General features: G+C 43.5%; 4 protein-coding genes across 14 annotated transcripts; 3 read left to right on the top strand and 1 right to left on the bottom strand.

The window, feature by feature from the left end:
- The first annotated feature begins 13444 nt into the window (after positions 1–13444).
- clvs2 (clavesin 2) lies at positions 13445–37690 on the top strand. Its single transcript, XM_028953673.1, has 5 exons — positions 13445–14545; positions 15988–16162; positions 26500–26610; positions 27157–27377; positions 34256–37690. Exons 1-5 carry the CDS (start codon positions 14157–14159, stop codon positions 34347–34349), a joined length of 990 nt encoding a protein of 329 aa, XP_028809506.1. The 5' UTR covers positions 13445–14156; the 3' UTR covers positions 34350–37690.
- A 7767-nt stretch (positions 37691–45457) lies between these two features.
- On the bottom strand, positions 45458–98944 carry trdn (triadin). Of its 8 annotated transcripts, XM_029002421.1 has the most exons (36): positions 98515–98944; positions 94561–94773; positions 92906–92944; positions 89293–89346; positions 87773–87910; positions 79862–79891; positions 78071–78097; positions 75510–76322; positions 74430–75365; positions 74142–74219; positions 72176–72280; positions 68135–68224; positions 66708–66749; positions 65715–65741; positions 65563–65628; positions 65424–65480; positions 65120–65146; positions 63996–64043; positions 63749–63802; positions 63625–63675; positions 60582–60626; positions 60442–60495; positions 60175–60228; positions 59831–59878; positions 59385–59456; positions 59123–59158; positions 58272–58310; positions 58136–58186; positions 56920–56961; positions 56750–56797; positions 56574–56624; positions 54515–54559; positions 53068–53112; positions 52166–52195; positions 48493–48537; positions 45458–48412 (listed from the first exon to the last, which is right to left on the bottom strand). In XM_029002421.1, exons 1-36 carry the CDS (start codon positions 98531–98533, stop codon positions 48243–48245), a joined length of 3789 nt encoding a protein of 1262 aa, XP_028858254.1. In that variant the 5' UTR covers positions 98534–98944; the 3' UTR covers positions 45458–48242. The 8 variants fall into 8 exon arrangements, with proteins under 8 accessions (XP_028858254.1, XP_028858247.1, XP_028858248.1 ...); XM_029002414.1 differs by having other exon boundaries at positions 74430–76322; XM_029002415.1 differs by having other exon boundaries at positions 56920–56958; positions 74430–76322.
- An 11134-nt stretch (positions 98945–110078) lies between these two features.
- On the top strand, positions 110079–253793 carry nkain2 (sodium/potassium transporting ATPase interacting 2). 3 transcript variants are annotated; one of them, XM_028953526.1, is made up of 7 exons: positions 110079–110907; positions 167244–167381; positions 171197–171277; positions 216038–216238; positions 241679–241739; positions 246251–246332; positions 249846–253793. In XM_028953526.1, exons 1-7 carry the CDS (start codon positions 110854–110856, stop codon positions 249853–249855), a joined length of 627 nt encoding a protein of 208 aa, XP_028809359.1. In that variant the 5' UTR covers positions 110079–110853; the 3' UTR covers positions 249856–253793. The 3 variants fall into 3 exon arrangements, with proteins under 3 accessions (XP_028809359.1, XP_028809358.1, XP_028809360.1); XM_028953525.1 differs by lacking the exon at positions 110079–110907 and adding an exon at positions 167075–167146; XM_028953527.1 differs by lacking the exons at positions 110079–110907; positions 246251–246332; positions 249846–253793 and adding exons at positions 167075–167146; positions 246022–246244.
- Positions 253794–262619: 8826 nt separating this feature from the next.
- On the top strand, positions 262620–276626 carry rnf217 (ring finger protein 217). 2 transcript variants are annotated; one of them, XM_029002884.1, is made up of 8 exons: positions 262620–262689; positions 262808–263385; positions 270239–270469; positions 271039–271203; positions 272656–272857; positions 273009–273041; positions 274201–274272; positions 275138–276626. In XM_029002884.1, the coding sequence occupies exons 2-8, from the start codon at positions 262894–262896 to the stop codon at positions 275215–275217; spliced, it is 1275 nt and encodes a 424-aa protein (XP_028858717.1). In that variant the 5' UTR covers positions 262620–262689; positions 262808–262893; the 3' UTR covers positions 275218–276626. The 2 variants fall into 2 exon arrangements, with proteins under 2 accessions (XP_028858717.1, XP_028858718.1); XM_029002885.1 differs by lacking the exon at positions 273009–273041 and having other exon boundaries at positions 275138–276625.
- Positions 276627–277030: the final 404 nt, after the last annotated feature.

Genomic DNA, 277030 nt, shown 5'->3' with positions numbered 1-277030 from the left:
GCCCCTTCCACGCCACCCCTCCTACTGTAGTGTGATTATTAGCATTCCAGGACAACGCTGCAGCCCTGGAGGCCTCACAATGGGTCCAGCGGAGGAGTCCGCAGGGGAAGAAAGGTTGACATGGCAATGCAGCCAGGCACCCCGGCAACGGCGGCAGAATTTTGGCAGCTCTGTGTAACGTCTGCGTAAGGGCCTTTAGCGACTGCTAATCTGCAGGCTGCTGGTCACCTCGGGCCATAAATGAGCCCCGCCACCCTCACACCCTCCCGAAATGGGTCAATATTTGTCCCTCCATCTTGGCTGCATAATAGCGCATTGCTATTATTGTTTTCTTTTAGAACCGATGGCCGTGAAAGGGGTCCTTTGCCAAAACTCCAGCCAAGCTCTCTCAACCTCAATTTATGAAAACAGTGAGAGAGAGAGAGAGAGAGAGAAGGAGAGATCCATGCCTTGCACGCTGTGTGGTCATCTTGGGACGTCGGGACTCGGCTCTGGCTCAGTAATTAGATGGTGCCTGCACATAGATCGGTGAGGAGTGTGGAGCCTGACCTGACCCGAGCTGAGTCATCCTCTGCACCCTGCTTCTCCAGCGGGACGGGTCGCACAATGCATTTAAAACACCATATTCAAATATTCAAGAACCAAAAGTGCTGTTGTCATATTGCACACTGTGAAAGGTATAATAAAAATATTTCTTGAATGCTTATGCACATCCAAGACAATTAGCATCTGACAAAAATTTGCATCTTTTATTTAGAAATGAAAAATGTCACAAGGACCAAAACAAAACCAAAATCTACTCTCTTCACACAGGCACACAAGCTCCTTTCATTGCAGGGGCAGACGGTGGCAGACAAAAGACGGAGCGAAGCTCCGGACCAAAGGGGCAAGTCCAGTCCCCTCCACTCATATAGCTGAAGCTCCCTTCGGGCATCGATGCCACAATATTGTACGGAACTGGAAATACAACAGAGACTGTGAGACTGTGCAGACTGATGATGGGGCATGAAAGAGATCAGAGCTTTAGGTTTCAGTTTAAGCAACCAGACCTCAACCAAACCCAACAACTATGGGAGATTTTATTATTTATTAAAAACACACAGTTAGGTCAGGTGATAAATGGCGTCCGACCTTCCATTTGAGTGACAGAGACTTCCTTTTTTCTCCCTTTTTGTAAGTCACCCATCTGCACACAGGCGTAATCTTTGTGTCTGTGTCATAATCCTGATGAGTGTCTGGTCAGTTTGGTGACTCAGGTCAGCCTCAGGCAACGCTGTCACATATGTTTAAACCGGCGCGGCCCTCTCTGCCTACTTAAAATCTGCGGAGCACTTAGACTTAGAGGGAGGTCACGGAGGAAAGACACTATTTCAGCTCAGAACCGCTTTAATTACTCCCGCTCGTTATGGCCGGACGACCGGCCCCACGTCCCGTCCCCCCACCCGTCCCCCCATCGCTCAGTCTGCATTTGTTTCTGACGGCTGGGTTTATCCTGCAGAATTTAATCTGAGGATTACTGTCAAGACTGTATAATCGGCGTCGCCCCCGAGCGAACGGGAATCTGGGGAATACTGCGTTAATTTAGGAAATGAGCACGGGACCCGAGTGCGTGTGTGCCAAGGGAAAGACCAGAGGGGGAATCGCGGAGTCAGTGCGTCACCCCTCTAATGTTATTCAGCATGTTCTGAGATATTATTCGTAATATCGGACATGCAACAGCCTCCACAAGCTACACATTGCTGCATGGGTTGCCTTAGAAACACTTATTGTTATGATTCTATTTTTGACCAAAGCACCAGATATACACCAGGCGTCCGTTATGTGGGGTTGATGTGGTGGTGGTATGATGGTGTTGTTTTGATCGTTTTCTTTCAGCATGCCAGTGAGAAGACCTTCAGTGAGAAGCTGTTCTATGGCAAATGCCATCCGGTGGGCGGTAGGTGCAGGATGTGTTTCTCTAATAAAGTGGCCCACAGGAGCTGTGCTGGGTGAGACGAAAGTGCTTTTTTGTGTCATAATGAACCCGCAGAGAGCTCATGGCAGCAACGGCTCCCTGACCCTGGTTGATAAAATTTATTATTATTTTTTTTTTTTTACTGTACAGGGTCCCCCTTTCCATGAAAAAGTGTATTCGCCTGTGTATTCTGGACATTTTTAGGTTCAGAGGAGAAGAGGGGTTTGATGCATCATTGGCAGCTCTGGATGACCCATGACCGACTGGTTACTGGAACTGTAACAATGGCAGTGTACCGAAATGCCCAACTTTATTGCCATCACTCTAGTGAAGTTATATGACTTTGATGAAAGTTTAACTCTCAACTGTAAGTTTAATAAGTTATCCGGCTTGTGCTAGCGGCCGTTTCAGTGAGCGGCGGTCGAATGTGGAGGAGCCGTGTGAATGGGTCTCATGTCACTGGTCAACATTTCACACCGTCCCTCTACTGAAGAAACCCAGTATCAGTAGCAGGACGCGGTTGAAGGTCTGCCTTGCATCACGTAGCAATGGGCTCTTAGTCACATCATAAATCTCCACAGGATGTCTGAAACACTGCTATCGTGTTCATGAGCATTTTTACAGAAAGGTAAATTACCCAAGTAATTTAGCACAGAGGTCCATGTGCATGTAGCATCACCCTTCTGCCTTACAAAATATAGAAACTGTACAGTGCCTACAGTGGTGGCTGTACGTTTCCAAACGGGACTGAGACATAAAGAAATTAGATTAACAGAGTCAGTGCTGTGTAATAAAATGCTTATAATCAAAAGCATTAAAATGAGGTTACTCTGGTTCAAACGTTAAACTGCCTATATAATGCTTCACAAGTGCTGCATTTGTCCTAGATAAACAAAGTAATGCTGTTCCACTGGTTTAAATGTGTATAAATGGCACTTTATGGTCACCTAAATCCTTTAACCATATATGTAATGTACTTTTAAAATTATCTTTGTTATAGTGCTTTTATCATGATATTAATGCTTGGTTTTTGTAAATGAAGGTATTATTAGATATGTAATCATGTTATCTTAGAGGTAGCATACAGTTTATACAGGTCTCTTATGTTGTCAGTCATTAGGACATTAGGATACACAACACATTAGAAAGTTCTGCCAAACACCAGTCTTGCTTGGAAAAAAAGAAACTCGTTTAAACCCGCGCAGCACGTGACACAAATGAAAACAGAGGAAACATTTGAATATCAAAAGCATAAAGTTTAACCATTGCAGCCTGTGGCCCGGCACCAACTTTGACATCACTGTTGGCTTTTCCATCAGGCTCGCCTTTATGGAGGCAGGTGGATTATTTGGTGACATGTTTTAGGGCAGGGTGTGTTTGTACAGAATATTTGCTGGTAATATGGGATATTAGTCAGGGTGTGCATGGACATTTGCATTCTGATTGGCTGGCCTATGCAGAATTAAAAAAAGATCCGGCTGGCATTTGGCTCAGCCAATGGGTCTGATTTCCGCTCGCTTGTCAAACCCATAAAGGCGCTCCTGGAGTCTTGGATTTAAGCCTTCAAATGATGGGGAGTCTCATTCAGAACCAAAATGTCATCCACTGTGGTTCAACAGGAAGTGACGCATGTGAGGTGCTACATCAGCAAAACAGTTCCCATAAAACTTGGAACTTCCTATTTCCAGTTATGCAAAAGAGCTGAATTATCCTGAAAATGCACTTTTTTAAAAAGCTATATCAACATAGAATAACACAGAGTGTTCATTAGACAGACATGAGTCTTTCTTCACCTTATCAGACCAGAGCTAAAAGGGCAGCACATTATTTGATCAAGGTTCTTATTGAACCCTGGACTTTATTACGCCTTCTTAGCCAACATTTCCAGATCTGGAACTGTTGGCAGCCCTTCATCATCACTTCTCCCCACCGTCACTATTGCATCAGTATCAATGTGTAAAAGGAAAGGTTTGAATTATTCCAAATGTGCCTCTGCTTCGCCACAACATTTCTAAAAAAAAGTGACTAAAGTGAAAATAATAGTGGAAATAATGAAGGAAAAATAAAGGATAATAAAGTGCTGTATTGTAAACAAGGGCCACATAGTTCCATCGTTTCTTTAACGCTTGCTTTGTCCATTGTTGTGTGTGGTGCCTTTGATCTCGGCCTACTAAATGTATGTCAGGGCTGCAGTTGACCTGAAGTAACCCGTCAGTGGTGCTCATTAGAGAAGTACCCCCCACTGCCGTCCGCCGTTGCATGGACAGCCTCTCAGCCAATCACTCGTCCTTAAATTTCCTGGACATTTTAGAAAAACATTTTCATGTATTAAAGTCGTGTAATTGCAAATTGAAATAATTTAGAGATCTGTGTGGATAACTAGGATCAATGTTTTAGAGACCATAGGGCATAGTTCCTCATTTTTGGGATGGCTGAGATCATGACATTCTGTGCATTTTCTGAACCTAATGAAGGAATGAAGCACTGTCCTGTTCCCGGGCTGCACCCCTTTACGATGACCTCACCCCCCCTACAACCTCACCCCACCCCAGCTCAACCAACTGTATGAAGTGCCAAGGCTTGGCGCAGAGCAGCATGTGAAAAGCCTGTGGGATTGTGCAATCCACCCCCTTTTCCAGCAGCGCTGTGGGCAGTGGGAGGAGGTTGCTGGTGAAGGAAGAGGCCTTCTGGTTGGTAGATGGGGCGAAGTGGGGGCATCTGCGGGCATTAAGTGGTATAGGGTGTGAGAGAGGGGCAAAAAAAAATTGTGGGAGTTCCTTTCTTTTCATGGTTCAGTGGCAATTTGTCAGTCTGCATGAATGGCAGCCTTTATGGGGCCGAGCGAGGCAGCAGCAGTTGGGGTTCGGATCTGATTGAGCCCTAAGCCGATTGAGCCCCCCTCGCATTTGTGGGCCGTGCATAGCCCGTTACCAACTCGACCAATGGGTGCCTTCCTTTGCAATTACATCACCGTCAGATGATGTTCATGCCAAGCATCCGAAAGGCTCTCTCTGCCTTTTCTTCTTGGCCTTTTGAAATGAAGAAAGGCACTCTGGGAAAGAATGAGACTCCACGAAGGCTTCCATGGGAACCAGAAGCGTTTCTTATAACAGGGAACATACAGAAGCATATAGGTTGAACAAAAGCCAATTTACTGTTGTGGAACACGTCAGAATGTAGCTAGTGTGTGATAATTATGAATAATGGCCACTGCGAGCCCTGTTACGCGCCAGGCTGGGGCTGTGGTAAATTCACTGCCATCGTGACCAGTGTCAATTAATATGCTGCTCACTGAGCCATCAGAGTCTGAAGTAGGTTTCCCACGAAAAAAAAAAAAACACTTTGGGGTCATTGTTTGCCAAGACAAAAAACAATTGTGGCAGTGGCCATATGTATGCGAGTGTACATTGTGCACGGCAAAAGTTCACTTTGTCCTTTGCCTTATGTGCAGTGCACAATGGTCGTAGGAGTCTTATCCAGCTATCTAGCTATAGCTGTGACTCTATCTATCTATGACGTTCGTGGAATGCATAATACATTTGTTGCTGATGCACTAGATACTGCGTTTGCATTGTATTTGGCCCAGTTTTAATCAGTGCAACTGGCTTCTTTAATCAAGGACTTTCATGCGACTTTTCAAGTTTTTAAATAGTGAACGAAGCTTTAAAGTGACATCCAAACATGTTTGCCGAGTCTCATTAACATAAAACTCTTTCAGCAGTCAGAGAAAGGAATAACGCGCACACTTAACATGAGGTAATTGTGGCCATTAGTTTGTACAAACTCGTGGTTGTACTCACTACATTGAGATTTTTGTTGTTGTTTGGTGATGTTTTACCTTGTGTTTTTTTGTATTAAAAATCTGTCTCTTGAGTTGTGCGTATGCGTCCAGCTTTCCTCACCATGTCCTGCAACTGTGACAACTACTAACTGCATGCATGTTGGGTGTGGGCACTCTCACGGTAAGGAGAAAAATCTGTGAAAACAGTTTCTGGTCCTACAAAAGATGCAGGCAGACCCATTTCCTGCAGGAGCACTGGGGGTCAGTGGGTTTATCTGGGACACTGTGATGCTGGACGGCTCTGTGCTGATGGAGGAGGTATGGGGACTTTTCTTCACATGACCTCAGCAATACTGGCCCTGTCTCAGCAGAAGACTTCACAGTGGGGGTACAACACTTCCAAGACTATCTTGCTCATTAGTCTGAGAGCCGATCAGATGAGACCCTATGTAAAAACAGACAGTAGTTGTATGACAGCTGCAGTCCCACCATCATTAGCAAATAAATTCAATTCATAAATAAAGATTTAGAAAACCATTAATACATCTATGAAGAGCAGTTTCACCCTCAGGTTAGTACATCAATACAATTTCAAAATTAGAGAGCACGTACAGTACAGGCCATTTTCATTGGTAGATTCTCACTGAAGGCATCAAAACTATGAATAAACACATGTGGTGTTATGTACTTAACAAAAAAATGTGATATAACTGAAAACATGTTTTATATTCTAGTTTATTTGCTCTGATTACTTCTTTGCACACTCTTTGCATTCTCTCGATAAGCTTCAAGAGGTCGTCACCTGAAATGGTTCTCCAACAGTCTTGAAGGAGTTCCCAGAGGTGTTTAGCACTTGTTGGCCCCTTTACCTTCACTCTGTGGTCCATCTGGATTGGGTTCAGGTCCGGTGACTGTGGAGGTCAGGTCTCCACTTTTTGTTAAGTACATAACTCCACATGTGTTCATTCATAGTTTTGATGCCTTCAGTGAGAATCTACTGATGTAAATGGTCTTAAAAATAAAGAAAACATATTGAATGAGACGGTGTATAAACTTTTGGTCTGTACTGTATTTGTTTTTCTATTGGCTGAACATTCTATTGTATTCTATTCTTATAGACATGTTGAATTATTTAAAAGTTAATTAATTACTGTAACAGTAGCCATTTAAACAGCTGCTCATTCAGTGGCCTACCATATACTCATAAATTATAAATACATGGCATACATGGCTTTTTCTCACTATTAATAGTTACTTTAGCATTCATGTAGTGCATTAATTTTTAGTAGTCATAGTAGTCGTCCTTAGTGTTGCCAAAATTAAGTTTTCCTGTAGTTGACCTATTGACATCAATAACTACTGTTTGTGCAGTCAGTGCATGTTCAGTTCCAGTGATCAAGAGCAACATGTCAAAACGCCTCATAGAAAGCGCAGAGCCGAAGATCTTCTCTCTTCCTTTCCAGTGCGCAGCCAGAAGGGCCTGTAGAAACATATTCAGCTTCCTTTATGTTGCCGTTGAGTATTTTTATTTATTACTTTTTTTCAGAACAGGGGAAACTCATTTTGTGTTGTGACAGTGCCACCATCTGGCCAAAGTCATCCACTACATCGTGGCCATAATGACAGAGGGCTGACACCCTCAGGGCAAACAGACTGCGGGGGTGGACCCTCTAAACCCCCAAGATCGGCCCCACAGAGAGCACCTCATTTATGAACTACATCAAACATGGAATATCTTTTCATTGTCATAGAATAAATGCTAATAAATAAATACAATCATAATGTGTAATAGCTTTAAATTCTGTATAGACTATTTATTTATTTTTATTATTTAACTATCTAACTCAACATTCTAAGGCGAATATATAATATTTATTTAGAATATACTGTATATATTTGCAGAACTTTATTTTAAGGTTTCCCAATGTTCTTATTCATTATTTTGATGTTTTGATCTTGTGACCAAATATGTATACAGGGTGGGCCATTTATATGGATACACCTTAATAAAATGGGAATGGTTGGTGACATTGAACACATTTTATAAGTGGTCAGAAACTTGTAAATAACTCATGAAAGAATAAAGTTACGTTAAAACCACACCATTGTTTTCTTGTGAAATTACCGATAAATTTGATGTGTCACATGACTCTATTCCTATTGAAAAAACAAAAGTTGGATCCAATGGCCGACTTCAAAATGGCCACTATGGTCTCCACCCATCTTGAAAAGTTTGCCCCCTCACATATACCAATGTGGCACAAACAGGACGTTAATATCACCAACCATTCCCATTTTATTAAGGTGTATCCATATAAATGGCCCACCCTGTACAATGTAGGCATGCAAAATGTGGATAGGTTGCTTATTTTCCCGAGGCCCGCGCGTGACACCACGCCACGCTTTACCGCCGCGCAATTAATCCAGTCCGCCTCAGTAAATGTCACCGGCCGCGTCTGGCCAGATGTCGGTGGTGGTCGGCAGAGGGGGGGTCTGCTGTCCATATGGCGCGTCATTCCCCGCGGCGGCGCACGCGGGGGAAGGGGGTTCGAGCGCGTCCGCGACGCACGTGGGCGAGACTCTACCGCACGGTGCTGCTGCTGTGGTCCGTCAACGGGCATTCGTGGATGAAAACTAATGAGAATCACGGCCAACCTCCCCCCCCCCCCCCCCCCCCCCCCCCTCCCCCACCTTCCTGGTTCATATCTGGCCCAGAGATCGCGCTTTCTCGCCATCTGGAAGGCGAGATAAGCTCTGGGCCACGGCCTTGATGCCGCTTCCCGGGTGACATTTAACCGCGGCCGACCGCCGTTTTCCACACATGCGGGATCCCCAGACGGGATCACGGGCTCTGGACCCTCCAGGCGTTCAGACCCCTCCTGCACTTCTTTACACAAGACTAAACGGACACATTAAATTCGAGTCTGAGGCACCTATACAAACAAGTGACGACAAAACCACTCTTCATCAAAGCTGCAAGAAATGAGGCTAAAAACTATATACAGTACAGGCCAAAAGTTTGGACACACCTTCTCATTCAATGTGTTTTCTTTAGTTTCATGACCATTTGCATTGGTAGATTCTCACTGAAGGCATCAAAACTATGAATGAACACATGTGGAGTTATGTATTTAGCAAAAAGTGGAGACCTGACCTCCACAGTCACCGGACCTGAATCCAGTCGGGATGGTTTGGGGTGAGCTGGACCGCAGAGTGAAGGCAAAGGGGCCAACAAGTGCTAAACACCTCTGGGAACTCCTTCAAGACTGTTGGAAAACCATTTCAGGTGACGACCTCTTGAATCTCATCGAGAGAATGCCAAGAGTGTGCAAAGCAGTAATCAGAGTAAAAATGGTCATGAAAATAAAGAAAACACATTGAATGAGAAGGTGTGTCCAAACGTTTGGTCTATACTTTACCATTTATTTAATACCATTTATTGCAGAATTTCATTATTATCATGAACCAATGACACGACAAGTTTAGAAAAACAGATGTCCTATCATATTATCCTATAGTTCTTTCAGCAGCATATTGTAGCATGTCTAGACATCAACAGTGTTTCTGAAATCTAAGGAAATTAGTAACGTTTTACTAAAGTAAAGATTAAAAGCCTTTAATTACTTTCACAACTGCCTAAAACCTTTGCACAGTCGGTATACCGTGTAATTCATTATGGATTAGAAAGCAAATATCTCAAATGTTCTTCTAGTGAAAGTAGATATTAACCAAACTTTGTGAGGGCACGTATTTCTGTCGACGGTCATATTGTTGAATTTGTACATTATGAACACACCACACCACAAGGATAATTTAACTTCGGTGGGCTGATGTCTACAGTATCTGTGTATCAATGGTATCATTGGGTGACCACGCCTCCCTGTCCATAGCCAATGTTTTATTTTTGATTCATGCTAATGTTTTTATGATGTCATCATGGCTGTAAATTATTCTCATTCTTGATGATGATGTAGAGAGGAGACTGTAGTAAGACTGTATGGACCTACTGGCGCTGTCCAATAACAACAGTGCTGAAGTCACTACAGGACAAGTTACTGTTAGAGTGAAAGAAAGTGAAGTGATTGTCATTGCAAAACACTGCAGCACAGCTCACGGTGACACAACGAAATGTGTCCTCTGCTTTTAACCATCACCCTCAGTGAGCAGTGGGCAGCCACGACAGGCGCCCGGGGAGCAGTGTGTGGGGATGGTGCTTTGCTCAGTGGCACCTCAGTGGCACCTTGGTGGCCTTCTGATCATGGGTCTGCTTCCTTACCCGCTTGCCCAGACTGCCCCTTATCCAGTCGCCCTTATCCAGTAGTTACAATCAGTAATTACAGGGACAGAGTCCCCCTGGAGACACTCTTGCTAAGGGACACAATGGTAGTAAGTGGGGTTTGAGCCTGTGACTTTGTGGTCTCCTGGTTCATAGGCTAGTACCACCCACATAGACCACTGATGCTGGATAAAAAGTTGAAGACCTGTTCTTTTTCTAAAAAAAAAAAAAAAAAAAAAAAAAATATATATATATATATATATATATATACACACACACACACACACACACACGCACACACACACACACACACATACACACCATTCATTTACACACCTACAGAAAATTCGGAGCAATCAGTTATATAGTGTATATAACTCTGGACGATGGGAAGAAACTGGAGGATCTGGAGGAGACCCATGCCAACACGGGGATAGCATGCAAACTTCACACACACAACTCACAACCTTGGAGGTGTGAGGCCACGTCGCTAACTGTCGCGTCACCGTGCAACCCCTTCTCCTTCCATTAATCATAATTCCTATGTAACTTTCTGTTGGGAACCCCAAAATCTGTCCATTATCAGAGATCTATAAAATGAAGGCCTAGTTTTCAATGTTGCTACACAAGGGTACCTTCTCTACCATCATTTTTTCCAATTATTGGCATATTGTTATGAGTCACTGGGATGGCCGCACGTGTCGACCATGAAGGGGCCCCAAAAAGACTGACAGCTGCTCCTATGCTTCCAACAATAGGTCATTTGTGATGCGGGCCAGGGTCCCACTCATTTGATTTCCTGCACGCATCCCACGTATCCCTTGGCTCAGAATGCAATTATCATCCCTCCATCTCCACTTCCCCTGGGACTCATATTCCCTCTCCTAGTCAACCCCGGCTACATCGCGTCCACTTATATTCCTCTCCACTCAGCCCTTATTTAAGCCTTTCGGAGGGGATCTCTGGATCCCCAGCCTGGCTTGCTGCGAGACCCAGAAGATTCCGAAGACCCAGAACTGAAGCCTCACTACAGACGGCACCTGGAAGTGTTATTAGCCCCCTAACAAGTGTGTGTGTGAGTGTGTGTGTGTGTGTGTGTGTGTGCGAAAGAGAGTGAGTAAGGGAAAAAGGCAACACATGCTCAAATCCCAATACTGACTAATGCTTACAAACAGCCTCACAGCGTGCAGAGGCTCCACCCCCCTGCACACTGCATGTAAAGGCAAATTTTGCAGAAATTATGCACAGTAAGCAATAGCATATCTCGTGAATGTTAATGTTGCGTCAGTTCTGTCAGGTCAATGCAAATCATGATTATTAACTCATCGTCACAAAGGAGACATAAATATTATGCAATTCATGTAAAGGACTAAAAGCATCCACAGTGCTGAAAGGACACTGACAATGTAAATATGAATTATTAATAGACAAGCGGAATTATTAGTTAGTGGGAACGTCCTTTAAAGCTTGGACTGACCCCTGTTAATGTCCTTTATGTACATCTGTGCACAAATATAGTCACACAAAAAAACGATTACCGATTGTGAGTTAATATTTAGCATATTAACAAAAACCTCTGTGTGAAATAGTGTTCCGGTGTTTATTTACCTACGTAACAGCAGCACTGCCGGCCTCTTTCGCCCGTTCCAGATCGTCATCACCAGAGTACTGCATCAAGCCACGTTTCACCCGAGCACTACACCCAGTAGCTGCACGCATCAGGTTCAAAATACTGATGCTGGCCTACAAAGCCAAACATGGAGCAGCCCCATCCAACCTCAGCCCTTATTACACCTCGCACTGCACCTCGTATTCTCCGAGCCTCCAGTACTGCTCGTCTGGTCCCTCCATCTCTGAAAGTAAAAGGAAGACGCTCATCTAGACTCTTCTCCGTCTTGAATGAACTTCCCCTCGAGGTCAGAACAGCTCAGTCACTGAGTATTTTCACACGGCAGATCAAGACCTTCCTCTTTAGAGAATATTCAGATTAACTTGTAACCTTCTTATTGTCTAACTTATGTATAGAAACTACAACAGAGTGAATAAAAAGATTGTATTCATAGTTGGGGGTCCTAGTGAACCAGACTTCATCACTTCATTGATGGTAACATGAAAGCACATTGTAAGTTGCTCTGGATAAATGTAAATGATAAAAGGACTTCCTGTTTCTCACATCATTGTCTGACAATGACTGCGTATTGTCCCTAAAGACCTTAACGACTGTCCTAGTCTGAGCCATTCTCTATAGTCAAAGTCTTGTGTCCTATTGTGTCTGTCTCTTTGGTTAGTGGTATTGCCCTCTCTGTGGTTGGTGAGTGTATGTGCGGTATTGGATTACCTGGTCGTCTCCCCATGCTTGTTCCCTCTGTCGTCCTCGCACCTTTTTCCCCCACCTGTGTCCGAGTCCATCTTTCTCTTTCTTACTTGTTGCTAGTCCTTTGTGTAACGACCAGGGTCCAGTTCTTCCGCTCGATCATGCAAAAGGGAATCCTCCACTTCAGGGGCAACGGTGGCCTAGCGGGTAAAGAAGCAAATCCTCAACCGCCAAGGTACCGTCCTCATACACTGCTCCCCGGGCGCCTTTCATGGCTGCCAACTGCTCACTGATGGGTTAAATGCAGAGGACACATTTCGTTGTGTTTGGATGCTCAGGACAGTTAACAAAATGTGTTGGAGATGGAAAGTTTTATATATATCTAACTCTCTAGTGCCTCCAAACATGGACGGGTCCTTTTTAATGCTTTTTTAATGCCTCCAAACATGGACGGGTCCTTTTTTAGTGGACTTTCCCCTCTTTAATAACCATACTAACACCTTTAATAACACCTGCTGGACTGTTTCTCATTACCAACCCTGCACTGGCACCTACTGAACGCTCAGTCTACCTCGGAAGGGGCTTCCTCACGTACCCTTTCTAAGGTTTCTCTTTTTTTTTGCTCCCCGGGGTCTTCCTTGTGCACACACACACACACGCAACATACACACGCGCAACATACACACACACACATCTATGAGGTAAGATAACGAGGAATTATTGACACACACTTGGGCAGAGGTGGATGTGCAGGGAGGTGGAATAATGGTATCTTCCAACGGGTTGACGTAATGCCATAAAGAATGGATTAGAGCTTCCACCCGCCCAAACCATTCGGTTTTTAAAGCCCTGACACTTCTCGACCTTAACAATTTAATACAAACCTTATCGATGTGATTCAACAAACAAACAAACAAATATAGTCAAACACCAAAGCCCCTTTTGTTCGGCTGTGGTGTGACTGTGGGGTGTAATTGGGGTGAAGACGGGGGGAACGTTAACGTGGGGTGACGCGGCACGGAGCAGGTGTTGGGGAATGGCATGAATAGCGCGAGGAGGAGGAGGAAGAGGAGGAGGTCTCTCTCTCTTTCTCTCTCTCTCTCTCTCCTCCCCCTCCTCCGCCATGTGATGACGGACCGTGTCACCGGAGCGGTGGGGCTTTTTTTTTTCTTTCTTTCTTTCCTGAAGTCACTTTCACCACCAGCAACAAAGCACCGCGGGCGACGCACCGAGGACCGGGACGCCAGACGAGCAAACTAAATCAAATAAGACAAAACACGCACAGACACACACAGAGAGAGAGAGAGAGAGAGACCCACGGAACCCCCACGGAGGATACACCGAGACAGGATGGGAACCGCGATGCTCTCCGCTGCTGCAGGCTGCCGCAGTGGCCGGTGCAGGACCGCGTAACCACACCGCCGGTCTTCAGGTCTCCGTGGGTGTGGAACGGTCGAGTCGGTACGTTCTCTCTCTCGCTCGCTCGCTCGACCTCTCTCTCTCTCCCCCCCGTTACCGACGGCGTCGTAAATGTCGCGCCAGCGTCCCCGCGTCGTGCGCATCAGAGTCAGCCGCTCCGTGAAAATGAGGGCGGCCAGCACGTGAAGACAGGTGACGATGGGGACCGTCTGATCTCTTCTCCACCACCGCATCGGAAGGGTTCGAGCTCGCCGTCTGGTGACGCACTATCATTATTATTATTATTTCATGTACTTTCCCTTCTAGAGTCCCGTTATTACCATTCAATTTCTATATATATATATAGATATAGATATAGATATTATTGTATTTCGGGGGGTGATCGCGCCCATCCGCGGCTCCGCGAAGGACAATGACTCATTTGCAAGCGGGCCTGTCTCCAGAAACGCTGGAGAAAGCCAAGGTGGAGTTAAAGGAGAACCCGGACACTTTGCACCAGGACATCCAGGAGGTGCGGGACATGATCATCACCCGCCCGGACATCGGCTTCCTCCGGACAGACGACGCGTTCATCCTGAGGTTCCTGCGGGCGCGGAAATTCAACCACTTCGAGGCGTTCCGCCTCCTGGCCCAGTACTTCGAGTACCGGCAGCAGAACCTGGACATGTTCAAGAACTTGAAGGCCACCGACCCGGGCATCAAGCAGGCGCTGAAGGACGGCTTCCCCGGGGTCCTGTCCAACCTGGACAGATACGGCAGGAAGATCCTGGTGCTGTTCGCGTCCAACTGGGATCAGAGCAGGTAACGTTGGGTGCTGTTCTTTCAGTACCACGCCCGGCACTGGGCTTCGGTGGTCGCTCATTTTGACCCCGGCCTCACTTATCAGACACCGGGCGATATTGATCCATCGATCGCCGAGCCTTTCGGCAAAAGACTGACCGAATAGACTGACCTCCTAATTTCCGGTCGTGGAGACGCTACTACGCATGCGCACAAACGTGTCGGAATGGACATTTTTTTAATCCCCTGCTGTCCAAATTTCACTCAAAACCTTTTATTGAATTACTATTGTTTTATAAAAGGTTTTGGACAACGGGGGATAAAAAGGTCCATTCCAAAACATGCTTAGTAGCATTTTCACAACTGGAAATTGGGAAATTACGTTGGTCAATCAATGAATGAGGGAATCAACGTTTTTTTTTTTTTTTTTTGCACTAATATTGCTGTGAAATCTGGCATGTTTTGCCAAAGCACCCCCCCCCACACACACATCAATCCAACGAAATCCTGGGGTGACTGATTGATTCATTGATTGCAAAGACTATCTTGCATCTGTTGGCCATGCAGTTTCCACTGACCAGTTCTCACCCAGCAATTACTGGACCAGCTAATTAGACTGAAGAGTAAGCAGTGTGCCTTCTGAATTGGCCCTCTTCATCTCCCCCACATGCTGTGGTGCCACGTGACTAATATCAGAAGAGGTGTGGATCCATTCGTATTGTAATTGTTGAACTTGGGAAAAAAGAAAGGAAGTCAAGTTTTTGTTTGTTTTGGTGATAACGGTAGGTAAGCTAGAGTAGGAATTCCACACAATTTTTAATTCAGTGAAACACTTGCAATTGAGGCCGCGATTCTCTGCTTACAAAAACCCTAAAATACAGGCCTCCCCCCTCAGGCATGTGTCACATTCCTATCTCGGGGGTAGGAATGGGGACAATTTGAGCAGGGCGGACAACACGCGGGCCAAACCAAAGTGCAATAAATGTGCATTTATTACGGTGCGAGAACCAAACCAACCAGTCATACGTACACCAGCACAAAACCCTCAGCCAAACACCCACAAACTATATACAACACTGGGCCAGAATCAAACACACGTGCATACGAATGCCCACTCGGACAGAGGAGAGTACACATAGGAGGGAGAACCAACACTCTCTTTCTCTCTAAACCACACAACTCCACTCCAAACTCCACCGTGAGCACTAGGTCAGCGGCTCCCCGTCTCAGGCCGCCTCATATACTGGCAGCGGACGAATCACCAGACAGTGGGTGGAGCCAGCAATCAAGAGTCAGGCCTAAAAGGAAAAAACACATTTACACACATGTGGCACTAAACACTCAGGGACGTAAGCCATGAAACATGCTGAACATTCACTCTGGGTCTAATTATTGGACTTCAGTTACACTACAATACTGATGGGCAGAATTGGAATTTCAGCCGCTGCGTCGCATGTCTCCAGGTACACGTTTGTGGATATTCTGCGCGCCATCCTGCTGTCGCTGGAGGCCATGATCGAGGACCCCGAGCTACAGGTGAACGGGTTTGTGCTGATCATCGACTGGAGTAACTTCACGTTCAAGCAAGCGTCGAAACTCACCCCGAGTATGCTGCGACTCGCCATCGAGGGCCTGCAGGTAACGCTGAACCGTTGGTTATAACCCTTCACCCCATGCTGCTCGTCCCAGCAACATCTCGCCTACCTCACCAAGCTGCAATATTTATTTGACTTTTCCTGTATAGCGTTTTAGGTGATTTTAGTCCTACATGTGACAATACTGCAACTGTGATAGATAGCAAATAGGTAAATGGATATTTCACTGATTCCAATTGAAAATGTAGTAATTCACAACAGGACCTGTGAATATCCAGCTGCACATGCTGAGCTTTAACCTATTTGATCCTCTGAAGAGGTGGGCTTCACTCAGCTTTAATTACTGCTGTTGAGCACGACCATTCTATGGGCACAAGGCCTTGCCATTTCTAAGATCCTCGCAGAAGGCAGGAATGGATTTATTCTTACTGCTAGTTAAAATGTGAAGGACACAAAGCCAGCTTGGGTTTTGTAATCAGTCACTTGACTCCTTAAAGTTCCTTACAAATGCATGCATTCAGGGAGAAACACATGCTGAAAGGCACATTTGACAGAACAGGGGCTGCAACGTATACCATTCCCTTTCTTCTTTTTTTTTGCTCAAAATACATCTAAAAAAAGGTGTTCTTACTTTCAGGACATAAGCAGATTTGCATCATATAGTTTTGAAATGAGTGTTTAAAGAGAGCCGGTCAACTGTGTTTCCAGACGCTTGATGGTTCCAAAACACAAGAACTGCTGACATTATGATAAATCTGTTCTTACTGTAACATAAGGTACATTTGCACTTTTTATGAGCATGAATAAAAATTCGGTCATCTTTGCATTCATTTATAAGCAACATTCATATCATTGCCGCAAACTAACCCAAACTATCAATGGAATAGTTTTAGTTATTTGTATTAACACAGCAGTCTATGTGACCATAAATATATCTAATTGTGTTCCGCCTGAAAAAGGCACAAAGGCAGGGGTGGATGGGGAGGGGGCTGTTCGTGTCGTGATGACGAGGGGCTTCCTTGACCCTACACCAACTCAAGCAATCAGGCATCAAACGTGCTCGACCAGTTTATTAAGCATCACATGAAAGGCCCTACACTCAACTGCCGCCATTGTTAACAGATCGTTGCCGTTTTTCCAGCACTGGCCACTTGTACCTCAGCGGAGGGGACGGAGCCTTTCAGGCGGTCAACACGGCGGCCTGTTGACTGATTGGAGACTGAATATCAATGCCGGGCCCGCTCTGCATTCCTCTGCCTCTGTATAATAATAATAATTGATCGGCACTATTAGCATCAGGTCCGCAGGACGCGGCACTGCGAGGCCCGCTCCTCGCCTGCTCGGTATATGCGATGCATTGTTTACTGAGCCGTGCGACGTACAGATCCGCCAAGATGTCGAGGCGGATTCGCCCTAAGAGGTACGAGGGGCCACTTACGACCGATGGCATACGCTCGCGCTCCTTTTCCACCGTAAAAGTGTAAAGGGGCACAGAGGGCCGCAGCCGCGTGGAAGAATCGCAGTGCCTCGCCACTGCCGGATCTGAAGCGGAAGGCCCGGCGGTGGCTCCCGGACTGACAGCGAGGGGGCAAGTGTGTGTCAGAAAGTGGCATGATTTATTACACTTGTCACTTCCTTTCTTTTGTTGGTGCCACAGAATGCATGAAGCGCTGTGACGCCGGGGATAAATGGGAGTTTAGGGTCATGTGTTGCAGCCATCGGTCTGTTGTGTTGTCTCTCCTGCTAATTCAGGCACTGTAGAGCAGATATTGATCACAGCGCTGGGTCAACGCTGCTTAAGCGAATGTTTCTGGGATTCTTTTCAGTTCATTTATGTCTCAAAGAGCGACAAGGAAGAAAAGGAAGTTGTATTTTTTTGTAGTAGTTCTTATTTCCTGTTTGATCTTTACTCATTTATTTAATTCCCTACAATTTATTTAATTCCCTACAATGCTTCTTGTAATATAAAATTTTATGATCTGCCTCTGACATGGAGACACTGAAGTCAAGACATTTGTCACACCACGGCCTTAGCAGCCCCATGCCACTCGTGGCCACCACGGGAGCTGGAGACGTTGGACTTTCATTGACTTGTAGCGTCTTCAGTAGGTCCTCTTGTTTCTGTATGATTCTTGGTTCTGGTATTCTGTTCACATGAATCTGGCTCAATGTGACAACGCTGTTCAACTTCTTGAATAGATATGCATCATACACCAGCTGTATTGTGCTTTACCACAACCGTGTATCAGCTGTGAGAATTTTTCTCATATCAAGCTCGGCTCAGTTGTCAGTGGGTGAATCTGTTCCGGCTTCGGGTCAATCTACAGGTTTCCTTCAGTAGTGAAGTACTGAAAATCTGTACCTTAACTATCTAAAGCTCTTTGTCAAATGCTACAGTCATGAGGATCACATATACCACCCAATGTGTGGTATATGTTGCCATTTAGGGCAAAAACCAAGCATGGTTTCAGACCATCTGGCGTTCAGAGGTTAAATTAATTCTCAGGCTGCGATGTGATTTACTGACCCGCCACTTTAAGCTACGGATGAAATTTTAGACCGCCTCATATGCTTGCATTATGCTAGGTGACAAGGCTTCCATTAGCACCATGGTGGCCTCCCCCCACCCCCCCTCATTTGCTTTCTCCCTGCTTGTTCAGCTGTTTTCTAGGGACGTCCTGATTTTTTTTCTCCTTGACCCCTTGGTGCCAAATCTGCTGCTTAATAAAAGACCTTTTGCTTGGTCCTCATGAAATGCTGAATGCACCTTGAATCTGATTATTATCCCACTCCACAAAATATCATCAGATTGTGTAATTTTAAACTATGCCTTCAAGGGAAATCCCGTGAAGAGAGATTATTCAAGGCTAATTTACTGCTTCATGTTTGTAATTTATGATCGCATCAGTTTTCCACTCTATGTATGTCATTAAATTATTATTAAATATAAGGTCAAATTTCAATTTAGGAAAGTTTTGTCAAGAAAAATGACATATTATTGTATCTTAGTGTGTATCATATATGCATACTGATATTTAAGAATACTTAAAAATGTACATTGACACTCCTATTATTCCTAATATAAATGCTTTAAAAAGGTTGCTGTTATTTTGCATAATATGGTCAGTTCAGAATATAGGTCAGTTTTCAGGTTATTGTATATGAAAATTATTATATTTTAGTTAAGTAGAAGTAGCCCAAAGGCTTTTCCTCTGAATCCAGGCTTTGTTATGTCAGGCCTCTGTAGTCTCCGCTGTGTCTTGGACGTGCCTTTTGTCTCTCTTTCTGTGGAGAAATAACCCACGCCTGTCAGCCAATCACGGAGCACCAGTCCTCCCCATGCCACCCCATACTGAGTTTCCCTGGCAACCTGTCCAACCGCCATGCTATGCACCCTCCAGATGGGCTGTGTTCACACTGAGAAACACACTCCTGTCAGTCACACACACACACACACGCAAACATGCCGTTTCCTGAGTGTTTTTATACACAAAGCACAGAGATAATGTAGTTTTGCGGCCTCTCTCTGTGTGTGTGTGTGTGTGTGTGTGTGCGGGGGATGGGGCACTATAATATTTTCAACAGGAGAGGATGTGCTTTGCAAAGAATTGCTCATAGGAACGTTCTCCTCGCCACATTTTCAGTTCATTTCTCAACACCGTATTCCTTTCTGCTCTTAAATTATGTAACATCTCCGCTAATTCACATCATGGCCGAGATGTCATCAGCTCAGAGTTTTAATGATACATGGACGAGGCGTTTCCCTTCAACCGGCTCGTCTCGGCAAAAAATGTAATAACGGCAAATTCTCATCACTATTAATAAGTGAAGATTTAATATCGACGGAATAATTATGGCAAGAACGGGGTGCGCGCACCGCATTTGCACACGTCCCGTCCAGACGGGGCGAGATGAGACGAGAGCCATCTCGTGTGCACTTCGTTAGTGGCTGCTGCCGGTTGCTGTTGCCGCGGCGGTAAATTGAAATACAGCATGGTGCTTTCTTTTTCAAGGAGCTGTGAGTTATTGTTCAGCATTAATGGTGTTTTAGTTCCGAGCGATTACGTAGCTCGCGTTCTGCGTTCTCGCGTGTTGTCATGCTACATGGGCACGCCATTAATCTTTTGGCCCATTACTTGGGATTAGCGTGGCCGTACTTTGTCCTTGGGTGCGCTGTATTGATTGGATGCTCTTAGCCTGATCTGGGCTTTTGCAGGGCAGAGTCTCCACAATCGTTCAAATGTAGGCACATGCGCATACGAGACCACTTATATTTCTATGGCAGCCATTTCGTATAAATTTAATCCAATATGACATATAATCAAATTTCAACACCTTCTTCAGCATGATGAGCTGAATCTGAATCTGAAGCCGAATCGCACCATACAAGGAAAGGTTTGACAACCATCGCTGTGGACTGTACTACAGTGTTATTATTCTAGTCTTTTTACACTGATGTTTCTGATCTATTTTATTTTTTTCACCAGTTTCAACTTAGATGAGAATTAAAATGATCATTCTAATGTTATGATTCAGTAGTGTGTTGAGGAAAATTAATAACGGGCACAAATCCGTCCACATAAGTGACAAAGAAAATGTTGTCCATAGCTGTGTACGAATCCAGACAAATAAATGTCTGGTGCTTTTCATAAATCACTTGTAAATCCAGTTGAAAAAGTTCGATGAGGGGCCGAGGCCACGCGATCCCAGAATAGCTCTCTGAGCCCCGACCGGTCCATTGATTGTGTGAGCTATTAAATGTTCCATCTAGAGGGATGAATGTGCGATATCAGTGATAGCATGTGGCCTTAAAAGCTCTTTGATTAAACAAATGCATCAAGCCATTTCCCCATTGGGCTCTCCTTGCTCAACCTGACGGTCTTCTCCCGTAGGCTCCTTCCCGGGAATATTCATGGGAATATATGTCTTGGGTGGAGTTTGTCCTTTTGTTGTCAGAGCATTTTGTTTTCAAGGGCAAAAGGGTATTTCCTGCACTCGTAGCTGAGCCTGCAGTTTTTGTGTCCACTGTATGCAAATAAAAAGTGACCCTGAGAACTGAAAAGAGAGGGTCAGGGAAGAGGTCAGGTGCTCAGGCGAGGCAAAAAACGCTACGGTGCTCAGGCGAGGTAAAAATGGCCCCAGTCACACCCTCCGGCTAAACCTCGGGATGACTGTCTCCTGTCCTGGGAACAAACGTCAGGGCCCATACAGCTTCCTGCAACCTGTCAGCGCTTATTCTGATGTTTCATTATTTTTACCCGCTGTGCACCGTCGCTAGTTTCCTGCCGGTAACCGTTTGTGTCTGTGCTACAGCCGTGCTGCACGGTACACCAAGTTTCCCCTCACCAAAAAAATAAAAATAATAAAAGCTGACAGAGTGGGTTTTGAGATTATATTCTTATTTTTTTTATGCCCAGTCTCACTTTTCTTGGGAACAGGAGCAAAGAGCTTTCTGTCCTGCAGGGGGACATCGGCAGTAGACTCATGCAGTCTCATGACCTGACAGGACATGATCCTGACATTATCTGACAATCTCCGAGAACTTTTATTACCTGGAAATAATGACCATGCTGGTCTGTTCGCATGGCATCATGCGCTTATACTATTCAAAGTCACAATTTGGCAGTATTTCTATAATAATAGTAATATGCTGCCACATAATTGTTTGATTTACTATTAATGAAGTGAAGTGATTGTCACATGTGATACACAGCAGCACAGCACTCAGTGCACACAGTGAAATTTGTCCTCTGCATTTAACCCATCACCCGGAGTGAGCAATGGGCAGCCATGACAAGCGCCCGGGGAGCAGTGTGTGGGGACGGTGCTTTGCTCAGTGGCACCTCAGTGGCACCTTGGCGGCTCGGGATTCGAACCGGCAACCTTCTGATTACGGGGCCGCTTCCTTAACCGCTAGGTCACCACTGCCATGTCTTAATGTCCTAATGTATGTACTTGTTTGACATACAGTAAGTGTCATCCACATTCCAACGAAGCACAGTAGTCACATCATGATCATGAGACAGGAACAACTTAATCATGTTGTTGTGAATGGTACTGATAAGACAAAAAGTGGTGCTGCAGCAGATACCTGAATTGCCCAAAAGGTGCCAAAATAATAAATCAAAAGCACACAAATGTGCTTTAACTTATGTGAATATTGACTGTAATAGACTTTATAGTTAAATCAGCCCAACCTGATAATGTTATATCAGGAGATGATTTGGCATCTCTGAAGAGTGTTTCTTTGTGGGTATATGCCGAGACTAAGCATTTAACTTATAGTCATTAAAATTCAAATGCAATTAATAATTTAAAAAATAAACTTGATTGTTACAACTATCCACACTTTTACCCAAATACAAACACAAATCATTTTCCTACCTCAGCACATGCATGTACCAATACAAAAAGTGGGGCCTTTGTGCATCCATACATAGAATATTAAAAAAATTATATTACATTATGACATTATGCTAAGACTTTCATGGCCAGTTGAGAGGAAATGTGTTATATTTCGTTTTTTTAAAAGCCTTTTTACTGCCTTGAACCAATCTGGACTTCGACCAATGTGTTTTGGAGGCTATGTACTGAAGAGCCTGACAGAAACTTAGATGCGCATCAGCGGGCGCTATAAAACATGGGAAAACAAGCTCTTAGGGGTTTTAACACAATTGGGGTCCATTGCATTAGTGCTGTCACTTGAGGGGCTCTGGAATAATTTTTAATTTGTGGATGCAAATATGCTCTTTGCATCAACAAATGAAAAGACCACTTCATATGTCTATGGGATGTCTGCATTTCGATTTTTTATATAGCCTTTCCGTGTGCTTCATTTGTTTAATTATATATCCAGTATTATGAGCTGAATTTTTGCGGAACAATAATATACATAATGCATTAGGGAGTGTTCACTAAAATTTGTGAACACTAATTTGCTAGTTATCAGGGAAATAGAGGAACCCTCAACCCACCCAGCCCTTGTTGAATACGAGATTTAAGTAAAATTTTGAACGAAGCCAATGTTGCTGACTGACATCTCCCACACACCTTTATTTCTTCATTCTGGACGTTGTAAACCATGTCCTGTCAATGTTATCTCTGTTATAGAGACAACATAAAGAGGCCATGAGCACTTAATTCAGGAGTCTCTGATGGGTGAACCATGACAGACGTGCTACACCTTTCATAACGTCTCCAAAACATCCCCCTACAAGCTGCAGACTGGGCATCACTGGTCTGGACTGAACCTTCCCATTTCTTCATGTTCTGATGGTTTGAACCCTTCTTAAGTTAATAATGGGTTTGAACTTCTTTAGCTGTAACTCTTACATTTAAAAAATAAAAACGTGTTTTTATTGAGAATCCTATTTCAAACAGGATGCATCATTTAAATTTTGAAAAATGAGCGAAAAGGAAAATGTGCTTTTTTTTTTTTTTTTACAGAGCTGTAAATAAATAAATAAATAACTGCAATAGGAGAAGTTATTACCACATGCAGACTCCCACCTGTTTACTTTCAACAGCATAGTTTTATGCCATCTAGCTGTGCACACACACACACACACACACACACACACACACACACACACACAGATGTAATTCTCACCCAAACCTAAGGAAATCATGTGATCTAACTGAGTTTACTGGGAACCGGTGGCCGACAGGTCCACCTGAATCCCCCCCTCCCCAACCCAGGGAGGGTTTTCTGGCGCCCGTGCCCATGCCCTCGCTCCTGCACCGCCGTCAGCTGTCTCTGTGTCAGATCTGGTGCCAGCACTACAGCCTGTGAGAGCCCTGCTTGGCGCCAGCTGCTGGACTGGCACCCTCACGACTACCCGCCCTCGGCATGGTGATGCCAAGCGTGGCAAACTCACGAGCGAGGCTCAGAGCAACAACAAATACTGGGAATGTACAGTTTTGTTTTTTTTTCTACACTACGATCAGTAGTAACAGGTACAGTTCCCCTAGATCAACTCAGGGCTAAGAGTCTTAATCAGGGTCACAATGGCATAATTGGGGTGACCTTGTGACCTACAGTGATTACTGAAACCGAACATAGTAGGGACTGTATTTGGGGTGATTAAAGCCCATTGAGACATACTGCTTGTGATTTTGGGCTATACGAAAATAAGTGGTTGTTGTTGATGATCCAGTGGTTGAGGTGAACCTCTGATGCTTCTGAAAAAGGTGTTGACTTGCTAGGTCAACAGCACTTTTTACTGTATTTTTCATACCCATGATACATCATGGGTTTCATGGCAGGGCCGTCAGCAACCAGTGCCGTTCTGGGAAGTGGAGATGATGGAGCAGCTGCTCTTCCAAACCAGACAGTTATGTAGAATGTGAGGATGCTTGCAGAGATAATCGCATCGTTCGGGGGCTTCAAAAGGTCACAAGCTGAGCGAGAGACACAAAAACTCATTTCTGTGTTTAGTCTAATGACAGTATGCAGCACTAACATTACAAACAAGTCCTTCTACTGCTGTCACATTGAAATGTTGAAAAGTAATGTTGATTTTGTCAAAATGGTAATGATGTACTCACTCACTCACTCACTCACTCACTCAGTAAGCATGCATTTGGACGCCAGGAGTTGACCAGAGAACCAGGAAGAAACCCACATCATCATGCGGAGAGAATGTAAACTCCACACAGACAAGGTCTGATTCAGGATTCGAATGCACAACCGTAGACTTCCCGTGGCCTGTACTGTAATGTAAGCTTAATGTGTTAACCAGTGATAAAATAAAGGTTTTCACAACTGTGGGTGATCAAGGAATTATGAACATAATTTTAAACATCAGAGGTAATGCATATGTAGTTTACTGTTTACATTTACGGCATTTACCAGACGCCCTTATCTAGAGCGACTTACAGTCAGTAGTTACAGGGACAGTCCCCCCCTGGAGCAACTCAGGGTTAAGTGTCTTACTCAGGGACACAATGATAGTAAGTGGTTCATAGGCGAGTGTGTTACCCCAGTAGGCTACTACCACCCTAAAAATTGCATGTACATAGTCCAACAAGCTTTTGCTGAAACCGGGGATTGAACCAGGGACCTTTCGATCTTCAGTCTAACGCTCTCCCAACTGCTCTCATGTTCCCTTTTGTATGATAATTTCTCAGGCCAAAAATGAACAGGTCATATTGTTGAGATCTTTGTAAAAATATTTCAGCATTGTTGAACTTAGTGGCCGTAAAAAAGCTATTCTCTTGTTCCGCTGTGCAGTTCAAAGGAACTCATCATAGGCAAGAGTTTCTCCAAATTGCCTAGTGCACAAGCCAATAAACACACGAACATCAAGCCAACACTGTGCATTGCTGTGAGTATGGATCTTGTGTCCATGTGGGACACTTAAGCAGGCAGTTCTGAATAGCTGGCTATCCCCCGCACAGCGTTTAAGTTAAAAAGGCAGGCAGGAATTACTTCTGTCTGTACTTCAAATCAGACGTACCATTAACAAGAGCAAAGGCGCTGGTGACGGCGCATTACAGCGAGCGGCACTGATGCTGAAGGGTTTTTTTTTTATCTTGAAGGGTGGCGAGGTGAAGCACGCACACTGACCAGCTACCACCCTACCGTCTGAGCCTCCGACGCCGCTTCACAGCCACACACACCCTGTTATTAGGTCAGGCATTTACGTAAAAGGCAGCCTGGGGAATTAGTACGGGCACTTGCGATGTGTCGCTCACCTGAGCACAATGCATTCGCAAGAAAGTTTCACAAGTCTGCTGGCCTTGGAAAAAAAGACTCTGTTTTCTCCAGGTTTTGTGGTGTGAAGGTGAATCCTGTGCAGTGTAGATGAAGTGTGAAAGAAAATTATTTAAAAGATTACTGTTGCTTATTTCTCTGTAGACACGTGCACACAAATGCACACAAATGCACCCTGTATGAAAGTGAAAAAGCCAAAGTGAAGTTATTGTCATTGTGAAAACACTGCAGCACAGCACACGGTGACACAGTGTCCTCTGCTTTTAACCATCACCCTTGGTGAGTAGTGGGCAGCCATGACAGGCGCCCATGGAGCAGTGTGTGGGGACGGTGATTTGCTCAGTGCCACACCTTTGCGGCTCGGGATTTATATACAAATCTTGACAGTGAAGATGTAATCATGCTTAATTTGTATTGTATATGATATCTAGTAATTAATGAAAAAAATTATGATGAGGTGAGGGTCCACATTAAAAAAGGTCCACTTGTTATATAACTATTGGTTCCTTTTTACCTCACGTTTTCCTTTTTTAAGGTGATTTATAAAGTTTTTTCTTCAATAAAAAATTATACTATAATCTGATAGGCCATATATGCACCTACTAATTAGCCTCTGTGTAGTAAAGCAAACCAGATCCAAAATCCAATGTTTTTTTCACCCACAGGACAGCTTCCCAGCCCGGTTTGGGGGTATCCATTTTGTTAACCAGCCATGGTATATCCATGCACTCTACACTGTCATCCGACCATTCCTGAAGGACAAAACAAGAAAAAGGGTGAGAGAAAACGTGTATATTCATCATTAAATAACACATTACTTCATTTTTATCTTACAAAAGGTTTCAGCAATCACACAGAATTAAATAGGAGGGTCCACAGCAATGATTCCCAAACCTGTCCTTCTTTAACAAGGTTTGGTTCAGCTGATCTCAACATCTTCAAAAGATATGCATGGGCATTTGACGTTTTAGAATTAATCATTATTATTCATCTAAGCCCCCTGTAAATCCTATAGGAGGGATTCATGTATTTTGCAGCTCATTTTACTTCAGTATAAATTAGTGTTTGCTGCTGTCACCATGATTATCTTTTAAGTTCATAGTTATTGATATTTGCTTTTGTGAATACTGCAATGAGTGATATTGCTATGAAATGTCCTAACTGTGGATATTTGACCCTGAGGAATGACTCAGCTGCTATTGAGCAGTGAGCTTAGTCATTTCTGCAGCAGTACATTGAGTGCTAACAGTAATACTGTCCTTTTTCCCAACTCTAGATAAACAGAAAGTGATTTCTAACCAATCTCTGCAAATCTTCTGCAGATTTTTATGCATGGAAACAATCTGAACAGCCTACATCAGCTGATTGTCCCAGAGATCCTGCCTTCAGAGTTGGGAGGAATGATGCCCCCATACGACATGGGCACCTGGGCCAGAACCCTGCTGGACCACGCCTACGATGAGGAGACAGACTACTGCCCAGAGTCCTATACGCTTTCTGTCAAGGACCTGGAGAAGGATCTGTCCCCCATGGCCATGAAAAGGTCTGTTCTGATCTTGACCTCAGACCCTCACCCCACTGAATCCATATCCCCCACATTTCTCCCTGTATTCAGATGTTGCAAACAAATTATTCAAGTATATTGGCTCCAAATAGCATTATACAAAACAAATCTTCACAGACATGCCTCAAACTGTCAGGTTATCAAATACAGTCACACTGATTTGTCTATGTAACTAGAAGACAAAAATGAGAGAAGGACAAATATAAGCAGACAGAGACTTTTGACTTGGTCCAGATATGGATAAGGAAACATTTGTATTCTATCAGTAGCATTTCAGCAAAACTATAAATGTCCAATTTAATGCTTTACATGTTTGCAAAATTAATCAAATTGCTTCCGTCCTTGGGCAGTATGATAAATGGATCGAGGACAGTTAGGCTGAGATGCCTGCAGTGCATAAAAAACATCATCAATAAACTTAATCATTCTGCGATGTGGCGTGGAGCCGTTAGTATTGATAAAAAATTGCTTTTGTGAAATTGAAACTTTTCGGTGACGTGGTGACTGTTTGTTTGTCTTATTGAGTTTGTGACCCTGAAGCTCGTCCATTTCAGTCATGCATGAGAATTGGAGCCAAAAATTTATCAGCCCTGCAAGAAAGAAAACAAGAAAAATAATAATTCATTTACATTTTTTTCTAGGCACTTTCTAACAAAAAATGCTTAATTTACAAACAATAGTGCATTAAAAAACACAGTGCACTGTAAAAAAGAACTGTTTTGTGAAGGATTAAACAACTATTGTAGGTATTTTTAAAAATCATTTGAGATACAGGATTTTTGTAAAAGCATATATTAAGGTACCTTTTTTTTCCACAATCTTCAAATTTGTTGAGATGCACAGGTATATTATACTACAACATTAACAATTAACAATGCATTATTCCTACATTAACCAAAGCATCATTATCATTCAGTATCATTCAGACAATTACCCAGTAGCAGAGTGGCGTTTTGGTACAGTGGTTGGCAACAAGGAGGCCTGGGTTTGAAACCTGGTCGTGTAAGTTCTTTTTTTCATTGTATTAACTCATTCATTGATGACCTCATAATAAACGTGAATCCTATTTCCCATAATGCAAATACAACAAATAATACAAGATGTTTAATCAACTCAGGCCAATCCAGGAGCTCATTGTCTCAGTACTTGTCTCCAGGGCCTGGTGTCTCGGCTTATTGGGTCATGAAATCAGCATTAGGCGGCGGAGATGACAGCCAACAGCAGCCCGTGTCTGGGCAGATGTGGCAGCTTTTCACCTTTGGGAGCATGAGCAGATGAACAACTCCACGTCACACGCTGACTCAACCTGTGCCACAGTCCATTCTGCTATAAAAGCCTTCATGACATTCTTTTGTGTGGTCCTTTCAAACTGGGACAGATGTAAAATATTTCTTTTTTTTATTTAGCCTAGAATCACAAGTAGTATGTTTCAATGGACTTTGTCAGGCCCTACTGTTGATATCCCCCATACTTTGACCCTTTGTGCACACAGGGTAGAGTTAGAGTGCAAAAGGTGTCAGAGCAGGATTTGATGATTTGTTCGAGAAAACAGTCCAATATGTGTAAGAGTAAGGCTTGTATAAAATAGTGCAACTTTGTGAATTGGAGAAAGGATCCAGGTTTGAAAGTACTGGCCAGTGCAGGTTCCAGGTAGACCAGTGTCGTGGTCCACAGTGTATTTTGGTGATAATGGCACATCCGAAGATCCCTCTAGCTTTAGCAGTTGCTGTGTCGGTGGCTGTGGTGGACTTCTGGTACGCTTCATTCTGGTACATCTCGGCAGCAAGATCTAGAGTTGCAGTTTAAAGAGACAGTTTAGGTGAGAAGATCATCATTGTGTCTGCTGAAGGACCATGTAACAATGTTTCATGTACAATTTAACATGAGGTAGTCCACTGTACAGTTCTCAATTTTATATAATTTTTTTTTCTTCTTTGCATCTGGTTGAGTTGTGTGTCATCTGCAAAAGAGTAGAAGTTGACATTATGCTTGTGAATTACCAAGTGGTAACATATATTGAGAGAACAATATAGGTCCTGGAATGGAGCTGTGGGGTACCCCTTATTTGATAAATGTTTTTAGAGAACATTCACCATTGATATTCACAAAAGTGTATCAACCAATTGGATATGAGATAAACCCCTGAAGAGCACAGCCCTTTGATTCCCACAATAGTTTATAACCTGTTTAGTACAATAACACTTACAGGGTTTTATCAGACGCCATTATCCAGTATGCCGAACAATCAGTAGTTACAGGAACAACTCATTGAGCAACTCATAATTAAGTATTTGCTCAGGGACACAATGTTAGTAAGTCGTATTTGAACCTGTAACCCACTAGGCTACTACTAGCTTGGATATATTGCCCAAAAATTGCATAAAAAATGCTGTTTTTAACCAGGAAATTACTAAGATTTTTTTTCTATGATTTTACCAATAAATCATACATTTGAGATTAAGCGGTAAAATGACATTTAACCCATATCTATGTCAGCTTTTATTATTATTATAGTATTTATAATTGTTTAAGCTAGGCAGGGGCAATTAATTAGATCCAGTAACGATTTCCATGTAGAGGCAACAGTTTCCCATGTATACTACCTAGTACGCATGTCGAGTTAGTCAGTGTAGCTGAGTGTCAACGTACGAGTTCGGGGACGCATTTGCAAGCATGCTTGGAGCGAGGGGACAAGTTGTCGTACAGGGAGAGGACACTGGACAAGCTGGGGAGGAGAAAGATGCGCTTGGCCGGTGAGAAAGATGCAGTAGGTGAGTTGGAACGGGAGTGTAGCCGTGGACGCGCCGCAGAACAGCGGGGAGGGAACTCTGGCTCCGTGGGGGTAGGAGAAGGAGGCAACAGGAAGAAGGCAGGACGGGAGGACGTCTGGGTAACATGGGAGATCTTCTTAGCAAAAAGGGCAGGCAAACTCAAGATCAATGGCAGGCGAAGGTGGTCACAAGGCAGAATCCGTCAGGCGATCGTCGAAACAAAAGGGGCAGGCAAAGCTCGAGGTCAGGGACAGGCAAAGGTCGCGGTTACAAGTTCTAATGGCTAAAGAAGGCTAGCGTCTCTGGGAATAAATGAGCGGGCAGCGTCTCCCCGGTGTCACCTGGGCTTTATACTTGGCGCTGCCCGTTCTCACTTCCGCTTCCGGGTCGCTGTCTCCCCGGCTGGTCTGGCGCTCTCTGGTGGGCTGGAGGTCGCTCCAGCGGGGTGATCAGACTAAAGCTTTCCAGATTGCCATGTGTGTACTCTGTAGCATCAAACATATGGATTCCACTTCTGTTTGGCCCTGGTTTTCAGATTAGTTGCATCCTGTCACTGAAGTCCTCAGAGTTAAAAGCAGGTTGGATTTGGGGTGAAATTTTTGGCATGGCTCCTAGTTATTCTAGATATTGTGTTGAAGAGGAGTCTGCTGTTATTCTTGCTGCTGTCAATTAGTCTTGAGAGATATTCTGTTTTGCCGAACTCCATTGCTTTCCGGCATTGACGTAGGTTCTCATTGCGGGTTCCATTTTGTTTTTCCGCCATTTTCACTCCATCCTCCGGGTGGTAAGCTTGGATATGGATATTTCATTTTAACAGGGAGCTTGGCACAGGTCCTGCGAAGAGTCTAATCAGATTTCTCAATTATGTGGTCCAGCTACGAATGAGTTGGTGAGATGGCATCTTACTTTCTGTACTAAGATAAAGATGGTGAGATGGTAAGATGGTGTGATTGTTTGGCCTACTTTCATATAGGGTGTCAAAGTAACAGTGTAATAGCATTTTATTGCACATGATCAGTAAATAATACGAAAATACTAGTCACACTAGCCAGACACATTTTGAAAGAAATACACCCGCTTTTATCTTAAACGCTTTTGTGATTTCTTAACTTTAAAATATCTTTAACGATTTGCTTTTGAGCCAACAAGGATTTATCTTCTTTGTCTTCATGACTAGAAATCATTCATTATTTGTCTCTTTTCCTCCCTTCTGTCCATGCCTCCACCAACAGAACAAAAGGCCATTTTTGCTCTCTGAAAATGTGTAAGACAAGCATTTTGTCTTTCTTTGAAAGGAAGGGTGATGAGTGAGAGACATTCTCAGAAAACCAGACAAGAATGCGACACGATCCATGTGCCCCTTATGACTAATTTTGATGGCAAGATTAGCTCAATTTGACATTGTCTATGCTGAAAAGGTCACACCACATCAGCATTATTATGTCTAGCCTCTTGTGCTCGCTGATTAACCTTTCTGGCGGTTGCCAGTCCTGCGGAACCTTCCAACTGTTTTTTTTAAATATAATTGTCAGAATTTGATTGATTTCTGTCATTCCCCAATGCCACTTGACACTAGAATTGTGTCAAAATGGGGTCATTGTTCTCTGTGCACCCTTGGTTTTGTTATATTGTGTTTTTTAAAAGAATGTGTAGTTCTTGTCCTTTGTTAATTAAGTTTACCTGTCCCCTGTGGCAGTTCTAAAATGGTCTGTGCCGGATCCAAAATATGATTTGCTGAGTCTCTTTCAAAGCTTCAGGTTTTTATCTGTAATGATGTTTGAAATTCGGAATGCTTTTGGAATGACTCCAGATCACAGTCCAGCTTTGCTCATAAAAAGTATGGTAATCATACCACACACACACATTGTAGTCATTGTGAAAAGTCAATACTCTTCACACAGCTACATCTGGCTTTATTGGCTTGACGTAAAACTTCATTTTTGACCCAGTTCTGAATTTGGACATTTTGCCCTTTTTTGACCACATTTTATGGGCTGTGTGCTTCTGCCTGCTTGACGTTGTACTTTTGCAGAAGTGCATTCTGTGTGCTATGGCTGAGCTCCCCCAATAGCAGTTTGACATATTGCTGTAATTATTTTGACATGTCTGGTAGGATGTTGGTATACTTGGTGCCAGTAGCGCGGCTACCAACAAACTAATGCCAATCACGCACTAGAGAATGTTTTTTCAGTCTCACATAGTAGATTCGGTGTTTGCGAGTCTGCAAGTGACTTTCTTCACCATTCTTCAGGTACAAATTGTTGAACTGTGGAGTGGAAAAGGCCAGTGTTCCCATGTTGCTACTGGTTATTAGTAGAGAGAAGAACTCACCAAGTGGTTGTTGATATGTCCACTTCAGTGCATGCATGAACAATGACCAAAAACGAATGAACCTGGTAACGACAGATTGATTTAATGCCATGTGCATTAGTTGTGATCAATATAACGTGGTCCTACTGTCACAGAGATGTCTGAGTCTTGCAATGTTCTGATACAGAAATTTAGGATAACCATCTCGCAATATTCATACTGGCCAGCCAATAAACATGCAACACAAAATAATGTGAGGCCGGGAAATATCGTGTGGCGGGGAAAGAAAAGGATGCATTCACATGTGCCCTTACAAAGACATGAAAACTGGAAACATGGGGAAAAAGACGAATGACAGAATGAGGATAGGACACAGCAAGGATACATTTGAGGCATTTCATACGCAGATGAAAACTAAATCAGGGTAATAATCAGACAGCACAAGACAAGGCAAACATGAAACTCCAGCCATGATGATGCAACCAGAGCGTGACAAAAAGACACCGTGTAAAAGCAAAATGGTTTTGAAAGGCAGGCAGTGATGAAGCTCACATCCTCCTCCTCCACTGCCTCTGCTTTGAATTTTTCTCAGCACGCATTCCAGAGAGCCAATTGCCTTGCTCTGTTTATGCATAATTTCGATATTAAGAAATATTGCATTTACTTGCATTAGCTTTCTGCATACTATCATAATGTCTACACCTTCCTACACCACATACCTGATGTGCCCTCATTCATTAGCATAATGGTCTCCTGACCATCTTAGCTCAAAATGACCAGTATAATGGCAGACCTCTAAAAATACAAATTCTCAATTTATCAATTTCGTTCATTCAGAAGTTTCTGTGAGGTGGCAACATCAATTTATTGACTTATTATTGATTTAATCATTTGACTGATATAAGGCCAACACAACAGACTGAGAAATTAACCCTTCGTTGATGGGCTCTGTTGGAACTGGGGTATGAGACCGGGGTTGGGTGGCCCTGCTGATTTTGTGTGGTTGCTGTCGTGGAGATGCAGTGCCACGTGAATGGATGATGCTCAGGAGACAGAGCTGTCCCAGATTCTGCCTGATGAATGATCGCTTGAGCTTCCCCAAAGCAGCTTACTCTTCTGCCCACAAAATAAATCAAAAATGGGTCAACGACATGTCCGAGAGTGCCGTTTTTTTTTCTTTCTCCATATAAATGACCCTCTCTGGCTCCAGAGAGGCAGCGGTGTTTTGCTCATCATGTGAAAGTAGGGCTTGGTAAAGTCTGCTTTCCTGGTCGCTGTCTGTATGAGAATGTATTTTGCATGAGTACAGCTGTGTGTGTGTGTGTGTGTGTGTGTTCACAAAGAACATGCAGCTCGCTGTCATTTTAACTTTGTGCACAAGCAGCTTTGTTTCCTTGGTGAAAAACTGAGCTGGCTTACCAGGCAAATTTGATAATCTGCCATAGACCCCGGCCATTTAAAGGTGAGGGGATGTGCCATTCCAACTGTTAATTATTCAGAGGGCTGTTTTGGGTGAGACATTTCTCAATTATTCATGGTAAAATGGACCACAAACATGCGTTTGTGCTTTGCGCTTCATGCTTTTTGTGAGATCATCAAAATAGGGACCTGTGTGGTGGGTGGACGACTTGTTTAAAAAAAAAAAAAAGAAAGACTCAATATCTAACCACCCCCACTCTGATCTCACACACGCGCACAGAAGTAAGGCAGTCAAATCCTGATGGCCTGTTGCCAAGCAAGGTCCCGTCTGACGCACCCATGTTTTATTCATGACAGGTCCCAGTCGGTGGTGGAGCCCGGAGTGCTCAAACGGCCCGAGAAGCTGAAGAGCGAAGAGGAGAACATGCAGCCGCTGCTGTCCCTGGACTAGCGACCTTCAGCCCTGAGGAGACCATGAGACGTAACCCCGACCAACCCAGCCCTGACCAACGCTGCCCCCACCAAATAAATCAGCAGCGAGAGGCTGCCTCCTTTTCCCAACCACAAATATATAAAATTATAAATATATACGTAGATTTAACGTAACACGGGAAGGACGCCAGAACAAGACACGATGTGTAAAAAAAAAAGGAGATTCTCATGGGAAATGAAAAAGAACTGAAAAGGAAGAACAACAAAAAAAAAAAAAAACAGGCAGAGAGAGTGAAGTAGCTGCCGCCATTTTGAGTGATAATAATTTATAATTTATTTATTTTCAAAGCGCTAATGGAGCCGATCCATACATCATTGTCAAGTGCCAATTCTGAAGTGTATATACACTACAGACCTAATGCTAGGATATGGACATAATAGTGACAAGAACGTAAAGACTGCTGTTAATACCTACCTGTATGTGCTTCTCGTGAAATATTTTGTGAAAAATGGTTTTAAAAAAGTTATTGTATGCTGAATTGGGAGATTCTGCTTTAAAAATTAGACGTGGAGTCCTAAAGGATTTTTTTTTTTTTTTTTTTTGGTAAATGGTCCAAATTGACAAGCTCAGCTCAGGATCAGAACTGATTATGTCATCCTCACGACAAAGAAAATGTGGAAATACTGTTCAGGTCATCAAAGAGCTGGTTTCAGCAAATACCCCTTTACAGCATTGTGAATATGGCGCTTCACGCTCATCCTTATAAGTATTTATTACCGTTCATTGTCTTTGGGCATGAATCTTGGCGTTAGAATTCTGTCATGGTTCCGAGTTCGGTTGGCGCAAAATAGCCGGAATTCAACACGCCTGCCTGTAAAAGTGTCCGATGTGCTTATTTCCAGCTATTACGGCGTTATTATATTTCAGAATTCAGTCAGCGCTGGTGCAGTGCCGTGGTGGGCAGAAATCTTCCAGCGATGCCAGCGTTTTTAGAATGATTTAGCTCAGTTTTCAGGTTCTCGGGCCCTGGAAGCCTGCAGAGTCGACATATTGTCAGAAGAGTTATTTATTATTTATTATTACTTGTCCCTCCTAATATTAGCATGAGGATATTGTCCAGCAGTAAACTGAGGCATTGCCTAATAGGAATGAATGTAACCACAGGCTTTTTTTAATCCTTAGATTTTTTTTTTTTAATTTAAAACTCAATTTAAATAAAATAAACAAGAAAAAATACATCAGAGGAGGAAAATGTATTCATGATTGTAAAATAATCTGGGCCAAAACCTTTTAATCCTTTTTTTCCCCTTATTTTTAGTTTGATTGTTGTTAAATGCCACAAAATAAAAAAATAAAAAATTGCTCAAAGCACGTTACCGATAGGACAGGGCCACTTACATAATCACATGACCACAAGGCGGTGTCGAGTGCGTGCGCCTACCATGCCCACTCGTACGTCTCCATAAATAAGGACCCAGAACAGTAGGTAGGAAAATAATATTTCACGTCCTGAAGGTTTGTCTCTGTGTTCTGTACAGTCCTATCTGCTGAGAGGAGGAACCGGACGCGACGAGCTGATTAAATGCTGCAATACCAAGCATGTGGGATGTTACTTGATACTGAAAATGAAATGTACACAGATACAGATCTTATTTTTCTCATGTCTTATTTTATGATTGTGAACAAAGAAGTATGTATTCTTATTTCAAAAGGAGAGGAGCTTTCGATCGGGGCGGGAGCTACGTTGACATGCTTTTACTGTGGACATGGCGCCGCTTTGTTCCCCCTTCCTCCGCTTCCTTTCTTAATGTCAGTGACGCTCGAGGCCGTTCTCAGCGTTTGGGCTTTTGATTCCCTGACACAGCAATGCCTGTTATGTCACAACCGCTGCCTCCGTGGCCCACACTGTGAACTAGGCCAGACAGTCGGACGAGCAGGAACACAGGGCAGGACATGTCACTCAGAGAGACATAAGCTGCTGGGACGCTCTCCTGTTATTTCTTTCTTTCTTTCTCCCCTCTCTATGTTTCCTTCCTTTCGTTTTCTTCCTTACAGCAGTGCTGTAATGTGGCCCCAGGCATTAACTAGATTGTAATATGAACATCGAAATCTGCTTTTTGAAATGTTGACCGAGGCTGTCAAGGCTGAACCAAGAGAGTATTCTGAACATGCTTTCCCAGAACGGCGCTTTTATTCGTTATTGCCATGTTGAATGTTGGTTTGTGTTATTGTTGCCATTTAGCATTTAGAGACGTCTCACATGTTCTCCTGATGTACCACAACACGACAGAGAGAATGACAATTATCGAAGACTTTATATTTCATTCGAAACGTGGTATGGGCAAATACTCCATTCTGATGGGCAAACACTCCAGTTCTAGTGTTTCATAAAAAAGCAACATAACATTAGAACTTGTTGCATTAATATATATTTGAATTGATATGTAGTTACAGGTGTGCGATTTTGAAGTATTTTATATTCGGTTTTAGAACCGCACGGAGAGGGTTACAGTGGCAACATTGATTTAATAGCACGTGAATTGGCAGCTACCAGCCAATCAGAATGGAGTACTAATCCACACTATGTAATATTCTAAAATCATTTAATTCTCAGGTAGTCAAACACTGGCTGACCAAATACCAAGACAGGGGTGTGAATTCATTTGCATGGTGGTGTAGCGGCCAATGAGGGCGCAAATTTTCCATGAATTTGCTTGGATGTCTCATGTTAGAGATCAGTGTTGTTGCCATTCTTTTCTCTCTTTGGATACCCTCATCAGCGCAAACCCTCCTGTGTAAGATTTTGTGCTATGTAAAGGCGCATGCTGTTCACAGGCAAAGCCACCCACTCGAAATTTAAGGTAAAAATGTTTTTTGTTGTTACAGACTGACTGCATAAAATGTGTTCTGACCACTCAGAACAGCTTTATATCATAAAAGTTGGAGCTCCGTGATACTACATCAATAGGAATTAACGCTCCCAACAGCAAGCGGCTCCTTTTTTCAGTATTGACTCTCCCGTTGGTTTATTTTAATGAGCTGTTCCGCTCTCATGTGGTTCCTCCTCTTGCTGCAAGAACAACAACGCAATTTTGCACCAGTGTTTTTTTTTTTTTCTTCCATATTTTTTCATCTGTATTTATAGGAATTTAAGTATTAACGAGGCCCACGATAAAGGCAAGAGCAAACCACCACCTTACAGAACAAGCCGAGAAATGGATGTGATATGTGTACATGTCTATACAGCACTGCTGAATCAAATGATGTAACTTTAAACTTATTAAAAAGGCAAAAAAAAACAAACAAACACAAAAAACAAAACCACCACCAATAAATATTGAGACACTTAGTTTGAAATAGCTTTTCTGCCTTGTGTGTGTGATTCTTGATTCTTGTCAGTCCCAGGCAAAATTTGAATTGAACGTCATACAACATTTCTTTGGATTATGTTAATTGTGAGGAGCATGTTAAGCACGTTGCAGGTGAATAATTTTTTTTATTTTATTTGAAGTGCAGATCGCTGCCGAGGGGGAAACACTGGCAAGTAGAAAATAGGGCTCTCACAAGTCCTTGAGTGCCGGGTGACGGCACTGACGTGCGCATTGATGAGTTAATAGGTTGGAGAGCACAGAAACTGCAGCGGAAGGCCTGGTGGTGTTAGCAGGGTAATGAAACATAAGTCCTGGCCACCATGCCCATTCACACTGATTCCGGAATCGCCAACACACACGGTGCACTGCTGAGAGACTAGTACATTCCAGACTAGTGTTTCCAGCCTTCTTTATTATTCATGAAGTGTAATGCTAATGTAACATTTTACATGACTCTTCATTTACAGGCATGAATGTACTATGCATTGTACATCATACATGTAAGGGGCGGGGTGGAGTGTATGCTAAAAGATAATTTAACATACTGTTGGTGATTCTTACCTTGTTTCTTTTTTATTAATTAATAAAAAAAACACAATAATTTCCATTAATGAAAGTAACCACAGGCAATGTAACCACAGGCATTTTCATCCTTTGATTTTTTTTTTATTAAAAATCTATTAAATAAATAAATAAGATATCAAGAAAAAAATACATCATAGTAGGAAATTGTATTAATGTGGCCGGCTTGCTAGTGTAAGATAAGGCATCCTCAGGCATTGCATTAATGGATAAAACAAGAAAGAATCACTTGCAAGTGACCGGTATCTTGAAGAAGGCTAGCTAACTACCCTAGAACAATTTTATTTATACAAACCCTGAGGTCATCTTTGACCTTACTCTACTGAAGTCCCACGCTTGGCACTTAATGGCAGATTGTTAATAGTGACCCTCTCAACCCAATAGTGGCGTGTAAGCTCACTGGCTATGGTCCTCAGAAGAGCAAAATACGAGATACAAGAATACAAGATATACGAAAATGTTAGCAGTTATTAGACGGCTATGTCAACTAACCTTCTTGTCTCAAGACTTCTTTCTCCCTCTCTCCTGTGATAGTGCTTTTACTTAGGGCCACCATTGCCATTTGAGACCATGAGATGCCAGAGGCGAATGTGGGTCTCCCATTCTCAACGTCCACCTGGATTAAGCAGCTTCCGTATCGAATAGTTTGCCCTCCTTGTCTGCTCCACCTACTGCCCCTGTCCTGGGGCAGTTGCCAGACGGAGGCTTCTTTCACGCCTGATTAGAGGAGCGGAGGTTTGCCGTTTTATGCTGAGCGTCCCAAGACAGCCGAGCAGGAGCAGAATCCGCAAGGGTCTGTTCTCGTGTTCCAGTACGGGGATTAAGCTGAACTAGATGCACCCTCTTTCTTACAGAACATTTCACTGATCTGAAAAAAAGTCTCTAGGTGATTTTGAATTCAGGTCATGAGTATACAAAGACCATATTTTTTTAAAATGTACTGGTGTGTGTACAGAAACCCTGTCCTTGGCAGATGTGGCCCATCTTCTGACATTCTACAGTTAAAACGTAATCTGTCCTCAACCAAGGAAACTCTTCTGACCTGACGTGGTTTAGGTTGTGGGGCCGTCATCAACACCACACTAACACCGATGTGCTGGTAGGAGGCTAATATTGTGTTGCCAGGAGAGGATGTGTGGATGGGCAAGAAAAGGCCCACCATAACTGTATTATGCATCTGGTCCCACACCATGTGTTGAATCTATGGCATGGTGATGCATTTAAGGTTCCTCACACCTTGCAGGGCTGCAGAAAATCAGACCTGGGTGGCCCCTGCTCCGGCTGTGGAGGGGTGCTCACCTTGAATCTCTCCTGTAGCACAGTTGGCTCTCAGCCAGGCCCATACAGCAGAGCGGGTTTGATGGTGTGTGACAGTGCAGTGCAGCAAGCCCAGTCACTCCCAGGATCCTCTTGTGCAGAAGCAGCGAACACAAGAAAAAATGCTTCTGCCAGAGCCTGGGCTGAATTATTTACACGGCGTCAGCGCTAAGCCGATGCAACAGCAGACACATTTCTCAGATATAGTGGCCTGACTGACCCACTTTAGATGATCAGGCCAGCTTGTCTCTCTCTCTCTCACTCCTCTCAAGAAAAAGTGTAGTATACGGTACATTTATCAGGCTTTTTGACTCTCCTTTGCATGTATTTAATATCCAGATTCTCCTGGATCAGGGCATCTGATAAATGCTGTAAATGTAAATGTGACGTAAAACACTTCATTGTCTATTTAAGCATACTCTGAATGAACTTGTGTTAATAACGAGACATACAGTGGGGCAAGTACATTGCTCCAAAAAACAAAAGGAACACAAAAATAAGACATCCTAGGTCTGAATTAATGAAATATTATTAAATACTTCGTTTTTTACATAGTTGAATGTGCTGACAACAAAATCACACAAAAATGATCGATAGAAATCAAGTTTATAAACTCATGGAGGTCTGGATTTAGAGTCACACTCAAAATTAAAGTGGAAAAACAGACTACAGGCTGATCCAGCTTTGATGTAATGTCCTTAAAACAGCTCCAAATGTGGCTCAGTAGTGTGTGTGGCCTCCACGTTCCTGTATGAACCTGCCTACATTGCCTGATGAATCCTGATGAGGTGGCGGATGGTCTCCTGAGAGATCTCCTCCCAGACCTGGGCTGAAGTATTCACCAACTCCTGAACAGTCTGTGGTGCCACGTGGCGTTGGTGGATGGAGTGAGACCTGATGTCCCAGACGTGCTCCCCGTTGAAGTGTACCCACGATGAAACTTACAGACCTCTGTCATCTTTTTAAGTGCGACAACAATTGGTGGCTGACAAATACTCTTTTTGCCCCACTGTAAATGGGGGACCTGATTCCTGGCATGTGGAGTCTGGTGAATTCCCCTCAGACTAACGTCCTTTATCACACACGTCTTAGGCTAAAATGAAGCCTGGCCACGGCCACCAAGTAATGCGCTGGAAAGACAGGATTGCAGCCCAGCACTGGAGCTGATTTGATTCAGTCGCAACCGTGAATGATGGAACCTCCCAACAGGGCTTATCAAGGTCTGGAGAGGATGGTTTTCAGGAGACGGAAATAGAAAAAAAGTAAAAGACAGTTTGAATGAAAAAAATATGAAATATTAACAAAACACATGGCTGTTGAAATATTATGAATTATTTTTTATGAACTATTTTTTATTAACAATTTGTCCACATATGTTCATACATGGACATACATTTTGATTTTCATTATAAGAACAGACGGTGTAACGTTTTTTTTATATAGTGTTTTTACCTAAATATTAGTGACATGCATTTTCAGCAAGATAACTAGTGATGCCCCTTTTGTTCCCTTGGTGTCATGACCGAGGTGGGAAGGGAACGATGGTCACCGAGGGCAGGGAATGGACTAGAGTTTATTGGAATAACACAGGGAAAAAGGCACAAATGAACCACCACCCCATGTGCTGAAACTGTCTCCTCTGGAGCTGTTGAGGTGCATGTCTCAGCAGCTAGCCAAGTCCAATGTCTTGAAGGCCCGATCATGGAAAAATGAGCTGCTCCTTGTGGCTTCACATGATCCTGTACGGCATAAGACAGACAGCAGACACACGCAAATGCCACACTCCTGCAGACAGATGGAGACATGGGACATAGGGAACCCCCGGGCTGCGTGTTGGAGAATCGCTCTCCTGATCCCCGGTGCTGCCTGGTTAAAGCGAAGCCCCAATCACGCAGGTGGAATCAGGGCTCCTTCGGTGCGGCTGCACCCCCTGTGGCGTCCAGGAGAGCTGAACGTCACGCTAGAGGCAATGTTTTTGAGCTGGTGCTAAGCATGGGTGTCACGACTACGGACTTACGGGGGAAGGAAGCGCAGAGGTCTGACATACTGGGAAGGGTTTTATTTATAAACAAACAATAAACTCAAAGAAACAATGGCGCGGTGGCCGAAAACAGTTTAACATAAATCACGAACTGAAACCAACCCGTAGGCGTGTGGCGATTGCCAGAACTCAAAACACATAAAACAAAACTAGGTCAAGTTCGTGCAGCGAGTTCACGAAAATGCCAGCGACCCCGAATGGGCGGAAACTTCCGGCATTTATGGGGCGTCAGGATTAAAGTCAGGTGTGGAGGCCAGCTGCAGGCAATCCTGACAATGGGGCTTCCTCTGGATTTGCAAATATTGAAAAATGAAGAAAAGAACTGCTTTGTAGTTATTTGGAATCTTTGGAACTCCTCTTTTTTTATGTCATATAATTATTTCTGCCACTCAGAACACGATCTATAATCACGTTTCAGAAACACAATTAAAATGGGAGAAGCTTGATGATTTACAGCACAGTACTGGCTGTGACATTTATTCATGTACAGTACAGGTCAAAAGCTTGGACACACCTTCTCATTCAATGTGTTTTCTTTATTTTCATGACCATTTACGTTGGTAGATTCTCACTGAAGGCATCAAAACTATGAATGAACACATGTGGAGTTATGTACTTAACAATAATTAAGAAATAGCTGAAAACATGTTTTATATTCTAGTTTCTTTGCTCTGATTACTGCTTTGCACACTCTTGGCATTGTCTCGATGAGCTTCAAGAGGTCGTCACCTGAAATGGTTCTCCAACAGTCTTGAAGGAGTTCCCAGAGGTGTTTAGCACTTGTTGACCCCTTTGCCTTCACTCTGCGGTCCAGCTCACCCCAAACCATCTGGATTGGGTTCAGGTCTGGTGACTGTGGAGGTCAGGTCTCCACTTTTTGTTAAGTACATAACTCCACATGTTTTCATTTATAGTTTTTATGCCTTCAGTGAGAATCTACCAATTTAAATGGTCATGAAAGTAAAGAACGCACATTCAATGAGATGGTGTGTCCAAACTGTTGACCTGTACTGTATATTCTGAGGACGTCTTTGTCTAGTGCCGAGCACTGGGCTTTAGTGCCATGTTGAAAATAGTGCCTTACGGCTCACCTGATTGTGTCAACCTGTACTTCCGCTCTGTATCAAACTGCTTCATGTACCTGTAATAGTTTTTTTTGCTTTGGCCCTACACCATATTGATTGGTGATTGTGTGTAGAAAAATGTATTCCACATAGACAAGTCGCATCTGAACTGAGTTTATACAATTTTTGGCAATGCAATTTCGAGTTCACTGGCCTGGTGTCTCGGCCCAGTGGTGCCTTGCTTTGTCTAGAGTTTAAAGAGCCCAAAAACTAACACAGGCACCTTCGCTAATGAGTGATTTGAGTCATGGGCTTCCATAACACTGGCAGTTATTGTTGGATTCAAGGCGCGCAGGGTCAGTCGGCCAGTCAAAATGTCATGAGTGATCATCCATTCGTCGGAGTGACGCTATTACAGCATCTGTTTATCCCTCGCAGGGTTTTACGGTGACTTTAAGCACAACTATTTGCAGCAGGAAAACAAAAAGCCGAGATAGTTTAGTATGACAGAAGCACATTGTGGTTTAATGTGCTTTTGTAAAAATGCATTTTAAAACTTTAATGAGATGGACAAGTGGACAAATTCCTCTTGCTGTCTATTCTAGCCCCCATTATAGAAAATGGTCCAGAACCGTCAAGCATCTGAGCATCTAGTTATGTCCCACTGGCCTATGAAAAACCTAGACTTTGTAAAGCACCACAACATAATGTCAGTAGCCAACAAAACATTTAGCATTGTGGTTACTAGCGAACAGATATGGAAAAAATACTGAAAAAATGTAATCAAGTAAAAGGATCCTACTTTACTTGCATTCTATTAAAGTAAAAGAACCCATCTAAAACTGTACTTGAGTAAAAGTAAAAGAGTATTTAATTTAAAATTTCAATTTCTTGACTAGTCATAAATCAAGAAGTTGAGGGGGAAGTCGGGTCAGTGTTTTTTCAAGAAAAAATAAAATTAACCCTTTGGTTCTTTAGAGGCTTGAATGATGGAACTAAAAATTGCATCTGTGCTCATTTTTACATCAAATCACCAAGCAATTGTAAAGCTTTGCACGTTTGGAAGTCATGATGGTCGGTTGAGATAATATTTCATGCATGAGAAACGAGAGGTAACCTTTCCCGTTATGACGACATAAGGGGACAAATTCTAGATCTGACCGTCTGATCTGCTGCTCTCTGAACGGCTGAAGCAGAATGACCAAAGCACTCTTTATACATATCACCATTTCAAGCCACTGCAGGAACACAGACAGCTTAATGTTAAATATGTTAACTAATGTTAAATAATAACAAAAGTCAAATTTTCATGTCACTGGACCTTTAAGCACAGTTGGCCACAAAGGTGCCAAATTCTGAATTGTATGTTCCAACTGAACCATAATAATAATAAATTGAAAATAAAGCCAAAATCAAACAAATATCCAAAATTGTGAAAAGGTTCAACAATTATGAACCAACTGTGCTTTTTTTGATTGCAAACATAAATCATGTAATTTCTCTTAATTGACATGAGCACACTGACTGCTGACATAAGAAAGTAAATCAAGCCCCCTGCCCCACTGAATACTACAGCATTAGACTGTAAAGCCCTTTAGACAAAAAGCCTATACAGGCTACTCTACTTACCAGCACATGCTTTTTCAGATTTCATGTGGAAGTTTTAAAAGATGACACCTCTGTCCGACCGAGCAAGCAATTTGCATCGCACGATGATATTACTGCCTTGTTTCGCGTTTGAACACAAAGAGCTGTCTGCAGGTCTCTCCAGATTTGAGTGACATTCCACTGAACCACTCCACCAACACCACCACCCTGCTGCCGGATGGGCCACGGGAATGGTGTTCCATGAATAATTTTTATTTTTGGTGTTTTTGTTATTAATTGCTCAGGCTTGTGGAAGAAAAGACATGGCACGGACAATTCAGTAAAATCATTTAGCCTATTTGGAGAGAGAGATTTTTTTTTAAATTTGAGAATATGTCAGTCATCCTGTGATAATGAAACATGACCAAGACTATTTGTTCTGAAGTTAATTATCTGGGCAAAAAAGTGATGGTTGGAGCTTTTACCCAGATGCAATACTGCTGCTTTCTGGTTTGCTATTGTGAATGCCCCTTCTTTTTTTTGATTGGCTGGTAAGTGACCGGCACCATGACCCAGAGGAGGGAAATATTGGATGCTGCAGCTAATTAGCCTGCAACAAAATGCTGGGAATGCAGCACTCAAATGCCTTCCTTTCAATTCAGACGGATTTTATTCACAAAAACCACTCAATTACAGTAACGTCAGTAAATGTAATTCATTACTTTCCACTTCTGCTAGACCATTACCAATTTCTTTCTATAGAATGTTTCCTTTCAAAAGTTTTTATTTAAAAATATTCTACTGGCCTATTACATAGAACGTTTTTGAAAAGCAACACAATGTAATATTAATAACAAAAGTAATCTTAGCAGAGACTTGGCTGAAGTTGTATGCACTTTTTGTTTAACAATTTGTATTCAGATCAATTGGACTTTAAAAGTTTTAAAATGTGCTAAAACATTAGTGTGTCAGTGGCAGCAATTTTTGTATAACATTATCATCAGTTCTGATTTATGGCCCACAGTACATCTAATACGTCTATATGTCCATAGGCTGTAATTATGACATATACATATACTAGATATAATCATAGGTTAATTTGGCATGTTCACTTTATGGCTTTATGTCCTTATTGTGCATAATAATAAAATCACAGACACAATGTGCTGAAACATTGCCACTCTTTACTCATTTCATTAATTTACTAAACAATAAAATCAAAGCAAGCAGTGAACATTTTGGGGAAGAGGAAAAAATATTGTACAGTCATTGATTTGCACAGAACACATTCATTTCTAAGGTTAATCACTCCCTAAAATCTTCTCTAATGCTCTTTACGCTGTGAAAGAGAAACCCACTTAATGCCATTTTAATCCTTCAGTGGGTGTTTAAGATTACACTTGCCCATTATTCCAGTTAAAAGATGTGCTTTATAATGTACCATTCTCTACTGCTCCCTCCTTAAGTATTAAAAACTCATTTCTTACAGATGATTACCATCAGAGCATGAATGACCATCTCTATTCAAAACAATACAAAAGCGATTATGTGTGAAAAATCTCCGAAGCATCACAATCAGCAAAAGTTTGTTTCAGGACAATATTGACAGAGTGAATACTAATTCACCAATCATACTGTTGCGATAGTGTAATTCCTTTCGATGCATCAATAATTCCTTGTAGAACTTCCCCTTCTTCAGCAGGGCTTTTCAAATCACATCCCTCAAGGTCTAAGTATTGCATTCCTTTACCTCTGAAGTCGGGTGCAAATCGGACCTTGAGAGAACTACCTGAGAGAACTGAAAACAAGGCATGGACTTAAGTCCGAGAGACAAATTTCAAGAGATTTTAATAAAAGAACTAAATAGGACTGCCATTGGAACTTTTGCTAACAAATACAGGGTCCTATGAGCAGCATCAACAGTCAAAAGGGATAACAAACCTCCATCTTCTTTTTAAGGGCACACTAAGGGCACACTCCATTGCAGTGACACACAACACATATTAAATTACATGCTCAATCTGTCATGTACACAAAATTCTGTCCTTTCAAAAATGACCATCTTTATTGTAGGCCACAGAATAGACAAGAAGAGTGATAATAAGGAAACTGGGTGGCTGTATCTTTAAGGGGATTTTCTGCGGAGGCGCCGAATGTCCCCTGCACCACTGGATAGTCTTGCCGATTATCAGCTCGTCCCTGCAGAAAGTGCCCATCTGTCATTATGGATTTAATGTTTTATTCATCTAGAGCTAGCGGCTAACAAGCGGGCTCCTGTCACATCACGTCAGTGCACGCGCAAAATATCTACAAAGTAAAGTGTGGAAATGTTCACCAAAGCCGAACCTGACAACGCGCCATGCAGGACGAGCGCTCCCGCAATCAACACAATCGCTTTCCTTCACAAAATAAAGAACCGCTTAAGAATATTTATCGAGTCTTCTGAGATAAGGCACAGGCTTTTGCTCAAGACCCTGTAAACATCGCATTGGCTCTGCTGTTCCGGCATGCAGCTACGGTTCAAACCTGCACCACCAGTAGAGAAATGCATTCGGTCAAAAGACACCAGCGTTCCTCATGAAATTAGAGCTGTAACCATGGTGTCAGAATCAATGACATTTAAAATTTCATTGATTGGAGCAATGGCACATTCTTTGTTATGTAGGGAGGTGACACAGGTCCTCTGGTTTACTCCCAGAACTATGTGACAGGTCCCGTCCTCATCCTTTAACAAAGATGCGACCTCAAAAATGCCATATGTACAGAAAATATACATTTATATATTACAGTCGTGAGGGCACAACTGCCCGTAAAAGGTATTTGTGTATTTGCTTACTGTTTTATAAGCACTTGTACACTGTGTCATCAGTTCACGGCTGATGCCAGTTATGCATGGAAATGATGCCATGATGTCACAATGCCAATACCAACACTAAGGTTATCGCGGTTGGGTCCAGTCGATGTTTAGCCGGCGTCCTGATTGAATAAGACAATACACGCAGGTGAGTGTAAAAAATGCACATGACTAGTAAAATGTCGCACATATGGTACTTCAGCACCACGTAATGGGTTTGACATGTGGTACTTTGTCCTATCGCTCACTGTTGTGTACTGACCCAAAAATGCGGCTTCCTTAAAAGCACCAGCATTGGCAGTGAGACTGCAGCTCGTGCACCTTAAGGCATGTCTTTTTCGAAAAGCCGGTTGGAGCACCGGCTCTTTCAAAGGACCGGCCCTGTGGCGGTGGTGACGCACGTCTGAAATCTAATTTCGGGAATCCATGCAATTGAGTCGGTAATTCAGACGGAATTCAATTAACGCTTGTTCCTCCGTCGGTCTGCTTCCTCCTCTAGTGTATACTGAAAAACAAGAAAAAAAAAAAAACGATATAATCGCTGAAACCCGCTGGGACTCTCAGTGGGAACTCGGTGTTTGTGCTGATGTCCCCAATCAGCCGCTCGTCCTCTTCGTGCAGAGATGTGGCGGGCGACTGCAGCAGCCCAGTCGGTGCAGGTTTCCTGTTTTAAATGCAGAATTCCTTCTCCACTGTCCTACTGGGCAGACAGAGCACAGACCAAGCCTTACTTTACATAATTCCATTATCTGTGAACCAAGCGGCTTCAGCCAAGAGGCTCGTGTGTGAGTGAATAAATGTGCATGGTGTAGACCTACTTCTAGTACAGATTTTGGATCAGCATTTTATATTAATATCAGCATTAAGGGCAATTTCAAGACTGAGAAATCCCTAACTAATCATATATTTCATTGGGGTGCATTGCTAAAGTGTGTGTGCAAAAATAAATCCATGGCAAGCTTGTCAATGCCACATTAAAATGACCATTCTTGTAAATTTCAGGAACTCCTTAAAGAGTTGAATAAAGTCCAGTAGATAGTCCTCCCTACAGCAGCAGCAGCAGCAGTAGCGCCGCCTGTTGGCCTGGAGGCTTCGCTAGTGACTGGCTGCCGCCCTGGCCTTCTGCTCCATCAGTGCGGCTCTCTGCTCTATCGCCGCCCTCATTGCCGAGCTCATGGCCGGGGTCATTCCCGGTGTGAAGGGCCGCAGGGGGTGCTGGCCGGACTTCCCGCTGTAAACCACGCACTGGAAGTAGGGTATCTTGCCTGTTGGAACATGTGAACGGGTGAGCAGCACAACACGCGAAAACATTCACTCCCTCACAGGAAATCTGAATTACTGCTACCGGGCTTTTTCTTTTCAGTCACATTGTCCCCAGTCTGTGGTTCTTCTGTTGGAAATAAGAAAACAAAGAGACATTTCACTGTAGCTGTAATCGACACACACCATCAATCGTTTAATCACTGATGCATTTTCATTCAGAACTGCTTTTCAGGTTTCCATTTAGAATGGGATTCATCTAAGCCTGTCTACCACCATGGAGACCGTGTGCTGTGATGTGAAAAGAGCAAAGACCACTGGATAAATCCTTACACATCCGACCTGGAAGTCAGGTGTAATCCAACATGCAGAGAGGTTCCATGAATTTCAATGAAACAGGTGACCTTCAAAAGATCTTTTGATGGATCAGGATGAAAAGGGAGAAAACGTGACTACTGCCATTCCATACAGGTAGCACTTTAATTCAAGGTTTGGTGATGAAATATTTCATTGAAAGCAAGAATAACCTGCAAACCAAAACTTTCTTTAAATAGTGTGGTGTTTAACAAACTAAATTGCTTTGAAAAACAAGCCGATATTGATGTTTCTCAACTAGTTATGATGAAATTAATAACATAATTAAGTTGTTCACTTTAATTACATTAAAATGGCTTTGTAGATTTATCATGTTATGTATCGTTAACCATAATAGAAATCATAATTAACAAATGTATTTAATAGTTAATTTGCAGACAATTGTGTGCAGTGTTATTATGATTACTGAATATAGACATAAACCATAAAAATACACCAATTGTTTATTTTTATTTGTTCTATTCTACACTTATCTGTTATTGAAGAAACGACTGGTTATGTGCTGGTATGACTTTAGGGAAAGTCTATTGGCAGTGGTCTATAGCGACTGGGGCTGTTTTGTACTGTCTGGGTGATGTAACCAGTGTGTGCAGTGAAAATAAGTTTACCACCAACCACACTGTAGGATGGTGTAAAAAAGAGGGCGGGGCTGAAATACTGGCACCCTCCTCGTTTACTCAGTGTCAGAGAATAGTGGACATTTGTCAGTCCTCATTGCTCAAAGAGTTAAATTCAAATTAATACCACTTTGAGCCAGTCCCACAATGAGATTGGTGTCTGTAGCTTTAAATGATAATGAGGAGGAGAAAGGAAAGACAGGAGAGCGGCCTATAGAAGTCGGCGGGCATTCACGGAAAAGTTGACAGGAAGTTGTGTCTGCGTTTTTCCAGAAAAAGTCAAATGAACCCATTAGTTCTTCAGAGCCTCGTGTGATTTAACCAAAACGGAACCAAAACCAAGACATTGCCGAGACTTGAGGGTACCGAGACCAAGACCAAGACACGCTAAGGCAAGACCAAGACCAAGCCTGGTAGAGGCCGAGACCGAGACCAAGACCAAAAACAGACTAGGGATAGAATTGGCATCACATTACTCAGATCAACTACCGAGTGTCTCTACTTCTAATTTAAGTTATATTTTTAATTATACTGTCCATATGTCTCTCTTTTAAAATCTCCCAGATTTGTCATAGTTACAAGGCCTGATGGAAAATAATATTCTCAGCATACAGGCGTAAACTAAAATAAATCCTGGTTCCTGACAACTGCTTAACAAGGGTCACCACAGCCACCACCACCATTACAACTACAGCTATAGGGATCTTCAAATGGACCAGTAACATCATTATGGACACGTAATCTAGACTATGACACTGACTACATCCTGGACTTCTCCAACCCTACAACTGTAGGACTTATTATTATATCATCCCCAACCCTGCACTGACACCATTTGCAGGTTCACTCTACCCTGGAAGGGGGTCCCTCTCTGTATCACTCCTTCCCAAGGTTTCTTCCTTTCTTTTTTTCTCTCTCCTGGAGTTTTATTTTGTGTGGAGTTTTTCCTTGTGTGCAGAAGGGTCAAGTGTGGGGGGTGTCAACTGTAGGGCCTGTCAAAGCCCATTGAGACATACTGTATGTGATTTTGGGCTATATTAGAAATAAATGTTTTTGTTGTTGTTGTAAACGAAAGCTTAACAGGAGACAGTACTTATCAAGGGGTCCTAACTGTATTTGGCAAGTTGATTCAAATGACAAGTCAAAGCATTTTTGCCGTGTGTATTAATGGGTGTATAGATGGCTTCTCAAGAAAAATTATTTGTCTGACTTCCTACAAAACAAGCAGTGATCCAAGAGTTATCCAAGAGGGCTTTTTTTATAGAAGTATTAGAAATATTACATAACTAAACTTAAGCCTAAAGTCTGTGGTACACAACAAGATATTTTTTAGTATTTCATGGTACTTAAGGGGCTCCCAAAATGGCTCCCCCAGAACAGAACTGTACTATGCATGCATACACGACATTCTTTGTCAGATTTAAGTTTTTCCTTTGACGACAATAAATGCAGAACTAGTCAACGACCTTATAATTTGTTATCTTACTTTTCATGGTGCTTTATTTCCAGATGCCTGGTGAATGTAGACGTTGTCCCAGACGTTCTCCCCCGGTTATCAGGTGCCACTCATAATAATAATAAAGTGATGTGATTGTCACATGTGATACACAGCAGCACACAGTGCACACAGTGAAATGTGTCCTCTGCATTTAACCCATCACCCTGAGTGAGCAGTGAGCAGCCATGACAGGCGCCCGGGGAGCAGTGTGTGGGGACGGTGCTTTGCTCAGTGGCACCTCAGTGGTACCTTGGCAGATCAGGATTCGAACCAGCAACCTTCTAATTACGGGGCCGCTTCCTTAACCACTAGGCCACCACTGCCACCAGCCCACCCCTGCGTCTCCCCGCTCTGCAGCAAGCAGCGGATGCACCTCACTAATGGGCAAAACCGCGCAGCCCATCAAGACCTCTATGTCTGAGACCAAGACAAGACCGAGACCAAATAGCATCGAGACCAAGAAGAGACCGAGAGCACAAAAAAATTGTCTCAAGACCAAGACCGGTCTCAAGAACTACAATACCAATCACAGAGCAACTGCAATGCTTCACACATTTGCAAGCCATGGCGGTCGGTGGAGCTACTTTTTTAAGGGAGGGGTGTGAATTTCTCTGGACAAACAAAGCATGAGAAAGGGGAGGTAACCTTTCCCCTTGTGACGACATAAGGGGAGACATTCCAAATCAGACCATCAGAGCTGCCGCTCTCTGATTGGTGAATCAGAATGACCAAAGCATGTTTATCATATACATATCACCATTTCTAACAAGTGCCGGACCATAGACGGGCTATAGGGGAACTAATATTAAAGTTAAATAATGTCATAAAGAGAAATGTTCATGTCAGGGGACCTTTAATGGTTTTAGGGAATTTTACATAAACACCAAAACAAAGTTCCAGTGTGTGGGTCTCTGAACTGATTTAACCAGCAGGCTTATCTAGAGTATTTCTGGATATTATCTAGAGTGGGCCAGTTTACATAAACTACTAAGTAGTTTCTTATGTGTCATAAAATGAAAACCCATTAAGAAACATTATATAAAAAACATTATTACAAATGTTTTGTGGTTACGTTTTTTAAAGTATTTCATGAAAATGATGTGTTAATGTGTTAATGGCCTATGCTCTATAATAATTATAAATATATATATTTTTAATGAATAAAGCGTAAAAACAAAAATCTGTTTGACCATTGGTCAAAGAATGCCGGGGTTGCAAAAAGCAACAAATGTTCACATAGGTCGCTGACGCAGACAAACACTACTCACTTGCTGTTGCTGAAATGTTGACGTCTTTTTCTAAAAAGAGTAAAAAGGAGATCCTGAGTAACAAATAATAATAGCAGCCAACTTTGCATGTGATGGTGTTAAAGGTTGGTGGTGGCACAGATTGAAAAAGAAATACTCGATCATTAAGGACAGCTATCAAGACAGCTCTTAAAGCAACCTTAGCTACCTGCCAATAATTTTCCATACGAACAGAACCCCTAGAAAGCCAGCAATAGTACCACCCACATCACCATTCTCTCCAGGACATCAGGCCACAAACCTTCACCAAACCCCAGCTGTCCTCCTCTCAAATTTCCTCCAAATTTCACTGTGTGCATCGTGTGCTGTGCTCCTGTGTATCACATGCGACAATCACTTCACTTTATTTATCAATGTGCAGATGAATAAAGCTACATTTAGTAGAAGATGCATTTAGGCACTTTAAATTAGGCTGAAGCTTCAGGGATTTTCAATTGGACCAGTAGCATGGACACGTATTTTTCTCTTATTGGACAATCACAAACCCTGCACTGACACCACTTGCAGGCTCACTCTACCCTCTCTGTATCACTCCTTCCCAAGGTTTCTTCTTTATTTTTTCTCTCTCCTAGTTTTTGTGTGGAGTTCTTCCTTGTACGCAGTAGGGTCAAGTGTGGGGGCTGTCAACTGTAGGGCCTGTCAAAGCCCATTGAGACATACTGTATGTGTTTTTGGGCTATATAAGAAGTAAATGTTGTTGATGTTGTGGAACACAAAAGACAAACATGACCTGGCCCAGATCTCGCCTGGCGCTGCCAGAATCATACACAGCAGCTTTAAATCAGATGTCTTGTCCAATGCCTATAAGCCCTGATCTCCTGTTCCTGTAGGTGAGTTTTGAGTGTTTGACTTTGCAAGCCTACCGTGGGCGTCTTTGGCTTCTGTTTGTTCGGCCGGGGCCGCCGTACCTGTGTCAGGGGACATTAAAGTCTGCATCAGTTGGTCTGAAGAGTGCGCTCTGTTTCCAGTCTCTCGCGCCATCACGTTAACTCACTCTGGCACCGCAATAATTGCATTCTCACAACAGGCACTCGGCCAATCGGGTTACAAAATGGCGATTTCCATCCCTCAGCGCATCCCGCGTGGCGCATGGTCCAGAGATCGTGCAGTAGCACTGCAGTCTCTGGACCGTGTGTCTTAAAATTGATTTGCTCTGTACGAGAAAAAATTCGGGGCTTGCTTAATTTCCTACCGTCAGCTGCCATTACGCCTTTAATGAGATAAAGAAAGGTTGACATCCTTTCAAGATACTGGTTTACCCTTCACTTCTCGCAGCGCGACAACCCAATCCTTCATTAGCTGTCTTATCAAAAAATGATGGGACAAGGATCAGAGGTGTTTGAGTGACTTCTCACCCACTTTGAAGTGTTCATGTTATTAATAAGTAGATGACGAAAGAATCGCTTTTGTGTCTTGAAGAAGACAGACCATCTACCCGTTCTGTCCCCCAAAGCATGATCTTCAAAGATAACAGAGTTTATAAAATAGGAGGAGCCTGATGACTGACAGCACACACCCATGCTACTTCCTCCCTCTAGATGATTTAAATCCGCACCTATCAGTACATCACAGGAGCATCATTAAAGAAAGCACCCCCTGAAACACCAGAACTGGATTTAACACATGGTCCTGGTGATTTATAAGAGTCATTTAAAACACGAACCCTGGCCATAGTCACACACGCAAAGTAAACAAAATAAATGGGCCATGTAACATCCTGCTCTTAATTTCCCTTTAGCCCGTCAATCAACCACCCATGGTGCATTTCTCCACAGCGGCCACTCAACACATACTCAAGCGGCACATTACCACAGGGCAGTAACCTCAAGAACTATTGTACAAAAAAAGTCCTACTGACTCACCGCTCACATAAGTCACTATGCTTTTTGATGGCAGACTGTGTAAACTCAGACAGTAGTGCCACAAAAGCTGAGCTAATGGCGCCTGAAGTCTCCTAAAGGGTAACATCTCTTTTTAATTGGAAACTGAAAGATCTGCAGAGGTTAAGTACAGTAATGATTTACTTGTCACTGTCGACTGCATGAGCAGTTACACTAAATTACACCACACTAAAGAGGTAATTGGGGAGCGTGCAGGGCGGCCTAATTGAAATGGACACCACTGTAACGCAATGAATGCGCTCAATGCAGAGAGCGGTATATAGCCCATGTTGACCCGGGTGTGAATTCTGATAAGCAGAAGTGCTTGAAGCGGAGTTTGCCGTTCCTATAATGTATTCCTCCAGTTATTTAGATGCACAGTGGAGAGCGTGAGAGTGAGATGAGATGGAAACCCGGGGTAATCGCTTACTCTCAGCAGTGGCCTTCTCCTCCTCCTTCAACCCCTCCTCTTGGGCTGCCAGATATGGGAAAGAGAGACCAGGAGGTGTTAGCGTCAGTGGCTAGAGTCACCGGCATTTCTTATTAAGAAATGTTTGTTAACATTTCCATAATTTTCCTTTCATTTGTTGGTATAATTAGTAAAAGCAGATATAAAAAAAATATTTTGCCATATGATATACTCATATCAATATATATACAATTAAAATTGGTTATTAGTTTTTTTTACAATTTACAATTATAATTGCAAAGTTGTTCTGAAAGCAGGCAAAAGCATTCAATATCTATTATTACAGTTTATAAAACTGTATATATTGCAGTTTATAAAACTTATTTGTGAGAAGTCACTGGCCAGCAGCCCTGTGTGAGACCCGCCGGTTACTAAACGAAATAAATAAATCCTGGTCTGATGTCGGTCCAGATGGGACATAACGCGTGATGCTGGCCATTGCTGAATTTTGAGATTGCCACTTGCAATGTGAACCCCATGCTTGACTGACCTGAAGATTATCGAGGTCAGGATCACAAGCTGTGGACCCCTCTGCAGCTGTTGAAAGCTGCAGAGGAGTCACCTTCATGCAGTTTTTATCATGGCCTCATTGCAGTGCCCAGCTCTGTCATGAGATGCAGTTGATAAATTTCCATACATACATGCACTATACATTCACTGCACAGGCACACACGTGCAGGAAATGCGTTGAAATTAAATGCATAAAAGGGAACTGTCGACTTCCATGACATGTTGTTGCTATGGAGACACACTGCTAAGTTGTGGACATGGCGGTCCTCAGGATCAGCTGATCGTGACTGCAGGGGCATCAAATGAGGAACTGAGGCCTGATTGTACTTGTGAATAAATTGCATGTAATTGGTTGCCTTCATATCTCATCAGTCGCTAATTTGGCCAGTCGCATGCGTGCAGTGTGGTCAAGTCACTTTATAGGGCAGCGGTGTGTCAGTTTACATTAGTTAAGGTGACCTGATAAGGACTGGAAATGTCCATCTGTTGGTGTGTATTTATTACAACTGACATGTTAATGATTCAATAGACACAGTCCACTCTACACACGTATCATGAAAGACCAGCTGCCATTTAAGCAAATACATGAATTGGAAAGGAGAGATGGGACATGTTTGCCTCAGTCGAACTATTATCCTTATAACTGAGCTGAAAATCACATGGTTCAGATTTCTAATAGCTTAAGAATTTAGGATACATTAAAATAAACATGAGTTTTCTTCTCTAATGACAATAATAAAAGAAATTGCCATTTAATAATATCCCAGCAGATAAGCTAGAAGGAGCCATGCAGTTCTGTCCAGCCTGGTACATTTGGATGTAAGAGCATTCAAGAATTTTTTTGAACTTGCATGCTTTTCTTTATTATCTTTCAACTCAAATAATTTAAAGCATTACAACATCAGCTACAATTAGCAGTAAATGCCATGGTAGCATGTTAGAGGAGAAGATTGCTTTTTCAGATCATGCTGGGAAATATTTTTCCAAGAGTATCTGTGTGTATGTACAGTGCAGGTCAAAAGTTTGGACTTTTCTCATGCAATGTGTTTTCTTTATTTCCATGACCATTTACATTGGTAGATTGGTAGACATGTGGAGTTATGTACTGAAAATAACTGAAAATATGTTTTATATTCTAGTTTCTTCAGAACAATCCCCAGTTCCCAGAGGTGTTTAGCACTTGTTGGCCCCTTTGCCTTCACTCTGTGGTCCAGCTCACCCCAAACCATCTCGATTGGGTTCAGGTCCGGTGACTGTGGAGGTCAGGGCTCCACTTTTTGTTAAGTACATAACTCCACATGTGTTCATTCATAGTTTTGATGCCTTCAGTGAGAATCTACCAATGTGAATGGTCATGAAGATAAAGAAAATACATTGCATGAGAAGGTGTGTCCAAACTTTTGGCCTGTACTGTATGTATTTATATTTCCATTTTCAACTGCTGAAGTGTCCTTGTGGTGTTGATTAGATAACACACATTGATTAAGTATTGCTAAATGTAAGCAGTTACCTGTATCTGATGGTTCTTTTGCCGTTTCTTCTTGTGCAGCAAGAAGCGAGTCTAAAAGTGATAACAAATTAATGTTTTTTTTTCCAATGACCGTCTTTTATCATCTTCTGCAGTCTGTCTAATACAAATTAGATTCAAAATGCTTTGTAGATTAGGTTGAATGCTGTGTTGTTCACCTCCTGGTGGAAGAATCGATTTTGGTTCTTCTTCTTCGGTCTCTATTTCTGCAACAGATGGACGTAAAATGTCAAACACATGGTGTGAGATGAAGTATGATATGATGCATTATTTTCTCCATCAAAGGAACACTTGCAGGCTCTTATGAAGATAAGTACAGAGACCGTACCTTTCTTCAAGGCAGAATCAGACTTCTCTTTGGCAAAATCTTCTTCACGGAGAGGGCAAAATTACGACAGAAAAAACATGTCATGACCAAAAAAAAAAAAAACCCTCAATAAACAGCTTGACTATTTCATTTTTTATTTCACTGGGGAGCGTGGCAATAAATCATTAAGGATGCTTGCACTAAGCTACTCTTTAAAGATTTTTAAAAGACCTCAGGCGCCGCATAGCACCAATTACACAGCCAAATTTGCCATTACAGAGTGGTACATAATTTTGCAGGGTGTTTTGTGTAATTTCCACATCAGCGCTGTTATTAGCCATAGGTCGCTTGGCCTTTTCCTTAAGTTCCAACCCATGATGTATTTATATGTACAGACAAGGAAAAAATTATTTGAACTTCTGCTGATTTTGTAAGCTCGCCCACTAACAAAGAAATGATCATTCTACAATTTCAATGGCAGGCAGAAAATGTAAAAAATTTGATCCCTTTGCAAAATGTGATTTCTTGCCAATCATAGAGGTCAGATGTTTCTTGTAGTTGGTCATAAAGTTTCCCTGGGGGATATCTAGCCCTTTTCAAATGCCCTGGCTGAGAGAAGGAGGTTTCCGCAAATGCGAGTGTAGTTGTCGTGTTGCCTTGGCAGAAAAACACCCCCAGAGCGTAGTAAGTCCCCCTCCACCTTTTGTACTCAAATGCAGAGTTAATGCCAAAAAGCATGATTTTGGACTCATGGGACCACAACAGTTTCACCCAGTCCTTCTCTGAATCATTTAGATGTTCAGTGCTTTCTTGAGCAGGAGGGGGCATTGAGGGTGGCAGGATTTCAGTCCTGCATGGTGTAGTGTGTTACTAATTTCTTGGTAACTATGGTCCCAGCTGCCTTGAGATCATTGACAAGTTCCTCCCAAGAGGAGCTCCAGACCAAGAGAGACTGCCATTTATTTTATGGTTCTTTCATTGTTGAACCAACTGTTGTCACCCAGCATCTTGCCGATGGTCGTAAAGCCCATTACAGCCTTGCGTAGGTCTACAAACTTGTCTTTGAAATCCTTGGAAAGCTCTTTGGTCTTAGCCATGGTGCAAAGTTTGGAATCTGAATAGATTGATTGCTTCTATGTACTGGTGTCTTTTATTGAAACTATAGAATGATTTTAATAGTATTATTTAAGTATATGAAGAAGTGTAGTATGAGAAATACTTGAATTAACGGATTTACCTTTTGGAGTCAGAGTGGTTCCAGTCATACATTTGGTCACCACAGATTTTTCTATGACAGTGTGAAAAAGAGAAAAGAGCCAGTCAGAGTTCAGTGAAACCTGAGCACTCTTTGGTCATTTTAAATCACACTTTACCTTTCTTCTCAGATGGTGCTTTAGTTTTCTCCTTCTTGGCTGTGAGCGAACAAATATTAAAACAGAAACAATCAGGTATTAGCTTGAGCTATTTTGCTCTTTATGTATTACTGTAACAGGAACAAGGATGTAGGGCGTATGTCATCGCTATAGGCTTCACCCAGTTTAAACTTAAAACTTTCATTTCAAGTTTGTGTTCTGGGTGAAATAAATAATTCTAAGTGAATTGATGTGATTGTCATTGTGATACACATCACACAGTGCACACAGTGAAATGTGTCCTCTGTATTTAAGCATCATCCTTGCTTGGGCAGTGGGCAGCCATGACAGGCGCCCAGGGTGCAGTGTGTGGGCACGATGCCATGCTCATTGGTACCTCAGGGGCACCTTGGCGGATAGGGATTCGAACCGGGGCTGATTACGGGGCCACTTCCTTAACTGCTAGGCCACCACTGCCCCATTATACACCAACAAAAAGAGTACTTAGTTTATTGAGGATTTATTTGAGCCTCAGGATTCAGTCCGGCATGGGCTACTCCAGGTCCAGAGTTCGAATTGGAGTTTCATGTTCATCCTGTGTTATTATGTTTCCTGATTGTTTTCATCTTGGTCTGATTGTATAAAGCTGCCCTGTTCGTGTCTGTTTGCCGTCGGGGCTTTGTTCGGTGATGCCGAACAATGTCGTGTTAGCATGTATTAAACCCCAATCCTGTGACATTGTGCATATGCGTCCTTCTTCCTTGCCATGTCCAGCCAGTGTGACAATTTTTTATTGTTCCACTGTGTTTTTACTACCAAATATGTGACAATTGATTTCTGTAAATTGCAGCATTCAGGAAGATTACAGTTACCTTTCTTTAGCATGGATTTTATCTTGACAGCAGGCTCTGAAAATGAAGGCACAATAAAAATCTTGATGTCACTATTTTTTCAATGAACCTGGTCAATATTCCAAGGCGTTGGTGCGTTGGAGCTGCTTCAGTTATAAGCAAACAACAGTTCAGACTACGTCAAATGGTTTAACAGCACTTCTTCAAGTACATCAGACACAAAACGCCAGCTCTTTTAATGCTAACAATGGAACTATGACTAATGGCTGATGCCCTGTTGTACCTTGTGTAGGAGGAGATGGGTACAATGGGATAGCAGTTGGGATCATGGTTGTCAGAATGGGAACTTGGGCTCCTGGAAAATATGTTTAAAAGCACATGTCAAAGGTCAAGTGTCACTTTATCTCTATTTATTTTATTATTATTTTATAATGATGAAGTAAATTTGAAGTACTCATATTCACACTCAAATGAAATGAAATGAAATATTCAGATTAATGACGGGGTTGAAGTCATATAAACAGGTTCAAGAGTTAATTATCTTTTTTAGCCCCCTGAGTTCTGCGCAATTATTTATTCAAGGCGAGTCTCATCTTGCTGACATTTTATCAACAGGCCGTAGCAACGTGAAATCCATCCTACTTTTCATGATCAGTTCTATATTAATCTTCTGATTATTGTGAGATCAAATAGTCTTTAGCCTCAGGGCTGAGAGGAGTCGGCAAATACCTGCTGCTGATGGAGGGGGAACTGGGTTTTCAGTCACTACGTGATGCACTGTAACACAAATTGTGAACATATATTTACATAAAATGTTCATCACATCATTCACATTGAAGATGCCACTTCTACATGTAATTGGTTCAAAATTCCTTTCAACTTTTGTTGTCATTTGTGGCTGAATTAAATGTTTTCCGACACAAACACATCTGACTTTTTTTTTTTTAATGGCAAAGGCACCTGCCTATATAAAAATGTATTTGGCATATGTTATCAAGACGTAAGACAGAGGAGCTGTGTGCTGCTATATTCCTAAAGATGCAGAGGATAATTTTGGTGGGTGTAATACTCACCATACCAACCAGGTGGCGCCGGACAGTAGACTGGTGTTGGTCGACACGGAGCCGCTATCACACAGCCACAGACATGAATTATTTTTCATTTTAGCGGTCAGCAGTTCTAATAAGAAACTAACAGTCAAACTGAACATATAATTAGAGGATTAAATGAATGTCATGCTAAAGGAAGGTTATGCTTAAGGACTAGACGTCATAAAAGTGTTGTTTCAGGCATCAGGCTGACTTCTCTTGGGCACCATAGTGAGATTGAAACATGTTTACCTTCCTGAGAAGGCGGGGCTACATCAACTTGTTTAGACTCTTCCACCTTTTCTTCTTAAGAAAACAAGAACAAGTTCATGTTTTTGGGGGGTTTAGTGTTAGAACATTTATGAGGGAGTTGGAAGCGTGAGAGAAGGTACCTCTCTTCACTGTCACACCAGCAGTCGACTTATCCAGCCTGGGCTCTGTAGGGGGAGAATCAGTGCAGAGTTGAAGGGGCTTCTTCTTGCCCGTGTAATCGGGCAGCTTTGTGAATGTGTTCCTCTGCTGCTCCACACGTAGACAAGCTACAGTGCACTTCCTCGTGCACTGACACGTGCACATGCATACAAATATACAGGTTCACACACCTTCACGCACATAAATTCACTAGCTTGTGCACACATATTATTTCATGCACACAAACACGGACACATAATGTGTATGCATATGCGTGACTGCATCACACACTCATACACATACACACATTCAAGGTACATATGCATAGGTCATATAGACACATGCGATACTTGTTTTTCTGCAGGTTTTTTCTTTATCTGTCTTTCTCTCTCTCTCTCTCTCTCTCTCTCTCTGTGTGTACATGTGTGTACACTATCTGTGTTTCCCAGAAGCTCATGGAACATGTAATGGTTAAGGAAATGCTACTTTAAAATTCCTTATTTGTGTCAGACCACGGCATTTGAGCGAGAGCTATATATTCTCCGCCAAGAAAAACTTTGTATTTTTAATGAGTCTCTGTGTGTCAGGATTGCCTGCAGCTGGGCTCCACACCGGAACTCAATCCTGACGCCCCATAAATGCCGGAAGTTTCCGCCCGTTCGGGGTCGCTGGCATTCTGTCACGACTACGGACTTAGGAGGGAAGGAAGCGCAGAGGTCTGACATGTTGGGAAGGGGTTTTTATTAACAAATAAACAATAAACACAAATAAAGACTGGCGCGGTGGCCGAAAACGAATTTAACTTAAATAAAGAACATAAACAAACCCGTAGGCGTGTGGCGATTGCCAGAACTCAAAACACATAAAACTAAACAAGGTCAAGTTCGTGCATAGAGTTCACGAAAATGCCAGCGACCCCGAACGGGCGGAAACTTCCGGCATTTATGGGGCGTCAGGATTGAGTTCCGGTGTGGAGCCCAGCTGCAGGCAATCCTGACACTGTGCTGCATTTCTGAAGGAAGCCGCTGAACTGAGTCTCGACGAGCTTGTTAGCTACAACTGGGAATCTCTACATAAATGGCTCCCATATTTAAGGTATGATTTGACTGCTCTTCTGGGTGCAAATGTATCCAATTAGTAACCATCTGTTTTTTTGTCTGTTTTCATCTTCCTTATTTGGCGCCAACAAGCCTCACAAGCGTAATGAAGCATCAACCTTTATGTCCTCATAAGAGCCTCTGTGACTGCAAAAGTCCTTATAAATTTGCGGACATTCTCCATAATCCTGATTTCCATATTTCAAGTTTTCTTCATTGATTGAGACTGCATAGGAACGCATGCAGCAAATTAGTGCAGCTTGTAAAAACCGACTTGAAACCGACTCATCAGTAGAAATTGTTGAAAATTATTATTTCAGTTTTGCTGTCAAATGATTTTCAGTCTTAATGACATTTGAGTCAAAGCGGCCTGATTGAATCCCAAAACACTTGTTAATTAAATTGTGTTTATTTGGCAGTTGTCTACCCACACAAGTGTGCAAAAGGTCTGAATAATTTAATGTCACACAGCTTAGTGTTCACAAAAAATTTAATAAAAAACTAAATACAGGAATGAATTAATTGTTTCTATTCGGTGGGTCTGTTTAGAGAGGAATAATCAAAGTTCTCTTGAATGCAGTAACATGAACTTAACTGCACTAAGATAATGCATCTGTAAATTATAAGCAGGTTTCCATAATCTCCCCTATGCAAAGGGATGTTTCCTTTTGTTTGAGAATACGTACGGTTCCGAATACACTGTCAAAACAAGCAGCATTTTATACTGGGTGACAATGTGGATAACAACGTTTTCAAAGTGTTCTGAAAGCCTGTGATCTCATATAAAGATGTCCTGTGGGTCCCGTACTATCGACATATCTAAGTGGAATTTCCACAAAGCCGGATTTCTTAGTAGCCTGAATTGGCATGACGATAATTAGCAATAATCAAAGAAGAAGTCAGTGAATATGTTATTACATCATGCCTGTTCCAGTTTAGATGGCGATCTGTTCATGAAAATAAACCAACTGATATGTGTGACTATGCATTATTATTTTTTTACACAGGAATTAAAAAAAAATCATTTCAAAAAATGACTTTATTACCTAAATAAGTACCAATTCTCAAAATGAAGAGGAAAAAAATATATACATACACTACCATTCAGAAGATTAGGGTCATTTAGAAATGTCCTTGTTCTGGCATTTACATAGCATAGATAGACTACAGTCCAGACATTTTTTTCATGTAGTAAATGGCTGTGGTAGCTGGAAATGACTGTTAGTGATGAAATATCTGCATGAATGTTGAGATGAACTTTATCAGCAACTGTTTGTCTTCAAGTGGAACACTGCATTTGCTAACCCAGGTCTGTCAGTCTAAAAACTATGTTCATTATTAGAAACCAGTTGCACTGGTTAAAGAAGCAAGAAAACTGGCCAAATTCAGTAAAAAATATGTATAACTACCTCATTATATCAATGAATATTTTCTATTTAAGCTTATTTCCCCAAATGACCCTAAACTTGGATCTGCAGCAGATGAAAACAATCGAAATATGGATCGATGTGAGTGACTCTAAAACTAGCACCTCCTGAAAAACACTAGTCATTCTGGATAAAAGCCATTAGGCAGACATTGAAGACAAGGTAACGGTTGCTAGAGTTTTAATTCCAGTCATTTTAAAAAGTCGTAGGTTTGATTGTTGTAGTGTACTTTATCTAATATTTACGTGGCTGAGCATAGTTTTTTTTTTTTCGTCTTTGCTTATCTCACTTGCTGAGAAATCCAACTTAATGGATTGGGCCCTACTGGGGTGAGAAGTCAAGAAATATAAATAAATAAGTAAATAAGATTTACAAGAATTACAATTTTTTATTTAGCTTTTGTGTTCGTGTTTTTCAGGAAACACGATGTCTAGTCACATCATTCACGGAAAGAGCGGAATTCATTCTTCAATGAATCAAACCGAGGTACGACAAGATACCTGTGGCTTTTTTCCTAAGTGTCTTGGGAGACTTCCTAGGACTAACAGCCTCTGGAAATAAGAAAAAAAAGGTATTTACTTCAGCCGTTCAGCTAAATCGGTCACATATAAACCTAGCTTTTACCTTTCTTCTTGGGTGTTCTTTTGAAGACGTCTTCCTTCTTCGCAACCTTTGGTTCTACAAAACAGACATTTTTATTAAACATTTTAGATTTTGAGTTTCTTAGTTGAAAATCTTTGATTAGTTGAAAATCTCCTGCTTCTTATTGCCTATTAGGCTTGACAGCCAGCAGAGATGATTTTTTGAAAGCACTTAAGATACCTGTGGGAGCTTCATCAATTTCATTCTCAGACACTGCTAGGTTCAGTACCTTTCTTCTTCAGCTTCTCAGCGGACGTTTTCTTTGGAACGTCAGCTTCTGGAACGTAGAACAATTAAAACATAACTCCCAGCAAAATATTGAGATAAGTCGAGGTTGAGAGAGCAAGTGTGCATTTTCCCTACAATGTTCAGTTCCCGTATTAAATTCTTTTTAGATATTGTTTTAGCCATTGCTTCTTTCAGAGAAGCACAGGGGTTTCACAAACCTCCACTTAAAGATTTTAGCATTGACTGGATTGCAAGCATCTGTAAGTCCAAAGTTATGAACAGAAGGTGAAGTTCATGAATGAATCCTCACATTCTTTATTAAAAAAGGACCAGCAACAATACGTGTATATTTCGATTTCACTGCTACCTTGCTCTGAATACACTGTCACTGGGTTTTTTTTTACTGGCGACTACATTGCCCATCGGCTTTGGGAGTGTGGTCGTACAACAGCATGGTGAGGTTCAGCACACTGTGTGCCACATAAGACCAAAGAGAACACCTCTGGCAACACCATGTAACGCCGGGCAGTAGCTCCCCGTAGCTACGGGAAATGTGGGAATGTGAGCAGCAGCAGCAGCAAAACACATGCCGCTCCCGAGGGATTGTCTGGTCGCACAAAAAAGCGGCCTGTTAATTTCACGCCTAAAGGTTGCCCCGAGCCAAATTCTGAGCCACAGGACAGTGCTAGAAAGAAGAGAATATTGAAACCATATAAGGTAACACAAGTTAATAATGAAACATCCATCGGTAATAAGAAGAATTAATTACATTAGTCTATTTATTACATTCGCCATGAGGGCAGAATGAGAATATAGTTATATAAAAAAAAACTTTGTTATGGATACTGTACTGTGATGCCCATTTAAGGATATTGGTAACACAAGCCACCAGCAGGGGGAGGTGTTGCATGCTTGTTCACCAACCAGTTCCCAGAGCAACAGAGTCTGAAATAAAGTAGAGGTCACCATTCTTCTAACAAATCTCTCAGCGACCTCGCGGTGACAAGCAAACTTTTCATGTTGCCATGTGTGTTTCTGGGCCATTCGACTTTGGTAGGACGAACCTGCTCGAGAAAGTGCTCCCGCTACCGAGACACACTGCACGACCTGCGGCAAAAAACGTACCTCTTTTAGCTACCCCTTTCCTCTTGGCTATAAGGAACAGAACTGAAGTTACTGAACAGTACAACCTGTCTCACAACAACATATATAGTGTGGAAAATTTTTTTTTTTAAATTATGCCTGTATGCATGCATGTATGATATATAGTATATTACATAAATGTAATATGTGTACAAATGTGAATTGTATCATACATGCATGCAGAATGTTTTATTGCGTACAGTGTACTATACTGTATGCAATGGATCCAGTGAGTCTCTGCTCACTTCTCATTTCACACGTATGAAATTCATTATAATACACGTACCGTCTTTTAGAGTAACCTTTTCCTCGCTCCTCCCTCTTCCCCTTTTCTCCGGCTTTGCTAGAATGTATATATTGTGCGTTAATTACCAGACATTTTGTGCACGTACATTTCTTATAGCAAGCTCATGGTGGATCATTACCATCTTTGTCAGCTTTTCTGGCGACCTTCTCCTCTGCTTTAGTCTTCTTTTTCATCTCGCGCTTTACTGTGGAGAAACAGAGCTAACATTACCGCACAGCATGACACAGTACAAATGAAGCAGACGTGTGCAAAGTGCAAATTATGTCATACCGTCGGACTTCTTGGCCTCTGTTTTATCTGCACAGTTTAGAAGAAATAGGAAATTACCATTACTATATATATATATATATATATATATATATATATATATATATATATATATATATCTATATATATATATATATATATATATATATATATATATATATTCTCTATATATATATATCTATATATATATCTATATATGCTACTATATCTATATATGCTCTATCTCTATATATATCTCTCTCTCTCTCTATCTCTCTCTCTCTCTATCTCTCTCTCTCTCTCTCTCTACTCTCTCTATAGCCTCTATCATCTCTCGTCTCTCTCTCTCTCTCTCTCTCTATATCTCTCTCTATCTCTCTCTCTCTCTCTCTCTCTCTCTCTCTGCTCTCTCTCTCTCTCTCTCTCTCTCTCTCTCTCTCTATCTCTCTCTCTCTCTCTCTCTCTCTCTCTCTCTCTCTCTCTCTCTCTCTCTCTCTCTCTCTCTCTCTCTCTCTCTCTCTCCTCTCTCTTCTCTCTCTCTCTCCTGCGCTCTCGCTCTCCTGCGCTTCTCCCTTGGGTTTTCTGCCTCTGGCCGCCTTTCCGCCCTTTTTTTCTATTCCCGCCACCCAATCAGTCAGTAGTCCCTCATTAGAGGGATAAAAATACTTGCTTTGAGGTTAACCACAAGATGGCAATGTTGGAACTAAAGCTACTTATGCATGCACACACACACACACACAATGAAATTTTGCCCAAGCTACCTGTGGCTTGTATTGCACACTCTGATGTATACTGTATGTGTACAGTTTACTGCAGTGCTGTGCACAGCATGCATGTGTGATTGCACACAGACGTTGCATTAGCTTTCTGTGATCGGTCGAGAGAGCAGAAAAAAAAGCGTTCTCTCTTGTCGAGCAGCACCTGCTCTTGGTACACCTTTGACTTCTAAAGGCTGCCATCTGCACAGATTTATGTGCGGCCCTTCATGATCACCCCGGTTAACCCACGGTTAAATACCTTTCCTTTCCTTCAGTTCGGTGGGGGCTTTATGCCGTTTTTCTTAAAACAAAAACAGGGAAAAACATTACACACGCTTGCTGAGCTGTATCAGGCTCACAGTGCTTTCGTCATGCCGCTCTGTCATGCCGAGCTTCCTGTATAACTTTCACTCAGCGCCAGAATGGATTTTTCAATCAATGGCAATAAATATGTAAACAACCGCGTGTAAGCCACAGAGCCCCGGTCTACCCCACAGGCCATCCGTCAGTCAATCAAATCCGTCAAGTTCAAACGTACAGCAGCAGTATTGTCGGATGAAAGCCCTGGGGGGCAGGTTGATCTGAGGTAGCAGTGGATGGGGTCAGAGGATTGTGCAACTGTCACGTCCAAATTGAGGTAAATGCTGAATTATGTATCCCACGGAAGGACGAAAAAATGCATTTAATAACATCTGTAGATGCTGGTGCAAGATTGAATTGAATATACTGAAGCGATTGTTTTATTGAACAAATAACGTGCACTCACGCGCCTTGGCAGGCCTCTCAGTGCGCATTCATAAATCATAAGGTTATTACTAGAATTAATTTAAAAAGCGTGGGCTGTAAGTCACAGGCCACAAATATGACAGCTTTATTAGTGCGGCCGATTGCTTAAATTTGTCAGAATTAATGTGACACTTTGTGATTATGTGCTATACGCCATCAGGAGGGAGATAGAATCTCTGACATTCCCAGACCCAGTCATAAGGCAAAAATGGATAGGTAGATGGATAGATGGATAGATGATAGATGGATGGATGGATGGATGGATAGACAGATAGATAGATAGACATTCGCTGAAAAATGTAGCTGCTTTCAAACCAAAATGCAAATGGAATTTGAAGATTCCTCATCTGCCAGACGATGGTAAAATGGCTTCTTTATTCCGGCACCTTTTGTTTTTAAGTTGTTTCTTTCATAGTGACCTTTTGCTTGAGTGCTCTTAGCTGATAGAAAAGGCTGCTCCTCATGTTATCCTGATTAAATTTTGAAGGACGGAACGAAAAAAGCCGAGAGAGGTGGGGGGGTTTTGATTTTTGTTTCTTTTTCACGTGCTTGAAGCATTTTGACAACAAAACGTGGCGTCATGGCCACTGCAGTATCTACAATAACTGTCTGAAATGAAACGACAAAAGTCAATTCAGCACAAACAAAAAGTTAGAAATTGATCCGTTTCACTTCACACGCTTAATAGCGTATTGTAATTGCATTAATATTTCAGATCAGAAAACGCTTAGACGTCTAAAAAAAAAAAGGAAATATTTCTCATCTCAATTGCCTTCGGAGGAAAAAATATATTGGGGAACTCTTCCGCAGTCCTCCCACAGCGTGATTTGCTATTTGATGGAGCCTGCCCCAGAATTCCAGACTCTCGGCAACATGAAGAGCAAACAAGCCGACGCCTACCTGCTCCTTCTGCCTTCTTCCTCTGTGCTGCTGCAGGCTCCTCGTGCGTTGGCTTGCTTGCCTCCTTCACAGCCCTGGCTTTAGGCTCCTCTGATAAGCGGAGAAAAGCGAACAAAGGCGCGTTGGTATATTTTCATTACAACAAAACGAACAGAACAATGCATGTTATTGATATTCAACCTTTTATTCTTTTTTCTCAAAGCTCCATGAGGCTGTTTCGGTCCTTTTGAGTGTAAATCAGACTGTTCTTTAAAAGGTTTTTTTTTTGGGGGGGGGGGGGGGGGGGGGGGGGGGGGGGCTGAACACCCCAGCAGGCCCCGTCTCAGCAGGGAGAAATGAAAGAGGTCGGCAGACAGCAGATGATGCGGCGGGGGGGCCCATCTTACAATTTATAATATTTAGGTCAGTTTACAGCAACGAGGATCTTGCCGTAACCAATCATTTACACAACTTCAAACCGTCCAACATTTCACTTGAAATTAGGAATAATGAAATTATATCACAGTGCATCTTAATAAATTGCTGTTTAATGTGTCTGTGGATCTGCAATTCCACACAGAAACATGCAGAAACATTGCAAAATCAGATAAAATCTGTTGCTTGAACAGAAGCCCTGTGTCTGATAAAGGAAGATCGATCCATGTGGGGAAGAAAATGTAAAGCGCATGTGCAGGGTGATAAAATGCACCACGCTTTAGAAATGCAACTGCAGGAGTTGATGGGCTAAAATGGAGCTTGTAACTTCACCTTTGCTCTACAGCACTGATCTTTTCCACCCGACACAAGCACCCGTCTTTTATTCTAACTCACTTTTCAGAGTCTGAAATCAGAGCTGAGACGGCCGACCTCTGCACTGACACACATTCATGGATTTTCCTTTATTATTACTTTCCTGCGCTCAGGCAAATATTTCACAACTACAAGAAAAAAATGGAATTGCAGCTGATTCAATTGAACAAATTGCGGCAACAACAACAAAAAAAAAGTTTTTCAACTCCCCTGGTAGGGGTTAAGGCTCCACTTTTCTTGGAGTGTGGCATCTTGTCAGAGGTTCTAGAGGGGCTTCTAAATAAATTTAGTCTCTCTCGAGGCCCCTGCCGGCTGTTGTGACCGGGTCTGATAACTCGTGTACACACTTTCCATCCAAAACACTTCTATCCAAAACAGCTCGGACAGATAGAGCGTCAGCAAATTTCCTAAATATATGAAAATACAAAATCATGTGATTTTCAGGAAATGCATTTTTCCTGCAGATTATTGGGCTGGCCATTTCCATGTAGAGCCCATGTACGAGCCACTTTCAAACTACTGCTAAAACGTCTAAGTGGCAGTGGTGGGCAGTGGTGGCCTAGCGGTTAAAGAAGCGGCCCCGTAATCAGAAGGTTGCCGGTTCGAATCCCGATCCGCCAAGGTGCCACTGAGGTGCCACTGAGCAAAGCACCGTCCCCACACACTGCTCCCCGGGCGCCTGTCATGGCTGCCCACTGCTCACCAAGGGTGATGGTTAAAAGCAGAGGACACATTTCATTGTGTCACTGTGTGCTGTGCTGCAGTGTATCACAATGACAATCACTTCACTTTCACCAAGTCATTCATCCAAGATGTTGCTTATATTTGGCTTATTTATTATATGTAACTTATTTTAAACACTTCACAAATACTACTTGATTTCTGCCTGTGATTGCCTACATCTGCAATGAAACACGGTCAGCATTTGGGTGTAAATACGAGCCATATGAATGCCTTGGCGACATGGCATGGACGCGAATGCACCACCTCACAGGACAGGGTTTACTGATGAGACATGGTACACGGACAAAAGACAGCAATACATGGCACATGGTACAGCAACGGGGACAAGGTAATACATACAATAACAAACTCTTACACACAGATGCACGATACAAACTCCGATCCGGAACGCGGGAGCAGAGCCTCTCCCAACGATGGGCGAAGCAGCACACACAGCATCTCCAGTTCCGAGGAGGCCTCTCTGTTTCATGTTCCTAGCTTTCATGATGCCATGCATTTGCTAAACCTTTTTGGTTGTTAGGTATTTGGCTGAAGATTGAAATACATGTATGGTGTTTGGGGATTTGGTTGGATGCTAAAGCAAGGATTCGCTCAGGCCGCCATACAAACTAGAAGCCCCACTGGTTTTCATTTAAAAGCCGAATTCACGGGCTGAATTAATACCATGTGTTCTTAACTGTATATTTTTTGTTTTTTTACAGGGTCATTCAAAACCCTTGATGTATCGTAATAACATTTTTTGTCATGATTTATCCTGTATATTAATATCTGTAACACAATACATAATTCTTATGGTATTAACCCAGTGAGTAACACACCTTCTCATGAACTTGAAGGCCACAAAGTCACAGGTTCAAACCACACTTACTACCATTGTGTCGCTGAGCAAGACAGATAACCCTGTGTGTTTCAATGGGGGACTGTCCCTGTCACTACTGATAATCATAATCCTAATCTCGCCCCAGACCTGATTAACCAGTCATAAACTACATAAATGATATGTGTGCTCATTATCTTGTATATTCAGTAGAAGAGCCAGTGGTTTGTGTGTGTGTGTTTGTGTGTGTGTGTGTGTGTGTGTGATGTTTCTAAAGGCCACATGTGCTGTGGCATTTCCTCTGTGTGGATCACAGATCAGTCTCAGTCTCAGTCTCTGTGAAGCAGTATAGCACATGGGATCTCATTAATAAACTGAACGATATCCCTTCTTCCTTTAGGAATTTAGTGATTTTTTTATAATCATGAAAGACACTGCAAGGTGGAATGCTGTATCTAATTTATTATTTATGACACTATATGCACTCTGAGGTAAAATGCTTAAAATGCTTTTGCTTTATTCATTATTAATGTGAGTTGTGGAATTTGAAAATCTTTTAACTCTCTTCCATGATTTATGTAAGGAGCAGGGATGAGTAACCATGTCCGACATACAGGTTATGGCCTATTAGTGTACTTCCCAAGTCTAGTGATTAATAAGCTCCACAAGCATTTCCAAAGAATGTTTGACTCAAAGTGTCTGGCCCTCTTTTTAATGAAATACATACATATATAGACATACATATATATAAATATTCCTGTGAGTGTGGTGTGTCTTTGTATGAGAGGGCGGACCCTCTAAATGAATGGCTCTGCCCCGGTGCAGTGATTGGCTGCTTCTTTTTAAGGACCCATTTCCAGGGGTAACAGGAGTTTGGGGAGGGGGCTAGGATCACTATCATGTAAAAACAAACAGGTTTTTCAGATATCCTTTTCCCTTTGCCCATTTGTCTGTCGACCCACAGTCACAAAATTAAGGTTCTGCATTTAACTCATCACCTTAGTGAGCAGTGGACAGCCAAGAAAGGCGCCTGGGGAGCAGTGTGTGGCGATGGCGCTTTGCTCAGTGGCACCTCAGTGCCGCCTTGGCAACCTTTCGATTATGAGTTTGCTTCCTTCCTGTCATAATTACGGCTACCAATTCCAATAGGCTCAAAGAGGGAATCAGACAGTAAACACATTTTGGAACAATACCGACTTAAAATGCTTGAATAAGTGTTCCAAATAAAAAAAATTAAAAACTCTTTGACAAAAGTCAACGAATCAACTTCTTTTTTGCATATAGACTCTTTAACATGAGGTGTAATAGGACAGTGCTGGGAGATAGGTACTGCTAAGGTTTACTGCCGCTCTTTGCACGATGAAAATGCCTAGGATGGTTACTAGTTTGCTTTGTCCCTACGCCGAAATAAATAATAAAGTTAAATACAAGTTAGTTAAGTTACATTAAAATGATTGAGAGTCTAACTGTTTCTGTCCTATGTTGTGCTTAATTAGCTTGTTAAAAGACGTTCTGTTGTATTCTGTATACACTGCGAGTGAAGGCTTTTCTGTCAATATATGTACATTGTAGGTTGGAGTTTTTGATAGAATAGCCTAAACGAAGCACAACCCTGCCACCAACTCACTCTTAGCAATTACGGCTTTTTATAAAGGGGTTTTTATACTCTTGTATTTCTGACCACGTCTTACCTTTTGCCTCTGCCTTGCGCCTTTCCTCCTCCTTCGGTTTTTGATTCGACTTTTCTCTTTCTTTCAACACCTCCTTTGCTTTCTCTCTCCTTAACCTCTGTGTCTCTGTGAAATAAGTAGAAAGCGGTTTATTGCTCGCCACTGATAGTTGCTGTGGTGTGTTTGTATGTGTGTGTGTGTGTGTGTGTGTGTGTGTGTGTGTGTGCGTGTGCGTGTGTGTGTGTTTGTGTGCTGCTTTAACTGGCATCTGTGCTCAGGAAGCACTTGCTATTGTTCGGCTTTCTGTGCACTCTCTCTAACTTAGTGAGGCTTTCAGCAACTTGCATCAGTCCCGTTTCATGGCAAGGTTTTTTATTCTTAATTTTTTTTTTTTGTCATTCTCAGTATCATGTCAATTTTTTATTTTTGGTTTTATGACATCATTTAGTTCTTAATACTCAGTTAATGTTCTTTGTGTCATGTTATTTGATATTATTTTGATTCCACATTAATTTTGCATAATCTCTTTTTTTTTTTTGTTACAGCTTTTTCAGTATGGTTTTAATATACTCCTAATTTAATTTCCGTTTTATAATCTCACACAATTGCAGTCTTCAAACCAGAATTGTACTGTGAAACTCAAACAGCACATCCCTAAATTTTATCCTGATAAATAAAGAAAATAAGAAGTTCAGCAGCTCTGTCTTGATCACACTATGGAGTGGTTGTCACACGTAAAAATAATTTTGTTAATTTCTACAAAAAAATAAAAATGTCAAGATGTTTACATTTACAAATGATGCAATGCATCAATTTTCTTGTAACCCATAGCAAATTAGAGGTTAAGTGCGTAGTATTTTGCTGCGACTGCAACGACATGTGCTACTGCCACCACTCCTACTACAGCTAGTACAAAGCAAAACACATGAAAACCAGAGTCCACACGTCCTTCTGTGACCTGTCCAAGTATCTAGTTTGGCAGGGAGGGTTATTGGGCCAGCTGTAGTAGAGTGCTCCTCATGCAGCGTTTCCCTGGCATCCACCCAGCGCTGTGCCCACTGCCCCTCCCAGCACTCAGCTCGGGGTTGGAATCGCACAATCGCATGGCCACGACTGCCTGCCTCCCCCAGAACGCTCCCTAATAACATTAGCCGACTTTCAGAGCCGGTCTGCCCAGCTTTAGATTTTATGTGTGTGTCATATTAATGCCAATGCAGCCAGATTGTTATAGGTCCAGTTAGGGATTAATTTTATAACGCAATCCATCCAGTCATGTGGAGATGCTGTAAAATGTTTCAATTATGAGGGAACTAAAAGCACAAGACTGTTTAACAATACCCTACTTCTGTTCCCTGTCACAAGATCTGATTACATTTGATGCAAGGGCCCTCATATGAAATAAAACAAAACCACATTAAAAAAGCAATGGCCATAACGAAAGCTGAAACATAAATCTCCTTGCATTGTACATTAGTCATTACGTAATTATTATGAAATTAGGTAGCCTCCTGTTGCTAAAATGTATGCAAATAAAACGTTGTGTATTAATCCTGAAATCTCAACAGAACACATGTACGCTGCATGCATGTTAATGGATGTAGTAATGTTGATGTAATGTTCAGATGTAAACAGGTGAATAGGAATGATGTGTAACACAGATACTCCAATAGATTTTTTTCTTTTGGCTTAGTTTCAGTTTTGCAGGTAAACTATCCGGAACAAATGCATGGGTTTAGTACAGAGAATCACCTCCTTCAGGACACTGCAATACAGCAATCGAAACAATGAATGCAGACACGTTTAGTAAAAAAAAAAAAAACACTGACTGCTGAGGACAGAGCTGCTTCACTCGCAATGAAACAGGTTGAAACGATTTTTCCATCAACATCCAGCAATTTCACAGAAACCAGCATAATCCTGGTGGGACTGGTCTAGGTATGAGCATGTATGAGTGTGTTGAGGAAGATGGAGAACAACTTCTCAGTACCTGTGTGAACAGCATCATCATCATCATCATCTTTCTTCTCATCTTTGGCATCTTCATCACTCTCTTTGGGCTCATCTTCTAAAATAGCAGGAGCAACATCACAATCTTTTACCTCAACAATCTTTGCCTATTAAAACATCTTCATCGCTACTGTCTACATGAAGTCCAAAATCATTACTGATAGGACTATTAGGACTAATTATCCTCATCATCATCCTCATTGCCACTGTCAACAGGGTGAGTGGTAGTGTCTTCCTCATCTGTATCAGCAACTGTCATCATTCTTACCTTTCAGTAGATCAGCAGGTTTGGTAGCATCATCCTCGTCATCCTTAATGTCTCCATGATCATCTTTCTCTTCTTTAGTTTGGTCAGAATCTTCATCTTTTTGGTCATCCTCACCAGCATGGTCATCCTCAGTGTCATCGGTAGCAGCAACTACATTGGATTTTTCATCGTCATCATCTTCATGTTTTTTGTCATCGTCATCATCATCATCATCATCATCTTGATCTTCATCTACAATGTCAGTTGTACTGCTGGCTTTGTCATCGACATCAGTCATTTCATCACTTTTTTCTTCATCACCATCCTGAATGTGAGCTTCACCAGGCTGTGTGGTTTCAACTTTCTCTTCCATGTCACCATCTTCATCATCAGGCGACTCAATGGTCATGTCACTATCACCATCATCTTCTTGGCTGTCATCAGCAACATTTGTAGAGGTGTCAGTGTCATCATTTTTGTCTTCACTTTGAAGTTTTTGGTCATCTTCATCATCGTCATCACCTCCTGCTTCAGTTGCCGGTATGGTTTTGGCTTCATCATCATCATCATCATCATCTTCACCATCAGATATGTCCTTGCTCATCTCATCATCTGCAGCATTGTCAACCGCTGCAGCAGCGGCGAGAGCAGCAGCATCTGCGGCGGCTGCGGCGGCCTTCACAGCGGCAGCGGCGGCATCTGCAGCGGCGGCGGCGGCCGCATCAGCAGCGGCGAGGGCGGCGGCGGCAGCTGCTGCAGCGTCAGTGGCAACGGCAGCCGCAACGGCGACAGCTGCTGGCTCTTCATCTTTGGCTTCCACATCTTCATCAGTGTCTGTTTCAGACTTCTCTTTAGCCTCCTCTGACTCGTCCTCCTCGTCCACATCTGCTGCTGCTTCTGCCACCTCTTCCTCTTCAGCTTTCTCTTCTGTATCCTCATCCTCTGGTTCCCCAGTATCTGCTTCTTCTGGTTCCCCAGTATCTGCTTCTTCTGGTTCCCCAGTATCTACTTCTTCTGGTTCCTCAGTATCTACTTCTTCTGGTTTCTCAGTATCTGCTTCTTCTGGTTCCCCAGTATCTGCTTCTTCTGGTTCCCCAGTATCTGCTTCTTCTGGTTCCCCAGTATCTGCTTCTTCTGGTTCCCCAGTATCTGCTTCTTCTGGTTTCTCAGTATCTGCTTCTTCTGGTTCCCCAGTATCTGCTTCTTCTGGTTCCCCAGTATCTGCTTCTTCTGGTTCCCCAGTATCTGCTTCTTCTGGTTCCCCAGTATCTGCTTCTTCTGGTTTCTCAGTATCTGCTTCTTCTGGTTCCCCAGTATCTGCTTCTTCTGGTTTCTCAGTATCTGCTTCTTCTGGTTTCTCAGTATCTGCTTCTTCTGGTTTCGCAGTATCTGCTTCTTCTGGTTCCCCAGTATCTGCTTCTTCTGGTTCCCCAGTTTCTGCTTCTTCTGGTTCCCCAGTTTCTGCTTCTTCTGGTTCCTCAGTATCTGCTTCTTCTGGTTCCCCAGTATCTGCTTCTTCTGGTTCCCCAGTATCTACTTCTTCTGGTTCCACAGTATCTGCTTCCTCTTGTTCTTCCTCTTCTTGTTCCTCTTCCTCCTCAACCTCAGCTTTGTGTTCTTTTGATTCTTCAGCTTCCATCTCTTTGTCAGCCGCCTGAGCTGTCTCATCTTCCTCCTCTTCATCCTCAATTGTTTCTTCTTCTTCCTCTTCATCTGCGATCTCTGCATCTTCCTCCTCCTCCTCCTCCTCATCTACTTCTTCATCGTCTTCGTCTGCCTCATCCTCCTCCTCTAGTTCTTCCTCTTCCTCCTCTAATTCTTCTTCTTCCTCCCCCTCCTCCTCGCCCTCATCTAAAAATTCTTCCTCCTCTTCCTCCTCCTCTTCATCCAGGTCCTGGACCCGCAACTCTGCAACTGCATCACAAAGCTATTTATCTTAATGTGAGGGTCAGTGACAGATCCGTACAGGGGAGGAGATGCATGTGTGAGGCATAAAAATGAAAAAGTGCAGCCCAGTGCAAGATTTACAAGCACTTTCATTACTATCATGGTGCTTGTTCCGCTAAAGCTGAGTCCCCTTTATCTAACTAAATATGAATGTGTGTGTGTGTGTGTGTGTATTGCATGAATGGCTTATATGCATACTGTACAATGTGATGCATGCTGTACTGTATTGGCCCAAATATATGACTTTTTTATTCATTTTTTCCCACTCATAGTATGTCTGAAATAACACTACTTTCAGGGTTTATACACATAAAAACTATTTGGATGAAGGATGAAGAGAGGTTTTTTTTCAGGATTTCTTCGTACATATATTTGCACTTTAAATGTGGCTAATTAATTTAAAAGAGAAATAAATTGATTTAAAGAAATTAATTTTATTTACTGTATTTAAATTAATAGTCATGTACCTTATCTTCATTATCTTCAAATAAAATACAACCAAAAAGAGGTTTTCTAATAAATGACTAACTGCACAACCTAAAAAAAGGTCGTCTTACATTTGGGTCAATACGTTCCTATTTCCTATTGCAAGGCTGCCATGTGCAAATCACTGTAGCAGATCAGTGCTCACCCATGTCTCCATATGCATGTGGTTGCACAATTAAGTGAAAAATGTACATTGTGGGTCCATGTATGAGTGTAAAATCTTGACAGCTATGCGGTGCAAGCGCCATAAGAACATTTGATGGCTGTAGTCATTGAAACCAGCATGATTCAACATCCACACAGTTTTTGCAAGCAATGCCACTGGCAAACAAATGGAGGGTTGGACAGTTTCTACGTGGGACAAGTCAGTCAGTCAGATTTCAGCTGTCTTGCTGACAGTAAAAGAGACAGAGGATTGCAGTGGAGAAAGCAGGAACCACTTCAACATTCCCCCGGTACAAGTGCGGTAGGTGTGGAATCACCTTAGTTGACACACTTGTTAGATTCAACAGGAAGAACAATGCCTCTGTGCATTTTGTGGATTGGGAAGAGGGTTGGAGTGGGACTCTCCGGGGACCCTTGTCTCTGTAATAGTTTTAAATATGCACGCTTTCGTCTTAAAATTGATCATGATTAACTTTCAAATGGTTCAAAATGTGTTATTTATTAGTTACATTATTAAACAGATTGTCAGTCTAAATAAATACATATGTTACATGTATTCCAACATCCCAAGCATGCAAGCATGGTGTTTGCCAACAATGAAATGCAACAAAAGCTACATAAAAGGCATGCTTAACATTTATGATTACATGCTAACAAGACAAAAACATTACGAAACGATAGAGAATAATAAAAATAATACATAGACGTGCTATGATTCCGTAATAACAGATATTGCAATGTGCAGCACGGTGATTAAACAAAAGCTGAATAAATCCTGATTAAGATGCATTCTCTCGGCTTGTAGAGGCTTAAATGGCCGATTCTTTCCATTTTGCTAATGACAGCTAACGAGCGCCTTGCCCACCATCTGATTGGCTATGAGAGCCCAATTAGACAGCAAATTATTTACTGACTCATGAAATTAACACTCAGAGGTGGCCCGGGGTCCATTGTCTGGCAATCATTCCACGTCTGTTCACTGTCATTAATCATGGAAAGCAAAAAGAATTTACGTTGCCATCCTTAGAACACAGAAGACAGAGATAAATTAAAGAAACACAAACCTTTTTTTCTGGATGGCAGAAACTCCCCTGTAAAACAAAGAGGTGATGGATTAGTTTGTGTGACTGAGTCCATACCTGACAAACACTGATTGGGTCATTGACACGGCTGATGAATGAGTTATCGAGTTATTCCGCATATGCCGGTCGAAGCCAAATGCTTTCATTTTTTTATTTCGTTTTTTTTTTTTTTAAGTGTGTGGTTAAGCATTGCGACTTCCAAACAGAATGAATTTGGCAAAGGAATAATGTGTCAGACCGTTTGTTGCATCATCGCGCCACCCCAGCATCTGCTTCGTTTTCCTCACATCATCCTCGCTTCATTGTGCGGAATGATGCAAGCTTTCTGCACATCGAAGGGCCTTTGGAGCATCGTCCCATTTAGGCACCATGTTCATTTCATGATGGGTGGGAGTCAAGCCAAAATCTTTCAGAATCAACCGAGATGATTACGGATTGTGTTAATTACACACGCAGCTCCTGGCATATACTTATTGTGGGAGGGGAAATATCGAAATTAGGCAATTAAGTTTTTGGTTTTTTGTCTTCATTATTGGTAGAATTTCCTTTATTTGATGCAGTTTCATATAAAAACATAATTCATATTCTGATTTGATTCAATTAATTCTCTCATATTGAGAAAATCCTAGTGCTTAGAAAAAAAGTGAACGTGATTGTGAAACACTGCAGCACAGCTCACGGTGACACGAAATGTGTCCTCTTCTTTTAACCATCACCCTTGCTAATGTATGGGGACGGTGCTTTGCTCAGTGGCACCTCAGCGGATCAGGATTCGAACCGGCAACCTTCTGATTATGGGGCTGCTTCCTTAACTGCATGGCCACCACTGCCCCAGAAGGACAGTCTGGTCCAAGTCAAATGCTTGCTCAGCCACTTCCTATTGGTTCCTCTCAGATCTCGCTATGGAGCAACTGGCTTGATGATTGACAACCTCCATGACTGGGTCCTTTGAGTTTTAAGATCATTTCTGATGGATCCACAGACTGAGCTTTCAGACAGCAGAGACTGAAAGGCTCTTTTACTTTTTGGTGGACAGCATGTTTAAGATCCATCAATGTGGGAGAAGAGATTTAACACACTGAACAGTTTTATCAATATATATATTCAGTGACCGGAGCAACATATTATTTTTCTCGAATTTATCAATTGATGAGGTTGTCTGTGTAAAATATAACATGTTCGTTATATTCTTCTATGAACTAATGAGCAAACCATAACAAAGCACCGTCCCCACACACTGCTCCCCGGGCGCCTGTCATGGCTGCCCACTGCTCACCAAGGGTGATGGTTAAAAGCAGAGGACATTTTGTTGTGTCACCGTGTGCTGTGCTAAAGTGTTTCACAATCACTTCACTTTCATAATCCAAATGTTTATCAATTGTCGCCGAAAGTTTATACCACAATCCAAAAATTAAATAATGCTACTTTAGCTCAGCTGTCCAAACAGGATGAAACTCTCAGCCTTTTTCACGTTTTGGTTGAGATTTGGCTGAGACGATCATCTAATCATCAGGTCATCATGTTAAAGAAACATGTAGAAATGGAAAGTGTATTTGCTTGCAGCTGTATTTGCTGCATATTGCAGTCATCAGTGTATCGTCCCCGCTTAACAGCTGACATTTGCAATATCCGAAGCATTTTCTGCATAGATAAAAGAAATCATTGCGCATCGCTTTTGTTGTTAAAAACAGTGTAACTGTGATGAATGCAGAACAAATTGCTTAACCAAACAACATTTAAAAAGGATTTGTTACAAATCTGATCCCAACAAACCTTTTTTCCTCACAGGATGGGGTGTCACATCTAAATGAAGCCAGAGAAAGAGGAAAGGGGCGAGAGAAAGAGAGCGAGAATGAGAATTAGAGTCGACATACAAGAAAGGAAGCCACAAAATAGATCTTGTGAAATTTTGATGAGTGCTGAATAAATTATACATGCCGTAAAGGAAGAATGGGAGAAAGAAAATGGCCCGTCTCTGAAGGCACTTTTTTTTCTCATTTCCCTGAGAACAGGAGACACGCCGCAGCCGCACAACAACGCGAGCTCAGAACCTTGCTTTAGTGCAACATTTCACAGGAGAGGAGCGTTGGGTGGGGAATGTCACTTAATTAAAGAGAAAAATGTATCTCCTCAAATGTCAAACATCTAGATTACGGCACCCTGTACCCCCAAAGGTGACAAAAACAACAGAAAATAGGAACAATTTTATTCACCGGTGTATTCTGCCAACTGCAAGCAAATGTGCTGAAAATAAATCTCATTCTCTAACACGATTTAATTCAATCATTCAATAATATTCAATAATCTCAATTAACCTATTTGAAGTAAGGTGTTTTTATAATTACTGAAGTGGTCTCACACTTCCAAGCTCAGATCTTGTGGAGCTTGCATGTTCACCCCATGTTGGCCCAGGTTTCCTCTGTTCTCTTGGTGTATTGGTGACTGTCCCTAAGTGTTAGTATGTGGTGAGTGTCTTTAGCCCTGCCCTGCACGCAGTGTCCCAATTTGGGACTCTGACTAGTGGTTATGAAAACTGAGTGAGAGAATTCTCCTTTAATTATAACTAGAATAATTTATTTATTCCTATTCCTGATTGGAGGGGAAATATTATTATGTGTACTTAAAATGAAATGATTGGCTGGATTTTTCTTTCATTATTGGTAATTTGTCATATTAAATTGTAACTATAGGTATCAATTTCAGCAAAAAAAAAAAAACAGAATTCAGAATCTACTTCTACGAATTGATGCAGATGCTGTTGTGCTGGCTGATGTTGTTGTACTGTGATCTGGGGTGATTGTGGCCTACAGGGATTTCTACTTTCTGAGCCTGACAAATGAACATCTGCGTTTAAATCTCACTTATAAAACTTATTAAATTATGTCAGTGTGCCACTGAGTATATTTCACACTTGACTGGTGGATATAAGTAAGAGTGAAAGGTCTTGTTGTACACATTCATACAATACATCTAATATAAAATACATTCTATATGCACATATATGTACATGTACAAGACCTATTTAATATTTAATATTCCAATCTTAACATATTCTCTATGCATATGATCTACATAGTTTCTATGAAAGTTTGTATAATACATGTAATCTCTATTGTAATACATGTAATACAATTAATATAATTCATTTGGAGTATTATTATTTCATTTCATGCTATTTGTATATTCTGTTTAGTCTGTTCCTTATATTTCACCAGATATTGGTTTATGAGACAAATTGAATGTAAAATACTTTTTATTTACAGCTTCATAATGCACTGGTTCAAATACAGGGTACATACATTAAAAAGGCATAGATATGTGTATGTGAGTGTGTGAGCACAGTAGGTAAAATTTACTATAAAATTTATGGAACAATATACAGTCCCTGACAAAAGTCTTGTCGCTTACCTATTTTGTAGAAACACCTGCTATTAACCTGACTTTTAATTAATCAAATGAATCAATTGGTGTTCGAAATAACTCATATGAAAAGCTGAAACCCTGAAATGCATTAAATTATATTTAATGCATTGAAATTAATTTGTTTCACTGAAAAAAGATTTTGGCATGACAAAAGTTTTGTCGCCTATGCAGAAATTAAACAAATTTACTGAAAATACAAAAATATGTCAGCAAATTAAGAAGTGATGAAGTCATCAGGAATAGCAAAGAAAGCAGTCTTGCATGCCTCCCAGAGTTCATCAATATTCTTTGGTTTCATCTTCCATGCTTCCTCTTTCATCCTACTCCACACATGCTCAATGATGTTCATGTTTGGTGACTGGGCTGGCCAATCCTGGAGCATCTTCATCTTTTTCGCCTTGAGGAACTTTGAAGTGGAGATGGAAGGTTATGATGGAGCACCATCCTGCTGCAGAATGTGGCCTCTTTTATGGTTGGGAACATAAAAGGTAGCTAAGATTTCTTGCTATTTCAGACTATTGATGTTGCCTTCCAGCCTGCAGATCTCTCACACACCCCCATACTGGATGTAACCCCAGACCATGATTTTTCTGCCACCAAACTTCACTGTTTTCTTGGTGAATCTCGGCTCCATGCGGCTGCAGTAGGTCTGCAATATTTGTGGTGACTGTGGTGTAATTCAACAGAAGATTCATCTGAAAAATTCACCTTCTGCCACTTTTCCAGCATCCATGCTTTTAGCAGGCTGTGGGCCTTGGCTAATGCCACACGATCCTCTCGATCAGGTGTCTTGCGGGGTCTGCATGACCTGGGCTTGCCAAAAACATCTCCAGTCTCTTCAAATCTTTTTTTTATCTTCTGTACTTGATGCTGAGACACATTGAAGGAGTGGATCTGGTCTTCAGCCTCTTCATAATCAACACTTTAGTCTCAGGGTGAATCTCAGGCATGTTTGTAGAGGTCTAGTTGCAGTTGATGTGAAGGTCTAGTGTTCTGGGGGTGTTTTTATACACCCCCAGCTCACCCCCAGTGAAGCTCATACGACAAGGCGACAACACTTACGTGTTTGCAAAAATTGACTCAGTGGGCTTTACCAACTTTGAATATTAGAATGCTTTCAGTTTCGTTTTGTAATGAAATTTTATTACAAAATTTGTTGGGAATAAAATTAACAATCTTATATTTCTTGATTAGAAATATATTTCAGTGGCACTTGAGGTCCATTTGTACACAAGCGACAAGACTTTTTTCAGGTACTGTATAATCAAATGATTAGGAAAGGTGTCATTATTGTGTGACTGAATGTTTTGTCTCGTATGGCACATTTTACAACCCCCCCTTTATAAACTGTGCACAAGTTGGACATGATTGGTTATTGCATAAAAATAAATGAATGAGAGGATACTCATTATTTTTCTTTAACCAGGAGGCAACAGTATTCTTGACTGGAGGGGAAATATTATTCTGTGTACTAAAAATCAAACTGTTGGTTGGATTTTGCTATGGTTTCTAGTCATTATTGGTCATTTGTTATATTAAATTGTAACTATAGGTATCAATTTCTGCAAAAAAAAGAAAACTGTTAATGTGTTAAGTCTGATTTTCTGATTCCTACATTTGCATGGGGTGCATATGTGAAGCACCCATGTGTGAGTGTTGGACATCATCTGTCCTGATTGACTGGGTGCACATTGTGTTGCGCATTGTGTTGATTCAGACCCTGCGATTAGTCTCATGTCTCATGTCCGCCTGATGATGAGCTGACTAGAAGAGCCAGGCTGCTGGTGCGCTGGGGCCGGCTGCTCTGTGGACCCACGTCAGAGGTTTCGTTAAATGTCTGCTCCTGCATGATTCCACTTTTTAGTTTTTCCTGATGGCCGGAGAATTGCTTGTATTGTCAAATGCATTTGTGCATTAGTGTTACAGTCCTATATGGGATGCACAATGTTTGCATCTTATGCACATTGCTGTCTTAAATTACTGCATATAAACATTTAGAGTGTCATTTAGAAATGTTTTAATCTTTCTAGGACATGGGGTTGATTAGAAACTATTACAAAAAGAATAATAGATTGTCATTGTCAAAGTTTGAAATAGTGATGTAGTTGAACCCACATCTGTTGATGTGCTAAATACTGTACTAGTGTGAATTTGGCCAGTTTAATTTTCCAATGCTGCTAATATTGTAGTGTTTATAAATTCGCTTTTGTGTTAACTTTCATTTCTTCATATATACAGTACAGGTCAAATGTTTGGACACACCTTCTCATTCAATGTGTTTTCTTTATTTTCATGACCATACAAAACATGTTTTCAGTTATTTCATAGCTCCACATGTGTTCATTCTTAGTTTTGATGCCTTCAGTAAGAATCTACCAATATAAATGGTCATGAAAATAAAGAAAACACATTGACTGAGAAGGTGTGTCCAAACATTTGGCCTGTACTGTATATATGAAGGCAGGGCTAGCAGGAGTCAGTTCAGAGAATTTGCCACCATAATCTGCATTGTACATTGAGCTCTTTGCAGTTATAATGAATCAGTACCGGTGACTGACAATTTAAAAGACGTGTCTCCTGCATGGCCATCTTGTTGTAATCCGATTCCTTGCTCTCTGCAAAGTGGATGATTATTCCATGATTGTGTTCTTAATAAAAAATGAAAAATTGCCCTGACCATTAGAAATGATTTGTAAGGGTGTCTATTATACAAACTGGCTTATGTTTTTTTTTTTGCTCTGTTTCGTCTTTCTTCGTCTTGTGAATTTATGTTTTTATGTTTAATTTATGTTGCCAATAGTAACAATTTCATATGACTCCAAAATTAAACGCAGTGGACACAGACCCGTTATTGGAAGGTTGCCAGTTTGGATCACGATCCACAAGGGTGCCACTGAGCAAAGCACCGTCCCCACACACTGCTCCCCGGACGCCTGTCATGGCTGCCCACTGCTCACCAAGGGTGATGGTTAAAAGCAGAGGACCCATTTCGTTGTGTCACCGTGTGTGCTAAAGTGTTTCACAATGACAATTACTTCCCTTTCACTTTACACTTAACTTCGGGGGTCCATAATATCCGTTGACAAATTGGACTTGTCCGACGGACTGTCTCTCTGTTTCCCGATTGTCTCCATGTCACGCCCTTCTCCTTCTCCTTCTCCTTCTCCTTCTGTTATTAGTTTGAGTTTTAGTGTGGGGAACTGGACCTTCTTTTTCCTCCTAAGTAATTTATTAATTTACATTAATAAACTATTCACTGTACCCCATAGTCGTGTGGCATACCCTCTTTTGACACTTCCTTTGAGCCTTGACTCAAACAACCAATAATGAAAAGAAACCAACCAACATTTTCATATTAAATGCTCTAAATGGCCCGATTTGAATATTTCTCCTCCCACCATGAATAAAGAATTCATTTACAGAGATCCGCGTTTACTTCACCTCTGTATTCATTTGTTCATGAAGATGTTTTCGTGAGCTGGGACCACGAGCACTGCTCTACGGTGCTGTACAAATAAAAGTGAATAGAAGTGAAATGGCTGCAGCTGTTTAGAAGGTGTTTGAAGGATTTCAGTGGCCACAGTGGAATTGCTGTCAGTAGGAAGCCTGCTGCCGGCAACCTGATTGCTGTTTGTCACCAGCCTTCCTCGCATTCAGTCAGTGGTCCCTGAAGAACAGTCCTCTCCTTCTCCCCGGAACACCTAGATTTTTTTCCTTTCTCTCCTATTCTCTCAATTTCCTTCTTTTCTGTCACTCTTTACAATGTGTGTGAGCGTTTGTGTGAAAAAGAGAGACCTGAGTGCACACTGTGTGTGTTTACTGTGAAAAGCTCTAAGTGTTCAGCGCCTGATTTCTTGTGGGATTGCTCCATTTCTTCATTTTTTTTTATTTGTTCGTCTGTGTGTGTGTGTGTGTGTGTGTGTGTGTGTGTGTGTGTCTTGGTTGATTTGTTGAATGTTATGAGCTCTGTTCAATTCACTGAATTGAATACATCACCCTTTAGCCCACTACGTGATAGTACAATCATGAGAGTAATATTTAGTCTGCGGTTGTAATATAACCTGTGCAGTCTGCAAATTGCTTATATGAAAATATGGATATTATATGCGGACCCAAGGTTAAATGTATTTATTTTGTTTTCAAAACCGTCACGAAAATAGCATTTAAAATTATAATTTAAATCCCTCTGAACAATATCAAATTTGATCCAAAAATGTGAAAATGCGTTGGGAGGAGTGCTTGGCATTTGTTGATAGTAATGCATATTTTATTTCACTGTGTCACAAACCTGTATATGCCAAGAAAAGGTCAGTTCTGTAAAAATTCTATATAGATAAGTGATGTAAGTAGTTGATTTATTCTCTTGTGTGTAATATATTTCTGATCCTGTTCTACATTTGATTTTTTAACATTTCACTGTTTTAATTCTGCTCTCATATCCAATTTTTTCATTTAAATATCATCTGTTAAAAACGTGTTTTTATGAAAATGGTAATATCTGTAATCTCTAATGCCGTCTTGTGTGAGGCATGAAGGACAATTTATAGTAATATCTGCCATTTTTCTATTCTCGCATACAAGGGCTTTGTTCCGGCTAAAAAAAAAACTTCAACTCTAGTGTCGGTAATTACGCCAACTGATCTGCCCACTCAAACTACGGTGAGACCACTAAAATATTAATTTGGCCCGAGATCTGGCCACACCGAGCTGTTAAACGCGAATCCGGGCCTCGCTCATTAGAATGTTGGCGCAGGTGCCTGGGAAAGGTGCCGTAAACCGCGGCCCTCGATGGCCGTCGAGAGTTAAAAGACCGAAGCAGTCATCTCTCCCCTCCTTTGTTTCTCTCCGTCCGCGGTGAAAGTTGCTCTGATGAAGCCGCTCGGAGACCTGGGGCGCGCCGACGCTCCCGCTGCGAAGGCTTTGTACTTTTGTAGCAGCAGGATGACCCACGGCCTGTGATTTATGCACACTTGTTATTCGGGATGGGCGAAGCGTGTCTTTCGGTGTACGGCAAATTTGCTTGGACAAACGGATGTGTAAGCAGAAAAAGATCAAATATGAGATTAACTTCAGACGGAACTCTCTGTTCTGGACTCTTAAGACGAATGTGTGGTGCGTCTGAGAGCTATAATTGCCTTGTACTATAGATTTTTCTGCAGGAAGACCTCATTTAGGATATTATTTATTTCGCTTTCACTGGATGTGCCTTGTTAGGTTGCTGAAAACTGTACCCCAAAAGCTTTCTTGTGTCAAGGAACTCTTCTGTGTGTTTGTGTGTGTGTGTGTGTGTGTGTATTATAATGAGCTGTTGTCTGTGCTTGTGTTCCAGGGGGGTGAGGCAGGATCTCTACAGATTCACGAGAGGAGATTTCGTTCCATTTTATGGTTGATTTTATTAGCATTATTATTGTCCCATGTCACATGGCGTTACGTATCATCACACGCAAAGGTACAGAGCCTCGCTGTCTTCATCTTAAAGGTCTTCGATGTGTGAAGCTGTAAGACAGTGTATAGTCTCAGTGTTGCCGTGAACATTACCTCGTTACCTAGTAACTATATATATATATACACATACACACAGCCATTGTGAATTATGAAGCATAAATAGCTGTTGCGATGAGGAAACTAGTCACATAGTGCTGACATCCTGCAGGTTTTCATGCCAGCCCCCACCCATCCTCACTAATTAGTCAATTAGTGAATAAGACGGAGTTAACCTTAGGCTGGGAAGAAAGTCAGCAGGAAATCAGCGCCTCCAGAGCCATGGCTGCCCACCTCTGCTTTACACACAGACACACGCGTCATTTTGTCTGACTCATTGAATCAAAACCTCTGCGGCTGAGTGCGAAAGGCTGTCCAGAGCGCGGTGGTGTCTCACGTTCTGTTTCGAAAGCAAAGAACCTCAACTCTGGTCCTGAAGGGCGGCGCTCTACATGGCTTCACTGTCTCCCGCTGTACAGTTCCCAATTCTGAGCAAATTATGCATGCCAATTACAGGAGGGCTTAAGGAACCAGTACTTTGGCAAAAACAACTATATATTTATAAGTATATCTTTAACAGTATATTTCTATTTACCTGGATAACCTACAGCCTTGCAAATGTTACTAACATTTGACATCTGGAGACATAAGATGACATCAAGCCAATTTGTTTTTAAAAAAAAAGTGAATAACTATAATGTTTGGAAGACCACAGGCCATTAGGACCAAAGTTGGGGTACTATCCTGAAGAAAGGTGTGGATTACATATACTAAATATACCTTCGTCCAGCTCCTCTGGTGCTATGAGGCTTGTCACAGCACCCAAGAACGTGCCAATCCAGTCAGTTGATTCCTCCATTGCTTCGTTCATGGCTTTCACAGGGTCGGAGGTCATTTCTGGAATGGCCCCTGTGTGAGCTGTTTGTGGAACAGGTCTTATCAGCAACGTCTTCACATTCAAACCATAGCGAATAATGTGAAATACTCGAGAGGGAAAGAAATCCCTTTGTGGAAGAATAATGAATGTGACTGTCTCCTTTCCTCAAACGGGACACTTAACCCTCCCCTCACAAATTAAAGCAGACTCACACATATCAGCCCACAGGAAGTAAACCTGAGCTCATCTAAAGCTGCTCTTCAACAGCTACTGTTCAACTGGGCACCAGAAAATAGCCTAAATGTACACAGTGGCATTCAAATGTGGAATCAAAAGGCATTTTCACTACCTGCGTTTCCATTAACCCTTTGGAATTGGAATTTCACAATTCCGCACACTCACACCATGGACAATTTAAAATCATCAGTTCACCTAGTAGACATTGGGAGAAAAATGTGGAGAAAACCCTCACCAACTCAGGGAGGGCAGGAAAACTCCACAGACACAAAGCCAGAGCCAAACTGAATCAAATGTGTCAATTTCGCTAAAATGCTTTGCAGAATATGTCTGGTTGGAGGATGCAGCATTTCAAAAATGTTGCAGTCGTTTTGTGCAACTCTGTAATGGAAATGCAGGTCGTGGCCGCACAATTCTGCTTTTACACGCATGAGCAAAATACAACCATCAAAACCCTCAAAACCATTAACCACATAAAATATTGACTGCGTATGACATAGTACAGATGACACATGATGATTGTTACATGATGTCAGTACAGACGAAGAACACAGAAATACATGTGGACAGGAGTCATGGATGTGTGGAGGAGAGGTCTGTATGAAAAGTGCTTTTTTTTTTTAATCGCTTTATTGGCACAGATGAAAAGCGTGCAATGGTCGTCCTCTGTCTGTCCGCGGTCACGATGGGGTAGCGGTGGTCAGATGGGATTCTGGGACGTTCTGAAGGAGCGTTTACCACCCGTCCAGCCTGTCTGTCTGCAGTAGCCAGATGACACCTGCTCTGGCGAGACCAGAGAACGGCGCAACACGGCATGCAGCAGCCGAGGCGAAACTCGACCAAGGTCGACACCAAACGATGCAAAACTCACAAACGCAATACACAAGTACCACAACCGATGCGATGTTAGTGATTTTTGGCCCCGGGCCATAGAATTCAAAGCGTTATTGGACGTTCCATGTGTTTACTGGCCATGCAACAAATGCAAAATAGAGCCGCAGTGCCAAAAAAAAACATATTCAATACATAAACAAAGCCATTCAAGTCATTTTCATGCCAAATCATTCCGAGAGCAGCATCCAGTTAGTACAATAAAAGCATCCATTAGTTGTAAAAAGCAGACATGCGAAGTGGCCTTAGGTGCCACTCAAGTGTCACACAACTGCAAGATGGTGGGGTGGCTTGCCTCTAAGGCTGCTGGCTGCCTTATGTGCCTTGCGGGCAGCGGGCGCACGCGGTCCTGTTTGGACGAGAGCAGAGAGGAGGCACAGTGTGAGCCTTCATCACAGTGGCCAGCATTATGCACAGTGCACGACAGGCATGCGGGGGTGACATGCAACACATTCGCATTGGAGGACAAAATCGGCCCTTTTAATTCCAGCATTAGACCAGATCTCGAGCATGGGTAAGCACATGGATAAGGAACTAAAACTGTATGTGAAGAACCCTTTTAGGTGTGTTAGCATTCAAGGTAATGGGAATAAATTGCATTCAGATTAATGCCACAAATTAATCAACACACCAGCATGTGAGAGTCAGACCTTATGGGGTTTCTGAAAAGTTTGATCCATTTAATATGAGATGCTGCAGCTTTGTCAAGTATGAAATCAACACTAATCACGTCTGACCTTTCTCATATTTAATAAGATGCTGAGAACCGACTTTGTTATAAATTGGGAATTAAAGTGGCAATTTGAGGAAAATGATTTGAAACCCTTCAGTAATCCACAGATAATCATAATCAGAACATTGTCTATAATCTAATGGGGTCTAAACGCCTTGTCCCAATTCCAATAAAAATTGGTCGGTGCCAAGATAGAGATCTCCCAAGGAGTCCGGTACGTACCCCCGAGTTATGATGATGATTTAGAGCCTCAGATGACACTATGTGCACTAAAATTCATTCATGCATCGGGTTTCGTTACTGAAATTGATATTTATGTAGTTCCTGCCAACACTGCAGATGGTCCATTCTTTTACAAGCCATTTACAGCTACATCATGGTCGATGTCTGGACCGACGGAGTTTTGACCCGTTGACCCGTTTTAAGAAACAGAACAATTGTTTAAATGTAAAAAAAAATGGTAGTGTAAATTTTCATCAATATATTTCATCAGCCATGACTTTTGGACAATTATTAAGATATTACAAACGGTAATATCAGAGGGCAGTAGTGCAGCACATCTAAATTTGATCTAAATCTATCAGATTTATTGCGGAACACAAACAAAAGCGGTGACGAATTCATTAATGAGTTAAAAAAGTTCAAAAAGCTTCATTCAATTGACCCCCTTTTCCTAAACCCGCGAGAATGTGGTCACCTCAGCCAGCCAGAAAGGGCGAAGGCCAGACAGCGATGGGGGCGAAGAGGCGAGTCCACCCGCACCCGGCCTGCCAGTTCCCTGCGCTCTAACGAGCAAATTCTTAAAGACAGGAACAGCGGCGCCTTGACTCAAAGTCGCCCGGCAACGTGAACCTCGGGGGAGTCACGTGGCGAGCCTTCCCGGGGTCCTCCCTCGCTCTCCGGAGCTAACGAAGCGCCGCGACAGCGTCCGTCGCACTTATGACTAAGGCCCGGCGATGAAGAGAGCGGCTTCTCTGCCCTCGCTGGCACTCCTGGCTCATGCTTCATTCCAGACGCAACAATAGACTTGGTGCCCCTCCAGTTGGGTTGCTTTAGCTTTTCCGGGACTCTGTGGCTTGTGCTGAGGGGAAAACTTAATTTGTCCCCTTCATCCAGAAAAGAAAAGAAAATGGGAAATGTTTTTTTATAATTTTTTTTTTTTTTTTGCATTTTATAATGTGTTTTTTATTAAAATGTCAAGCAAAAGGGAAGGGAGAAGAAATGCATATCATTAAAAAAACCAAAAAAAACAAGCTGGTGACCACTTACTGAGAGTTTTATGCAGCCGCCTGCTCCCCCCAAGCAAGGCCAATCGCACGAATTCCTGACATTATCGCTGTAAATGGCTAAACTTACTGATCCCCCCCGGCTTCTTTTATTCCTCATAACACAACACTTATGATGTGCAGGAAACATTACAAAAAAAAAATACATATATATATATATATATATATATATATATATATATATATATATATTTTTTGTAATGTTTCCTGCACATCATAAGTGTTGTTTTAACGTCTTGAGGCCATTCGAATAAGACTGTTCGAAAAAAGCCTTAAGGGGGCATTAGCCACTACAACCCCCCCCCCCACCCCCCCCCCCCCCCCGCTGAGAGAGCCGCCGAGAGACTGTTAGACCACTGCGGCCTTCAAAGGCTCGCAGGGCTTTTTTTTTTTTACGAATGAAGCCTTAAAAGCACCAAAGCACTGGAGCTCCTCTCCACGATCCTTTGATCTCGCAAATCCCGAAATCGCCCCGGCTTGTGCCGGCGAGCCGTGACTCCAGTCCCGGAAGCAAGAAACGTCGACGGCCCTTTCAGACGCGAATGATTAACGCTTCCGTGTGACGCGCGGCTCAGAACGCCCGCGCTTGCGCAGAGTCTGAAGGTTCCTTTCATCTGCGCTGGCTGTAGCTACATCGACGGCCTTTGACGCAGAGAAGCGTCTTTTCAGTAGCTGTTAAAGCGAGTAACTCGCGCTTAAAAATAGAAGCGCTGAAAATAGTCACCGGGTCGCCTCCTGCGACGTACAACGTTGGCCATACTTTGCGATAATTGGCCTCCCGCGCTCAGCGCGCGATGCTTTGAAGGCACGGTATACCCGGCAGACGTGGCCCGCCTGGGTTACCGCGCCTTCACGGACCCTTGCGCGGAAGGCCTCCTGTCCGCCGTTATCTTTGCCCTCTCGAGAGTTGGCCGTCCTTCATAAAGATCAGAGTCAGATTCCAAAATTCATGCAGTTAATAAAGCAAAACACCTTATTAAGGACGTGGCCGAAGCCACCATGCCACCATGCCGCGGGGAGCAACTGGCGCGGCGCGCTTCAAAGGCGGAAGAGCGGATCCGAGAGCATGTGCACATCAAATGCTGTGGGACATCCTGATTCGCCGTGCATTCTGTGTACATCACGCCAAGGCGCCGTGTGCATATGTTTGATGACCACGCCCGACTAAAGAGCGTTGCGCAACAACTTGACTGTTATTAGCAGGAGGAGAGCTACATCTCCTCTGCAGGCAGGCTCCTCGTCTTAAGCCCATCCTCAGATTAACAAGATTTACAGTTCGGGTTACGTTGTTCTGTGTACGTGGTGGGCGAAGCTGATGCCTACAGCAGGAACTTTCTGACACTCAGTTTTTGAAGAGACGCCTCCAAGCCACGTTATGGGTTTAAATCCTGTATCGGCTGTATGAGCGTTTGTTTGTTTGTTTGTTTGTTTGTTTGTCTGTGCACCACATTAGAATACACAAAACCTAGAACATTTCTGAAAAAATGTGAGGTACTTGTGTCCTATGGACCCAAGTTACAGAGAATGAACATGTCATGTTTTTCAAATTTGTTTATGAGTTTATGAACACAGATCATTTTAATTCATTATTTACTATTGTCATTGAAGTGTTTTTGTACCATTGGTCCATGAGACGAATTAGCTATGGCAGAACAGACCCTACTTCCGATCGGTGGTTGTATTAGTATTACCCTATGATCAGACTAACTAGCCTGACCGTGTCATAACCCTGTAATATTAGCACCTAAAACGGATTATTACAAAGACAAGCAGTGAAACGTGTGGCAGTTGCTCCCGTATCAGGCACATGGAAAAAACACACACACACACACACACACACACACACACACCCATGCAACAGCATCGAACAGCAGGCAGAGAGTCTTTACCAGGTGGTAAACAGGGGTCGTCACAGTATAAAGTATGGGCTTTTAATTGGATGAAGACAGGATGACACATGGGGATGGACAGAGTAGAGATTTATTATTAGAGATGAGCGATATTGTAAATGTCCTGATGGGGGCGGGGTGACGTGTGCGATGGGGTAGTGAGGGTGGGTCTGAACGACTGCGCTATGTGTGCCGCCAAATTAGAGATGAGCGAGGCTGCCCACTTTTGAAAAGGGTTTCAAAAATGTTCTGTGGTGACAGTGAAATGTAGTGAGTAAGGATGACAACATGGTAATGTGCTAAAACAAGACATAAAAATGGCAGTTTTCCTAAAGAACATCCACACCATCCTGTGTACTTAAAGCCTAGAAGCTTATCCTTTCGTCATAAGTTTGGTCACACCTGTAGACAACAATTTATCCATACGGGTGACAAGTTAAGGGAGACACAACATAAACTGTTTGATTAAGCCACCATGGTTCCTATAAAAATATTCCCTCATTCAGTGCTTGGAGACAAGTGGAGAGTAGTGTTGTATAATGCCAAATTCAGACTGCATTATTTTTCAGTCCCACCAAAATCCCAGCCCTGAGGCCAAATCTATGGCTGATCAAAGATTGATAATGGTTCTGTCCTTTAAAGAGACAAATCGTAATACTCATGCATACTCATATATTTCTTGATGTCTAATCCTTTATTTTTATTTACTGGTTGTATGTGGTTAACTGATCATTACACAAAAAAACCTTCTCCATTTATTGTAAAAGCGTTGCATCATTCCATCATTCTCTTGCTTTTAGACCATAAATATCAGTCGGGGTGAAAAAGTACAGTATTGTAGTGTGTCCAAACCCTTGACGACCCCATTACTGTACTGTATATGGGTATGATGACTTTGTTCCCATAAGGGTTGACATCAGATGACTGAAGGTCATGTCATTTTCATACTCATCACCCATTCAGTGACGCTAGTGTCCTGTGGATGGGGTCATCAACGTACAATCGGGTTTGCGATGTTCCATCGTAAGATGATTAGGATAGGATTTTCATTTTGTATGGATTTGCTGTCACCTTTCCACCCATGCCAGCAACTGCATATCTCCACTAATTTTATTCATGTGTTTTCTTTAATTTGTCACCCATCTATACATACTTAGACAAGGATAACAGACTCACAGACAACAGACTTAAAGCTTCCCCAAAGAAAACCTGATATTAAAGGCCAAAGGACTAATGAACCTGAACATGGCGGAGGCAGCTGGACGTAACGCGACCCACATTACTGTCCACTGCAGTTTAACGTAAGAGTTGCTGAGTGCCCAGTTAAAAGAACAGGCCTATCTGTCTCTGTCACTGTAGGGGCCATCAGAAACTGGCCAATTCCTTTCATTCTCAGAGCCCAGACACACACTCACAAAGAGCTTCTTGCATTCTGTCCTTATCTCTCTCACACCTCAGTGGTGAGTCATGGTGAAACTGTGTGAAGCTCCAGTAAATGGTTGTTATTGTGTAAACTAGTCTACACGGCACACTAAACTCTGCGCTAAATGCCCTTCCCATGTTTTCCGGCTGCGCAAAACATGAGGAAGTCTGAAGGGGAGACGTCCCAACAACTCGAGTCAGGAGTAAGAGCCCAAGAACAGAGCTGGACCTACCCTTCAGGCTCTTGTTGTCCAGCAGGTCAAACATGATGATGGCCACAGCGGACCAAGTGATGATGAGCGCCAGGACCAGCACCCAGGCCATCGGGGAGCTGAAGGTGGAGTAGAGGTCATCGGTCACCGTCCGCTTGGACACCCGGACCGTAGAGGACAGGGCATCCCCATTCTTGGTTTCAAGAATGGTGGTGGTGGTGGTAGAGGATCGAGCTGGGAGAAGAGATGAGGATTACTGAGACAAACATCAGCAGATACCAGATGTTCCAGTTTCAAATTTTCACTCAAGCTGAATCCATCGGTCGAATTTTTGTCAATAGGGACATGGCAGGAATTTTTTTTTCAATGAACTGGATGAATTTGGATGATGCCCACTGTGAGTCTGTGCATGAAAATAAACCAGGAGGAGATATTTTAGAATTAATTTTAGAACTTATCTGTCAACAGTTCCACTACTTAAGAGACAATTTTGAGTATCTTGCTCAGGAATAGAAGTAAGTTGGAGTAGACAGAAGTTAGTAGAAGTAGGAACAGTAGTCACCTTTCCATAAACCCTCAAATTGAACATATTTAATAATGGAATCTTTAATTAACTTTAATTTAAAAAAAAATATGTGAGGTGAATTTTTCTTTAAAAAAATTTCAGCCTCTGGCAAAAGGCAGTTTTCCTTTTTTGTACCGACCCAATGATGTTCTAAAATAAAAAGCACTGTGTGTCTGGATGGACAAGAAATGATTTTTTTTTTTTGCTGAATAGCACAGCAGTATGCTTTCCCTAATTACTGATGCAATGGTGTTGCAATAGTGATTTATGGACAGTTTGAAACTATTGCCTTAGTTTTGAGCAAATCTGTCAAGGAAGTGCAGCTAATGAGAGTGAGGTTCACACTAAAGATTTTTTTTGGGTTCACTAATTAGGTTCACCAAATTTGTGGCAAGTGCTAGGTTACCATTAAAATGACCATTATCCTGAGGGAAGTGCTGACATGTGGCTAGATGTTCAGAAGAGCGTCCTGCTCCGCTGGAGGTAGAAACGTGTTGCTTTTATTCAAACAAACAAATAAATAAATAAATTCAAATGCTCCTTTTGATCTATCGATCTTTCCACCCTGTCAAAGCCCTGTGTAAGTGGATACAAATCCCTGCTTTGTGCCATTTGATTTGGCGTCCAAGGACTCCTTTCGCTCGCTACATGTGACCTTTGTCTGGCCTGTTCGTTTTACTCCCGTTCAGCTCCTCCCAAAACGCTCGACTTTGGCGAGGGAAGGCGGCTGATTCCTGGCCAGGAGGTCCTGAGGCAGGTGTACCGTTTCTTAAATGCGATATGCCGTCGTCGCTGCAGAGAGAGGGGAGTGTGGCAGCGAGAATCAGAAAATAGATGTTGTGTGTGTGTTTTGTATTTTTATCTTAAGGGGGAACCACGTGTCTTTGCAAATAGAGGAAAAGATGGTATTTTGTAAAAGTTTTAAATGAGGAAAGACTTAAAAATTAATCTTTAGTGACAAAATATAAAAGACTAAAGTATTGGTGCAAATATAAGATGTTTTTTATTCTAAATATGTCATGGTTGTCAAAAAGGCCTGTAGAGTGTGCAAAATACTTTCTTTTGTAACGAGGGTAATAAAAATTCAGGCTAGTTAATAACACATTTATAAAATATATTTTACCTCTTATTATTTCACGGCCTTACAAAGCTATAAAAGAATGCTTATGGCAGATGTTGGTCGGGATTTATTTGGTCTTAACATTGTGGTCAAGAAGAAGGGTCTGAAATTTTATGACTTTAAAATATTTTGAATATTTAAAAACAGCACAAACACATGTGTGTCTGTGTGTTGTGGTGCGTGTGTGTGTGTGAGAGAGAGACAGCTCGGAACACCTGTTAGCGTTCTTCAGGCGAGGGGGATTATGGGTCCCATAAACTGCTGAGCAAGGAACACACTCTCTCCCAGAGCTGGGCTTTCCAGCAGAACCACTCCTCATTTCCTCCACGGTTTTCTCTGCATGTGTGTGTATGAGTGTGTGTGTGTGTGTGTACATCTCCAGTATTGCCAGAAGATAATAGAACATGATAGTAGTGGAAACATAAGGAAGGAGAGAAAAAGTCTGTGCACTTTTTTTTTTTTGCCGGCAGCTGTCTGTGTGTCTCCTTTTGTCTCCAGTTTCTTTGATCGTCTCGGCTCTGTCAGTTTAAAGACAAAATCAGAGTCATGTGCTGACTTTCAGCAGCACACGCAGGGGAGTGGCACTGATAAACAACACAAGCACTCGGCTCCCAGAGGGTCGCCCGGTGGGTCCGGAAATACCGTCCATGCGCGCCCTTCCATAACGAGATTCTGCCCGGAGACGTAGCCCGGTTGTCAATCCCTATTCATTATGCGGTGAGAGATGCACAACAGGTCTCAGATGCGCCATGCTGCTCAGGGTTTTAAAAGTATGAGCCACAGACGTCCTTTTAAGCCACCACAACGCTTTGATTGATATCCATGGCAACTTGAATCAGCACAGCCACTGGGAGCCGGCACAGATGCGATGACTCTAAAAGAATGCTATTTTTATTTGACTTCTGTGAGCTTATTTGTTTCCAAAAACCCAGAAATATCGCTTTAGCTGGACTAACATTTGAGTGCACAACAACTAACCACATCCAAAGCCATGCAGCGTTCATTGTAAACGACCAATCCATCCATATGTGTCCTTAAAATAAATATCGAACGTATATATTTTGGTGGTAATTTTTAGGCTGTGTGCTGTAAAGTAGCTAGCATGCAACTCTACTTGATTGCATAAATTAATATTAACTGTTCACCAAGGGTGATGGTTAAATGCAGAGGACACATTTTGTTGTGTCACTTTCTGCTGTGCTGCAGTGTTTCACAATGACAATCACTTCAATTTCACTTTTTGTCCATTTGTCCATTTGTCCAGAATGTTTGAATGGGTTGCTCATACCATCAGTTGTACAGTGGATACAATTTTAGTCTTTTGGCCATAAAAAGGTAAAAAGGATTTTCCCAGTCATTTTATCATTCTAATTTATCTTAACTTCTAAATATTACTTATTACAAATATTGTTTTTATAAGGATTACATAATTATTTTTATTATTATTTTTAATATATATATCGTTTTCTTGCAATGGGCTCGTGCCCCACCCTGTGACATGCAACCCATTTACTAAATACATTTTATTAATATTAATATTTTGATGTTTTCTTTTTTATTCTGGACCACCTTTCCCCCGTAGAACCTAACCAGGAGCTTTATGCAGTATTATGGTCTTATGGCACAAATTGAATCCATTAATGAAGAGAGTGCACTATAGTGCAATATATAGTGAACTATAGCTTAAAAGGGTTGATTTGTTAAGCATTGAGCATCGAGTTTTCCATACAGTTTGCTGGTGACAATTATAAGAAGATTACAAAGGATTTAGCTTCCTTAGAGCAACAAAAACTTCAAAACACAAATTTTGTGCAGGCTGACCAATGCAATAAAAACGGTCAATCTTTTGACAATTGAGGGCTTATTTAGTGAAAATTAAATGGTTCACCGACCACTAAATCATGGTTTGTTTTCTTTAGGATCGCTTTAGACCTTTAGGTAAATTAGTTATTTCATTGACAGTTAAAACTTGGGATCTATGGCACACCCTGGATGCCATAAAAGCAACAAGGCAGCAATGTGGCTATACTAGCAGCTAGTGCGCCGTTAACCACCCAAGCCGTGTAGAGCGTTTAATGTCAGGTATTTTTATCCAAGTCATTTGTTTCCGCGGAAAAAACACCCCGAAGTGAGAACGAATTCAGCGAAAAGTCGAAACGTGATGAGTCAACTTAACTTGGTCCCTTCCTCTTGTTGCTACAACTCAGTCATGTTGTCTGAATCTGTACAAATTAGCACCTTATATTTAGATTACGTGACTCAGTCAGACTTGTACAGGAGAGCACGGTACCTTCGATTGCTTCAGTCATGATGCTTCAGGATCTCCACATCCAAAGATAATCCCCTTTAGCCCAAAATAATGCTGCTGCAGAAGAAACAGTGACTAATACTGTACGCTTTTCTTCTTCTCCTTCCTTCTCTGCAGACGCTCTCTTGAATCTTGTCCCTTGAATTTAAGACCCCCCCCCCCAGAAGGAAGTGCCGTAATATGACAACTGTCGCTCCTGGGCAGTAGTTACGGTTTAATTCGGAAAATAAAAGAGCCGCATTCGGGGGGCCTGGAGCGTGCCAGCGACACAGAGGGCCAAGCGGCAGCACCTTGGAGGGGGAAAGAAGACACCAGAGAGCAGACAGAGAGGGCAGATCCAGCCTAAAGTTGCCTCGGTGTCGGGTCCCAGCCCATCATGGGTGTACAGCAGGCACCGTAGGACTCGGGGGTGGGGTACTTCAAGGTAACCTTATCCCCGCCATGGCAGTTTATTCTTAGAGCACAGGCAGGGGGACCAGCAGCTTTCTGCCTTGCCATTTTTGGCCAGGGGCGTGACCCTGTGTTCGAGTGGGTCAGCTGAGGGGCTGCCGGCGCTCGCAGCTTTCTGGCCCCTCAGTGCCAGAGTCTGGGGGAACAGGATAGTAGTTGTCTGGATTTTAACCCTCGCACTGCACTGTTTCAGGGGGGTTTCAGGAGGACAGTTTTGCCTTTTGACTGTAACATGATCGTTGTATGTCAGCTCTTTAGAGACACAACAGAGAGAGTCCAGACTCTAACAGAAGTGGGAAGCTAGTGCGTCAACCCCGCCCTCCACCATCCATCCATATCTAGACAGCATTATACACGTCTCCTCAACACATATTTGCTTAGTCCCAGAACACAAGGCACGTCATAAATAAAGCTGGTGCATTGGCGGTGTTTGGGACTTCTTTCTACATATGCTCCCCTTGTGGGTGTATTACATTACCAGGCTGGCACTTTTCTACCATTCAATTTATTGTAATGGCTCCGATAACCTGCAAACATGTAGTGGTGGCTGGAGACATGAGGAGGAGCCGTTATTGTGATACCAGTTAATAACCAGGAGAGGCGGTAGCATCAGGAAGTTGGAATATACCGTCAGGCCCATTCTCTGGCATCTCATGAGAGGGCAAGTTTGACACTCGTGCAAGACTTGAGGTACACTGCTGCTGGCTGGTTAGCAACATTAATATTCCTGCAACACCATCATTTTACATTCACCTACAGAAATATCTGTACTTTTATTCCATTTTAATGTGTTCCTAATGATCATTTAAACTTTATTGCTATATATCATTTATACTCAATTACAAAACTCTTATTTCTTCACATTCTATTATACATTTTTTTAATAATAAAAAAAAGAAATATGGCAAGCTGACACAAATGGAGGAACCCTGCTGAAATAAACAGCTGGTTTTATCTTGTCTTAGCTGGTATGAGCGGTGTGAAAACATGCCTTATGCTGGTAAAACTAGCTTTTTTCACACGGCGAAACTCCATTCATTAACTGACATGGAACTGCAGAGAGGAGGTCCATGCTGAAGAGGCCTATATTCGTGTTAAATTACTCACTATGAAATCCAGATGCCATATTGAAAAAAAAAAAAAAAGTAAAAATGAATTGCAACCTCAGAACCTGATAAATGCAGTGTGCTCCCTGGCTCCCTTGCAAAATCAAATGCAGCTTCTCCTCAGGAATTTTTGCAAATGTAACATTTAATGCACTTGACCTTTAAAGGAGCACGAGAAATGTAATTTATTCTCGCTGTTCACCTTTGGCAGAGTGAGGCACAAATGCCTCGGAGGAAAATGTTCAGCTGAGGACTAGTGTGGGATTCATCATTCGGTGAAAATCTATGAAAAGCCATCTAAGGAAAGAAGAATAAGAAGTCAGACCTCATGAAAAGATATTTCCCGTCAGATTTCGGAGTGTTTGCATCCTGCAAACTCTCTGTCAGCGTTAAAGCGTGTTCCCGTTCAGAACCACACCCAAGCACTTTTAGTACCGTCTCGATTTTATTAAAAAAACAGGGACGTGTTTTTTTTTTTTTTTGCCCGTTGTCCTTCTCCAAAGAGCTCGCATCTGCATCGCTGTGGCAGGAAGCCGTCACAGTTTCACAGGTTTGCGACGATGCGGCCATCAAGTGATGAAATCGAGCGCAATCATGAAGAAAAATAACTGGCATTGCAATGCAACATAATGGTGTGTGTTTCTGCGTGAGTGTGTGAGTGTGCGTGTGTGTTTGTGTGTGATGCCTGTGCAGTCAGTCGTTGGTGCAGAATCTTGGCTGCCCCCCTTTCAAATTCGGTCCCATCTTGCCCAGAGCCTGCAAATGAAGTGTGAAGATGGTCTCAGTGATGCTCACAATGTCATCATCAGGGGACCCTAGAGATGCCATTCAAAAGCTGTTGTTTTGGTGTCTGGTAACATATTGGTCTCTTGGTTTCATCTCTTTTTTCTAATTTTCTTGCTCAAAGGATCTGAAACCGATGATCTCTCACACTTGGTAGCATCTGACATTTGACTTTTTTTTAGTATTTTAGTCAGTTAGTGGATGAATGCCAGGTTATGTTCTACATTTTTATGGAACCCTTTTTCTTATCAAGATATTTATAATAGAAAATGTATCCTTTTATTCCAGGATAATGGTTGAAAGTGGATCTAATCAGGTATTTGAAACGCCAGTGTAAATGGAAAATGCACATGGTAATCAAATAACTTAATAAAAAAACTTAATGATTTAGAAACTTGCAGCAGGATTCTTCTCTGCAACACCAAAGAAATTATATATGCATATATATAAAATATATATTTTTCACTGCGACACACACACACACACACACACACACACACACATATATATATATAAATATATATATGTGTTGCAGTGAAGAATCCTTCTGCAAGTTTTTAAAACATTAAGTTTATTATATATTTTATATATATATATACACACACACACACACACACACACACACAATGCAGTTATGCTGCTGCAAATGCATATGTAGCTTATTTGAGTGCAGGGTATGGAGCCCTTTAAGATAAATGCAGAAATAAATGCTTCTGACAATGTATATAATCCAAAAAAATGAAGTAAGACCCAGGAAGAACAAGAACGTGGCAGCGGATTGACAGTTCCGACCGTGGCAGCAGTGATTGACTGGTGGAGTCACTAACCACTCTTGGCACAGGCGCACAGGCGTGACATCGCAACGAACACAAAGGGTGTCACGGCAAAGCACTTTTTGCGGCGTAACGCCGTAACAGATGATACGGATCATGAATCATAGGATGGAGCCGACTCTGGTGTGCATTTCAGGCACAGTTCATTTGCATAAACACACGCGGGCGGGAGCCCGAAAGTAAACAGCCAGATTGTGACACATACACTCACTCATTTGTACACTCGCTCGCTCACATACCACATCATCACGCTCACAATTGTTGATTAATTACGCCAAAACCTTCGGTTCGGCTTTCCCGGTTCATTTCCAGCGCCTTCGTTTGCTAGACGAGCCATTAATTTCCGGCTATTTTCCACCAACGCTCGACGTTTAAAACCTCAGCATCACTAACCTCGCATCCCGCAAAAGCCGCCGCTCCCACTAGGTCGCAGGATGGCTCCGCTCGCCGACCACCGCCCGGTCCTCCATCGGCAGTTCCTCCGGCCCCCCTTCAACCGGAGGAGGTGCAGGCAGCGGGGGCGCGGAAACGCGTGTGGCTGATAGGGGGGTAAAACCGCGTCCGCAGCTCTAATTGAGCAGGACTGCTGATGTAGTCATTAATAGTTAAAGGCAACAGAGCCTGCGGCGCAATAAGCCGCGCCTCCGAAGGGACGCGCCGCGTAGCCGCTGGACGAAGGAGGCCCGGACCACCGGGGCCGACCTTCTCCGCTTCCGAAGGGGCTGCTTTGTGGTTGCTTTAATTGTGCGGCCGCGGCTCTGCATGCAGTAGGCCGCAAGCTCGCAGTGTGTTCGGAGGTGATGATGGCGGTTCAGCGTTGTCAGCTTTAAGTGGCCATCTGGATTGGCAGCACTCTAATCAGCCAAACAGGCGCCGGAGCAAAGATCTTTAAACACAGCACAGCACGATGAGGGATCAGAGTAAACAAAGGCGGCAGGCTCTAATAGGAACTTTGATGAGGCCATACTGCACAAATGAGGCCGCGGGGAAACCGCCACAATCGCACTGATGAGTGCCGATTTCGACCAAAATCGGTTTGCTTATTATTCCTCTCCTGGAAGTGCGTGTCAGATTTGCACGCCGCAAGGAAAAGGGAGACGTTGTCAAATCTGCTCAAACGCTATGACATAATTCACTTTGTCCAGAGCAACTTACGAAGGGCAGTGGAGTTGAATGGAGAAATTCCATACAGGGTCCTTGCCCTTGTAAGTTGCTTTGGATAAAAGCATCTGCCAAGTAAAGTAAAGTAAAGTAAAGTAAAGTAAAGTATCACAATCAAGACAGAAATACCTTTGCAAAATCTAAGAATGAGCAGAATGATCAACCGCGGTGCAATTATGATGACATGTTTGGAAGTGGCTTCTCGAGGACAGTTCTCAAGTCCAACGACCCATGGACAGATGGTAGGGCATCCCACCATGTTGGGGCTGCGTGTTTATAGTGTGGAGCGGGACTCCTTACATCCAAGGGAAAGGACGAGGTGAAATGTAGATGTTGAAATAAGGACAACGAAGGAAGAGGGGCGGGGATGCGCAGCTGGTGAGCCAGTGGAGTGAGATGAAGAGTGGAGTGATGTTTGAAGGCTGAGCTGAAGGACTGAGCAAGGAAGGGGCCAGTGGTCCCCAGACACCGATACCTGGATGCTTATCACGTCAGCCAAACGTTCCTTCCCAGAATGGTTTAAACGCGCCGATTCCGGAGTTCACTTCATGAAACAGTGCAGACTCCGGTCAAGTGTGTCAAATGTTGCTGTCTGTACAGTTTTTTAGTGAATTTCAGTGGCTTGTCCGAGTGGCAAGGTTGGTGGGTTAATAGATCCCAGTAGTTAAATTGAAGCAAGAATGAGTCCACAGAGCTGTCGCCCTGGGGAAAGAAGCTGTAGCGGAGTCTGAATGTGTGAGGACACATTGTTAAGGGAAAAGAATTCCAGACGGTGAGGAGAACAAGGACGCGCCATACAATGATGCAGCTGATCGGGATCCTTTCAGGCATACTTTGGTCCATTACAGGACTGAATATGTTGAGGATGTGGCATTTATCTTACAATCAGTAGTTACAGGGACATTCCCCCCCTGGAGACACTCAGGGTTAAGTGTCTTGCTCAGTTTGAACCTTACCTGTGCAAAGCGCTTGCCTCTTTCCATCGTGATTCTTCTTCTGATTCAGCTATGCAATGGTCCTTGAGCAATCATCAAATTAAGTAAATATTAATGCTTGCTCTTCATAAATGGAGTGGCGTGACATCACACATGAGCTCAAGTCCCAACTTGGACCTTGAGTTTGCACGCTCTCCCCACGTTGGTGAGGGTTTCCTCTTGGTTCTCTGGTTTCCTCCCACCATCCAAAGGCATGTACACTAGGTGAATGTACATCTCTAAAATTGATTCTGTCAATCATGAGCGTGCGAGTGAACGGTGTGTACGGCCTGAGGTTCCCGCTCTGGACATCAGTGTAACATTGTAACTATCTTCCTCTCAAGTGGTCACATTTTTTATGTTAAAATGACACCAGAACCAGACTGAGCAGGACACAGTGGCCCCAGATGCTGGTGCTTTGGCAGACGCTGTATCCTCAGACGCAGTTGCTGCACAACCGGGTCACACCTGTGGCCAGACTGCTCACAACATCATCCATTCGGTGCAGGCGCAACCAGAGAGCTGGGAAGAGGGACAGAGTTGAACGGAGGGACAATTTATGAAAAAGATCGGCCGTGCAGATTAATGTGACGCGTCCAGGCTCATCTGGCGGGGGATGACATTAGCCCACTTCTGCAGGTCTCGTTCCCCAACCCTAATCCATAAAATCTCGTTCTCAGAGCCAGGGGGAACATCAATAGCGACTCGACTGGGACCTCAACCAAAAAAGCTCTGGGGTAAAATCGCAGGCCCTCCATCACGCCGCAGACGCCGATACAAAGCGAAGCGTGGAGAGCTGCGGCTGCTCCTGATGAATGTGCCAGCGTGGCCTTGTATTGAATGGGGCGGGGAACTCGAATGTACGTTCAAGTGTAATTGTATCTGGCACACGCCGATCTGATGTTGTTCGTTAGGGTGCTTAGTAAAGCTTGGTGGAATGAGGAGCCTCTGAATGATCTGCCAGGGTCACATTCCACTCACCAACAGTCAGTCACTTACTGCCTCACCATAATCTGGCCCGTAATATGCTGTCTACATAAAACAAGAGCCTGCAGGTGCTGTAATGCACAGACGGAGGACTGGAGGACAATCTAAAGAAAAATCTTATCAATGACCATAGAACTCAGTTTTGAGACAGTGGTTGTGGTCCACTGGTCCCCATGGAAGGAAGAGTGCACTGCAAATCAATACATGGAGATTGGAATGATTCCATAATGAATCCTGTGAAACCTGATGAAAGTGCAGTCTTCCTAGATGATGATGATGATGATGATGACAATGATGCACAGGAAATGAGCATCACTGACCGTCTGATGAGGATGAAACTGGTGTAAAACGAGTAATATGTTCCACCCAGTTCCCTAGCTGTCACCCCAATCCAGGAGATTGTGGAGTGAAGTCAAAACACCAAAAATAAAATCTTTATCAGCCAGCATGGAATACAGAATCTGTTCCAAAGATGATCCTGACAGACGTTAAAATAATGTTCTACGTTTATGGGTGGTTGTAGCCTAGAGGGTAAGACTCTCGCCTGTGAACCACAAGAACAAAAAGTCACAGGTTCAAATCCCACTTACTACCATTCTGTCCCTGAGCAAGACACCTTACCCTGAGTGTACCCTGACGGTTCCTGTAACTACTGATTGTAAGTCGCTCTGGATAAGGGCGTGTGATAAATGCCTTAAATGTACATTTAGACGTAAATGTCTTGTCCCCCATAAGCATATGCAGCTAAGACTTCCGGTGGAAGTAGAGATCCTAGTTCCAGGAGTAATGCTCTGAAAGCATCCTTCCCCTTTCTGGTGTGAATAGGAAAGTGAGGCAGTAAGAGAGAATCACCACAAACCATGAATAGTGCTGAAGGCAAACTGCTGGCTTTATATCTGAGAGTAATTACAGGGGGTAGGCCTGCGATGCCGCCCAAAGCCATGTAAAATACTCTACTGATGCCGCCGGAGCAACAATTCAACAGACAGAGTGCCACAGAAACAAGATCTGTGGAACGATAGCTTTTTTGGCTGCAGGCAGAATAATAACGCAGCCCTGGGCCCACACCCGTTTCGCAGGTAGAGTTATGCCTGCACCTTTATCGCTCTCTCTAATCGGCAGGATGGGATATTTATTAATAACGCTGATTTCATCGCCCTGCTGGGTTATGTACAGCGCTCGGGCACGGTGTGGGAGGCTGCAGAGCTCCGCACCGGCGGTTAATGAATTCCGTGGGCCGTCTCCACAAGCCGGAGATTGGGCCCGGGTGTCCCTGAGGGGCCCGTGGCTGCCAGAGCGCCCACCACCCGACACCATCTGCATCCGCTGTCGCTGGTCACACACGTACAGACACACAAAGGGATGGAATCAAGATATACACACACACACACACACACACACACACACACACACACACACACACACTCTTTCTCAGCAGACACCGACACACACACACATATACTGTCGATCATGCAATGTCACCAAAAGCCATTAACCTTAAAAGCAGACAGATATAAAGACTGCAGGACAGTGGACCTGCTTAGGGCACGTCCCATCTTTGCTCCAGCTCCCCGGCACCCTAAACTGATTTAGAAAACTAAAATAAGGGAATAGGTAACTATTCGTGTTTTGTTCCATTATTTTTAAAGTATATATAGATGTTATGCAGTGGCAGCGTAACTCTTTCTGTTTTACTCTTTACTGACCGGAGCCCGGTTTCCGACAATGTGGCACAATAGAATGAATCCTGGGTAATGGGGGGCTAACATTGCACAATCAGCCACAAGGGGGCAGTGGACCACCCATTAGGGGTCTGTCACTTCCTTATTAAAACATTAATTATCGAATCGCTTCGGCGAAGGCATTGTTGTAGAATTTAATTGCTTCATTACCACTGCTTATATAACCACCCGCAGCAACGTGTCTTGTTCGGCTCGGAGAAACATACAGAATCATGCCGGAGTGCTCCTGCTCCATGAGCGTCAAGCTCATTCATGTTAATTAGCTCATATTTAGGTCACTTCAGGTTCTACGTGGGCCCAAAGTGATTTCGTTACGTAATCCCAAATTGTTTTAAAGTGTGCGTAGCCTGTTCAACAGGAGGCGTGCATGGACGTTGTAAATGTAGTGAAGCATGGGTACCCAGGTCCACCTTTACACAATTTTGGACTCCTGAACGCCAGTTTAAAGTTTGATGTGGGCTACAGCACACCAGGAACAGAGATTTGTGATGCAGGTCCAGAAATTGCATGCGTGTTTCTCCACAGACGTCCAGCCTGCCCTGGTTCGAGTTGGCCGAATAACAGACGTCCACTCGATTTTTGGATCTTCCCGGGGGGAAAAGGCATTTCTGAACCACTTCCGAGGCCACGATATATATTGGAGGTGAAAAGTTTCTCTCTCTCTATCTCATTTAGGTACGTTTGAAGTGAATTATTCCCAACTTCCACGTTACCACACTCTGGCAATTCGAAATAACGGGAAAACGCGGAAGAGCTGCTCATCGCTGGAGATGAAGCCACCTGACTGGACAGACAGAAGGTGCTTTTGCAAGTGTTAAGAGGTTACGAGAATTATCTGAAAAGGACAAGCACGTACACGTGGGATCTGGCCAGAAAGAGGGAGAGAACGCAGGTCACGCGCTTCCCTGCCTTCTCTCGTTTACGTTTACATTTACGGCATTTATCAGACGCCCTTATCCAGAGCGACTTACAATCAGTTGTTACAGGGACAGTCCCCCCCTGGAGACACTCAGGGTTAAATGTCTTGCTCAGGGACACAATAGTAGTAAGTGGGGTTTGAACCCGGGTCTTCTGGTTCATAGGCGAGTGTGTTACCCACTAGGCTACTACTAGGCTACTACTACCACTACTAGCACTTTCGTCCTGCTTTTCCGTCGGTGATGTCGTGGTTATTTGCACGCTTGCGATGTCTCTTTGGAATTCTGGGTGGTTCGCTTCGGACGGCCACGTTTTAACGTTTAAAGTCGCCTGGGGAAGGCAGCGCTGCAGGAAATGAGTCCCAGCTCCCAGCTTTCCTCTGGAAATAATTGAACCCCGCCCCCTTTAAAAAAATCCCCTCCCTATCACTCACTTCTGTCGGTGGCTTTAATAAAACAGGCTTCCCTCAAAAGAGGACGCTGCGACGGATTTGAAATAAAACATTCAACAGGGCCCAACGCTGAACCCCGCTAAAGCGGCAGGGGGAGGGGCCCTGCAGAAAGCGCTGGAAGTCGAGCACTTTGCGCGCGGCTCGTGAATATTTAAAGAATCGATATCCCTCCTTGCGGACGTCTGCTCCCTCTTAATTTCTCATGCTTAAATGGCCTGCTCCGGTTTTACCGGGGCCGGATCGAAATGGGGACGGAGACGGGGTCGCCTGTCCCTGGCATCCCTTCAGACGTATCAGGGGGGACTGCGGGAAGTAAAGACGGCGCTGATGCTTGGGACTGCCAGCCGACGCCCATGTTTACTTCAGACATGTACATCGAGTTACATTAGCAGACACCTTTCGCCAGAGTGAAAAGTAATACAACTTACAACTTGAACTTGGCCTGTGTATGACCTGGGGGGGGGGGTGCTTACACCTTATAAGCTGCAGCATTGTGCCGGGAGCCGCATGGTGGCGCGGCGCGGCCTCACCGTCGTGTAGTGTGGCCCGCATCTGCTAAAGGACGAAAGCTAATCCACGTTCAAAGTTTGAAAGGGAAGTGATTGCCGTCGTGATACGCTGCAGCACAGCACACGGTGACACAATGAAACGTGTCCTCTGCTTTTAACCATCACCCTTAGTGAGCAGTGGGCAGCCATGACAGGCGCCCGGGGAGCAGTGTGTGGGGACGGTGGTGCGGGGTCGCGAACCGGCCACCACTGCCCCCTTTCTTCCACATTCACCATTGCTTTTCCGTTGATCTGAATGGTAAAAGGCACCATCAAGGTCCAATTTTAAACTCGATGGGGTTGAGGTGTACTTGTCAGTAAATAGAAGGAGGAAATGTTATGTTCCCCCGGTCCCCCTGGTGTCACCAGGATCCATGGACTTGCCTGCTAGTCCTATGCTAAAGGAAATGATGTCACAGACGATGAGCTTATTTGCTTAATTGTGGCATTTTAAGAACTGACAAATGCCAAGATGACTGCAGATGTTCTCGCAAACTCTACCCATCTACCTGTTTTTTTTCATGTCAGGGTTGTGGGCCAGCAGCCAACCGCCACACAACCATCACGTACATGCCGACTTCATGCAGAGCACACGTCCGTACGAGGATCTGCCCTGTCTGCTCAGGCTCCGCGTGGTTCGTAGCCGCTGTCTGTGCCGGAGAGTTATCCCAAGTTAGGCCAACTGTACCGGAGCTAGAGCAAGAGCAAGAGATAAGCAACAAACACGTCTCTTTCCGCCAGGCAGTATCAGATGGCAGATCGTTTTCAGGAGTTATTTGGCGAAAAATGATTCTCGGATTGCTGGGGAAGGCTGAGTTGAATCTTCAAAAAGAGGAAAAAAATATTGTTAGTAGACCACTGGTGAAAATTTCTTACATTTTTTTACTTCATGAAATGAAATAATTAATCATTTGAATAAAAAGTTGAATTAAACTGACATGGATTTTAGATTTGTGTTTTTTTAGCTTTGAAAATCTGAAACGTTCTGATAAAACGTTCTGAAAAAACGACAGTGTGGTGCTGCTGATTAAATGGAAATCTGAATTTTAAATCTGTTGTCGCCTAAAATAACATTTACCACAATGAAATCATCATGCTTGTCTTTTTTATGTTAACAATTAATACTAATCTCAAAAACCTCAGCGTGGTCTCTGACTTTCGAACACCCCTCTATTAGGCAACTAACGTAACTCATCATCCTGAACAGAAGACCCAGAAATGATGGCGCAGGGGCATTTCCGTTCCCCAGGGACTAACTCCGGGACCCCGGGGTTTCTCCACAAACACGATCCGAACAAATCCGCACATTAAAGAGTCCTCCTTCACCCGCATGTTCCTAAAACAGGGACCCGACTTTTTTTTTTGACGGCTTAAGGGACTCTAGAGGCATTTTTTTTACCCTGTAATTTCGGGAATATCGCCGTTCAGTTCGTTATCAGATCCCGGAGCAAATCCTCCCCCCACCACCCACCACCGCTCACGCCCACCGGGAAGCGGCGGCAGCGGCGGCCCTCCCTCCCTCCCTCCATTCCTCCATCCATCCATCCCTCCCTCCCTCCCTCCCCGTCCGAGGCGCGCCGCGCGTCTGGAGAGTCAGGTGGCAGACGGCGAGCTCCGCGGCCACGGTCCCCCTTCCCGGGAGCGAACACCCACAAAATAAAGAGAGGAGGAGGACAGGAGGAGGAGAGGAGGGAGAGAGGGGGGTCGGACCCGACCGGGGAGCGCTTTTTGTTTTTCTAGCCGCCGAGCGGGGAGAAGGGATCGCGGCGGGCGGAGGATGCGGCTGAGTTGTGTCCACCTCGGACCGGGGACGGGAACGCGGTTCGGGAAGGAGACAAAGCCCGGGAATCGCATCGCACCTTCAGCCGGGGCTTTGATCCGATAAAAAAAAAAAAAAAAAAACAACACCTACATATTTATAGAACAATTGGCCATAATAATAGAAACGTCTCTGGAGACGCGCGGATTTCGGAAGGGAGGAGCGTTTCTTTCTCTCTCTTTCTTTCTTTCTTTTCTTTCTTTTTTTTTTGGAAGAAGGATCCCCTTCGCGTCGCCTCGAACACACAGTGGGCGGCTTTGTGCGCTCCGCGGACCGGGTGGCGGAAGACGGCGCGTCCCGGACTCCGCTCGGCCCCCGGACCCCGGGCTTCGTTTGCATTCAGCGCGTCCCCGGACTCCGGGGCTCTTCGCTGCCGCCCGCGGCCCCGCGGGGACCCGGCGAGGGGCGACGTTTCGCGGATCTGGAGGAGAGCGTTCCGTGGAGGGATTTTTTTTTCTTTTTAATTCACCGTTGTTACCGGCTGCTTGTTGCCCTTCTGTCCTCGGCGTTTTCTCCGGAGTTGGATCCACGTGGAACGCGCGCTTCGCCATGGGCTGCTGCAGCGGCCGCTGCACGCTGGCCTTCATCTGCGGGATGCAGCTGGTAAGTTTCAACTTCTGACGTGGGATCGAGAAGCAAAATGGCACGAAAGTAGCAGATTATGGAGGGTGGCGCGCTCTGCGTGGAACTTTTCCAGAAATGGGTGTCAAACATGCCACCGTTCGCAACAGCATCTTTTGAATCGGAAACTACATAACAACAATCGGAATGGGAAGAGGCAGCCGGTGCGGGGGACAGGTGCTCGGACCCGTGTCCTCGGGGGTGCCGCGGTGGAGCGGGGGTTGCCATGTTTGAGGTGTTCACGCCAAATCGGGCCAAGCAGATCAGATTCATCTGAGTGAAGTGAAAGTGAAGTGATTGTCATTGTGAGACACTGCAGCACAGCACACGGTGACGGCTTGATGGAAGGGCCCGAGCATTGCTGAATTTGTGGACGTTGTGGGAAGGAATGAATAGTCCAAGACACAACTTTCTGACTTGGAAAATTGGGTTTGTACAACGTGACTAATAGGTCAAAGGAAATGGTGTGACCCTCTCTTGAAATAAGATTTAAGAAAATTTTAAATAATTGTGCAGAAACTATGAAGAAATGGATTGGCACTCATGGGCAGTTGTGGTTTGAGCGTGAGGTCTCCGCCCATTTTAGTCACTCGGGGCCCTGTCCTGTCTTTGGCTGCATCTCGTCTGCGACTGACAATATATTTGTCATGATCCGGTACCGGAAGGGGTTACTCCGTGTCCGGGATCCGGACCGGAGTTTCACGTTAGTCCTGTGTAAGGTTTCCTGATCGTGTTCACCTGTGTCTGATTGTATAAAGCTGCCCGGTTTGTGTCTGTTCGCCGTCGGGTCATTGTTACGTTACCTGTTCACCAGTTACCGGATGTCTCCCTTGTCCTGTTCATCACATATTAAAACCCGTTTCGTGACGTCGTGCGAACGTGCCCTTCTTCATCGTCAAGTCTTGTCATCATTTCAGATCACCTGCCTCGCCATGCCAAACGGCCGTGACAATAATTAGTGTGCTAGATATCCACTGCCAGCCGATTCCGAGTCTGTGAGGGGTCAGTGGGCGATTTGACCTTGTTCCGTAGCTGTTGGTGATTGCTGATTTGCCTTATTGGTCGTTTTAATCTGCCACTTTTGCCGACATTAAAATAATGAAATGATTTGTGATCCCTGACATAATCTGCATGATACATTCATCTGCATTTATCTCATAACCCCCTTAGTAAACAATGGGCAGCCATAAAAAGCACCGGGGAGCAGTGTGTGGGGACAGTAACCTCTCAATTACGATTGCACTTCCTTCAACACAAGGCCATCCAATCACAACATGTACTCTTTCCTCACAAAACATCATACCTTTACATTGAATAGCAATTCTTGAATAATTGCTGCGTTACTGTTTAACGTCCCTGCTTTTTTTCCGGGAGGCGTTCAAGGCGAAATCGAATTCCTGGACCTGGCAACCCTGGACCGAAGCTGGAGCACTGGATGGCCCTCAGCCCTTTGCGAGATGTTTGCTGATGTGCAAGCTGGGTGTTATCTCACCGCAACTACTGATGTTAAATATGGTCTTGCGGTGCCTTGGTTGAACTGGATACGCCTGTGCTGATACAATACAAGGTTCACAGTATTTTTTTTAAAGGTAGTTTGAGAGATGATTAGTGAAAGTCAAGTGATTGTCATTGTGAAGCACAGAACACGGTGCACACAGTGAAATGTGTCCTCTGTATTTCACCATCACCATTGGTGAGCAGTGGGCAGCCATGACAGGTGCCCGGGGAGCAGTGTGTGGGGACGGTGCTTTGCTCAGTGGCACCTCAGTGGCACCTTGGTGGCTCGGGATTCGAACCGGCAACGTTCTGATTACGGGACCGCTTCCTTACCTAAAGCTAGCAGGAGAGGGGTATGGCTTTAATGGACGTGGGAGTCTTATTTAATTGCTATATTTGGCACTGTTAGTTGCTTTAATGTCCTTGAGGAACTACTGTTATGGGTCTTCAGGCTCTTCCTGTAATGTCTCGCATGTTTACCGCACATCAGCTCCGAAAACCACTTAGCTCTGTTCACCGAAGAAAACCCCCCCCCCACATTTGTCCATAGAGCAGCGGCGCATGGCGTGTCCCCCATAATCAAATCGGAGCTCAGAGAACAGCGTGCAGCCGACCAGCGGCCGCCGAGCCGTGGCTAATCAGAGTGGGGCCGGTGACGGGGGGGGGGACAAGTCACGCCGCACATTCCACAAGGAAAGCAGTGACAGCACTTCTACTGTCCATGTGCCTGATGGCGATGGGTCACATGACATTTGATAAGATCCGCGCAGCCCCTCGACACGGTTGCAGATGGCTCCCGTATGTGTGAGTGTGTGTGTGTGTGTGTGTCGGTGTGATGCAAGAGCCGCTGTCCTCCTGGTGGATGATGTCACCCCCTGGAGGTGGATAATTAGGTACGACTGAGTGTCCCTGACTGGAACCCGTGGGTCCCGCTGGCACTCTTGACACTCTAGAAGGCTGCATGGCTTTAGTCATCGCTGAGCTCATCCCTTCATGAACTTTTGATAAACGTGCAGGGAATTGTCTCACCTCGTGCTTGAACCTCGTGCCGACTCACCGCGGGCGTTCACTACAAGTGGAACTCCAGAAGGAAACTTAAAGCTCACGTTTCTGAAAGTGGAAATCCTACGGGGCTGCCTGGCAGGGGCGATGCAGTGCAGAACATAATCGATCATATCATGGGTGGTAGTGGCCTAGTGGGTAACACACTCGCCTATGAACCAGAAGACCCGGGTTCAAACCCCACTTACTACCATTGTGTCCCTGAGCAAGACACCTAACCCTGAGTTGCTCCAGGGGGGGGGACTGTCCCCTGTAACTACTGATTGTAAGTCGCTCTGGATAAGGGCGTCTGATAAATGCTGTAAATGAAAATGTAAATGTAAATATCATAATGACCTTGCTTGATCTAAGTAAAGCACCACTCCGGGTTCGAAATGATCGCCTTCTGAACACCATACGCAAGTATGGAACCAGGCAGAAAAAAACGTTCAGCGTTCAGTTCGCGTTCGCCACGAACGCCAGAAAAATGCCTGGTTCAGACGGCCATGTGGACGAGGCCTTGACTCTCATCTCACTGACGTATTCGAAAGTATAATGTGAAGTCATGTAGGATCATTGATAATCCAGAGAGGTCCACTTGCTCGAGGGGACCTCAGTGGCGATTACGATTACGTCTGTTTCCTTACCCACCAGGCCACCCACTGCCCCTACCAGAGGATATGGACATGGCCTCACACTTCCAAGTTCTGAGTTCGAATCCCTGCTTGGACCTGGTGTGTGTGGAGTTTGCATGCTCTCCCTGTGTTGCCATTGGTTTCCTCTGGGTTCTCCCGTTGCCTTCTACTATAAAAACAGCACGTAAAATAGACGGATTGTGACTTTAAACTCACTGTAGGCATGAGCGTGTGAGTGAATGGTGTGTGCGTGGTGACCCTTATCCAGAGCGACTTACAATCAGTAGTTACAGGGACAGTCCCCCCCCTGGAGACACTCAGGGTTGAGTGTTTTGCTCAGGGACACAATGGTAGTACGTGGGATTTGAACCTGGGTCTTCTGGTTCATAGGCGAGTGTGTTACCCACTAGGCTACTACCACCCTTTTAACCAAGTGGTTGTAGCCTAGTGATGGCTAGTGAGTGAGTGATTTAATAATCCGCACACTGAATAAATGAATGACGACATCTCACTTCCTGTAAGTTGTGAGGGACCTGAATAGACTTCTTGCATGTTTGAAATTGCTGTGCTTGGGAGGCGCGCGTCCACTTTTTAAAATTGGCTTGGATGAAATACCATCTGCCATACCAATACGCACTGCCTCACACTTAAACCTGAGCGTCTCCCCTCTGCGGGTTATTTTCATCTTGCATCCCTGTGACACGAAATTGTTACGGAGTGCACACAGAACCATTGAAAGACCTTTAAATTTTATAGCTGACACGCTGTGAGATATCAAATTATCTGCGCTTGCTGTGATGTTATAACACAGGTATAGCACGAAGGAACCAGAAGACGGTGGGCGGTTGAAAACTGTATATATTACGGTCTATGGTAGATTTTTTTTACGGTAGGACAGCAGCAATCACATTTATTTCTTGTGTGGCCAAACTTCTGGCGTGTCTCGATTCATGGCCCACATCCTTCTAAGGCCACATCAAAGCAGCATGACCCACTGAATGCTTTGCAACTCTGTCCCAAGATTCAGTGCACACTGGGGAGAGCTTGTGATGCAAATGGGGAATTCCCCTTGTCCTCCCAGGTTGGGCAGATAATCAATTTTAACAATCGCCAAGAGACGTGCATCATAAGCATTTTCACAATAGCAATAAAACTGACAAAATGCTCTTTGTTTGGCCCTGCAGTGCTAAGATGAACATATTCGTCATTAATTACGTCCTGCTAGACAAATCGTATATATGGTAGAAATGGATAATTATATAGTAGCAATCATAGAGACATTTTGTACAGAAATAATCAGCATGGAAAAAGACAATACCGGCCCGGCGCTACCCCCCAGTTCCCGGTGAGAAGGGTATGCAGCCACACTCTCCCGCTCGCTGATATCTCACGTCGGAACGTTATATATGCCTGATTGCGTTTGATTCTTATGCTAATGAGGAGACGACAGCACTGTCTGTGTTGGTTTTCCTGACGTCGCCCTCGTCCCTGATGACTTTTTTTTGCAGGCCCAAGCCAGTAAAAGCAAAGCCAGTGTGGCGGCCACCGGCGGGTCTGCCGGATGAATTTGGGGACCGAAGGTCCAGGCGGGTTCCTTAGTGGACATTGTGATTTCATTGTAACTGCTGACTCTGCCCTGGCTGTGTTTGTATGTGTGTGTTACCATGTTGGAGTGACGTTGTCTAGCTACAGTTTAAAGTAATAATGTGCTTGCCACATTTATGCTGTGAGTCTATAAATTCAGCTTTGGGTTAAAGGTCACACATGCTTTGGGCATTTTGCTTACAATGAAATCATATGCAGATATACTCATTATAAAGATATTATATATATATCATTTTCATTTACTTGTAAAGTGTCGATGGTTACAACACACTCAAACACTCAGTTGAGAACGCTTCCCAACTCCTTTGCTTTTGTCAGTGAATGTTTGGTGGCTTCTCAGCGCTTGAAGCATCTGTATTTTTGGAGTCATGCTCTGTACCACCGAAATAGCCTCCGTTGTTGTGTTCTTCTTGAGAGAGATCTTCTCCTTCACTCCTTTCCCATTACCGTAAGGCTACGGCGTGGCACGGCAATATTGGAAAATGTATGCCAGTTCTGCTATCAGAGGACAACAGCGAAGTGATTCATCTCCGAGCAGAACACATACGAAGAAATCCTTTCACGCACCAAATGTTGAATCTAGCGACTCGGAATCCTAAATTTGGTTGTTCTCAGCAGCCCCCCCGAGCACTCGGCACCATTAGACAATTGCCAAGTAATTCACAGCTCTAATGCATTTTTACCCCACCGAAAGACTTGAGAAGCCTGTTTTATTGCCAGGTCTGCAGACAGGGGTGAAACAAACACGGCAAAAAGCTTTCTGACGCTTAACCCTGCCGTACGGTAATAAAATTGCCCCCGTCGACCGCCGGTGCCACCCCTGCACCCTCAATTTGTTTCTTTTGCCTTTTTAATGGAAGAAAACGCTCGCCTAATGGAGGGGTCTGATCGCCGGGTTACGGTACGGCGCTACGCATATTTTTGCCGTCATTACGCGCTTATCACAAGCGTATGGCTGTTGGTCCTAATTTACAGCTTGTTCTTTAAAACAACTCGTCTTCTTTTATTCTGTTGAAGAAGGAGATTGAGACTCAACTTGCTTGGGGACCGTGGGATTAATGGCATTAATGAGCTTATATGCAGGAAGTAAAAAATGGCTTTAGAGTAGCAAGATTATGTAGCTGCTGTGGGTTTTGGGATGATAGACTAATTTGCTTATTGATTCTACTTCATGAAAGTTTTATATATTTTTTTAAGTTTCTAAATATATATGATCTTCGCTGACCTTGGCAAGACCTGAAGTGAGTTTCTGTACCGGGAAATAGCCTAAACACGCGCAGGATTGACTCTGGAAATTTGTTAATTTGTAATAATTGGATTACCTTTAATAAATAGATGGCGAGAGGCGTTTGGGTTGTTTATTTCAACTGAGTTCTTGTCATGATCTGACTGTCCGGAGTGTCGCATGTTGTGTTCCTGATTGGCCTTATTCTTTGCATATGTGTAGTAGTATAATTGTATGGCCATTGTACCATGTCCTCATTGTGTCTTGGGATGCGCTTGTGTCTTTTTGTATTAGACCTCTTTTTGTCGTAATTCGTGCATATTAGCCCATCCATGCACCCCGTCCCCCGTGACATTTCTCTTTATCTACCTTGAAAACGATGCTTTAGGCATTTATGTTGAATGCTGGTGGGTTCACAAACCTCACCGCTGTATATGTTCACTGACAGTGCTTTAGATCTAATTTTTGTATAAATAATTTTGCACGGATTCCCTGTGCTTGCACTCCGGGTGTTCCAGTTATCTCCCACGTTCGGATGCTATATTGATGCTATGCGTGTGCATGTGTGTGTGTGTGTTCACCTTATCATGAACTGACACCTGTACCAGGGCTGTTCCTGTCTCGTGCCTGATTCATGCACGTGCGTGCATACGGGTCTAGGCAATCGTTAACTGGACTATGTGCATTAGCGATAATACATGCTGTCTGTATATCGTATATTTGGTGTGGGTATCCCAGCAAATGTAGTTGTAGTCAGAGTAATGTTGATTTACACACGTTCAGCACGTTCGACTAAACGTTACGTGTGGATTTTATTATGCAGTATATAATTCTTTTTTGGATGGATGTGCTTTTGAATAGGAGAATCCTCCTGTGCAGGTGTGTACGCATTGGAGATGAAAAGGTCACACCGTGAAAGGCCCACAGACATTGCGCTTCACCCGCTGGTGCCGCACCACCCTTCAAAATATTGTTCACTCAAGGGCGCGCTTCTTGTCCTTTGCGAAGGCTGCTAGCTGGAAACATTTGTCCAGCCGACCGGCCACAGCCGCACCGCCGGCCGCTGGGCGGCAAGGAGGGGGAGATCCGGATCGATAGCGGCGTGGTTTATCAGCAGCGTAAATCAGTCCGCTAAACTCCCCTTCCCCGCCGCGTCTCGGCAGCATTGTCAGCCGACCGTCAGAGCTGTCCATGCCAACGCATCTTCCTAATTCTGCTGTCAGGCTGTGGGCAGGAGAGTCATCTGGTGAACAGTTTGTGTTTAGGGTTCTAGGGCAGGTTAAAGCTTTTGTACTGTGACTTACTTTTTTTTTTAGCCACGTTTTTGTAGTTAAATAAAATGCAGATTTATTCACATTCGTTATACTGCATACAATTAGTGAAAATGCTCCAGTAAATATGAGGTTTTAAAAACTTTAAAGGTCTTGTGTACTGTGTGTGTGTTTGTGTGTGTTTTTATATATGCATTAAAAAAATGAAAAAGATTCTTTACCTTTCAGTGATTCCCAGCAAACAGTTAATACCATCTTCCAGAACCTACTACATCCCCATCATCACCTTTCATCTCATGTATCTAGAGGGCAAATTGGGACATGTTCAACAGCCATGAGCTCACTAGAACATGCGAAGCCTCATGGCAGCAGTTGACCAATCCTTCCTCGTCTCACCATCCACCAATAAACCCTCCGCACCTCATTCATCCTGAAAGGCGAATGCTGCGTCTCACATCACTCAGAGGGGGAAAAAGCTCCTGTACAGCTAAAGACAGAAAGTCCATAGTGAATGATACTGCCTCTTTCTTTTGACCTTTGACCCTTCGTTCAGCATGGATTAATTATAATGTGTGCTGCAACGAGCATGCAAATAAGGCTTTTATATTTTTCAAGATGCAAGAGTACACATTCTCAGTTCCGTTTCATTATATTACATTTAATTCCGTGGCCTTATATAATTTGTGAAAGGACCAATATTTATTTAATGATCAATGATGCTATGATTTATAATAGAGCACCACACATATCGGTTGTTTAGTATCATGCACTAAAGCTGCAAGGTTTATACTTTTGCACAAAAGCTACAGGATACATAATGCTCTATGGCTCTGTTTGGCTTGCAAATGACTGAAATAATGGGATAAGGCTTTTAGGCGAAGTGGAACTGTTCCTAGAAACAATCGGCGATGGGGAAGCATTTGAAAGGCTATTTTCAAGGAGATCATTAGCACCAGTTCTCAACGGCTCCTTTCTGTTCCCTTTTATACTTAAAGGAGTGAAATCCTGTTAGCTGTCGTGCTAGACGTATCCTGTCAAGTAAGAAAAGTTGCAAAGTCCTCTGAAACAAGCACACACTCAGAGGGACTTTGAGGCGAGATGATTAAGGCCAGTTGAAGGTGTTGGGCACCATGAGCCCGAAGAACATCTTCAGTGCCTTTTGTCACAGATCCCTTTGTTAAGGGACGTCACTGCCTAAAATTATTCATGGCTTGCCACCCAGTGGGCATCCAAGGCTCTTATTGCCTTGCCAACGGCTGGGGCTTTCATGTCAGTCAAAATAGACAATAGAATATTTCCCAGAGAAATTGATACATTTTAGATGTTGAGTAAGGCTGAGATTTGTTGACCTCTTTGATTGTAGTATATATGTGATCAATCACAATGAATAAACATCTATTGGCTGTGACCAATCACTCTAATTGGACCAGGGTCATGGCAGCAAAATGCTCCACAAATGAGTTTCTCCAGCCATTTGTTCAGATTATCCTCCATTCAAGTTCTATGACTAGCAAGATGTATCAAGACTGCATCATGTATTCCAGACGGATTGGGACGACTAGCTCGAAACGTTCCTCAGCACATGGAGATGCACCATGCCATCTCACCATAACCTCAGCAACCCTCCTTGGTATTATAATTCATTCTTCCACCATTCCTCAGCTCTGGTTCAGGAATCCTTAAGCAGGAATCAGCATCTCGGCCTGGACCAGAGGAGACACCTGCTGCGGCACCCTGTTTAATGTAGACTGTTTTCAAACCTAATGTGCATGCAGGCCACCAGGCAATGCCTCCTCATCTCCTGAATCAAACGTATTGCTTTTACATAATCGTATTTGGCCGCGAACGGCGCGGCTTTGAATTGCTACCTGACGTGTCTGCGCTCGGCAAATCGTTATTGATTGGAGCGCCAGGAACGAGCGGGATTTGGAACGTACTCCTTGCCCGAACAAGAGGTCTGAACGCGACGGAATGCTGCCATCCCCTGTTTGGATGGTGACCTTAGGATTTCAGGGCCTAGCAGATGGTGGTGGGGGGGGGGGGGGCAGCGGCCAGATTTTCCCAAAATATTTAGCCTCATGCATAGTGCAAGAAACAAACCGGTTGCAAATTGGGGTTCGGCAACCGAGCTGCTTCTCCCTCGCGAGGCAGGCTCTGTTCAGGTAGACTATTACAGCACAGGACTAAATTACGTACGATTTAATTGTAAAGCATTTTCAGTGGTAATTCAATTTTAATTGCCTGCCCAGGACTGTACGAGCAGCGACCAAACATGGACGCTTACTCTTCCATCCTTCCATCCCACTGCCAGGGAGTGTTTTCAGTCAGCTGCACAGACAACCACATCCAGACATCTCCCAGGTACCACAATCCAACACGGATTCAAAGAAAACAGATAGAATATCTATATTTTTTAATAGGTTCTTCAACCCTGCCCAATTGGAGGTGTTTAATCAACAAATGATTCCTCAGAATCTCCATGAAAATCCACAAAGTTAACCCAACTGAAAAAAAAAAAAATTGTCATGGGTCTGTGCTTTGAATTTTGGCCTGAGAGCTCTGTTAGTGGAGTGTGCGCTTTCTGCCCAGGTTCGAGTCCAAGGTAGGTAAATATCTGGTGTTAAATTTGATTGACATCCTCAGGGCATGAATAGATTTTTAATGGTGTTTGTAGATTTAAATCATCCAGAATGAGGAAGAAGCCTGTCTTGATTGGCGTTGTCTGAAATCATACAAAATTTGAACACTTACTGCGCTGCACCAACCAAAATATCTGCCGTTTTTGATTAAGTGTAACGTAATTCGGAAATTGTACCCGCGTCGACAACACATTCTTTCTGTTGGTCTCTCCCCTTCTGCTTCCTGGAAAAGAGTGTCCATTTCTAGACCTTCTGAGTGCACAATCCAGGTACTCATGGTGCAAGTTTAAGTACGGGAGATTTTTAAAACTCCAGTATTTTGATTTTGCGTTCAAAAAATGACCCATCTGGATTTCTCCGTAGGTCAGGCAGGTGAAGGTAAACAGCACTTGCTGACAAGGAGATGATGGAGTCATGCCACGGAGACCTGCCAGTCCATCAGAAGAAGTCCTTGATGTTGTGAGAGCGGAATGAATCACCCTCCATCGCACCGGCGCTGAATGTCAAACGTGGCATGCCGATTTAATGGCCGCCCGAATACCATCAATCACTTGCAGCTTAACAAGGCCAATAAATAGTGGCGGTGCAGAGGTGTGAAGGGAGGTGACTTGGGCCTGCCGCTGCAATTTTGCCGGATTTTAGTGCTGTGGCTTGCCTTGCCCTCGGAGGTCCAGCTGGGTCGCCAACCTCGGAAGTTCAGTCCATTCACGGACATGGCGACGGGGTCGGTGTCTTTTTGCTTGCTCGGTCCGATTTTCCACGGGCCGAGACACACAAACAAACGTGCAAGTGTCAGAAGGAAAGGAGGTTCTGCAGATGCGGAGCACAGGGCTGAGGAATTTGAATTGACATCCGCTTTTCGTTTTTTTTATTTTTTTTTATGGATAAACGTCTCGTCCAGGAAGGCGCGCCAGCTCGAGTGTAAATGTTGTGCTGAGGAGCTTGACACTCTGTTTGAAGTCAATCCAGCACAAAAAAAAAAAAAAAAAAAACAGGCTTGTGGACAACAGGCACTGGAGAATTTACAGGGCGTGAGTGTGCGCTTTGAAAGTGTGAATACTTGAAGCGATTCTTGTCGACGGCCCTTGAGAACGACCCTAGAGAGGTGCTTGGATCACATTAGAACGCGGGGCCCCGGAACAAGGACATGTCTGCGCGGCTGCCGGTCAACCCGACCCTGGAAAGACTAATTACAGGATGGCGGTGAGGATAAACGTGGCGTTTGGAGGGCAGATGAGGAGATACGGCGTGCAAGCAACCTGTTGTGCCGAACAGACTGGGGCTCGGGCTGCTTTGCTCTCCCGAGACTGTAACTTTGGAGCTGACCTTTGCGCTCGGACACGTCCGGACTAAATTGAGTTTTTGCACAGCACACACTTAACAAGGGGGAATAATTTATTACCCAACCCTGTGGCATTCATATTTTAGGGCAAGTAGTTCATAAATGAAACAAATTATCAGTCATTTTTGGTCACAATGGCCACTATTTTCAAACTGGCGTGAAGTGGAGCGCGACATGCGTAAGCGAAAAGTCAAATGCTCTGGATTTATATAAACAGCTTGATAAAACACATAATTATGTTTGTCTATTTAAATCAACCAGAAACAGGAAGTAGCCTGCATGAGAGCTGTCAACCGACGGGATCTTCTTTATCTTAAAACCTTCCAATCACGGTCCGGTTCCTGACCTGCTAGGCCGCCACTGCCTCCTCCTCCCAGAAACTGGATCGCGGGGGAGCTGAAGCCTATCCCAGCTCCCACTAAAGGCAAGAAATCCACACCCAGAGACAGGAGTTTTGTTCATAACAGGCTGAACAATCCATTCACAGAACATAATTTTCCTGCATTAATCTAAGACGTTTGACAATCAAGGACAAATAAAAGTAATTTTTATTTCTTTTAATGAGTTTATGAAGCTTATAAACAAAATTGATAAATTCAACATTATAAAGGATTTTTATACACACTCAGGGTTAAGTGTCTTGCTCAGGGACACAATAGTAGTAGGTTGGGTTTGAACCTGTGACTTTGTATTTCTGGGTCTCAGGCCACCCCATTGCAACATTGCATACAGCACATAGACATTTTGGTTCTTGGCATTCGTGATCATCTTCAGACCTGAAGACTGTTTCGTGCTGCCACGTTTGCGGCGCTTGGTACCTTCCCTTCTAATTTGTCAGATGTTGATCCAGTGTGTGAGCAGACATTATCCTCAGCAGCTCTGCTTTGCTCTTGTTTTCTTCTCAAAAGTGTTGTTTTATGGAGGAACTTTTTTTCATCCCATTTCTGTGCACACTGTCAGAGAATCGCTGTTCTTCTTTGTGTCATGTGATCTAATTATAAACAAGTCCCGGTACTGCTGTCTAAAAATATGAACACATTCGCTCTACCTGTTCGCAGCAGAACAGCTCATTGCTGATGTAATACGCACACACACACACACACACACACACACAAATACTAATTATGCACATGGGAAGCTATTTTACATCCCAGCATGTTGTGCTTTCTTCATGTTGATATTTGCATGACATTAAAGCTTTTTTTATGGATGGTGCCACGATCCTGCTCTCTAACCTGAGCTCCTTTCCAAGTCTCTTTGATTTCTTGCCGTCTGGTAGTTTCATGTCAGCCCTGTCTTTCATTGTGCTTTAAGTCCACTCTCTGGTTGTCTGTTGGTCTGAACCCTTCTTGAAAACGTGCTTCATTTTCAGTTTTGCATTTGAAATGAAGATGTGATGTTGTGCCACACACAAATTCTTTTACAGTTGCATTTTGAGAAATTCTTACCTCTTCCAATTCCTTATACAGGAACTCTTAACAGCATGCAGTATTCAACATTTTTTATTTTATTTTGCCTGCTACCATGCATGAACTTGATTTATGTGTCCTTCGTGGGTCGAGCCAAGTCATCCAGCCATAATGATGCTTGTTAAACCTTGCAACCATACCAGGAGTTTTAGACGGTCACATTTGCAGGGGGTTGCCTGTCAGGGCACAGGAATAAAAGCGAGGGTGGAGATTCCTTTCTTCTTCATTTTACTTCTTTTAGTCCAGCAGTGAACAGTGTTGAGCAATTGGAAAATCGGTACAGCCGAGCCAAGCAATCCGTGAAATATTGAGACTTTTTTGTTAGACATAGAATGGGTTCTTGAGCCCTTCCCTTTCAAGATCTTTTCATTCAGCCTTTGTCACTCCCAAAGCTTCCTTTGGGTCATCAACAGAAACACAATTTATGTAAACCTTTCAGCTTCCCACTGAATAGCATGGATATGGTCACTGTTTTAGCAGAAAACCAACTTTTCAACTCCCAAAGCATTTTTTCTTAATCATAGCGCAACTGATTCGCATTTAGAGTGGAATTTTCATATGACTTCCCTGGAAGAAGGAAATAGGCCACTAAAATTGAATTAAGACTTTACCCCATATACAGCTTCACTAAACTCATAAAATCTCATTAAAAGTTGTATTGTGCTCTTGAACACTGTCTGGTGCAGTTATCACTTGGTTGCCGTCATGAACAGTAAATGAGAGGCTTTTAGAAAAACACACACACACACACACACACACACACACACAGCAAAGTACTGTTGTAATAAGAACCATGTTCTCATTTCCTCTGACTGCCTTGTTTTTATCACTGCTGCTGATCTGCAGGGTGCATGCTAGGTTTCAGGTGGCAACTCGGATGTGCACCTCGTAATCGGATCTGTAATCTGACAGTCAAATGAAATTCAATCTGCGGGCGAGGCAGTCCAGCAGTCAGACTGGGAGCAAACAAACACAGTAAAACAAGGCTGCTGGCTGCCACCAGAAGGTATCTGTGCTATAAAATATCTGGCTGCTGTGTTTTAAATAAGCAGGATCTGCACAATTCAATAAAAGGATTTTTTTTGTTTACATGATAATGTAATAAAAAGTCATACAATTTAGTTTGGTTTTATTTCAGTATCAGGTGGGAATAAGGGAATTTTTCACTTATGAGTCTCTAATATGCTGCTCAAAAATGAAGGGAACACTTGAACAACACAATTTAACTCCAAGTCAGTCACACTTCTGTGAAATCAAACTGTCCACTTAGGAAGCGACACTGATTGACAATCAGTTTCACATGCTGTTGTGCAAATGGAATAGACAACAGGTGGAAATTAGAGACAATTAAAGGCGTGGTTCTGCAGGTGGGGACCAGAGACCACGTCTCGGTTCCTATGCTTTCTGGCTGATGTTTTGGCCACTTTCTCTTTAGTGGTAACATGAAACGGAGTCTACAACCCACACAAGTGGCTCAGGTACTGCAGCTCATCCAGGATGGCACATCAGTGCGAGCTGTGGCAAGAAGGTTTGCTGTGTCTGTCAGCGTAGTGTCTAGAATATGGAGGCGCTACCAGGAGACAGGCCGGAACATCAGGAGACGTGGAGGAGGGCAACAACCCAGCAGCAGGACTGCGACCACCACCTTTGTGCCAGAGCCCTGCAAAATGACCTCCAGCAGGTCACAAATGTGCATGTGTCTGTATGAAACGGTCAGAAAGAAACTCCCATGAGGGTGGTACGAGGGCCCGACGTTTGGCATTTGCCAGAGAACACCAAGATTGGCAAATTCACCACTGGCACCCTGAGCTCTTCACAGATGAAAGCAGGTTCGAACTGAGCACATGTGACAAGCGTGACAGAGTCTGGAGACACCGTGGAGAACGTTCTGCTGCCTGCAGCATCCACCAGCATGACCGTTTGGAAGTGGGTCAGTAATGGGGGGGGGGGGGGGCATTTCTTTGGTGGGCTGCGCGGCCCTCCATGTGCTCGCCAGTCAGGTAGCCTGACTGCCATTAAGTACTGAGATGAGATTCCCATATCCTCATCCTTGCGTAGTTGGCCCAGGGTTCCTCCTAATGCCATCAAAGACATTCCTCAATGTCTTGCCTGGAGTGTGTCAGCAGTCCCTGCAAGACAAAGGCATTGATGCTATGGACTGGGACGCCCGCTCCCCAGACCCGAATCCAATTGAGCACATCTGGGACATCACGTCTCGCTCCATCCACTAATGCCATGTCGCACCACAGACTGTCCAGTAGCTGGCGGATCCTTTAGTCCAGGTCTGGGAGGAGATCCCTCAGGAGACCATCCGCCACCTCATCAGGAGCATGTCCAGGCATTGTAGGGAGGTCAAAAGGCACATGGAGGCCACACACACTACTGAGCCTCATTTGGACTTGTTTTAAGGACATTACATCAAAGTTGGATCATCCTGTAGTGTGTTACTTTAATTTTGAGTGTCCAAATCCAGAGCTCCATTGGTTGATAAAATTGATTTGTGTGATTTTGCTGTCAGCACATTCAAATATGCAAAGAACAAAGTATAAGAATGTTTCATTCATTCAGATCTAGGGTGCCTTCATTTTTGTTTGAGTAGTGTAATTTAAATAATAAAGAATGCTCTGATTTAGAACCTCATATAAACCACATATCAAAAACAATCTTACGATGATGCCTTCTTACAACAACCCTGAATTCGTTCGAATTTTGATGTTAGCATGTTATTTTACTATTACTTGACATTATTCCATCAGGTATTACTGCTAGGCTGGATCTGGACCTCTCTTTATTGCCTCCTCATGGCAGTGGAGCAGTGAAGGACTGCTGAAGGTCTGGTGTGACCCCGGGCTGTTGGAGAAGTATGGGTGGCCCACTCACTCCAGGGTTAGGGCTCAGGTGCCAGGCCAGCTGTGTGATGGAGAGCGTGACCTGGTGTTCCCCGGGGTCATAGGGCTCTAGGCAGGTCCCAGAAGAGGTCGCAACACTTTTACGAACTTATTTTGGCTCGGCGCGGCCTCTCTCGGTCCCCGAGACAGACCGTTTGGGATGAGTTTGTGCTAAAGTGATGAATTGGACAGAGGCAGGGCTCACATACTGAAGCACGGGAGCAGATGGCGGTTATGATGGTTAATGAGAAGCAGCTCATGTATTTTAACAGCGATCACATGATGTTTGTCCTTCTGTTCTAGGTCCTAATAGTTACGCTCCCATTTAATCTCATCATTGTTCTGTTACTGAACTGCTATTATTCTAACCAGGGGCAGATGGGTCGCACTTACGAGCCTGGCTCTGGGTTTTTTTTCTTTTTCTTTGTGGACAATAACTTGTTTGTTGTCTCTGCAATGGTGAAATCTGGTGGATAATAATAATTTTTTTTTTTTTTGTGGGGCGAGAACTTTTCGTCTAGAATTCTCAACTGCCGGAGTTTGCAGGATATGCTGTTTTCTTTAGCGACTTTTATTGTTATCCTTCCAAGTACCCACCGTGAAATCAGCCAAGAGGGAATTTATAAAGGATCTACGGAATTGTTTATGTAGGTCCTCTCCAGAATGAACCGCGATTAATGTTTTTTTATTTGACCTCTGCACCATCTGAGGTGAAACGTTGACTGAACGTTTTTTTTACACTTACTAGAGCTGTCAGAGTAAACATGCTAATAATGAGGTTTTACTATGAATGGTTCAAAGGGTCAGACTAACAATAGTGTCATCACGTGCACACACTCATGCTTTAGTAACCCATTAATCCTACGTTATTCTGTTAGAATGCAGGACTCATCTGGTGTAAAACTAGGCCGCATTTACGCCTAGCATAAAATCAGACCCGCATTCAGTACTGTGAAACGGCCGTAGGTCTGTTTCACTCAATAACCCATGTTTTTGTGCTTTTGACTGAGGCGACTGCTCAGATTTGGCCAATTTGGCTAAAATAAGCAGTTGTTGCCCATCTTGTAAACCATCGGGCAAATAATGAATGGCCTAAACAGAATCACTCGAAGATGATAAGTGCATGACATAAAATATTCAGTCACTTGATCAAGCTTTTTGCACATGGCTCATTGTCCTTGAAACCGGCCTGCAAAAGCCAGGAGAAAAAGTCAAGCACATTTCTTTTCATCAAGCCAGCGGCGTCCTCTGCCGCATATTCCTCCTCTCTCCACTGTCGCACTTCTTAAATGCTTTAATGAAGTGGTCATTAGCGAGCTACGGTTTTAGCCACGGGACACAGTCAACGCTCATTTGCACTCAGAGAACCAAAAAATCACTCCCGGTCGTTTGGCTGATGACTTATTTTTCATCCGCCAACTTCAGGAGTCTCTTCGATCATGAAGGTGTGTTTTACAAGTAATGCATAGAACTAAATGCATGTGGATTCCCAGAAGTTCCATCCCTTCGTTTAGGGATGCAGAATTGCTCGGTTTTTAACTTAGAAGTGTGTTCACATCTCTTAACTTCTGTCTTACAAAAATAAATAATGCACTGATAAAAAAAAAGGGATATCTTGTACAAAAACCTTTTACTACATTCATTCACTGCATTACTGTGGCAAAATGTGATTACAGCTCACCACAAGGGATGGAATGAAATCCCTTTTTGGATCCCCTAATAACATTAGATGTACTTTGTGCCACATGAGCTCCTTTTAGTTTGCGCTGAAACGGTGAATGACAAATTGGTGGCTGCAGGAGTTGCTGAAGTTGTTGGACTGTTTGCTGATAAGACTCTTACGCACCAGAAGTTAAATTCTGTGACACGAAGAAAGCGGTATTTTTTTTCCAGGAAAACAAGCCCTGGGGTCTGTTATAATGAACGAGCTGCAGCCTTAATTGTTTACCTGGGTAACCAAATGGAGACATGCATTCATTGAACAAATCTTTTTTGCTAACGATGAACACAAATCTGACAGCATGCGTACAGGTCTGTATTGGCTCAGCCGAATTATTCTGATCATGCGCTGATCATGGACAGCGGGTACAAATCGTGCACCAACACTCAGCGTGTCTAGAAGTACAAAAGCATCTGCAAAAAGCTAGTTTGTTTGAGCATTTTTGAACCACATCGTGCACACTCAACCAAAAATAATGGTTCCTCCTGGTGGCTCCGAGGTAGTGGAATGAACTTCCACTCGATGCTTGGGAGAGCTGAGTCACGAAGGTTCTTCAAACGCATGCCAAAAACACTTTATTTAAAGTACGGATGGGTTCTGAGATATTGAGCTTAATCAGACCACGGCGACTGAAAAATGCAGCATTTTTCGGAATGCTGCAGCGTGAAAGACTACTGAAGTGCATGCATTTGTCATTACTCATTGGTTAGCCGCATTTGCCTCAGAACGTTGTAGAATTTAAGCATTGCTGCCGTACACTGATATCGCCTGATTGAGCTCGAGTGATCAGGACCTGTTAAAGGATTGCAGGCAGCGGTTCCTTGGTACCACCTTGGTAGTAGCCTAGTGGGTAACACACTCGACTATGAACCAGAAGACCCAGGTTCAAATCCTGCTTACCACAATTGTGTCCCTGAGCAAGACACTTAACCCTAAGTTGCTCCAGGGGGGACTGTCCCTGTAACTACTGATTGTAAGTCACTCTGGATAAGGGCGTCTGATAAATGCCGTAAATGTAAATGTAATGTAAGTTCCCCTTCTCACTCCAAGTAGTGAGAGTTACTACACTTGTCACGATCCTGACTTTTTCAGCCACTCCGGAGTTTCATGTTCAGTCTATGTCTTCCAAACTGCTTTATGTAATTTGGTTACTACTGTAAAAATAGGAAATCTGCTGCCTTTTCCTTCCTCATGTGCACTCCATGTGACAGGTTGTCTGCTGTGGACGGGCCCGGTTCTGCTACCGACCCCCCGCCGCGTGGCTCGTCCCAGCGGTCCAGCAGCTGTTTAACATACAATACATTCATCACTTCCAGCCGAACACAACCCGCCAAGCTGCCAGCGCAGCCGCCCCCACGAGCCCCGTCGAGTGGCGCGAGTCTCGGCCTGCTCCATTGTCTTTGGGAATGTCGGCGGCAGAGATGGCCGGCCACAGAGAAACGATCGCTGTCGGTGATTCATAAATCTCATTTCCACGGCGCCTCGGGGCAGCGGGCCGCAGCGTGCGGCACTGATTGTGCGGAGGGAGATGCAGCGGCCGAGTCCGCCTCCCCGCTCCAGCGTGCTGACCTTGTGTGAGCGAGATGGGGGGGGGCTTTAGGAAAGATGGATATCTTCCAGCTCCTGATGTGTTCCTGTATGTCAGTTTGAAGCTAGCACACCTGTTTAAGCTGGTGGGTCTTATGATATCTTCATATCTTGGTCATACCAGCTAAGACCAGACATATGCGTTCTTTCAATGGTGAGCTACCCGCATTGTGCTGTTTTCAGCAGGTTAGCGATGTTTTTCCAATAGATCTCCAATAGGAGAAAAATGACTCCCCAGAGCATCATCACAGACCTGGAAGTTGGCAGCGATGCAGAGCAAAGCAAAAATAACAAAAAGGTTGTTGAGGGAGGAATGTGTGACAGATAATCACTGGCCAATCAGATCATCATTTTGTCCAGAATGTGAAAAAGAGTGGGATTGACTTTCATTTGCATATTATTCACATTTTACGCAAAAACAGACTATGTAGTTGAATGTCAGGAGTCCATGATTTCATTTACTTTACAGATGTGAATTCCACCAACACACTCTGGATCCTGTAACACTAGATAAATTCACTTTACCCCAACAATAAATGTAGATTCTATAAAGTGAAGTGATTGTCACTTGTGATACACAGCAGCACAGCACACGGTGCACACAGTGAAATTTGTCCTCTGCATTTAACCCATCACCGTGAGTGAGCAGTGGGCAGCCATGACAGTGGGCGCCCGGGGAGCAGTGTGTGGGGACGGTGCTTTGCTCAGTGGCACCTCAGTGGCACCATGGCGGATCGGGATTCGAACTGGCAACCTTCTGATTACGGGTCCGCTTCCTTAACCACTAGGCCACCACTGCCCCACTTCTAGTTTTAGACTTCCTCAGTAAAATGTATCCATTAATAACACTTTGCTACTATTGACATAACCTTTGTTACCAGGTAACAATTTATGACACCTGATGTTTTATTAGTGATATAAAACAATAAACCAAAAAACTAAATTATTGTAACAAGCCTGCGTAGACACATAGAAGGACTTCTTTTCAAATATTAAGAAGCACGATACAAGCAAGATACAACTTTATTGTGTAGGCATACATAGACAATAAAGACATTCTAAATTTAAATTGAAAAAGTGAAAATGAAGTGATTTTGAAACACAGCACATGGTGCACACAACGAAATGTGTCCTCTGCTTTTAGCCATCAACCTTGGAGCAGTGTGTGGGGACGGTGCTTTGCTCAGTGTCTCCTCAGTGGCACCTTGGTGGCTCAAGATTCGAATCGGCAACCTTCTGAATACGGGGCTGCTTCCTTACCCCGCTATGGCACCACTGTAATGAAGAATAAAGTGCGTTGATGGTCCATACTCATCAATGTGCCAACTTCAATTCTGGCATGCACACAATGACTGTTGTGTACAGTTCCTGGTGGGTGCTGGTGCATACGGTGCGTTGCGGTTTGTCTGAACTGCGGTTTGTTTGCTTCCGCCGGGCGGTAGGAGTTCAATTCATATGAATGTTCAGACGCTGCTCCGGTGCGCTGCCACAGGGCCATACAGGGGGCTGTAAATGAATGCTCAGGCAGTGTTGTGCTGTGTTTTTCTGAGCAACTGTTCTACATTTTACATTTACATTTACAGCATTTATCAGACGCCCTTATCCAGAGCGACTTACAGTACAGTATTTACAGGGACAGGGACAGTCTCCCTGGAGCAACTCAGGGTTAAGTGTCTTGCTCAGGGACACAATGGTAGTAAGTGGGATTCGAACCCGGGTCTTCTGGTTCATAGGCGAGTGTGTTACCCACTAGGCTACTACCACTGTTCTGCTCCTGTGGTCCGCTGCATATTAGTTGGGTCACTTCCTGTCTAATAGTTGAGAAAACAGCCAGGAGCATTTCAAATAACTTGTAAAAACCGCAGTGCTTTCGGTGTGTGTGTGTGTTTATGACTGTATCCATGTGTGAGTGTGTGTGTGATTAGCAAATCACATTACGCTGGCTTCCTCTTACTCACACTCGCGCACACACACACACAAACACGCAATGGCTGCGCACAACACCGCCCCAGAGCAGAGTAATGGGGAGAAATTAATTAGCGGCCCCCGCTGAAGATGGAGGCCAGGCAGGCTGCAGTTGTGTAGCGTAGCGCCGGGCAGGCTAATGAGTATAGGGGGCCGGTGCGTTCGGCGGCCAGGCTCCTTTAATGGGAAAGGTCACCGGTGTCGGCGGCCATTATCGCCGCTCAAATCTGCAGCCGCTCCACGCCAATAAAGACCTCACCGTGCTAATGACCGCCAGGCCTCAGGAGTTCCTGACGAGAAAACATTTTCCGCTCAAACAACCTGCGCGTGCGAATACGAAAAACCTACACCGCGAGTGCTTAATCCGTCCTTCCTGTCCTGGATGATCTCTGCATGTTCTCTTCATGTTCTAGCATCTAAAAATTAACCTTGGTGTTTGTGGATCCAGGAATTGGTCCTTCCTCATGCCTTCTGAATGCTAGAAACTAGGGCTGCAACTATCGGATATTTTTGGAATAGAGAATTCTGACGATTTTTTTCATCGAGTAATCGAGTAATCGGATAACTCCAACCTTTGCGTTTTTGAACAACTCTATCAATAGTGTGTTATGCAACATGAAAATCCTCTTAAAATGAGCAAGCAATTGACTGTTATTCTTCACAAAAAAGTTTTTTTGTTCAAACTCAATACTTTTGTTAGATCGAAGCATAAAACCTTTGGGTTACTGGCTCCAGAACTAAGCCCATTTAATCAATCTTTCTGTGAAACATTCATGATGTACATGAAAAAAACATAGGTTAGCCTATTTTCCTCCTTTTTCCTCCTTAAAAGAAGGAAAAAGGGGTCTACCCCCTGCTATAGCCCATCTGAGAATAAAGAGAAAAAAAGTATAAAGGTACAAAATAGTAAAAAGAAAATATAAATTAAACAACTCAAATATTACTAATAATCCAACTTAAACAATACAGTTCAGTTTCCAGTTGTATCCAGATTAGGAAGGTAGGTGGAATGTTGGTCTTTGTGCTGTGTTATGTGCAAAATAGATAGAGAGAGAGAATTTATCTCAGTGCATGTGTGTGCAATGCATGTGCAAGCCTGAGCCGCTGTCATGTACTGTGGGGATGAAAAAAACCATTGATGTGCAACAAATGCTATAAACTTGCCCAAAAGTAATTCTATATGCTAATGAATGTAGATTTGTCCATCTGTTGCATTTATTATTACTACCTTATGTATGGACTTTGGTGACGAATGAAACGAAGCCTTGAGGCAAAGAATTTTCCTCAAATTTTTTTTGTAATCGAATCATTCAAGTTATTCGAATAATCGTTTCAGCCCCACTAGAAACGTCGAATGTTAGAAAGTCAATGCGACAGTTTCTAGGTTTTAGGAATCGCGTTTTGGAATCAAAACAGAAATGTGAGAATTGGTCATGTAATAACCTTCATAAGCCACCATTACCATTAGTTTTGTATCATCTGCTATGCTTGAGACATAAGCAGGGCTTAATACACATTTTACATCACCTACCGAAGAATCGGCCCAGAAGATCTTCAAACATCGTCGTCATCAGTAACTGGTTTGAGAGGATTAAGCCTGTGGTGTTCCAAGTGAACATTATCCCATTGAACATGATCTTGATCCTCTTTTTGTATTGACCCTGTTGAGCAGAAGATGCTCAGACATGGATTGGTGCTCAAGTGCAGGACCATTAATGCTTGAGTGTTCAAATAAGAGTTGCTGTAATTGCTTCAGAGACCTCGTCCTTCAGCTTGGAGAGCTGTCCATCATTTTTTTGTTAACCTCTCATCATGTTGGGGTTCATTGATGCCAAAGAAAGGATGGATAAGTGCAGCTCATTCAGAGGTTCTTTCCCAACTATTCTTTACAACTGTTTTCCCATCTAAACCTTGGTCATGGTGCAGTTGTTCTGAAAGAGCACTCTCTGCAATAGTTTCTCCAAACCATGGTCCATAGCAGCTTGTTTCCCAAAGAAGGTGGGGCACAGGAGTTTCTACACGTCCAACAAAAGCCTTTAAAATAAAGTATTTTCCACACTGATTAAAGTGTTGACTTGGTTAATTTGTGTGCATTCATCTCTAAAATGTAACAGAGCCTGGGAGATCTCTGCCAAGGTGCATCGAAGCTGTTGGCTCATGGCTTCTCCGCTGAGGCACTGATTGATTATATTGTACCACGCTCGTTTCAAGCCATTACATTTGCATACACTGTGTCAGCCTAAATAAAAGACTTTTTACATCTGAGAAAGTTTAAACATTCCTTACACTTCAGTCTGGACAAAAATGTAAAGACGCAATATTTTAATAAACAGGTGTTTTCTTATATTTGAATATTGATTGTTAAGGTCTTGATCACTCGTTAATAATTAACTCCGTCAAAAAGAACATGTTAATCGCTGTGATTCATTTATTAATATTGAATTAACACAGCTGAGTTTTGTTTATTCCTCGTTTGGGGTCTGAGCTAGAGATGGAATTGGGCCTGAAAAATTCGTCTCGAGCCCAACCCGAGCCTGACCAGACCCGACCCGACAAGTACAGCGTTTTAAAAGCCCAGCTTTCATTACATGCCCGACGAGCGCTAGACTCTGTTTCACCTCATCAGCATCCATTTTCGCATCTCTCTCCTAAATTATATTATACTGCTATTACACTCCAAATTCACCCTACAGCCAGAGACGATGGACTTGAAATGATTACATTTTTATTAATAAAATAATGCTATAATTATGTGACGCCATCAAACCCGATCAGCGTCACCTGAGTACTGATCGGGGGATCACCACCAACTCCACCCACTCACCACACGTGCATGGAAGATGAGAGTGGTTATTTAAGGCAGCCTCTCCCACCTAAGGGTGTCTGGCCCTACATGTAGATGGCATCACAATTATACATAATTCTATAATATAATAACCCTACTACATGTTTTAACACATTTGTTCATAGTTGACATGCTTGGTGAATTAAGGAATAGACTAATGAAGTCTACAAAGTTTGTTCGCAAAAACAGCATCTCCCCAAACCATATGGACACCAAGCTGCTAGCTTTCATTTGAATGCCGTTGTCTCATGTCACATGAGGCTGGTTGGACATGCAGATGCGGCCCTGGAGTAGGTATGCACAGACAGCTGTCCTCCAGCCTGCTGCGTCCCATGGGCGCACCGCACCGGTGTGCGTCATCCGTACCGGATCCGCTGAAGGAGCGCTGCCCTTGAAGTTCTGCAGCTCTGTGCATCTCTGTGGGCCTAGTTTCAGACATGCATCGCCCCCTCCATTCCCTGCCCGCCCCACGCCTTGCGGGAACTGGGAGTGTGCTACTGTGGATATTTATGACTCTGGTGAGAATATTACTGAGCCGAAAAAGAGCGGGGGAAACGTAACCCAAGAGGCAGGAGATCATCGTACCCAGCATGTGACCATTTAAAAGATTGAAGCCTCATACATCTCACCGTGTGCGGGTGCTGGGTGATTATCCCGGGTGCCACGAGCTGAATTGGGTTATGGTGCTCGTGCTGTTGAAGGAGCCATCGCTTCATTCGTTTCTACACCTAATCTGCCTTTAATCAACACACACACCTAAATGAAGTCCGAGCTACAGGAGGCTGGTTTATCCTGCCTAGCTCGTGTTTAGGAGCGAAAGTAGGAGCTCATTGTCAGGACTTTTATTAATGTCGTCAGTGTCCTAACACTATGGGTCAATTTATTGATCTGTTATTATATTATTAAATATGTATCTACACACACTGGAGTTTTACTTACTTTTTTTAATAAAGTGTATTTGTGTGTTAAATTAAAAAGCACTGACATCTTTTTTTTTTTTTTTTAATCAACATTATGTCCTATTAAAGGAAGAGGTTGCTGAATTTATGTTTTTTTGCATAAGAAGTTTTTTTTTTTCTCTTTTGTGTTTTTTTTATGAATAAATGTTACTTACTTGTGTATAACAGAACACACAAACATATAACTGGCAGAGCCGAGCCGTGGAGGCGCCCTTGCGGACATGTCGGGAAGGGGGGAAGATGCAGGAGGGCTCCAGGCTGCGTGACACGCAGTGTGTGGAGTACTCCGCTACGGTGGTGGTGGCTGCAGTTACCGTGCCGTGGGTGTAGTAGGACCGTCTTTGTTCGTTTGTTGGCCACAGACGTGGCCGATAAATCTGAGGGCCGGGCAGGCAGTCGTAAACGTTGGGGGAAGACGTAATCAGGCAAAGCCAATCTAGGGAGTCGAGAGTCAAGAATCCAGCAGTCGGGCGGGATCAGTCAGATGAATCACTAGCAGCGGCAAGGGCATAAACAATGATGGTGGCCACCGGGTGTTTATATGGGACCACAGATATAAACACTAGATGTTGCATTCAGCCTCTCATGGCTGAAAAAAGCCGCCATATTTGGACGGGGTTACGAACTCATTCAACCACGCTTTTCTGATGGTACGAGCGGTAATATCGAGTGAATGAAGAATCACTGCATAACATTTCATAAGTAAGATTTTATTTAATCATCTTGTATGTTACAAAATGTTGGGTTCGACCAATAACGTTATACTGTATTGTTAGTTCATTGTCTACAGACCTTTATCCAAAGTTATGCAAGCCGGCTGTTGGTGGGTTACAGCCTCCCCCACCACACAGGAAAGACGCAGCTTCTGTTCTGACACCTCTATATATTGCAGTTCATTGTCTATAGTTCTTGACAAATCTATACAAAATGCCTCGGTCTATCGACCTGCACTGTCTAGTGGATGTTCTTTCATATTCAATATAAAAAAAAAATAAAAAAAGTATTTTCCTTGTCTGAAAAATGTATTGTGTACAGTTCATTGTCTAGCGTTCTCTACAAATCCATACAAATGCCTGTTGCTTTGGATAAAAGCGTAACTATAAAGGTATGAGCGGAAACGCTACAGGTCTTATCATGAAGACTGCCAGGGTTTTTCAGCTACCACTGCTGGCCTGTTTTACGTTTGTATTTTCATGGTTCTGCTTGTGGCTGGAATGTAGTTTATTTTTTAATGAAAAATACCTATATACAGATTACATTTTGAACATAAATTTATGCAATGTTTTTAAAAAAATCAGTTTCTTCACGGCTCAGTCGTAAATACATGTCTGACATCTTAATAAAGTGAAGTGATTGTCACATGTGATACACAGCAGCACAGCACACAATGCACACAGTGAAATTTGCCCTCTGCATTTAACCCATCACCCTGAGTGAGCAGTGGGCAGCCATGACAGGGGCCCGGGGAGCAGTGTGTGGGGACGGTGCTTTGCTCAGTGGCACCTCAGTGGCACCTTGGCAGATCGAGATTCGAACCGGCAACCTTCTGATTACAGGGCCGCTTCCTTAACCGCTAGGTCACCACTGCTAGTTTGTGTGTATGTGTGTGTGTGTGTATATATATATATATATGTTATGAGTCGCCATCACTGTAGGCTTCAAAAGGATATTGTCTGTTCTGATTGGGATAAATTAATCCTTAATTTTTTTATGTGTATGAAGTTTTTGTGTGTGTGTGTGTGTGTGTGTGTGTATGTTCTGGCCATGGTTACTGACAGCTGTGTCGGAAGGATGCTTCATGATCATTGCCAAAATCACTTGGATTATGAGCATTTACTACGCATCACATATGTACCGGACTGCACGCAACGTTTATCTGACGTTCTTTCACGTCGCAGGACTTGTCAGTAAGTGAATGGGAAAGTGTTTACCGTAGTTATAATTTGCAGACAGGCAATTTCGCAGAGAGCCTTTGTAATCAGTATCGCTTTAATTCGTTTGCCATTCACTTTTCCTAGTTAAACAATGGTCTTTGTGTTAGAGGGGAAATAACTGCCGGCCGCTTTATAAATATGAGTGATTACTGACATTCGCACATCTGATGTGGGCTTTCTGTGCTTGAAGCTCTTGTCCATGCAAGTTTTAACAGTGTTCCCACTCAGGGGCGGTCCTAGTCTGTTTGGTGCCCTGGGCAAACACCCCCTCTGGCACCTAGCACACACACAGAGAAACATATTAAGAATTATGTATTAACATATTTTATTGCAAAATCTGTTGTCGGAACCTTACTGAATTTAATTATATGGGGCTTTTCTTGTCCATCTTCCATCTTCAGCATCTTCCACCTTGAGGATCACCACATTGTAAATAAATAGACACTTTAGTGTACAGAATCAATTTGTATTTTTTTATGAATGAATGAAATGTGCTTTATTTGGAAGCACCCCCTCGGCCCCCCTCCACTATAGACAGGGGTGAGACTGCAGCCCAGCAGCAGTGAGCGAGCACAACGAGGACCTCATGTTCACCTCCCACATATATGGGTGTGATAGAATTTAGAGTACACAAAGACGCTGAAGTTAGCTCATTATTCACGGCTCTTTTATTCATTGTCTTTTTCACCTTAAACACTGCAGGCTGCAATACTATTTATTTTACATGGAAATGTCCATATTCATCATAAATCTATGTGCACATGAGCAAAGTTCCCAGGTCAATTTTACAGTGAAAAATGTTTTAGGCCAGAAAGGTATTAGTTGATACTATTTCTACACATATAGAACAAGTGAGTTTTCAGTTCTAAACTGTAGTTTTTTTGGAAAAGAATGCCAGTCATCAGTTCCCATGTGAAATGTTCAGTGAAAGCAGTGTTGGGCCAGACAGGATACCATCACAACAGTCACAAGATTAAAACAACTTAGAGGGAACGTGAACAGTGATGATTACCATGGTCACGTGGTACGGCGATGAAGGGATATACGTAAAACAGCGGGAGAACAGTCGGTTCATGAAGTTCATGTGTTAGATGCAGGGGAATCTAGTGGGCTAAAGCTGAAGGCTCGCCTGTCTGGTGGAACTGCAGCACAAATTGCTGAATGCCTTAATGCTGGTCGTGATAGAATGGTGCCAGAACACACTGTGCAGCACAGGTTTCTGCGTTTGGGCCATGATGATACATGTTGAAATGGGCACATATGCGTCAAACTAAACTATGGGAAAATTGCATATGATAGCATGCTCTGATGAAATACATATTCTTTTCATTGATCAAGACATTAGGTGTGTGCAACGTGTACCTGGGGAAGAGATGGCATTCCTTGTTTGCAGTGGCCTCCAACAGCAGATTAACACACCTTTCCACTGTGTAAAAATTGTTCAGTTACAGAACATAACATGGCAAGAGTTGAATTGGCTGCCAATATGCAGCTATCATACTTCACATGTATCAGTGTCCTTCTGGACTGATGTGTAAAAGAAAAGCAGGGACCTAACTCTAAACTGGATAGTTTACTGGGATCTTGGTTCTCAAACTGTGGTATGCATAGTGGAGCTCCAAAAGACTTCGGTTACTGACTACAGCTGCTGTGTGTTGAAATGCAGTGTACTTATTGTTCTTAATATCCTCAAAGTAGTGCAGTTAATATCCTTACTTGGTGTGTGTTTGCAGTATTGACAGCTTATTACAGTCAGTAATATTCATATTAGGAAGAAAGGGTCACCTAAACTCCAAAGTGTTGGAGCAGATTTCCTCCAGGTTCTCCTTTTTCATCCTGCTGTCCAGTGGCATACACATCAGAGGAATTGTTTTTTTAATGCCAGTCATAATGGTACTTTGGAGATGGAGAGCCTACACGCCATATTGCCACTGTCGCAGAGTTGCTTAAGAGCCACATGAGTGATGAGAAGACCAGAAGAAGCTGACTGGACAGCAACCAGAGCCGGCAGAGGCAGGGCAGTTCAATAAGTGTCTCCTATTTAATTCATTCTGATTACCCGACCCGTGAAATGAAAGGTCACTGCTGGTGCATTTAGTTATTTATTTCAATTTTTTTTTGCCCTCTAAGTCAGTTCAATTTCCAGGTTTCCAGGAAGATGCAAATATTTAGTGAACTGTCCTGGTAATAAAGCAGTGTCCGTTTCTATTTGCCAGGGCTGTCCCACATCGGGTAAAACGCAGTTCACCTTGTGTGTGAACCGTTAGGCCTGATTGACAATCAGTCCACGTCTGCCCTCACTGGCCGCTTCACCTAAAAAAAAAAAAATGAAAAGTCCTCTCGGCTCGTCTGTCTGGCCCAGCGTGATTGGTAATTAACTGGTAAAATGTTGAAAGAAAGATTTCCACCTATAGTTTGTGACTGATGAGGACATGCACAGCAAAATGAACCTGGTTTCAAAATGCACGACATGCGTGAACGTTCGGCCAGCGCAGGCGGAATTTTAAACCCGCCGCTGCCGGCCATTTGTTTTAGACGTGTATCTACATGCATAAATTCCTCCAAGAGTCACATTAGCCAGGATTCATTGTTTGTGTGTCCTCATAATTTTTCAGAGCTTCAGCCGACTTGTTTTTCTTCTTGACCGAGGACGAAGGAAATGATCAATTTTTCCCATCGACAACACATCAGTAATTCCGGGCCTGGGATTCAATAGTTGTCCTGAAAGGAAACGAATGAGCGAAAATAAATGGCAGAATGAAGTCATCACTGCTGCCTGAAAGCGGTTTAAGTGCAAAACGATATAATTATGACACAGGAAATAAAAGCAGAACTGAGTTCTTACGTGGACTCCTAATTACCCCAACTGGTTTGTGTCTTTTTAAAGACGTAGTTTATGGTCTCGTGGGTTCTTAATAAGTTTGCCAGGAACTAATCCAGAGCCGATGCTCTAATCACTTTTATTTGATTCACTGCGACTATTTAAATAATTTCTGTTGTATAATCGCATTATCAATTTGATTTAGCCCAACAAATTATGCCAATGTACTAAGATGACCTCCAGGGCATTATTGCCATTTTGTGTTGTGCCATTGATAGTTGTGCAATAAAGCTGAACACAAGTAGTTTCCATCACGTTTCATCACCTGTTGAAATTCAGATGAGAACAAGACCATGTACATTTACATTTACAGCATTTATCAGATGCCCTTATCCAGATCAACTTACAATCAGTAGTTACAGGGACAGTCCCCCTGGAGACACTTAGAGTTAAGTGTCTTGCTCAGGGACACAATGGTAGTAAGTGGGATTTGAACCTGGGTCTTCTGGTTCATAGGCGAGTGTGTTACCCACTAGGCTACTACCACCATAGTCATAGACGTAGTACTCATAGTAACATACAGAACATCCTACTTTATCACTTCTGACTTCTGACGTTTGATTGTTTCGTTGGATTCGGTTTAATAGTTACATTGCATTGTACCATAGTACCAAGTAACATATTTGTTAATCGAAGCGCATTTGGTGGGTAGTGATCAAGATATCAAAGGTATGACAACGATATGATGCCGAATTTAAATGTTGAGTGTCATTTAAGTTCTTGATTCGGTGTTGCAGGAAGTTACAATCCGTTCGACTGGAACGGTCCAGGTTTTGTGTAACACTAGAAACATTCATTGTTGCCTTTTCAGGAATAAAATACTGACATTTTGTCATTGACACAATGCTCAGAACTAATGTCCAGTCGCTCCTATGTCTCTGTCTTTATTTATTTTTTTTACAGCAGGAGCGAGAGAGAGCAACAAGGAGAAAAGTAATACTGAAAAGGATTTTCTCCTGCTCGTAGCACTTAATGTACCCCGGCTCAGGGTACGGTTGACTGAATAGATCCCGAGAAATGAATAATGTGCGGAACCCACCCCCCCCACGGCTCTCTGAGAAAACAGAGAAAAGAAGAGTAAAAAACAAAGAACAGGACTCCCATGCCGTGACTGCCAGATGTCACTCCTGCGCCCCCCACCCCGATACGGCCTCCACTGCTGAAGGGGCGGGGTCAGCACAACTGGAAATGAGAGTCTGAGACGAGATATTGGCCGACACAAAGCAAAGCAACGTGAGGGTGAGGAGGGGCGGAGGGGGGATTTAGGGGACGCGCGAGATCAGGGGACGCGAGAGAGAGAGAGAGCGGGGGCCAGTGGCTGTGGTTCGGTTTTGGGGAGCAAGCGGAAGAAACGGGCGGGGGAAATGATAAGGAAGGAGGCAGGGGAGAATGAGCGCGAGATGGAAAGATGGAAAGGAGGACAGGGGGCATGAGGGGAATATGGACTGGCGCGAGACGGAGAGGAGCGCTGTCTGGCTCCGCTGTTGACGACTCTTGATTTGCTGCAGGGAGGCTGGAAGTAAGACAAACTGTCCCCTGCCTGTCAGAGGCCCTCCCCTGATTGATCCGCTCTCTCCTTCCGCCACTCCGCTCGCCGCCTTTTATTACAGGGTGTGAGTGTGTGTGTCAGGGCGCTGCGCTCGTCCCCTTCCTCAAATCCCTGTTGAGTAGTGTCTGTGTGTGATCTGCTGGGCCTGACTGGTGGAGGGAAATGTCTGGGTGGCCCTTTTATCAGCGAGATGCTGCCTGCTCCATCCTGCCATGCTTTATATATATATATATATATTTTTTTTTTTTCGATCTAGATCACAACTCTCACTTTTTTCTAATACACACAACTTGTGAAAAGTTGTAGGTTTCATCTCCTTTTTTAATGAACGACTATTTACTGCTGGGACAGTCTGGATTGGTTCCGACACACACTAGCTTATAGCAGAAAGTGAGTGAATGAGTAAAGACGACTTGTCAGTCAAAAATATTGCTCAAAGTAATGTCTTTGTACACCTGAACTGACCTTTGTACGACTGAAAACCCACCACCGCTCAAAGTGACTCACGCTGAAGTCATTGTGAAACAGCACAGCACACGGTGACACAACGAAACGTGTCCTCTGCTTTTAACCATCACCCTTGGTGAGCAGTGGGCAGCCATGACAGGCCACTGCTGGTCTGCATTTCAGCAAAACTCATTTTACATTTTGCTGTCAAGAGATAGTAAGCAAGATTTTAATGTGATTAATTGTGTAGCGCTTTTATAGATTGTTAATAGGCCTCCTAATACAGGCTCTTGGACAAAAAAAAACCCAGAAAGCATGGCAGACCAGGCTTTGATCTCAGGTTTCGTACGAAAACATAAGTCAATGCGGTGAGACGCTCGTATTAAAAGCCGACAGGGGAGCCGCAGTGTTGACTCAGCTGAGTGGCCCATTAAATATAATGAAATGCTTTAATTGAATTCCAGCTCCAGACTCCTGCCAAATTATGATTATTTTATTTATTTATTTTTAGGTCAGAGTGCTGGGAAACGGGGGTGTTGGGGCAAAGCCAAAGACAGACAATACCAATGTCTTTTTTCCCATCGTTTCCTCCCTCTGAAGCAGTAATATCTTAAGTAGTGTGAGCCCATAAGTGCTTATAGAAGATGGATGGAAGTGACTCTTATAAATTGCATTAGGGGAAAAGCATTTAGGGGACCACGCCAAAAGTAATGTGAGCTGAGAGAATCGTGCTGCTCTTTACACACACACGCACACACACTTACGCACACAGCATGGAAAATCCCATTTATTCCACAAACTCCAGTCAAACTGCACTTGAAGAACCAGAGTCCAACTCGCCATGCACTACAGAGCGATTACCTTAATCTTTTCCGCTCATGGTCAGTGGCTGATGGTCACTGACGAAACCCCCCCTTCAAATCCATTAAAACGTCCCTGCTAAATTGTTCTTAATTTACTTCATACTACATTTCATCAAAAAAAAGGGGGCCCCAGACCCCCGCTGTGAATAATGAAGGAAGAGACATTTTAATGCCTGTTTAGTAGCACGCACCGGCGAGGTGATTTATCCTCCTCCTTTCACCCAGCTCCAAATAAATGAGGCAGAAGTATAAGAAACTGCATTAAAGTCAAGAAGGAAAAAAAACAGGTCACAGCTACAGATATAAATATGTGTCCCCCTCCCTCCCGTTTTTTGCTCCCAGACCATGAGGGGCAGCTTGATTTTCATTAACTGTCATCATTTTCACTTTGGGAATGTGACTCTTCAAATCACAGGGAATGGATGCAGACCTCCAACCCCAGTTCCGAGGATGATATTAAAGTTAAAGTTAAAGTGAAGTGATTGTCACACGTGATGCACAGCAGCACAGCACACGGTGCACACAGTGAAATTTGTCCTCTGCTTTTAACCATCACCCTGAGTGAGCAGTGGGCAGCCATGAGCAGTGCGTGGGGACAGTGCTTTGCTCAGTGGCACCTCAGTGGCACCTTGGCGGATCAGGATTCGAACCGGCAACCTTCTGATTACAAGGGCGCTTCCCTGACCGCTAGGCCACCACTCCCCGATATAGGGAGTACACAACGAAATATACACCCCCCTTTTTCTTTTTTTTTACTTAAACCCCAATATTATTATCATGTACCACTTTAAATTGCCTGATGTGAAGGTGCAGTGACCTGCAGAAAAACTGAAGTCATAAAATAGATAAGTAAATAAAAGTGGCCATTAAAACATTTATTAGGGGTTTGTGCATGGAGAATCTCATTTGCTCGGGGGGGTGAGACAAGAAAGCCGTTTACAGTATACGTTTAATTGGACTTGCTGGGGTAGATGAAAGGGTGCCTTCTGCTGCATTTGATCTTCCGCCGTTGTACCGAACGGCGAGCGTTCGCGGATAAACGCTGCAGAAGTAGGACGGCGTTGGAGGAGACTCGCTGACCCATAGAGCGCAGAGTTATTTAACGTTTGCCGCTTTCATGTTTGTCACTCCTTCCCTTGCGATCGCTCCCCTACCGAGCCGACGACTAAAACGGAGAGGAACATTTACCTTGATGACAGTGACAGACGGGGAGGGGGCATGGAGGAAAATGGGCTTTCGGGCTCCCAAGTCCAGAGAGAAATAACAGTTAGAGGAAAGAAAAGGCACAACGTGGGATAAATAGCTTGGGAAGCCGATGACCTTTGCCCCCGGCGTTACAACCGAAGCACTTCATTAGACGCGCCGCCACGGCCATTTCTCATTGACGGTCGCCGCCGCCACCGTCCCAGGCAGAATTATGCAGACAGGTCTGGGGGCCGTCGATTGGAAAAAGACGACTCGGGGGGGGGGGTTTCTGCTCCCAGCGCTCCCAATTAGCGGTAATGACACGGGAGAGTCAGCCTGTCACATTTACCTGAAGCATCAGGGTACAATTACAGTGTGCCACTCAATTGAGAAACGATGTCACTAATACTGGCACAAGGGGGGGGGGGGGGGCGGGGTCGACATCCATAGACTAAATGCTATGAAGGACCGTTGAGTTTCAACGACTAATTTTTACGCCGTTAATCCTTCAAAGGATTCGCAGAGCTATTATGGAAGCCCTCGTTCCCTGTCGCCGTTCAGAAACGCTCTACGCCGCTACTTGCAGGTTTGGATGATAGAACCTCTGTAGCAACAATGGGGTGGAACTGGACTTTTCTAATGTAGCCGCTGCTAACGCTCTCAACTCCATACCAACTCATGTATATGGGGTTCTAAATGCCTTTTTCATAAACCAGTCGGTGTGAAGAAGCGCCACTAGGTGGAGCTGAACAAGGTAGCTTAGCACACAAGTTCAATTGATTTTTTTATTTCCTATGTTGTTCCAGCATACAAGACATTTACATTTACAGCATTTATCAGACGCCCTTATCCAGAGCGACTTACAGTCAGTAGTTACAGGGACAGTCCCCCCCTGAATCAACTTAGGGTAAAGTGTCTTGCTCAGGGACGCAATGCTACTACCACCACAAGAGACAGTCATCTGACTGAACAGGGCACTCTCTTACACATAGATTTAACACGAGTGAATATTCAAAAAGCACTTTAATAAAGTAGGTATCCATATTAAACATTCTTTAACATCTTCATGTCTGTTTGAAGTCTCTAGGACTGCTTATAAGCTGCTTTATGTCACGCTTCCCACTCGCTCTTTGCACAGATAAAAATCTAAAGAGTAAACAGTCCAGAAGCCACTCCACTGCTGCCCTGGCGGCTCGTATCAGTGCTCGCTTCCCCCGAAATCCACTTTGCCTAGGTTTCGGACACTTAATTCCGATGCTCGGCTGTGGTTTCAAAATGGGAGCAGATAAACCCAAGAGCGGCAATTTCCCTCCCGGGCCGAGGCGGGCCTTTATTGATGCTGAGGACGTGGCGCGCTAACGTTTTTAGCCTTGTGGGCATCCATCTGTGAGCGTTTTTCCCAGTGCCGCCACGGCACTGCCCGAGAGGCGGCGGTGGGATTCCTCGGCCAGGCTTCCGACCATTTGTCATGCAGGAATTCAATTTCAGGCTGGCGGTCCTCATAAAAGTCCTACCAATCCATATATCAGCTCAGTTTTATTATGGGGAAATCATTTGTATCTATACACATTTGTTTTTGAATGTGTGTGTGTGTGTGTGTGTGTCGGCCTGGATGGAAATAAGCGAACGAAACAAAGCGAATGAATTTGTATTCCTTATGAACTTCGAAAAATGGACAATGGCACGCGGCTCAGCATTTGGGTGAAATTAAAATAACCCCAAAATCTGTTTTGAACCAAGTGACCTGTCGGGGGAACACATCCCCCGCCCCGGCGTGAAGGCGGCGGTCCCGCCTCATTCTGTATCTCATCAGGGTCCGTCTGCCTCGACACAAGCCAAATGACTGCTAATAAATGGTGGGTTGTTATGCGGCGGGGAAGGCATTAGTCACTGGCCACGCGTCGGCTTTCTCCCCCTCGTTATTCATCCGGCCAGCACTCCCTTTTGTGCTTTCTAATGAGCGCCGTTGTTTCCGTGAACATGGACCTGAAGGCTGATGCCGGGGCTGTGGTGTGGTTAATGAGACCGGAGGCCTGGGATCAGATCTGCATACAGTACCAAACAAAAGTGTGCCTATACGTGTGTGTGTGTGTGTGTGTGTGTGTTTTGCTTGTGCCATAGCAAAGTGTATATTCTCCTGGGATACATGTCTGGTTGGGGTGATACAACAGAATGCTCTCCAGCTGGTAGGTCGTACTGTGTGGTCTTGGTCAAGGTCATCCATCTAAGATCTGGCCCATGCGTGTCTGACAATAATTAATTGTGCGAGCTTCATGGCTGCTCTCATCCCCTCGCCTCTCCAGCGCTGGTTAATATAGATTTCTTCTGCGTGTCTGGCTTCAACAAAGGCCGTTCAAATTTGTTAATGTGCCAACAAAGTTAATAGCAGCCGATAGGAAACGGTGCCAAGAGTATTGATTGACGGCGTTTGTCTTTTCCGCTTGTCCAAGAGTAATGTAACGGTAATGACATTCAGGAAATTTTTAACATCATATCTGATTCTGAGGTAATTTCCCCTATTGGATTTGACACAGATGGGATGGTAGAAGCCATGTTAAGCTGCCCATTTTCTCTATTAAGTCATTTTTCATTTCCCTTTCATAATGAAATACATCTAAACCATGCACTAAAACTTATTATTATTGCTCTTACCACCGCAAAGTGATGACACATTACTGAAATATTATTGGTTGGTCGCAACCTACTGATTTCGAACCTCTGCAGAACCTCTGAGTTAAATATATTAGAAATGTTAGAAATCAGTAGGTTGTGACCAACTAATAACATTACAGTAATGTGTCATCACTTTGTGGTTTTAAGAGCAATAATAATAATTAGGGATGTATTGGCAAAGATCTCATGATTTGATATGTATAATGATACATGGGTTGTGATACGCTTATATATATTATATATTGTGATATTGTACAGTTCACTTAAAATGTAAAAAAAGAGCTGATATATAATATTCTGTGTATGATCTGTGTGGATCACATTACATTAATAATTCAACCAAAATGACATAACTCAGACTGAATTTGTATACAAAAATATTGCTATTTGATGTCCCTGTATCGATACAATATCACCACACAAAATATCATGATATATTGCTGTATTGATATTTTCGAACACCCCTAATAGTTATCATATGGTTTCCAATCCAAGTAATATTTAATTATTTTTGAAATTCTTTTGTAAATCAGAAATATTGTCTGAGTACTTTTTTCTTTTTATTGTAAACTCTGTCCCAACAGAGAAAAACGTACAATTTATTCAGGTGTCAAAGAGCAATGCTGACTGTAATTTAAATGAAATTATTTCATATCTGATTGTTCCAATAAAGTGCCTTAATTTTCAGACTAGTTGCAAACTAGTTGTATCACTCTTTCAGTAATATCAAAGTCTATAATATTTAAATAACTCATTACTTAAGTACAAAATAATAAGTAAATAAATTATTTTCCCATGTTAAAAGAATAACGAGTTAATAGTAACATGCCTACCGCTGGTGGCCGGCAGTAAAATGGCTGGAAACAAGTGGAGAACTCCTGGGAGAACTGTCTAGAATTCCAGCGGGGTGGTAGAAAGCGAGGGTTTGGGTAAACACCTCGGTCAGCACCACTGGGCTGTCTACCAACTGCAGTAATGGCGGGTCAGAAACCCTGCTTAACGCACCTCTGACACAACACTCCAACCATGGAAATCCTTTTTTCTTTAAAAAAACATGTAGCATCCAGGATCAACGAGATCTGCACACTCTTAATTTCATCGACTATGAAAAAGACTCCTCGCAGACTACCACAGCATTACTGGCTACGAAACATTACTATGTAACATTAATGCATTTACAAAATGATACACTCGAATTTATTGCCTAAAATCACTTGATCGTTGTGGGATTGTAGAAATGAACCTCCTGTCGGATGGGCGTATCCCTTTGGGAGATGGTGGCAGAGCAGCGTCTCGGCGGGAGTGACACCGGGCCGAGGGAGGCGAGAGGCAGACGTTTCGACGTTCAACAGAAGCAAGGAGCGGGAAAACGTGCAGGTTACTTAATATGCGTCCCACAGGTAAACATTTAATAGGGTTCCCAAATTGCAAATTGCTGCGACACCAGGTCGGCTGTCATATTCAATAGCCGCTCTTTTAGCAGGATATTCTGCATCCCGCTCGATCGGCCTGGCTTCACAACCCCCCCCCAACTCCCCCACACTGACACGTTCTGCTGACGGCTTTATCACTCCATTCGCCCGTGTCCTCTGTCACCGCGGCCTGAATGTTAAAGAGCCCTGCACAATTAGGAAGGTCACTCCACACACAGCCATTAAAATCAATGTCACTCGGGGTAAATAAGTTTGAGCGTGAATGTTTGCTTATATTATGCGCCAGCGACGGGGCAATTACCTGCCGGGTGTAAGAGACCTGTGTGTGGCTACAAAGACAGGGGTGCTGACACGTCTCCTCTTCATGATGATCGTGTGTTACTAGACACGTGTAAAACTAAATGTGCAAATAATGTGTGTCTTTCCATGGGTAACAGCATAAATTCAATTTCCAAAAGGTGACAGTGTGGTCTGATTGAAAAACAAGCCCGCACCATATATGCAAAATGCTTTGTAAACACTTAATGAAATGGGGGTCTTTCACGTTTTAACCTTGACTAGCCTGTCAAGCATATTTGTCTGTCAGGCGAGATGAAAGCTGGTATGGAACATAAAAGAATCTGTAGCTCCTACAGCAGTGCATTAAAGACGTACATTTACGATCGAGTAGAATTGGAAGTTTAAGGGCAACTTCCCTCTAGTGCATTCAGATTGGAGATGGCAAAGCCCTAATATATGGCAGTTGACAACAACGTCGAGATTTGATGATATGAAAAAGATTTGTTGTCGTCTAAAATGCATAAATAAGTCAAAATAAACACGTGCATAAATAGATGAATAAATTAACTATGAAATGTGCAATTTAAAATCCTGCGGCATTATCTGGGCTGGCCTTTTTTATTTATTTATTTTTGGATTGCCTCGTGACAGCGCGAAGTTGAAAATGTCAGAACTGCACCACTGATGGGCTTTCATTTGCCTTCAAATCATTCTTCAACCTGCTTTACTTGACATAGAAGCGCCAAAGAAAAATGTACAGGCTTGCATGTTAATGGTCGAGGCTCTGGGTGTCACACTAGCAGCTTTAAACATGCAGACCTGAAACCAAAGGCGTATGAGGTGTGCAGCTTGCAGGTTTAAATTTCGCAGCAATTAGCATTTACATTGTATTGGTGACATTTGAAGTGGCTCTAAGCAATTAAAACGTAACCTAAGCCATTACTTTGGACTAGCAGATTCAAAATGGATTTCTGCTGCCCTGTACTTAGCCAACAGATCAAATATCTCAATAGAGTTAGATTTCCCCACATCTCTCTAATGGAATGAGGAACACATTTTCTACAAACACGCAATATGCTTATTGGACCAATGACTGTAACAGAATGAGCCATCAGGGTCAACCCTGCAATCGGTTTGAAAAAGTAAAATGTCTCATAGAGTGTAGCGTCATTAATTCTAGGCAAGGATGCACCTTAGTGCCGGATTAAACACTAGCACTAGCACAGAACACGGTTCATCCTCATCGCCGAGAATGAAAACACGCTTGCCTCATGATGAATCGTCCCATTTTTATATTGGATTGCATTGGGAAAAGCACGACCCTGGAGGAGGGGCGGGGGGGACCTCATGCAGAAATGACCCCTCGAATGAGTTTTCATCTTTTGTGTTGTCCCCCAAGCAAGCTAGTGAAATTGTCGAGTTATGTAATTGTGTTGATAGCAGTGAAGCTTCTCCACCTTCTCTCCCAGCACTGAGAACGGCCAACGTTGCCCATCATTGTTCGGCCCTAATGCTTTATCTGATCGATGACGTGGACGGATAATTGATTGATGGATTGACCAATCAGCTGCTCCCACTCCTGGACTTCAAAAGGACGGCAGTCAATCAGTTCCCTTCCCCATGGACAGATATCATTAAGGCTGCGGAAGTTTCAATAACAGTCCCGGCTGGATTCCCTCGTGCCTGTCCGAGAGCAGAAATATATCTGACCCTGGAACAGGGCCGTTAACTCGGCTAAAGTCAAGACGCGGAGGTGGTTCTGGGGCAAGGTTGTACATCTCACGGCGTCTGGGAAGGCATCCAGCTCGCTCCTAATTTATTTTTGAATAGGGACCAGAAAGGGATGAGGAGACTTTTAATAACGAAAGGCTTGAAACGACACCCCCCCCCCTCCCTCCTCGTCTTCCTCATCTTCTTCTAAACTCCTTCTAATCCATGGTGGCATCAGAGTGTGAGCATCAGCTTTCCGAAAGGTCACAGGAATAGTCAGAAAAATTGTTGTGGATCCTCGCGGTTGGCTGCAATCCGAGCCGAGCTAAAATAATCTTTGTCTTTTATCATCGAGAGCGGATCTCTTGCAGGAGACCAGGCAGGTGTTGACCTTTGCGTGGATATGACAACCTTCAATTGTTGCATCACTTGTAATGCGCAGAATCCGAACGGCCCTATGGCCAACGTCTCAGCTTTCGAGATTCAGACGTTTCCAGATTTCGTTTGGGCCCGCGTGTACGCATAAGCCAGGTCAAGTGTTTTAAAATTCAGCATTTTCCCTCCATTACACGCAAATCGTTTTTTGTTGCCAACAGGGAAAAGGGAGGGAAAGGCATGAAGTGACTTTAAATCAGATACTGACCCTCTGCTCTCATTTGTGTCTCTTTCGATGGCTGACGGCCACTCCTACTTTCGTGATCAAAGGCTCTTTTCTGAAAGAGCAGCCACTACATCCTCTTTAAAATTCCCCCGTAATGGGAAAACATGCGCCATTCGACGTGCACTCTGATGCAATGCCTCGCAAATGATTTGACATGGAGTTCATTCTTACCTTTCATCATGGACTGGGAAAAAAGTGATAAATATAGCTGGTCTCCGTTTGCCTCAGCGGCGCAATCACCAATTTCCATGCAACAGGGCGCGGAAGCAAAGACTTCATCCCAGTGAGGAGATGGCCAATTTGGTCTTCCTCAAATGATGATGCCCTAACCACTAATGGGATAGGTTGTGTGGTTGTGTTTGCCGACTAAAATGCCAAGAATTGCAGCTCTAACAACTTGCACATTTCTAGAAACACGTTTTCTATTTATGTAAATAAACTATTTATATTTCAACAGCTGTGGCGTGGAGATTATGTGTTTTACTCATATATTCACTATTATTTATACATGACTGTAAAAATGCTATTAAATATACAGTGTATTACTCCCTAGTGCAAGGAATTATTATATATGTCAAGTGAAGTGATGTGATTCTCACTTGTGATACACAGCAGCACAGCAAACGATGCACACAGTGAAATTTGTCCTCTGCATTTAACCCATCACCCTGAGTGAGCAGTGGGTGTTTTTGCTCACCCTCTTCACCTGCGGTCGCATTCTTTCCACAAAAAATGTTTACCGCAGGCATGGGTCAGATTTTGCATAAATATGTGCAGATTTTGTAGAAATTTGCAGAAGTATTTTGTATACATCGCAACGTATGCATAGAGACGTACACATCTTTTCGGTACCATTTTGTGAGTACGCAACGGTTATAAACGAGACCCCAGAAGACCAAGAGCTCTCCTCCAGAGGCGATGGGACCGCATTCGCTTGACCTCATCAAAACAAGTGGCCATAGAAACTGGGGTTTTGTGAGGGAAATTTGCATTTGCATGGCAACAGAAAACAATTGCTTGGCTCTCTGTCGTCTTGACCTTGATATGTTTCTGATGGGGTATGAGATCTGCTGCTGTGCTCCAGGCTCTTCGTGTTGCTATTGCGAATTCCATGGTGTCATCTCAAGCTGTCAGTATGTAAATGTTCCAGTGTGCTTGTCTTGATTGAGATTGTGCTTGAAGGACCTGTACCGGTGTGCATGGATTCACATATTATGCAGCAGTTTGTTTGCTTTTTGCCGCTGACACAAAATTGATGAGTTGAATGGATAGATGGTGTTAAATTCTTGTTGATTGCCATGTAAGTGCTACTTTAATTGCAGGTGTTTTGTAGAAAAATTAAGGAACCACTGGGAAAACATGCACCGCAATTATTATGATGCAATATTTTTGTCAGAAATGCTAAACTGTTTTATTAGATTTCGGGACGGCACTTAAATGCACAGTGCACACTGGGAGAGTGCTCTTGCGACAGATGGAGGAGTATTTGAATGTGTTTAAATGGCTTGATTTCTGTAAGCTTAACACAAACACATGCACTTGTTGCACACATTGTGTCTGGAGGATAAAACACCAAGAATCAGGAACTTTTTATTACGTTAGAGGTACCTCCTGTTTCAACCTCCTGTTCCTCTTCACATGCTTGTTCCTGAATTTCAGTGTTTGTCCATAGAGCATATATAGTCATTATGTATGGAGACAGGTGTTTCTTGTTTTTTAATGGGCACTATTTTCAAACTGGTTCTAATTGCAGTGCTACGTGGAAAGCGTGGAGCTTAAATGCAAGTGTAAGTTTAAAGACGTCCTCAGGATTTACATAAAAAAAAAAAGACCAAGGCTGAAGAGAAAGTAAATACACATTTTGATGGTTTGTAATCATTTCTGCACATCCAGAACATGATCTCTAATTAAATTGGGAGGAAAGCATAGCGATGATTGACAGCTCTCACACAGACCACTTCCAGGTTCTGGATGTTACACGCCTCTATTAATCAGGAATCAGAAAACTACTATTAATGTAAATCCTTACACTCACAAACAAGCCCCAGACTTAGGGGGAAGTATTTATCTTTGTACCAGTTTGAAAATAGGTTCCTATGTCTTGGTGTTAGAAGGAAAAGGTTAGTTAAGAGTAATGTGTCTGTGTGTACATATGCACATATGCACGTGATCACCATGGGCTGGCAATGTTTGTCTTTGTGTCTGAACTCACTCCTTACCCTATAATGTCCAGGGACTCAACCTAACTTGGACCTTCAGCTTCCTCAAGACCCTGAAAATAGTAAAAAGGAATAGAAATAAGCAATGACATTCCATTTTTTTAGCTGACATACTTATCCATAGTGACACTTACACTCACTAATTACTTGGGAAGTGCCCTTGGAGAAACTCAGGGTTAAGTGTCTGCTCCAGGGACACAATGGTATTAAGTGGGGTTTGAACCTATGACATCGCTGTCATTTGGTTGATTGCACTAGGCTACTACTTTTGCTGAAATACACTGTTAACCGCAAGTTAAATAATTAAATCAGGCACTTTTCGAAAGGAAGAAAATGTACAGCCATTAACAATTCTCTCGCAATAAGTAAAATCAATAAGTAAATGTATCCAATGCTTTTATAAGTGTTCCTCAGGTTGCAGGCCTTGGACAATTTCTTTTCATAAGCCTCTTCTATACAAGTATCCATGCCCCCAAATCAGCACATCATTATGCAGCTGCCACGTTGTCCCTCAGCTTTACAGTAGGGAGAATGTTGTCAGGATCATTTGTGAAGACGTGCCAAACATAGCTCTCAGCATTTAGGCCAGAAAATCTCAGCTCTGCTCCCCTCTGACCATAGGATCTTCTTCCACTTCTTAACATACGTCTCTGCAAAAAAGGAAAAAAAAAAAACTCTCACGTACCCTGTAGACTGTACCTCTAGAGTGACGGTAGACCTCTTGGTCTCCTTGATACTTTTTTTGAGGACAGTTTGTCCTAGGGAGTTTTACCAGATGGTACATTTTCTGGCACACTGACATTCCAGAGGACAATACATCTCCCGTTGTCCTCTCAAATATCATCAAAATCGCGATCCTGTGCGGCGTGTGGAAATTATGTTACGTAATTGGTGCCTGGTGAAAAAACGAGTCATTGCGTTGAATGTAGAGACTGAGAATTTGGGGTACTGAATTCATTTTTGTAGATCATAGTGAAACAAGGACAATATATTAGAGGCACTAAGCACAGCACTATACGTCCGTCATGATGCTTGTTTGCTAGTGTAGGGTCAAATCAGAATAATCATAAATTAATGGATAAAACAAGAAAGAAATGATGCAGGATAATTTTTTTGGGTGAAAGAAACAATTACACAACAACAAACGGGTAGTTTGCTGTTTGGCTTTAAGATACGGATAAAAGCTAAGTGCCATTTTCTGATTTTATCTATTCATGTAAATCCTGAGGGCACCCTTGAACCTACTTTAGCAAACAAGCCCCACACTTACCGTGTAGCATTGCAATTAGTGGCGGTTTGAAAATAGTGCCCTAAAAGTTAATCACATAGAGGTCAACCGCAAGAACTGGATGTGTTGGCTTGGGCGATAACCTGTGTGACTGAGGTTTAACACCGGTCTTGCGCCTCTCCTCCCGGCCTTATTGACTGACTCGCTGAGATCCGGCTCAGGCCAACTCCTACATTTGTCATGCTGTGACTCCAGTAAACAGGGTCCCTGGGCCAGTCAGATTTCCCATTAAATTCACTGAGCGGATTCGTGCAGGCACCTGCAACATGGACACGGTTACAGGCCCAGAGCTCAGACTCAAATATGTTGACAAGCTCTCATCTAACGGGAGGCTGGTGCGGAGTTTTGGGGACTTGAATGTCCTTGGGAGGACTGGTAGCACAGGGTAGACTTTCTTCAGCCCCACCACAGGAGAGATTAATGAATAAATACATCAAGCAATTACTCAAACTCTAAAATGAAAATGACAGTTTAAGGTCAGCCAATTAAGCTGGTGTTCCAGGGATATCCAGTTTGATGAGCTCTCAGGATTCACAGCATGGCCCGTCTCAGAACGCCTCCTTCAACTTCAAGTGGAAAAATATTCAACCGCTAAACCTATGTAAACTTCCTGCTCTTGGGTCAGATGATTCCATCTTAAATGGAGAACTTTAAAATTGAATATTTGCACATAAAATTATGAAGGACTGGGACATTAATTTGGGTGTTTCAGAATGAATGGCCAAGTATGTTGACATACACACATGGAATTTGGTTTCAGCTGGCTGTGCCTGTCAGGCAGCAGAATACGGTGTGTAATTTATAATAAATAACACAATATGCGGTTAAGATTTTATTTGAAGAGCAATATGCAGATTATGTACAGCGACGTATATAGGGTGCCAACAGCTGTAATGAATAATGTGTATTGGGATGTACGAGTAAAATCCTGTGTTTGTAGATGCAGAGCAGGGAGTAATTATGGCTTTACAAGTTATAAGTGGCTGGCTGTTTATAAGGGTGATGGCACGATGGCGGGAAAAAGAGCGAAACTGCATTTTATTAACTTTTTACCGGCCAATACTTACCAGGTCCATTTTACTGGCTAGGAGAGTCAGTTGTTGTGCATTTTTACACAAGAGACTTTGGTAGAAGAATACCGTACTCACAAGACCGGAGCTGTGCAATGGAGCCATTACTCAGAATATGAACCATCACTTTGGCCCCCTCAGGCCACCACGTTACCGGCAAGCTCATTGAAATGCAAACGAATATTGAAATAAATTATCTTCATTAACACTTAGCCACGTCCTGATGGGTTTTTGTTCGGCTGTATCCACCCCTCACCCAGAGCCATGCGCTCCTCTGGCACCCTCCTTGCCCAGCGGTCTGTTCCTGAGCATCTCGGGGTGGAGAAATGAGTGCTGGCGCCGACGCCTCGGGGGCTTCTCAATGGGAAGTATTAATGAGGTTCTCAGTCAGAGTAAAACCCTTCTCTCCCTCACTCTTATTTCTCCTTCTTTCTCTCCACTTGATCTCCCTTTCGGTCTTTCCAAGCCCACTCTACAGTGATATAAACATTGCAATGAATAAAACACAAAACAAACTGAGTTTTTGTGAGCCAACTTTGTGAGAGGACACAAATTGTGCAGCAGTTTTTTTTTTTTGACATGCTTACCTAATTCCACTGAACATGGCAACACACATGTGGGCCAAAATGGAATCAAATGTTGATTCATGTAAGATGAAATACAGTTAAAGGACTGAAATTATGCCTTGTCTGCCAGGGGATCTATACCCTTAACAGTTTGTCAAAAATCAATGTATATTGTTTTATATCAAATATCCCAATATTGACATGACTGATGAACCTTTCAGCCATCGGCCACTTTTCTGTTGTACAGGGTGCCAGAGTGCGACAGAATGCCCTGTTTATGCCAAATGCACTTGAAATCACACTCAGTATATTGCAGTATAGGTTCGTATAAACTGCATTTCAGCACCCTGCATTGGCATTCATTACTTAAGCATGTAAAACCATTATCCACATTAACATTTTCCTGTTGGTTGCTTCCGTGCAATCTTTGAGTTTCCAGGCGTGCAGATCCTTTTTTAAAGTTGTGATTTTATTTACCCATTTTCTCCCCCTCCTCCACTGCACAGCATGTGTGAGATAGCTTAGCAGCTTGCTTGAAGACAAAAGATTAATGTCATAAAGTGTTTGCATTTTTCCCCACAGCCATAAGAATTATGCAAAATGCAAGCTATAGTTTGCATTTGCTTCTTAATGCTGCATTGGTACTGTTATCTGTGCCTAATTATGCTTGCTGCTGTCAACCTTAAGCAACTTTTGTGAGATTTCGCTTAAGACATAGCCTGACTGCGTGACCGTTTTTCAGTAATTGAACATAAGGAACATAAAAACACCAGCAGAAATTACCAAAGCCTAAGCTGTACTGCTGATTGGTGGCACAACGAAATGTGTCCTCTGCTTTTAACCATCACCCTTGGTGAGCAGTGGGCAGCCATGACAGGCGCCCGGGGAGCAGTGTGTGGGGACGGCGCTCTGCTCAGTGGCACCTCAGTGGCACCTTGGCGGCTCAGGATTCGAACAGACAACCTTCTGATTACAGGACCGCTGTAGGTTCACACATACACACACACACACACACACACACACACACACACACACATTATATAAAAATCATGTAAAATTTGTGCACAGAATGCCTGGCCCAGTTCGGGTATCTAGGAATACATAATTAACTGTGAAAAAGATCATTATAAACGATCAACACAAATAACTATTTTTTGCCTATGAAGCAGAAGAACGGAAATGCCAACATGCTCCCCGGTTAGCAGCAACACACCCCGCCCTGTAATACCACTTTCTACCTCAAAGTGAGTCGCTCAGTACATTTTGGTACATTTTCGATTTTAATGAACTGACCGGCTCACACGGCAAAATATTTTTTTCTCTTCCGTTTCTGTAGATAAGCTATTTAAGTGGACGTGAATATATATAAATGACCACGTATTATGGATGAAGCCGCATGAGAGAATGATATCAGCTCAAACTGTTTCAAAAGGTCTGGAAAAGTCGCCCTGTTTTAGTGACCAGGAGACAGTGTATAATATCACGGCTTTCTAAATGGACCATGAGCATGCCTAGTGACAAATTCTCGGAATGTCCGCTGCTTTTTTAAGATGCTCCCCCTTTTTATCGAGTGTGACAAATGTATTTTCACCTCCTATCCACCGCGATCATCACCTCCGAATGGTGTTTAAGTCACCTTTAAAAATACAGGAGAGGCAAAAACACCGGCACTGATTGATGCTCAGAGGTGTTCCTCTCTCATTTCTCCCCCGTCCGCTCCGAAGTAGAACTGCGTTTGATTCATTCTGCCGCACATCTGAGAGTGGGACTGCGCAGAGGATGGCTGCGCTTCTCGGGGAACAAAAGGGGCACCACATTACTATGTGCATATCTCAGACGCTTGTCATTGTAGTCTGATCAAAGGTTACGCCCCCAAGGATCCGGCTGAATGGCTGTGCCATGATATGGCGCCGTTTTTTTTTACCTCAAGTTTCTCGACGGCTAAAGGATGACCACTTATATTCCTGAATTTCCGAGCGTGGCCACTGGGTAGATTGGATAACGTTGTGTTTCCTTCCAAATGGGCAGAAAACGATCAGCGTGTTCAGTTTACGGTTATAAAGGGTGGTATATTAATATGTCAGAGCCATATTGTGAAATGGCCATTCTTATTTTTTTATGTAACAATATAGCCTTAATACTCCTTTCTGTATGGATTTTTTTTTTTTATAGGGAATGAAAGACTGGATAAATTCAGGATAAATTATCATTATTTTCCCTGCATCTTGGTCAATTTCTGGTCGCAGCAGGCACAGCGTTATGCTCTAAACATTAAGTATGTAGCTTGTTTGCTAGAGTAAGGTCAAAAACATACAAGAAAGAAACAGTAATAAATTCTTTTTTTTTGTAACATGTTATGTACTGACGGGCGCTGGATTAAATGACCTAGAATGCAGAAGTAGGATGCATTCTATCAAATAACTGCTATTGCTCCTCCCATTTAAAATGTTCTTTTTAAAAACATCATTAAAGATCGTGTTCGGGGTGACAGAAGCAAGTACAGATACTCGAGCAGTTCTTCCGTGTTTCATCTATGTATGTAACTCCTGAACACACATTTGAATTAGCACTCGTTTGAAAAAACGGTGAAAAATGTTTCTCATCATATTCAGGACCACACATCTTTCGCAGATTGAGGTACCTCATATTATAGTGTATTTTATGACTATGCATCCATATTTATGAAGTCCTCTGGCTTTTTAGTGTATATTTTATGCTGTCCCCGGTTGTAATTCTGACCTAGACTAAATGTTTTTAATGGATAGACGTTGAGCCCAGTGGTACATCCACTTCATATCAGGTCTCATTACGCTTTATTTGCATAACATGACTAGAAACGTGGAGATGAAAGAAATGTAATTGCACATTACGTTCCCTTTTTCTGCCGATTGCTGTATTTTATTATTTACAAGTCAGGATGTCACTGTTTCATACACACCGCTGAACTTGTTTATGCGCTGAGTAGCGGCAGTATGTGACAAATCTGCATATTCATAGTGGAGCATCCATTTTTCATGAGTGTTTTCTCCGCACTGTCTAGCGTGGCTTTGGAGAGGGGTGCTCTGATTACCCCGATCCTCCCTCACCGCTCAGCCTCTCCCGGTCACCTTCTGACAGGTCCTATACACTGTGGCTCACAGGCCATTGTCTCTTGCTCTTTACGCAAACGAAGATGGGTATGGACTCTGGGAAATCTCTTTTTATTGGAGGCTTTTCACTTTCATCAGGTCCCCTAATGCAGAGGCCACTGTGAAGGATAATGTTGTCCTTTGTTTGTCGTGGCTTTTTAGAAGATTGCATAAGGGCATGTTACATAAAGCTGAATTGACAAAGCCCTTGGTTTTGGCTCTGCTCTCTGTCTTCCGAGGGCTGATTCATAAATCAAACATTACGCTAGACACAGTTTATATAGACCATTTCTTTTGCTAGAATCATAGCTCTGAAGCCAACTAATGGGGAAATTGAAACCATATCAGGTCTGCATCAAAAAGGACAAATCAAAAAACTAAATAGTACGTCCCAAGAGACTGTGAATTACGGTAATTTTCATCCACACATTATTCATTATTTCTAGAAAAACTTCTCTTGAATAATATAACAATCAAAACAATCCACTAAAGCAACATAAAAGTTCCTTAACTCTGATAAAAAAATATATATATAAGATCTATGTGGTAATTGGTGTTTTCTGTCACACTTTCCTCCTCACTTACAATCGCACAAACTTCTCCCCACCAACTTCTCCATATTTTGGGCACTAATTTGAAGGCACAAAATCTTATGTCTCGAAATCTCATGTTGCCCCCCATGCATATGGGAGGTAACATGCTAATTACATTGCAGTGCATGTGGCTGTTTCACACAAAGATATAATTGTCCACAAATTCACCAAAACACACAAACCTGAAAAAAAAAAAAAAAAAAACAAAACAGACACATTTTCTTCTAGCGACTTACTGAAATAAAAAATGAAAAAATGGTTTCCTTAGTACCCTTTTTTCCACAATTTTCAAATGCAAAGCCATCACACCTAGCCACACTGCCGAAATATTTTGTCAAAATGTACTAAACATTTACTAAAAAAATCAAACTGCAGATTTCTGGAGTGACGTTATGTTATGATGCCTATACGTAGATGAAAATACTGAACATCACCTTGAAACCTCTGTGACTTGGACACCAATGCAGCCAAGGTTTTTTTCATGTTGTCAAGCCTCATAAATGGAGTTTTAGTTCTCTAATACTTTGCTGCTTTAACTCAGTACGGTTTTCTTTGACCCTCGTCCATTAGTTTTGCAGCTTGTATTGTTTACCTCCCCTTGATTTTTCACATACTTGAAGAACACCATTAGTATTTCGGCAGTGTCCGAATATCAAAACAACTTCAAATGCATCCTCTGCAAGTCTCTGCTAAAGAAAAAAAAAACACCTGGACTTCAGATCGTGTAGATTATATCAAATTTTAAACAATTAATGTGTATATACATATATATTTACTTAACAAAAGTTATGGACAAAAAAAGGTGAAATAACCGAAAACATGTTTTATATTCTAGTTTCTTTGCTCTGATTACTGCTTTGTACACTCTTGGCATTCTCTCGATGAGCTTCAAGAGGTCGTCACCTGAAATGCTTTTCCAACAGTCTTGAAGGAGTTCCCAGAGGTGTTTAGCACTTGTTGGCCCCTTTGCCTTCACTCTGCGGTCCAGCTCACCCCAAACCATCTCGATTGGGTTCAGGTCCGGTGACTGTGGAGGTCAGGTCTCCACTTTTTGTTAAGTACGTAACTCCACATGTGTTCATTCATAGTTTTGATGCCTTCAGTGAGAATCTACCGACGTAAATGGTCATGAAAATTAAGAAAACACATTGAATATATACAGTACAGGCCAAAAGTTTGGACACACCTTCTCATTCAATGTGTTTTCTTTATTTTCATGACCATTTACATTCTCATTGCGGCACAGCGTTCTCACAGCAGGCACAGCATTATGTGCTAAACATTAAGTATGTAGCTTGTTTGCTAGAGTAAGGTCAAAAACATTCAAGAAAGAAACAGAAATAAATGTTTTAACATGTGATATACTGACATAACAATATATATATATATATATATATATATATATACACACACACACACACACACACACACACACACACACACACACATATATATAGTTAGCGTGTTTGTTGGCAATAAATAGACCATCCAGGTGCTTACGTTTGTGGAAACAGCTTTTTGTTCTGGAACACCTTCCATGTTGGCATGGAGGAGCCATCTAATGGCTGTTCTGGAGACTTTACTTATTCCCCTGCCAATTTCGAACCACAATTGGGTTCAATGTCTCCTCACATTTGTATCCCAGTTAATCAAGAAGTCATCGGTGTGCCACATTTGTTGGCATTCTTTGATTTTTTTTTTTTTCCCAGTTCACGTGTTCCTAATTCTTTCAGTGTAAGATTAAGGTATAGGTGGCAATATTAGTGGAGGGCAATGTACAAGAATATGGATACTTGTCAGTATTGTGATTGGATATCAAATTAATATGCAAATGTTAAGGTGTTCCTGCACAGACATATATTTTTGCTCGTTCTCAAAAAGCTAATGATGTTCCTTGTCTGAATGGGACAGGGATCGTGGAACACCTCCGTAGGTTTCCAGCCTGATCCGCGGTTCCCTTGTTGTGTGTTGTGCATTCATTTTAATGCAAGTCTCTTTCTAGTGCATTTTATCATCATACACACCACATCCAACTGCTCCTGTTCATTATACCAGCACATTCGCCATCATTCTGCATAAACCAATGAGTTTCTCTTGCTTAATTTTGGTCCATCTGTGAAGGGACCAACACAAAAAATAAAAAAAACAGCGACAGTAGAAGCAGATGGAGTTGGTTTATCAATGGACAATGGATGTCTGCCAGAGCTCCCCTCCTCCTCCTCTTTTCCCTCGTTCTCAGCACTTGTCCTTCTCCTCCGCCTTTCCATGCCCAGCAGCACCTCGTTCATTACCTCCTCTCATTCTGTGGCTAATGCGCTGTGGTCTGAGAGACTGCAGACATGCTGCGCTTCCCAGCCCGGAGAACGAAAGGGCCCAGACGCTTCTGACTGATTGGCTTTTGTCTCTGTGATTAGAGATGTCTCGAAAAAAAAAAAAAAAAAAGAAAAAGAAGGAAGGAAGGAAGGAAAGAAAGAAAGAGACTGAACTTTGTCACGGTGAAAATAAGCTTCCATTTCAATCAGTGTTTGAGAGCGTGAGCGCAGCTCCGCAATCAACCGGTGTGCTGTAATACTCAGGGGCTAATGAGTCGCTGGGTTTGGGAGCCCAAGGATTTGGGATAAATGCAAAACACTAAATATTAAAGTCTTTTTTCACAGCTGACAAGGCATGTCTGTATCGTTGATTCTGAATAAACAAACAAAAACATGCAATGCATATTAATGCCTACAATAAACAGACAGGGTCTATTTTAAGAAATATGCACATACATTATAATAATCTAATCATCCATTAATGTCATGTGTATTCATATAAATCATAAATACATACATGTAATCAGTATCCAGATTAGGTTGACTGGTCAAGTATGTAAAACACAAGGAATTTGGTTCTGGCCATTGATGTATGTAGTGACATAACAGAATTTGAAATAGAAATATTGCACTAAAATCAATAAACCGTAACACTTTAATAAAGAATAGAACATAAAGTGCAACAAACATCAATGTGCATTGTGTATGGAATGTATTGCAACTAGAATTGGTAGTTTCTGAACTACACTTTGGATTGAAAAGCAGAGCGAAAGGTTGAAGGCAAAGTTTAACGTCAACAACACTAATGCAAGTTATAGGTGTCATGATGAAAATTGTGGTCGTGAGTGTTTGTTGAAAAGTTCGGGTTCGAGCAGGGTGACTGAAAAAAAGGGACTGGGTGTCAAGAGGGGGTAATGGACATGCAGTGTATTTAGTAATGGGTGCATACAATGAAAATTGTGGGTGTCTTGTTGAAAAGTGGTCACAGGTTCGAGCAGGGTGTCAAAAAAAGAGTCGTGTCCACAACCTGCTCGAACCTGTGATTCCACAATTTTCACCATGACACCTATAACTTGCATTAGTTAGCGATTACATTCAACCTTCCTCTCTGCTTTTGTTCACAAACTACCCATTCTAGTTATCGTATTATCATTAATTTGTGTTTTCTGGGTATGCTGTGTATGCAGTTGACGTCTTACTGATACAGGAAATCAGCGCTGCTCTGCCTTTTATACTTTATACTTTCAACTCAACACCAGTGCTTTTCTGTAGGCCTTTTACGCCGCAGGCAGCGTCTTTGTCTTGAGACAAAGGGCCTTCTCCTTTTTTAATGTGCTCCTGGTTTACTTTATTTCCCCTGCAAAGAAAATGGGAGCTTGTCTGCCCCCCCCCACTTCTATATTTATGTATCTAATTACTCATGTACACATAATTAGCTGCTAAATCTGCCACTTTGGTGCACAGCTGCCAGGGTGGCTGTTTATATTAGTACTGATGGAAGGAGGAGGGACCCGGGGGTCGCGAGAGGTCATGATAATGACAGTAGGGAGGGGCCTCAGACCTTTTCAGCGAGGAACGTAGCTGACAGTGTCGAGAATCGCTACCTTGGGAATTGGTCCAATAAGACCAGGTGTCCTTCAGAAGTGAACCAAAATGGGAGCTGCTCAAGCAGACAGGACTTTGAAGTGTGTTTTTTGGTTGGATATTGATGTCTGGTGTGTGTGTGTGTGTGTGTGTGCACAATAAAGGTTTAATAAATGCTGGGGGTTGTGTAATGCCCATTTAATTGCTGGTAATGCCTGTCTCCGTGCCTCCATGCTTGATTTGGTGGGTAGGGTGGGCTTTGTGTAGCCATATGGTGTCCCTTCAGGAACCGAGGCCCATTTCTTTATTACTTTGAGGGGGTTATTTATTTATTTATTTATTTTAATTATTGCAGCTCAATTGCCGTAGAACCGCTGAGCTTTGACAATGAACGTTTGCTGTAAGGCTTCGCAGATGTACGTCGGAAGCATTCCTGAGTAGCGCGGGACAATGGGTGGTGGGTGAGCCACTTGTCATGCCAGAGACAGGAAATGAAAGTGTTCTGGAAGCGGTTTCAACCGACCACTGGTGTCCGCAGCGGGACGAAGCCGCGCGCGGCATTGTGTACCCAGCCACGGCGTTATGTTCTCTTTAAAGTGGAAGGAATCTATTAAGAAAGCAGATGGTGGAACATCAGTCATCGTCCAGGCCTTCTGCTCCACGAAATGATTACAGAGAAAACGTGGAGGAGAGCCAAGCCAAGCCGGGAGAGAGGACCGTTCAGGTACGTCAGGAGGAATCAGACTCGCCCTCGCGGCCGGGGCACGAGCGAGCAGAATGGAGTGAGGGTGTTGGCCCGTGTCATGGTGCTCTGCTGGAGTAAGCAAAAACTCACACGGCTGCCGCAAAGTCGGGGATTTAATACTGATTTATTTCTCATTTTCTTCTCAGGGGAAGTGAGCAGAAAAGGCGGTGTGAAGAGATGGGGTGAGACGTGGCGGCGGCTTGGCGGTCTCACCTCAGATGCTAATGATGAGGCATTAGCGGTGTTTGTGCGAGGGGACGATGACAGGGTGTTGTGGCAGGGGCCTTCTGTTTGTGGGGATGAGATATGAGCTTGTGCTCTTGGCAGATGCACGGCGGGGTGGGACGATGTGGGGGGGGCCGTGTCGGAGGGCGGGCAGCAGGGGAGGGCTGCCGATCATGGAGGGGGTCACCAGCTGGTCAACACCTCACCCGGTAATGGGCTTTCTGATTAACAGACGATGACATGTTGGAGTTTCATGAAAGCTGACAGTCTGTAGGTCTCTTACCTAGAGCATTAGAAGCAATTTAGAAACGGTCTTCCGTCTTCTTGAGGTTCTCAGACAGGAAGCATAGTGAATACACATGCTTCATCTCCATGCCTGTTACTTTTTTTTAATATGTGTACTTTCTTCACCTTGCATGGTGTTATCTAAGTGTCACCATGTATAATGGAACAAATGAAGAATAGAGCTTCTTTTATGCATTTGTTGTTCTCCTATGTAACGTTTGTTAAAGGTCCCCTATCATGAAAATTTCCCTTTGTGAGATTATTTAACATTAAAATGAGTTCCCCTCACCTGTCTATGGTCCTGCAGTATCTAGAAATGAGGATAGGTGTAAAGAGTGCTTTGGTTATTCTGCTTTTCATCACCTCCACCGTTCAGAGAGCGGCAGCTCGGTCAGATGTAGAATTTGGTTACCTCTTTCCCACCCCTCCCCTAAAACATTATCTCCACTGACCGTCATGGCCTCCAAACGTGCAAAGCATGATGCGAGTCTCTGAAGAACCAATGGGTTAATTTTAGCAGACATGTCTTCCTGTCTCTTCCGAACACTGTGGTTGGTGAATGGTGTTGATGATGTCATTTCTGCCCTCAACTTCTGTAGGCCGCACTCCTCCTCGTCCCGCCCCTCTCCACCTCATTAGCATTTAAAGCTACACACACATAAACAGTGCATCCTGTGGAAATCAAAATACTTTTAAATACCTTCAGAACCTATATATTTTCCTATATGTACCTTGAGTAAGAAAAATTCTGTTGTATTAAATTCTGTCCTATTTGAATACTTGATATGATTGTTGTTATTGTGCCTATTTGAAATGTTACTCATGTTATTAGCTGCCTGTAGTATTAATATTAAACAGACCATGCATATGCGCGTATGTAGCGTGTGGGGACCACTGCCCCACTGCTTATACGTTACTTGTAAACTCAATTCACGAAAACCACTGTGTAATTAGAACCAACCTGCATCCGTTTTTTTTCCTCGGCTAGCATGCTAGCAAATGCTTTAGCAGCATGTTTTAGCATAAGGCGCTGTTTTTATGTGTTTAATCAGAACGAGTAATTCTTTAGTCAGGCCAGAGTAGCACTAATGAGTAAAGGGGCCTAAAAGTAGCGTGAGTCCAGAAACCCGGTGTTAAGCGTTGGGTATTCGAGCTAGCGCTGGTCTGATGACAATCCCCGCCCTGGGGGGCGAGGTGTAGGTTACACCATCAGCTTATTTCCATCGTATCAGGAGCCCTTGAGGAAAGCAGCAGAGGCATCGGGAGACATTTGCATTAACCGCCGCGATTACAGCCCCACTTCTGCACACCTTGATCACCCACAACCTCCCACAGGCCTCGCCACTCCACCCCACTTCGAGCAGGGCCGTCACTTGTGCTTCTGGCGCATGTCCAATCATGCTCCGGCGTTCGTGTGCTGGAAACGCTGGGTCGGCCTCTGCCAGCTTTAATTTCCCAGCAAGCCTTGCACTCGTGGGTGGGAGGAATGGGGTGGAGAAGAGGAGCGACCCCAGAGATTTAAAAAACAGAGCGAGATAAAGCGAGAGAGGTGGAGATAAAGAGGAGACGGCTCCTGAGATCCTGCCCTTCTGTCCCAATTAAGAAACGATTGCGGGAGCGGAGAGAACCAAAGATGCAGCCTCGGTGCTGTGTGTGTGTGTGTGTGTGTGTGTGTGTGTGTGTGTGTGTGTGTGTGTGTGTGTGATGAATTTTCTGGAGGCGTGTGCTGAAGGGCAGGTCAGGACGCTCACGTTTCCAGGCCACACACATGCACACACTCACTCACACACAGCTCAGGGGGCGGCCGTTCAGCCAGGCTCCCACTGTGCTCTGGATGAAGCCTCGTAACATTAATGCAGCAGAAATGGATGATGAGAGGAACAAGCCTCCTTTTTTTCCGGACGTGGGTCTTCGGGGTTATTAAGAAATGCAACGTGTTCTTGCCATTCGCGTGAAATTGAGTCACGAATCGTGTTGTCTTCTTCTTTCCTCTTTTTCAGATAAGCATTTTGGAGCGGCAGATATTTGATTTCCTGGGTTACCAGTGGGCGCCAATCTTGACCAATTTCATACACATCATTACAGTCATCCTGGGCCTCTTTGGGACTATACAGTTCAGACCCAAATACGTGACCGGGGTGAGTATTCAGCCATCAGTCTAATATCCCTCTTCAGACGTCATAGGCGTGGGTGTCCGCATGGCAAAAGCATGGCATTGCTGTCCACGAATGTGTTCTTAATTGTAATTATCGCTCCACCCACTATATTTGTAGCAAATGTATGATAGAGAATCAGCATTGAATCCTGCTGAGTGCCTTAATGTTATCATTCTGTGCATTTGAATTTAATGTAAAATGATTTCCAGTAGTGATGGGGCGAATCTGGATTTTTCATTATCAATTATTATTATTGTTGGACAAATGATCTAAATAACAAATAAATTGTGAAAAAGGTAGATCTACGTATTTTTTTTAACAACTTCACCTTATGGGCACTACCCTGGTGATGAGGGCGGCTACTGTAAGGTCAGGAGTCCTCAGGATTTGCATAAAGGGATAAAAGAGTTTACGTGGATATAAAAAGTATACACACTCCTGTTAAAGTGATGTAAAGGCTTTTCCCACCTTTAATATGACATGATATCTGTACAATTCAATCGAAAAGCAAACTAATGGGAAGAAAAAATGGTTTGGCCTCTATTTTCGACCTGGCAGAATGTGCAGCGCTAGGTGTTAAGCATGGGGATTGTTCACTTGTGTAAGGTCAATGGATTTACATAAATAAATAGATCAGACAAGAAAGAAACGCGATCTCTTTATTGACAGGCGTGGGCGCAATGTAGAGAGCTGTCAATTATCGGGGCTTCTTTGAGTGACAGAAATAATTCCACATCAACAAAAATGCTGCTACGTCAATGGTGATAATGGTGAACTATGAAGAGGCTCTTTATTTTATTTATTTTTATCTACTTAATTCAATCCTGAGGATGCTTTTCTCCTGATACTAGCAAATAATCACTACCCTTAGCGCTACTATGTTAGCCCTTTGTTAAAAGAGTTTTTTTTTTTTATTAAGTCACCAGTTTGCTCGGTGATAAACTTTTGATTGTCATCACTTTATTTATCATCTCAGAACCTTCAGACCTGTAGAACGGAACTGATGTTGGATTACATGGGTGGGAGAGGGCAGAGAAAGAGAGAGAGAGAGAGAGAGCCTCCCAAGCAGAGATTAATAGGCGAGCGTCTCACATTACTCTTGCTTATATCTGTTTTGGTGATGCTGTCAGGGTAGATGAATCCTTGCCCTGATTTAACATGGCGCATCGCCGCCGCTGGCTCAGCCCCAAATGATGTTCCACCACTTGCACCCATCTTTTGTTTCTAATGTCTTGACAGCATGTCAAATTTAGGGATGGTTTAATGTATGAAAGAATTTTTGGGGGGGGGTAAGACCTCCCTCGTGGTTCTGAAATGAACAGAGAGAGAGGGGGAAAGCCATGCTGCCGCAACATCTGTGCTCGAAGCGTGGTGGCTCATGCCGGATCCTGTAGCCAGATACTGGAGCAGACATCTCTACTTGCATCGGAGGCCTAATTGAAGTCATTGGTTTGTCAGAAGGCGGCTTCCAGCTGACTCGCGTGGCTCCTGCATGTAGGACAAGAGGTATGCCAGCCTCCCGCACCAGCTACAAACAATACATGAGCCGCCGACCTTTGACCCCTGCCTGGTGTGTCCAGCAGATTTTTTTGGCCGTCCTTGGGTTGTTAAGGAGATTTTACAGGAGGAAACGGTTCCCTGCGCCAGTGACAACTTGCTGTGCTTCGCCTGCTGCTTTACACAGAGGTGGTGTAGGGTGACGGGCAGTCGTCCTTGGTGCTGATCTGAGGGGCTTGTCTCTCCCCCGCTGCGGGTGTGACACCAGACAGATCTCCCTCTGTGCTCAAACACATGTCACTGCCCACCAGAACACATTACCTATTGTCTACCTGTGTCTTATCCCTGCGGCATTTTGCCAATAGAGACAATGCAAAGTTATTAAAGGAAAACGACATTCCCTGAGGGCGGTGGAGGAGATGAAATGATCCAAATGCTTCATCTCACAATCACTTTGTACTGATTATTGTTGATATTCATGCAAATGGAGAAGGACGATACAAACCAGATGACACGCCCCAAAACCCCCCCGCTCTATAGAGACAAACAGACAATTACATCAAGTACAACACAGAGGTTTATTAATATCTCCCATATTTATCAACACTGATCAACTCACGCTCAGATCCTGCTGAACTCGACCAAGCGACTAAATGCCTAGAATCAACACAATCAGCAACATTAGACAATTTTGCTCCCCTCAAAAATAGTGAGCGAGATAAAGTTAATACCTTGGTATAAGGATCACACCCGCTCACTAAAGGAGACCTTTTGGAAATCAGAACGCAAATGGCCTCAAAATAAATTCTCACCTAGCATGGGGGTAGGGGTTGTGGGGGTAGCCTAGTGGGTAACACATTCGCCTATGAACCAGAAGACCCAGGTTCAAACCCACTTACTACCATTGTGTCCCTGAGCAAGACACTTAACCCTGAGTGTCTCCAGGGGGGACTGTCCCTGTAACTACTGATTGTAAGTCGTTCTGGATAAGGGCGTAAATGTAAATGGCAGGAGAACCTCCTTCACTATAGGAAAGCTCTAAAAGCGGCTCGAACAAATACTATCCCAGATTTCTGTTTACTGCCATAGCAAAAGTAACCTGGAATAAGACCAACATGGATACTCTCACTCGATTTAATCATAGTAGTGACAATTTGTGAACCTCTCTGTTGTGTCCAGAAAGTTTGAGTCGTCCATTGAGACATACCGTTTGTGATTTTGGCCTATACAGAAATAAATCTTTCTAAATAGGGGCGGATGATCAATATAGCATAATGGGGTCCAGGGGCATGGATATTTGGGGCAATGGTGGCCTAGCGGTTAAGGAAGCGGCCCTGTAATCATAAGGTTGCTGGTTCGAATCCCGATCCGCCAAGGTGCCACTGAGGTGCCACAGAGCAAAGCACCGTCCCCACACACTGCTCCCAGGGCGCCTGTCATGGCTGCCCACTGCTCACTCAGGGTGATGGGTTAAATGCAGAGGACAAATTTCACTGTGTGCACTATGTGATGTGTATCATATGTGACAATCACTTCACTTCGTATTTGTAGTGAGTGAGTTGACAGTGTGGATGGGCCGAGGTATTTTTGAGAGAATGTGTTCAAAAGTCACATTTCCCCACACTTCATCTATAATGAAATCTAAAACATACTGTATACATTGTTCTAGTGTTTCTTTAAGGCATGTGTGGTTATTGCATTTTTTTTTTCAGACTTGATGCTCAGGTTTGATGGATTTTCTGTCTTTCGCCTTGTACTTCACATCCCATCACCTGTCTGATTTAAAATTGGATAAGATAAGAGTTATTTTATCTCGAGATTACACCGCTGACAAACAGACCTCACAGTTCCTTGAACAGGAGTTCACGCTTCCCATTTAGATTAGGGAAAAGCTGGAGATTAGGCAAACTTTAAAAATGCTTCTTCGTTAAGAAATGTTGGCGAATTTAAATATGAATCACAATGTTTTCCGTGCACATGGCAATGTGTAAAAAGTGGATAATTGATTTTTGTTTTTTTAATAAAAATATTTGGATAGCTGTCATATTTTGCTTCTGAGAGCTAAACACCCTCGCAGCTCAGCCTGCACAGCCACGGCTTGTGGTGTATGGCGTCGGTTTTTTTTGCTCATCAGAAAAAGTAATTAAGACAATTATTTTTTCTTCATTTACAGAGCTCTGTTAATCATGCAGATGTTTACTGGTTTTTGATTCTGGAGTCATTGTTGTTTAAATGCTAATCTGCAATTTTTGCCTTCTGTTTCACATATTTTGCGCCTCTGACCCCACCCTCTTTTGCAGTACGCAGTTTGGCTGGTGCTGTGGGTGACCTGGAACATCTTCATCATATGCTTCTACCTGGAAGTAGGAGACCTCTCAAAGGTAACTGGAGACAGTTTTATTAAAGCTTTAATTAAAATGTTCCATGTTTTTTTTACCTATTTGATGGCAGTGTGTCGCAGGAGTGCCCAGAAGGAGTAATGAAGTGTACACACTGTGTATGCCTGTGTGTGTGTGAAAGAGAAGGTCCATACTGGCCATACTAATTTCTTTATTGTTTAACCCTCTAGATAGTTTTCTCTGTGTAAAACGTTGTTTTTTTTTCCTGTGCCTGACAATTTTACCCGACAGAATGAGATGGTGAACTTCAATATAGCCACCAAATCATTGACTGAATCAATAGAATAAAATGCCAGTGTACCTGTGTATTCAGTGGTGCCTTGAAAATGGTGCATAAAGAGCACAACATATATGCATAAAGCTAATAAATACAGGAACCAAATTAGAGTGACACCTGGACTGTGTCTTTACTCTATATCATTATTGGATTTATGATTATTTAAGTTTTTGTGATGTGCATTGTATTGTGATTATAACAGTAATTTTAGTAGCAATGCTACTATACATTTACAAGCGATTTTAAACTGTTCAGAACTTTGTCGATGTGTTCAGTTATGATGCACGTTGTATTTTTTAGAACTGTACTGTGATATAAATTTTATTGTGGAGCAGCTGACTTAACTCAGCAAATAATATTCAAATTAAATATTATTAAATATAAATATTAAATAACTTAGTTTAAAGAAGACAAAAGGCCCTAACCTGCTCTAACTCAAGTTTTATGACCCTGACGTTCCATCTGAACAGCTTTTAAAGAGGTTGTACAAATATGATGTGACAGAAAAAATGGTTTCTTTAGTTGTTCAGGCATAAATAGTCTTTAATCCCCATTCACCTAATATATTTGAATGGATAATTTATTCTCTAATCTGTCATCTGCTCATGTACATAGAAAAAAAAGGAGATATAATTAAAATGTCAAAATGTCAAATACCATACCCAATTAAAGAGCAAACCAGCCATGTAACTTGATTATCAAATCCATCTAGCACTTTCCATCATGGAGTTTTCATCTCAGGACCAATAATAGCTCCACTACGATTAATGAGAGAGAGAAAAAAATGACACGTTCTATGTTTATTTCATTTCAACACTCTTTTCTGGTCTGTCAGCGCAGTAGACAAAGCAGAAATGGGGCTAGTGAAGCTTGACAGAGTTTTCCTCGTTACTGATATGGACCTGATGTTTAACTACTGGCCACTATGATGTGTTTTAATATGACACACTTCATGTGCTTGAACCAGGTTTTAGGTAACTGTATGTTCTGGGGGGGACAATGCCTGTGATGCATGTAAAGAAGAAAAACGTAGTAACAGAACACTATTGCTCCAGAATAATAGCTGGAGACCACTTTATATAAGCAAGCTAACAACGCTGATGCGGCAGAATCTCTATTTCAGCAACCACGTTGATATTAGTCATGATTATGAGTGATGAAAATAGCTGAAATTTTTGGTGCATCACGGTTCTAAAGGAAAAAAATTGCATTGAAGTGGAACTATAGAGGATGAATAAACATGCAGAAGTCACAATTCAGGGGGAGACAGGATGATGCTCATTTGAACAGAGCTTATGAACGATTAATTGGCTGTTGATTCTATTGACTTGTCTGTCATGTTCTTACATCTGTGCAGTTGTCAAATGACCAAACCCATTCCTATTTCTACCTCCCTTTTGATAGAAATAAAAGTACATTAAACAAGTGCTGGTTTTGCTTTTGTGATTTGCTATCTCCTGAAAGTGTGCACCAGAGACTTTACTACACCTGGGAGTTGAGCGCCTCTTTTGATTTATTTATAATGTCTCTGAGGAAAATCAGGCAGCGTTGCAGTAATAAGGGTGGCTTTATTGGCAGTAGCTGTGTTTTTGATGCGTATGAAGAAGATTTTGATTTATTTGTTTTGTCGCTGTTGTACCGGTCAGTGCCAGAAATCCAATACCACAAGCGAGAATAGTGGGTTAACACCGTAACACATTGGCCAACCCACCAAAGCTAATTGAACCGGCTTTGAACCAGTTGTGGTCATGAGGTTATCCAGTAAGATACCGTATTGTCATGATCCGGGATTCGGAGTGGAGTTTCATGTCCAATCTGTGTTGCCAGGTTTCCTGATTGTCCTCACCCATGTATGATTGTATAAAGCTGCCCTGTTTATGTCTGTTGTTGTTTGGTGATGTTTCCTCTGTCGTGTGTGATCCTAATAAACCCCTGTTTCGTGACATCGTGCGTATGCGTCCTGGTTCCTCGCCATGTCCACCCATCGTGACATGTATAAGCGGTTTATTAGATCAGGTTAATTGTCGTCAATGCAGCTTTATCGAACAACAGTCATCTTGTCTGTAAACAAACGGCCTCAGTGTCCTTATAATTAACCAGGCCAGATAACCAGGCAGCCTTATGAAATGAGTCACATGTCCTCTTGCTTTGAATCAGTGCTTATGTGATTTCATGGCCTTTCCCGGGACTGGTTTCCACTCCTTTGAATCAGTTGTCTGTCTTTACAAAAACAAGCTGGCTTGGCATAAAAGCATGCGCCCATTTCACAGACACAAACCTTCACAAAATGATTGAGTTGAAGGATGGGTGTGGGGAGCTAAAACTGTGAGACTTTCAGAACGGTTGGCTGCTTGCTAGTGATTGGCTGACTGTGCTGGCATGTGGACCCGCCTTCCTGTTTGAAGTAATGGCTTTTCTTTCTGAGGCTGGCAGCAGAACCACTGAGAGGAAAAGAACACCCTTTTCAGCCAAAATGGAAGTCCTGTAGCAAGTTACGGAAGGCCACATGCTGCAAAACGTACCAATAATTTAATTTCTGAAAATGTACACAGTTGTTTTGTTTTTTTTGCCAAGATCTGGGAATTCTAGCAGAGGGGTCCCCATTATACTGTAACATATCTGTTCCTTAAATTTACTTAATCTTATTATTTCTAAAGTTTGTGACAGATTTCTACAAGTGGATTAAACTACAAGAGAGATGAAAACTCCTCCTAAAAACAGAGATAACAGTAATTAAAACCCATATTTTGTACACAGAAATCATGACAGGGAATGAAATAATCATGAATGTTCAAAATATTAATTCATTATAACCGGCAAGGCAACTGTGCCTGCAATCACGCATGTGAATGGAGTGAAACTGTGAAACGTAACACCAGCACATATTGTAGACCAAATGGCATAAAAACAACATGTTTGGCTGTTGGTATTTTGGGTGTAAAAACATGTTTTAAAGATGTAAACAGGTGTATATAAGTTGATAGAAATTGCCATAGCCAGCTATGGTCCTGCCATCAGCAGTTTCATGTATATGTGTCTCCGAGTGACTTCCCACAGAATTTCCATCATCTCAGATCCCCAGAGGCCTTCTGTCACTCCATTTCTACAGCAGAGAGGCTGCTGGGGTGGTGTGTCTAGAGGGAAATGTGAATGAGCAAATGAGAGGCAAAAAACAGAAAAAAAGAGACAGAAGTTGAAGTGCACTGACAGAAAGTTGTGCTTTTTCTTTTTGTTGTTTCTCATTTTTGCAACCCTGTTAGAACGTATGATGCTTCTGATCTTCTTATTGTGTGCTGTCAATTTAATTAGTACTGCGATATTACTTCCTGTGCATTCTTAGCAACTCATGATTTAATAATCTTTGTGTGATGTGCTTAACCAGGACAGACTCTATTAAAACCCAGATAGATTTAGATCACACACAAAAACAAGTGGGACATGTTCGACTGTCTATTTCAGGTTCAGCTTGGCTCATCTTGATCTGACAACAGTATATTTTTGCCTAAATCTGTATCCACATGGACTATCATGGCTTTCCTCTAGTTATATTTAAAAAATGCAATTATTCATAAAATATAACAATACCTAATGATAGGTCTAAACAATGGCATTCATTGAACATGTTCATAGTTTTCTCAATGCTGAATGTAATTTATATTTTAACAAATGATGAATGTGAATATGTGCTAGAGTATTTCTGCATATATGCATAGTTACACACTCGAAAATCTATGGACTGGACTGACTATTCAGCCATTATGAAAATTTGGGGGGAACCAGTAAAGATTGTGCACTGACACCCAGCATGGCTGGTGCTAGCGGTACTGTGAAATCTTACAAAAGGAACTATGGATGTGAAAGTTCAATGGTATGAGCTGAAATGTAAACTGCTGCTTTTTCAGTGTAAAAGTGAAAACATGTCACAAAATTCATCATGTGTGATGCACAGCACTCGGCACTCAGTGTGCACAGTGAAATGTGTCCTCTACATTTAACGCTTCACCAAATGTGAGCCGTAGGCAGCCATGAACGGCACCCGTGGAGCAGTGTGTGGGGATGGTACACTGATCAAGGGGACCTCAGCGCCACCTTGACAGTTGGTGGATTCAAACCTGCGACCTTCTGATCACAAGTTCTCCTCCTTAATCACTAGGCCGGCACTGACCTTGTTCAAGACTGAACAAATGTGACTGCAAGGTGATATATATTGTGTTGTCAGATACAACACTACTGATGCTCCAAAATCAAAAAATATTTCCAGCATGAGCTGGCAATATTGATTCGATTGCACAATTTAAAATAAGAGAAATCGTAATAGTCTACAAATGTGAACAATTAACGGTACGTTCGTTTGCACAGTGGGAGGTCCACATAGATGTGACTGTAATCAGTATAAACATATTTACATAATGCCGAGGACCTTTTAAAGATATGTTTCCGGTGCGTGGACAGGTCAGGTGTAACCTCGCGATGCGGTCCTCAGAACATGCGTGTGTTTCTTTGCGGCATCTTCAGCCGTGGAACGTGGATTGCACGGCAGAGAGAGGTCGAACTGGAGGGGCGTAGGAGGCTGGCTGGGAGCGTGCAGCTCTCGCTGAACTCGCAGCCTGTTCTAAGAGAAGGGAGTGAGATCAGATGATCTCACACTTCAGCTTGCCACCGGATGTTTGCTGTCCTCGAATTTCGTGCAATAAATTAGCACATTTGTTGTAGCTCTTTTTCATTTCAGGGGACCGTGAACTTTTGACCGTGAGCATTTTGCCAATATAATACATAGAACACTGTGCAAGTGGACTTGCATTTAGACAAGCTGTTACCATTTTCCCCAATGGTTCCCACGGTGACTAGTTGTTGGTGGTCGTCAGCTTGGAGTTGACCCTCTCTTTCGGGCAGGTCCCACCGGGTGGAGACCCTGGAGACGCTGTCCCGGTTGTCCTGGGAATCCCCCCGGGAGTAGCAGAGTAGCATTGCTGGGCTGAGGATTGATCTGGTCTGATCGGCTCAGCCTGGTGTCTTTCACAACCCTCATCTGGACAAGCGGGTGGAAGCTGACAGACTGGCTATTGCCTTGGACCTCCGGATTAAAGGGGTCCCTTTCAAACAGGCTTGTGTCTGTCTTCTACACGACAGTGAACCTCAGTGTTTCTGGTCAAATTAGCACCATAGTGGAGAAGAACGCTGTCAAATAATATAGTGCTTGTGCTTTGTAGGTGCAAATATGCAAACTCTGTCGAAGACCACCAATCACACCCCCATAAGAAATTGCAGCAGCAGTTACTGTTAATGGCGTTCATTAAACCGGGGCGGTTGCTGACGCCGAAGCTGTCGCCACAGATACGCCTGAGACTGGCTCAAGGGCAGCCAGTGCAGGGTGACGTTCGGAGGCATGCCGTGACAGACGAGAGACCCACACCACCATCACCACCATCCGTCCTATTGCTTTGCAGGGAGTCTGGCTGGCAGTCTGATGGCAGGGACTGCCACTCCGCCGGCGCCACTGCCAGACACGGCTCACGCCGGTGAGGATGATGAGCAGCATGGCTGTGGCACTGCGCCGGCCGAGCTGAGGCTGCCAGTGCTGTCTGCACGAACGGGCCGGGCACCACTGACATGTCTCTGTTTCTTTCAAACACAGTCTCTATTTCTGTCTCGGTATCTTTCGGTCCGGCTCTCTCCGCTTCACACACATACACGCGAGAAGTGGGGGACGTGTCATAAAAATATCTTAAAAATATCACAACATTTTTCAAGGATTTCACATCTGTAAAAGGAAATAAAGATGGCTTCACTCTTTTCAGGTACCTTGACCAAATAGATATATTTGGATATAAAAAAAGCATGCTCACCAGTGTTACAATGCTTTTTTTTTTTTCGCCAAAACTATTACCCATGACTATTTAGTTTTTTTTTTAATCGATTGGCGGCCCTATAATCAATCTGGACACATTCCCCACGACTCAGGTTGTGTCTTTCTGTACAAGTTGGAATGCATTCCAGTGGGATAGACAGCCACGGTGTATGTGGTCCCATACGTCATCGCCATGAAGGCCCGTCAGACCAACACCGCAGAGCTGCCTTAAAATGCATCCCCTTCTCGGCCCTGTCAGATACCCCTCACTGTCTCCGCATTCGGCCGAATATTTTGGTGGGGAAATTCTGATAAACTGTCAGAGGAGCCAAAAGTAATAAAGTGATTTATAGTCAATTTCAGTGGTGAGTGCGGGAAGTGGCTGGGCCTGTCAGCGCCGGCCCTCCGGAAACAAACGAGTGGCGGCCGGTGTGGTGGCTCAATAAGGCCATCATTCCCCATCAGCACACATCACAGACAGCGCGCCATTTACCCCGAGCCAGAGATGGCCTAGAGGTGATCCGGCGACACGCCTTTCATTCCCTCCTCCGTCGCTGCGAGCTCCTCCTTTATCACCGTTCCAAGCACGCCTGTTGTGCTGCTCTTTCTTTCCCCCGTTCTCTTTTTGAACTTCAGAACAGGGATCAGCGCCGCCGCCGTTCTCTCTCTCTCTTCTTCTGCATCTGACATTCTAATTCTGCTTTGGTGATATTCATCGGGTTTTCTTTTCCGTTGGATGTCAACTCAAATCCCAGTAGGCTCCGGTGCTGTTATGCCCTTCAGCAAAGCACTTAACTTAAACAGTAGCACTGGAAATGTTCAGCCACGCTAAGAGCCAAATCATTTCTGATAAAATGAAAAAAAAAAAAAGACATATTCTGAAAGCAAAAAAAAAAGCAACACATCCCATATATATTTTATTATTATTTTAGGTTGCAGGAAGCACATAGCTCTCCATCAACATGTATTTATTTTCAGTTGGCTCTGGTGCCTGTGTGCAGCAATCAGTGTCTGTTTCAGACCGGCTGTCTGAGTTTTACAGCCTTTTAGGGGAAAATCTATATATCTGATGCCCTATTATTCGAATCGACTTGGCCTTGCTCTGAATAAGTCATTAAAAGTACCTGAAGTCTTGTTTTATTGAGCTATTTATATCCCGAGGCAACTCACTAGACCCAGTGACCCTGTCAAAGTCTAACGTGGCAGAACAGCAGTGTGACATTTATCAATGGCAGCAGAAATTATCACATTTCATTAACCTCAAATTGAAGCACGTTTTAATTCCCATTCCAGCAGAAATAGTAAAGATAGTAAAACAAATTATATATGTTGATTATAGTAATAGGATCTTTAAATGTCATTAAAAATAGATAAATATCTGAGACCACAAGGGGCACAATATGCAGTAAAGCCTTGTCTGTAACTGTCATTAATCATGACAGCTCTGTCTAGTGGTGCTTCCTAATATGACATGGAATACTTGCAAGCCTTTGCATCTGTTTATTCACATTAGAGGAATGCTGATATGTAATGATAATCATTCTGGAATAGGGTGGTAGTGGCCTAGTGGGTTAGACACTCGCCTATGAACCAGACGACCCAGGTTCAAATCCCACTTACTACCATTGTGTCCCTGAGCAAGACACTTAACCCTAAATTGCTCCAGGGTGACTGTCCCTGAAACTACTGATTGTAAGTCGCTCTGGATAAGGGTGTCTGATAAATGCTGTAAATGTAATGTAAATGTAATGGAATAATCTGCTGATCTTATGTATGAAAAAGGCATTGACCTGAAGCGTTCCCAAGCTTGGGATATTTGGGGGATATATGGGGGATATTTGTGAGATTAATGTGACTCAAACTTTTTTATGGAAATCACAAGATTAACTCTGCACAATGTTCTGGTTAGTACCAGAGCATTGAGCAGAATCACCTTTCAACAGATTCTTGAATCACCTTTTAACAGATTCTAAAAAAATGTAAATATAGAACTTTTGTTTTATTATGTTTAGTCTTTTTACAGGTTATTATTGGCAAGGAGACCTTTAATCGATATCAATATAATATAACATAATATATTAATGGGTTTTAGTTTTTAATAGACACATGAGCTGTAATTTAAAATGTTCCAACCAAGTCTCGCTTAATAAAAAAGGCAGTTTTTCTCACAGCAAACATTAGAGTGAAAGGCATTTCACAGCATAATGTCATTTTTACAGCACTGCAGCTTGAGTCGTTTACATGATTTTCATGCACAAAGTCGCCAGTGTGATATTGTAATGGCTGCATCCGCGCTGATGCGTGGCATTACCGCGCACCAGACATGTGGAAGATAGCACAGGCGCTTTGTAATGTGCGCTTTTAAAGCGCAGAGTCACGGCTGCTCTGATGAAGTGCGCCGAGGCCTGCGGGTGTCACTGCACATGACAATGAAATGTTCCCTCTGCACAGCATCATTAGCATCAGATTGACAGTAATGCATGACCGGGGTACTTCTGACACTACGATGGGCCTTTACCTTCACCTGTGAGTATGAACTCATCAAATTCTTCATCAGTTCTGAGACGGATGCCCTATACATATAAAGTTCACATTGAGTCACGTAATTCCCAGCATTCTTTATTATTAAAAAAAGGCATCAATAATTTACATTATAATGCAGAAAACCGGCATCCACATGTTTTTTTTGATATGACAGTCAACAGTAATGGTAAGAAGTGTAACTAAACATTAGCTAAATTTGAGCCATTGCAGAAGCACCACTGACAAAGGGTACTTCCAAAAGTTGGAACATTCTTGTTTACACGCCAGATCAGCAGTAATGTAATATTTTTATTTAAGAAAAAACTTTTTAAACACTCATTGACGTTATGGGGCAGTGGTGGCCTAGCGGGTAAGGAATCTGACCTGTAGTCGGAAGGTTGCTGGTTCAAAGTACCACTGAGGTGCCATGACTGTTTGTCGTGTGTGGGTACATTGCTGTGCTTTGCAATGACTTTCTCTTTTCACTTCACTATCCTTTATTAACATGTATTCCAGTATGTAGAGCTCAATTGATCAGCACACTAGTGCCTCCTTGAGACGCACGGTTAAACCTTTCAATTTCTGGCAATTGTGGCAGTTTGGATAGAAACTTTCAGATATATTATTGGGAAACTATATATTCTTTTCCACCACCCAGCTGTGCCTAAGCAATAGGCAGACAATAGCTAGTCATGCGATGTTAAACAATTATATTTAAAAGTGTAAACCTATTCATGATACTATTAACTTAAATGATACTAAATACGACTTCTCAAAGTTGGACATACTCACAAGGGATGATATACACATGTTATACATGTTCAGCATGTTCAAAATGTGCAGAGCTGTAAATTGTTCTTATTCACCTCTTTACTTTTTACCAAATTTGCCACCAGCATACGTTAATTGGTGTAGTGTGTGATGTCATAGGTCAGCCGGAAAGAGTGTGATGCTAACAGGCTGTATTGAACATACAGCTGTCAATAAACCAACTTTCTTTCCATGCAAGCTAACAGTAGTTTAATTTAAATGACAATAAAGGCATCTGTCTATCTATTAAATAGCAAAGTCAAGCTATCACCGTAGCTTTTCATTGATATTGTGATATAGTCCTTACGGCCATTTGGAGTGCTAGATTTAAACTGTGTTATAAAGAACGCTGGTACTGTGTTATGGAGTGTTGCTTTATTGAAAATTGTCATCTTCTCGATTAAGAAAGGATCTCACAGTTCAACAGACAAAGATGACAAGAATAAGAGATGGCGTATGTCACTTCGTTCTGTTCATTGATAGAGTGATGTAGTAATGACGGCCTCACTACTTGCATTAATACAGCACTGCAGTTATTGCCATTAGCAGCCGTCAGTCAGTTTCCTGCAGTTTCCTGCATTATTAGACAAAGAAGCCGCAGCCGGGTTGATTTGTGGCGATTCCCACAGAGGTTGTCTGTTCATTAAAGACCCTTCTTTCGTTTCAGTGATGTAACTCCTGTCAGTCATCTCCCAGCAGGATGTCTCCATCGCTGGATGACCCAGTGCTGGCTTTGTAAACAAATGTGTCACCAGCCGTGTCACTCTGCAGAAACAACAGAAGCGACCAGGAAGGCAGACATGGCACCAACTCGCTTTTATTTAAATCCCATATATCTGTTGCCACCATACCAAATACATAATTATATTATATTTCTGGGATGTTAATGTTGTTTTGCTACTGTTTGAAACAATATGAAGTGGGTGGCATGGCATTTGTCCCACCGGACCCCTGAAGCGAACCTGGAACATCGGTTCGCGTCACATCTACCAAACGGGGCACATTTCTCCAGTCTGTAACGCAACCGGAGGAAAGCCAATGCACCCAGGAAATGAAGAGTGGGAAGAGGGAGTGCCACTGTGCCTCCAAATGCCTGTGATTGGCAGGGCTTGACCGGCGGGTCATACAAATGGAACCTTTAGCTTTGGGGAACAGGAAATATTGTAAAGTCAGCAAAGTGTGACAGGAGGCGCTGGCTGCATCCCAGCAGAATGGCCGGAGCTTGCGACAATAGCCCACAATCCTCACACTGCACCGATTGTTGCAAGGAAGTATAAGAATATTTGAAGGTTGCCAGATCTGAGCACAATCCTCCTCCAGGATACACTGCAGACAAAATATATAAAAAAGTTTTTTGTATAGATGTAGAACAGGTTAAGTGTTGACCGCTGTGGTCGGTGACCTCCATTGAAGAGCAGTAATGGAATTTTGAAACAATACTGTTCTCAGCCATCATATTTACAGGGGGAAGGCAGTAAAGGCTCATTTCATGTTGTCTCTGGGAGCCGCGAGAAAAGGGAATATGCATTAACCTGCCTGAAAGGTTCACCGACATCATGCCGTCTGGAACCACAGACTCATTTGGAATTTTGTCCATAGAACTTCAGTTTGCTTTTCTGCATTTGTCACACAAGCCAGTATCTTCTGACCCCAGATCAGTTATAAATAAATCAGACACGAATCAGAAGGACCTTCCTGCCATCTGATTAGAAGATATCTGCCTGTCAAGGGTGTTCATCCGGCATTGGCCAGGACAGGAAGGGGACCATATGGTCTTACATCAACATGCAATTGGTGATCAGCCAATTAATTGTCTTAATTTGTCTATTGCATATGGTTGGTATACCTTAGGGAAAATTATCCTCCAGAATTTCTGTGTTTATTTTAACTGTCACAGCTGCCATCCCTCCACCAGACCCACAGAGGGTGCAAGGACGACAGAGGGGGGAGGCCACCTCGAAGCAGTCGAACCCGGGGCCAACACCCAGTATAACTACTGAGCGGACATCTTGGGTGTTGCCCACTCTCTTTTTTCACATCAACACCAGCCTTTAACTTAACTCGGTAGTTAAACCTAAAACTAACCCATTGCTATTGCCTTTTTGATCTTTGACCATTGCCTGCCTTTTAATTAAGCCTTCTGACACTTCCTTCTGTCTCTCACTTTCCGACAGCCTCAGACTATGCCATTCCTGTCACTTCTGGGTTCCCAGTTCAAATCCCGAGCTGCCAAGGTGCCACTTAGCAAAGCACCATCCCCACTCACTGCTCCTCAGGCGCCTGTCATTGCTGCCCACTGCTCACCAAGGGCGATGGTTAAAAGCAGAGGACACATTTCGTTGCATCACCGTGTGCTGTGCTTTCATATTTACTTTTTCACAGCTAGTCGCCCCAGATGCCTCGAGCGCTTCTCCCTCACCACGCTGTGGCACCTTCACGCTCCTGGTCCCATTCCCCCTTACCTCCAGTGGGACCGAGCACTCCTCCAATGCTCCAAGCACTCCTGTATCTGACCTTGAAGGCAGAAACGTTCATTAGAGCACACAAACTGAAGGCCGGTGCTGTCATTGATGACTGACTTCCTAATTCTAGGTGTGAATCTATAGGTGCCCGCAGCAGAGTACAATAGTAGTGATACAGCATAATATAAAGTGACAGGACAGCACAAAAGTTGGCAAGGAAATCTTAAGAGTCTTTTTAGGTTATTTTTGTGCGTTCTCCTCACATGCCCACGCATGACTTTTATCTGGAATGGATTCGTTTTGCATATTCATAATATTAAAACTGACCTCTGGTTGATTATTCTCGCCCACTCCGATAGATGTTTTTCCTTTCCTATCCTGACCATCCTTGTCTCCCATCAAGCAGGGGTTCCATGAACCACATTGATAACACTAATAGTAAAAAAAACTGGACCATGGCTAACCTAGAAGGTTTTCCAAATTTGAAGTTGAGCGTGACATCGTTCCGACCTCCAGGGCACCTCATGACTGGCACCCCATTCTTCCTAATGAATAAAACTGTGCCGCGAATGCAGTAGTCTGTACCAGTGCAAGTGCCACCGATCACAAGGAGACGCTTGGTACGGTTCAGACTGTTCTCCAGCCTCAGCATCATTACCCGGCGCAGAGATGCGGGTTTGTCACACCTTATCACGTCCACACGTAAGCTCATTCTCTCTAGATGGGATTTGCAACAAAGGGGAGGAAATGCGAGTCTTTAGGGTCCGTTTCCCGCAGTTCAGTGCCGTGTGGTCAACACTTTCTTTTGTATTCTCTTCACTCTCTCTCTCTCTCTCTCTCTCTCTCTCTCTCGCTTCCTTTCTCCTTCATTCAGAGCCCCATTAAACACGCAGCTATTAGTACTCTCGAGTGGAGTGTTCTGGTAGAAACACCGGGGCTCTTTGTAAAGGTCAAGCTTACTGCTAATTGCTCTGAGGAAAATGGCTGCTCTCCCCGCTCGCACAACACACCATCAAATATTAAAATGGCCTTAATTAAATGTTAAATCCATTACCGGACCATCGTGTCAGGAGGGAGAATAGGGGTCTTGCTGTGGGCATGAAAATGTTTTATTGTTATGATTTTTTTTTCTGTGTTTGTATTTAACTTCTCCTTCTTTGATCATTTGGCCCTTTTGTGATTTAGCAGGTAATCATATTGCCTTTGTTGCAGTTTTATAGCGTTGTTTAACCATCAGAATGGCTTTGCTTCTAGTAAATTACTTTGTAATGATGCACGGCCACTTGCAATTATTATTATTTTCTTTTGCAAATAATAATTTTGTAAATCTCACTGCATCATAAACGGGTCCATGAAAAGCCAATCTACCCAGATTTCAGAAGAATTCAGAGACACCGCTGACTCAATTCCATGCGCTGTAATAATCCTATATTCCTAGAAGCCCAACATCCATCAGCAGGGATTTCTGTTCATGTTCTCTTTTAACACTGTCGACGCCTACAAGCACCAATTTGTATTGATGTATTCGTTCCATGTATTAAAGTAAATACATACGTACATTATGGAATGCATAAATAGCATGCGTTTTTTTCTGAATAGAAATGAGGAGCTGTCCCCGCGTGGTATGCAGGAACTACTGGATGTAGAATTAAGCGGATGTGTTGGAGACCAGGTCTCAGGTAAATACCTGTACCATGTGGAATTTGCATGGCCATAAGCAGGTTTAGATAAGAAGGTTTGGATAAGCAGGTTTAGAAAATGAATGCATTGGAGCAGCATGGTACTAGTTAAAGGGTTAAACCATGGCCCACGCAATGCTGGCATCTTGACGGCTTGTTGTTCCGGCCTCTGGATTTTATATAATAAAATCTTCCCAACCAGCTGAGAAAATTGAAGGAAATGTTCGACAGTCAGTTGCACAGCTCCTGTCAAGCCGATCCAGACGGAAGATAAAAGCAAAATGACAGAGCAAGAGGATATAAGCGGGAAGCCCGTTCACTGCGCTGTTCCTTAAGCACGCCCAAGCCTCGTCTCCTTTCGCCTAAGCAGGAAATCGAAGATGTATGGCAGACATTTGGCTTTATTAAAAATAATAATAATAGAAAGGGACTATTCACATTGAAGTGACAAGGCATTATTATCAGCTTGCCTTGGCAGGGGAAATAGATTTCCATGGGAAATAGAGGTTATGTATGGAGACTGTCTCGGCCTTTTACATTTCGCTTAAATTTCCATGCATAACTAAATGAGTTAAGCTGTCTCAGGGTTTACGACCCTGTCTCGTTAAAGGTTGTACGACATTGTTACAGCGTTAATGCATGTATCTTTTAACCCAGAGGCAGCTCGCAAGCTCATTTTACATGGCTCAACTGGAATATATATTTTACTTTGGTCCTTTGGCCTTGTCCGCAATGCATTAGTGCCACGATCATTCGTTTAATTTTTGGTGGAAAATTGTTTCCATGAATCACCAGGTTGGCTGCTGCTGTACCTGTTACTTTGCATTTAAACACCTGAACTGGGAGGAGAACAGTGAGAGAATGTGAACATAAAAGGCTTCTTGCAGATAGCTACAGCACCATGTAATACATGGTAACATGCAAAAAAAGGTCAAAGGTTGTAAAATGAGTTAGTGTGAAGGTCTTTTCATGCTAGTTAATGTTCAAAAACAGCCCATCAGTAATAAAAAAATAAATAGAGGACAAGTGAGTGGTAGTGATCCAAGATCAGTCCCATGCGCAACTGTTTACTAATGCTTTGGATTTTTTGTGTTGTTTAATGTGTGAATGCTCACTAGGCTTATTAGGCCTAGGGAAATATTCAGGCCTGTGCAGATTGGACCAAAAAACGTGGAGAATTCCTGCATGATTCATGCCTCAGATATTTCAGACAAAAGCAATGATCCAGTAGAGCTTTTGAATGCAGTAATTGGAATAATTGCAGACTTTTTCAATTAACATTTTTCTAGAGTCAAAAGCGATTTTGCTCAGTATGTGAGTAACTGTTTAGCCACAGGTGGAAGGCAATTCTTTTGTTTATTAAATTGTAACAAGGGAAGTGATGGTATGTCTTCTGCCTCATTTACATTAAAGTAATGAAATTGGCCCATGGTTAACAGTAAACAGTAAAATTAGTTTATATTTGTAATATTTGTTTGAGAGATACCAAAAAAAGGTCATGATCTAGGTGTGTATTACATGACATAAATTGTACATATCATGTGTTTATCACAATGAATGCTTGTTTTAGCCCAACTTGTGTGCCCTTTGAATACAGGAACATTAACTGTTTTACTAAATAAATGAATTGTACATGTAACCAAATAATTATAAGAACGATTAGTTAGTCATAGAGCATTTCCATTTAATTTTAGATTTTTTTGTATAGAAATGTTGTGCGTAAATTTAAAAAGGGACACCCATTGGGCGCACTCTAAAGATTCAGGACTAAAGGTTCCTGAGTAATCACAGCTAAAGCCGCTTAGGCACGATTGTTCAGGACTCCTAAAAGTGGTGCAACTGCACCCACTGGGTGCTGCTGCATTGACGTATGTCCTTCTGTATGTTTTGCTGTTTCAATCCTTGTCGCTAGACACACACCTTTGGGTTAGTTTTAGTTTATGCCTTGTTTCCCTGTTTTTGTTCCTCGTGCCATGTACTTTGTGCTTATTAAAATCCCATTCCCCCTCCAACCCCAAGTTATGACAAGGGAATGGGATAAGCTGATTCATTATTGGACTGGTTACTTTTCCTACCATTATGTCACTCCCACAGCTCGTGGATTCTGCATCCAGATAAATGGTGAGCCTGGTCGTGTCCCTGGGGACTGCTGCTCCCGACCCGTGAACCCTTGACCCCGATCTCCTCATCTCCACTGACTACCCTAAATTGTGTTCACCTGTGTTTGACTTTGCACTGACTTTTGGCTGCCCTTGTCTTCACGTGCTGAAGGAGGACAGTGTGCTACGTGAAGGTTGTGCGGATTGTGTTTGTCCATATGTTCTGATTCAGCATTTGGTTTAGTTTTGGCCCTCATCCTTTTCTAAGTAAACACAATGTTTGCTGCTGCAGTTCTCCATCACACCGCACAATGATGCAGTATTATGAATGAGAATTGTTTTCCATGCTCTTAGGACAAATTTCACTTGGACATAAATCATGCTGGCACTGGACCTAACTCTCGCTTGTTATTGTTATATTGTTAGAATCATTGAAGATACAGATCATTTTAAATATCTGACCAACCTTTAGAATGATTACATGGATGAAAATGACATGTATGTTCTTTTTGGCAATCAATAGTTCATTATTTCGGGTTGGTCTAATTATGCTCCATCTTTCTCATCTCATGTCACTGGGGGGTCACGGTCTGAGTCAATAGTGAAACCAGATCCAGCGACCAGTCAGTGCTGCCGGCATTATCTTTCCATTCCGATCAATCGTATTTTATTCTTTTTGCCCCCCCCCTCCCCTTCCCCCAGAAAGTAGGTCACCCAGAAATAGACATCGGTGTGTCTGACGAGATCCATCAGCCAAACTGTATCGCAGCCATTTTCACAGACGAGTCACAGGAAATTGAGATTTTTTTTTTCTTCACACGAGTCAAACAGCCCAGAGCTGGTCAGAGTTGCAGGGGTCAGGCACCAGGCAAGGACTTTCAGTGTCCCGCCTCTACAATTGTATTACCACACCATGACTGGAGAACACTTCACCTATATCCGATTGAGCCTCAAAGGTCTAATTTCTCTCTTTTTTTCCCACCTTTAAAAAGTGATTAATTTTTTTTTGGTGGCATAATAAAAAGCAATTTTCAGATATCATCTCTTCCTTTATAAGCTGGTCATTGCTGACTCATTCCGTGAAATGCTTCCCCATTCCATCTTTCTTTCCTTTGGAGGTACAAAAACCCTCCCTTTTATGTGTCTAAAGCTTTCAGTGTCTTTCTCACAAAGGCTCATTTATTTGTTTCAGATGGCATTGTGTGCCCGATTCATCTTGTCTGGCATGTGTCTCTGTGGGTTTAATGAAAGAGTAATGGCTTAATGACACTGAGCTCTCCCTTGGCGTGGAGGCAGCCTCGGAGGGACCCTGCTTTCTGCGCTCCTGGCATATGTCTATAATTAGCTCATAATAGCAGCGTTAAATTGAAAGGGTTTCGCTTTTTACTCTCTCCAGCTGTTGTGGGTTCCCGGGGTTGGAGTTGACTACAAAGGTTAAGGTTGAAATGCATTGAAAGGCTTTTTTTTTTTTTATTCTCCCTTTTATGGGCAAGAGGCCAGTTTGTGCACTTTCTGCGGGGCATTGTGATGTCACATTTATTTAACCAGACAGGTCAATTAAGAACAAATTCGTATTTTCACTGCCGGGTGGCACTGGAGGCAGTTCTGGCGGCTGGTTAAGTGACTCTTTTGCTTTGCCGGAACATCCCATGCATTGCAAACCAGAAAGCGATTCAATTTACCTAGTCTCCTGTTGTTTGTTGCCTGTCTATTTGCAGTCTCAGACCTTGGCATGAAAATAAGACTCCGTTCTCCCTTCGTCTTACATTAAATTTATGTCCTCAGAGCCCAGAATAGAGTGCGCGTCTCACTGGGAGAGGACTCAGAACAGGTGAGGTCTCGGCACTGACAGCAACTAAAGATCGGACGTCTGGGAACTGCAGCTGAGCCTCAGCCCCCTCTGACATCTACAGTGAATCAAGAGCAGGGGTCGCTGTTTCTAATGGCCCAGATGAAGGAGGAGCTATCGTGTGATAGGCCAGCGGTGTGCTCCACTGCCTGGGTTTGCATAAGCATAATACCGATAATCATTGTAACAACATTGCTGTTTCTGCTCATTGTTTATTAAGGCAATAAATGTAGACATCACGTTGGGTTTTTTAGTAGAGGCTTTTTAAAGAGGCTGTGATAGAAATCACTAATATTATACACATTGAGTAATTGTGTCCTAAGTTTGGACTCGCAGTGTAAATTACGTATGTTCGTTACGTATGTTTGTTAAATGTATGAATGTATCGTGAAACGGAGAACCTCAAGGGCAGCTATAGATTTTTTGAACATTTTACAATCCAGAGGCACCAATCAGATCAATAGGTATTCTTTGTCAGCTATACATTTTTATGGCCTCTTTTGTTGTATTTTTCTGTTGTATATTCAGTTGTATTAGAATGCGGTCAGTAGTACTGACCAATTTACTAGAAAAAGGTAATACGTTTGTTTGAGCACTATTCCTGCCTCACTTACCCGTTATCCATCTAAAGTGTTCATGTGCAACTAGAACTCCTAGTCCGAGTTTAATTTGAAACCACCAATATGCGCTCACAGCTCCGTGTGAAAGACGATTGCATGTGAGCAGTTAAATGGCGACCCATGTACGTGGGATTGATGCTATTGTCCCGGTTGTTGCTGAAATCGGCCCCTCGGTGCATTATGCGTGAAAGAGCGAGCCGTAACATGTAAACAAGGGTACCTCCAATTAGCGTAACATCCCCATTTTGTAAGCGCCTGTGTCTTTAAGTGTGTGTTTCTGTGTGTGGGCCATGTGCCGCACGTGTGGGTCTTCTGCGCCATCATCGAAGCAAGGAAGAAAGAAAATAATAATAATAATTCCCAAGGAGTCCGATAATGCGGCCTTGGAAATGAAGTAGCTAATGAAGAGAAACTGTAATTCAGGCGCAAACGGCGTATCATGCGAAAATGATCTGGGTGCCTGGCGCTTTCCCCCGTTCCACATGCGGCACCACACATCCATCAAAAGCCCATTACTGTGAAATACAGCCACGGCCCTGAATGATAAATAACATTCAATTGCACGTAATGGTTGATCAGGTTCGTGAGGGAAGGGATTCGCCTGTGCCGGCTTGTAATTTTGGTCTGAAGATCCTAGCGCCTGATTTGGGTGGCATCTTATTTGGTTTGAGCATCATTCCAAAGATTTACTAATTTATTCATTTTAAATCAGAGAGATTACCAGCATAAAATGAGTGAGAATGAGTGTCACGATCCTGACTTTTTGGAGAGTTTCATGTTCAGCATGTGCATGATTGTGTTGTGTTTGCACCCTGTCCCCATCCATCCGGTCATTGTGTATCCATCGTGTTCTGCTGTGCCTTTTTGTTGTCTGGTAAATCCCCCGCTTTGTGAGTTGTGCAAACCCGTCCTTTTTTCCTTGGCAGGCAACCATTCCTGACAATGAGGTTTCCAACTTGGGAAACAGAGGGTGCTGTTTTTTTAATGGTGTTAAACACCATTTAGTAGCAAACGGTCAATGGCATACTCAACAGGGGAAAAAAAGAAGTGGGAGTGGGCTTAAATGCATCAGGCTCCTCCCATTTTATTCATTTACAAAAACATTGTCAATGATCATGTTCTGAGTGGCAGAAATAATTACACACCGCCAAAAAATTGGTAGTTAATTTAACCTCTTCAAGAAACAGATAACTAACAAGCAGTTTTATCATTTAATGTAAAGCCTAAGGACGTGCTTAGTGCACACTGCCAGTTTGAAAGTAGTGCCCAGAGAGTCTCCATTTTGAGACAGTTTGGGGTGATTGGAGTTGATTTAGAGTTGATTTCTTGCCGTTTGTGAGCGGTGCAGGATTTACCACCTGAGATGTGTATGAACGCCACTCATTGACGCAAACCTGTGAGTCGGACCTCTCTGCTAAGATACTGCCATGTTGCGCTGGTGACGATGACTGGGCTCTGACAGGGGTCCGCCGCCTCTTCCGATATCTCACTTCAATCCCGCCTTTTTTCCCCGCACGCGGCCTTCCGAGCGCAATGCAACGCTCCCAAGATTATTCTCCACCTGCTGCAGATAAACAAACGAGGGCGCTGGAAAATAAAATTCGAAAATGAAGGACTGTGTCTAATCCTCTCTCCCACCGCCGAGTCCCGCGCTCCTCTCGCTGGAGTGCATGTCTACCCGCCGCTTTCTGTAACGCAGTAGATTAGCGGGGGTGAAGATCACAGGCCCGCTCGCCTCACTGCAGAAGCGGCCTACCTGCTCCGGTGGCGGCGGTGGCATCTGTTGTGTATTTATAGCGTTGTGTGTGTCATCATTTTTACACCTGCATTGTATGGACTAACAAGGCCATTCCACAATTAGCATGACAGATCGGCGTCCCGTTCCGACCAAAAAAAAAAAAAAAAAAAACCCTCCTACGCCCGTGCTCTTCCTTACCCTCTTTCGCTTTCATTTTTCTTGTCATTTAGATCCACTCTTTCCATGCTGCCTTCGGCAACGTTTCCACCAGTTCGCGTTCCCAAGGTGCGCCAAGGTATCAGCAGGTGTCATTCCCAGAGTCTCAGATTCTGAGTGAAGCTTTTTTTTTCCGATTCGTATTCCTGGAATGTTCTCGGATACACTGAATGTCAATACGACGGCCCAAGGATTATTTCTGGAGAAGTTTTCATCTTGCCATGTAGGACGCAGCATGTTGGGGACATTTGCGAATGTTAGATTCACTCGTTCGCCAATCAGGATTCTTGATTCTTGCATTCTTGAGGTCAACTGACCTGATGCGTCTCATGATGTGTAACTGACCTTTCTTGATAAGAAAGTTCATAATTGTCAAAATGTCCTGCACTGTGAACAAGCAAATGAAGCACAAGGAAACTCAGTGTTGCCAGATTGCCAATTCACTGGGTGGAAAAAGTATGAGAAATGGGAGGTAACCTTTCCCCTTATGACGACATAAGGGGAGAAATTCCAGATCCGACCGTGTGAGCTGCTGCTCTCTGAACGGCGAATCAGAATGGCCAAAGCACTCTTTACCTATTGTTTACCCACCTATTGTTAGTTCTAGCCACAACAGGACCATAGACAGGCTGGGGGAACTCATATTAATGTTAAATAATCTCACTAATTTAAATGAACAGTGTTTTTTTGCACTTGTTGGTATCTGCAGACATCATTTCTAGGTGCTCTGAATGACATACCTAAACTCTATGGTTATGTGTACATCTGTGAATTTATTCTGCAAATCGCTGAAAGAATGAAGCAGAACTGATCGCATGTAAGCTGTCATGTGCAGTCACAGACAATGGATACGAGTCTTGCCGTCGAATGGCGTTGGATTTCACTGTGATTGTTTACTGCAGTCAGTGGATACACTGCATCATCAAATATTATCCCTGAGCTCAAACAAATATCCGCCAATGCTGGCAATTTTGCTGAAAGTAAGATAAATGCTTTATTCTTCAAAGCGCCTCATGCACTAATTCATGATTATGGATTTCCTGGAAATCAATGAATGGCACAAAACGCACAAACACCATTAGTGATAATAGTGAAATCTGCACATCAGACAGTTTAGTGCTCATGGCTTTGAGCTGCATGGAGACAGATGCAGAACCAGAATAAAATCATTCACACAGAAGACATTTTTGAATATTGGTAATCCATGTACTCTTTATTACGAATTACAAAGTGTTTGTCTTATGGCTTATGTTTATTAAAATCATCTTAAAAACTCTACACTACAAGAAGGGCACGGTGAGTGAGCGTCTAATTTATGAGTTTATTTCATAAATAATGTTATCAGAAGCAATATGCCCGCAATAAGTTGCAGTGCCTCAATCTGATTTACACACCAGCACATGGCAAAAAAAAACAGTGAATTGAAGTGAAAAGTCCATAATTCACTCTTTTTTTCTGTCCTATTGAAGAAATATTATAACTTTGGATATATATATATACACACACACACACACACACACACACACACACACACACACACTCCGGAGTTGCATAATTATGTGATGTGGAAAGTGAATGAGTCTCTTGTTGCATAATTTAGATCAGTGTAGCATTTATTTGTAATAACGGCTTCTTGGGTCTCCTTTTATTAACAAGACATGGAGCATTTTGTTGCCCTCTATGAGGCAACCGCAGAACCTTTTTAAGTTCCGAATGAAACGCAGACTGCACAGACGTAACTAAAATGCTGACAATGGAGTGAACAACCTGTGGTTCGATGCCACAGAAGAACCACTGCAGTACAAAACAGCCCAAACCCCTCAATTCCAACCATGGCAGAAAGGTGCCATAACAGGCAGTGTGTCTCAGCCTGATTCCGACCAATCAGAGTGCCCGCGCTGACACCTGACCCCAGTGAAAAGGCGTGTCGGTGTCCGATCTGGACCATCATCATGTCTCGACCTGTATCTGGGAGCGTTTGTGAGGATGACCATCGCTGCCTGAGAATAGAGGTACGAGGAGATGGTTGTGTTTCTTGAGAGCGCGGGGTGAAGCCGGGTGCCAGAGCCCCCACAGAGCAGTCAAACACCGCCTTTCCATTTACGTTACTTAGACCGTAATTCTCATGCAGATCGGCCTTGGGTTGACCTCGCCTATAATGCAGAAACACAGGAGTGAGCGCAAATGCTACTCGAAAGAGGAGGGTTTTTTTTTTTTTTTTAATGAAAGTCGGTCTGCTGTGGGTTCAACACACACATATTCTTGATCCTGGCATAATGACATCTCATACACGATTCAGTCTGCTAAGCCAGCTCAGGAGTGTTCCAACAGAATCGCAGGAGGATTGTGGGGGATTTGGTATTCCAATTAAATGGAAATGACCCTGCTGTGTGGAAAACCGCAAACCTCTGATCTGCCTCCACGATGAACTTTCCATTCCACTGCAGCGCTGGCCTTTGGGCTTGGGCGCAGGGCAGGGCAGGGCAGGGCAGGGCAGCAAGGAGAAATAAAGAAATAAAACCGTTTTGCTCCTCTAATGGCGCATCGTGGCTTTCAATGCACAAAGGTGTGCAACTTCTTTACCGCAGTGAATCTCCTTTGAGCAGTATGGGATAGTGACGCCGAGGGGCACCTGGGAAATTAAGACGGAACAGCAAAGCGCGACGCCGCCGCGTGACTGGATCGCCGTGTCTGCGTCCGGACCCCCTCCTCCGGCAGACGTGCGCAGACAGTGATGGAGGCAATGGCACGGGGGAGCCGGGAGCACGGGTTTGTCACCAGATGTTTATCCTCCTCCAAAATTCATGAAGCCCTTAATTAATTGCACACGCTTGCGTGAATAATTGGAAATTAGTGCTGATTTGATTTGATATGATTTGATCGTCCAACGACTTTGAGTTCGTGGAGATGAAGGGAGGCACAGATGACGATGGTTTGGAACATTTTTGGTCCTCTTCGCCGTTAGATGAGTTAGATGAGACAGAGCACTCCATTTCAAGATCAGACGTTGAACACAACAGATTAATTAGTTAAATGAATCTTATGGATATAGACAAACTGATATAGAAATAAGAACTGATATATTAATATGCTGCAGAGCATATTAAAGAGCATAGAAAATATATGAATAGACCTAATCGAAAACTTTATACAGTATTTCCGTCCATTTGCTATTTCAATAAATAATTTAAATAAGTTAGTGTTTCAGAAAGATTACATCAAAATTGCTTTTTCTTTTTATGGCAATAATGCAGAATTGCACATATTCAGTTCCATTGTCCACTGCATTTTTGCAGAATTTGTGATACTCTTTGACAAATGCTGTTTATGGATATAATATGTGGATTTGTAACATAAACTGTTGAACTGAGTTAAGGGCACATGGATAGTGCAATTCTCTCTCATGGATTAAAAAAAAATAATAATAATTTTTTTATAGGATATGTAAACCACTGTGATTCAAAAATAATTTGAAGAAAATTCCTTATATGCAACTGCAAGATGTAAGGTTCTGTGTGGTTAACAATTTTACAGCCTTATTGTTAGTAATATTGTGTTCCACTGATTTATTATTAGTGTGGTTGTGTTCATAACCACTTTTCAAACTTTGCTTGTACTTTGCTTGTTACACTCCAAAATTAATGACTCTTTCATCGTTACTCAGCTACTGAAATTGCAATTAGAATCAGAATTTGTCTTTTGTCTTCACACTTTGTCAGTGTTCCTGTTGTTGTCCAGCGTTTGCTGCTTTGTAGCAGCTGAGGATATCTATTGCCTTTTCCATGATAGAATTACTTCAGCATTTCAGCAGCACCTGAAATTGAATCAGATTATTGCATATTTGTGTAATTGTGTTATTGTTTCACCACTGTAGGTTAAAAAGCACAAGACTTTGGATGGTGTGCGTCTCATTCTCATTTTTCAATTCGCAAGGAATAGTTATTATTCATAATTGTGAAATTATACTATAATGGCACCGTACCATTTTATAATTTTTTTTTCCATTCATTGCATCTGACATTTATTCATTATAATGTAGGAGAATTACCTGTAATCCCTGCACAATTAAACATGATCCATCAAATACACACCAAACCCAAATATCAGACAGAAGGATGCTATAAATCTTCCCGCATTCATTGTAAAAGCTGATTGATTCCTGTCGGCGTCTCGATTAGATCACCGAGGTAAGCTTAAGTCTGTAATTTCACAACTGCTGGAGGAAAGAGCCACTGAAGCCCCCAGTTCAAAGATTCACAACTCATCTGTTGTCCTTTAGCCACTGTCGGCTTGGCTACTTATCTTGCCTTTGATCACCATGGCTGCAAGACCTTGTGCATTTTGATTGGCTCTTCATGCACTTCATTTGAAGCCAAAGAAGAAGAGTTTATTTCACTAATGTGCTTTTGTCACGTGTATTTATATATATTTACAGATATCTAAACGTGTTTAAACCTATAATAGTAAGCAAATGTCAATGTCAAGGGATGAGAACCTTATGGGAGTAAGTGACATTTTGCCAATTTTACAGGAGAGCAAAAAAAAAAAACATATTTAAAAAAAAAAAAAAAGGATGACAGTATACATAGTGAAAAGTATTTTAGAATTTTTTTTTTTTTTTTTTCCCACAAACTTGCCCATACGTTTCTCACCCCTGGATATAGTCACATATTCAGTTTACTAATGGAATTTTGAAATGACCGTACTGCTAATGGACATGTCAGGAAACAAGAAGGCCTTGCCCACCAATTTTGCACAGACATTTTCTAACAAATGAGTAGAATTAACAGCTAAATTTGGATACATGTATTGCCTTTGATCACAATGCCTGCAGAACCTTGTGTATTTTGATTGCCTCTTACTGACTTATTCATTCACTGGGATTTTTTCTTAACTTTCTATGCAGTGCTATTATATTTCTCTCTCTTTCCCAGCTGGGCGAGCTGGGAAAGAACTGCTGTGAATATAGTTAAATATTACTTTTTTAAATTCATATTAATAAGCAATTCATGGAGAGGAACACACAGTCATGCTCCATTAATACCAAGTTGAAGCGGGCCCTGTGCTCGGCCACGGGGCTGTGAAGAGCTGAATTGTTTGTCATTGTGTTTTTTCCAGCCGGGTGGCTCTGTCTGCACGGCCATGGCTAAAAGGGACCCGGTGCACAGTCACATGCACATTACCCCCCACACCCCCCATTCACCCCGACCCTTCCTTCCTCGCGCCCCTGACCTGACTGCTTTGGGGGGGCAAGCAGCACTGCAGGGGTTCCGACCAATCAGACACCCACAGCACACGGCAACACTTCACACCCGCCACAATTTAAGACGGACCCGGCACTTTGTTTGCCTCACCGCGAGTGCATGACTTGGCCGACCTGTAGTGCCAGATGGGTGGGGTCTAAATCTAATGGGATTATTCAATTGGTTCCATTGCGGTGGGTGAGCTCAGTCATGCACAGAAATAGCCTTTGGAAGGACACAAATGCTGTGTGTTACCAAGGTCTGCTCCACACAACAATGGGCTTCCCGCACATACACACTTAGCAAGCAACACACACACAAATACACACGACCTCATCTGGCGCTGCTTGTCCATGTGTGATATCAGCATGCAGAGGGGTGTTTGGGGGTTTGGGGGAGTGTCGCGTTCACCTCTCCCTTCCCCAGTCCTGCACCTGCTCCGCGGGAGGTTGATGGAGACCGGCGAGACAAAACGAGCCCCAGGCAAGAGGCTGCCTGCCTGGGCCAGCGAGGCCCAAAGCCCCCCTCCAGGCCTCTGCAAACTCATTTCCCAATTACTTGTAGGTCAGCGGTGTTATTCCAGTGATTGTGCAGCCATTTCACCATTATTCTCAAAAGGTCTTTTTTTTTTTTTTTTTTTGGTGGGGGAGGGTCGCTTTGTGAGCAGGCAGCGGAAAAAAGAAAGATGTCTGTCGGTTCTTTTATTGTAGGAATGCTGTCTAAAGATTTTTATTTTTTTTTTATTGGTTCAATCATCTGATGCTATTGGCATAATTGTAGACAGCGGATTGATACCCATGTTCACTGATCAGGGAACTAGAACATTTTACTAAGTGCTCCCAAACGGCTACAGCGCCGAGAATACGATAGATCAATTTAAAGCTGTTTCTGAGAATAAGACATAAAGGTCACAAAACAGGTCCTACTTGTACTGGTGTAAAAACCACTAGACAGTGTTGTGTTAGCAAGTTATCTTAATGGCATAACACCAGTAACAGGGCCCATGAACGTTTAGTGTAACGCTGTACCTCTTGCTTTCTGTGAATACTAACGTGTGTGTTTTAGCATGGCCAAATGGTATATGATGCATTTTATTCAACGTAACAGGTCGTTACATAACACGTCTCAACATATAAGATGCTCGTGTGTTACAGTGAAACAAAGGTAACACAATTTGGCTTCTTTGACTTTCCGTATTCCTTTGTATACGCGTCTTCATTTTAGCTCACAACAGCTGAAGATGGTTTTTATGGTTTTGTGGCACTCTTCTCATTTGATGAAGTCAGGGACAGTTTCATGGGAGATGAGGCCTGCAAACACAGTGAAACGAGCCAGTATTCACCTCTCTATGCTGGAGGTATTTCCGTTCTAACCTCCATCTTCGCTGGGTTATACGGTGAACATAGTGATGTGACTTGGTCTCCAGTGTTGGTGACCACTTCTTTGTCTTGCTTTTTTAATGCGCAGATTACAAGGATCGTTGCTTGTCTCTGCGAGTTTTTCTGTCGGTGTTAGACGTTGTCTCGCGATCTTGCGCCCCGCCATGTTTCTTTTGAGAAATGTAGTGTGGGATTGACTTCCTTAGTCCTGTGGTGTGAACAGATGCCCTGAGCAGTGGCTCGCAGAGGTTCATTTCCCATTTAATGAGCTGTGTCCCTGAGCCCGAGTCCACCTTTACCTCAACTGACACACTCAGGCACACACATAAGCATATATGCAGATATAAACACACACCCATACACACACACACACACACACACACACACACGTCCATGAACTTCTGGAACTGACACTCTGCATGCACCGGTGTGTCGCGTGTTTGTAATCTGCTCATGTTTTACGTTGATGGGAAATGGATGCCTCCCAGGGAACTATTAAAGAACATCACACATCTTCATTTTATGCTGCAGGGTTTCATTTCCCTTTTTTGTTCCTAGGCGAATTTGCTGTGCTGTGTATACACCTGCTGCATCTGTTGTCTATGTGTGTGTGTGTGTGGGGGGGGGGGATTCTTTATTGATTCTTTCCTGAAACCACACTCATAACCTGCCCTCAAGCCCAATGCTGGATCATGAAAATAAATCATTTTACCTCTATTGAGTAATGCACAAATTATGATTTCTGTCCCGCAATGTTTTTATTTCCTTTAATTTGGTTATTTACAGTATGCTGAGCAGAAACATCTTCATTACTTCCAGAGAATAATTAGGACCATTAGTCGTATTAAAATGCAGGCAAAGGTCAGTCAGAACAACAGCACAAATCAATCCAGTGACATTTATGTAAAGTAGCATGTGGCCGGTTGTTGTCCAGCTCGAACCCTGAGGGGGGGAGGAGTGCACTACACACACACATGCAAACACTTCACATGAACGTTCATTTCATGTTTAAGCTATGACTTTTCATGATAGTACTTGCATCAGTATGGGTGCAAACACTGCTCCAATGCAGATATAATTGACATGTAAATAATTTAATGCGTGTCATAAATATTGAAAAAGGATGCGTTCTTGTATTAGATTTGGATTTAGAATCGCAGGCTTTACATTAACTATGCCTGAAGTCCTCTAGAGGTCCCAAGCACAAGCCACATTAACATGCAATTAGATGAGAATCATTTGCATCTCATCCTCAGCCCCTTTTGTTTACTCATTTTACAAGGGGAGTTTAGTGTGAGGTAATTTGTTTATTAGACTAATGAAGTTATTCAATTTAGGACCTTTGCAACGCAGCATTCAAACCAGCCATTTAGATTTAGACGCTGATACTAAATATTTTACTCTAACTTTGACAATGTACAGAATTTTACATGAATACCAACGCCTGACTGGTATTGGTATAATTTTTTGCCTAATTTGCATGTATTATCTATATATAGTTTACTGTTGTAATTTTGTTGTAATTTGTTATTGTTTGCGTGATTTTTCACACATTTTGCTTGAGCATTTTCAATAGATCATGTGTCTCTACATTTTAAAGTTACGGTAACAAGCCATTCTGATTGGTTTATAATGTTACAGTCAAAACACACCTTTAATTCAGTAAAGATTTATGACAACCTCTTCCCGCTTTGAGCTGGTTCTTTCTGTATTGAAACAGATTGTCAAAACAGGGCCCAGTATGTAGAGGCTTTCATACACACACAAAGCAGTACACCTTTATTTCCCAGCTCAAAGCATGGGTTCGGGCCCAGCATTCTCTGTATTATGTAATTGTGGCACAGAGGCCACTTTCGATTTATTTAAAAAGCGCAGAGCATTTATCCAGGACATCCCTTCATAATTCCTGCCACTGCACCAGCACTTTGTTCCTTTAATCCTCTCTTCTATTTTTGTATTGCATCATAAAAAAAAAAAAAAACCTACGCAATCTCAGCGAGGGCAGGCATGAACACACCTCATGCCCTTTCCCCCTCCCTTCCCTGCTTCTGGCGCTATAATGTGAGCGTGTGTGTTGGTGTGTGTTTTGGAGAAGACTTAAAGCCCTTTTTTAGTTGATTTATTTATTTATTTGCACGCCTGGCCCTCGATGCATTCGGTATCAACCTTTCTCGCATCCCCATCTTGGGGCCATCACAACCGGTTTGGATCAGAGGGCTGTCCATTTACAGAGCCGCAGAGCACAAACCAATGAGGTGTCACAGTGCTGGGCAGCGCATTATAAATTTAGGTGTGATAAAGGATGCTGGCTGGATTAGTGGTAATAGGTTATTTTGTGGGAGGGAAGAGAGTTTATTATTATTATTAGAGTGTAGGTGGCTTTATTTGATGAAAGGGGTCTGCTGTAACATATATGAGCTTGTGAACCTGTGAAGTCACACTCTCCCTGATCATTTCGTTGGAGTTTTGAGTTCTGCCGTGCTAAAAAGAGCAAAGGTTTTGGTTTTAAATCTGGACAGCGTGTGAAGTATTTTTTTTTTTATTATTTTAACGACTGTGTGGATCAATTTCACACACCTTGGATGTGTTTTTCCAGTATGGAAATGATTTTGGCCAATTATTCATTGTGGCGAAGGGGGAAATGGAACGGAATATCAGTGAACAGAATAAAGAATCATGAACAGATGGCGGCAATCTCCTATTCAACAGGTTGAGGCTGCCAGGGGGCCTGGTGAAGCGGGGAGGTTAGGAAGTGGGAGGCATGAGGTAAACTGAGGTAAAATAAGGTGTTGGACATTATCAGCACATTCTGTGTGAGGCTCTAATTAGTCTTCAAATTGTGTGTGGTAAGGTAATAATAATAATAATACTTGATTATTCCAGCAGATAATGACATTTATTTTAAATATACACTGTCTACAGGTCATTACGGTATTATTAATTAGTATCACTAGCATTCATATAATACAGTTTTAAGAGACACAGTATACTGAGAGGGACAGAGGGCAGTGCTGGCTCTGAGAAATATCCCGTTTTTTTCCCACGTATATCCACAGTGCCTTCCCGTTGTGCTTATTTCTGTCACTCAAAGAAAAATGGGAGGAGCCTCTCACACGCACTACTTCCTGTTCCATCTATTTATTTATAGAAATCCTTACTCTAGCAAACAAGTGTCACGTGTAAGACTGCACTTAGCACCGGTTCCAAAATAGTGCCTTATGTTTGCAGTTGGGTTCATTGTCCACTATGTTACTACCACTACCTTGGCTCATATTAAAATAAAAAAAAACAGCAAATAGGTTTAAATTCTGTGCATAGCTAAGGTCACCTGGTTTGAATAATAGGCATGAACAGCTGGTTCAGTTTACATAAACCTTGAACATAATGCCAGACGGAACGTGCCAGAACAGAAGGGAGATGAGAGCGATGAGTGGAGCCGCTGTGGACATTGGCCAGTGAGGGCCTTGGATTTCGGCATGTCGTGGAAGAAGCCTTGGGCGCGCCACAGATGCCCATCCTGCCAGGGCGTCTTGTCACACTCGACTGAATTGAAGTCCTGTTGGGTTGGAGGGCTGCCGAAATCCATTGCCCTGAGCCTGAAACCAGGAAGGGATGGGATCTGTGTTCACCGGTAAGAGCTGTGAGGGGTGGAAAGAAAACTCTCCCAGCCATCCCCAGTTGAGATCCTCTTGACCCACTTTTCCAATGGGTGGTGGTCTACTTTGAGACACTCCAATAGGCTGGTATATGGGCTGGAGATGAAGATGTGTTGCTCTCATATTAAAATTTGGTATAGGTCGCAAATGGTGACATTGTTGTTTGTCATTTGAAGGTCTTTTACAATTTAAAAAATGTTTTTAAGGCATCATTATGTTGCTCCATGTATCCATAAAGGTACTAAAGTAGCACATCAGGCAGAACTACAGATACACTACTCACAATAAGTTAGGGATATTGTGAGAGATTTAGTGGATGTCATACATACAGTGTTTGTTTCACATAGGGAGGCAATTGTATTGGGGTGATAGACACACCCCATTTTGTGTTTTCTGTGTAATGAACGATTGTGTACAGGTGTGTCATATATTGGGGACAATAGCATCAGACAACCTTTCTCACTGTGGCATCAATTTCAACATTCTGTGGATATAAAAAACCTAGTATTATCAGGATGACAATCCAAGTTCATTTACATTTACATTTACAGCATTTATCAGACGCCCTTATCCAGAGCGACTTACAATCAGTAGTAGTTCATCATTCAAACAGCGATGAACATGCGACGTCACTTAACGGACGAGCAGCGTCACCTGGCCATGGCACGCCTTCGGTTCGGTGGCAGGCAGTCAGATGTTCCTCGTGAACTTGGTGTGTCTCAAAGTGTCATCAGCAGACTTGCATCAAGACACAGAACTACTGGCAGAGTTCATGACAGACCCAGGTGTGGAGCCCCACGAGTGACAGTCCGCACAGATGACCAGTACATAAGGACCTATGCACTCAGACATGGTTATGCAACTTCCACACATCTGCAGGCCCATTTACAAGATGCGGGGGGTACTAGGGTTTTCAGACAAACCATTCACAAATGACTCCACCGCTTGAATGCCAGACGACCATTGCAGGTGTCTCAACTGACACATGTGACCTGGACGATGCAGCAGTGGTCTAGCATCCTGTTTACTGATGAGCGTCACATCAGCGTTGCTGGAGAAGGCATGGTGAGCGATACTCTGAGATCAACATGGTCCCCAGGGTTTCCTTTGGTGGAGGAGGTGCAACAGTCTGGACAGGCATCACCAGTCAGCGCAAAACAGATTTGGTTATTGTACATGGTCCAGTCACTGCACGTTCTAACCTCAGAGACATCACAGAACCCATCATCATCCCCCATTTCCACCAGCACACCCCAACTTTGTGTTCATGGATGATAATGCTCCACCACATCGTGGCAGAATTGTCACAGCTCAACTTCAGGAAGTTGGAGTGCCTCATATGGTATGGCCATCAATGTCCCTGGACGTCTGGGACCAGTTGAAGCAGAGACTGAATGATCGTACCCCACCCCCTCGTGACCTGGCAGAACTGGGTGCAGCACTTGTGGAAGAGTGGAACACTTTGCCTCAGAACAACATCTTGAGGCTAGTGAGGAGCATGAGACGTCACTGTCAAGCTGTTTTTGCGGCAAATGATGGGCTCTCCCCGCTACAATAATTTTTGTTATTTGGGGCTATCCCTGTTATTGTCTACATTTTTGGGCCAATAAATATTAAACTAATGAAAATGGTGTTTCTTCTCATACATTAGTAGTAATATCAAAGGGAACTTTTACTTATTTCTTTAACATTCAGAGCAAATAGGAAAAGCACTCATGTAAATAACAACATCCCTAACTTATTGTGTAAGTGTAAATTAGTGTAAATTAAGATTTTTTTTGTTCTATACCTAGAATGTCTCTGTGCCTTTAATAGCAGCAATGACAGTGTTGACACTTTACTTGTGCTGTGTGAAATTACCCACCAGCAGCCCTCATCCATGACTTTTGTGGACCAGCTGTGGCTTTTCTTCACACATTTAGCAAGTTTATGTGTCACAAGTGATATTTTTAACTGTGTCATTTAATCACGTCAGGTTTTTTTTTTACTTTTTAGTCACATCAAGTCTCTTGACATGAACGTGGCCAGAAGAGCGAGCAATCTCATTGTGCTCAGTGGCATTTTGAACTGTTCAATATGCATAATGGATTTTGACACTTTAGAAAAGATTAAGATTGTTAAGTTGCAAAGCTATGGATCTTTTAGAGACTGAGCTGCTGTTTCAGTGCAGTGCTTTTTTATTTAATGTGTTGTATAAGATGACTACAAATATAAAACGACTTTCGTGACTAATTCAAACGCTCCCGCAAGATATCGTATTTGGTGACGTCTACCGGTATTGCACCCTTTGTCTGGAAAATGAACAACACGCCTTTTTCTTGAATAAATTTCTTATATTCAGGCCAATACTGTATTCTACTTAATGTATTAAATAGAAATTATATTTCCCTAAAACCTCCAAGTGTCCAGTTCCGCCCCCAATGTTGTTTCCAGGCTCCTCCCTTCTGTTCTCTCCCCTCTCACTGTATATCTGCTGTCCAGACATGACCTCATCATTTTCATCATTATTATTACCGTTCTCTCGTGTCACTTTATATTTTGTGTTGCTCTTCAATAATTCAAAAGTAATTGATTTCAGGATGAAATTCCAAATTTGAGTATTGAGTGTCATGGTTTTGGTGTCAAAGTTTCTTTACCAAGTATTTGAGGATTCATGTCAGACTCGATAGATTTTTTTGGTAGACCCTTTCTCCCTCCCACATGGTGCCCTCTGGCTTCTTGCAGCAGCTTGCAGGGCTCTGCTGTTGGCTTTCCTGAAACTCACGACACTCCGCAGCCTGTGGTGAATACAAGGCCTACGTCAGATCCGTGGCTTCTTGATCCTGTTGCACAATGGGTGACTGTGGAGGAGAGAAAATGGAGATCTTTGTGTTTGCCAGGGTGTCAGGGTTTGCCTCAGGACAAGACGGGTTTCCTCTTTGATGTGCGAGTGCCACACTTTAGAAGCCTGGCTCAAAGTGTAACATTTCACCAACAGCTGACAAAAAATTGGGACAAAGCATGCTATACTCCGATGTTGCGTTGAACAGTATACACGATATTGATTTGTGTGTCTGAGATTAATGTGAAGCAGCATCACCTTCACTAGCGGGGCTTCTTGGTGTATATGTGGGAGTGCATGTCAATACTTTATATTAGTTACAGTGCATGGAACTGGAAGCAAATGAACACTGTCTGTCTTACCCCTGCGACCTCGAAACACAAGATGCATCTGCAGCATGTGTCACCTCAGCACGGTTTTCCCAAAGACAGTATAAAAAGTAGATTTTTTTCCAGAGGGGGCTGCTCCGGATCAAGGGTTTAACCTGTGTTTCTCCTTATAAAGCTGCCCTGTTCGTTTCTGTTCGCCGTCTCGTGACGTCGTGCGTGAAAGTTATTGCACTATTCTAGGAGTAAATTCCATTATTCAAGGATTCAATTCTAATTTTAGAACATCACTTATAAATCTTAATCATCTTAATCATCATTGTCAAGAGAATAGACTTGCTAAATGATCTCTAAATGGTGAATATAATGCGTATTTACTTTTTCATTCTTTTAAATTTGTTGATATTAGCCTTTTCTCTAGTGGGGTATGCTTTTAATGCATTCCATTATTTATCTATGATGGCCTTAAACCTTGTGGAAAGCCTAGCAGGCTTTTTTTTTTTTTTTTTTTTTGCGTTTATGTATTGACAATTTACCGCAATACATTTGCAGTTTAGGTAAATTAATGGTCCTAAGGGCTCATTCAGGGCTCAGGTCCAGGGCTCATTCACGCCTCGTTCCCTGAGGTTACTGTCTTGGGCTCCATACCCCTGAGCTCTCTGACCTACATAATTGGTTTTGGGAACTAGGCGGCGGTTGAGGGTTGAGGCTGAGCTGAAAAGTGCCCTCGCATCCAGCTGAATTAAAATGTAGGATGTACGGATATAGCCATTGTTCTTTTGACCAAAGTCATTACCACAAATCTTGACTGTGCGTTGCCTTTTGCATTTTATTTTCAGCGGTTGTTCTTGCGTTATGCATACGACCAGCAGGAGGACATTCATCTAAAGTCTCTGATTGCGATTATGCCGCAGGCCTTGCGGATCCAGCCTTGTTTATGAGCGTGGGTTTGAGGGGGTGGACTCATGTCTCAGAGCGCAGTAGTTGAGCCCAGACGTTTTTAACCGCGAGGAAGTCAGTGCACCTGATTGCTTATGACAGCAGGCAGCCAATTCGTGACGTCCAGAGCAGCGGCGGTAAAGACGGTGGAAAAATGCCCACCTGACATTTGACGTGAAATCGCTCTCTCTCTTTCTCTCTGACTCTTGTTCTCTCTTCCTGTCTGGCTGATTGCACTGCCTTATGTCTAAAGTGATTCGGATGTTTGTCTCCGCGGAACCTCTCTGCTCATTTTTAATAGGCCATTTGCTCGCTATTTCTCCCCAGATGCGCAAATTATTGTATTCTGTGGAGATATGCCTTTAGATCAAACCTTCAACAAAGAGTCAGAATTTTTGCGTTTTTTTTTTTTCCTCCGTTGCTTTTGTTGCGGTTGTCACATTATTGTTGCTGTTGACAGGGTGTCTCAGGATAATAGCTCTGGCTCAGCAGCTGCAGGGCTCCTATTAGAGTATTTTACACCGTCTGACTGGTAAAGCAGCTGCATATGGCTCTAGTCTTTTCAGAGGCACATTAGCACCCGTTATACACTAACAGCATCTCCGGTCTCCTAATCTAACCATATGGGCTGAGATGGATGTGGGGCATCCAGTGATATAGGCATAAGAGTTTAATTTCATCAGAGGTTGTCTCGGCCTACGCAGATTCACCTTTTACACTGAGAATGGCTGCTGTGTGTTGCAGGCTGTGTAACCTGCAGGCAACTAGGTCTTCAGGATAAATGGCATAATGTCATGTCTCACTATTCTATTGAAAACATTAGTCATTCTGAGACACTTACATGGGCTCACTACAAAAGTACAAGAAACGGCCATGCATCAAGTTTTAATATGTAGTTTTAACATTAGCACAAGGGCACTTATATTCAAGTAAAAAAGATGCAGTTGATTTGCGGTAATGTAAAAATCTCCCCAGCATAAGTCTTCCTTTAATACCATAATATTTTCTGTTCAATCAGAGGTATCTGTGTAATAGATACACTTTATCCTTAAATTCATGTGTCTAAGCTTAAATAATCATGATTGCCTTTCAATCAAGAGTAATGATGACTGATTGTGTTGCATCGTTGCCTCTGTTCGCTGCCAGAGGTAGGAGAAAAAGCATGCAGAGGAGAAGCTTTCACATGAGAGAAGAAGAGGATATCCGCCGCCTTCCCATTGCGAAGCCTTTGATCTTGTCTCTCCTGCTCTGTTTTGACTGTTCTTAATATGGATATAAAAGGCAGAGCTTGTGTCACACACAATGCAACTCTGTCCAAACCCACGTCATTCACAAGTGCACAAGTGCATTTCCTCCTCAGTTGAACCAGTCTGACATCAATTTATTCTCTTTTCCACCCTTTTTTTTTCTGCCCCTCGGGTTTAGACCGGGCTGCTTTGAAGAGTCTGACACACTCAAGGCAAGGCAGGGGAAACAAATGCTTACAGTGATTTTTTTTTTTTTTGTTCTTAACACACCGTTCCCCTCTTCAATTTAAAAATCGCTTCCTCGTGGGAACTCCGTTTATTTCGTGGCTTCAGGTGATCTGGACTGAACTTGCCTGGTTACACATAATAATGCTAACCACTAGTAAATGATTTCATGTTCCAGCACCGTAAGGAAGGTAGCCTCACACCAGGACTGCATTTATAAAAAAAAAAAACGTGTCACTGAAGTGATAATTCTGATCATTTTTTCTAAATTAGAGGGAAATACATGCTAACAATGCCCAAATTGCTCAGTCATTTTCATAGGCAAAGCTTTTGTTAAAAGACCGTTTTACTTCATGCTGAAAAGTGCTGCTTTTTTTTTTACCCCGCTGCTCAAGCCTCCAACGCACATCTGCCATCCAGACCTACTCCATTACCGGCCGACACGCAATTGAACTTGATCTGATTTGATTTGGGGCTGATTTTATGATAGGTGCTGCCCAAATCTGGCCCAGTTTGAACGCTTAATACCTTTGCAGACTAATAAAGCAGGAATAAACAATACATATGTATCGAAATGAAAGTCATAGGGCCCTAACTTGTCACATCAAGTTTTTTTTTTTGTCTTCACAACTGAAAGAAATAAATGGACTGCTTGCTAGTTATCTGTGTCCTGGAGAGGAGGAACTGGCAGCTATTTTTGTTTGCGTGACATCCAGAAGGCAAACTTGAGGGATGTTTGTATAAACCAAATTAATCATAAAGATGATTGACAGCTCTCACGCATCATTTGGCATGATTTAAACCCCCTCCTGCCAATGCCAAAGTAGCACAAGCAGCGTTTCCAGGTATAGTTTCAGCCCACAGTCCACCAAAAAAGCACAATATGGAATATGCAAATAGTTCAAGAAGCAGTACAGCAGGGCACTGCTGACCGATGGAAATTATAGTTTTCCACCGCAATAACTGGTCCTCTTCGGGCACCTCCTCAGTCAACCTTTGATCGTAACAGACGTTAATAACACCTGAAGACCTGGAGTTAGTGGAGGTTTGGTGTTGCTTTGCTCTGTTATCGCTTCCCCCAAAGGCCTGGCGGGGGGAGCACGAATCCATCTGCTTTGTGAAAAAGCTCAGGTGGAGGAGAGGCAGGTGTCCTCACACCTCGTGCCCAGCTTCTGAGGGCCCCACTCCATCAAGCAGATGTCCCGCGAGCCGTGAGAGCCAGCTAGGGAATATCAATGACTTCCTCACCCTGGGTTACAAATGGATTGGGCCTGGCAGAAGCATGCGTGGGTTTTTTTTTTTTTTTTTTTTTTTTTTATATATATATATATATATATATATATAAAGTGAATTACCACTTTAATATCTAGCCTGCTGAGTCGATCAATACATTGCCAGAGGACCTTATGAACAAGAGGGGGTGGGAATGGGGGGGGGGGTTCGGACACCTCTCCCGCAGCCCGCTGGTCTTGTAATCACGTTAGTCATGTGACGAAGTCGCTCCAATGAGAGCATTGCAGAGATTGTTTGTGCTCGGTGATCTCTCGTCCTCATTTTGATTGAGCGTGTCCCTCCCGGGCCAAACACACATGCTTACAGGCCGCAGCCTCATGGGCCGTCCCAGAATTTTTTGATTTACTTTGACTGGCACTTCCCACAAAGGAGCCATTTCTGTCTGGATAAAAGGATTGTGAGGGAAAAGAGAAGAGATTAGGAATGGTTTCACTGGAACTCTGTGTCTGCTATTATTTTAATCGCGCCTTTTCACCCCGGCTCCTTTCAAATTAATCCAATTCTGCTAAATGAGCTAATTTCATGGACTTGTGAACAGACAAAACTCCTCAACTTGCAAAGGAATCATCTCCTGACGAAAGTTCGCGAAATGAACAGGCAGGATGGCAGCGACGTGGACCTGTTTTGCTGTGGCCAGGTTGTGAGGTCAGGAACCTTGATGTTATCTCAGAACCAACACCGCCAACAGTGCCAAGGAGCTTGTATTCCACTTGTTTTGCACAGAACGGCTCATTAGGTGTCTTCAGTCCGGCGAAATACCCACACTTGCTGTACAATGATAGTTGGTTGCTAAGGGAAAAAAACCGTTTCTCTGAAAACGGCAATCGATCACGGCTGTGCTGGTGTTTGACGCCAAGACGCCGTATCCCAGCAGCCCTTGATGTATAGTGTTTCTGCTTTTTTTTTCTCGTTATTTTGTTGCACTCGGACTCGGCAGCAGCAGAAATAGTCGAGCTGTCGTCCAGGGCGCGGGTGTCTCCTTCAAGTGGCAGATTTATGAGTGACCTCCCGAGATGGTGCTGTGAAGAGAGATGGGCTCTCCCTGTGTGTGGAGTAGCTCTCGCCACTGCTGAAGGAGATGCTTTTCGTCACCTCCTGCCTATGATGTATGGTGTGTGTGCGTGTGTGTGATACCACACCCTGTGGTCTTGGCTTAGAATGATGCAATATCTTGCAATACTTAATATCTCTATCAATAGGGGTTTTGTTGGTCATCTGTTCGGGGTTGGGGCATGATGAGCACCTCAAATTGTGCCGTTTGGAGGTCGGACTTCATGGGCTCTATTTTTGAACTGGCACTAATCTCAGCAGTATGCTGGTGTAAGGTCAAAAGGGCTTTACATAAATTAAAACAAGAAAGAGACGTCATCTTTAATCATATTTGCATATGTGGCATGTTGACTGGTTTAAATCATACAGGGCGAGGAAGTTTTGAACAAGCCCCGCCGAACAAGGGGCACCTTGTGGCCAGTTTGAACAAAGTGCCCTAAAAGTACTTTATTTAAGCAGGTATAAGCTATAGTATATACATTATGTGTGTTTGTATGTGTATTTTTGTGCTTATTTTTTTACCCACACTTACCCACAGTTCATATTTACAGTGGTGGCCTAGTGGGTAAGGACGCGGACTCATAATCGGAAGGTTGCAATTGAGGAAAGCACCGTCCCCACACACTGCTCCCCGGGCACCTTTCATGGGTGTCCTTCTGCTCACCAAGGGTGATGGTTAAAAGCAGGGGACACACCGTGGACACACCAGTCACACGACCTGTTTTTAGTCAGGATTTCCAGGGATGTTTGACCGTAGAGTGCAACCGGTACTGAGCAGTTCTGGTAACTGTGGACTATTGCTAACTGAAGCACTGATAGTATAGCTTGCTACACTGATGATTATTTTCAGGCCCACAGATACACAATCAGAAAGACTGCAGAGATAGGCCCATCTTTTCTTTTCTACTTTCCTAATAATGATGTAAGAGGCCTGACATTCCCAGCCAAACCTCTCTAGATGAGAGCTGGCTCTTGATCCTAGCGGCATTATCGCTGAAGCAATTTTCAGCAATATTATAAGCTTGAAGCTGTGTAAGCTTGAAAAGCTGTGCGAGTCTGTGTGGAAGTTCATGGGAATCAAAGGCCACAATTTGGTCAAACTCTGTGTGGCCTCTGTGGTCAAGCCGTTCATTTGAGGGTAAAATCCTTAAGGAGTGATTACACCGTTCCCTAATCTAAAGCGTGCAGTAATTATTTTGACATTATTTTGTTCTGCCTTCATGAAGCACAGTTCACCTGGATGTTTAGACTCACCTTTCACACTGTATGAAGCAAATCCACGCAAATTCCCAGTAAGTTCGGGCCTGTTTAATTTGCTGAGGTTAAGAAAGACATATACCGAAAGTTGCCTGATCTGACGGAGCCATGATACTGGCCTCCCAGAGCATCAACAATTACAGGGAGTGCAGAATTATTAGGCACGTTGTATTTTTGAGGAATAATTTTATTATTGAACAACCATGTTATCAATGAACCCAAAAAACTCATTAATATCTGTGTGTGCAGGTGACTATTACTGTGCATAATTATTAGGCAACTTAACAAAAAACAAATATATACCCATTTCAATTATTTGTTTTTACCAGTGAAACCAATATAACATCTCCACATTCACAAATATACATTTCTGACATTCAAAAACAAAACAAAAACAAATCAGCGACCAATTGTCACGTCCATGCGGGCATGACGCGGCGGGTGAACAGAGAGCAGGACGAAGAGTGACGAGAAGACATGGAATGAAGGACGCTTTCACCTGACATCACGAAACCGGGGTTTAATTGGTGAAGCACAAGACAGGGAGACATCCGAGACGTAGACACTGGTGAACACGGAACATAACGTTAAAGACCTGACAGCGAACAGAAACGAACAGGGCAGCTTTATACAATTAACACAGGTGAAAACGATTAGGGAACATTACACAGGACAACAATTAAACTCCGGTCCGGATCCAGGACCGGAGTAACCCCTTTTCAGACCGGATCGTGACACCAATATAGCCTCCTTTCTTTGCAAGGACACTCAAAAGCCTGCCATCCATGGATTCTGTCAGTGTTTTGATCTGTTCACCATCAACATTGCGTGCAGCAGCAACCACAGCATCCCAGACACTGTTCAGAGAGGTGTACTGTTTTCCCTCCTTGTAAATCTCACATTTGATGATGGACCACAGGTTCTCAATGGGGTTCAGATCAGGTGAACAATGAGGCCATGTCATTAGTTTTTCTTCTTTTATACCCTTTCTTGCCAGCCATGCTGTGGAGTACTTGGACGCGTGTGATGGAGCATTGTCCTGCATGAAAATCATGTTTTTCTTGAAGGATGCAGACTTCTTCCTGTACCACTGCTTGAAGAAGGTGTCTTCCAGAAACTGGCAGTAGGACTGGGAGTTGAGCTTGACTCCATCCTCAACCCGAAAAGGCCCCACAAGCTCATCTTTGATGATACCAGCCCAAACCAGTACTCCACCTCCACCTTGCTGGCGTCTGAGTCGGACTGGAGCTCTCTGCCCTTTACCAATCCAGCCACGGGCCCATCCATCTGGCCCATCAAGACTCACTCTCATTTCATCAGCCCATAAAACCTTAGAAAAATCAGTCTTGAGATATTTCTTGGCCCAGTCTTGACGTTTCAGCTTGTGTGTCTTGTTCAGTGGTGGTCGTCTTTCAGCCTTTCTTACCTTGGCCATGTCTCTGAGTATTGCACACCTTGTGCTTTTGGGAACTCCAGTGATGTTGCAGCTCTGAAATATGGCCAAACTGGTGGCAAGTGGCATCTTGGCAGCTGCACGCTTGACTTTTCTCAGTTCATGGGCAGTTATTTTGCACCTTGGTTTTTCCACACGCTTCTTGCGACCCTGTTGACTATTTTGAATGAAACACTTGATTGTTCGATGATCACGCTTCAGAAGCTTTGCAATTTTAAGGGTGCTGCATCTCTCTGCAAGATATCTCACTATTTTTGACTTTTCTGAGCCTGTCAAGTCCTTCTTTTGACCCATTTTGCCAAAGGAAAGGAAGTTGCCTAATAATTATGCACACCTGATATAGGGTTTTGATGTCATTAGACCACACCCCTTCTCATTACAGAGATGCACATCACCTAATATGCTTAATTGGTAGTAGGCTTTCGAGCCTATACAGCATGGAGTAAGACAACATGCATGAAAAGGATGATGTGGACAAAATACTAATTTGCCTTATAATTCTGCACTCCCTGTATGTAGATGCACACCCACCTTCACCTTTTCACTTTTCTCTGCACTTTAGATGCATATGAATAAAATGCATATACATGTCCAGGTGTTTGTAATATATTTGTAACAGTATAATTTCCCTTCTGAGTGCATAATATCTGAATTCAATAAAAAAACGGCTGAGACTAGACTTCTGGACTTCTGGTTACTGGCTGTGTTGCTTTTTTTATATATATATCTATACTTAATTCATTAAATAAAGTGTTACATTGTGTGTCCACTGCGTTGCCATTGTATTTACACACATCTGTTGCAGTATTATCTTTTATACCACACACATTTCTTTTTATGCATATGTTTTTACTCTATGTGAGGTTTAGATTTTTATTTTACCTTATAGTGCTTACAAAATTTAGTACTTATCATACTCTGTGATCACTTTTAGTTGTTTAATGCTCTATTTTACTTTTCTACCCTTTTACATTAGTGCTCTTTATATATAAAGTAGAGGAGGATCCGAGAGCAGGAATTTCATTACAAGTAATGAGAATAGGAAATAGGAGAATAGGATTTTCTCCACAAGTACAAAGCGTCTCTTGACTGTGATAGGTTTGTGCTTTTTTCTTTTCTTTTATTACAAAAACTTTTTTTGTGAATAATCATTATATGCAGGCCGTATTAGGAGTTCTTTTATGGAAATATGATTGCAGTCAGTTTGCTTTAGTTCATTTACCAATGGATACAGATGCCTGGCCACATTCCCGGGAGTATATATTTTTTTCCATTTAAAACCTTAAATGTCTTTGGCTTTATGCCTTAAAACAGTCCTTCGCACTGAGCATAAAACGAGCCGCTCTTGTCATCCTCTGATGCTGACTCGGCATAAAAATTGCAGTCGGTACTGAGCAGAAATCCCAATACCTTTAACTACCACACACTTATAAATACTGTGATGGATCGCACCCAGTTGGCCCACTGAGAAAACCCCAGTGCTTTTAGAGCAACAGGTGGAAATTCACTTTATATCCAGGGTCACTGATGCAGCTTTTGCTCAAATCCAACCCAACGACAAGCGAACAAAACACTGAAATGAGCTGTAATTATACAAAGAAGCTTAATTATGCACAATATAAGCATGATTATGTGGAAAGAAAGGTAATAGCCACAGAGCCAAAACTGCTGTTGATAACCCACTCTTAACCACTGTTATAAAAGATTGGTTATGATTTTTATCACATATATATCCCACAGAAAATGTTTTAACCTGTTAAGTGCTGCCATCATGACTGTCATTAAAATACACCAGCATAGGTCTATGGTTTACCCAGGAGGTGTAAGTATAATTTATTAATGTCTGTCATCCGCCATCAACACTGCATTCAAACGCAGTGTACTGCATTGAGGGATATTAAGAGTTATAAGGACACAGCATACAGCAACTATAGGGTGGTAGTAGCCTAGTGGGTAACACAGTCGCCTATGAGCCAGAAGACCCAGGTTCAAATCCCACTTACTACCATTGTGTCCCTGAGCAAGACATTTAACCCTGAGTGTCTCCAGGGGGGGACTGTCCCTGTAACTACTGATTGTAAGTCGCTCTGGATAAGGGCGTCTGATAAATGCTGTAAATGTAAATGTAAACTATAGAGAGCCTTGTAGCCATCGTGTGCGCCACAGAACCGAGACTCTTGCCTGAAGAAGGTATCTTGAACATACAGTAGTCTCATCCAGATTCATCAGAATCACATATAGTGGGAATAAAGTGTAACACCCCTGATAAAAGGCAAGGTAAAGAAATTAGACCACCTCAAAACTTTTCCCACCTATAATGTGACCTAGATATATGATAAATATGTAGTATTGCTTTTGTTATCAGGTGATTGGCTCCTGTGGTTCATGATGGAAGTAACGGAATGTGCTGCTCAAGGACTTGTTCCAAGTGTGAGCTGGCATATCTGAACACATCCAAACTCTCCAACAGTGGATTTCACCAAGGGGCTTTGGCGGATAGACGCGTCTCTTTGTAAGCAACGCAGAGTGAGAATGAGTGGCAAAGGGTGTATTGGAACCGGGAGGAAACTTTATTGGACTGTTTTTGTTTGTGGAACGTCTTTATCTGTTTTCGTCCATCTTTCACAAGCCTGCTAGAAATATGTTCACCAAGACAACATGTTTCCAGCAGCGCGCCTTTCTTTGGTTGCGGCCTAGAAATGCGAGACTAGATGCAGCACTGGGATTTAAGAAGTGGGACTTTATTTTATATATATTTATATATATATCCTCCCACTTGATTACGGAATTAATAGGATGCAAAAAGCTGAATGCATTTGGCCGCCATCGTCCTTCGGTAAAGCGCTTGCTTTTGCCCTGGCAGGCACGGCATTAATAAATTTGTTACAGTTTATTAAGCAAAGCTTTTTACACTGATTAAAAAAAACTAATGCCATCACGGCAGTGTTTTCTAAGACTTCTGCTCTTGTATTCTCTCCACTGAATAGTTGAGTTGTGTAAAGACAAAGTGTGTGAAAGTGACATTACACAAAAACAAAGAGCCAAAATTGGAATTCCGTACAACTCAAGAAACCCTTTCTCAGTGGCTTTGAAAGGATTCTTTTTTTCATGCCAGTGGTCTTGCTTTAGCTTGATTAGATCATTTAGAAAAGCTCGTTGTTTGTTAAATTAGAGTTAGGGGGGTGTAAATTTGTACAAGGCTGTATGTATTACTCAGTGTCTCCCGGGAGACGACTTTCGTTCAGTAAGACACTTATGAGCCCTCTGGGTTTGGGTCACACCAAAATACACCGCTGGGGACAGTTCATCTTCACTGCCTTTGGAGGGACATCTCAATTGTTTACTAATGCTGGACGCTCCGGTATGTGATTTATTTTTTAGCGCTTCTGTTATTGCAGAAATAGATGAAAGCTTACAGCGGGCAGTGAAGCGTGGTCATGTAAACCGACCACAAAGTCTCTGAAAGGAGGATGTCACCCCTGTCTGTCTTCCCTGCCAACTGTGTGGAAATGAACCCAGGGTTAATGTGGAGTTTTTAAAGACCATTTCCATTCTGGGAATTTAGGAATGTAGACTTGGCCAATGGAGTGATTAGTGTGGTCAGATACAACACAGTGCTGCCACCAAAATTTCAATTTCAGTTAGAAATACTATAAAAAATAAATACAATTGATGAACCATGATGCATTGAACCTCCGTTTCCAATAAACTTCATCCTCTCTTTCTCTGCAGGACACAGACCTGATTATGACCTTTAACATCTCCATGCATCGCTCCTGGTGGATGGAGAACGGCCCTGGATGCAGGGTGACCCCAGTGACCCCTCCCCCATCCTGGGCGCCAGAGGACCACCGCTACATCAGCATTGCCGGCTGCCTGCTGGAGTACCAGTATGTGGAGGTGGCCCACAGCTCTCTGCAGATTTTATTGGCTGTAAGTAGTGCTCGCGTTTGTCGCTTTTTATTTTTCTTTCTTTCTGCTCAGACCTGAAATGGATTCGTAAAACATCTTAAGATCTTGAGGAACTGGGCCAGGCTGCAGTTTAACCTGCTTATTATGTGCTAAAGGGCAAGACCGATATTAAATCTTAATCTTAATCAAACAAGCTGTCTGACAAGCTTTTTTTTTTTTAAAGTTCTGTCTAATACTATTAGTTTTGTGAAAGAAAACACCTTTAAAACATAAAATATATTCTAGTCGTTCTAGTGTGCAGGGCTGTGTTCATGCTGCGATGGAAAAAATATTGATAAAAATAAAAATATAATGATAATAATAATAACACTACATATATTTAGTCTGAGTACTACTTTTTGTCTGACGTTGTGGTTGTCTGGTTCATAGGTGAGTATGTTATTCAAGGCTGCTACTAACATTGGTGTCATCTTACAAACGGGGTCTTCTCCGTCTTGGCCCCTCGGTGGTGGAATGAACTTCCCCTCGAGGTCAGAACAGCTCAGTCACTGAGCACCTTCAAACGACAGCTCAAGACCTTCCTCTTTAAAGAATATTTAGATTAAATTGTAATTTTCTTGTTGTCGAACTTGAATCTACAACAGAGTGAATAAAATAGATGTATTCATAGTTGGGGTCCTAGTGAACCGGAATTGATCTCTTCATCGATGGTAACTTGAAAGCACGTTGTAAGTCGCTCTGGATAAGGGCGTCTGCCAAATGCTGTAAATGTAAATGTAAAAGAAAACGATACATGGATCACGAATGGGAAAATCATCTGACATTTGCATACATTAAATGTGCATTCATGTGTGGATGTGGGTTTTAAATGTGACAAATTAAAATATAGGATGTATGAATGTGATTGAATGGTTAAACAATTCAATCTTACCTTAACACTTTCATCTTCAATTAAAGATGAGGAAATGAAGATTTGATTTGTTTTCAGCGTTGTCTTGTATTTGGGTCCCAAAAAGGGATCCCTCCGATTTCATTTTGTAAAGTTAGCCGGGTTGTGCTCTGTGATCTGATATTTGAGACAAAAAGTCACGTCCAAGAGCGCATTGATTGGACGTTGTCATTAAGTTTAATTATAGAAATGTCACGACCTGACATTTGTTAACTGTGGGCGATAGGGCGTCCCAGTCCTTTTGTGTTAAACAAGGTCTTCTTGCCCTTGCCAAAAACTTTCACAGGGGTGTGTATTTGAGTGTGTTCACGGGTACTTATTAAAAGGATGTGCAGGGAAGGGAAGAGGAGAACAACACTGGTTGTGGATTTAGGAGGAAATGGCCATTACTGGCAGGTCTCCAGCACTGATATTCATGAGTCTGGGCTTTGTTAATAGGCCTCCTGCCTGCGTGAAGCTTTCTGTTTGTCTTCATCACTTTTATTACATACAACACCTGCCTCTGTGCTCAAACACACAGCATCAAATGATGAAAGAGAAAAAGAAGTGATGAATCTCAATTGTTTTGTTAATTTTAAGTAAAAGCAGTGTAAAGTTATGGAAACTTTTTTTTCACGTCGCCCCCTTGAGGTCTCCAAAAGCTCTTACGTCGGTCCACTGAATGGAAGGTGAGATTATTTTAGGACATTAATGTATTAAAATATGTGTCAATGTTTTATGCACACATAGCACTAGACGTAGCTTCCGTAAATCCTTGACTTTGGTCATAATTCGTTCTGTATTTCCTTTGTGCACACACACAGTCTCCCTGGTTTTCTTGCACACCATCTGCAATCTACAACTTTGCCGTGGCACCGCTCTGGTGGACCAATTGCCCCCCTGTTTGCGAGCAGCATTTGCTGAATCGTGTTTCCCAGCTGCTTTTACAGCTTAGAGGTGGAAATGGTTTTACGGTGTTGTTGTATAAATACCTGCTATACGGGTTTTAACATCCCCTCTGATGGACAGGCGGGCTGGCTGCCTCCCTGCGCAGACACAGCAGTTTAAGGTGCGATAGCATCGCCACTCCGCCTAATGTCTCCATTTCGCTGACAGCTGTGCTGAGGCATACCAAAAAAAAAAAACATGTAAATCCGTATTTTAAAATAGGGACAAAATGAACACCTGTATTTACTCAGCCAAATGACCACCTTTCGCCATCCTAGTCATCCCCACTTTCCGTTCCCTCTATTCCTAAGTATTTATGGCCCTGCTACCCTGGACCACAATGACTAATGGTCTCTCAGCAGAATTATTACACTGAGACCAGAGAGAGTGGGGAGAAAAACATCTCCAAGAAAGTGTTGGTGCTGGACCGGGGGGCTTTTGTCATCCCAGGGGGGAATGTGAATGGAAGCTGGGGATTGCTTATTAATGAGTGGCCTTAGTCGCCATTCCACCTCCAGTAAGAGAGCAGGTAGATAAAACCCCTCCTCTCACGCGTCTTCCTCTCCCCATCCATTCTGGTAATTACAGACCAGGGGCTTCACAGTAGGAGCGAGACAGTCCCTCGGAAAGCCGAGACGCTTCATAATGACTTAATGTATGACGTGTAATTAGGGAAATGGGTTCATGCAACAGATCTGTGTGTTGGGGTTGTGCAAATAATAACAGCGAAGGTGCAGGCGATGCTCCCGAGAGGGAAGAGATAGACCGGAAGGCCTGCCTGGAGATCGTGATACTACTCCCTTGCTGTGTGAATCACTTCAGGAGTTGGGTTTGGTTTTATTCTTCCAGAGAGACGGTTTATGGTTAAGTTTTAGAACATTTGTATATATACTCATGTGTACTATTATTAGTATTTTTTGCGCAAATAAATATCAGACATCATATGCCAGATAATATATCATGTAAAAACGGAATAAATGTTTGAATATGAAGGTAATGTCATCTGCCGTGTTATTTGATGCTATCTGGAGACTACAATGGAGGCCATTTTGAAGAATCCAATGCAAAAACATATTTAGTATTTTTGTAGCAGGAGAAAGTGAAGTATGTTTGATAAATCTGTTTTTCGCCAAAATTGTCTTCATCAAAATCCGATTCATGAGATTCTCGTTAACATGAGGGAATTATAAGAAAGTGTTCAGCATAAACCTTCAAGATTGTTGGAAAACCATCCCTGTTAAGCTGGTGGTGGAGAGCTCCCTGCGTTGGAGAGCCTGGAATGTTAAACCTTGTTTGCTTTTTTGCTGTTTATTTCATAACCTCACATGTGTAATTGAATAGACCTGAGTCTTCAGTGTTGTACTATAATATGAAAAAATGCAAGACCCGTAAGTGAGTAGGTGCATCTAAATTTTGACTACTAGTGTAGTACAGTTAGTATCTTCTCTCTGTATTTCACTGCCATGTTGACAGAGGATGATGGACAATAATATGAAGTACAAAAAAATAATAATAAAATGTCCTGTGTAAACTATTTTAAATAGACCTACCCTAATGACCTTCTGAATAAAGAGGTGCCATGCATTTCACGCTCACAGCAATCAAATGTATTTAGGATTCTCGCCCGGAATTTGTCCGTGTTGAGCTCCGTGTGACATCAGCTACATTTACATTTACAGCATTTACCAGACGCCCTTATCCAGAGCAACTTACAATCAGTAGTTACAGGGACAGTCCCCCCCTGGAGACACTCAGGGTTAAGTGTCTTGCTCAGAGGTAGTAAGTGGAGTTTGAACCTGGGTCTTCTGGGTCATAGGCGAGTGTGTTACCCACTAGGCTACTACCCCCCTCAAATCTTTTGGGGTTGCACTTAAGACTATTACGAAGAATGTTCACTGTGCTTTCAACTGTCAGTCCAAGAGCAGTTGCAGTAGGGTATGAAATGACTTAATAGATAATGGATGGAAGGATTTGTGTATTTATTCCAGGTAGTTCCTGTACTAATAACTTGTAGACATTGTATGATGAACAGTGGTGTAAATCAGATCCGTCCTGACTAAGAGCTGCTGCCTGGTGTCATAAAAGAAGGGCACTTGAAGGCATCTTATTGTAAGCACAGGCATCTAGGAGTTCCAGCCAGAGAGCTGTGGCGCTCCTGCGCCAAGCGGCAGCAGTTATTGTAAGTTCAGTAGCGCTCGGGTCTCCAAGACACAGCCGCTGTTGCCCCGGCTCGGCGCAGAGAGAGCTCCTCCTGCCAGGATCGAAATAAAAAAAAATAAAAAAACAACAAAAGGGACGAGGCGTGTGTCAGGGAGACGTGCCAGGATGAGCTGAATCGAGGCATTTTCATAAAATTTGTCATCTCGCACTTTTTGTCGCCGTGTCCCACTGGAGGCGTAGCTTTTGTCAGGGACTTCAGCTCTGTTGAAAACAGGCAAAATATGTAAGTGTGCAACTTTCCTTCAGCTCCTGTGGGTGTTATCCAGAAGGCCCTTTATGAAGTCCTCTCCCGGTTGTGTCGGTGGCAGGTGATTTGGCCGAGCATGTACGGATAACAACGAGAAAGTAGCCCATACCTTTGGGCACTTTAGTGAATCTGCGATGTTGAAAAGCCCCAGAGAGCCTAACCCAGTTCTCGCTCATGCTCCTCTTCATGGCGCACCTTCTCCCTTCTCACTTCTAATGAGAACCCGCTGTTCTCCCATCTGTCCAAATGAAGAATTAACAAGGAACACGGTGGTCCATAAAAAATGACAGCCCAATGCATCCAGATCACATACCAGCACCTCAAAGTATGTATCAGTTGCCTCAAGATGGACCGGTATGGATGCTGAAGCAGAAAGTTAAAAAGCATGGAAGTTAAAAAGACCGCTTTAAAAGGTGATCCTGCATAAAAATGCAGAAGAACTGTGCATCGTCATTTTCTTGTTGGTTTCATCCACATTCATCTTAACACCTACTCATTGCCCTACTGTCCTCCATGGACCTTCAGGTCTTTCATTAGAAACTTACTTTCTGGTTCCCACACCATGGCACCATAGTTTTCAATCAATATTTTTTACATTTGTCCTTAATTTTATTCCATGTCTGAAGGCCCATCAGTGCACATTGGCAACAAGAGACTATAAAAACAGTATACATGGATAAGTATCTTCAAGAATAAAGAAACATCAAGGTAATAGATAAAGACAAGGCTGGGAAGGACAGGGTGTTCTATTGGTGTGCAATAAATCCCAGAAGTTTAATATACTTATATATTAAATATACATTTAATATATTAGTAAAATATACCTCTTTATTCATTTAACCCCCCCGTCCTGTGGTGGCCTAGCGGGTAAGGAAGCTTCACTTTCATGTAATGCGCACGCACCGCTGTGAGTGACACTCACAAGTTACTTCGTCTTCCACAGCGCCACGCCCTCCTGAAGCGGCGCATGTATAACGTTTCCCTTTACTCTCTCTGCTCCAGGACGGAAGCTCTGCCTCATTCAGGATGCATTCAATTTCACCTTGTGTTTGCTTTAGCAGCTAAAGCTGTGCTTGCTGAGTCGAATGGCAAATCAAATGCGGCAGATGCCGTCGGAAAGGCTCTCTGTAAAGCCTCAGTGTTTGGCGCCGGGCACTTTTCTGCGTAAGCAGCGCGGAGGAACTCCGTAATTGGTGCCCGCAACACGCGGCAGCACAATCGCACAGGGCGCGACGCGTCAGTTGGGATGCCATCCGCCGCAACTCTCGCATGAATAACCAATGGCTTCGCTTCCGCAGACGAGAGTGCTAGAGAAAGGGAAGGGCAGAGGGAGAAGGGTGTTCATTATCTGTTTCCCACAAAAAAAAAAACACACAAATAAGCAGGCTTTTGATCAGACAAGGCTCTTTTCTTCCTCTCGTTTCTCTCCTCGAGCTCACAATTGATCCGCAAATTTAGGCCGTCGTCCCTTTCATTAAGTCACAATCATTTGGCGGCATACAAAGTAGCAAGCAATAATTTCGTATCTCATATTTATTAATGAAAATGACCCGGAGGTTAATTCAATTCCGCAATATCTGCAGGAGGGTGCCGAGTTGAAAGGGCCACGGCGGTGATGGATCGATCCCTCGTCTCCCGTTCGCCTTTCATACGAGATGTACAGTGGAGGCTTGTGAGACGACAGCCCTATCGTTTTCCCCTTTTTGGCTGGCAAGATGCACACGGTTCTTACAAAAGATATTCTTTAATTTGATGCCTTGATGCTTGTAGTGGACACGTCGATTAAAAAAAAAAAAAAAAAAACGTCCCACTGGTCATATTGCTTACATCGAATAAATACTCCGTTCAGATGATCCATTCAGTCGTGGATGGGCTTGATGGGGTTCTCTCATCACGCCTCGCTCTGCACCCTCCGATCCTCCAGCTTGACAGGTACCACCGTCTCTCGAGGTGCTAGGAACGGACACCTCCAGACTCCTTGACTGCTGTGTGGTGGAAGGGACTTCCGTTAGATGTTCGAACAGCAGGGTCATTGAAGATCTTCAAGAGAGTGGAGCAAATGAGTGGTCGAGCACATGGTATTTACAGATCGGGTCCTATTGAGCCAAGTGGGAGATTTCAGTGATGGACATTTTAAAGCATTTATGTAAGTCGCTCTGGATAAGAGCATCTGCCAAATGCTGTCAATGTAAATGCAGGGGGGGGGGCATAATCATTCTGGAAGAATTGTTTGGATGAAGGAGATCATTTATGTTCCCTTCCCTTGAATCGTGGGCTCAAATCATGGAACGAAGCGACGTTCTTCGGCCATCTGTGTGTGTTCCTCTGGTGCCTCTGACTGGGCACCTCGGAAAGTAATTAGTTTTTTCCTTGGAGGGCTGAGATGGTTTGGTTGTAAACCCGTGAGGCTTTTATATGGTCTTGGTTTGGTGGGGTTTGTAAAATCAGAGGGGGTCGCATGTTCACCCCTTCTGGTATTTTGCAGAATATTATGTGATGCTTCATTTTTCGTGTGTGAACAACGTTGGTGAGCCTCGCATTAATGATGTCATTTACAGCCGGCTCCGACATTGCACCATTACACCATTACACCAGCTTGAGCCTTTAAAACAACGTACCCTCTACCTGCGAGAAATTAAACTGAACCAGGTTACAGTGGGAAGCCTGCAGCGAGAATTAATTCATGAATCAGAAAGATTATCTTTTCAGGCGTAATCTGCCATCTCTCGCCCTGCCTCTCGCCGGCAACGTAATGAAATGCGGAATCATTTGTTTCTTGAGGGGCGAGCAGATTTGAATAGATGAGGTGCTCGGTGCGAAAAAAAAGCGAAAGAAATGGCGTCCGTGCGCCGGTGCAAGCCACACAAGGAGTCAAGGCAGGTCACTGCACCCTCCATCTTCGTCCCTCCTTCGCTTAGACACCACCCACCGTCTTCAAGCAGCGGATTGGCCGAACTGCTGATTGGAAACCACTTCAATTATGTCATCTGGATGCTCCAGACATCAGAGAATCGGACATAATTTGCCTGTAATCTGGGCACTTATTTGAAACCAGTATGCTTCCATCGCTGAGCAGCAATGGGGCAGTGGTGGCCTAGAGGTTAAGGAAGCGGCCCCGTAATCAGAAGGTTGCCGGTTTGAATCCCGATCCGCCAAGGGGCCACTGAGGTGCCACTGAGCAAAGCACTGTCCCCCCACACTGCTCCCCGGGCGCCTGTCACGTCTGCCCACTGCTCACTCAGGGTGATGGGATAAATGCAGAGGACAAATTTCACTGTGTGCACCGTGTGCTGTGCTGCTGTGTATCACATGTGGCAATCACTTCACGTTTGCAATACTGCCTAATTTTCTAAATTGACTACTTCTGACGCTCCAGATGTGAGCGGCACCAGCTGCATGCGCCGTCACCTCCAGCAGGGCCCCACCCACTGCGGGATCTCATTTATCTAAAGTGGCCTGGGTGTGCTTTACTGGGACCACCCGCTCCATCCAAACCATCTGCATGCCCATCATCGCTGGCAGGTAAGTGTTAAAAGGCGGCGGCCGGGAGAGATGTGGAATGGCAGCGGCCTGGCAAAGCACCCGGTAGCCACGGCTGAAGAATGGAGGCACGAGACGAGATAAAGACCGAGATTCCCATCGCGTCACCTCCTGCCGGCAGACAGGAGGAGCCGCGCACCGCCGCCATTTAACCATCTGTGATTAATGCTCTCGTGCCCGACTCGGGCTCCTCGCGGTGGCGCGGATCCCCGCCGGGTTGATGTGCGCCTGTGTCGCCGGCGTGAACCCATTACAGCGGAGTAACCTTGCAGATGGAGTGTGAGAGAATAAGACGGACGTTTGCTCCTGTGAGGACACTGTCGCAGTATGAGCAGAACCAAAACTCTCGCTGTACTGGCAAAGGACTTCAGAGGTGTTTGTTGCCACCAGGACATTCTTTTCACCCCCACCCCCCTCGGGCGGTCTATTTCCTTTTTCCTGAAGTCGGCCCCTTGGCAACGAAAGGGCTGTTCCCAGGCAGACCTCTGTTGTGATGAGAGAGAGAAATAGATGGCAGCCTGGAGTGAAACTCACACTCTCCAACGCATAACTTCTCAGAGATGGGAGGGGACACTGACAGCAGAGCCAGGGCTTGGGGACAGAGGTAGGGAGAGAGAGAGAGAGAGAGAGAGAGAGCACGGTGCCAACAGCCCTCTCACATGTCCAGATGAAGTGGGAAATGAGCTTTGTGCAGCCAAGAGCACACTGGTGTTGTGCTGATGTCACCGAGCCCAGGGCTTATTGTCAGTACAAGTCATGTCACCAGACACGGGAAATTGTGGACATTTTTCTACCCACAATCACAAAACATACATAAATATACCAGATCTGTACAACATATATGTTACCATTTGAATCGGTCCTAGAACTCCTTCACTTTCCGTCCCCTCCTGTGTGACGGGACCTCACCAGATATGAACTGCCCCGCCAGCACAGATGTAGGGCCTGTTATCTCATTGTTGACGACACCTTGGAGCCGCTGAAGGTCAAGTGGCCTCTGCACAGCAGCCTGATGCCGGCCGGTTATAACTGATAAAGAATGCTTTTAGAATGAAATATGCTAAGTAAGATGAAATGAGATTATTTTAAAAGAATGCTTCTGAAATGTCACATGAACTGTGTAGTACTTTTGTCTTCGGTAATTCTCTGAACAGTTTAAGGTCCCCTCTGTACTTTTCCTCCAAAGGGTACACATAATTATGGTTCAATTACTAATTCAATCACAAACTACTGTAATTGTAATCTGTTACAGTTATTAAAGAAAAATGATTGTCATATATTTTGTTGAACTTTGACCTTTGACCTTTGCGTGCTGTGAGACTGATAGAAACAAAGCGTTGAAACCAAAATGGAGGAGAGGTTGATTACAGCAGAGGTTATCAGTTAATTATATTTATTTAGTTTGACCGCATTCTGGAGAAAAATGTCGGAAGCTACAGACCTGCCACGTGTGTTTTGAAAGTGCGCGGGTGCTGGAACGGGTGCCCGAGGTATGAAGGGCGGAGGAACCCCAACCAACCTTAAGGTTCCTCACATTATTCGCATTATTATTAACTTTGTTATATTGATGAATGTTCATGAGTTTGACAGAAGTCAATGTTTAGTACTGCTGTAAGGTAAACACTGGTTACAAAATCAATCAAAAAGTAATCAAATAGTAGTAGGGGTGGTAGTATCCTAGTGGGTAACCCACTCGCCTATGAACCAGAAGACCCCGGTTCAAATCCCACTTACTTCCATCGTGTCCCTGAGCAAGACACTTAACCCTAAATTGCTCCGGGGGGGGACTGTCCCTGTAAATACTGATTGTAAGTCGCTCTGGATAAGGGCGTCTGATAAATGCTGTAAATGTAAATATATTTATTTAATAGTTACATATTAAAGGGGGAAACTGTAACAAATTACTTTTCCAACACTGATTCCTGTCACTGCCGGAGTTCGGGGGAGCACGGGCAGACATGGCGGGTTCGGATCCGTGGATGCGGGGTCAGTGGCTGGCTGACGTGGGCTTGGCTGAGGGAGGCCGCCGGGGAGCGGGAGAGAGAGGGGTGGATGGGGCACGCTGCTGAGCGCGGTGGGTAAGGAGAGCTCGGGGTGACCGTGGAGGGAGAGAACAGGAGCGTGGCTGGATTAAGTGTGGTCTGGGGACGAGGGGAAGTTGCAGGTGTGCAAGGACATTCAATGCGTCGGGGTGTCTCGTGGTCATTAGTTCGGGCAAAAGGGTCGTAAATCGAGAGATGAATTAAACTCAAAGTGTGTTGGCCCCGTCCTCATTTGCTTCCGGGCCACCATCGTCTGTCGATGTCACATGACCCATGGGGCCCCAATAGTGGGGCGGCAGCTGTGACACATACATTCTTGGACCAGAAATTGACCTTCTACATGCATCCATATTTCTGACAGTATCTGTCATTGTATAATGTTGAATTTAATATGTAGAGCTACATATTAGACACTGAATAATACACTGTTTAATTACAGTGCATGGCCTCGATGTCAATCTCACTGCATTATTCCCCAATGTTACATCTCCTCCCTGATCGCCGGAGCTGCATTGTTCGGAGAGCATCTCCGTTCCCACTTGCACAAAATTAAGATCTGTCAACAACTTCAACAAAAGAATTTTCAATATTATCCCTCATGCCACGTGACAAAGGCTATTTTTCTGCCGTTGTACTTCCAGTTTGCCTCGCTATTAGCTCTGCCTTTTCTGCTTTTATATTTAGCCTGTTGATTGAGAAGGACCGATTTGCAGAAGCCCCCCCCACACACACACACACACACACGCACACACACACACGCACATTCTCTTCTTTTGTTGCCACAGCCCTACTGCTGTGAGGTGGCTGTCTACGCCATTCTGGAGGAGTTTTCATTTTCTTCCATCCAGTCAGGAGCAGGGAACGGCTGTGATTGTTTTAGACCTCCATTTTAGCTCGACACCAGAACCTGCCGCATTGTGCATTTTATAAGGGCCGTCGTTTGGAGATACGCGAGGAATGAGAAGATGGCCATCTCGAGGAAGATCGCAAAGGAAATGGTCTCCAGCGTCTGAGAAATAAGACAAACACTGAAGCAATTTGGCTGAAATGGCTTCAGAGGAATGACAAAGGCTATATATCAAAGTGGGTAAAAATAAATAAATTAAACATTTCCTCTGGGAAGGAAGACAAATACTCTCACACAGCGGTACCGTTGGTTTAATTAAGACGATTCTCATATTTAGAAGGTTTTCAAAAAAAAAAAAAAAACTCCAGACAGAAGCCAAGAGTGACTTAAAAAAAAGCTCTGAATTTTCCTAATTTACACTGATGCGTTTTATACTGCAGCAAATAGAAACAAACTAGACTAGACTTTCCCAGCATGTGTGTTTATGTTACTGCATTAAATACGCTGGGGCAAAAAAGTATTTGGCAGCCACCAATTGTGCAAGTTATCCAACTTAAAAAGATGAGAGAGGTACACTTCGACTGTGAAAGAACGAATGAAAAAATCACATTGTATGGTTTTTAAAGAATCTATTTGTAAATGGTGGCCCTCACAGACCTGTTAGTTCTTCTTTAATAAGTAGAACTATCCTACACTCATTATTTATATTGATGGTGCCTGTTTGGGCTCCTTATCTGTATAAAAGAGACTTGTCCACACCTTCAGTCAAACTCCAACCTCCACCATGGCCAAGACCAGAGAGCTGACTAAGGACACCGATGATAAGATTTATACACCTGCTATTGCTATTGACCAATAGATGATGAAAACTACAGACCACTCTCATCTTTTTAAGTTGGACAACTTGCACAATCAGTGTTTGCCCCAGTGTACATTCACAGTATATTAATTTTAAAAAAGCATAATTTTATTACTCCTTGGAATATGAATCACTGTTTATATGAATGTTAATGGTTACCATTTCTTGGCACTAAGTAAGGTTGCCCACTGCTCACCAAGGGTGATGGTTAAAAGCAGAGGACACATTTCGTTGTGTCACCATGTAGTGTGCTGTGTATCACAATGACAATCACTTCACTTTCACTTTCAACTCTGAAGTTTAAAACAAGTACTAACACAGGGGAAAGTAGAGATGACTCCAGTATCGAGCTTTGTGATACTCAAATCGAGCTGAGAATAAACTAGTTGTACCTTTTTCTAAAAGTGTAATCAGCTTTCACTCATGTACATTTATTCCTTTATATTACAGATAACGTACACACTGGTCATGTTACATTTACGTGAAAGGAAAATGTTCAGTTCTGAAAATCAAGAAAATCAACATAACAATTTTATTATGATTAAATTTGCCATTTAAACATTTGGGCTTATTAATTTGCTTAATATGTGTACAGGAAGCCATTCATGACTAATCACATTTATGAGAATTACACTTTCTAAAATCAGAACATTCTTCTCTTCTGGAGACTCATTTCTGCCACTCACTCTGCCTCGCCTCTTCTGTCTGGAAGAGCGTCTCACTCCACAGGTCTTATTCTGAGAGTGCCTTTTGTTTTCTGTCTCTTTCTTCCGCTCTATCTCCATCTCCATCTCTCTCTCTAACAGCTTCTGTTAATATCACCATGGGTCTGAGATCTACCTCTCTTTGTCTGTCTTTCACTTTCTGGCTGAGTTGAATGACGACGTGAGCGCTCTCTGACTGACAGCCGACTGATATTCTTGGGATCTTTGACATGTCTGAGCATCTCATCTGATAAGATAGGGCACTCTGAGGCGCCTCCATTTTTCACTTGTCAGGAACAACATGAGACCTTGCCACCTTATAGACTCATGCGCGCACGCACACACACGCACACACACACACACACACACACTTACAATCCCTGTTTTAATTTTATTAACTATATTATTATATAGAAGCTATCAAGACTGCATTTGTCAGAATCAGAATTTTACCATACTGGCCTCAAACTGGTAGAAACTGGTAAAAAACAATGCAAAAACATACGAATAAGTGTAATGAAGTGAAGTGAAAGTGAAGTGATTGTCAGTGTGATACACTGCAGCACAGCACACGGTGACACAAAGAAATTTGTCCTCTCCCTTGGTGAGCAAGGTGGCAGCCATGACAGGCGCCCGGGGAGCAGTGTGTGGGGACGGTGCTTTGCTCGGTTGCACCTCAGTGGCACCTTGGTGGTTCTTGGATTCGAACCGGCAACCTTCTGATTACGCCCACTGCTTCCTTAACCGCTAGGCCAAAATGTGTATTTTGTAATAAGCCAATATTATGTATGGGTCAATACAGTATATCGATTAAACAGTCAGCTCCAGACGCGCTGCACTTTGACTTGTGCAGTATACTTCCCACAAAGAGACAAAACACACACAAAAAGTATATATAAATACATTTTGATACAAATATGTCAACCACTGTGGTTATGTGATGAAAATAAATGCTTTCCAGCGCTGTATCAGTTCATTATATGCACGCACCTTGCTGTTTTTTAGCACTTGTAGAGCTGATGGGGGAGCCAGCCAGTGTGGAGCACACGCCCGCCTCCACAATCAGCCACCGCTTATTTAGCCCGCTTTCAGCACTCACACTATGGAAGTGTCTCACTATGGAAAACATGAATAGAGGGAAGTGGCGGGCGGGTGTGCACACATGTTGAGATTTTGCCCCGCAGTCAGCGAGATGATGGCGTGAGGCGTTTAAAGTGTGCTGCTGCGTCCGCCGTCTACGGGCGATATGAAGGCGAGAGATCGCAGCTTTGTTAGTCTGCAGATGTCACACCCTGAGTAGCGGTATGTATTCGCGTGAGACGCTGTCGTCGGGCTAATAAGAAATGGCTGTCTGTCATTATGCTGATAGCAGGGTAGAGGGTGATGGCAGGGTGCCCGGCTCAATGGATACATGAGTGCACAGCCTGTGATAGTACAACTGCGGGAGAGGGAGAGGGAGAGAGAACAACGTGTGCACTTTAAAGGAATATTGCACTGACATCCAGATCTATAAAAAAAAAATAAAAAAATGAAGACTTTTGTAGTTCCAGTTTTTTGAAAAGGACAATAAGGATACTGTTTGGATTATTATTATTTGGTTTAGTAATTTAAGTATTAGAATATGTACCACATGTTCTAGTGGTGGCAGTGGTGGCCTAGCGGTTAAGGAAGCGGGTTCGAATCCCGATCTGTCAAGGTGCCACTGAGGTGCTACTGAACAAAGCACCGCCCCCACACACTGCTCCCCGGGCGCCTGTCATGGCTGCCCACTGCTCACCAAGGGTGATGGGGTAAATGCAGAGGACAAATTTCACTGTGTGCACTGTGTGCTGTGTATCACATGTGACAATCACTTCACTTTACATGTAAACACAAGAAAAGGACATTGCAAGTGAAATATAAAAATATACTATGTACTGTATAGAGGCACCATTGCCTGATGGTGAATGTGAAAAATGATGATCAAGATAACCAGGTTAACAAGACCTGTAGTATTTATTGCTTGCCCAAATCTACTATTCTACACTACATGGGGCAGTGGTGGCCTAGCGGTTAAGGAAGTGAACGGGTCCACACTGTTTCCCAAGTCAAATTGGTTCTGCTCGGATAGGATCTTCCTATTAGAAGACATATAACATTCTGGGATGTTATATCCAGTACTCTTACAGCAAGCGCCCATCCCCCATAATTCCCTTTTATCTTAAATAAATCCCATAGCATTTTCCGCCAGGGAGGGAAAATCTCTTGGAACATTTTACAGAGTTTGCATTATGTAACAGAGGTCATAGAACCAATTATCGATAACTGAAGAAAATGTAGGAAAATGTGAAAGAAAGAAAACTGGTATTGCCAGATCGGGATGTTTTGTATTTGCTTGATTATAACATGTATTGAGGAACCCAATTCTTATCTAAGCATTAGTAGTCATGGAAGCTAAATACTTTTCAGGTATTTAGGTACTTTTCAGGTAAAGCTGTCAACCATCATTATAGGCTCCTGCCACTTTTTTAACCTATACCTTTATGTAAATCCTGAACAACCTTTGACCTTATGCTACAAAACACTTGCCCCACACGCAGTGCTCGTCATAGCGCTTAGTGGAAATGAGGTGATTGTCATTATGATGCTCATGACACAGTGGAAACAAGGTACATTTATCCCAGAGACAGCAGGCGCACACACTTAGGAAATCAGGAACACATACGCACTATTCAAACTCAATATCTGAGTCCTGACACAATGGCACCTCTGCGGTTCTCACTTGTAAGTGGCCACCACCACCTGGGCTACTCTACGCAAAAAAAAAAAAGTTCCGACCAGAAGATGGCGCGTGTCCCCGTGCTCGTGCGGGCCCTCGGTATATTATCGGGGTGAGTTTTCAGGGCTGGTATTTAAATAGTGTTTTGGCAAGATCAATGGAAAGATGCCTGGACGCATTATGGTAAACAAAGAGCAATTATGCTCTTAGCCGGCCGAGCTGGCTTTTACATCGTGCGATCAATCCTCGGCACAATGGATCCCGCGAGCGGAGAGGGCCCCCGCGTAATGAATTATCAAGTGAAGAGAAAAGAAGTGGCGCGGCCCGAGCCAATGGGATTTAGCCAATAACTCAAGGGGGGGGGCAGATGAAGAGGAGACACACAAGGGCTCTTTCTGAGCATGGCAACAGCTCTCCACCTGGAAGGAATGGATTTGGGGCCGTGTGTTCTCTTTTGCTGGAGATGGGAAAACACCAGGTGGAAAACAGAAAAGAGCCACACTGGGCTCAGGGGGTCATTTTAGACAAAAAAAGGGAAAGAAGCAAGCCTCCTTCTCTCATTCTGGCCCACCGTCGGGCCGCATACATTCAACTTCCAGCTCTAGCGAATGACGCCTTCGCCCTTTCAGTCCCGACGATAAAGAAAACAAAAGGAGAACCTCCAATTAAAGCGGAAAAAACCGACAGCCCTCTGGCAGCGCGGCGGGGACAGCAGCAGGCGCCATTTCCCATTACCTCCTTCCCGGCAGAGGAGAGGATCCGGGTGGAGATCAGACCCGGGCAGGCGTGGGAGAGAGGGTGCTGGCGAGCTCGCGGAGACGGCGGTCTAGTGCTCGCGCATGTGCTGTTAGCACCATGTCACGGAGAAGATCATTTTTCCCGCTTATGGCTAAGTGCCTATCGAATTGTGAAAGTGGAAAATTGGGCCTGATATGTGCCGTAGGAAAAAATCGGAGTAATCTCACGGGGAGTATATGTTTGCCTGTGTGTGTGTGTGTGTGTGTGTGTGTTCTCACCACATTTGAGTGGGTGGACGTATGTGTGTGTCTGTGTGTGTGTGTACAAATCTGTGCAGATTTTATCTTGTTTCACATGGAATTTGCCGGTTTACCAGTGTACGTGCTTTGAGGGTGGCGGATTGATTTGCCCATGTGTGTTCCCAGTATATGAAGCACACATCAGCCCTGCGTTCCAATGCAAATAACTCCTGAAGCCTGATAATTGTTCATTTCATAGGACGCCATCATTCGTCAGACACTCCTTGCTGGCGATTTTATTCTTTCGCACGTACATACGTTTTAATTCACTTTGCCTGTTTTCATCTTGTTCCGTCTCTCCCTCCCGGCCCCGGCAGCAACAGAGAGCTGGGAATGTTTTAGGTACATTAGGGACTGAATCTGTTTTCTCTCATTAAAAAAAGAACGGCGCACAGATTTCAGCTAACGTTTCAGTAAGGGGGGGGGGGGGGGGGGGGGGGGGGGGGGGGGCCTCCTCGCAGGTAGGAAGCCGGGTGCCAGATGCAAATTTGTTGTAACAAAAGCATCTGGAATGGAGGAAACATGATATGCTTTGGATATTTTGTTGCCTCAAGTATTTCTGTGTGTGTGTGTGTGTATGTATATATATATATATATATATATATGTGTGTGTGTGTGTGTGTGTGTGTTGTTGTTGTTGCCTTCAGCCATTTTGCTTTGCTACTGATTCCATTTAACATATTAGAGGTGGGTAAAGAGATCAAGTTATTTGAGATATTTTTCCTGGACTTTGGAGACACTTTCCTGACACATTGCTTCTTGTTCACTTCATGTTCCCATGATCCTTTGTTCCTGCGGTTCTCAGAGGCTTCCTTGACCAGCCTGCAGCCCGCCTGACCTCCTGGCAAACACAACATTGCTCGTTCATGACATCAGAACCCACACTACTGGCGTTTTCACTGTTCACTGCCTGCTTTCCCATGTCTTCTCTTGGTTTACCTCCTCGCCTGACTTCTGAACCCCAACCGTTGTGTAGCAACCCTCAAATGGTTCCTTGCATCGTCCCATGCTGTGACTGTGCAGCGAACTGTGCCCGGTCCCAACTACTCCATCTCCTGCAGTCCCGCATCATGTCCATCTCGCTGTCTGTTCCTGAAACTTTTGCTGCCCTTTTGGTTTCTATCAACCAAAGTTCTGCAGTCCAACAAAGTCTTCTGAATTTGTCAATCTTCTGAATTTGGCCCCCAGAGTCCTGCTGTACACAACTCTTAATAAACCTTCTCCTGTTGGGCTCATGCTGTCTCCTGCAGCCTGACAACCTGCTATTTTATTAAATAAATGCTCAGACAACAGTGTAACTAGTAATAATAGGAAAAATAACTATTTTTTTAACATAATGTTATGTGTTTGAGTAATAGGCATAAAAATATTGCAAAACAAGATGTGCTCCTGTAGTTCTCAACCAACCATTTGACCCCATCACCCTTGATCCAAGTGCTTCGACAAAATGACACCCAGAAACTTGAGTAGAGTCAATGATGTTAGCCCACGGTCGTGATTAGAAACGTAAAGGGTTCATTTAGCTCGGCTAACAAGACCAATGCCTGTGCGCAACTTAACCCGTCTGTCTGGAAGGTATGGAGTGGCCCCACTTTATCCAATGTACTGAGACTAATTCAGATGAAGAGCCAAGACGTGGGAGGCCCAAGGAGGCTGAGGCTGAAAATTGGTTTCTGCTCCAGGGCTGGCAGCCAACCAGAAAGATAGAGGTTTAATTTGATTAGGTTAAAGAATGGGTCCCCTCGAAACCACAGCTAAAAGGAAATTGGTACAATAGAGCCATACATATATGCCTTACTTAAATGGGAGCCTGCAGCAGGCTTTCCGGAAGTGCCTATTGTGTGCCGTGTGGGAAGCTGTTTTGAAAGATTTTAGTGCGAAATGCAATTAGGTCAAGAGATAAATAACACCAATAGAAGTGATGGCGAACGTGCACGCAGATTTAGATCCAGACAGTGTGTGCAGCAGGTTTTGGGCTTACTCAATGCATACTAGTTATGACATATTACTAACATTTCTCTCTCTCTCTCTCTCTCTCTCTGTGTGTGTGTGTGTGTGTGTGTGTGTGTGTATATATATATATATATATATATATATATATATAAGCTTTTAAAAATAACTCCTTAATCATGTTAAAAAATAAAAGTTGCCCGGAATTAGTTTATTTTTTTCACTGACTGAGCCTGCAAGGTGTTTTTAAAAATCATCACTATGTCACTCCTTGTGACATGGTTGCTTTCCCACTCTGTCATAGTTTTAAATATGCATCACAGCAAGCTGTAGTCTTAAGAATTAATCACCATTAATTAATGGCAAAATGTTGACAGCCCAAAACATTCGCCTGTGAACCAGAAGACCACAAAGTCACAGGTTCGAACCCCTGAGCAAGACACTTGACCCTGATGACTGTCCCTGTAACTATACGTCTAAGTTGCTCTGGATAAGGATGTTAGCTAAGTGCCATAAACGTATTCACAGGCATTCATACTGCATAATTGCCTAGGCATTCGGTGAAGAAGGTGAAACTTTAGAATGAATTATGTTATTAATTAAAAACATATGTTTACCCGTGGCAATACTTGTACTATTTAAATGATTAATTAAACTCAGAAGAATACTGAACTATATTGCATTGCAGCCTTGAGTGAACAGAGGAATCCATCATTTCATCTGACAGGCTAAATTCCCTCAGAGGCACTGAGGAGTCTTGGCTGATGAGAACCGCTTGGTCAGCTGACTTCGTGTGTGTTGTCGGAAGTGTGCGTTTGTCTTTGTTGTCATGCTATCGGGGTTTAAGCCAGTTGTGATTGAGCCTTTGTGACAGCTTGAAGACATGCTGAGCAAATGACTCTTACAGCACGTTACAACGTTGATAAAAACGCCACGTCTAGCTGGAGCATAACACGACATGTTTATGTATTTCACGTGTGTGCTTTTTTTTTTTTTTTTTTCTTACTTCTCCACTGTTGGAACACTGAATACATGAATATCTAAATGCAGTAAAATACTTCAAGCCACACGGGACTTAAATAACATTCGCAAGGGCAACTCAATTACTGCACAGGCTACCCGTGTCAGATTTGTCTCGTTGCGAAAGGAAGGCACTGTTGCCATGCCTTACAGTAATGACTTACATTATTCTCCATTGCATTGTGTTACAGCGCGCTTGTGCCTCATTAAAATAAGAAAATTACAGTCAAGGTGTTATAATAATATTCAGTTTGGCTCAGAAATATATTTGCACTCTCCTTTATTATAGTATTTATTTATTTATTTATTTATTATATTTGTTTGTTTATTTATTTTTATTTAGTCTTTCACAATTTTGCCAGCAGCATTCCGTAAGTGATTACGAGAAGAGTGGATTTCAACATAATCTTTGCTTGTAACCGAATAATTCATTCAGATCATCATGAATTCACCATCGGGGTGAACTGTGGTTCATATTTAAGGCACAGGCTTGATTCATAGTTGTATATGTTTTCATAAAATCCCATTGTTAACATGGTTCCATGTTCCAGGGTTACTGCACTAATAACATGCTCTTATAGAATAACAGGAATTAGCTTACTCAGTCACATGGTTATTGATCCAAAATAATGCGCTGTGCCTGCATAACGTCACCCCAACGGCCAAAAAAAACTTTTTTATTGGCTTTGTTTGTTTGCCTTTGCCTCTGTTGGTTCTGTGGCTAAAGCGAAAAAGTCCAGTTGCTGTAAGCTGGAATTTTCTATTGGAAAAAAATATACTTTACCTGGATTGTTCATCATATACAAGTGTATACATAACAAAACTCTGTCCATCCTGCGGCCATACTCTAAACCCACCGGTCCAGTGTAGATTTATTTCTGTACTGGGCGAACATGATTTGCATGTCTTTGGACGCTGGATGAAAGCGAAGGCCGCCTCCACGCCTTGAGGTCTGCGACTTGCTGTGACTTGAACCCAGGCCTCATTAATGCATGGCAGCACTGCGCCACCATGCTGCTCACCAATGAAAGAAACCTGAAGAATGTAAAAAAAAAAAAACCCGAACCGGCCTTTAAAGCCATCGCATTCCACGAGCGAGTGCAGTTCTCTGCAGTGACCAGGTTAAGGGCGGTGATTTATGAGGTGATTTGGAAGCTCCGAATTGCCAAGGTGAACCCAGACGGTCTGGAGCTCCACCGCTGTGAAATCCGAGCCCCTTCTTTGCACAGCGGCTCGGAATGATCAGCGGGGCCTGGCTTCCATTTAACGGCACGAGAAGTCCTTGACGCTGGAAAATCCGGCCCCTCCGCCAGTCTTTACTGCGACGCTGGTAATAAAACACACTCCACATCCTCCAACGTCCAACACGCAAACACGTATTATATAAAGTGGATTTACTTGTGTCAGGCGGGCTGGTTTTACTACCACCTGCTCGCCAACAGTTGCCCTATTTAAGAGCTTTTATTGAGTTGCGGCGGGGTTTTCGGAGCGGCCTTATGCTCTGCTTGTTCCTCCGCTCCTTCCTTCCTATTTTTTTTTTTTTACAAGTCCTGTACGCAGCTGCAAATGACCACAAGTTGGTATTTTAAGGGCACTCAGCGTGGGCATCGGTCCATCCCCACTGCCAGCCTGCCGCAGAGGTGCAGCCACTGGCTTTGGAAGAGGAAGTCGAGGACGTGTGCATTAGATGTAATGCTGGGAGGAAGGATGAAGACCGGGGGGGGTGATCCTCAGGAGATTGGTTTGTGATTAAGACCATTATTTTCAAGCTGGCGTTGGGCTCGGCGAACCCTTGCAGGTTCACATGCACTTCGAAAAAATAATGAATGTGCAGAAATGCAGGGGAGACACAGTGTCTGATTCTGTGCACCCCCCCACCCCACCCCACCCCCCCAGTGGCCCTGGTGATATTTCTATCCACCTCCCACATCACTTAGCTGTATGGCAAGCTATTTATTAGACCGCAAGGCTCACCGATTCTGGGATGGTCTCCATTTCTCAGGTCATGGGCTCGGGACTGACACATGCAACTAAATTGCAGCCCTGTGCATCAGTCACCATTAGGGTCCCGCCGTTTTTCCCCCTACCGTCGAATTAAAAGCTTCGTCATAACACGTATGCAGAGAGCATGGAGGGGTGGGTGGCGCTGATGAATGAAAAGTGCCGCGTTGTGCCGGTGTCGTGTTTTGCGAGAGAGGCGAGAGAGTGGCGGCTTCTGTAGTCGCCTCGCAGACGTCTGACCTTTCAGGCAGCATTTGCATAAGATCTGTATTGCGGTGCCCTCCAACCGTAAAGAGTCCGGCGGCAGATCAGTATGCAACAAGTGCTGGCGGGGTCCGCGGCTCACTGGAACTTCCTGTACGTTGTGACCTTTTAACTAATTTATCCTTGTTTAAATGTTACAACAATTTAATGGAATTACAAATCATGATGCTCATTTAGTAATTCTTTAGTGAGGATGCCCACAGAAAGCTCCTTTTTTATTAACCAGTTACTGCTTGTTAATAAAGGATAGAGTATGTGTAATAAATACAAAGTGTCTGATGGGTTTTAATGCCTTTAAATGCAACTGCTACAACACCTCCTGAGGAGTAAAAACCCATACACCTCTACATCCTAAACATGCACAATTCACCGGTCTTCAGTTTTATTTTACATTTACAGTATTTATCAGACGCCCTTATCCAGAGCGACTTACAGTCAGTAGTTACAGTAGTTACTGTACTGTAGTTACAGGGATAGTCCCCCCCCTGGAGACACTCAGGGTTAAGTGTCTTGCTCAGGTACAGTAAGTGGGGTTTGAACCTGGATCTTCTGGTTCATAGGCGAGTGTGCTGCCCACTAGGCTACGGCCAGATGTACACTACATTACTTGGAGTTTTTTATGTAAATTGATAATGACAACGGTATTTAATAGGCTGACGGCAAGGTGATGTGACAGTGTACTTTGTCACAAAATCTCTAAAACAAGCTCTTAAGGAGCATGCAGAATGCGCACTGGTACAGCATGAAGGAATAAATACGAACTGTAGATTTCCACATCCTGTGTGAAGTTATGCGTTATGCCCCTACAACACTGAACCGGAGATCGCCTTCATCCCCCGGAGACGCCTTCATCCCCCGGCCCCAGACACTCCCCCTGTGATCGTGATCCAGAAAGCGGCCACGATCAGAGAATCTAAGCCCCCCTGAAATCACCATGTCTGCATGTGCCATCTCCCCAGCCATCTCATGACACCCTGATAGGGATCAAGTAATTATGGGCTGTAAGTTAGTGTGTGTGTGAAAAAGGATCCCCAGAATGAGATCCCAATGCAGCATTTTCAGATCAGTCAACACACTGCATTTTGATTTCTTCTGTAATGTCCCATATCGCATGGCATGGTCCAATCAATGTTATTGGCTACGGAGAAAGGAACATAGTCTACAGAATCACCAATATTTTAGATTCCGGTTTAATTGAGTCAGCATAAATCAGTTCTATAAAAGGTTGTCGATAACGTAGATGAACTAATTAAAGCATGAATGCGTGTGTTATTATGGATATGTTGTGGGAGGCAGAGGTGATGCGATGGGAAGTACGCTGTGCAACAATTCAATGATGTTTCCTCTACACGTCACTGTAAATAATTTAGAATCTCCTTAGAAACCGCGCATACATAATTCACCCATGTGAAATCTAATTTTAGCCGTGCGCGTGGAGAACGCGCTGCCAGGAGCGCCTCGGCGCACAGAAACAATCGCAGAACCAGAGGAGCAGACGGGGTGTATTTACAGCTGGCAAATTGGGTTTGGGTTGGGGGGCGCGGTGGAAAGGGATGATGGCATCGGGTAATCCAGCGAGGGAGAGATGCAGTGTGGGTTTTTTGAGATGCTATAATTCGTCCTGCGTCTGTTGGTGCAACTTGCTGTTGTGTGTGTGTGTGTGTGTGTGTGTGTGTGTGTGTGTGTGTGTGTGTGTGTGTGTGTGTGTGATCCACCGATGCTGCACCTGATTGAGAAATGAGAGGGATTTGGCACTGTGGGCTAATGGATGGTGTGTGTGTGGCAGTGTCCTTCACGTTAGGGCGCGGCATTATGTAAATTGGCCTGTGTGGAGACATACAGTGTTTTTGTGAGTGTGTGGATGTGTGTGTGTGCGTTGCATGCATGTTTGTGTGTGTGTGTTTGTTGTGCGCATAATTTAGTGTAAATGAGGGCAAGACCTTGAGGTATTCCTGGAATCTTAAATCTAGCTTTTCCTCCAACATTTCTAAACTTCTCCTGTTTATCAAGACTGCAAATGCCATTTTGAGCCTATAGGTGCATGAATAAATTGTGTGTGTGTGTGGGTGTGTGTTTTGAATTAATATCATATATGAAGAGTGGGTGGTGAAATATAAAATATTAAACATTATTAAAACTGAAAATTAAGCTAAACGAGAATATGAACTGAGGTTTTAGGTTAAGGAAATGTCTTATTCCTGTTAATTGGTTAGTTTGGGATTTTTTGGTTTAATTTATTAGGGGTTTAATCATGTTAAATGTTGTACTATTGGCCGAATTGGACACCGCGATGACGGCAGTGTTTGTTCTGAGGCTTTTGGCCTCGGTCTTGGTGTGAGAATCATAAATCTGTGCCACCGTGGCCTGGCACGTTCCCGGTGATATTTTGGATGCGACAGGATTCCTGCATTTCTCTCCACCCGCGGCCTTCACTCCACCCTGTCTGGCCCTGCTGTGTGTCTTCATCCTGTCCAGTCACAATCACAACCAACCTGGTCCCTGTTTACACGATTACCCTTTTCCTTGCTTCACGCCAAATGATGACAAATGTGAGAAAGAAATTGGAGAAACTCATTAATGGGGAGCAATTTGGTTAAATTTTTATGCTATGATGTGTTGGAGTTGCTTGCTAGTGTAAGGTCAGAGACGTCCTGAGGACTGTCATAAATATATATGTATAACAGGAAAGTGCCTATAGAGAAGCTAGCTACACTTTTCTGGTGGTGTGTAATTACTTCTGTCACCAACAACTTGATTGATGGTTTTATACGCTGAGATTAAGACCTCATCGAAACGAACTTTCGAAATGAACTCCCTCTGAATGCATTTTGCTGCATTTTCCAGATGCGTTTGCTCGGTGTTTCACTGCCGTTCGACTGGCGCTGTTAAACGCTCGTCGGGATCTCGGCAGAAATGGTCGCCAATAAAACATTGCATGCAGCGTTTATTTGAAGCCACCCAGCCAGTTTCTCGCTCACCGGATGCCACGAACGGCAGGAAAATGCCTGGTTCAGGCTTCCATGTGAACAAGGCCTAAAATGGAGGGAGTAGTGCGTCGTGTGCAGCACTGCGCCCAGCACCAGTTTGAAAATAGGGCCTCGATATTAGAAAACTTTAGTCCATCCCTCCCATGTTGAGTCCCTTTATTTCATGGATGAGTCACCTTTATGTCATACATCTGAATCTATTTGGCTCCACTTCATTATTGTAATAAAAACTGCAGAATCATTCATTACTGATGCTGCCTCCATTAGAAGGGTCTTGGCAATGTTTGAATGCAGTATTTTTGTGTAGCGCGATATTAAGAAATTCATCCTCCCCATTACCCAATACCACCCACATTAGTCATTTCTGTTTGTGCGTGTAAGCCCGAGAGTATTTGTGTATTATTTTTAACTTTGTCTTGTGCTGGAAAAGAAATCGCTAATGGGTAAATGCAGTAAATGCTGCTTCCTCTCTTCTGTGTCTGGGTGACCCAGTTCTGGAAACTTTTTTTCAAAATGGGTAGCGCGACGTTCAGTATTCCCTTTCTAAACACCTGTACTGCAAAGAAGGACCATGCCCTCTTATTTTTGTCTTCCAAAATGAAACATTAAATTTTGCTTTTGGAAACAAGATGTTCATGCAGTAAGCATACTGTCCTTCTGAGCACTCAATTCATATTGAGACAAATATTGTGTCAAAAATGACATATTACATATTATATTATTACAGATACACACACTTTGAACATAAAACTTGCTGTCAGGTTCATGGCCAGGTTTGTAACCCATGAGGCTTCTACCACACTATAAAGTCAGACATCTTGTGAGTTAATGAATTAGGGCACATGGCCACAACAGGGGATATGAGAGGGGAATAAACATGCATGTGGGGTGGTAGTAGCCTAGTGGGTAACACACTCGCCTATGAACCAGAAGACCCGGGTTCGAATCCCACTTACTACCATTGTCTCCCTGAGCAAGACACTTAACCCTAAGTTGCTCCAGGGAGACTGTCCCTGTAACTACTGATTGTAAGTCGCTCTGGATAAGGGTGTCTGATAAATGCTGTAAATGTAAATGCATTAAAATGGTTTCTCTGTTTTCTCTTACAGCTTGCTGGGTTCATCTATGCCTGTTATGTTGTCAAACTTATTTCAGAAGAGGAGGACAGTTGTGAGTATTTTCTTTTTTTTTCACATTTGCACGACTGACTGTTCCACTGCCAACTCTAGAGCTGATGAGCATGAGCCTCGATTTTTGTCCTCACAATGATAAAACTTTCACACACAAGTTCTATGATTGAACAGGTTGGGTTTTATTTGTACTGGCCGCCACCTTGCCCTGTTCTATTATTGACAACTTGATCTTTTTGTACATCCCGTGTTGTCATGTCTTGATAGTTTCATGATTTCTTTCCCTGCTTGTTTAAACTAGAGTGTTGAGGTTGGTAACAGAGACTGTTATTTTTTAATTTTTTTATTGGCTGCCATTTTTAGTTCTTGAAAGAGACTACTCACTAAAGTGAAAGTGAAGTGATTGTCATTGTGACAATCACACCGTACACAGCACGTGGTGACACAACGAAATGTGTCCTCTGCTTTTAACCATCACCCTTGGTGAGCAGTGGGCAGCCATCACAGGCGCTCAGGGGAGCAGTGTGTGGGGACGGTGCTTTGCTCAGTGGCGCCTTGGAGGATCGGGATTCGAACCGGCAACCTTCTGATTACGTCCTTGACCCCAAGGCCACCACTGGCCAATGGCGTTATGGTTCTTGTGATGCCTTTACTCAGTAAAACACTGAAGAAACCGGAGGCATCATTGTCCTGCGGAGTGTCCATAATGTAATTATAATTTTGTGCTCAAACAAGGAAATGGGTTTAGGCAAACAATGGGATCTCCTGACAATGGAGCACTAAGCACTTTAAACACACATTTACATCCGAGGCTGCTGGATTCACAACATCACCGCGGCTCAGCAGTCCGCGTACCGTTTAAAGCGAATGCTAAGGGAGCAGCCCTGTTTGATTCGATCAGATGACGTTTTGAGATTGAGGAATTATTGTGTCTGCCATGTTTTTTCGGCAGATTAGAAAGTAGAGTAAATGGGACAGCGCTTTGTTTTGTTTCAGCCTGATATATAATGAATGTTTATTGCCCAGGGTCATTTGGAACCTGTCCCTGCTTTTGGAGATTGTGGGGGAAGCGCGGCCGCTGTAGCGTCTGAGGAAGGAGCGCGCTGAATCAATACCCTTCCTGCCTCATCGGTGCTGTTTCGCTACTCTGAGCTTCTATTTTTCACCCTTGCATTGTTGCATTTCGGAAAGCTACAACATCACAATCACATCTACTGGGCCTAACATGAATTTGATGAGTTTAGATTAGGTACGATTTTCACGAACAAACCGCCATCCTGGCAAGTCGGGAGCTTATCATTCGAAGTCGGCACCATGGAGAATTTGGACTCTCAGTTAGTAGAGTTTCAGGTAGGTCAATGTCATTATGTTGCAAGAGCCTTTAATTCATGGGATACTGCAGATCTGCTCCATTTTGTGGAGGTAGGTGTCACGCTGCATGGAGGGTGCATGAATTCTGGTGCAAGAGAAATAAACATAAAAAACAGAAGAAGGGTGGGGGTGCGACCCTAAGAAGGCTGAAGTCCAGACAGGCAGGTGATTTAGGAAACAGATAAAGCTTGTGTGCTGGCTACAATGGGTAGGGACATACAAGAAGCAAGATCCAAGGAAACAGGACACAAGGAAATAAGGCACGGATGAAGCGGGTCAACAGAATGGGGCCAAATAAACACATGACATTGTCCAGGGTTCATTTGTCCAGTGGCACCCTCTTGTGGCAGGGGCCTGCCATGGCCCAGGCCTGACATAAGGTGAAGGACGGCTTCGTTTTTACTAGCAGAAATAAGCAGATGACGTGACGAATGTTAAATCACCCACACAGGTGTCCGGCCAGACATGTTCGGGGAAAAGAGGAGAACTACATATAATAAAACAGCGGATTATAGTATCATTTATTCTTCAATTCATTCTTACATTTTCACTGTAGAAATAACCCTATCTTAGTGGCTGAGCAAGCAGCCAAAAGGTTGCGGGTTCAAAGCCCTAACTGCCAAGTTGCCACCGAGGTCCCCTTGAACAAGGTATCGTCCCCGCACACTGCTCCCCTGGCACCGTTCATCAGTTTGTCATCAGTGTAAAATGTTGCCTTCCTTCCTCAAACTCTTCAGTCAAGCTCTCCAGATTCCCACCCTAAGCTATCTGTGAGCTCTGAAGACACGCCCACAACTCTAAGCCAAGCACACCCCAATGTAACCTCAACCCTAATGTGGTTCTCAACCCGGTTCCTGAAGAAACCCCAGTTTTCATTCCGAACCATACCTTTGTTCACCTGCGCCGCACTGAGCAACAAGGTTTAACTAAGAAAAGCATTGAACCGCACTTGAACTGGTGCAATTTGCTTTATTAGTGACTTTTCAGCGTCTTCCTTCGCATGTCAAAATAAAATTGCTGCCACCTTCCATCAAAACCAACACTCATCACACACGCCTGAGTCCAAATGTACACCCTTGTTCCATAATTATCGTTGTTATCTCAAAAAGGCCTCAGGCTGAAATCAAACCGTTTTTGCGCCAGACTGTCATTGATGTCACGTCTCGGCTACTCCGATCGCTTGCCTCCGCCTCACCCATTTCCTCAGTACTCTCAGGCAGTCGGGAGTCTAAAGCACTCCCAGATCACCGGCCGGCGTCTGTGATTATCTCTGTCAACGCCGCGCCGGACGCTTTGATTTCTCACATGAGGGATGGGCGCGCCGCTTGTTCATTTGGCCGAACCCACGGCGGAATAATATTGTCAAACAGGCGGCATATCCCGGCTGCTGAAGGAGAGCGATATTGATGGTTTGATCCCTCAGGCATGAGAAAACACTAATCTGGTGGCCGTACTGGCCATTATGCCTCTAATTAATATAGTACATCAAGCACCTCGGCAAAAGGTAATGAACAGGCCGAGCCAATCAGAGCGCTTGTTGCATAATCACAGCGCCCACTGAAGGGCAATGTCCCAGGGTCCGTTTTAAAAATGGTTTGGCCATCAAGGGTGGCGAGAAAGCAAATCGGGGGCACTGGTGCCACGTTTAGAAGGACGCCTCACCATCGTCTCACGACAAAGGAATTAGGCAACCAACCCTTCGTTCAGGCAGCCGCCATTAGCATTGTTGTGCCGGCAAGACTGATTGGCTTTCTGCTACGTTCGGTTTTACAGAGTCTCCTTCTGTCGTACATGCTTCTCATTGTGAGGCGACGAACGCGAGACAATGGGGCTTGAAGAGAGGAAAAAAAAACAAAAAAAAGCCCTTTGATGCGGCAAGGCACAAAAAGAGGCTTTTCCAGCCCTTAATTTCTCTGCGCTGCCTCCGCCGAAAGCAATCTCATGGCCAGAAACGGCTACTTAATACCAAATCAATGTCTACTGGAGTCTATTTATTTGCTTTGTGGGGCGGTTGGGCGAGACTTCAGTAGCTTTTGAATGATAATTGCATTCTTTGGGATATGCATAAACCTTTGCAAACAGGGGCCGTGTATTTTTCTATTAGCCATTAACTGAATAGGCGCCCCCGCCATTTTTCGCATTCATTTAGCCGGTGAGTAGCCAGAAGGAATCTAGCCATTAGGACAATTTACTTTTTTTTAAAACAAAAATTGTGAAAAAGCTTAGCGTTTTATTGGCCGTGCAACCCTCGCCGGTGGGTAATGCATTAGCATATCGCCGGCGGGTATTGACGTATATTTTCCCGGTGTATTTTTAAAGGACATGCACCATGCATTATCATATTTCGTATAATTACTCGATGAAGTGCAGCTTTTCTCACGGTGTGCCCAGTGCATAGTGCTGACCTTCTTTCATGCAGAAAGCAGACCACACAAGCTGGGTTACGGTTTCACGTCCGCGTCTTTTTAAGGGGACCCTCCCCTCGGCATTGCTGCTAAATTTCAGCAGATGGTTTCCAGGCCCTGATCTTGTGCCTGCAGCATTTCAGATGACCTCTGGAGCTCCCCTGATAAGACTGGCCAAGGACAGTTGGTTTAAGGGCACAATGAAACCGATCGGGATTTGGGGATTTTGCCGTGGCCAAAAAAAAAAAAAAAAAAAAAAAAAAACACCATTAGAATGGTAATCATTTAACAGCCTCCTCCCGCTCCTCCTCTCCTCTCGTCTTTGATTCGATGAAGCCAAAGCTAATCAGGCTAATTCTCCATCTTATCTGGCATGTCGGTAATGCCTGAGCCTCACCGCTGGCGCAGGCGTCGGATCGTTATCGGCGGCCCCGCTACCCCGGAGCTTTGTGGAGGGCCCTGATACACAGACCTGCCGAGGCTTGAAACGGCTGGCCGGCCCTCACCGCGGGTCGCCGGCTAATCCTGTCCCGCTTGTTATTTTAGGCCATCTGCTAATCCAGCCGGCCACGCCGCGGATATCGCCCTTTCCCAGCCCTCTTTAGCCAGCCCGGCGACTGATCATCCACTGCCTGGGATTATCACTCGGATACACACACGTGCTGGGAGAATAAACACACAAACGCACAATTACAGGCATGAATGTACACAGCTACTGAGAATCTATTAACTCACCACGTTCTCCTTCGTTCTTTCTGTCTTTCTCTCTTTCTAGTTGATTTTATAGGTGGATTTGACAGCTACAGTTATCAAGGACCACAGAAGACGTCACATTTGCAACTACAGCCAATGTACATGTAAGTGGACCGAATCGGTGTCTCTGGACACCATAGTTAGCCTCATAAAGCTGGTTACGAAAACGTGGAGAGGAACAGCACACAGAGGAATATTTTCCAGACCAAAAAAAGAAATGAAAGAAAAAAAGAAAAGAAAAAAACCCACAATTTCACTGTTCATTCGGGCTGGATAAGGAAGTGGGTCAGAACTATAGAAGTCAGGATTTTTGCCCAGAGGTGGCTGACAGCGTAACAGCGGATGGGGACGAGGTAGAACGTTTGCAGAAAGGGCCTCTCTGCCTTCTGCAGATTTTCAGAGTATTTCTCATATATTGACATTCGTGGCTGTTTAATTGAGATTTTTCACCATTGATTCAAATTAAGTCTGTTTTTTTTTTTTACTGTGTAAAAAAAAAACTGTGTACTGTGTTTTTTTTTTACTGTGTAGCTTGATAAATGAATACCGTTAACAAGAACACTAATAAGGATCGTTACTACACATGAGAATCTTTGGCCTATGACATTGTCCTGCTCGTGTGGACCTTTTCAGTATTTGTCTTATTTTCAATCTCTTCCGTAGCTGAATCTGCGCAGAACATTGGGTCTCCAGAGTTTGCACAATATTGCACAATATAAGGTGTCCAGTAATAAAAACAATATGTTAAACTCAGGTAGCAATGCCTGCCCTGCTCCTCACTGCATTGTTCATTATCGCCTTTTGGTCACAGTCGACGCCCACGCACCCCTGATTCCTGGACTCAGTTAAACGCACACTTCATAACTAGAGGTCAATGGAATAATCTTAAGATAACAGGCTGTGTGGTGTGATGCAGCACAGAGGACACGGATAACAGAACATCCTTTGAGCAAAGAGAACGTGGTCCCAAGAAGGCAGAATTACTAGACGATTACTTAAGGCTAATGTGGCAATGTATACATGAGCTAATTTCGTGTATGTAAGAGGGAGATACGAAATAATGACGAGAAGGACTGGTGGCTGTCCAGAGCACAGAGCGACCCCTGGTGGCTGTGGGCTGCTTGGGCTGATATTTTATCTTTTTTGGAGCTCACTTGGGTTCTTCCCTTTAACAAGACACTTGTGACATTTACACAATTATCAGACGCCCTTAACCAGAGCAACGTACAATCAGTAGTTACAGGAACAGTCCCCCTGGAGACACTCAGGGTTAAGTGTCTTGTTTAGGGACACAATGATAGTAAGTGGGGTTTGAACTTTGTGGTCTTCTGGTTCGTAGGAGAGTGTCCAACCCACTGGGCTACTACCACCCTTACAAAATTACTTCTCCAATAGATTATTTCACTTTATGGGTCTCAATTGCCATCTCTATAATACATTCCAGATAAGATGTTTTGCAATCTAACAACAGTAATAAATACTTGGAATAATGACTTGCTTATTAGCAAGGTTCCTGAACACAATCACCACTCATTTATCCCTTTAGAGGCTTTGGTCACATAGAGCCAGCTTACGTTCTCAGCCTTCTGTGGGGTGACGTGTAAGTTGATCTGACATGCAAATGCACAACAGTGCTCTAAACAATGCCCACTGCCAGCCTTGGCATGGACCCCAGTGTCACACTCCAGAGACCAGAGGGCACAGCTCAGCCACCCGGCCTGGTGACAGAGGGAAGAGGAGGGTTGGAACTCTGAAGCAGTGCCAGTCTGAAAAGACATGGAGAACCGGCCAGATGGTCTCAGATGGGAACAGCCAAAAAAAACCCACCCAACAAAGAAAAAATTGGTGTATTAATGGTGAAAGGATCAGCCCCTGGGTCTTAACATGCCACCCCACAGTGGTTAAACCAAGGTGTAGCGACAAAGAGGTACCTGCTCGCACGCTGGGTTAGACCGAAGAGCGCCGAGCCAGTCATATCCGGCAACAATGGAGGACAATATGTTCCCTCTGATCCAAGAACAGATTATCATGCTTTGTTGTCTGTAGCTTGGCGATGCCCAGAAGGTGCCATTTGTGCTGCCGAGTGCGCCGGATGTCGTGTTTTTGCAGGAGGGGACGCACCCATAGCGGTAGAGCAAGGCCCGTGCCAACACCTCACTGTTTTCCTCCAACAAAGCCTGCAGGGCTGCTCTTTCTGGGCAAGGATTAGCACTTCTCTCATGAATTAAATACAGAACGCTTCAGCTTGCTTGCTGTTTAGGCAAAACTGTTTTGGGGGTTCTTTAGACTTTTCTGATCTTATTGTATAATATACACAGTGTTTGCTGCAGTTCAAGGATATTTATTCAAGCATTTATTCACAAAGGCCCTCAAAAGGAGTGCTACAGTTATGCAAAAGAAAAAGATTCTTAATCAAAAATGTAAAAAATACTTTCATGTGTGAATCTTCCATTTCTTCTGGCATCTGACTTTTGGGGTCTTTGTTTATGTCTTTCTCCCATGTAGTTACTTCAATAATAATTTAAATCCTTGATAATATTTATTTAATAAAAGGTGTCTTTTCACCTTTCTAGTAATATGCAGGACAACAGTATATCAGACAAATTTGCCCTGAAGAGTGAAAACCGTGCCATTTGTAAAGAGCTCTCCACCCTTGACAGTTGCTGACAGATGAGTCTGGTTTGATTGGATTTTTATTTGAGATTATGATCCTGAGCTTGGAAGCGGTGGATTATTTTTTTCTGCAAAGTGCATCAGTCTAGCAGAATGCACATTTATCGTGCAACAACACTCTGATTCTGGTGATGTAACAGAGTGCATGTCTGAGTACCAGAGGCATCAGATGACCAAGTTAAATCTCATTTGCAGTCTTCATGGAGTCTCCGACAGTAAATGTCAAAGCCTCTATCATACTGGATCGGCCTCTGGCTGGGACCTGTTCCATACTGACAGCACATTTTTATTAACAGCAAAATAAATATAAAATGAAATAAAATAAAATCACCTCACTTCTGTTTTTTGGAAACCTGCAGTAGCTTGATATGCACTGTGGAGTGGAAGATGCTCGGGATACTGAGTACGAGATAGACCAAGAGTGAGAGAAGGGGAGGATTAAATCTCTCCGTCACTGTAGACAGGTTATGGCAAACTATAATTAGATTGAAGGTCAGCTTTTAGCAGATTGCACTTCTGGCAGAACAAATCACTGAAACCAAATGAAACTAAAACTGTAGAGGTGGCCGACTGCCCTCCAGTAGAGCAGAAAGAGGTGTAGACAGACAGTAGCATGGTGAGAGAGATCAGAATATATAACTTTTTTTCAATTGTATTCTTTTTTTTTTATAGCACATTTTAAATTGATGTCCAATGATGTGATGTCATCATTATATGTGTATATGTGTACATTTGTCCTATAAATATATTACACTTTGATGGAGAATAATTTATGAAAAAATTAAGTAGAGTTGCATGATAAGTGTATGATGGCAAGATTCTGGACATATATGTACATATATACGTCATAGCCGGACTAGTTGGAGTGCTCCTGTTCCGTGTTCTGGGCCAGAGTTTCATGTTAATAACAGTTAACAATGCTTTTTTTTCTCTTCTGTTTTCAGGTCAAAGTAACATGGACATGCTGCCTTACAAACCAAGCAAACAGAAAAGGAACTGCAGTTTTAACAATTTTTTCGTCATCTTTCTTAAATGTCTTAAATCTAATAGTGTCTTACTGACTGTCAGAGGAACGTGAAGAATCGACACTTTAACCTCAAAGACTCGAACAGACAAAAGCACTGGATTCCCTTTTGTCTCTGCCCAGCCCTCTTTTCCCATCTGAGGCTCCTCAAGGAGCCAGTGGCTGGGGTCAGGGCTCTCAGCAGGAGCAAGGGCTCCACCCGGAGGGCCGGCCCATCACTGCAAGCCCACCTCTCCTCCCGGCGACTCCTTCTGACCTCTCGCCGCGACAAAGAACCCTGGAATGTCAAAGGAGCCGGCGGCATCAGTCGCTTGCAGGAGGGTTTGGAGGCGTGGGGCGAGAGGGGGTCGTGGAAAGAAGGCCGTGTGGATGGAAACCAAAATAAAGGGAACTGTCGGAGTTGTGCCATGTGGGTCAGGAGCAGCGCAAATCCCAGAGATTATCGCTGCTTTTCAGTCAACTTGGTTAGAAATGCTCTTCAATTTAACGAATGTCCAATAACTGACCAATAAGGCGCTTTAGCTATTAAATGTAATTCTAGCAACATAAAGAAAACGAGCTGAGGGGAATTCATGTTTTACGGACCACGTCTGGCTTTGTTTACATGTAGCTTCTAGGCCTGTGCTGGTGTGGCATTTTTTGTGGTACGATAGCCTTTGCCAAAACAAACAAAAAAGGTGTTTTTGGATTAGTTTATCTAGGTAGTTGTCCTCTTTCTAGGTTCATCCTGATTAGATCCAATCCATAATTTTACAAAATTCCTTTTATTTCAACCGGGACCAGTACATTGCGACAAGCATCACAATAGATGAGGTATTAAGGATCACTGTATTATTAATGTTGCATTTAGATTAATGCAGTGACCTATGACCTCACCCGGAACGGCCATAGACCAGTATTCGACTTAACAAAATATGGCAGCGAGGTGGAGAAGCCATGAAAACACACAAACTGAGCAACTTTAGTCGGATTGGCCTCTGCCCAGTGAATTTGCGTGAGTTAGTGTGATTTTTGTACAGGCATTGATTGTTAGCCAGTTTAGTCTTGGCTTGTGATGCTTTGTGGAAGGTTGTTTCACCAGCCGTCGAGTCTGCATAAGTCAGTATTCTGCTGAATGTTGCCCAGGCTGGTAGACTTGAGAAACAACTGCACACTAAAATGATAACACTTCCCAAACGGACCGAGAGACAGACAGATTTATTTTCCATTATCATGGATTATGTGTGCGTGTGTGTGTGTGTGTTTGGCAAAATGAAATTTGCATTGTGCCGACCAAGCACTTGGGGCAAATGAATATAACGTGCATTGTACCATACACCAGCACACCTAGGGGCTACGCTGAGAACCTGCAATAGGAAAAAAAAAAAATTATTTTGGGGTTGTATTATGGGGAACAACTGTCCTTTGCTTTTTATTTTTAAAATGGATGTATTTATCTTGAAAGTGCCAAGATGAACTGTTCAAGGAGGACACTGGAAGCTGCCCGGAGATCATTTTTAGAGCTCAAAAACAGTCAAAAAAAAAATAATTAGTTGTCATGAATTTCACCAATTTGTCTTTGACATCCGTTGAAAGTCATTATGAGATTGAGGCTGTATTTGTTTGCATGAGGTGTTAAACTCTGTCGCATATTTAATATTACAGGAGCTCCAGAAATACCCTGAGCCTCGGTAGAAATAACAGTTGGCCTTTAGGCCGCTGTGGTTGCTTTCTAAGGTTATGTGACTTTTGTGCTTTTATAAGACAGCGTCGAGTCTTCTTTCGGGGAAAAAAAATAAGTGAGAATCTTAACAGAAGAAAGAGGAAAAAAATGTTAATTTGAACTAAGCTTTTTTTTAACATGTGTGCCAGTGTTTACTCTTTTTTATAGTGGACTAATAATTTATTATGTTGTGTAAGTGGGCCTTTTCTTTTGTCTTCTGACTGTACAAAATAACATGGAGGAAGCAAAAGTTCCTTTGTTGATAATGTGTCATGAAGGGAGCAGTGGGGTAGAATTTGTGCCGTGGCTGAATCTTTGTGCTTTGTGTAGCGGACAGTGCGGGAACCCCGAAACCCACCACGGAGCTTCTATGCCCTCCTTAAGCCAATGAGAGGAACGTCTTCTCGTGTGGATGGACTGGCCTGTATCCGACACAGTATGCTCTTACGGAACATCTACTCCTGAAGACTTTCTTACAGAAAAATCCTGGAGGCCGCTCAATATTTTCTGTTCTTTCTTCTTCAATGGTGTGGAAATATTGGCTCTTTAGTGAACGTATGATGTAATATTAGCCAGCCTAAATGAATTTGTGGGAGTTTATTCGACCAGCCTTTTCTTCTGCCGTCTTCAATGGTCCGGAGCCATCATCATTTCATGTCCAATCAGGTCATCTTATTGACATGCTAAAAGCTCGCCAGAATCAGGATGCTCGATGACACACAGCATGGTGGGTGTGTGCAAAATCAATCGTTCCCGCGAAATTGCCCATCGAATTTAGTAAAAGATCTTTGTACACTGTATGCATTCCTCCGCGCCGTGTAAGCAGATGCCCTAATGAGCTGCACAGATTTGCGGGTGCCGAATCACATGACTATGGAGGGGAAAGGGCCTGTGCTACCATCCCGTAAACATCCAGTGATCAAAGGCTGGATGTTTGTAGGATTGCTGTTTGGTGCAGTTTTTGCTCCTACACAGGTTTAATGAAACAGCGATCCCCTAGGAAATGTCCGTTTTTTTTTTCAAGGGTTCCAGTTGGAGCCATGAAATTCCGTCTAAATTCAAAAATGCACAAATATACACAATATAAAAAAATCTTTAAAAAAGCTATTTCACAGAATCATTGGAGTTTTTCACAGGTACTGGTGTTCTACTACCTGATAAAATCTTCAAAATACAGTGACACTGTGTTGAAATTGTTAAAGAACATTATAGGATCTTGAACACTGAGCAAGCTTTCTGAACTTCCTGGATGACTGGTGTAGGCTCATTTGATATACATAATCAACAGAATGTGGACCATTGCCACCATTTGTCCCCTTAGATTGAAGGGACACTCTCAATGGCACAAGTGGGGCACCAACTTTATTTTATGATTTAACAGTTGTGTCCTGATCTTACAGACAACATCTCCACCATTATTTGAGACAGTAACAAAGATTACGGGCCCAGTAAAACACCTCAATGGAGCACCAGTTCACTGGGTTGGTTCCGTAGCACCAAGGGCTCAGGCATTAGAATGGAAAGGTTGAAAAGAACTTGAAATTGTCAGCCTGGTCTGATATTTAGTGATGCTATTTATTCCCACCGTCCCAGTGGGGGACGCTGGGTCATGATAGCACCCCCGTTGCTCTGCTGTGTAATCTCAGAGAGGAATGTCATTGCCATGGCAAGCTGAGGGAGAAGTTGAGGCGGCCCGATCGCCCACTGCCAGGCGAGTCACAGTGCAAAGTCTTTGCCTCGTTCAGAATGAATCACGCTCCTGTAACTGCTCCCAGCTACATTGTTTTTGCCTTTTCTTTCATTATTGTTATTACAGTGCTGGACGAGGACAGAGTAAGATATCCGTCATGCGGTGGCTTCTTCCGCACCATCGGTACAAGCTTTATCAGCACGCCTGCCAGGATGTAAACACAACGCGAGTCCGTAACCAGTGCCGCTACTCACAGGACATTCCATTAGGCTTTATTCCTTGCACACCGCAGGCACAGGTCATCGTTTCATCTTTCACAGGAAATGGGTGCCACTCATCCTAGAAGCTTTCCTGAAGAACAACAGTGGTTGTTTCAGTCGGGTTCAGTGCTGACTTCTACTTTTGGAATAGATTTAGCTATTTTATATTTCTGTTACTTTTCAAAAATGACTGTAAATATAATAAAAATGAGACTGTGGAACAAAATCTCTCTCTCAGACACACTCATTCTTCTTTTCCTATAAATGAAAAGCCCTGTCTTGTTTCTTGCATCATTATCAAACTTCCTAACTCATCTCCTGCCAGTGCAGCTTGACATGGACACAGCGAGGGCGCTTAGCAACGGCAAATCATCGGAGATTCTTACACAACTCTCACACCCAGTATAACAGGTCATCCTGACACATTCAGGTTCTCTTTCTGCATGTTTACTGTTCTCATTCTAGTGAGTATGGACCACAGATCCAACTGGACCCTGACATGATTAACACATTGTTAGGTAAACGACATGTCAGCTTGTCATGATGGGGGACCGAGGACCCAGTTTTATTTCTTAACAGAAAACCAAAGGGACAAGACACCAAAAAAAGGCAGGCAAACTAGCCAGGCACACTAGAGAGATCAAGGGTTGGTCACCAGTCAAAGTCATAGTGGCAAGGTGACGAGCCCAGGTGCATTTACATTTGGGGCATTTATCAGATGCCCTTATCCAGATCAACTTACAATCAGTAGTTACAGGGACAGTCCTGCTGGAGAAACGTATGTGTCTTGCTCAGGGACACAATGGTAGTAAGTGGGGTTTGAACCTGGGTCTTCTGGTTCATAGGTGAGTGTGTTACCCACTAGACTACTACCATCCAGGTAAGTAATTATATCCGTCTGGTGGTGATGGGTGATGCAGGGAGCTGTAGGTGATGCAGACAGGTGATGAATGCATCATTGGTGCAGAGTCAGGAGGATGTGAGGATGTTACAAAGCTGCTGTTTTCAGGGAACAAGATAAAGGATACAACTTCCACCAGTTCAGATCCACCTACGTGCCTTTCATAGTTGGTGGATTACTGGACAGTTCGCATTACATGCCTTTCAGGTTGTAAGGGTTCGTAGTACCGTTCTGTGACAACGAAAGACACCTTTTGTAACCAGACACCCAATAATAAAATAAAAATTTTTTTTTTACTATGATCAATTCTGAAAAATAAATTAGTATGGGTAAAGGAATGGACTGACAGATGGAAGTGAGCGGTACGTGTGTCTCTTGCACTCTTATTGGCTGTAGGGCATCAGAAACTCAACCATATAGTTACCATGCTGAACCGCCCGATGCGTCTTTGACTGAGTTAACACATGGCAATTGCCATTCTCCAAGTTGACTCAAACTGTGGGTTTTGCTCTGCAGTTGTTGTCAATCTCAAAACTGGACATTAAATCATTTAGTCTGAATTCCGCCACTTTCTTTTTACTTCCAAGAGGACATATCGGTGACAAATAATGGAGAAACATTCTGATGCCCCATGCACCATCACTCACCAGATCTCCAGCACCTTCCTCAAATTGGTATCCATCCCTCTAATAGAGCAAGAGTCTGGAGAACCTGTGACGAGGAGCACTGAAGACCCCCTTGCGGCCTCACGGCCTGTCCGCAGGTTGGTCAGTTAGGGCTCAGTTATTAGAATGGAAGTCTCACTTGGAGCAACAGGCTGCTAGTGACTCTTTCCAACCCACCAGGGGATGCAGAGAAGAAAGGAGGATGGCCGGTGCGACCCAAACTGTGGGAGGAAACGCGGACAATTGCACAATGTTTTCTTAATACTTGTGCGGCTGAACGCTCCTGTGTTCCTCGCTGTGGCCTTGCGGCGTCGGCGGATCTTGGGGGTTAATTGGTCTGTCGCTTGGCAGGTAGGGAAGAGACCTCCGGACGGGGAAGAGCAACTTCTCTTCAACCACTGCACTTCCGTTCTCTTTCATTAACCCTGCCTTTTGTGTTGGGAGCGCACAGACCCTCCTCGGCCTCCGGAGAGCCATAGGGAGCCATTGATTACTCAACACACGCCGCCACCAGCCTCGCGGTTCACTCTGAGCATTCGCCGACTTTCCCCTTTTCCCTAGCTTGCGTGTGTTAGCCCCCCGCCTCGTCAAACTCAGCACACCGTGAAAGCCATTGTTACCTGAGACTCGGAGACCTTTAAAGCTTTTCAGGAGTCAACAAAGCCGGGCCTGCTGGAAGGAGGGCAGAAACTGGGAAATCAGATGGCTGAGCAGCGGAGAGACAATCTGAAAAGGGAAGGCATATTTCTTGCATAATGCAGCGAGCTCAGGGATGAGTTAGGGTGTTAAAGACAAAAATACAATCAGCGTCTACATCTGACTATTGTTGCACCTCATCTTTATTCATCATCCAAAATTGCTAGAAGGGCTTCTAGCACATGGAGACAATATGGTTACAGGAGCATTTCTGGCAAGTCCAGTGATACCCTCTATTCTATCAATTAATGCAATGGGAAAGGCAGAGATTATGCGGACATTTTTATACATTAAGGTCATATGATTACATAATTAAACGATTCACACTCCCCTGTGAATGCGGTGAAGAGATTTTCCGCTCAAATATCAAAGCACGTTGTTAATATTCATGAGCTTATTGTTGTGGCCGCACGCTCATGCATGTCTGTTTTCCAAAGAAAATAATCACCGCATAGGATGGCACAAAACCTGCACAGACAATCCTGCATTTTAAATAGAATGGACTTTTATTTTTAGAAGAACTAGGTATTGTGCATCCAATACTGGATACCGTTGGAGATTTCCTAAGACACTAAGAGATTTCCCTAAGACACTGTAACTGGGATGCTTTCCAGGCAGTTTCTCATGGCACCAGCTGAAGCAGTTTTAAGATGTTCTTAAGATTCCTTGCAGTTTGCTTGTATTTTCAGCTTGGTTGCTTTTTTACTAACCTTTTTATTTTTTCATTTTATATATAAGATATATATATATATAAATATCTTCTATCTATTCACACAAAAAACAGAGTAGTTCAGCATTTCACTAGGTGTTGTACTGGTAAAAGAATAAAAATCTTGAATCTTAAAAGATGTTAAAAGAATTGTCTATGGAGTTGAAGGATGGTTTGGAGTGTCTACAGGGCAGTGGTGGCCTAGCGGGTAAGGAAGAAGGGAGTGTCACTGCTCTCTGGGTGCCTGTCATGGCTGCCCACTGCTCACCAAGGGTGATGGTTAAAAGCAGAGGACGCATTTCGCTGTGTCACCATGTGCCGTGCTGCAGTGTTTCACAATGACAACATCAAAAAGGTATGAGTTCATTACTTAACCTTTATTAGTGAAAGTGAAGTGATAAAAATAAATTGAAGTGATTGTCACTTGTGATACACAAGTGTTGCAACATTTTCATAGGACTGATTCTGTAACTTTTGAGTCTGTGAAAAGGCCATGAGCCAATGAAGAAATATAGTGCAATGCTTTCACGCATTTATAGTGTAAGCAGTCTATTTTGGTTATGTAGTGCAAGATGCATATAAATAATACATATGATGTCTTGCAGCTAAGTAGACTGCCTTGATGCTACAAAAACAGTTCAATTTAAAGGCTTTGTGGTGGCCAAGCGGGCAAGACCCATAATTGGAAGGTTTCAGTTCGAATCCCGAACCACCAAGGTGCCACTGAGGTGCCACTGAGCAAAGCACTGTCCCCACACACTGCTCCCCGGGCACCTGTCATGGCTGCCCACTGCTCACCAAGGGCGATGGTTAAAAGCAGAAGTGTTGTGTGTGCTGTGCTTGCTGTGCTTCACAAAGAAAATCATTTCACTTTCAGATTTTCCATCTAGAGGCGCTAGTCAAACTGTGATCTAAAACCACACAAACAATGAGTGTCTAATAAATCAGAATCAAGAGTGAATTCATAAAGAATTCTGCAAAGGTCATAAGATAGGGTAGCAGCCCATCGGTTAATGCACTTGCCTGTGAATCAGAAGACACAAAGTCAAACCCCACTTACTACCATTCTGTCCCTGAGCAAGACACTTAACCCTGAGTGTCTTCAGAGGGACTGTCCCTGTAACTACTGATTGTAAGGCTCTCGGGATATGGGCATGGGCTAAATGACATAAACGTAAATTCTAATTAAGTATGAAAAAACAACCCTAAATGACTGAACAGTAGAGGTCTGTCTGAGTGTCTCATTGTCCCGATGAGTCAACCTGGCTTTAAAAATGGCCGTTAAAATGCTGTTACCGAGAGACACGACACATGCTGACGCACTCTGGGTGGGTGGCACGTCTTATGATTTGCCGGTTTGAAAACAGCTCACATGCTCTTATGCTTTACACGTTTCGGTGCTAGTGCTTCACAGATGGGCGTCTAAGCATGACTAATACCTGTGATCTGCTCTTAGTAATTAATGACTGGCTTGCAAGTAGCATTTGGGAAGTTGGCAGACTCCGAAGTGTGTAGAGAGACTGTTTTTGCTCAATTTAACTCCTAATCTCAAGCATTAGCAACCCAAGATCTACAGCTGGGGCCACAGGTTTACACTAACCTTATCCATTACTCAATTAGCACCAATCATTATGCTCTAACAGGAAAGTTGTCTGAAAGCCATGGTCCTGGTGATAATGTCGACTAGATGCTTCAGTCTTGAAGCCCTTTTGGGCTTCATTTGGTACCTTGGTGAATTACAACACCTTCGCAAGTTCCACTTGTGATGGCCCTACATGGCCTTATTGAACCTGCCTTGTTTGTAATGTCCTGACTGCTGGGTCTGTGGCCTTTAGGGGGTGGTACTCAGGTATGAGCCAGTGGTGTGGATTGAGTGCAAAAGGAATTTGGATGCTTTCCCACAGTTCCCTGATTTCCACACATTTTTTTTTTTTTTTTTTATGTGCCTTTCACAGCAGTTTCACTTGCATCTTCTTAATGTTAAGAAATCACATTAAGGTTCCAAGTTGTAACACTGTTTGGTGTTAAGTTGTACCTATCTATACAGGTGGTTGTTTGGACCTTCTACCTATGGAAGAGACAGACTTTTTGACTTTTGACGTTCAATTTGATGCACAGAAAAACAGGGAGAGCTTAAGGATTTGAGTGACTTTGAAAAGGGAATGTTTTAGGATGGCCAGACACCTGCATCATTGCATCTTGTGGCAAGTTCCAGGACTTACCAAAAGTGATCCAACAAAGGAAAGCTGATGAACTACTGACTGTGTCATGGGTGGCCAGGGCTCATCAGCGTTAAAGGGGAGTGCTCAAGTGCAGACTAGCCTGTGTGGTTCTGAAGGAAAGATGCATCACAGCTGGTTGGGTAGGGGCAGTGGTGGCCTAGTGGTTAAGGAAGCGCCCCTGTGATCAGAAGGTTGCTGGTTCAAATCCCGATCTGCCAAGGTGCCACTGAGCAAAGCACCGTCCCCACACCCTGCTCCCCGGGCGCCTGTCATGGCTGCCCACTGCTCACTTAGGGTGATGGGTTAAATGCAGAGGACAAATTTCACTCTGTGCACTGTGTGCTGTGCTGCTGTGTATCACATGTGACAATCACTTCACTTTAGGGTATGGTCAGGATGCCCATTCTGACCACCACAAAAGGAACTTGCAATGTGAACATGAATCTGGTGACCGGGTCTGGTGACAGCATTTACGTTTTGCATCTGGCCAGGTGTGTGAGCAATAGGGCACCAGGATGCACTATGGGTAGAGGCAGCATGACGCCTTGGACACTGTTTTACTGGGAAACTTTGGGAGCTGCATTCCTGTAGCTGTTTCTTTGACTCGTACCACTAGCCTGCTGTACACTCCATCATGGAAAAGGTGCTCCCAGACAGCAGTGTTCTCTTGCAGCAGAATAAAGCACCCTGCCACCCTGTTAAAATCACACCCAAGACTATGCTGAGCTATTGTACAGACCTCAGTTACTACAAATCAGATGCTGTCTTTGTGGGAAAGTTAAATTGGAACTGTCCCTCATCAAACTCTGATAGACAAAAAATCCACATCGGGAGCTGAAGATTCCTCAGCTCATTAACTCATTAATGGGGATCCATTAATGTCTAATTCTCTGTCTTGATTTTTTCAGCATTTATTTCATTTATAATCTTACTCTGACTTCAGTCCCAAAGGCATCTTTATCATCCAGATAATCAATTACACCATTACAGAACGCTTCCACCCAACACCAACTCAGAGTGGCAACGCTCCCACTTAAGGTTAATTTATTAATAATCCATTGAATCCATGGGTTGTTTAATTTGGGTACATATACAGCAGCATTCCATCCAAAAATGAGAGCCGATTTGTTTCAGTTGATGATAATCTCATCCAAAAATACTTTAATTATGACTTTATGAATTCCTAGAGTGGTGTTTTGAATGAATTCTACTGTGCCTGATAGACAAGAAATTAAAAGGTGTCTGTAGTCTGGTGTTGTACCTCTATTCGAATCCCCAGCACAGCAATAAGCACTTTACCATTAATGAATAAATTAGTGTGTGTACAAATAACCAAATGAACGTTTCAACAAACGTCTCTGAGGATTGAACGAGATTGAAATTTTTACCTTCACTCATTAGCTGCACATGGTGCAGTAACATGAACAGAATGTCTTTAATCTCTTTACTGGTTGCTTCTATTCTGAATCTCTGAGTGCGTGCAAGATGCCTGGTTGTACTGAAACCTTCCAGCCTCTTGATGTTCGACTGCCTTAACAGCACCCCAAGGACCTATTAAACTCGGAAGAAATCAACCATTTTCAGCAGACTGTTGACTCAGCACACGTTCACTTTGTTTGTCCACCGTGGCCTGTTACAAGAGTAATTTACCCAAAACGCACTCTCAGCAAACGCATTCATTCAAAATTATGCTTTGCACTTTTAGGCACTGACTGGCAGTTCATCTGCAACTCATTTCAGTGAAATGTGGTTGGAGGCAATTTTGGATGTCAGTAACAAAAGCTGCGATTTCCTGTGGATTTCAGCACAATTTATATTTTATGGCATTTGGTCTTTGGCTACTCTAAACACTACGTGAGCATTTAATTGTCCACTTTGAGTAATTTTCCTTTGGTATTCTACTCCCACCTAGTGTTTGAACAGTTCCTGCACCTTCATCGGAAAACAATGCTTTAGGTTTGTTAACTAATAAAATACACTGAACAAGTAAATTAAGTGAATTAAATGGATATAAGATTTGTGCCACAATTATTGATCTTACAAATCACTGGACCAATCACAGCACTGGACCAGTCTTGCTGTTATTTTATTGTACAGGGCTATAAGACAGATAACATTAGCAGGGTGAAATGTTTACTCCATGTTTTTAGAACTAATTCCCTTCATTACCATTTGTGACAGATAATGATAACTGATAACAGGTACCATAATGGCATGCTAAATTATTCTAAAACTATTTTAATAATGTGCTTAGCAACAACAATCACAGAATCAAGATTCATAGATACAATTTGCATCCTAGTATACTGTGCAATTTATACTTGAGTGTCACTGTCAAGATAAATTAAAGTTTCAGCAGTGCAACACTGTTAGCAGAAGCTGTACAAACAATTTAACATAATAATAATGAAAATAATAAATACATTTTTAAAAAATAATAATGGCAGGCAATGTGTCCTCATTGTTCAAATCCTGGTTCGAGCCTTGAGATAACTTGCTCTCCCTGTGTTAGCGTGGGTTTCCTCTGGGTCCTCCAGTCAAAGATATGTATACAAGAATGTGTGAGTGAGGAAGGAGGAGGAGAATAAATGTGGGTTTGGATTGTTGGTATGTATTATCTATAAGTATTACTTGTGACTAGTGATTGTATTAGTTTGTTTAAAAATCCAACATGAGACAACAGATCAAAATCCAACAGATCCTCATTAACAGTAATTTGTAATGTACACTCGTCTCACTCGTCCTCGTCTTCCTCCGCTTATCCGGCTCCGGGTTAGGGGGGCAGCATTACAAGTAGGGAATCCCAGACAGACCTCTTCCCAGCCACCTCCACCAGCTCCTCCGGCAGGACCCCAAGGCGTTCCCAGACCAGACTGGAGATGTAATTTCTCCAGCGTGTCCTGGGTCGACCCGGGGGCCTCCTGCCGGCAGGACATACCCGAAACACCTCCCCAGGGAGGCGTCCAGGAGGCATCCTGACCAGATACCCGAACCACATCAACTGGCTCCTTTCGATGTGGAGGAGCAGCGGTTCCTCACGAATGTCCGAGCTCCTCACCCTAAGTGTGGGTGCGCCCGGCCACCCTATGGAGGAAACTCATTTCGACTGCTCGTATCCGCGATCGAGTTCTTGCGGTCATTACCCAAAGCTCATGACCATAGGTGAGGATTGGGATGTAGATTGACCAGTAAATCGAGAGCGTCCGTATCACTGCAGATGCTGCCCTAACCCGCCGGTCGATCTCCTGCTCCCTTCTTCCCTCACTCGTGAACAAGACCCCGAGATTCTTAAACTCCTCCACTTGAGGCAGGTGAGCCACCCTTTTCTGGTCGAGAAACCATGGTCTCAGATTTTGAGGTGCTGATCCTCATCCCAGCCGCTTCACACTCGGCATGCGAACCTACCAACAAGAGCTGAAGGTCAGAGCCTGATGAAGCTAGGAGGACGACATCATCTGCAAAAAGCAGAGATGATATTCTCCTGCCACCAAACTCGACACATTCCACACCATGGCTCCACACAATGGCCCTTAACAAAAGGCCATCGACCCCTTACTTCTGGAGCGCCCCCCATAGGGTGCCCCTGGGGACACGGTTATTAATGTGCGCTGTCGCTCTTAAATAATTAGTGACTTCACAATCAAATCAAATAAAGTAAGCAAATACACAAATATTTAAAGTAATGTGTTTAATCTTGAAGCAGAATTTGGTCGTGGTGCTAGTACAGTTTCCTTCTATGCGTCGACGCGAACAACACCAGGCCGCGTAAACCCCCTAGTATATGCCCCCCCACATATTGATTTGCGCGTTTTGAAGCGCGCCTGTATTCTGCACTCCGCGGTAATTGCGGCTGATCAGCTGGCTCTGGGGAAAGAGGAAAAAAAAACTCCGCACGTCGCGGATTTACGAACTTGTCCCGGTGCGTGTTTTTTTACGTCCTTCCCCGCCGCTCGTCCGATCCTGTTTGTGGGAATATTTGATCGTGTGACGATGCCGCGACTCGTCTTGGGATAAAGTGTGTGTGTGTTTATTTACAGTATGAAGACCCGGAAGTAGTCCCGGAGAGTTACTCTGCCGTTCTTTTGTCGGCGAGTTCGGCCAGAATCGGCAGCATGCGGCCGCGATGGAAGATGAACGCGTCGCGGTGAAGCCTGGCGGCCGGAACATGCCTCGTTTCGGCAGCGGACGCGACGAGGACGCCCCGAGCGGTTCGCCCGAGGTCCCCGGCGAAGTTGGCGCGCCGAGCACTGATTTTGCCCGGGACCGCCGGGAGACCGGCGCTCCGTCTCCGGCCCGAACTCCGGACGCGCTCAAGGAACCAGAACCAGAAGTGGGCCGGCTGGAGGAGCACGTCTACTGCACGGTCTACTGCATCGCCAACGACAACTACAAAAGGCCGGTGCCGGACGGGACGGCGGCGGGACGCGGGTCGGAGCCCGAGCCCGGCCCGGAGCCCCTGGCTCTCAGGGACCTGGGCAACTTCTACGGCCCGGACTACGCGCTGTCCGTCCTGCTGAGCTGCCGCATCTGCCTGGAGGACCGGCGCATGAGGCCGCTGCGCTGCTGCGGGAAGGCCGTGTGTGAGGAGTGTCTGAAGCGATACATCAGCTCGCAGGTAACGCGGGGGCCCTACCTCGCAAGGAAGCGGATTCAAAGTGAAGTGACTGTCACATGTGATGCACAGCACGCGGTGCACACAGTGAAATTTGTCCTCTGCATTTAACCCATCACCCTGAGTGAACAGTGGGCGGCCATGACAGGCGCCCGGGGAGCAGTGTGTGGGGACGGTGCTTTGCTCTGTGGCACCTTGGCGAATCGGGATTCGAACCGGCAACCTTCTGATTACGGGGCCGCTTCCTTAACCGCTAGGCCACCACTGCCTCGATTCAGGTCCCCACTGAGGGTCAGGGTCCCGTCCCCCCACACACTGCTCGCCAGGGGCGATGGTTAAAAGCAGAGGACACGTCTCGTTGTGTCACCGTGTAGATTTACATTTACAGCATTTATCCAGAGCGACTACAGTCAGTATTTACAGGGACAGTCCCCCCCCCGGAGACACTCAGGGTTAATTGTTTTGCTCAGGGACACAATGGTAGTAAGTGGGGTTTGAACCTGGTTGTTACACACTAGGCTACTACCACCCTTCTGGAGTCGGGGAGGGTGGTGTTGTGCGTGTAATTAATTAATTAATTAATTGACGACGACCCCTTAATTACGTCTCCCGGCCGCTCCTGCAGCAGGCGCGCGGGGCGGAGGGATCCCGTCACAGTTGTCGCGTGACGCCGGCCGCCAAGACGCAGGCACTCGCGCCGCACGGTTCCGTTCGTACCTCCGTTCAAGCCAAACGGCGAATACGCTCTAGTGCACTCACGCTGGGTGCACCGCGTGCTGTGCTGCAGTGTTTCACGGCAACAGTCACTTCCCTTTGTGACTCCTAGATCCCTGGTTTGTTGGGAACGTGCACATTCCCTCCAGAGAGAGAACCATTATATGGAGGCGCCGTGTTATTCCCGCAAATGCAAACATATGTGTAAACATATATTTTTTTACATATTTTGTCCGCGGGGGCTTTGCCTCCAGCAGCGGGCCGGGTCTAGACGGGCCGTCACCTCTCGTGGGCGGCTGGCGGGAATGACGCGTCCTCGTCCCAGTCCATTGTGTCTCCGGGCCCGGGCTGCGCTCATTGTTCCTTGTTTGTGGAAGCGATGGGTTTCCTGCCCTTTCTTCTGCCCACTGCGCCCACCGTCCCGGGACAGCGCGCTTCCCGTCTTTGTGCGCGGCCCTCGGACCCCCGGGCGGAGCGTGCCGCCGTTTTCCCGTCGTGTCTGGGTCGTGTAGTTCATTCTTAATCACCGAGCTCGACGACGACCCCTTAATTACAGAGACTGTCGCACCGCAGTTCCGTTCGTACCTCCGTTACGGTGAATATTTTACATTTACAGCATTTACCAGACGCCCTTATCCAGAGCGACTTACAATCAGTAGTTACGGGGACAGTCCCCCCCCTGGAGACACTCAGGGTTAAGTGTCTTGCTCAGGGACACAATGGTAGTAAGTGGGGTTTGAACCTGGGTCTTCTGGTTCATAGGCGAGTGTGTTACACACTAGGCTACTACCACCCTGGTAGCACTTACACTGGTGCTGTCGTAAGAAGTGGTGGTAACACGCTCGCCTGTGAACCAGAAGACCCAGGTTCAAACCCCACTTACTACCACCATGTCCCAGAGTGTCTCCTGGGGGACCGACCACGTAACTACGTGATACGCGTCTGATGAAAAGATTCATTGTTCTTTGTTCGCCGGATACGGTTATACAGGCACAAAAACGCAGTGAAATGTGCCCTCAGTTGGGTGTGAGGTGGACGGACTTATATTTCATTCCAAGTTCTGAACAGCGTGGAAATGTGGACCGTTCCGTTTTTATCCTTGTAAACGTTTAAAAGTGTCTTATGGCCTGAGGATAGAAGCTCGTCCTATGTCCCTCCATCTTGGCAGCGGTGGCCTAGCGGGTGAAGAAGCGGACCCGTAATCAGAAGGTGCCACTGAGCAAGGCACCGTCCCCACACGCTGCTCCCCGGGCGCCTGTCATGGCTGCCCACTGCTCACCAAGGGCAAATTTCACTGTGTGCCCCGTGTGCTGTGCTGCTGTGTATCACATGTGACAATCACTTCACTTCACATAATACTCCTGGTCAGACAGACCCGTTCTGCAGTGGGACGAGTCTCTGGTGGTCCTGCATCTCCTGGTGTACAAGTGCTTTTGCAATTAAACCCCAGATAGTCACATTTTTCTTCAAATTAGCGGTCGTACGATCATCTTGCGGTCGTACGATTTTCCACAGAAGGATCAGAGAGCAGACTGAAGAACAGACAAATAAGCAGCTTTTCAAAGCCTCTGTCTATTGTGGCCATTAAGGGTGCCAGCGTGTCCCAAGATGCTCACCGGCGACAGCCGGTGACGCAAATAAGGAAGCAGCCGCGGGCCCGGCCGTCTCATTTTACAATGCTCAGGGGCTGAAGCTTAAAAAGCGCGTGGCCTGTGAAGAACGTGTGAAGACGTAGCCTCGGAAATGCGACACATCTACCGCGTTAAAGATCTCTGAAACGCGTCACCTCGCACATGGAAATGGCCCCGCTGGCTCTTATGGCCTCTGTGGGGTCGGCGTGAAAGCTGCCAACCCTGCCCCAGCTGGCCTGGTGTCAACAGAAAGCTTCTTTGAGGGACGGGCGCGAGGGGTGAACGTGATGAGCCGCACCCCCCCTCCTTTCGCCAGATCCACCGATGGTTTCTCGCCGTCTCCGGTAAACCTCCCTCTCCTCTGTGCTTGAGTGCTTATTGACAATGAAGACACGCCGCTTGTTGAACCTGTCCTCGCGGTACTTCTTTGACGTAAAGTCCTTCTTCCTCTCGATGGAAAGATTAGTGGGACGATTGGGCATCTTTGCATTAAAAGTAGATTCGGGGGGGGGGAGAAACGTTTGCAGGGAGAACGTTTGCAGAACGTTACAGCAGCCTGAATGCCGTGGAAGCTGGTGTCGTGTAATCGATGCAGAGTTGCTGAGCGATGGTCTTCTGACGATCAGAGGAGCTTCTCGTGGCTTCTGGATCATGTCTGAACCTTCCAGTTTATTCTTATTTATGGGATTCAGGCCTGTAGGCCTGCACTTCGGCACCAGTCGGGTTCGAAACTGAAGATGGAGCAGAAATGCTATGAAAGGATGGAAATAGACTACAAGATCTTTGCAATCTGCCCTAAGTGGTTGAAGAGCAAAAAAAAAAAAATGTCATTGTAACTCCAGCCTTTCCCCCCACTTGCATTGGCTGAGTGATTCACTTAAATGCCAAGTGTACAGAACATGTGCTGCCATCTCATAATAATAATTTGTAGGATTCTCTTTATTGTCCTCAGGCTCCTATATAATAAAAAAACACACATGCCACACACTTTTTATTTTTACTGTGGTTTGTTTTTGCATTAATGATCCCTTGGTGCCTCAATCCTGTTCAAGCCTGTTTTCAGGCTGAGTTTTCTTATTAAATGATAGGCAGGTTCAGTGTACATGAATATATGTGCGTGTTTGTGTTTGAATCTACTAAATCACAAAACCCCCTTTTTACATTTCGAGGTTCCATTTGTATAGCCTGAGTAGCCCAGTTTTCCGTCGCCGTGACTGGTTTGGTCAACTGATGACCTTAATGACCTTCACAGACCGAAAGAGTTTTCTATGGGATGTGCATCTGAGGAGCTTCTCAGCTCCACAAGCCTCTGCAGACTCCACGGTCAAGATTGAATATTGTTGAACTTTGACCTTTGCATGCCGTGACTCATTTATGTGCAATCAATGGAAACATTTACACTTGTGATATTTATCAGACGCCCTTATCCAGAGCGGCTTTCAATCAGTAGCTACAGGGAGTTCCTTTTCTTTATCCCTGGTTTCCTATTACTAGAACCAAGTAAATACGGAAAAGCCAATGTGACATTTTGTCCAAATTACTTAATTGTCTAACTGATGTCTTCGCTTAAGATTGTTGAAATCCCCAAAATGACTTTAACTTGTTAATGAAATGTTTTGTTAGTGAATATTATTTTTTTATTCCAACACCTTTAATATATATTTCTGTTTGGTGTTCTGTTCTGTTCAGGGTGGTAGTAGCCTAGTGGGTAACACACTCGCCTATGAACCAGAAGACCCAGGTTCAAATCCCACTTACTACCATGGTGTCCCTGAGCAAGACACTTAGCCATAAACTGCTCCAGGGGGGGGACTGTCCCTGTAACTACTCATTGTAAGTCGCTCTGGATAAGGGTGTCTGATAAATGCCGTAAATGTAAATGTGGTGTATGCAGTTGCGAGGCGAATGCGAGCATGTGCAGATATAATCGGACGTGGTTGTTAACAGGCGTACAGCGACCAGAGGCTCGGTTTCTCCACTCCAGCGCTGGCGTCATGGAAGACCTCCTCCTCCTCCTCAGTTTTTTTGTTTTGCGCTGTGCTGCTGCTTTGTAGCCTGTTCTGCAGGTTTCATGAGCTTGTGACCCGACGCGAGAGAGCCTTCCTGCAGTGGGGGGGGGGGTCACCCGAGGTCAAATGCAGCTTGTGCCGGCGGTTGCGGTGGGTTAATCATAGTCCCATGACTCCCGAGGGCCGGTGTGTGCCGCCAGCCACCCGCAGACCCGCCGGTAAACGCAATTCCGTACGCGTATAGGTGCGTGTATGACGTACAGCTCAGGTTTAAGTAAGAATGTGAACTATTTAAAGTACGCTCCACGGACGATTCTGTTTCTAGCCTGGAAGCGGCGTGCGCTACGTGCTCTCTTGCAAAAACCATCTGGGTTTTCTTTCTCATACCCAGGAGTACGCAGCAAATTAGTATGGCCATAATATTTTTACAAAAACCTGGAGCTACTGAAGCAATACGTACAGAGGGGCAAATAAAAGATGTGCTTTAAAAAAAAAAAATTAAAAATTCTACTGAAAATTAAATCCTTCCAGTTGAGGCCTATTCGGTTTATTTTTTATGGCAGTATCAACGCGTTGCGCATGCACTGTATGAAGTATGGACTGTAAAAAAAAGTTCCACGTTCGTCTTAGTATCCTCTAAGCAGGAAGTTCTTTAGCTTGGTAAGAGCGGATCCGTCTGATACTGTAGAGAAGGAATGTACATTAGCGGGAAAGATTGGTGATGTGAGTCAAGAAGGAGAGTCACTCCAAGGTGGCGTGAAGTTGCAGAAGGTTCAGGTAGATGAACGGCAACGTCCTGATGTGGTGAAGAATCTGCTGGAATGAATATTAGTTAATATTATGTCCAGCCATGCAGGGAAATCACACGTGTTTCACTTATGGATGACATCATTAGTAACTGCTGTTGCTGCTGTTAACTGCTTGCTGGGGCAAACAGACCCCCCTTTTGTCTCCATGCCGCCATGGAGCTGTCAATCACTCCGTCTTGGGACAGATGTTTTCATTTCTCACTGTATGTGAGGCATCAGATGAAAGTGAAAGTGAAGTGATTGTTATTGTGATACACTGCAGCAGAGCACATGGTGACACAGCAAAATGTGTCCTCTGCTTTTAACCATCACCCTTGGTGAGCAGTAGGGCAGCCACGACAGGCAGACACACAGCAGTGTGTGGTGACGGTGCCACCACTGCCCCATTTCGATCCGTTTGCAATGGTGTTCTTTCTAAAAAAAATAATAAAATAAAATACAATGCATTAGGCAATGATTTTTTGTTACTTTTATGTTAATAAACACTGTTGAAACAAGATGTTAGTTTTGTCCTGAAATGGTTATTGATAGTCTCGGTTGTTGAGACTGGACACCTTGGGGAACTGTCTTTGCCTCTGTGGATGCAAAGACAACCTGAATAGTGAATAGTATTTGCTCATTTACTGTGGTTCTGACTTGGCATGAGGGCGTTTCTGTTTTCGGAGGCCACGCCCACTTTCAGCAGGTCATCATTTAGCCATTCCTACAGTGCTTCCAGTCTGTTTTGGTGTTAAAATCGTATTGGGAATTATATCAGTATTACAGTAAATATGTACTTAAAGGTGTAAGCAGATGGAATCCTGACATAGAAAGGTCACAGGGCATTAAGATGTTTGCCTATGCATTTAGCTCATTAATAATCTGAAAATCCATCCAAAAGTTATCCCCTTAGGCCCCACATGCCCTCTGAAACACACCAGTGGTTCATGGGCTAATCCTAAAAAAGCTGCTGTCCTGGGGGTTATTAGTTTTTGGTTAATATAAAAAGCAGTAATCTTATAAGTATTTGTGGTTAGAGTTGTTTGGTTGAAGTAAGGCATGTCACACACACACACACACACACACGGGTGTGTATATATGCACATAGTTTGTTGGATGTGACTTTAGGGGTTTATAGGGTTAGAGGTTTACCTACACTCATTTTTTTCTGTTGCCACAGACTTCTGAGGATGGGGAACTGAAGAGTTTGTCAAAATTTGTCAAAAATCACTTGAAACATAATCATCACGTCAGAGTCATTTGCATGTAATTTGTGCTTGAATTTTTAAATTTTAATAAAGAGATGTGATGTTACAACAATTCCTGGATTAATGAGTGATGCACATTCGTCTGTACTGGATAAATTATATATCTGTACTGCATTGATGCAAATAGTGCATTATCATGGCTACAAGTATTATATTAGTATGTTGCCCAGCAAAAATGTCAGTGCGTGAATTGGGAATTATCTTAGTTTGCTCAGACCCTTTTGAAACTGGCTACTGAGGAATGTTTTCGATGAACCAATATTGTAAAATGTTGAACATTGATTCTCAGTTCCAGATTATTGATAGGCATCACAACAATGTGTTTCTGAATTCATTTCTTCATCCCCCCCCCTAGTTTTTGTGCTGTTTTTTTTTTTTTTTTTTTTTTTTGTTCAAGGTTCTAGATTTTTATTTTATTTTATTAACTTGTGTGCGTGTGTTGCCAGGTTCTTGTCGGCCGGGCGGACATGGTTTGCCCCATCACCGAGTGCAGTGGCTACCTGGAAGAGAGCATGGTGGTGGCGCACCTGGCCAGCGAGGACGTGGCCAAGTACAAGTACTTCCTGGAGCTGAGTCGCCTGGACGCCAGCACCAAGCCCTGCCCCCAATGCAACCTGTTCACCTCTCTGAAGGGCAGAGGTCACCACGGGTCCAGCCGCTCCGAGCAGAGATACAAGGTAGGCAAAAGGCCTTGAAAGGAAGGGGTATATAGTCACAACTTCTTATATAGTCCTTGTCCTTGATGGATTTCTTTTGCTTTTATTTCTGTATACTGTATAGTGTGTGTGCTTTATTTTTATAATTTTTTTTCTGCTTTTCCCCACCGTCCAGTTGAGTGCTTATACCTAAGCGTATACGTCTGCTCTTTGCGATCTCAGCTTTTGTGCTCAGGTAGCGGTAACATTAGCGAGGGGGGTTGGATAACTGCAGGTTCTAAAATGGCTATTGATTTTCTGATTGGAAGAGATTTGCACAGGTTGCCGATTCCTGGAAGTGCAGCGCACGTCTCTGCACTCACTCTAATAAGCAGCGTTCTTCATGTAAATGTGGAAACATAATTGGTGCTTTTTTGATTGTAATGTGTTGAGTCGTGGCAATCATACATGTATTTAATAAGTCATTATAATAATCATGTACAGTTACATGTTAAACAGATTAGAATGAATATTCCAGTATGAACTAAGAAAGCAGCGCGCCTGCATGCTCGTACCTCATGATCTCACGTCTCGACCACGTCCTCTTGCAGATCCTTTGCAGCAAATGCCAGTTTGTGTGGTGCTTCAAGTGCCACGCCCCCTGGCACGAAGGCCTGAAGTGTCGAGATTACAGGAAGGGCGACAAGTTGCTGCGTCACTGGGCCAGCGTCATCGAGCACGGCCAGAGGAATGCTCAGAAGTGTCCGCGCTGCAAGGTGTGAAGCGCCGTCCTCTGGACGCCCCTGGTCCAAATTCCGGAGGCTGCATTTTAAATTCCAGTGCATGAATAGGTCAAAATCTGGTTGCAGTGTAGGGTCAAACAAGGTCGTGCCATTTAGATTTTTCTTTAGGGTTTTGGTTCTGTTCCTCCTTCCCTGCTCTTTTACATTTCAGTATAATGTTTATTCTCTGGATGGGAAATCATAACGCTGTGCCAGCTTGAGTCAGCACAGCAGGGTTCGGGCGTCTCGAGGGTTTGGCTGGCCGTCCCGCCAGCAGCCGGCCTTTAAAGAAGAGATATAAAAAAAAAAAAAAAAAGGTAGAAAGTCCTATGGTAGCAGGATTCACGGCGGCATGAAGATCTGGCATAATGCTGAGAGATGTGGACAGGCTGCTCTGCCCAGCTCGGTGGCTAATTTGTTTAGGCTGTAAATGCCTCGCGAGCCGGTGCGAGTGGGCGACTTTATGGAGCGAAAGCCGCGCTTGGCTGAGTGCTCTGCCGAGAGCTTTCATACCTCGCTGGTGAATTAGTGATGAGGTGTGCACTCAGTATTTTTAGCGCTTTTGTAGGGCTGGGGGGTGTTCCAGTGGCGCCTGGCACTTCCACTTAGTTTTTGTCACTCATTGTTAACACACATCCTTGGGTTGGTTCTTAAGCCAATCTGAGTCTAGCTTTCACAGGAAGGGCAAAACATCTGATATGACAATGCTGAGAAACTAGACGTTTTTGAAATGTGACTGTCCATATATACAAATTTCATTCAAATGGACATTTTACATTGATTGCATTTATCAGACGCCCTTATCCAGAGCATGCTGTTGCCAGATTGGGAAATTATGCATTTAATATTTCATTTCATTAAGTATTGCTTGATTAGCTTAGGTTTTATTTAAATAGGGTACATGAAAGAAACCATTTACCAGCCGACAGTAACTGGTTTGATTTGCATTTTATTTTGCAATTGGCAATTGCTGTAAACAACTGCGGCCCGGTCCCGGCATGTCAACGCACTTCTGTAATTCATTCATGAGTAGCAACATCAGAAATGGTGCACAATTTCCCACAAGGTCAGCCACGTGACTCGTTGTGCTGTTTGTACCGATCTGTGTTGTACTGTTTAATTACCGATCAGATTGTTTTGTAGATTTCTGATCTTCCTTTTGATCCATGTTGGAGAATTTAGAGAGTTGAAACAATCTGTCAATCTTTTCAGTTTTTTCCTGTTTTACGCAAAGGACGACTGAGCATCCAGATTCTTAATCAGCTCCAAATCATTATATTAGAGACACGACAGCTTTTAACTTATTCAATCGGGGTGGTAGTAGCCTAGTGGGTAACACACTCGCCTATGAACCAGAAGACCCAGGTTCAAATCCCACTTACTACCATTGTGTCCCTGACCAATGTTTGGTAATATTATTTCATGAAATTTCCATATCTTCCACAGATTCACATTCAGAGGACCGAGGGCTGTGATCACATGACCTGCACCCAGTGCAACACAAATTTCTGTTACCGCTGCGGGGAGAAATACCGGCACCTGCGCTTCTTCGGTGACCACACCTCCAACCTGAGTGTTTTTGGCTGCAAGTACCGCTACCTGCCCGAAAAGCCCCACCTGCGCCGGCTGGTCCGGGGGTCCGTCTGCAGTAAGTGTCTGAAGTACATCTACGTACCATAAAACAAAAATGCATGTGACCAAAATGCAAATTTCGGTTTTGTCCGTCCGTATTTACAGCAGCTGCCTTCTTGATGTAAACCAATAGTTTTTATAAAATTTTGAATGTACTTCAATTTCAGAACATGGTATACGTTGGAATCAGGAACAGCTAAGTAAGGGCATTTTTTTATGCGGTTAGTTCTGAACCAGAAATAAATTAATGTGAAGTGATTGTCACATGTGATACACAGCAGCACAGCACACGGTGGACACAGTGAAATTGCCCACTGCCGGGGCCAGCTTCCTTCACCGCTAGGCCACCACTGCACCCGCCTGCATGAGGAATCCCGGGACGACAAACTCTGATGCATCTCTTTATTATTCTTCTTCTTTACTCGATCTTACGGTCCGCATGTCATGTGCCAAGGTAGAATGGCTTAGTTCAGTTTCACGGAAGCTAAACGAAACACCCGTTAAAAAAAAATAATAATTTTACATGCACACAATTAACATGTAATCGGTGGTGTAGGTGTAGTACTATACCATGAAATACTGCGCTCTACTAATATCTCATGCCGTAACACGTTCAGAACAGGAGCTTACACCATAACGTTTTTCTAACGGGAAACCGTGGAATATCCTGGAAGCCTGGAGTGTTCTTTAGTACCAGAATAAAAGATCGTTCCAGTGTTGTAATAAAAGACGTGCAAACAAATGCATACCGGCAAAGGACATCAAACCAACGTCAGTCTTTGTGTTGGTTGGGATTTATTTGATTGATGCCGTCTGACCTCGTTCAGACGAAGTGTTGTGTTGGGAGCGGCGTCTGGTGTGTCTTGGCTCGTCGGGGAGTGTTGTGTTTGTGTCGTCTGCTGCCACATTATGTAGTGCTTATTCAGGACTTACACAGACCCTAAAGCCAATATGAAGACGGCGTGACGATGCTCCTTCTGAGAAGCTGTGTTCGTAAACCTTCTCTTATGGTCCTTCCAAGGCCTACAGGCTCCAGGATGTCGATTCAGTCACGCACATGATCACGGCAGATTTAATCAAACACTGGCAACCCTGCAGCGTTTTCCCGGCTATAAAATCCCGCCCCGCAGGATAGAAATGCGTCACGAAGGGGGTGCAGAAGTGAAATTTACTGTTTCCATTTACATGTCCAGTGTAGTAATTTTGTGTAATTTATATGTTTGAGCGTCTCTGTGTATTATTCATTGATGGAAAGTAAATGCAATATGGTTATGTTGATTTTCACTGCAAAATAATTAATGTTCCTCCTCATTCCAGATGATTGCAGTAGAATTTGTAAATGTGTGTGTGTATCCACAGTGAGTAAACTGATCGTGGCTCCGGTGCTCATCGTGCTGGTGGTGGTGGTCGGCGCTCTCGCTCTCGTCATTGGTAAGACTCCACGTATGCTTCTGTTGTCATGGTTCTAGAGGTCAGCGAGTCAGGTGGCTGACCTTGTGGGAAATTGTGCACCATTTCTGATGTTGCTACTCATCAATGAATTACAGAAGTGCGTTGACATGCCGGGACCGGGCCGCAGTTGTTTACAGCAATTGCCAATTGCAAAATAAAATGCAAATCAAACCAGTTACTGTCGGCTGGTAAATGGTTCCTTTGTCCCCCTGTTGATATTTCCAGTTCACTTATTAGATTTCCGTAACACAATAAGCGACGTAATATGTACCTATATTGGATGCCAGGATCATGTGACCTGATTAAAATGATGAAATGTTCTGATAATGATGAATGTTCTGACTGATGTCTGAAAAGGGATTGGGGCTCCACCGACCATGACATACAGTCTTATCCTCTGTGCAGGTTTTGTACGGATTTATACTGATATTGACTGCCATCCAGGGCCTGCACTTCATTTGAACCCAAACTCTGCTTGCATAGGCTCTAGGTGGAAGGTGTCCCAGATCTGGAATAGCGACCTTAAAAATGAGTAGATGGATGAATGGCGATTATTTCATGCTGTGCATGTTATATGCTTTAGGAAAACTGAAGACGATTAGGAAGTCACTCTTAAATATAATTGTTATACAAAATATCACTGAAATGATTGCATCTGGATGGGGTGTGTGTACAGTGCAATAATAACCGATTAGATAAAGGGATTTGGTAAAAATGAAATAAATAATGCCAATTCACTTCTGTTAATGTCAAGGTCATCAGATGGTTTTGTGGTGTTGCGTGGTTTTTGACTGTTCGAGTGCACGTGTTTTCTGCTTTTGAGTTGTTTTTGGTTTTTTTGCAGGTCTTTTTGCGTTTCCCATCTACTGCCTGTGTAAGCGGCGCAGGAAGCGATCACAGGGGGCCGGACGCTGGCTGTGCTGAGACCACCCAGTGCTGATCATGCTGGACATGGACCACCAAAACCCCAATCAAACCCCTAAGAAGAAATGCCTGGCACAGAAGGTGGCATTTATCCCCAGGCACTGCCACTACACACACACATACACACACACACCTTTAGACCCTTTAGCACGTTGGCCATGTGGGACTGAAGCGCTTGCATAAACCCCCACCCACCCAAAGCTTCTTAAAAATGTCTCTTACATGCATCCTTGTGGTAAGGTCATCGCCATGGTTATTGCACAACATAGACTCCTGAATTTACTCGAGAATGGAGCTTCGCAACTTGTTGCATCAGCACATTCGCCCCCATTCCCAGAAGGACTTGGGACAGAAGTGGGCACTCCACTTCTGCCACTCTCCTACTGTAAGACTGACCATGATATAGGAACAATCTGAGGCCTCATCATCTTCACTTTTCTTTTTTCCGACTGGATGGCTGGACAGTGAGTCGTTGTGCAGATGCAATCCAGAAAGACCTTACTGCTTTGTGGAATGCTGATATGGGTCGCCCCACCCGGCTGTCGCTTAGTAATGCAGACAGACAGATATACAGATACGGCGTAGCAGCAACTGAATTTCGCCACTCGACTGAATAAAGCACCACCCATTTTCGAATTCCCAAAGCTGGCGGCAGCCGTTAGGTAGCACTAAACGGTTGTTCTGATGGACTGGTGTTCAGCAAGTGATCCTCATCCTTGGATTGAATGCTCACCAGAGGACACGCGATTTTGGTGCTGACTGGAACAAAGGTGACTGGGTTCGAAACGTGCCCCGGAGTGCTGTGCCAACTTTACACTGGTATTTGCATCACTGGCAGAATGCAACACTGGGACCGAGCAGGAGGTATTTAAAAACTGGACGCAGCGTCACTTTAACAACACTGGAAACACAGTCACGGTGCATGGAGTCAGGAACACCAAAAAAAAAAACGCTCTGCTCACTTGATCTGCACCCATGCTGTGTGTCCTACACTCTTACGTTATTTGAACCCGAGTTGGAAGGCAGTACGTCTAGCTGGGAGAGGTCAAGGCAAATCCCTCTAGATGTGAACTGGAGATTTTAAGAGGTGCCACAATCATCAGATGTACTACTTTCCCCACCGTAACGGACTCCCTCCTTTTTAAACATTTTTTTTTGTTTGTATATTTTTTTCTTCCGGTTTTGCACATGGGAAGTTTTTACGTGGGAAGGAGTGAAATAGGGAAGTACGTTTCATATGCAGGTGTATTTAACAAAGCATGCCAATGTTATTTATTGTATGATTTAGCCAGTGTCAAACTTGCTTACACTGTGTTCCTCTTCCAAGAGCATTTTAAAGATGCATCACATGTCTTTGTTCTGTAAGTTATCTTGTCAGGGATCTTCTTCTACAAGTCAGTTGTGTGGCTTTTTGAAACCTACACTTTTTTTTTTTTTTTTTTTTTTTTGTTTTGTTCGTTTCCTGCTGTCGATCTCAGCGGAAGCCGCAATCAAGTGTAGTCTTTGCTTCCCGACAATCAAGCATCACTCAGTGCTGTTTGTCATTGCCATTTGAGCAGGAGCACCCCTTGGAAGCCCACACAGAGGGCCCAGTGGCACCAGTGGCTGCCTCTTTAGCTTTAATGGTTGCCTAGCAACAAAGAGTTCATGCCACCCTGCCCGCCTCGCCTCACCCGTTGCTGTGTGGCACCTCCTGGAGCTGAAGGAAAGGGGATCAGGTTCACAGATTTAAATTTAGGGTAAAGATTCTTCTCAGGGACTATAATAAGAAAATTGTTTGATATATGTTTTTTTGGTTTTTTTTTTTTTTTTT

Source organism: Denticeps clupeoides, chromosome 14, assembly GCF_900700375.1.
Source record: "Denticeps clupeoides chromosome 14, fDenClu1.1, whole genome shotgun sequence".
NCBI classification, from domain to species: Eukaryota; Metazoa; Chordata; class Actinopteri; order Clupeiformes; family Denticipitidae; genus Denticeps; species Denticeps clupeoides.
Note: the sequence above shows the minus strand (reverse complement) of the source record. Positions and strands in the feature narration are given on the sequence as shown.

Bases quoted from the DNA above. Each gene is read 5' to 3' on its own strand.
- clvs2 (XM_028953673.1), top strand. From the start codon at position 14,157: ATGACTCATTTGCAAGCGGGCCTGTCTCCAGAAACGCTGGAGAAAGCC. The intron at 16,163-26,499 runs GTAACGCTGAAC...TTTCACCCACAG, and splicing joins TCGCCATCGAGGGCCTGCAG to GACAGCTTCCCAGCCCGGTT. The intron at 27,378-34,255 runs GTCTGTTCTGAT...TATTCATGACAG, and splicing joins TCCCCCATGGCCATGAAAAG to GTCCCAGTCGGTGGTGGAGC.
- trdn (XM_029002414.1), bottom strand. The intron at 66,750-68,134 runs GTAGGCGTCGGC...TTTTGTTTTAAG, and splicing joins GAAGAAGGCAGAAGGAGCAG to AAAAACGGCATAAAGCCCCC. The intron at 63,676-63,748 runs GTAAAAGCTAGG...TCTTATTTCCAG, and splicing joins AAGAACACCCAAGAAGAAAG to AGGCTGTTAGTCCTAGGAAG.
- nkain2 (XM_028953525.1), top strand. From the start codon at position 167,078: ATGAAGCCTCGTAACATTAATGCAGCAGAAATGGATGATGAGAGGAAC. The intron at 167,147-167,243 runs GTGGGTCTTCGG...CCTCTTTTTCAG, and splicing joins AGCCTCCTTTTTTTCCGGAC to ATAAGCATTTTGGAGCGGCA. The intron at 167,382-171,196 runs GTGAGTATTCAG...CCTCTTTTGCAG, and splicing joins GACCCAAATACGTGACCGGG to TACGCAGTTTGGCTGGTGCT.
- rnf217 (XM_029002884.1), top strand. From the start codon at position 262,894: ATGGAAGATGAACGCGTCGCGGTGAAGCCTGGCGGCCGGAACATGCCT. The intron at 263,386-270,238 runs GTAACGCGGGGG...GTGTGTTGCCAG, and splicing joins AGCGATACATCAGCTCGCAG to GTTCTTGTCGGCCGGGCGGA. The intron at 273,042-274,200 runs GTAAGGGCATTT...GTGTATCCACAG, and splicing joins TTGGAATCAGGAACAGCTAA to TGAGTAAACTGATCGTGGCT.